This window comes from Silurus aristotelis (genome assembly GCF_946808225.1).
Source record: "Silurus aristotelis genome assembly, chromosome: 3".
Taxonomy (NCBI): domain Eukaryota; kingdom Metazoa; phylum Chordata; class Actinopteri; order Siluriformes; family Siluridae; genus Silurus; species Silurus aristotelis.
This window is the reverse complement of record NC_139576.1, coordinates 25,527,377-25,815,734: the sequence shown is the minus strand read 5'-3', so window position 1 is coordinate 25,815,734 and position 288,358 is coordinate 25,527,377. Positions and strand designations below refer to the sequence as shown.

General features: G+C 38.6%; 5 protein-coding genes and 4 long non-coding RNA genes across 14 annotated transcripts; 6 read left to right on the top strand and 3 right to left on the bottom strand.

The window, feature by feature from the left end:
- Window positions 1-80,678: 80,678 nt before the first annotated feature.
- On the top strand, window positions 80,679-92,454 carry igfbp5b (insulin-like growth factor binding protein 5b). Its single transcript, XM_083537924.1, has 4 exons — window positions 80,679-81,534; window positions 87,810-88,030; window positions 88,129-88,248; window positions 88,411-92,454. The coding sequence occupies exons 1-4, from the start codon at window positions 81,198-81,200 to the stop codon at window positions 88,543-88,545; spliced, it is 813 nt and encodes a 270-aa protein (XP_083394050.1). The 5' UTR covers window positions 80,679-81,197; the 3' UTR covers window positions 88,546-92,454.
- Window positions 92,455-94,744: 2,290 nt separating this feature from the next.
- Window positions 94,745-113,722, bottom strand: igfbp2b (insulin-like growth factor binding protein 2b). Of its 2 annotated transcripts, XM_083537922.1 has the most exons (5): window positions 109,774-113,722; window positions 103,925-103,993; window positions 100,532-100,686; window positions 98,309-98,449; window positions 94,745-97,153 (listed from the first exon to the last, which is right to left on the bottom strand). In XM_083537922.1, exons 1-5 carry the CDS (start codon window positions 110,162-110,164, stop codon window positions 96,995-96,997), a joined length of 915 nt encoding a protein of 304 aa, XP_083394048.1. In that variant the 5' UTR covers window positions 110,165-113,722; the 3' UTR covers window positions 94,745-96,994. The 2 variants fall into 2 exon arrangements, with proteins under 2 accessions (XP_083394048.1, XP_083394049.1); XM_083537923.1 differs by lacking the exon at window positions 103,925-103,993.
- A 4,047-nt stretch (window positions 113,723-117,769) lies between these two features.
- Window positions 117,770-126,590, top strand: LOC310723981. 2 transcript variants are annotated; one of them, XR_014532872.1, is made up of 5 exons: window positions 117,770-118,011; window positions 120,626-120,654; window positions 122,223-122,300; window positions 122,699-122,837; window positions 123,631-126,590. It is a non-coding gene; the product is annotated as an uncharacterized lncRNA (long non-coding RNA). The 2 variants fall into 2 exon arrangements; XR_014532873.1 differs by lacking the exon at window positions 120,626-120,654 and having other exon boundaries at window positions 117,773-118,011.
- A 3,021-nt stretch (window positions 126,591-129,611) lies between these two features.
- Window positions 129,612-194,205, bottom strand: slc4a3 (solute carrier family 4 member 3). 2 transcript variants are annotated; one of them, XM_083537488.1, is made up of 23 exons: window positions 193,992-194,205; window positions 183,216-183,381; window positions 162,830-162,986; window positions 160,847-161,094; window positions 159,718-159,899; window positions 157,471-157,691; window positions 149,328-149,470; window positions 146,898-147,078; window positions 145,634-145,769; window positions 142,429-142,582; window positions 141,455-141,557; window positions 140,952-141,136; window positions 138,148-138,370; window positions 137,411-137,626; window positions 136,771-136,919; window positions 136,231-136,425; window positions 135,176-135,388; window positions 134,278-134,367; window positions 133,664-133,830; window positions 132,288-132,541; window positions 131,954-132,123; window positions 131,346-131,519; window positions 129,612-130,530 (listed from the first exon to the last, which is right to left on the bottom strand). In XM_083537488.1, the coding sequence occupies exons 2-23, from the start codon at window positions 183,267-183,269 to the stop codon at window positions 130,453-130,455; spliced, it is 3,693 nt and encodes a 1,230-aa protein (XP_083393614.1). In that variant the 5' UTR covers window positions 183,270-183,381; window positions 193,992-194,205; the 3' UTR covers window positions 129,612-130,452. The 2 variants fall into 2 exon arrangements, with proteins under 2 accessions (XP_083393614.1, XP_083393615.1); XM_083537489.1 differs by lacking the exons at window positions 157,471-157,691; window positions 159,718-159,899; window positions 160,847-161,094; ... (1 more) ...; window positions 183,216-183,381; window positions 193,992-194,205 and adding an exon at window positions 152,212-152,689.
- A 34,418-nt stretch (window positions 194,206-228,623) lies between these two features.
- Window positions 228,624-229,723, bottom strand: LOC310724299. Its single transcript, XR_014533033.1, has 2 exons — window positions 229,496-229,723; window positions 228,624-228,988 (listed from the first exon to the last, which is right to left on the bottom strand). It is a non-coding gene; the product is annotated as an uncharacterized lncRNA (long non-coding RNA).
- A 14,410-nt stretch (window positions 229,724-244,133) lies between these two features.
- LOC310723820 lies at window positions 244,134-245,115 on the top strand. Its single transcript, XR_014532799.1, has 4 exons — window positions 244,134-244,221; window positions 244,358-244,417; window positions 244,528-244,632; window positions 244,838-245,115. It is a non-coding gene; the product is annotated as an uncharacterized lncRNA (long non-coding RNA).
- Window positions 245,116-249,325: 4,210 nt separating this feature from the next.
- On the top strand, window positions 249,326-249,844 carry LOC310723223. Its single transcript, XR_014532615.1, has 2 exons — window positions 249,326-249,439; window positions 249,562-249,844. It is a non-coding gene; the product is annotated as an uncharacterized lncRNA (long non-coding RNA).
- A 15,982-nt stretch (window positions 249,845-265,826) lies between these two features.
- Window positions 265,827-273,664, top strand: gjc4b (gap junction protein gamma 4b). 3 transcript variants are annotated; one of them, XM_083537574.1, is made up of 3 exons: window positions 265,827-265,911; window positions 269,552-270,740; window positions 271,267-273,664. In XM_083537574.1, exons 2-3 carry the CDS (start codon window positions 269,582-269,584, stop codon window positions 271,278-271,280), a joined length of 1,173 nt encoding a protein of 390 aa, XP_083393700.1. In that variant the 5' UTR covers window positions 265,827-265,911; window positions 269,552-269,581; the 3' UTR covers window positions 271,281-273,664. The 3 variants fall into 3 exon arrangements, with proteins under 3 accessions (XP_083393700.1, XP_083393698.1, XP_083393699.1); XM_083537572.1 differs by lacking the exon at window positions 265,827-265,911 and adding an exon at window positions 265,988-266,211; XM_083537573.1 differs by lacking the exon at window positions 265,827-265,911 and adding an exon at window positions 267,244-267,386.
- Window positions 273,665-276,502: 2,838 nt separating this feature from the next.
- Window positions 276,503-286,476, top strand: LOC310723926 (lactase/phlorizin hydrolase-like). Its single transcript, XM_083537427.1, has 17 exons — window positions 276,503-277,164; window positions 277,674-277,744; window positions 277,831-277,914; window positions 279,501-279,594; window positions 279,889-279,967; window positions 280,105-280,795; window positions 280,876-281,521; window positions 281,693-283,249; window positions 283,365-283,633; window positions 283,719-284,009; window positions 284,159-284,357; window positions 284,500-284,702; window positions 284,777-284,883; window positions 284,997-285,128; window positions 285,367-285,590; window positions 285,754-285,996; window positions 286,098-286,476. Exons 1-17 carry the CDS (start codon window positions 276,540-276,542, stop codon window positions 286,325-286,327), a joined length of 5,745 nt encoding a protein of 1,914 aa, XP_083393553.1. The 5' UTR covers window positions 276,503-276,539; the 3' UTR covers window positions 286,328-286,476.
- Window positions 286,477-288,358: the final 1,882 nt, after the last annotated feature.

Below are 288,358 nucleotides of genomic sequence, written 5' to 3'. Positions count from 1 at the left end.
TATATCAAATAGTTTGCATAATTATCTCAGATGTTGTGACATTGTAAGCCTGCATTTGTTGTGTACGTATCTTGTAAATATATTTTATGTGGAAAAAAGAAATGTGAACGCATTGTTGTTCGGAGTTTCAGAACAATTATAAACTTGGATGTTAGAGAAAAGTCTGAATTAGGTTGCAATATAAGATTAAACAAAAACACTTTTCAGTGTTTTAAATAATTTAGCTTAGTGATTTGAGAATCATGTGTGTAAGATATTATAGAGGAAGTTTAGATTGCTTTCATGTCCTATATTAAAACACAAAGACAGAAAGGCTTTTAATTCTTACTCTCCAGATTCCTTTACGTGATGTGTAGCAAGATTTATTGACTCTATGTTCTAACTATAATGAATGTATTGAAAAGCATGGCTAATATCCAATGATATACTGCACTGGCAGACAGGCTTTCAGATTCCTCTTAAAGGATTTTCATAGTGCAGTGGAAAGTTCCGTCCTGACAGCCAGCTTCTTGAATAACAGTCATACAGTAGGTGATAGCATGAAATGGAGTGGTGTTTGCAACAGGTTCTATTACACCATACATGTACAGTAGCTCCTTCCAAATAAAATAAAATCCTTATTTCCTTGTGATAAAACAACATAACTAAGCAATAAATAGTTTAGCGATACTGTATATATAAGCCATAGACACATCTAGTAGGTTTAAAACAAAAAAAATGCAAATTTGAAAAGTTATTCACAGATATAATTGATGCTTTGCTTGCTGCTGAATAGGCTGGTAAAGGAAAGCTGCGGTGTGTTTTACTAGCAAAGGTGAAAAAAAATAATAGGTCATATTGTGCTGGTGTTATATTTCAGTTTCCCAACCAAAGAAGTCATTTATCAAGTGGGTCAGAATGAGATTGCTGACTCGGTATTTATACAAACAGGTAAAAACAAAACTTCTGTTACCGTGAAGTGCAATCATGGCTACAGGAGGTATGAAGGGGAGAGGGCCGTTTAGCCTTGCAGGCATTAGGGGATTATGACTTGATTGATGATTTGGCTGAGTGGTGGCACTGTGCCCGTGCACCATTGATAGCCAAAGCTCGTGTACTACTGATTGTGGCATGCCAGGTGCTAGGCAGCCATGAACTTGAGTGTAGAAGGATTTATGTGGAACTACGAGCATCTGCAAGCAGGCCAGTTGGAGAGAGAGGCATGCATGCATGTTAAAAATGCATACTCAAACTTGCACGCATGCCATTACTCCAGCCATTGAACACTCTGAACAATGCTGGATGTCATATAAAATAAGTGTTAACATTTAAACGAAGTAGTGTGCAAAGGTCTTGACAGTATTACATAGTATAGGATGCTATGCAGTTATTGGACTTTTCCACCCATATGTGGTTCTTCCCCAAACTTACCACAAAGCTGGAGGCACACAATTGTAAGGGATGACTTTCTATGTTATAGCATTAAACTTGCCCTTCACTTGAATTGGGCACAAAGCCTGTTCCATGATGATATGGCTTACATGGTTTAGAATAAAAGATCTTGAGTGGTCTGCTATAGAGCGCAACCCCTTTGGAACCCCATTAAACACCTTTGGTATTAATTGGAACGCTGTCTGCACCACAGACCTCCACGCCCTACATTAATACCTGGCTTTACAAATGCCTTTGTGATCAAATGAGCACAAATCACTACAAGCACACTCCAAAATCTAGTGGAACATCTTCTAAGAAGAATGGAGGTTATTATAACAGCCAGTGGGGACTAGCCAGTGGTGACGTAGCTTCCTGTGTTTGACTTGTTTGCCGCACGTTCCGTGTTTGTATTTCCGTTGCAGTTTTTAAACTAAACTTAACTATTTATTTTTTTTCTCCTTAAATAAACCTGAATTGTTTTTTTGTCTTCCTGTTTTTTGTCTTTTGTTTTTTGTTTATAGGACAGGAAGAGCTGTGTAATGTTATTACCTAAGCTAAATCAACAACATGTCAGTTAGATCCCATTCAAACTAAACTATTGAAAGAAGTGTTACATACAGGTGGTGAGCCTCTTCTGAATATTATTAACTCCTCACTATCTTTCGGTCACGTCCCTAAACCCCTCGAGTGAGCAGTTATTAAGTCCCTCATTAAGAAACCTAATTTGGATCCAAACACACTATCAAATTAGAGACCCATTACAAATCTCCCATTTATGTCTAAGAATTTAGATAAGATTGCCAAGTTATGTTCCTACTTACAAGAGAACAATATCTTTAAAGAGTTTCAGTCAGGTTTTAGGCCCCATCATTTTGTAGACTTAAATGAGAGAGGGCTATCCAGGTTAATGCAGGTAAATTATGGCATGCCACATGGTTCAGTTCTAGGACCCCTGCTTTTCACAATAAACATGCTTCCCTTAGGAAATATTATTAGAAGGCATGGGATTAGCTTCCACTGTTACGCTAATGATACCCAGCTATATATCTTATTTGATAGAGTTTGCTCATCGGCCCAAAAACCAGTACACAGAAGCTTCAGCATTTCAATCTGCATTTAAAAGGGTGTTCTGTAACTACTAGTTCAACAGTAAAAGACCTGGGAGTTATTTTAGACACCAACTTGTCTTTTAAAAATTAATTCATTACCTCCAGACTGGACTATTGTAATGCATTACTAGGTGGTTATGCAGCAGCCAGAGTTCTCACAAGGTTGAGAAAATATGACCATATAACCTCAATCTTATCATCCCTACACTGGCTACCTGTTAAGTTTCGAATCGACTACAAACTGCTGCTACTTACTTACAAAACACGAAATGGTTTGGCTCCCATGTATCTATCAAGTTTTCTAACATGCTACAATCCGTCACGCTCCCTGAGATCTCAAAACTCCAGACTTCTAGTAGTTCCTAGAATAGCAAAGTCCATTGAAGGCAGTAGAGCATTCTTACATTTAGCTCCTAAACTTTGGAATAGGCTTTCTGACAGTGTTCAGGGCTCAGACACACTCTCCCAGTTTAAGTGCAGATTAAAAACGTTTATTTTTTTTTCTGCGAATCCTACACATAACACAGATCACATATCATAACCTTGTGCTCCAGTACATCTGATTAAATGCACATTATCAACTTGTAGTTGTTAATATCATGAACAGCAGCTGCGCTAATTCCTCTCCACTGCTTCTCTTTCTTTACCCATCCCGAGGCATCCTGAGGTTGCTCCAGCCCCAGTCATGTCCCACCTTATCAAGATCGTGGACCTTTAAATAAGTAGATGCCGACCCCGCAAACATCCCAAACCATCTAGAGACGTACCTGTCAGAAAACTCGGGTGACTAGGTGAGTAAACTAGGTGAGTGGATGGGTGGGAGGACCCAAATGCAGGATGCACACAGAGGTATGGAGAAAACAGGCTTTAATGAAAGGGCACAGGCAAAAGCAAAGTCCAATGAACAGCCAAGAGTCAAATGCTGAAAAGGCACAATAATACTGGGGCACGAGGCAAGTGAAGTGCCAGCGGCGGACACAGCGGGGCTTGAGGTGAACTGCAACGGGGTAGAACGCTTAGGAGGACAGAAAAGGCCGAACTAAACGTGGAGCGAGCCTCCAGGTGGCTGCCCCAAGCACTTTCTGGCCGATGTGATGAGGTTGAGCGACGCCCTACGTGGAGGTCTAAGGCGGAGCGATGCCCTACGTCTGGTTCCTCTAAAGGTTTCTTCCTCATAACATCTAAGGGAGTTTTTCCTTGCCACAGTCGCCATGGCTGCTCATCAGGGATAAATGTCTGTTGTGAAACGTGCTATAGAAATTGACTTGACTTGACTAGAATGGAATGGAATATTCAAAAAGCATATATAGTACACATTCACAAACATATAAAATCATAAGCACTCTCATGCAACTTATAATAATAAGATAAAGTATTATTGAAAAATTACACGAAGGCTTAGGAAAAAATAAGTCCCAAAGCCATTACAGTTAATTGTGAAACAAAATAATAACTTGTCTATCTAATAATAAATGTATGAAATTTAAAACTACTTTTCAAATTGAAAATAAAAAATTAAGAGAAATGATGGCTACTCAACAAATCTATAGTTTTATGATTAAGGTATCATATATTTTTTAATATCAATATATAATATTTATTTTGTTATTTGATATTTCATACAGTTTGCAATGTGGGGAAACTTTAGGGAGTCTAGATATCATTGCGGTCGAGTTCCCTTCTGGCCTTAACTGTGTGTAGTGCAGACGGAGCCTGGGAGTAAATCCCAGTAACATGCTTTTTATGAATTTGAGTTATTAAATTAACTGTCTGCTGAATTTTTTATTTTTTTTTTCAAGTTTTTTTTTTAAGTTTGTCCTTAGGCCTTTTGGCTGACACTGGTTGTGTGAACATTAAATTCCTTTGTGTTCAGCCATGTGTTAATCATTTAACACAAGTTATGTCTTCTGTCAGATTAACTGTACATCATGCTATTTAATCCTGTAACATTTGCCTGTAAATGGTCATACTTTTGGGTGTCTGTAAAAATGTGTGATAATGGTTGAGTCATGTGAAATGAAAACATATAACTGTGTATTAGAGTATGACATGTAATTTGTTCTCATATTGCCCTTCCTTACATTAATTCTCCCTCCCATTCATATGTCATATATCCCAAACAGCCTTTGTCTAACCTTTCTACTTGAACTCTAAGGTCAGACCCAATCTCACACCTCCATCCTTTCAGCCAGCTACCTGACCCAATCCACACCGTCATGCCTTTTGTTGGAGTGTGTGATGTAATGCTGGAAGCAGCTCTTTGGAAACGAAGTGATACAAGCCTGAACAAAAGAGCCTAAAAATCTTTGCATGCATGATATGTAGATAGAGGAACATGTTCAAGCATGGTCGTGGTGGTGGTGGGGGTGGTGTGTGTGTGTGTGTGTGTGTGTGTGTGTGTGTGTGTGTGTGTGTGTGTGTGTGTGTGTGTGTGTGTGTGTGTGTTTGCATGCACAAAAGTGGGGGTTGTGTGTAGATAAAGTACCATGTATAAATTATGATTATACTGATATTGATACAGATAATGGTTGCATTCCTTACACTGTTTTATGTCACAAAAAATAAGCTTCTCTATAAACAAAGGACCTTTCACTCTACAATAGATGGGTCCATCTCATTTTCTATTCTTTTTTATAAATCTATCTATTATATAAAGTGTAGACAATTGTAAAACACAACACTTTAACATATAAAGAGAACCACGAAGATGGTCCAAAGACCCAAAAGTCGACTAACAAGGAAAAGCATTGCTGCCACTCTCTCTATCTCTTTCTCTAATACCCTTTCAATAGTGTAATTATTGGCACAATTTTTAATGCTCTCTTTTGGGTGGCATTATGCAATGGCTTGTCGTAGACTTCACTGTCTTGTTATTTAAATACTCCCCTACCTAAACAGTCTGCTGCTATTGCTGCCTGCTTCTCCACCCTGCGTCCCATAAGACTGCTCACTTGGCCCTATAAATCTATTGCTAACACACTGGGATTCATTTTGCAGTGTTTTATTATATATATATATATATATATATATATATATATATATATATATATATATATATATATATATATATATATATATATATATATACAGTGAGAAGGAAAATAAGTATTTGAACACACTGCTATTTTGCAAGATTTCCCTCTTAGAAATCATGGAGGGGTCTGAAATTGTCATTGTAGGTGCATGTCCACTGTGAGAGACATAATCTAAACAAAAAAAATCCAGAAATCACAATATATGATTTTTAAACTATTTATTTGTATGATACAGCTGCAAATAAGTATTTGAACACCTGTCTATCAGCTAGAATTCTGACCCTCAAAGACCTGTTAGTCTGCCTTTAAAATGTCCACCTCCACTACATTTATTATCCTAAATTAGATGCACCTGTTTGAGGTCGTTAGCTGCATAAAGACACCTGTCCACCCCATACAATCTGTAAGAATTCAACTACTAACATGGCCAAGACCAAAGAGCTGTCCAAAGACACTAGAGACAAAATTGTACACCTCCACAAGGCTGGAAAGAGCTACAGGGAATTTGCCAAGCAGCTTGGTGAAAAAAGGTCCACTGTTGGAGCAATCATTAGAAAATGGAAGAAGCTAAACATGACTGTCAATCTCCCTCGGACTGAGGCTCCATGCAAGATCTCACCTCGTGGGGTCTCAATGATCCTAAGGAAGGTGAGAAATCAGCACAGAACTACACGGGAGGAGCTGGTCAATGACCTGAAAAGAGCTGGGACCACCGTTTCCAAGGCTACTGTTGGTAATACACTAAGACGTCATGGTTTGAAATCATGCATCATGCAATGAAATCATTAGAGCATTGAAGATGGGTCAAGGCTGGATCTTCCAACATGACAATGAGCCGAAGCACACAGCCAGGATAACCAAGGAGTGGCTCTGTAAGAAGCATATCAAGGTTCTGGCATGGCCTAGCCAGTCTCCAGACCTAAAACCAATAGAGAATCTTTGGAGGGAGCTCAAACTCCGTGTTTCTCAGCAACAGGCCAGAAACCTGACTGATCTAGAGAAGATCTGTGTGGAGGAGTGGGCCAAAATCCCTCCTGCAGTGTGTGCAAACCTGGTGAAAAACTACAGGAAACGTTTGACCTCTGTAATTGCAAACAAAGGCTACTGTACCAAATATTAACATTGAATTTCTCAGGTGTTCAAATACTTATTTGCAGCTGTATCACACAAATAAATAGTAAAAAAAACATACATTGTGATTTCTGGATTTTTTTTTTAGATTATGTCTCTCACAGTGGACATGCACCTACGATGACAATTTCAGACCCCTCCATGATTTCTAAGTGGGAGAACTTGCAAAATAGCAGGGTGTTCAAATACTTATTTTCCTCACTGTATATATATATATATATATATATATATATATATATATATATATATATATATATATATATATATATATATATATATGGTTTTTGGGGTTTTTGTATGTTTTTTGATAGCTTCTCATAATATTTCATCACATCTTTTCTGTGGTTTGTCTGGAATACATTAGACATTAGCACAGATCCCAAGCCATGGAGCAAGCTTATGTGTCATCTCCAATGAGTTCTTACATATGTCATTAAGACATTTACAGTTTGATGTTTTTTTTTATTTTTTAATTCTACCAGCTTTTTATTACTCGCCTGTAGTGGAATGTAGGTTAGTCAATATCTGGCATGACCTATTATATGAAATGACCTTCATATTTGCACATTTCTTTTTCTTTGCTGCTGTAACAGAGAAATTTCCCCACTGTGGGACGAATAAAGGTATACTGTATCTTCTCTTCTCTTATCTTCTCTTATCTTATTTCACCAGATGCAGTGTGCTGTGGTGCATATTTATTTGTCTGTCTTTTGTCAATCCAAATAAATAAATAATGTTACAGATAATAATAAACAGATAACCGATAGTATAACAAGAACACTTTCAATGACACTTTACAATGGATTGTACAGTTTCCTTTTACCCCCTCCCCTAAACATACTAATAGCTATGTTAAACTAGATGGGCTGAAATGCAATTACGTCTGTATCCTTGCCTTACTCTTCCTGTGAGCTGTTAAAGTTAAAATTTCTGACTGGAAAGATAGAAATTATTTGCCCTGGGTTTTTTTTTTGTTTTTTTTTAGTAGTATTTGACACCTTACACACTGAAGGAAGAGTTGACAAATGAGGATCATTAATCAATCAAAAATAAGATTTAATAGACCTGAAATATGTGTTGCTTGGTTTATACTCAGATTAAGAAATAAGATCACCACAAGGGTAGTGAGTGTGTCTACTGAGAATTGGACGAACTTAATGTGCTTTGCAACTAACTTTTGGGTGCTTGCCATCTTTCTGCATACTATTTACTTTTCATTTTACATTCACTTGGAGTGGAGTAAAAATGCATTTGAGTTAGTGCAAGTTAGTGTTTAAGTGATTTTTTATTTAGTTATTTTTTTAATTTAGAGGCTAATCGGTGCTAGAATATCAAGCTACAACTCTGACAACGATTCCATCTTTATGCACCCTTGGGGCTTCTCAGGAAGTAAGAGTAAGTGATATAATTTTATTTACCACTCCAATGCATCAGATGCCTCCTGGCACTGCTGTTATTAGTAGGGTGCTAATAAATGATCTCAGATGAAACTTGTGCAGCAACACCACATGACATCTCATCTAGGACATTGTCCTCATAAAATGTGACAGGTGTGAATGAAGATGGTAGTGAAAAAAATCCTCCAAATTTAAAAAAAGATTCTTGCTAACTTTGCACTGGTCTTTATATTAGCTTGCTCACTAAGCTCAAATTTGTGTAGTTTTAGCAGGGGTGTTGCATACCTTGCATGTGACTGGCTGTTGTAGAAATCAATTAAGACCTTAAACACAATATATATTCTGGCTTTTTGATTCTAGTAGCTAGTATGCCACTGTACAGAATCAAATCATGGTTCCTAAGCAATATCATGGAGATTTTAGGTACAGGGTTCCTTTGTCTAGTGTGTGTAAACTCTATGTGTGTTAACTAATGTTTTTAGTGAGAATCCATCAAAATAGAAATTAGCTTTGGTGCTGTCATAAAATCAGTGCCTGATCAAAAGTATTCTACAGTTCACCATGGTGAAGTAAATTTGCCAGGTTTTTATGCCAGTTCTTATCTGAAAATATACTATAATTTATGGTCATGGGATAGAACCATGAATTAAGTGGGCGAGGAAAAACAAAGGTTTTCCAATGTAATGTTGGCTTCCTCATGGCAGCCCGAGAACCTGGCACTATGACGACTCACCCACAAGTGTACAGTATACTGCCACTTGATAGATGGACTTCAGGGCAAGTCTTTCTGTATAAATTATTTTGGGTAGTAAAAATGGCAATCATCCTGCAAAATTTACTCTGCAAACTATATCACTTAGGACGGTTTTTGTGGGCTGTGGCGAAATTGGATGGGTGAAAAACTAAAAAAATTAAAAAAACATTGGTCTGTATAGTGAGACATTGTGTATAGTACTTTGAAGTTAAACCCATAACATTTTGAGATGCAAGAATCTTCTTTAAAGTAATAGTAATGAAAAGTAATGGTAACATTTTTGGCACTTTAAAATGTCTTCGGGTTGTTTATTATTGTGCATTATCGGTCATGGTTAATGTGGATCTAAAACCTTTTTACGAAACACTAAGGCATACATACGTGGCATAAAGTGGAAACACACACTGAATCAGATGCTAATTGATTGCAGGGCACCAAGCACATACACTTGCAGCTAAGGGCATTTTTGATTAGCCAATCCTGTGAATATTCTCATCTTGTTTGGGGTGATGGAAGAAAACCAGAGAAAAATAACTCCATACAGCTCAAAACCGGAACTGAGGACTGAAACAGGGACCTGGATTTATGAGGCTGTAAAGCTACCCACTGCAGCTTCTGTTCAGTACAAGAAAATTATATCCACAGTCCTCTTATCCTTTCCCCATTTTGTAGCTTAAAAAATCATATTTAATGTTGATTTACAGTCCCTTTGGTCTCGTATCTCTTACAGCCCTGAGATCTGAAAACTTAATTGCAATGAGAATAATGGTCTTATTTACAGATGTTCCCTGGGCCAAGCTTGGCACGGTGGGCAATCAACACTGTATCTCACTGTCAGCACAGGCTCTGTTTGCTTTGGATACTGGTGATATTGAATCCAGTATCTCCCCCAAGACCAAACCCTTTTTTATATAATTAGTGACAGGAAGGAATGTTCTTTGGCATTGGTATGAGTTTTCAATTCAGAGGCAGACTGGATTACAAAAGAAAAAGTCAGGTTGAATTGAGAGTTAGATAGTACAATCCAAGAAGAGATCATTCTGCTCAAGGCTTTGCATTGCCACATTATTTTACAAGCTAGAAACAGCAACAGCAAGAACTGGCATTTTGAAACAAATAAAAATTGCACAATTTGTCCATGCAAAATGGCCTAAAACCCTTGCATTCCTCTTCCAAAGACTCAAGGCCTTACAGAGGCATAAGTGTTTTTAAGACAAGCCTGGGTTGGCTGAGTATTTTATATTCTGGTCATTTGGCCTGTTTAATCCATGGTTAGTGGCTGTGTAAGAATGAGAGGCTAAGGATAAAAGCCTGTATAGTGGTGGCTCTGGGTGGAGGGAGCTGGTTGGACACTACAGGCTGGTCAGCAGCAAAGAGCCGCTGTCGCGCGTGCACACACACACACACACACACACACACACACACACACACACACACACACACACACACACATTTCTGCACTTCCGTCTGGTGGAGGCTGCACACCAGCCAGAGGAATGCAATGTTTTTTTTTTCTCTATATTCTATGATTGCAGTTCCACTTGTCAGTACAACATTCCACATCCTTTTTTATGGGTTTGGCCAGTCCTTTTTTTAGCATTTATTTACAGTGGCTCAATCCTTCAAGATCCCCCAGAATTCCTACAATGGTACAGGCCATGAGGGCCTCTGCCACTGGGGATTCACAAATACTTTAGGTTAAGATAACCCTACATATGTGAAAGCACCTATAAAACCCTACCTGAAAATCTGTTTAAAATTTCAGTCTGATCAATCATTATTCTGTTTTTTTTTTTAAGAATTCACAGGCCATTTGTTTTAAAATGGCTATCTCAGATTTCATTAAGGGCATTCTTTGGGTTCTTCACAAAAAAAGTCACTCCTTCGGTTAAAAAGAGAAAAGTTTACTCTTGACACTGTTATGACAGCCTACCCAAAGAAAATAGAGTTTACAGGCCACTGCCTGTTTGAGCTATTTTCATTGCTTTCAGGACCAAGCCAGCATAATGATGAATATTTAGGGCGTAAATCAAGTGTTGAACAAACTGTTTTGCCAAAGATTTATTAGATCAGAACTAAAACAAGTTCAGGAGATCACTATAGAGAAATAAAATGCCCTTGGCTTGCTGAACACTCCATTTTTTTTTTGCTTAAGAGTATGTAGTCCTCAGCTTTGATTTTGATACACTATGCTAATGTACCTTACCACATACAATTTTATGAGATTCAGAGACAGGCGCTTCAGTTATTCTGCACTTCATTTTCTTTATTTTCATTTCCTTCAAAGCAACAGCTTAAAAAAAAAAGGTTGTGCACTTGTTCATTTTAATGTGTTCTCTCTCTCTCCCCGCCTGTTACAACAGTCGTTCCTTTGTAGCTCGCCTGGAAAGGAGATAATCTGCATAATGTTGCCTTTGCCGCACTGGATCAATGCCAGGCATCAGGAGATCTGCTTTGAAGGCCATTTTCCCGGATCAGGCACTGGCGTGTCTCCACCCTCTGTGTGAGACTGGCATAAGCTGAGCTCTCTGGCCAAACCCCTGGCTCCTGAATGGGAACAGCTGCTTTGTTCTACTTGAGCACCGAGTTCTCGTCAGACGGGTGTGGATGGAAAGGCAAGATCTGCATCCTGATGCTTGACTCTCACCAGAATGTTGGCTGTCTTTCCTCAGGCCTGAATCTAAGCCTTGCCCAGGTCAGAGGGCATCAGCTACTGGATCTGCTACTGTCAGCTTGGCATACTATTGAGGAAAACTCCCTCCATGATCACTTTGCAGGATGGGCAGTGTAAGTGCATACAAACACGCTGCACCTTTTTTATATCTCTCTTGGGAGCCCTTCATTGCTATGTTATCAAGGGCGAATGTCTGACAGTTTAAAAGGCTTTTGGCATTAAATAAACATCAGTAGTAACTGCTGAGTAGTCTAAATGGAAGTGATGGGACAAAATAACTTTTGCTAAGAACTTCAGGCTGCTAGTTTTCAAGAGAATGATGTCATGGTTATGCTCTTAGAGCAGTTAGAATCACATTAAAATTTCATATTGTAGTCTAGTCTGAATGGGTGCGCTATTCCACATTATTGTAGGCACACCAGGATGAAGCAATAATTCAGAATTCTTGAATACTCTCCCTTTTGCCCCATCAGAGGAAAGAAAGAGAAACACAAAACGGTTTGATTTGCTTTCTTTACCTTATATGCTCCTGGATTCATACAGAATTTTTATCCAGAATGAAATAGGTCTATATTAGATTTCATTTCTAATTATGAATTGTTATGTTGTTAGTGTGTAAAAAATACATATTTTATACATGTTTTTTCTTATTAGATAAGATTGAGATGCTGGCTAAAACAGGTCATCTTTATAAGAATTGCATATGATATAACACTGAATAAATATTTTCCTTACACCTAGGAAGATTGGATCGATTTAGTGTTTCTCTAAATTAGGCTTCCAGCAGTATTCATCCAAGGCATTCATACTGGTTAATAAACCTCTGTAATGGACACATGGCATTAATTAACAAATACCCTTAGGTTTAATTCAAACTCAGAAAAATATCGAATTTAATTCCCCCAACTAGCTCTGTCCACCAAATCAAAAAAGCCACATATGATTAAATGTCTGTTAAAATCGGATCAAACTGCCAAAACAAAATTGAGGTAAAATTCATAATATTTCTTAACTGTCCACCTTCCAGTATTTGTCTCAAAGTCAGCTGAGCTGGGTATTTTGATAATTAAATGTTCATTTCTGAAATTTTATTATAATCCAATTTGTCAAACTAAGGGTCTTTAAGTATAACAATGCCTTTTAGCTACTTGGAAAAATGTAATATGGACAGTAACTGCTACTATTACGACAAATAATTTGGACTTTCAGGCATGTAGTAGACATAAGAAAAATCAGTTTGAAAACAATGGTGGCTTTATAAATATATATAATTTAGTAACTTTTATCATCACTAGTTGGACATAGCAATGGCTAAACTGTTAGAATTGAAGACAATATTGATAAATGAGTAATATTTCATTGTTCTGCCTCACATTTTAAAAGAATGTAGTTCAATCTTGATTCTGTAGTTCAAGCTTGGGTTTCTCTTTGTGCAGTGGTTCTCATTTTCATGTGATCATGTTGGCTTCTTCTGGATTCTCTTGTTTCCTTCATCTCTCAAAAATATTTCGGTAGGTGGTGTCCTACAATGTATTGGCATACTAGCCTGGGTGAATTCCTGTCTCATACCCAGTGTTCCTGGGAAAGGCTCCAGATGCACCACAACCCTGACCAGGATAAAGCAGTTGCTGAAGATGTATGAATGAAAGAATGTTGAGCAAAAACTCCGGTATCATTATACAGAATGCAAATGAAAGGTCATGGAACTCCCCTTTTTGACTTCCTTTTTTACTTGTGTTTGGTCATGTCTTCTGGTCTTTGTTTGCTCTTATGTTCATAGTGTGTTTCCTTCAGCATATTGTGATAGCATTTTAGTCAAACTATAATATTTATTTATTTGCATGAGTAAAGCTTTACTCACAGAGTCTGCAATTTTAGTGTCTAGTCTTCTTGCTATTATTTGCTAATTTCTTTGTTCCACATAATATCCTGTAACCTTTGAACTGCCACTTGATAGACAAACCTACAAGCTTATGCCAAGAAATCCTGGTCTTCTATACAATCCTATTCGATTATAATAAATGCACTTGCAGTTTGCTCACAAAGCAATTCATACTGTCAGAGTTTGCTATGTTACATTCTAATATAAAAAAAAGGTCAAATGTTCCACAACAAACTAAATTGTTTCTTACTCATAATGTTTTTGATAAAAAAAATTAATTAGGCATTAATTGTGGATTTATTTTAATTTTTTTTATCTTTAAATAAAAAAACCCAGAATTCATACTGACTACACAAAGTTTCTGTTGCCATTGTTTGTCTTTTGCCTGTTTTCTTGACATACAACTTGTACTTAACTGTCCTATATTTAAAGACACTGCCTTCGTGCCCCCGCAATGTCCTTTCCTAACTGGATTTTTAATGCAAGTTTTAAAAAAAAATAGTAAACCACAAGCTCAGAGAAAGATAATTTATTCCCCCACTTTGTTTCTAGAGCTCGGGTTCATGGGAAGAAGCTTGTGCCAAAGTGGGATTGGCCCTGAGACAAAGCTCCCCTCGGACCCCTGCTTGGCTGCTGTGCTCTTCTGACTTCACACACACCGCACCTGAGTACACACATTTATACAAAAGCCTTGCACTGGTGCCGGAATATTCTACTCACTGTGTACTGACATCATTACAGCTGTTGCAAATTTAAAAAGAACTGGACGGGTGTACAAACACTCTGAGGTCCCAGATCCTTTTCACTTTTCCTTTCTCTCTCTTTCCTCTCTGAGGGCCAGCTGAAAGAATAAAGGGCATGGTCTAGGAAACAGCAGCTCAGGACCACCAAGCAGAAGTCAAATTTGCCTAAGACCAGGCCATAGGGTGGGCTAAGATAGGTGAAAAGAAGCATACACTCCAGTCCCAAATGAAGCTTGATGGTTAAAATGTAATCAGACTCCCGTGTTTTTGTGCAACATGATTCATCAACTAAAATTAACAATGGGACATCTGAGGGCCAACCAAAAATGCTATCTTACTTTCTATCTGTACATACAGACATAGATACAGTACATGCATGCCATATCCTTCTATTGCATTCCAATGGGCACGCCATGCTGCCCAAGGCAATTACTCAGACATAAGAGCCCATTTGCATTCTCACAGGTTTTCCTCTGGAGGAATATACATAAACAAAGGTTTAGTTTCCAGCTGTGGATTTGAAGAAGCAGAGCTGTTGCTTTGGGTTGGCTGACTGGGCCTTTGGGTGTTGGACAGTAGTCCACTGAAGAGTTTATGGAGCAGAAAATAACCGTCTTACTGAGCATTCATAGTGCTCCCCAGTTAGTAACAAACTGTCTCTGTCCATAATTTAATGCAGCATCTGTTGGGTTTGTCACATGAGCAGTGATGGACACATGCTAATAGACAATGCAGATAAACAGGCCTTAAACATTATAATGAAATTTTTTTTACACAATTCAAGCAAACATAATAGCCAGCTATTTAAGGATATTGGATATCTAACCACCATTAACTTTCAGAGAAACCTTCAAAAACCTAAAATTGCATTTAAATTTCAGCAAGATTTCAACAAATGTAAATGTGACATAACGGTTTTTAAGTACATTAAACATCTGTCATGATTAGTGTGAATAATGTAGTATAATGATTACATACAGCATGGCTAATAGAATAGAGGTGTGAAATGAAAGCTATGACTCAGTTCAATTACTTATTTTTTCTTTGATGGGCTAACTCAGCAGTTTCATAGCAAAGCACAAAACCATACATAATCATGGACTTCAGTTTGAAACCACTGCTAGACAGTGTTATAGCTGTCAAAATATGCTTTTCCATCTGCACAATGACTCTACAAGGTTCTCTGTATTGAGGAAACAGAAAAATATACCTTCCAGCATTCATAACAGTGAATTTGCTTGCGGGTTGCTGTGGAAACAGGAAGTGGTGCTCTCAACAGGAGGTTCAGTTGGCAAATTTCACTTCCCTCAGAATCATAGCATGCACTTTGGATAATTGGCGATCTTATCATAGCTTACTGCTAATCTGGAATTGTAATACTCTTCCATTTTACATTTACAATTTCTATCAAGTGCTCTCATTTCTCTTCATTCAACTTAATTATTTCTCAGGTAACCAGATGAGTTTAGCACTTTGTTCTGACATTACAAGGTAGCAATAACATTGAAATTAAGAAACGCACAAAGTAAAATTTCTATTTTTGCTTAAAACTGAGGAATTTGAGGAAATTTAATATCCTGTTCATTATTCATGTGAAGTTGGTATTTCCACATTAACTTGATACTGATTGAGTATCAAATTATCTCATTTAGTATGAGCCAGTTGTAGTTGATGTTCTGCTATTGTTTTCGCACATATACATGTTAAATATCATGCTTTTTAAAAACAGTTCATGACCAAAACATTTTTTCTTCTAAACTCACATGGATGTTGCATCAACAAACTGCTACTGTAATCATAAAGTCAGTCATGTGTTCAACCAATGCCTCATATTTATAAGACACTCATAAAGAACATATTTCTAACACTATTGCTATATACTTACAATAATAATATATATAGTGTCACCCGGACACTGACAGGTTTGGAGTCTGGTTTCCCTCAAGGTTTTTTCTTCGTCATCCTGCAGTTTTTTCATTGCCACTTATGGTTTGGTCATTAGCAATTTGCATCTGTTTATCAGTAAAACAATGTCTATTATTGAAAGTTCTATAAACAAAAAATTTAGAAAGTCTATTTAGTGGTATCTTTTAGACATGTGGCAAAACATACAGATAGTACATAAGATGCAGTAGACTTTAATGTAGTATTCTGTAAAACGAATTGTTCCTTATATAAGGTTCTGTTTTTTGTTTCTGTGATTGTTGTTTTATGTAGCATCAGGGTTCTGAAGGAACGTTGTTATATTTCTCTGTGTACAGAGCTACAGTGAGGAAAATAAGTATTTAAACACCCTGCTATTTTGCAAGTTTTCCCACTTAGAAATCATGGAGGGGTCTGAAATTGTCATCGCAGGTGCATGCCCACTGTGAGAGACATAATCTAAAAAAAAAAATCCAGAAATCACAATGTATGATTTTTAAACTATTTATTTGTATGATACAGCTGCAAATAAGTATTTGAACACCTGTCTATCAGCTAGAATTCTGACCCTCAAAGACCTGTTAGTCTGCCTTTAAAATGTCCACCTCCACTACATTTATTATCCTAAATTAGATGCACCTGTTTGAGGTTGTTAGCTGCATAAAGACACATGTCCACCACATACAATCAATAAGAATCCAACTACTAACATGGCCAAGACAAAAGAGCTGTCCAAAGACACTAGAGACAAAATTGGACACCTCCACAAGGCTGGAAAGGGCTACGGGGAAATTGGCAAGCAGCTTGGTGAAAAAAAGTCCACTGTTCGAGCAATCATTTGAAAATTGAAGAAGCTAAACATGACTGTCAATCTCCCTCGGACTGGGGCTCCATGCAAGATCTCACCTCGTGGGGTCTCAATGATCCTAAGGAAGGTGAGAAATCAGCCCAGAACTACACAGGAGGAGCTAGTCAATGACCTGAAAAGAGCTGGGACCACCGTTTCCAAGGTTACTGTTGGTAATACACTAAGACGTCATGGTTTGAAATCATGCATGGCACGGAAGGTTCCCCTGCTTAAACCAGCACATGTCCAGGCACGTCTTAAGTTTGTCAATGACCATTTGGATGATCCAGAGGAGTCATGGGAGAAAGTCATGTGGTCAGTTGAGACCAAAATATAACTTTTGGGTCATAGTTCCACTAAATGTGTTTGGAGGAAGAAGAATGATGAGTACCATCCCAAGAACACCATCCCTACTGTGAAGCATGGGGGTGGTAGCATCATGCTTTGGGGGTGTTTTTCTGCACATGGGACAGGCCGACTGCACTGTATTAAGGAGAGGATGACCGGGGCCATGTATTGCGAGATTTTGGGGAACAACCTCCTTCCCTCAGTTAGAGCATTGAAGATGGGTCGAGGCTGGGTCTTCCAACATGACAATGACCCGAAGCACACAGCCAGGATAACCAAGGAGTGGCTCTGTAAGAAGCATATCAAGGTTCTGGCATGGCCTAGCCAGTCTCCGGACCTAAACCCAATAGAGAATCTTTGGAGGGAGCTCAAACTCCGTGTTTCTCAGCGACAAGCCAGAAACCTGACTGATCTAGAGAAGATCTGTGTGGAGGAGTGGGCCAAAATCCCTCCTGCAGTGTGTGCAAACCTGGTGAAAAACTACAGGAAACGTTTGACCTCTGTAATTGCAAACAAAGACTACTGTACCAAATATTAACATTGACTTTCTCAGTTGTTCAAATACTTATTTGCAGCTGTATCATACAAATAAATAGTTAAAAAATCATACATTGTGATTTCTGGATTTTTTTTTTTAGATTATGTCTCTCACAGTGGACATGCACCTACGATGACAATTTCAGACCCCTCCATGATTTCTAAGTGGGAGAACTTGCAAAATAGCAGGGTGTTCAAATACTTATTTTCTTCACTGTATATATATGGTTGAAATGACAATAAAAAGCTTCTTGACATGACTTGATCAAAGCCTCACATAAGTCAAACTAAAATATAGTTGTGTTAAATTTTTTTGTCATTTTAATAATATTTGACTGTTGAAGCAGTGCTCTAACTCTAGTTCTCATTTTTCTGAACAAACACAACAGATACATTTTACTTCAAACATTGTAGTTGTTGTCTGTAGCAGCACCACAAAGTAGCCTGTGGACTGCAACACTGCCTGATTATAGCTTTGAAAATCTCGAATTTATATGGTATTGCAGCAGTCTGTTGAAGGCTTGCATTTGTAACCATGAACAAGCTGAAACTTTAAAAAGACACATTCAACACCTGGGCTGCAGCTCATCCTCAGATTATTGTGTATGGTGTGCTATGTAAGAACATTATAAAAAACAGTTGGCCATGGTCTATTCTTAACTGCAGATCTTAATGCTACTAATAAGAAAATCATAGCAGGCATAAAACATTTTACTAAACAAATTAGCACTTGTTAGTGTACAGGATGGCTCAATGCTTACAATATAAATATGTGACTAAAATGTGTTGATTAAACTAATATGTAACAGGAATCTGCACAAATGTTGTATCATTTTATTATGATCAGTATAAAAGGGAAATATTTAAAAGTCCAACTCACAGACTTGCTCTAGTTATTACCATGATTATATAGTTTTTCACTAAAAGGGTCTAATGAACATTAAGATTTACCAAAGGGAAATAAAAATATGAAACAAATAATTTAACATCAAAATAACACAATCAAATATTGCCTATAAACTTTGTCTTTTTTAGACAGATGTTTATTTTACTCATAACCATCCAGACTTTATTGGTAGCATGTCAAGCGCTGCAGGGATCCTGGCAGTGTGGCATGGAGACACAGCGTCTCATTCCCTCTGGAAACCAGGATTACATACATAACCAGATGTTCACTTTCAGAAACATGAGCTGTGGCCACAACACTTAGGGAACGAATGTCAAATACCACCAGATTGACCAGTCCCTGTCAAGTGTGTGAGGGCACAACTGTGTCGATGGACAGAGGGGCAAGGTGTGGCACTGAGGTCAAGGTTATAAAACCTGACAAAGGTCATCAGAGTGGACCAGCCCGCATAGTTGCAGATGTCTTGGAGGGAGACTTCAGAGGACCAAGCCTTAGAGGCTGCCACAATCTGGGTGGAGTGTGCTCTGACCACGAAGGGAGCGGGGTGACCAGAGGACCTGTAGGAAGATACAATAGCATTGATAATCCACCTGCTAAGCGTCTTCTTGTTCACAGGGAGGACTTCCTCTCCTAGAAGGACCTTAGCCGATGGACAGTTGTTCCAACTTCCTCCACTTTGAGGGTGGACAGAGCCAACCATTTGGTTAACTGTTCCTGAAGGAATTTCAAAACTGAACCAACCGGGCAGTTAACTGGATCCAATTGGTGCTGATCGCTACATACACTGAACAGGCGCTATCTGGCGGCATTACAACCTCCTTGTGGAGGGAACTTTGGATTGGAGAATGGTCTCTACCACCTCAGTAAAGAGACCAGACTCTCTGAGCTGTGCCCCCTCAGGGGCCTCAACCACAGCCTCTACAACTCTGGGCGGGGGTGAATTATTGTGTCCTCTGCCTGAGATAAAAAATCCCTCCTGAGAGGAATCTCCCAGGGAGGGTATTTGAGAAGAGCTACAAGGTCCACAAACCATGGTTTGCCCAGCAACTGTGGGGCCACCAGGAGGAGACAGACTCCATCCCAGCGAACTCTCTACAGAACTCCCGGAAGCAGTGTGACAGGAGGAAAGGTGTATAAGCATAGCTTCAGCCATGCCTGAGCCAAGGCATCCCTAGGTGGCTGGAGGTGTAAGGAAGAACCAGAGGGGACAGTGCGATGTCTCTTAAGTCGCGAACAGGTCTACTTGAGCCCTGCCGAATCACTTCCAGATCTGCTCCACCACTTGAGGGTGGAGCCACCATTCCCCAGGCCTTGTCCCTTGTTTTGAAAGGGCGTCTGCTGCTTTGTTCAGATTGCTTGGGATATATGCTGCTCTCAAGGAGAGCTTCCCCTGGGCCCACTGGAGGATCTTGCATGCCAGCTTGCATTAGAGGCATTAGTGCAGATCCCCCTGGTGGGTGACCATTATGAGGGTGATGTAAGACCAAAATAAAATTTTGAAAAAAATAAAACCACCGAGGTATTGTCCTAGTGGATAAACAGAGCAAGAAGCATGGCCAGCATCTCTAGGCAATTGATGTGCCACAGCAGATGGGGCCCTTCCCACAGACCTTGGGTGGAGTGGCTACTCATGACTGCTCCCCACCCCATGAGAATTGTGTCATCATGAGCATTACGCGATGACCGGGAACTTCCAACACATGGGCCCTGAGATAGGAACCCGCTCTCTCCTGTGCCTGACATCTAAGGCACATAGAACTTAGATGCATGAGCTTGATTGAACCTGGGCTATGTGAGCCTTGATTGGGTCCTGAGCCACCACTGAAAGGGTCTCATGTGCAGGATGCCAAGTGGAACCACATTGGACACTGCTCCCATTAGACCCAGCAGTCTCTGGAACTGCTTGACAGTGAGTGACTGTCCTTCTCTGACAGCTAAATTCTCAGATTGAGCTAGTATCAACCAATCGTCGATATAGTTTAAGATGCGGAAGCCCTGAAGTCTCCGGGGAGCCAGAGCCGCATCCACACACTTCGTGAAGGTGTGGGATGAGAGGGCAAACCAAATGGAAGGACCCGATATTGGTATGTTTCGGCCCCAAAAGCAAACCTCAGGAACTTCCTGTGAGAAGGAAGGATGGATACATGAAAGTATGCATTCTTTAGATCTAAACTGAATCGTATAGCCTCTGTCTACAGTACCCACAGAAACATGTGTTGCAGAGCTTCCCAGGCTGCTTGTTAGTCTCTTAAAGGTATCAGTCTCTTGAGACTGACCTCTGGTAGGCCTAGAGCCAGGGTTATGCCCCCCCCCCAGGTGCAGCTCTAGGAGCCGCAAATTCTCCAGGTCCTCTACGATACCAGGAGGAAATCACGAAGGATTTGTGGCAACCTGCCGGTGACACCGCGCTTTCCATTGGACAGATTACACACGTGATTCAGCGTTGTTGACACAGTTCGAGTTCCTGAAAGGGAAACTGCAATGCAAATCTGTTGTTTTAGTTCAAATTCCCCACACTTTTTTGTTTGTTACGTATGTTACCAAAGTTCCCTGAGGGAATAAGACACTGCTTCTGAATGCTTTTGTAATTCGTCTGGGTTTCCAAAGCATTCCGACGCAGTTTGAGTTCCTGAAAGGGAATGCCTCTGGGTTATGTATGTAATCCAAGTTACCTGAGGGAATAAGACGCTGCAGCCGAACGCTTTGGGAATGCCGATGTACTACAAAAGCGTTCTGAGGCAGCTCGAGTTCTTGAAAGGGAATTGAAAGTTAGCACGAAATTGAAAGTAACTACAATCAATAGCAAATCTGCATCTTATGCATTCCATGTCCCTGTCAGTGAAATGCGTTAAAAAAACATGACCTTAATAATAACGCCTTTTACTGGCTGGGTCCATTCTCTGAGTACATTTCGAAAAATAGATTTAGCATTTTCTTTTTTCAGCTAATGGCATTCTATATTTAGCATGTGGATTCTGTTTATAATTTGTATAATTTTTGACCTTTGTCTTTGAAATGTTGGTAGCATATCGAATAATAATAAAAAAAAAACCAAAGATTTTAATTCATGTACCTGTTCAAACAAGTATTCATGGGATTTTATTTACATTATGTAAAAGATGTAAGAAATGTGTTAGGACAAATACAGTATGCTAAGAATAAAGGAATACAATTAGCTAAGAAATACAAATTAGAACAAATATTACAGCTAGGAAGATTTAAAAGCAGATCAGAGGATATGCAGAAATTTTTAGAAGCAGCTATATCTCATGTTATTATATAATATTTCCACAACATTTAAAACTGGTAGCTCATAAACAAATAATCCAATTATGTAGCAGTAGTACACTTTACAACATCAAGCAGATACAAATCAAGAGCTGCAGCTAATGTTTACAATGTTCAAATCAGAATGAAGAAAGTGTGAACTCTGTGTTTTATGTCCTGTGAGAAAGTCTCTCTCTCTCTTTTTTTAATTAAGAACACAGAACTTCATATACAGTGCCTGTCAAAAGTGTGGAAACAAATATTCCTTTAGCATTTTTGAGAGGTGCATGCACGTTTTTTTTCTGTTTATATGCAACAAACTAGGTAATTTAACAGTATGAAGATAAACTTTGACCAATTAAATATATAAATGTACAAATGCTAAACTTTATTTTCACTTAAAAGTCTTCCCTTAGCATTAATAAAAGCTTTACACACTCTTGGCATCTGGACAGTTAGTTTTTCCTTTAGCTCAAGCACTTTGCTATGCCTTTTGTAATACTTGCCAAAGATGTTCTACTTGGAGATTTCTTTCAGACCTTGCATTTTAGTTCATCCCAGAACAGTTCAGCAGGATTTAGGTCCAGTGACTGGGCAGGTCATTCCATGATAGATAACACTCCAGCTGACTGTTTGCTCTCTAAATAACATTTGCAGAGCTAGGTCATTGAACAATTAAGTTGGTTTCAATTAGCTACAGTCCAGACAGAAATGCATGGTGTTAAAGTTTGGTCTGGTAGCCTTGTTGGATCAGTATTCCTTTTCTTTCAAGGATGGAGGATAGTCTCCTTTTTCCCCTGCTCCCAAATTACCCCAAATTATTAAGCCCCCACCTCCATGTTTGACTTTGAATGTAAGGTGGTCTTGTAACATCATCGCTCCTATTCTCTAGCCAAACATGTCAAATTTGAACTCAATTGTCAACAGAACTTTCTTCCAGTCATTCACTCTGTTTAAAAAAAAATTATATAAGACTAGCTGCTTCCAACATCTTGACAGGCATTGTGTGTACACCCATTTTTCCAGTTTATATTGAAATCTTAACTATTTAAGTCCAGTAAATAACCTGAAATGGTACAAAGGTAGATGATTAACAGCCAGTGGTGAGTTTTTCAGGAAAGAAGAAATAGATTAACAACCTACAGCTGTTCTTCAGCAATGGGAGAATATTAAGCCTTGAATGTTGATGCCAACAATTCCTATACTTTTAACATTTGTTGATAATTTTTAAACCCTCTGTCTGTATAAAAGCACTGTTGGAACAGACTGTGTTACAACACCCACAGTTTTTAATGTAGAAAGTAGACTATTGCTCTCATAATGGTGAGAAAAATGCAATTAATAAAAGAAGACCGACAGACTATTAAAACTCTTAAAAGTGTAGGTCTTTAATTTTTTCTTAGGCATTGCTAAGATGGAGAAAAAAAGATAAAGAGGCTTTTGTGGGCCATGGAGCACCACCAGTGGATTACTAAAGACTAAAAAAGGTCTTATGGACCAATGGTATGTGACACCAACTTTCAAACATATAGGAGGAAGCATGATGATCTGGGGCCATATTGCTGGATCCAGAGTCGGCACCTTGCAGTGACTCCCTGAACCACTACAACTACGGCATTTCTCAGGACCATGCAGCACCCACTGATATACCTCTAGTTGATCAGGTGTGCATGGTACAGCAACATAATGACCAATAATATAGAAAGAAAATAACAAAGTGGTAGGCTCAATCAAATCATGGAATGGTCAGCATAGCCTCCAGACTTAAACCCCATCAAACTTGTTTGGGTGATCTGAATTAAAGCGTGAAAGCAAAGCAACCCATCAAATGCAACACATTTTTGGGAACTTGATAGGAGAAAACATTATTAAATGATGTTAAAATAAATCCATGATTGCCTTTCTTTGTCCAATTGTTTTTGTCCTATGCCCAAATATCAGAGGACATTGAAATATTAAACTGCATAAATTTCTGCAAAAATAGTAAAATGTAAGTGTTCTTAAACTTATGACCAGTAGTGTGTACATACATACATACATACATACATACACACTCATTTTGTATGTTCATAAATACCCTAATTGCAAAAAAAAGGTTAAGACACATGACAAGACAATGCAGTGATTTTGTAAATCTCAAATGTATATTATATTTTCAATAAAACAAACAAACAAAAAAAACATCAAATGTTTAAACTAAGAATATATAAATAAGAACATATTATAATATAACGTTAATAATAATAATAATAATAATAATAATAATAATAATAATAATAATAATAATAATAATAATAATAATAATAATTAATAATAATATACAGGTCTCAAAAAAATTGCCAAAGGGCTATGTATACCACTATGTAGCATTACATCTTCTCTGTTTTGGGAGAGGAATGTTGTTCCATGTAGCTGCTCAACAGTTCTGGGTGTCCTTAGTTGTATTTTCGTTTCATGATGCAGCAAATGTTTTTAACATTAGTCAAAGGTCTAGACTGCAGGCAGGCTAGTTCAGCACCCGGACTCTTTTACTACGAAGTCATGCTATTGCAATAGATGCAGTATGACGTTAGCATTGCTTACTCAAATTTGCAAGACATTCCCTTGCATTCCCTTGACATTTTCTAGATTGCAGCATTTTTGCTCTAAAACCTGTATATACCATTTAGCATTGATTGAGCCTTTCCAAATGGGCAAGCTGCCCATTCCACCAGAGACACAAATTTTTGAATGGACACTGATAACAAGCCAGAGGATGTGGTGCCCAAGGTTTCCAAAAAGAAATTAAAATTTTTATTTGTCTGGCCACAGAACAGTTTTTGACTTTGCCTAAGTACATTTAAAATCTCTGACCTAGAGAGGATAATACCGTTTCTGGAAATTGTTCACGCATGCCTTCCTCTTTGCATCATTGAGATTTTACCTGCGTTTGTGGATGACATAGCAAACTGTGTTCACAAACATTGATTTTTGGAGGTGTTAATCAGACCATGAAATGATTTTAAATAAAGAATAATGACTGTTTGAAATGCAGTGCTGCGTGAGGTCCTAAAAATCATGGCCATTAAATATTGATTTTTGCCCTAGTCTCTTGTGCACAAAGATTTCTCCAGATTCTTTGAAAATGTTGACCATATTATGTAAAGAAAATGATGAGATATTCAACTGTTTTGCAATCTTATTTTGAACATTCTGACATTTTTTTACAATTTGTAGACACAGTCTTTTACAGATTGGTGAAGCTTCTCCCACCTTTACTTCTAATAGACTCTGCTTCTCTAAGATATTCTTATGTATGCCCAATTATCTTACTTGCAAAACGTTTCTAAAACTGTTTAACTTTAATAACACCTACATTTTCCAGACTTCTGTTGCCCCTGGCCAAATTTTATGAGGCCTTTTTTTGACCATCAAATTCAAATTCAGACAAGGCCATGCTTACCACTGTGTGGCATCCTCTCTTCATTTTATAACAGTCTGCAAACATCTGGGGACTGAGGAGACAAGTTGCTCAAGTTTAGGAATAGGAATGTTGTCCAATTCCTGTCTAATACAGGCTTCTAGTTGTTCAACTGTCTTAGGTCTTCTTTGTCGCATCTTCCTCTTTATGATGTCAAATGTTTTCTATGTGTGAAAGATCTGGACTGCAGGCTGGCCATTTCAGTACCCGGATCCTTCTTCTACGCAGCCATGATGTCGAATTTTGATTCGTCTGACCACAGAACAGTTTTCCACTTTGCCACAGTCTATTTTAAATGAGCCTTGGCCCAGAGAAAACACCTGCGCTTCTGGATCATGTTTAGATATGGCTTCTTTTTTTACCTATAGAGTTTTAGCCAGCAACGGCGAATGGTACAGTGGATTGTGTTCACCGACAATGTTTTCTGGAAGTATTTCTGAGCCCATGTTGTGATTTCCATTACAGTAGCATTCCTGTATGTGATGCAGTGCCGTCTAAGGGCTGGAAGATCATGGGCATACAGTATGGTTCTCTGAATCTTTGGATGATATTATGCACTGTAGATGATGATAACTTCAAACTCTTTGCAATTTTTCTCTGAGAAACTCCTTTCTGATATTTTTCGCTGCAGCATTGGGGGAATTGGTAATCCTCTGCCCATCTTGACTTCTGAGAGACACTGCCACTCTGAGAGGTTCTTTTTATACCCAATCTTGTTGCCAATTGACCTAATAAGTTGCAAGTTGGTCTTCCAGCTGTTCCTTGTATGTACATTTAACTTTTCCGGCCTCTTTTTGCTATCTGTCCCAACTTTTTTTGGAATATGTAGCTCTCATGAACTCCAAAATGAGCCAATACTTGGCATGACATTTCAAAATGTCACACAACATTTGATATGTTATCTATATTTTATTGTGAATAAAATATAGGTTTATGAGATTTGTAAATTATTGCATTTCTTTTTTATTCACAATTTTACGGTGTCACGACTTTTTTGGAATTGGGTTTGTGTGTGTGTGTATATATATATATATATACACACACACACACACACACACACACACACGTGTAAAGAACAATAGTGTAGAAGGTGATGAAAAAAGCAGCTTAAGGCCCAGGTCTCTGTTGAAAGCCAGCATGCAGTTTGACAGATGGCCTCCACCCCTCCAGCCTGACATGTAATCTCTTCACTGCACAAATAACACACACTGTTGGATTGTCATGGTGACCGATGAGTCAGATGACCCCGGGGGAGACGGGACATCCCGTAAGGGACAGGTTAGTTAGTGAGACAGCAAATTTATTAGAGCCAGAGAGTAAAAATAAAGAAATGAGTGGGAGGCTGGAAAAGTGAAACACAGAGCAGCTTGTCACAGGGAAGGGGGAACGATTGCACAAAAATTGCTGTTTGAATCTAATAAACTAAAGCTTTAACAGAATTTTTGTCCTTCATTCAACTGTTTTAATTTAGTCTTCAGTAAAATATTAATCATTATCATGAAAGAAAAAACATTCTACCACAGCAACATTCCACTTTAACATTTATGCCCATGTTTCTGTGTTGCTGCTTTATCAACAATGTAGTACTTATAAATTAAAACAAAAATGTGAACAACATACCATTTTGAAGTAGATGGCCTGTTGCTTAGAAACTATGTTTTATATACAAACAGGATACCATGAAAGGACCCGAAACATGTTATCAGACCCAAGTTTTCACACACTTAAAGTTAATTTTCCCTGGCAGCCATCACTCAGCACCCAGCACTCAGGGTTAGAGTCCTCTGCTCTGGCTTCTTTTTCCCAGGCCTCATCTACATGCCAGTATTGACTCCAGACCAGCCACATAGCAGCATCATTCATTTCCATTGCAATGCTTTAAAATTATTTATTCTTAATAATAAAAGTCTGCATTCAATGTAAAAAAAAAATCCATTCCCATTTTATTGCTTTCTTTTGCTCATTTTCAAATCAGCTCATTTACTTTCTTGCCTGGCTACAATCTTTCAAGAGCACAGATGTCAGTGGGCGATTTTTGAGAAGGCAGCCACTATCACCTAAACTGGCAACCCTGGTGTTGGCAGATAAGCCTGAAAAGGTGGCCTACAGCATGCAGTTCTTTTACATTTGCGTAAGAGAAATATGGATTAATAGTGCTTTATCTTCATTGAAGTTTCAACTTTTAATTACTCTATGTACAGCTGCTACTGTGACCAGTGAAAGAGTTAACCAAACACTCTATGAAGTTAGTGTGGAAATTATTAAAGACTTGCTTTTGCATGCACACTGCCAGATGCAGAATTCAGACAGAGTGCAAGCTAGCTCCTGAATGTTTATGTGATAAAGGTTACAGAGGGCAGCCCCTAGAGGAGCAGTATTTTGTCTGTGAACTACCTCTATCCAGCCTCTTTTCCTACTGAGTATTATCAGCAGAAAACTAAAAAAAGGAAATGCATTGCAGAGCCGCTGGAGATCTCAAAATCTCACCATTGGCCCTTGTAAATGCCTGAGACAGGAAGCAGGAAGTTTAGAACTTCAGATTTGCCTTCAGAAGAAGAAAAAAGCAAGTTATTTTACAAATAGCACAATACAAATCACTGCAAAAGAGCACAGACGGAAAAACACTTTGGTGCAGATTGCTGTAAACCTTGGGCTCTTGTGCTTTTCCAGATGGCTAAGCAGACAGTTCGAATCCTCCTTCCACCTCCAGCTGTCTCGATCTGTTGCTGGGGAATGACGATAATTCAGCATCTCTCAGGAGACCTGTTTGTAGTGCAGGTTGACATCTCCGCCCAAGTAAAACTAAATAATTATTTAATACTTAACACGTCCCTCGTGATCTTTTGCTTATCTGGGAAAGTCAACTGCACTTCTGCAAAAATTCCATTTATTTCACACCATACAGAATTTAAATGAATTCACTGTCATAAATATCTATGTTAATGACACTGGCAGACAGTTGTATGTTCTTTGCCAATTTATTTACCTTTTTTTCATTGCACTTTTTTATGTAATTATAAAACAGCAAAAAAGAGAGTATAAGCATGAAATAACAAACCATAAGTTAACCTTGATGGTAAAAGAAATCCTTGTTGACTCACACATTACTTCATTGGTCCGTGCAGTATATCACGGTTGAATGGGACACCTTTGGCCCACTTTTCTAAATAGTGTCATTACTTTATATGGCAGCTTACCACTGGGCCAACTTTTGCCCATAATGCTTTTGCCATTTTCCATAACCAGCCCCTAAATGCTTAAAAGCAACAATATTTTACTACTGTTTTAATTCATCAAGGAAATCTACAAACAAAGCTTGCAAAAATCATGAAAGCATTTGGCATTGAATACGATAGTTTTCCTTTTGGAACAAGACAATTCACATCATGGTTGCTACTTAATTCCCAGAAGCATGAACAAATAAAATTTTATGACTTTGACAAAAATGTGAATGTCTAACCATTTTCGCATTTATTGTGTGTGCTTCTCTGGATCAGTTCTTTATGTTCTACCATAACTCTTCATTAAAACTTCAAGTGCTAGTTTTAAAGGTCATGCTGACCCTTGCAAATACATTTCCAATTAATCATGTGGCAGAAAAATCTATTGAGCAAAACTTAACAAATATACAACAGCTATAAGCACAGTCCTGCAAAGCATTAGCAGAGCAGTTAGAGATTCTTAAGGATTCATAACCTGAGAGAGACTAAAGAAGGTTAGCGTACGTGCTGGAATGATCTTGGCAGAAAAATAAAATAATAACTTAAATTGTAATAAGAATAAATAGCACATTCAAAGCAGCTCACATAAAGTAATACACAAGAAAAAGTAACTACTGAGGATAAAATGTCATTTCTTAGTCTTAGGTGTTGAGAAAACTATGTGTTTAGACCTTTGCAAATGGGGTGAAAAACTCATTCCATCACAGAAGCAAAAAAGAAAGCCTTTATCTGTCACATTTGTATTAAGGTGCAGCAAGATCTGAGTACACCAAAGCTGGAGTCGAGAGCTGGTGTTTAGATTAGAACCAAAATAAGTAGTTGGTGTGATTCCTGGTGTCACAGGAAGGCAGGGGAGTGACCACAGTAAATGAGTTACATGAATATTGACTCTCAACGAACATAAATCTGAAGTAGATAGATAGATAGATAGATAGATAGATAGATAGATAGATAGATAGATAGATAGATAGATAGATAGATAGATAGATAGATAGATAGATAGATAGATAGATAGATAGATAGATAGGCAGGCTTGGGCTAGTGACAGGTTGAAAATGTCAGTAAAAACCTGTGCCAGTTGTCCAGCATGCTCTGAGAACACGTCCCGGTATGCCATCCGGGCCAGCTGCCTTGCGTGCATCCACTCTGCTAAACACTGAATAGACGACCGTTGCTTACTGGGATGTAAGCAGTAGCAGAGTCCATGGTTGGTGTAAAATGTCCTGTGCTTTGGTCAAAACGAGCAAAAAAGTGATTAAGTTCGTTCGGTTGGAAGGCACTACTGGTTGGTTGAGCTGTAGGTTTGTAGTCTGTGATTGACTGGATGCCTCTCCACATGCGTCTGGGGTCAGAGTTGTGGAAGTGCTCTTCTATGTGGAGTTTAAATGTGAGCTTTGCTTTCCTGATGCCTCTTTTCAGGTTGGCCCTGGCTCTGTTGTAGTCCTCTGCACTGCCAGATTTAAAGGCAGCATCTCTTGTTTTCATCAGGAGACGGACTTCAGAGTTCTTCCACGGCTTCTGGTTAGGAAAGCATTTCACGTGTTTGATGGTAGTGACATTGTCAATGCACGTGTTAATATGGTCCAAAACAGATGATGTGTAAATGTCCATGTCTGTGTGAGAGTCCAGTGTGGCCTGTGAGGCAAACATGTTCCAGTCAGTATCCTGAAACTGTTGTTGTAGAGAAGAAATGGCCCCCTCTGGCCATACCTTTACTGTCCTCAGAGCTGGTTTCACACGTTTGATCAGTGGTGTGTATTTGGGTAGCATGAACAAAGAGAGGTGATCAGACTGACCCAAGTGGGGGAGGGGAATGGCTGTGTATGCCCCAGGTTTGTTTGTGTATACCTGGTCCAGTGTTTTGTCCTCTCTGGTAGAGCAGGAGACATTGCGGTGATAATTAGACCAAATCACACATAACACAAACCATACGACATGAAACAATTAATGTAAAGTCATTAAAAGTAAAATAAATTTACATATTTTTTGTAGTTTGTAGTGTATTTTCAATTGTCACCCACAACTGGTAAGTTTGATTCTTTTTGTGTTCTAGACACATTGTCACTTTATTTGTCAGCTTTTAAAAAACACCTCAAGCAATTAAATTATAAAAAAAAAGGCTTAGAACACACATAGCTGGCTTGAAGTTATTGGCTCTGAAGTTCACATTGCAGCAATTACTGATCACAGTGATTTTACAGATATTGTTTTGCATCACTGTAATAAAAATAAAAATAAAAAGTGATTTTTTTTTTTTCTTTTTTCTTTTTTTTGTGAAAGTGGTATACCCATCTTAAAGAAACCTGTGTCAACCTTTACACAATCTTATCTTTGAAATATATGACACTTCAATTTGTCTTACATTTTGGATGAAAAGTTTTATTATTTCTTTCAGGAAAAAATAAATACCAAATGGTGAATATAAGCTAAATGTATAGTAATTTATGCCTGTACTTTTGAGAGTCACCAACATCTGGAAACAAATTCCTTGTGTGTGTCAACACACTTGGCCAATAAACCTGATTCTGATTCTGATTCTGATTGTGTGAAGCTTCCAAAAGACAAGTTCACTCCTTCCATTAAGGCTCGTACCCCACTCCGAACAGAATTACCTTCTTTGGAGCTTAAACAATTGAATCCATGTGTTCAGAAATTATGGGCAATCGAAATCCTTTAAAGGTTCAGATTATTCCCCAGGATTGCACTTCAAACACTGTATCAATATCTTATCTTGTGGCAGAGAGATAGAGCCGAGTGCTGTGAATGTGTACTAGAGAAGTATGGGTATATGAAAAAGGGCGTTTAATCATTTCCTCTTACTTTGACATATAAGTGTGTGAGTGTAAGTGAATGTTAATATGTATGTGCACCATTGTTTCATTGTTTGTCTGCGGTTTTAGGCAATGGAGTGGGCTTTGTAACCTGGGTTCTTACGTGGATGGCCTAAGGGCTTTGGGGGAGTGAGAATCTGGTGGGTGCTGTTAAGGCTAATGAGAAAAGTTCAGCGAAAGTCCAAGCATAGAGATTCAATCTTCAAGTAACCACAAAAAGACACATTGAATTCGCATCCAGGGACAAGAAGAGAACAGAGAAGCTACAGGTTCGAAAGTTCAGCCATCGTAGCGTAGCATGCCACCATGTTTTTTCAGCAGCCCGTTTACTCCAATGTCCCACAGAGCAGTTTACCTCTGAAGTGAATGTCCAATGAGTTGCCTTAAAAGACCTGTCTTCTTTCTACGTCTTAATCAAACCATAGCAAATGGTATTAAGTGGCTGGAGGACTGTTTGCATTAACACTGGTTTATAGTGTGCAACTTAAAATAATGCTGGTTAAAGCAGTGTAACATATGTGTGAAATCAATTCCTTCACCTTTCTCCTGAAGACCATTTAGATGTCACTTTTCAGAGAGAAGAGAGAGTTAGCGGCTCTACTCACTTTGTTGCTAAGCCCCATTATGAAGCCAAATAATGAGATTGCAGCTAACCCTTTCAATCAGTTATTCTAAGTCTTTTCTTCTTGATTTCATTTAGTCTAAGAAAATTATCATATTACAATCCTTGTTGAAAAAAAGCAAGTTTAAAAAATGGTAAAAGTAAATTTCTTATTTTTTGATATATTTGTATATTGTTTTATAAATCATCTGTGGTGAAAGGAAAATTCATTCACTAGATTCAAGAGATGTATACCATGGAATCCCACAAACATTTCCACGGGCTGGGGAATTCATTGCTACGTCAAGTGAATGAACCATATAATGCTGGGCTTGTGGGACAGGAGCTGCCTTTTGTCCAACCCTGAGTTGGTTATATCGTACTTTATGCCCACATTCTGTTCCCCATCCTGCGCTGGCTTGACTAAACCAGTGGTTAAGGGTGGGTATTGCTGATCAGTTTTAAATTAAATTGAAATCACATGGAATTCAGGCCACTGTGGGGCAAACTAAGGCTGCTGAGTGATTAATATAGTCTGGCAAAATCATTTCAGAAAGTATGAAAATTACTGTGACTGACCTTTACAGCTATTTCAATCTGTGTTGTGCTGGTGACCTACTTGCTACATGAATTGTGGTCTTATCCTATGCCATAGCCAAGTCACCCATCAAGTTTAGACATGTACAAATTAAGACAAAACTCTCTCACATGGTATCATTCAAACATAATGTTGTTTGGAATGGATTACAAAATTGCATTGATGGAGCAAAGCCTCAGAGAGAACAACTATTACAAGTACCTTGGTATGTGGTGGCAAGGCCAATTGGATTGTGTATCAAGTCGGTTATGCTAAAGACAGCTGCTGCAAAATTACAGTAGCATGCCCATACCACAACTGACTGAACTGGAATTGGAGCAATTAATCAGAGGTTAACCAGACAAACCTCACACAGGATCTTTAATTTGTTATACCTAAACCTTTGCTGAAACAAGACCAAATATAGCTATTTTTTCTGAAAAGTAAACATGATTATGACTGAGCTTTACCAAGGAATTTGTCAGGATGTTTAAATGTATGTAGATTGAAATTCTTGCTCTTTTATGAATTAAATGTAGAATTTGAGCATGTAGGCTGGCAGAGAATAAAAAAAATGCCAGCACTTTTAGTGCTGACTTTTTTACCACAAGGCCATTTATTCACTTACTCTGAAAAGCAAACCAGATCCAGCTCAAACATAGGAGTAAACATTTTGCTGAAGCTTTATAAAAGTAGATAGATAGATAGATAGATAGATAGATAGATAGATAGATAGATAGATAGATAGATAGATAGATAGATAGATAGATAGATAGATAGATAGATAGATACCAATGGGAAATTTACAGCTTCCAACAGTATCCACAAACATAGGCATTAAGGCATGCAATAAATACTAGTGTGTTTGTTGAGTCTATTCCAGTTAAGTGTCTGCGCAAAGACTTTTTTCAAGTCCTGTGCGACCCTGGTAGCCTGATGGAACGAGATTTTGCCTCAAAAACACTTTTGGGAATGTGACCATGCTCTTTATCACATCCTCTGATGAAGCAGGTGATGTCACCAGCGGGGTGACGTAGTGACCAGGAAGCTAGAAAAAAACACATGCAGTGGAGACTAGCTTTGGAGAAAGAGGAAGTGCTAGCAGGGATGCAGGAAGTGTGGCACCGGGACGCAGTGTAGAATAGAAAAGGATAGAATGCCTGTAGCACTACTAGCAATAGGGCAACAGAGGGCACATTAGTTTTGGCACCCTGGGATGAAAACTGCCCTCAGAGAAAGCAGCTTCTTCTGGGCCCATAGAAGGATCTGTCATGCCAGCTTGTAAAGGAGGCAAAAGCACAGACCGCCCTGATGGTTGATGTATAAGACCATGGATGTGTTGTCTATATGGATGGCTCCTGAGATCTGGAAGAAAATGCTTTAGTGCTATAAGCACGGCCAGCAAGAGACTGGGCCCTTTCCATTGATGGACATGGAATCAGCTGCCATGGGCCCTAGCAGTGCTTGACAGTGAAAGGCTGTCCTTCTCTGACTATCATGACAGCTGTAAGCGGGCAGTGAAAAGCTGCATGCGATACCCCAAAACCTTCATGTGAGTGGGAACGACATCTTGATACTGGACCGTTAACTGCTTTAATCAAGCCAATATTAACCAATCGTCAATATAGTGAGGATGCTGATGCCCTAAAGTCTCAGAAAAATCAGAGCCGCATCGACAAACCACAGGAACTTCCTGTGAGAAGGAACGATGGATACATGAAAGTATGCATCCTTTAGATCTACCATGTCAAATCCATTGAGACATGTTCCAGGCTGCCTAATAGTCTAATAATGGAATCAGTCTCTCAGAGGTCCTGAATGATCAGGACTTTTTTCGAAGGCCTGTTATTGAAGATGACGGTCTTCAGATCCGTCACTTCTGTGGGCTTCGACTTGAAGCACTGCCTAGAGTCCATAGCGGTCCATAGAGTGTGATTGGCAATGCTCTGTTACTTTACCTCATGATGAGAACTCGTACCTGGCTGGGGTTGCACCCGCTGAGCAACCCTGTGACAGCGGAATCTGTCGAGAACAGCATTGACAGTGTTGCCAAACGGGCCAGTTGCTATGACAGGGGCATCCAGTAGTAAGGCTCTGTCCCTGTCACTGAGATCAGAGAGTGTCAACCACAAGTGCCTCTCTACGGCCATCAGGATACAACTTAAGGACACAATCCCTCTTATCCCCCTCTTTGGAGAAAGAAAGGTGTAGCCAGAAAGCGGGCTCTCGAACCCTAAGAGAAGGTGCTGGATCTGGCAGGTGAGGAAGGAGAATGGGACATGCCCATCTTTATTCCCTCTGCCAGATTCATTTGTGAACCTTAGAGGCTTAACCAGAACCGCAAGGAACACTGGCAAGAGCACCCTTCTCGAAGTGTGCTCTCCGGGAGCGGAATATACATAGACATGCGTACACAATGCACAATGCTCCCTCGAAAGCTGACCGAGCATTATCCGCCCCCAGACACGTGACACACAAACTATGTGTATGCCCGTAGTAAAACAGGGGTAAGGAGTAACACACAGCCTGATGGATTATTTACCTTTTTCCATTACCTTCTTACCTTTTGGCTTGCCATAGCAAAACCTAAGAGAAGAAAGATCAGACACACACACAGCGCTTTCTGAACAACTGAAGCTAGCGCAGTCTCCACCGCATGTGCTTTTGTAGCTTCCTGGTCGTGGGCTTCCATTGGACAGATTACACAGGTGGTTCAGAAAGGTCACGCAGCGGTGTTCCCAAATCGTTGTTGACAATCAACAACTTGAATTCTATTGACCTCTATCTGGCGAAGTAAAATCCACATGAACATCAGGCAGAACATCAGAGCATTGCGTTCCGTAGTGTGTGGGATCCCAAATGTTCAAGAACATTTAAAATTTTCCTTTTGAATTGTAGATGTAGTACTACTGAAACAACTTTTTTCTAAATCTATAAAGTTAATTGTTTTTTTTTGTTTTTTTGAAAATAAGACACATTGATGTGACAAAACTAATTAAAATTAATTAAAGAGTTTTGACTTCCTCAGCAGTTTTTGGGATGAATAAATTCTTCTTTTTGTGTCAAATTAGCAAAAAATTATATATATATATATATATATATATATATATATATATATATATATATATATATATATATATATATATATAGAGAGAGAGAGAGAGAGAGAGAGAGAGAGAGAGAGAGAGAACTTACAGTCTTAGCTTTATTTACATGCACAATGCTAGCACAATCACTCTCTGCTTAACTGTGCAGTCCCACCCTCTTCCTTATACTGACCCCCCCCGTATATATAATGTATTATAATGTGAGTTCCCAAGCTTTTCCAACAACTGTTGCTGACATTTCCCATGTCTTTTCTCTATCTAACTTACCTTTTACACTTTTTCCAGGATTTAGGTCAGATAGCGAGCTTGTGTAGTTATACATACTATATGTGCGTATGCATAATATTGTAGAAGTACTGATATGCCTGTTTGGTTTGTTTGTCTTTTATTCAGACTTGCTCATAGTCCATTGGACTTGGTATCAGGCTCTTTGGTAGTATCAGAAATGTAGTTCTGATCTGACATCCGATTGTCAGTTTAGCTGGGCTCAACCTTGCAGCATTGATAGGTATAGCACGATAGCTCATAAGAGCTAGCCGTGGATCTGCCTGTCTGAGCACCCTTTTTGCAATAGCAACACTTTTTTCAGCGACACCATTAGCTTGAGGTGCAGGCTAGAAGTAGTGTAAATGAAATTGTATGTTGTTTTGAATTGCACAAACTCAGTAGATGTGAATTGAGTAGCATTGTCTGTCACAACGTCGTATGGAATCCCCCACTGAACGAACATTGTTTTTAGATGCGTTATCACCTGCTGCCTTTAAACTGTTTGCAGATGTGCAATATCAATATCACGAGAACAATAATGCACAACTATCAGGTATTTCTTACCATCTAGTTCACAAGACACGGGAAGTGTTGTAACTATCAGGGGCTCTCTCTTTTGTGTGGGCTTGTAGACTTGACAGAACTCAAATGCTCTCTACTGTTTTTGTGATGTCCCTGCCTATTCCAGTCCACCATACTGACATGTTAGCCTTTTCTCTGCAGTTCGTGAGACCCTGATTACCTGTGTGAAGCTGACGTAACACCTCCAGTTTCGGTGAACCAGGAATCACAATTCTGTCTTCATACAGTCAAAGTCTGTCAATTTCAAAAAGGTGAGCTCTGGGTGCATTAAACCTGTGCAATGTGTGTCAATTGCGATGTCTGACTCGGCCATCCTTGGCGAATGTGCTTGCAAACCACCTGGAGATCTGAATCTTGTCACGTCACACTCTGTGTCAGACTCGCCAAGATAAGTCAGTGGATTTCTGGAAAGAGTGTCTGCCACTACAAGCTGTTTGCCTGCCACATGCACTGCTTTGACATTAAACCTCATCAAGCGCATCAGCAGCCGTTGTCATCTTAAGGGAACTCGGGCAACATCATATGTGTTTAACAAGGGCACAAGCAGCTTATGGTTAGTCTGGAGTTCAAATTTGTCCATACCTTGCAAGTACTGTGAGAAATGCTCACATGCCCACACACTGGCTAGGCACTCCTTTTCAATTTGCGAATAGCACTGTTCGGTCTCAGGGAAACAGGGTAGCCCCTAGGCCATAACTGCTTGCATCTGTACTGACTAATGTGGTCCTGTTTGCATCATAGAATGCTAATGCTGGTGCTATAGTCAACATGCTCTTGACCCTGTTAAATGCCCCTGTCTGTGCTGCAGCCCAGGTCCTCTAATGTTGCCCGTGAGTAGCTCGGATTAATAGCTGACGAAAGACCCGGGAGAAATTTGATCTCAGATTTCCCAAAATATAACTTCTCTTTATTCAACTTAAGACCAGATTCTATGATGGATTTTAAAACTGCCTTGGGGTTGCTATCATGCTCCTCCTTGTCTATACCGAACACCAATACATCGTCCATCACTGCTACCATGCCGACATGGTATTTAAGCAGAAGACTCATTTCTTTCTAAAATATCTCCGGAGCTGAAGTAATTCCGAAGGGGAGTCTCTGGAAGCAGAAACAACTAACTGTTGTGATAAAAGTGGTGTTTTCTGTAGCTTGCATCCAATGGTATCTGCCAAAATCCACTAGATGCAGCTAATGTGGAGAATATGTGTATATCTATATAGTGTTTTGTTGGCAGAATGAATCTCTCACGCTTTACTGCTTTGTGCAATTTCCTTAGGGTCAACGCAAATTCTCACCTTGCCGTTCTTCTTTATCACAGGTACCATAAGTGCACACCAGTTTGTTGCCTTAGTGACCTCTTCTATGATTCCAGACTTATGCTGCAGCTTCTCTTCCACTTTTGGCAGGACTCGGTCAGACTTAGAAAGTCTGTATGGTTCAGCGTCCTATATAAATATTGATTGATTCACAATCTAGCAGTCCGAAGTCTCTAAAAACACTGTCCACAGTGCTAATAACATCAACTCTGCTCACCAGCATATCGGTTATGTGTTCACCCTTGCCCCCGTTTCATTACAGGGAAGGACACGCCTGATTGGTGCGTTGTTTATTTGGGAGTGGAGCATGCTCAATCGGCTCTTGAGGGAGTCGATTGTTTACATTGTAGCCGCATGGCTATGCGCACGCTTTGCTTCCAGAGAGTGCTCTTCGAGGAGAGTGTTCTCCCTTGCAGCTCTGGTCCCGCTCTTGCCGAGGCAAAGCGGCGCCGACGGTCGTGGGGCTTTCCGGCCTCCCTCTGCCGGGTCGAGCTTCTGCTCTCTCGGGAAAGCACGCCTGGCAGCTGCTTCCTCTCCCAGTGCAAGCAGCATGGTTCTCCACATCTCTCCCTCCTAGGAGGATGAGATGATGTATGCTAGTGAGCATGCGGACTCCTCACAGCCTGTGCTGTCCAAGCTTGATCCAGTAAGCTGGATGAGCGCTTCCTGCGCGCCGTGTCACAGCCTCAGTGCCAGGGACTGCTGTTCTTCCCCGACCTGCACACCGAGGTGTCCAGGTCCTGGGAGACCCCGTATGCAGCACATACTTTTTCCCAGCATACCTCGCTATATGCAAATGTAGTTGTGGCTAAGGAGTGTGGCTACAGGGCGATGCCATGTGTGGGAGAGACGCTAGCTAGCTATCTTGCCCCATGTGTAGCATTGTCACTTAAGGCCCCGTTGTTCCCTACTAAGCCATTGCAGGCTTATGCGGCAGTGAGTCAGGCTGTGGGTTGCCGCCACACTATGGGTGTGTTGCAGGCATACCAGGCTGACTTGCTGTGGGAGTTGGACAAGGGACTTAGCTCTGGGGCTGACGACATTAAGGAGTTGCGTCGCACTGCCGACCTAACCCTTAGGGCCACCAAGCACATGGCGTGGGCCATTGGTCGGTCCATGGCAGCCACAGACACAGAAAGGCATCTGTGGCTCACCCTGTCAGATCTCCCTGACAGGGATCGAGCTGTGCTGCTGAATGCTCTGATTGCTTCTCCTGGCTAGTTCAGCGACGCTGTAACGTTGGTTGTCGACAAGTTCCAGGGGTCTAAAAAGCAGTCAATGGCATTCCAGCGGTACCTTCCTCGACGGTCCCTTGGGGCTGCTCGGCAGCAGCCTCAGCCTGGTCCGTCCAGGCATCGCAAAGCCCAGAAAGAGAGTTCTAGGCCCAAGAAGGAGCCGGCCGACATGAGGGTCATCCTCACCTCTAATAAACGGGCCGTGGTGCGTAAGTCCTGACGGCTTACATTTTGGAGGGCGGTGTACCCCTCATGCTATGGTGCCCATTCCTCCCAAGCACGACCGGGAGGCCAAGCCATTGGCTCTGCCACAAGATGTGTTTCTGAGCACGGCCCCCCCAGTTTAAGTCATCTCCCCCTAGGTTCAACGGGGTGTGTCCCACCATGGTGAAACCCCAAGCAGGCTCTGGTCCTGGAACAGGAGGTATGCCCTCTCCTGAGGAAAGGGGCAATTGAGGTGGTTTTCCCCCTCTGTCAGAAAGTCAGGCTACTACAGCCCGTACTTCATTGTTCCGAAAAAGGATGGCAGTTTGCGTCCGATCCTAGATCTGTGCTCCTTGAACCGCTCACTCATGAGGCTCAGGTTCAGGATGCTTACTCTCAAAGAGGTCGTGTCTCAGATCATGTGCGAGAACTGATTTGGCACGATAGATCTAAAGGACGCATACTGAGGTCTGCTTTCGGGGGCAAAGCTTACCCATACTGAGTCCTTCCGTTTGGCCTGGCACTCTCGCCCTGCACCTACACGAAATGCATGAATGAGGTGCTGACCCCGCTGTGGCTTTGGGGCATCCGCATTCTGAATTATATTGATGACTGGTTGATATTGGCACGATTAGAGCTTCAGGTGATCCGGCATCATCATCAGGCCCCATGTTTGTGCGCACATGCACATCTTGAACAGGTCACTTTGCTATTTTCATCTCTTTGTTTATTGTCAGGATTTCTGTATTTGTCTCTTGTGTGTTGTCTCTTGAATTATTTTGTGTATTTAGACATATAGCCTACTTCACTTACATCAGAAGCACCTGGAATATCCATGCTTTGTGTTTTAATCTGTTCTGACTGGCGAGCAATCTGAATCGCTTTTTCCAGCATCAAATTGGGCTCTAACTGCAGCTTCTCAGACACGTCGCTATAAGCTCATCTGCTCATCTTTAGTAGCACCGAAATCACAAATTCTCTGCCAGCTCGTAACTACTGATGAATGCTTTAACACTTTCGTTGTTTCCTTGACTTATTTTGTGTAAACAAGGGTCGTCATGAATCATATTGTGTTTGTGCACAAAATGTTCGTCAAACTTTTTAACTACCGCACTGTAGTAATCCTTTTCCTCCTTCGTGGAAAATGAAAATGTGATGAATATGGGTTCAGGCTGTTTGCCCAATGCATACAATAGTTTATGCATTTACCTGTACCTCACCGTGTTCTTTGTCGAATTTCGTTGCGATCCTGAAACATGCAAAACATTGCCTCCACACCAGCAAACTTGATGACTGTGTGAAATCAAAAGCTTCTGGTACATGAAACTTAGACATTTTCTTAGACATTTCTAGACCTTTACACAGAACAGGACCAGTATGTATGTATGTGTATGTTTTTTTTATATATATATATATATATATATATATATATATATATATATATATATATATATATATATATATATATATCTTCTTCTTCTTCTTTCAACTGCTCCCATTAGGGGTCGCCACAGCGGATCATCTGTCTCCATTCCACCCTGTCCTCCACATCCATGAACCTCCTCCTTGGCCTTCCTCTTTTCCTCCTACCTGGTGGCTCCATCCTCAGCATTCTTCTACCAATATAATTCATGTCCCTCCTCTGCACATCTCCAAACCATCTCAATTATGCCTCCCTCACCTTGTCACCAAAACATCCTACATGCGCTGTCCCTCTAATGAACTCATTTTTAATATTGTCCATCCTCGTCACTCCCAACAAAATCTCAACATCTTCAGCTTTGCTACCTCCAGCTCCACCTCCTGTCTTTTACTCAATGCCACTGTCTCTAATCCATACAACATCGCAGGTCTCACCACAGACCTATAAACCTTCCCTTTCATTCTTGCAGATATCCTACTATCACAAATCACTCTTGCCACTCTTCTCCACCCACTCCACCCTGCCTGCACTCTTTTCTTTACTTCTCTAACACACTCTCCACACACTGTTGACCCCAGGTACCTGAACTCCTCCACCTCTTCTCCCTGCAACCGCATCACTCCACTGCCCTCCCTCTCATTCACACACATGTACTCTGTCTTACTCCTACTGACTCTCATTCCCCTTCTCTCCAGCGCATACCTACACCTCTCCAGGCTCTTCTCGACCTGCTCCCTACTCTCACAACAAATCACAATATCATCCGCAAACATCATAGGAGACTCCTGTCTGACCTTGTCCGTCAACCTGTCCATCACCACTGCAAACAGGAAAGGGCTCAGGGCTGATCCTTGATGCAGTCCAACCTTCACCCTAAACCAGTCTGTCGTACCTACTGCACACTTCACTGCCATCACACTGTCCTTATACATGTCCTGCACCACCCTCACATACTTCTCTGACACACCTGACTTCCTCATACAATACCACAACTCCTCTCTTGGCACTCTGTCGTACGCTTTCTCTAAATCCACAGACACACAATGCAACTCCTTCTGTCCTTCTCTATACTTCTCCATCAACATCCTCAAAGCAAATAAGGCATCTGTGGTGCTCTTCCTCGGCATGAAACCATACTGTTGCTCACAGATGGTCACCTCTTCTCTCAGCCGTGCTTCCACTACTCTTTCCCATAACTTCATGGTGTGGCTGATCAACTTAATTCCCCTGTAGTTACTGCAGGTCTGCACATCTCCCTTATGCTTAAAGATCGGTACCAGCACACTTCTCCATTCCTCAGGCATCATTTCACCTTCCAAAATCCTGTTAAACAATCTGGTTAAAAACTCCACTGCCATCTCTCCTAAACATCTCCACACTTCTACAGGTATGTCATCTGGTCCAACCGACTTTCCACTCTTCATCCTCTTAATCGCTGCTCTTACTTCCTCCTTACTAATCCTATCTACATCCTGCTTCACCAACTCCACATCATCCAACCTTCTCTCTCTCTGATTTTTCTCATTCATCAGCTGCTCAAAATACTCCCTCCACCTTCTGATCACTCACACAGTTCTCATCACTCTGTCTATCCCACTCCTGTTTTGCCAACCTCTTTCTCCTTATGCTCTCCTGCACTTCCTCATTCCACCACCACGTCTCCTTGTCTTGCTTTCTATTTCCAGATGTCACACCAAGTACTTTTCTAGCTGCCTCCCTCATCACTCCTGCAGTAGTTGCCCAATCATCCAGCACCTCTTCACCAGCACCGAGCCCCTGTCTGACCTCTTTCCTGAACCTCACACTACACCCTTTCACCTTCAGTTTCCACCATCTTTATTCTTCTTTCAGTCCTCACTCTCCTCCTTTTCTTTTTCGCCTCCAAAACCATTCTACAGACCACCATCCGATGCTGTCTAGCTACACTGTCCCCTGCCAACACCTTACAGTCTCCAATCTCCATCAGGTTGCATCTCCTGCATAGCACATAGTCCACCTGTGTGCACCTTCCTCAACTCTTATGTTACCCTATGATCCTCATTCTTCTTTAAATAAGTGTTCACCACTGCCATTTCCATCCTTTTAGCAAAATCTACCACCATCTGCCCTTCCACATTCTTTTCCCTAAAACCATACCTACCCATCACCTCCTCATCACCTTTGTTCCCTTCACCTACATGCCCATTAAAGTCGGCCCCAATCACCAATCGTTCTTTCCTAGGTACACCATCTACCACTTCATCTAATTCACTCCAGAATCTTTCCTTCTCCTCCATCTCACAGCCAACTTGTGGAGCATAAGCACTGATGACATTTATCATCATCCCTTCAACTTCCACCTTCACGATCATCACCCTATCAGAAACTCTCTTCACCTCCACTACACTCTTACTTTACTCTTCCTTCAGAATCACCCCTACACCATTTCTCTGTTCCTGGCCTTACTCCCTTTCCACTTGGTTTCCTGAACACACAACATATCTACCTTTCTCCTCTCCATCATATCAGCTACCTCTCTCCCTTTACCCGTCATAGTACCAACATTTAAAGTACAAACCCGAACCTCCTCTCTCCTACACTTCTCCTTTCCCTGTCGTCTCTGTAGACGTGTTCCTCCTCTCCGCCTCCTCCTTCAGCCAACAGTAGCCCAATTTCCACCGGTACCCTGTCGGCTAACGATACCTGTGGTGGTCGTTGTTAACCCGGGCCACGACCGATCCGGTATGAAATTCTCATTTGTGATCCGCATATTTGATTTGGCACATGTTTGACCCTGGATGCCCTTCCTATCGCAACCCTCCCCATTTACCTGGGCTTGGGACCGGCACTAAAAGTGCACTGGCTTGTGCATCCATAATGGCTGGGTTATATATATATATATATATATATATATATATATATATATATATATATATATATATATATATATATATATATATATATATATATATATATATATATACAGCAGGGAATATAAGTATTTGACATCAGCATTTTTAGCAGTAAGGGGATTTATTGACACAAAATTTGGAGTCTTGCATGATGAGCGTGCATGGATGCCATAGCGGTTCAGTGCATTGCTTATAGTTTTCTTTGAAACAACAGTACCTGCTGATGCAAGGTCTTCCTGAAGTGGTTTTTGGCTCTTGGCAAACTCTCCTGATTATTATTTGGACTCCTCGGACAGGGATTTTACGTATTGCACCTGATCGTGGCCGATTTATGGTGAACTGATGCTCTTTCCATTTCCGGGATAATGGCCCCCACAGTGCTCACAGGAACATTCAGCATTCTGGAAATGCTGCACCTAAAACCATTCCCATCAAAATGCTTTTCAATGATAATATTACAAAGATCTTGAGCGAGTTCTTTGCTTTTACCCATCATAAAGTCTTTCCTGTGTGCCTCCTGGGTAATGAGAAGCCTTTATAGGCCATCAATTAGGACTAAAGCAGCTGATATCAATTAGTACTGATAGGGGGCAGGGTTTCTCTCTCAATACTGACAGATTTCAGGTGATCTCCTGGCTTTCTATGCCATTTTGCACCTTGTTATCTTCATGTGTTCAATACTTATTCCCTGTGTCATTTCACTTTATTTATTATGACTCAACTTGTAAACTTAAATGTTCTGATTTCTTTGTATGAATTTAATATTTGGCTTGATGGTCGCTCTCGTTGTTCAATGCAGCAAAAACTTAAAATAGTTAAGTTTTATATTTGTATTTCACTAGAAATCTTGAAAAATATCTCCCAAGAAAATCAGTGATGGTGCTATGAAAACAAAAGTAAATATAATTACAATGGAAACCGAGGAGGTTATGAGCGTGGTGCGCATCTTATACTCGCAATCAACCACTACCACATGAGTAAGTGTTAAATTATGTTTACATTAAGGTAATTTGTGGTGTATTTGTTTGTTAAAATAGGCTACAAATAATTTTTAAATGCAGAAATAAGCGATCGAATGAGATCGAATGAGATCTCTGTCAGATCTCGAGATAAACGAAAATCAAAATGGTGGCAGTATATTAATGTGCTTGGAATTTCGTTATGTACATGATGTGCGTTAATAAATGAGAATGTGCATGCACGTGTTTTTTTAAAGGGGTTTTTACACAACAGCGTTGCCGCGATTTGTTTGATGAAGGCATGCTATAAAAATACATACAGTATATGTTTATCTGTCAGGTGCTCATTTAGCATCATCACCAGCTCCTATTTAAACTTCCACACTCTCACCGTCCGTTATTGTTGGTATATGTTGGTTCATGCCGGTCGTTGTTATCGCTCATGTGTATCCTGGTACGTGTCTTCCCACCGGCACTCTCTCAACGGCTGCTCTTTTCTTCCCAAAGCGCACCGCGGAGTCCCCCCCGATCCTGCCGGTGTTCATTCTATGCTTTTGCTCATCCCACGTTCCGCGCCGCCAAGCGCGGCTTTCGCCTCCCGTTCATCGCATAACATTTAACAACAAAAGGCATATGTGCACTAACTAACAGCAGAGATTCACCAGTATACAATACAACACCTGTAACATCTGTAAGGCTTGATTTTTCCGCCACTTCCGCGAGTTCTTCTGCGGCTGCACCGAGATAACCGACGTTAAATGGCAAATTTTTCCCCCCTTGTGCTCGATATAACCAATGAAAAATGCTTAGAAAAAGCGAGAATTTGGCGATCTCACTTCAAAAACGTCGACTTAATAGGGTTGCCGAGGTAACCGAGGACGAGATAACCAGGTTCCACTGTGTGTGTATATATATATATATATATATATATATATATATATATATATATATATATATATATATATATATATATATATATATACAGTGAGGAAAATAAGTATTTGAACACCCTGCTATTTTGCAAGTTCTCACACTTAGAAATCATGGATGGGTCTGAAATTGTCATCGTAGGTGCATGTCCACTGTGAGAGACATAATCTAAAAAACAAATTCAGAAAACACAATATATGATTTTTGAACTATTTATTTGTATAATACAGCTGCAAATAAGTATTTGAACACCTGTCTATCAGCTAGAATTCTGACCCTCAAAGACCTGTTAGTCTGCCTTTAAAATGTCCACCTACACTACATTTATTATCCTAAATTAGATGCATAAAGACGCCTGTCCACCCCATACAATCAGTAAGAATCCAAATACTAACATGACCAAGACCAAAGAGCTGTCCAAAGACACTAGAGACAAAATTGTACACCTCCACAAGGCTGGAAAGGGCTACGGGGAAATTGCCAAGCAGCTTGGTGAAAAAAGGTCCACTGTTGGAGCAGTCATTAGAAAATGGAAGAAGCTAAACATGACTGTCAATCTCTCTCGGACTGGGGCTCCATGCAAGATCTCACCTCGTGTGGTCTCAATGTTCCTAAGGATGGTGAGAAATCAGCCCAGAACTACACGGGACGAGCTGGTCTAATGACCTGAAAAGAGCTGGGACCACCGTTTCCAAGGTTACTGTTGGTAATACACTAAGACGTCATGGTTTGAAATCATGCATGGCACGGAAGGTTCCCCTGCTTAAACCAGCAAATGTCCAGGCCCGTCTTAAGTTTGCCAATGACCATTTGGATGATCCAGAGGAGTCATGGGAGAAAGTCATGTGGTCAGATGAGACCAAAATAGAACTTTTGGGTCATAATTCCACTAAACGTGTTTGGAGGAAGAAGAATGATAAGTATCATCCCAAGAACACCATCCCTACTGTGAAGCATGGGGGTGATAGCATCATGCTTTGGCGGTGTATTTCTGCACATGGGACAGGGCGACTGCACTGTATTAAGGAGAGGATGACCGGGGCCATGTATTGCGAGATTTTGGGGAACAACCTCCTTCCCTCAGTTAGAGCATTGAAGATGGGTCGAGGCTGGGTCTTCCAACATGACAATGACCCGAAGCACACAGCCAGTATAACCAAGGAGTGGCTCTGTAAGAAGCATATCAAGGTTTTGGTGTGGCCTAGCCAGTCTCCAGACCTAAACCCAGTAGAGAATCGTTGGCGGGAGCTCAAACTCTGTGTTTCTCAGCGACAGGCCAGAAACCTGACTGATCTAGAGAAGATCTGTTTGGAGGAGTGGGCCAAAATCCCTCCTGCAGTGTGTGCAAACCTGGTGAAAAACTACAGTTTGACCTCTGTAATTGCAAACAAAGGCTACTGTACCAAACATTAACATTGAATTTCTCAGGTGTTCAAATACTTATTTGCAGCGGTGTCATACAAATAAATAGTTAAAAAATCTAAAAAATACATTGTGATTTCTGGATTTTTTTTTTTTTTTTTTTAGATTATGTCTCTCACATCCACCTACGATGACAATTTCAGACCCCTCCATGATTTCTAAGTGGGAGAACTTGCAAAATAGCAGGGTGTTCAAATACTTATTTTCCTCACTTATTTTCCTCACTGTATATATATATATATATATATATATATATATATATATATATATATATATATATATATATATATATATATATATAATATATATAATATATATAATATATATATATATATATATATATATATATATAATATATATATATATATATATATATATATATATATATATATATATATATATATATATATAGGCCCTTTTTAAATAATTAATGGCTGTTGTAATTGATCTAATAATTTAATAAATTGTAAATAATCTAGTGCACTTTCCGTTCTGTATACACTGTCTTGCAGCTTCATTATGACTATAATATTACTGGCTAGAACCCTTCTTTTTGTTCTCAGAACAGTCTCAACTCTTTATGACATGGATTCCAAAAGTGTTGGAAACATTCCTTTGAGATTTTGGTCCATGTTGACATGATCACATTACATAATTACTGGAGATTTGTCAGCTGCATATTCATGCTGCAAATGTTCCATTTTACCTAGTCCCAAAAGTGATCAATTTACAAGAAGTGACAGGTTTCTATATACAACTTTCAAAAACTAAACAGAGTGCTGACAATACAATTAAATCATGCCATGCATTTCAACTAAGATATAGAATGATATAAAAGAAGACAAGGGGTTAGTAACCTGAAATGTAATAGTGTTCATTAGTTTCACCAAGAGTGAAAGGTTAAATGCTGCAGCCATCTGCAGTGGTTTGCAGGCCAATACTAATTTTGTGATTTTACTGCTGGGTTTTACATAACTCACTTTCCTTTCTTCATCCTAAGCAGAAAATGGAACTACTAAAATATAAATGGAAGGTTTGGGGAGGGTTGGGAACTGTAGGGGTCAGCTGTTAAGAAAGTACAGCTCCTTATCTTTCTGTATATTCCAAACTTTTGTGCTTTTATTTGTTGTGGGAACAAAATCAGGAAGAAAGCAATCAAACTCCTTCTTCAATCTTAGGCTTAGTGTAATCCCTCAGATGTTTCTTTTCTTAGTTCTCACAGCTCTGGGTCTGAATTGTTCAGTCATTCTCTTACAACATAATTATGTCCCTTAGTGATTTAACTTTACTGCATGTAAGATTTTTTTTTTCAGCTCTTTTATTATTCTTTCATTTCTTGCTGTCAAATAGCGTAGAAGACTTTTCAACATATTGCAGGATACATAAAAATACATGAAATAACATGCTAGAATTGTCATTTCTCTGGACAGGTTTCAGTCAGAGGAAACCTAAGATGTGGATCATTTGCACAGAATAGTAAATGATCCTGATTCAAGAGAGCTTATCCTTTAGGAAAGCTTATCCTATGTGCCAATTCAGGTGAGGAAAATGGAGATCATGGACTATATAAAGCATAAAATGACAGCTGAAGTAATTATATCAATGCCCTGAAGTATCTGATAATACATAACATCATCTGTATGGAGCATGAAAGCAACCCCTATGGGAGTATATGGCATTCTCATATCAGATATGCTTTGTTTTCTTACCTCAACAGATTCAAGGGTTCCTGCTCCTGCTATAGTGTATTAACATTTGAATATAATGAAATTATATTGTCATACCTTGTGTATGAATTTTTCTCTAAATGGCAGTTGAAGAACCCTAGAAATTCATATTTCTTTAAAGTTTAATTAAAGAATTACACATGAACATCTTAAAAATATAGGGCTATTAAGGTTTGTGTTCAAGCTAATTCGTAATTATAAACCAGTTGTTTGTTCCAAAATGTGAGAAAGGCATGCCAAAGGTTGAACTGCAAAATGCAAAGTGTGTGATCTCTAATCAGTCCCTGCAGTTTCCATCAACACAGGCTGCAAATCATTGCAAGCTCAAACAAAGGAGGTAGCCCTGCTTGAGTAATGGAAAGTTCATTGCCACAGTCATGGACAGAGATTGAATAGATTAGGAAAGGATAGGGGAAAGCCTGACCATGGACAAGTTTACAGAGATCGGGGTGGGGGGGTCAGCCCTGACCATGCTGTGTACTCCAGCAGGAAACAGGCAAATGATGTCAGAGATAACCAGATTCCAGGCCCCGAGCCTTGCACAGATGTGCAGCAGAAATTAGTGCTACAGTCAGCCTGCTTGCGTAAAAGATCAGAGAATTTTCCTGAGGATCATTTTTGCACTTCAGTGAGCCTTAATAAAATCCTTCCTCTGAGCCACCTCTGTCAATCACTTTCAAACACTGACCACCACTGATGAGCACGTTCAATGTCATTCACTGAACGTTCCACCCGCAGGGCCAGGAAGAATCTGAAGAATCTCAGCCATCCCAACAATGGACTATTTTCTTTCTTGCGTTCAGGAATACGTTTCGCTTCTTGAAAGCAAACACAGAGAGAATGATGAGGAGCTTTCTTCCTCAGGCCATTTAGAGTTTAAACCAGGAAACACCTAGGATCTAGTACTGGACTTTCTCCATCTTCACTTATTTCTGCACAACTTTTTCGCACTATTATATGACACCTTAACTCTGGACTGTCACTTCAACTCTGAACTTGCACAGCACAGTGTCACTTTATAAAACACCATACTGCACATGGACACTTGAAGGACAATCATACTAAATCACTTTAATTTGTACTGTCAATATCTGCTATACGCATCCATTCCCATAAAGATTCATGTATATACATATATTTTCTATAGTTTATACTTTTTTATTTATATACTTACATTTTTATCCTTAAATTCTATTTCTTTGTTAGGCTTAAATGTTAGACAGTCCGACAAAGCATTTCACTGTTTGTCGTACTCTGTATGTATGTGTATGTGACAAATAAAATTTTAATTTGAACTTGAACTTGAACTTGATTAGAAGCAAGACCAATTTTTTAAAGAAACCATATTAAGAGGAACTGGATCAATTTCTGCAATCAGTTGAGTAATAAAAGGCATAGGGCATCAAACAAGGTGAGCATCAATAGAGTACTATATTTGCAGCCACATCTCTAGAATTTCTGAGCATCAACCCTATAAAAAAAAATAAAAAAATCGAAATAGCCAGATTTGTTTCTTTTACCATTTAAAAGGCCTTAGCGGTCAGTAAGCACGTTCACACTATTTTCTGCCTGCTTTAAAAACTCATAATTACCTGAAACTCTTTGTGGCATTACTGAAGGCCTCCATTAGTTTTGGAGCAAAAGGCTACTAGCCATATTCAATATTTCCAGCACCCAAATCCTTTTGAGGTTGCTCCAATGATGTATTGTTACAGTAAGAGTTGTATAAGTGAAAGAAAATTAAGAAAAAAAAAATAGGTTTACAACAGATTACGCCGATTTTTTATTGATTACAAAACACACAAATCAATTCTCTGAAAAGAAAAACAAAAATATGCCTAAAAGATTGTAGCTAAAAATTTTTATTTACATGTTTATAAAGGCCATGTTCATAACTACAGATTTTGTGTAATTGTTTTATTTGCAAAACCAAATGATTCAGCATTGGACTAATGTCATTTTCGCTTGTTTTTAGAGGATTTTACAGAAATGTTTTAAATTAGAAAATAAATGCCTTAAATATGGTTAATTATAGCTCTGCATTAGATGAAATAGGAATCATTATCTGTTCAGGATATAATACATGTTATAATACAGTAACTTTTTGTCTGGAAATCCTTTAAAGTGATCTTCATTCTAAGGTACAAGCAATGCATAGTTACAAACAAATTGGTTACTTGATTGGTTGGGTGATAGTATGAATGTTTAATTCATTGTTTACTTGCTTCACTGACTGATTGATTGAACTTCTACACCAGATGATTACAAAAACTGACAGCTAAGCCAAAAAAAAAAGATTAAATGAAACCAGCATCCATTGTCTGGTGATTGTTAACCTGATTGGACTTCCCATTTTCATTACTGCATTCATTATGGCTATTTAGATTAGTAAATAATAATGGTCATATAGTTAGAAAAAGTCCAGAACAGTGTGCTGGTTCATTAAAAGTGCACATCCAGTAGTCTTGCCATAGCCAAAAATAGAATTAAGTGATAACACGGTGAGTGGTTACACAGTGGATAATATTTCTCTGAGTGGCCCCTTTAAATCAAGTCCTGGACATTGTGCAAATTATGACTCCGAAATAATATTTACCTGGGTTTGCAATGATGAGACTTTTAAAAGCCTTGGGTTAATTTGAAATTAATTGATTTCATGATGAGCACATTGCGGTTATGAACTTCTTCCAAGGAAAACCCAAAGGGTAATTGCACATGTGCTGTTATTGAGAAAATGAATAACAACTTAATTACTCATAGCGCTTGGAAGCAACTAACAAATCACATAATGAGCAGGCCTATTTAGCATGTACATGCACTAAACACTGCAATCCTAGGCATTTAACTTTCCTGTCAAACATATTACATCATGTATTGAGCTTTTTTTTATAGGTTCAAATGGTTTGGGTAAATAGGCATATTATTTAAAGTACAAATATAGAGAAAGAAAAGCTATAGTGAGTGACTGCATTGGAAAAGTTCATATAATATAGTGCACTATATGTGAGGGGGTGGGGCAAAGACAAGAGAGACACTACTGACAAAGGCGAGAAAGGGCACCACGGATTGGGACATGTCTAAGCAGGTCTTATCTGGCTCCACACAATTTCATGGTAGTTTGAAACAAGTGGGCCATGTGCAGCTAAATCAGTGGGATTTCTATCTCTAAAGGGTTTGATGGTTTGCTGAGAGCTGAAAGCTGGGGCTAAGGGTTCCGTTTTCTGAAAACTAAATGAAACCCTACATGACATTTTTATTGGTTATTGTTATTAATTTTATTTCATTTTGCGAAGCAAATAAGGTACACCAGAATTTGAGTCCATCCGAATGTTTAATGAAGAGCGACAATCAATGACTGAATAGCAAATACAGCATTAATAATGTTTCAATAATTCAATGTTTTTGAAAATATATAAGTAATAAACCAAAAAGGTGATGTTATAGAACCTATACACCTACTATTTCTATAAATAGAAATAAACCTGACTTGACTATTGAATAGTGTTGCATAGGCTGACACAACATGTCTTACAATATGCATTTATTTGTAATTTTACTGTAATTTACACATTTACAGCTACATTTCTGAAACATCAATAAAACGTTAATTCTTGTTATATATTTTGTTATAACAGCTATAAACAGTCTCTCTGCTTTTCTTTCATTTGATGTAAATTTGATAAAAAGACCCTCAGGTTTTGTGTTACTTAGAAATCGTAAAGTATACTAACCTAAAGCCTCTCCTGCATTCCTTGTTAATTAGTTTTTTACTACAAAAATGATAACATTTTACAATGAGTACATAAACATAAACCCCAGATTTATCTTGCAGCTGGTTTAGTGTCTCTACTGCTGTTAAGATTTACCAACACCTTCTGGGCAATCAGATTCAAGAATAAAAAAAAGAACTGAAAATCCTGCAGAATTATTTTTCGTATGAGAATTAACACTACTTTTTCTTTTGGCCGCTCTCGTTAAAGGTTGCCACAGCGGATCAAATTAATCACCTGCATGTCTTCCCTGACCACATCCATAAACCTCTTCCTTGGCCTTCCTCGTTTCTTCCTTCCTGGTGGCTCTATCCTCTGCATTCTTCTACCAGTATATTCCATGTCACTCCTCTGCAAATGTCCAAACCATCTTATTTGCACCCTTCCTCGCCTTGTCTCCAAAATGTCCAACATGCATGATCCCTCTAATAAACTCATTTCTAATCATGTCCATTGTCTTTACTCCCAATGAAAATCTTCAGCTCTGCTACCTTCAGCTACGCCTCTTGTCTTTTAGTCAATGCCACTGTATCTAAACCATACAACATAGCAGCTCTCACCACAGTTCTATAAACTTTCCCTTTTACTTTTGCAGATACCCTCACTCCTACCACTCTGCTCCACTAACTCTACCCTGCCTGCACCCTTTTCTTCACTCCACACTCTTTTTTAACACACTCTCCATTACTTTGCACTGTTGACCCTAGGTACTTAAACTTATCTATCTTCACCACATTCTCCCTGCATACTCCACTGCCCTCCCTCTCATTTACACACATGTACCCTGTTATACTCTTACTGACTTTCATTCCCCTTCTCTCCAGCAAGTACCTTCACCTCTCCAGGCTCTTCTTAACCTGCTCGCTACTCTCACCACAAATCACAATATCATCCGCAAACATCATCAACCTGTCGATTGCCACTGCAAACAGGAAAGGGCTCAGAGTCGATCCTTGATGTTCCACCTCCACCTTTAATCATTCTGTTGTTCCTACTGCACACTTTACTGCTATCACACTGTCCAATACATGTACTGCATTACCCTCACATACCACATTCACCTGACTTCCTCATACAATACCACAATTCTTCTTTAGGCACCCTGTCATACACTTTCTCTAGATAAATACACAATGCAACTCCTTCTGACCTTGTCTATACTCCATCAACATTCTTAAAGAAAATACTGCATCTGTAGTGCTCTTCCTAGGCATGAAACTATACTGTTGCTCACAGATGGTCACCTTCTCTCAGCCTGGCTTTCACTACTCTTTCCCATAACTTCATGGTGTGACTGATCAACTTTATTCCCTGTAGTTACTGCAGGTCTGCACATCTCTCTTATTCTTAAAAAAACGTTACCAGCACACTTCTTCTCCATTCCTCAGGCATCCTCTCACCTTCCTGAATCTGGTTAAACATTCTTGTTTAAAACTCCACTGCCATCTCTCCTAAACATCTCCAAACTCCTATATGTCATCTGGCACAACCAATGTTTCACCCTTCATCCTCCTAATAGCTGCTCTCACTTCCTCCTTACTAATCCTATCCACTTCCAGCTGCACCATCTCCACATTATCCAACCTTCTCTTTCTCTCATTTTTCCTGTTCAATACTCTTTCCACCTTCTTAACACACTCTTTTCACTAGTCAACACATTTACAGTACATCTCCATCCTTTATTGCTCCAACTTGCAGCACATCCTTTGCAGCTCTGGACCTCTGCCTGGCAAATCGGTATAAATCATTTTCTCCTTTCTTAGTGTCCAACTTCACATACAGCTACTTATATGCCTTTTCCTTTTGCCACATTCCTCTTCACCTGCTGCTGCATCTTCTTGTACTCCTGCCTACTTTTCTCATATTTCTACAGATCCCAATCCTATTTCGCCAACCTCTTTCCCCTTATGCTTTCCAGTACTTTCTCATTCCACCACTATGTCTCTTTGTCTTCCTTTCTCTTTCCAGATGGCATACTAAGTACCTTCCTTGCTGTCTCCCTTATCACTTCAGCAGTAGTTGGCCAATCATCCAGCATCTCTTTACCAACACTTCTCTGAATCTCATAAGAGCATTAACACTAATTGTTCCATAATACATTTATGGAACAATAAATGGTTTCAGATAGACAAAAAAAAATGGTATTATAGTGTTAATGCTCAATGTTCCATAATGACCTTTTTGTCTATCTGGAACCCTTGTGTGAGCCACAATCTAACTATGGTGTGTCATCATTAGAGCAGATGTGTTTAGAACATTGCAGGGACCTAATTTCCTGCATGTCACAGTGTAACCTGTAAGTTCTTCAGATTAATATAAATACAAACTTCCCAGACATGTATTATTTGTAAATTCACTAGTGGTTTATCAACACCCACAAATCCAACCGTGTCCAGGAAAAAAGTAAGGTTATTCACAGAATAATGCAATAAAATATTGTGCATCATTAATTTCAGACAATACTGACCAAAAACCCTTTTTTTGTTTGCTTGTTTCTTCAGATTTTACAGTGTTGTGGTTTGGCTGACAACTTTCAAGTTGTACTTGACACATTAACCGTTTCGACAAGCAACCCATTGACCTCATGTAAGAACAGGTCAGTGACAGAATGTTATGTCTAGACATGGCTTTTTATCAGAGGCCTTGTTCAATAAACACTTTTTTTTTGTTTATAAATAGTAATGGAAGATGATCTAGGCTCTGTCCTGAGAACTTTTATACCCCAATTAGGGTCTATCAGATATGGTAGAGTATTAAAATAGCTATTTCCTTTGGACTTCTAGGAAATGTCTCAACCTCTCACCACTGCATAATAAATCTGCTAGAATTCAAACAAATAGTGATTATGGATAATATGAAATGATGTTTTTGCAATGCAGTTGAGAGGAAAAAAATGATAAATTGCATGTTATACATTTTTTATACATTTTTATCTGCAAAATTATTGCATTCTTGAAGTCAATAATTAAAATATTCATAAAACTTTCTGTTGGATCCCTGCCAGGTCAGAGGACTGCTACAACACTGAAAATCCAGCATTGCTTCACACAGAACCACAGGCAGTCTTGTTTTTTATTACCTGCAGATGGATAAGACAGGGGGATTCGTGACTTCTTCAAGCCCAGGTCTATAAATTAAGCACATAAAGAACACAACAGACCAATAATAGATGCTTGACTTGCCTTTGCTTTCCACAGTGCACCATTTAATCCGCATTATGTCTGATTTTACATGGTAACAAAAACAAGCATGTTGAGTGCTGACTCTTTAGGCAAAAGTGCTCTTATTTAAAGCTTTAGTGGCCTTAACAAAAGTGTATATTAATTTGAGCTTCCATATCATTCTTTTTGTCTGGCATACAGCTTTTGTTAACTCCATTGTTTATTAAAATCAATTTATTGTTTTTTATAGAAAATGTTTTTTTCACTCAGATAAATGCGCAGAATTAAATATAAATTTTTATTATAGTTACTTATGTAAAACATAATACAAATTAGTTTTAGTCTCAATTTTAGTCAAATTCCCCCGTCATATTATAATTTAGGGGACTTGTGACAACCTCTTCAGTCGTCACCTTGTAGCCAGACAGCCGACTTTGTGTTGTAATATACAGCATTTTAGTCCTTTGTCAGGCATTCCACAACCTGTCCTGCATTTCAAATGGAAATAAAAGGTTAAACTGACTAAAGTATTAGCAAAAGTTTTTGTTGTGTTTTTATCATAATACTTTGGTAATATAAACCAATCAATCATCCCCAGGGGGCAGTGGCCAAACTGGGCTTTTGCGCCAATGGCAATGAAGAATGTACTGAAGTCTGTTATAAGGGCTGTGTCAGCTTGCACCCAAACACAAATGTGAGTTCAAGTCATAGAAATCCTTTGCTAACATACACTATATGGACAAAACTTTGCAGACACATGACCATATGATTTTGAATGTGCTTTTTGAACATCCCATTCCACATTATGGGCTGATGTTTCATTAGATTTTGGAGTGTGCTTGTTAAAATTTGTGCTCACTCAGTCATAGTTGCTTTACTAAAGTCTTATGTAGGGTGAGGAGGCCTGGGAAACAGTCAGCATTCTAATTCATCTCAAAGGTGTTCAGTACGGTTAAGGTTAGAGCTCTATAGTAGGACACTCAGGGTGTTTTACTCATGGAAACTCATGTAAACCATGTCTTCATATCTTCTAAGTGCACAGGGATACTGTCATGTTGGGACATGTTTGGATATACTAGTTAAAAAATCGAATGCTACCACATCCAAAGGCATCCTATACAAAATATGACACAACAATCTCTTTGTTTCACTCTGATACAAATGTTGAATAAGAACAAAAGTTTAATTTAGTATTTTTATTTTATTATTATTATTATAATTTTAAACATTTATCTATGATGATGTTCAATTTTCTTGCTAATAGATCTTGAGCAAAAACAGCACTGAGCACCGACCAAATGTAGTTTAAAAGGAAATGAGTACAGTATTTTGATAGGAATGTATTTGACATGTCATTTATAAATGTTAAGAACAGTTTAATAAAAATTAAAACACTATACCTGATAATGCATAGCATCAAATGTTTTATATATTGTAATTATATCTACTGGTCTCTTTGTAGAATAGGCAGTTCATTTTTGATAAACCAATTCTTTCTCCACATTTTTCTCTTGTTTCTTTTTTTTAATATTGTTTCCATATAAAATAGTGCAGAAATATAAACCACTGGCAGTTATTTTAGATGATTGACAGCGCTTGTGTTTATTTTCGTGAGAAAGCAGGATTTGGGGATCAGACGTGCTTCGGCTGGGATCACGCCAGATGAAAGATCATGAATTTTGCGAGTCTCATCTGTGATTGCTTGCATACTGTGCACCCTGCTATGCTCACAAGACAACAGATTACAAGTGATAAGTCATGTAGTGTAAACAGTGCAGAGATTATTAAAGCAATTTTTTTGTCCACTAGGCAATAATCATTGCACTAGACATACTTTACAATGCAGACCTCATTATCCACTAGAATTTGGAACTTGTCTCAATGTACATAGTCAAAAACCACCTATTTTCACTGATATTGTGTGTAATTACTGTTAACTATTTTATAACTCTAAAGATATAAAGCGGTGTATAAGTCTGAGTGTGCATAAATGATCTTCAACACAGTGACCTAAATTAAATGTCACTAAATATATTTTATTTTAAGTACAGTCAAAGTTTCTCACCACTCTTTACTTTTGGCATGCTTGATTAAATTTGATACAATCTATTTGACATTTAGAATTGCATCATGCATACATAGACATTTTACTGGTTGCATGCAATGAAATTCTTTTCTTATTTCCTCTAAAGATATCATCTTGTGCTAAATGGATGAGCCAGAGGGCATAGCTCTTAAGTTTGCATGAGTTGAGATGTGTCTCTAATGCTCTAGACATACCTGGCTCCTGGAAGCAGGGTTTGCAATGTAACCCTAATCCCCTGAATACCACCCGCCTGTGTATTTTTATCACGACTCCAGGCTGGGGCTGATGCAACCTTTTGAGAAGAGAGAATGGGGGTATAGAGGTGGGGGTACAGAGCACTGTACAGACAGAACAGGGAGATATGTAAGTGTGTGTTGGAAGGGGAATAGGTGGACCTCAAATCCTCATACTTTACATTGTAATCTCATCTGTTACTAGAACATGAGCAAGAATACAGAATTCCACGCAGGTCTCGACGAGATGACTCTCAGTTGCCAAGCTAACAGAGGCACTGTTTAGAGGGAGAGAGACTCGTAACAGAGACTCGTAATGGAGCACAGGCCTGCCAACCTACCCCTTACTCCCCTATGGTGTTTCACCACACCCCTGCCTCAGTTATTACTGTCACACACAAGAGCTGGGAAAGCATTATTAGCATGACAATGCAACCACAGACAAAGATGAACTTTGCAAAGATCCAGATGGTTTCAAAACTCCGCAACAGTCCCTAGGACATTGCAGATGCTGGGTTTGGTGACAATTATTCCTGTTATTCTTACAGCTCTAGTACGTCAGTGTAATGTGACCTACAGAACATTCATGTTGAGTATGTACTGAGGGATCACTTTCTTATTCCCAAAGGTTACATTAACATACATTAACAGATTACATAAGTCAAACAGCAAAATGTGCATTGCATTGAAATATATCTTGAAAATGTAAAGGCCTTTTCAATATTTACTATGCTTGATGTATAGGTTCAAAATCTGATCCTAACAAAATATCAATACAAACATTAATTTGGCCTTTAATTTAAGTTATTGTACATCTGTCACTGGTAAAATCACCTACTGTGTTGTAAATTTGAAACGCTGGCACAAACTACAGCTAGTGCAAAGCATAAGCTTATCAGTGTGACTTTATAAAAGAAAGAAACATACCAAAATGCCACAAAGGGGCAGGATATATTTCATGAGGAATTGATTAGATATATTAAAATTCCATTTGAGTGATATATTTCCTCATATATTGCATAATTGCATGTGTTATTTGGCTAAATCTAAACAATACAAGGAAACTGGTACAACAAATCACCCAAGCACGAAGACAGGAATGCATATACTATAAAATTAGCTTACGCTTACACAAAATCTGACATTTATTTTTAAAAAGATGTACTGATAAACTAAGGGCAACAAGCAATCTCTCTAGAAAAATAAAATGTCATGATAATTTCTTTCGCACATCCATGTATAGAAACTTTATAATTTAAACAGGAAAGTGTCACATTTGTTTTCATAAATATAAGCCACCTGCCTAGGCATCTGATCATTTTCCATAGACTGACAGGTGGAAAGTGTCATATGGCGATTATATGGGCACATCTCTCACTCTTTCCACTCTCTCTCTCACACACAGTCTCTCTCACACACACACACACACACACACACACACACACACACACACACACACACACACACACACTAAGGGTTTCCACTTACCGCAACATGCTTTCTTCATAATGCTGCGATACCTTAAGGCAATTACCACACCTCCAAGAAAACCACCTACAAGAAACACCTGAGACAAGACTGGACATACAGAGGTGGAGGTGTTTTGGTTTTGGCATGGCTGTATCCACAGGGATTTTTACCAGGACATTCTTCATTTGCTTTTTTATTTGTTTTCATTAATCTCTCAGAGACGCCAGAGCTTAGCTAACAGTGCTTAAGACTGGCTTAGATGCATTGGGGGCAAACAGGAAGAGTGGAAATTTCGAGCAGGTTTCTCATTGGTTTCGTAATGACTGTTACCTAATACCTATATTTAGCCATCTTTATTGCGTACCCAAATGAGCAGATAAAAACACTTATGGGATTAAAGACTTGCCAGAATCTAGATGAATATCATATTCAGTGCCTTAAGGTGATATGCTGTAAAGTGAATGTTACATTAAATTAAAAAAGAAAAAATTATTTACTTTTACTGTTAAACTAAGTGTTCATGTGAATCAACTACATGGATCACTTTAGTCATGGCTAAATGAATAAATAATCCAAATGGTTCTTTTTAACAAATGAATGAAAGCTGTTGCTCTTCACTCACATGACTCGTCACAGAACGAGTGTCTGAAAGTAAAAACAAATACTTACATTTATCATGAAATTATTTTGGAACCACTGGAAACTAACCACCATTGGGCAAACCTGTCAAATAAAAAAACACATGGGGAAACCATAAAAAATGACATAGGTATATAATTTCACAGACATATCCAGGATTATAAAAGTGAAAATATACAAACAACTTTGCATCATGGTTTGCTATAACCTTTCTGGGAAGTTCAAACTAAATTGCATACAGGGACTTTCCAAACTGTGTGCACGTACTCCAGTGAGCTGCAAATAATCACTTTCAGATTAATCTCACCTATTCTTTACACAAAAAAAGGAAAGTTCCTTGCATGCAAATCAAAGAAAAGCATGCCATGTTATGGAACCGATCATGCTCATCACTCATCATGTTGGAGAATTCCCCTTTTGGTCAGTGGTTTTCCTTGTCAAGTTTGTGCCAGGCAGCAGTGATTCAGACGATACTATGGGAAGGATAGGGACTTTCTCTTTCCTTCTGTCTCCTAATACAAATTCCCTGTATCACTTTAGCCTTATCAGACATAGACAATACCTGAAGGTCATCTCACAATTAAAAGGGACTTGGCAGCTTCTCAGAGTATTGCATTGCCATTTTTTTTTAATCAATTTATACAATTCAGTAATAATTTGAAATTCTTGCAAAATTATAATTAATTGAAAGGCAAGCAGTAAAATAAATTGCCACCTGGTGCTATAAAGCTTGGTTTCCCCCAAATTCTGCCTCTCAATGCATTATGAGACATATGGGCACACTATTATTCTAGCACTCTGACTGAGCGTTTCTTATTCACAGAACAAAGTGCTAACAAGCCCAGTGTGGGAACGCTGAACAGGTCACCCATGGATTCTCTGAATTCAGTTGTTGGAACACGTCACTTCAATTGTGTCATTAAACTATTCTTCTGGCTGCAAGTCATGAAAAGGCACCAGAGACTGTTCTGTTTTTCCCAGAATGCTTGATACGTATTTAGTCACTGTTTATTTGATCATGCCAGGTCAACCGTAAATTGGAATTTAATTTTGGCAAGAAAAGTACTACGCTGAAACGTGACACCTATGAGATGCAAAGTGATCAGTAATTTCCGCATACTAAAAAAAATGCCGGAATAAGTGGCACTTTGTTTCCATCATTTGTTTGGCTTTATTTTGCCTGCGGATTACCTACAAGGCAAACAGAGAACATTTTGTAAAGCCAGGTTTAGACTGTTGGACAAGAGAAATCCTGTCATCAAACTATTTCTCACACTTGATCGCTGATGTGGAAAGTCACCTCATAAAGATGTACTTACTGTATGACTGTCGACTGTTAATTGCCAATAATAGTCATCTTAGTCTGGTCAAATTAGGGAATATGTACATGAAAACTCCACTGTCACTTTGGACTTAATGCTGCTTTTTTTTTTTACTGTTTGTTTTACTATGGAAATTAAAGTCATTAAACTAGTTGGACACTTGCAGAAAAAAGAATACACCACACACAGGTGTCAGGTGTCTGATAGTGAAGAGTGCACATCTGATATATCAGATTATGACATTGCTTGCAGTAAACTATGTTTGATTAAAATGTGTGATATTAGAATCTGTTTGTCCATAATCAGAAGCTCAATTCACACATGAATTACCATCTAGCCACATTTCAAATCAAAACAATATACTGTCAAAATTCCTGCCAAAGTCATAGGGTTTTTCTGGATACTTTAGCTGGTTCTAAGAAAGTTAGACTATAGTGTTCTGCAAACAGCTCCTGTAATGGCTCATAACATTATGATTATGTTGCTTGCACAATAGTCACCCTTTAGACAAAATCATTAATATTGCAGCAGTTGTGGATGAATATTATATTAATTACTCATGCGTTGAGGAATCAGGACAAGAGTACTTGACAGATTGAATTGTTTGAACTTGTTTTTAGCTATGCCAAATTAGTATTCGTAAATGTATCAGTATTCGTAGAGCATTGTCAAGTGGATTTAAATGATTAATTGCTGGCATGAATTTTTTATTTATTTATTTATTTATTTTAATACAGAAAAAGAAACGTGTTATTTTGATGATATTTATCCGGAATCAAGAAACTGTTATCTGTTGGTCCAGAGCATGGCTGCTTGCTCTGAGCCTGATCATTTTCTGGCACATATCAAAGTGTAGAGGCCCACCATAGTCGGCTCAGCTCATACACCTCCCCTGCAGTTTTATTGATCCCAGAGCCTCATCGAGTTCATTCTCTGAAAGGTACATGTGAAGCAGCTTGCATGATAGCTCTGGCTAATTCATTCCATTCACAGGATTACTGATTTCTTAAGACAGATGGAAAGAAGAGACCATCAGAATTGTAAGATAGTCTTTCTATGTAGAAGTGCTTAAAGCGCACAGATTATATTCGAATTGTGGAATAACAGGGCCACTTCTTATCTTGGTTAAATTTAGAAGGTGTCTAATATCAGTTGCTTAACAAGTAATGCCAGTCTTTTTGTTATATTAGGAGTTGCATCACTTAATGATGTGCAAATAAAGCGTGAAATTAACAAAACACACACCTTGTGTAATGTCATTGGCAAACTTATGTAATGCAACGAAAATGAAAGTGTCAAAGGCATAATTAGGGTGGCGATGAAATTTTCCTGAGATAACATGCTGGCAAGGATTAAATAAGTTGACACGCCATGTATGAAGTCTCTGCCTGTGGGGTAATTAGGCACACCTGGTCTCAATCTTACACCCAGAGCAGAGAAGCTTAAACACGACTCATTAGACAGCATCTGTACAGAATGTCAAGAAAGCTTTCAAAGTAATTAGTGCACACAAAAGAAGTTAAAGGGTAACGTGACTATAAATACATATCACTTAAGACTACTGTTTATTTGTCAAATTTGCCATAAAATGATTTGAGGAACCTGATAAGGACTGGTGAATCAGACCGCTTTTTCCTTTCCTGACTCATACACAATGAGGTCATGATTTTCATTGATTTTCTTCCCATTCTGAAATGTAATGTTTTGGGAGTGTGTTAATGCAACAAAAAAGGTCAAAATGCTGGCTCTCATGCACTGCTCCTCATAGGTCATCTTTCAGGGAGGTGTCAGATGGACCCTCAGCGGGCCCGTGATTAAAGACAACACCACACGTCTTATATCATCACAGTGAACACACTCCCACTCCTTAAACAATAACAAAGGCGGGTCAGTTTCGCTTGCATCCAGAGAGAAAAACATGGAACATTTTCCCTCAGCCCTTTTCAGATGAGCTGTGCACCTCGTCCATAAGACTGAGATTTCCGTTACTGTTTCCAGTATCAGCCATGACTCACAAGATGTTAGGAGTGGAACTATTTGTCATACAACAAGCAACAGTTTTGAGTTGTGTCTTATCTTTCTAGGGCCAGTGTACCTCCCCGAAGATCACCCATAAAGAACTTCCGAGATAGATGGGCATCCCTGTGTCCTTGTATGAGATCAGACAGGGCTAGTTACATGGATGCATGCTTTGGGGAATCATAAATTGAATGTCTCTAGTCCAGAACTTACAAAACCGTCTGGCTTGCAGGCTAAAGCTCATAATTTCCACCTGTCATCGCACAAATAGGTTCTACGGCGTCAACTTTTACAACACTACGCATTGCCATAGAGTGTTGTGGATTTGAATATGAATTTGATATGAATACACGTGAAAATACCTGGAAATGAATCTCTTGGAAAGCCACCTTTATCCACGGATCCTTATCTGTTGATTTGTGTGTCTTTTAGTCTTTGCACTGACAATGATTTCCCATAGCAGGCATTAGGACCTTCAAACGCAACCCTCTGTTATCTGACTCTTAAAAAATAGTCTCTGCATGTTCGAGCAGCAGGTAACCTGCTTGAGAGTACTGGCACTCAGCAGACTTTTGATTGGCTCACAGATGTTTTGTGCCAAAATATATAGAATTATTGCACTTAGTTTTGTGATTCTCGCAACAATTGCTGTAGCTACAGAAACCCTGACATGCTTGAGAACAGGTACTACAAGGGTTGACACTGATATTGATAGTTCTAAATTAATATTGACAGCATTTGTAGATATCAATCCACACCTCAATGAAGCACTATTAATAGCAAATATTAGAAGTAACCAAAGCACAAAGCACAGTATAATCTATGTTGTGATACATTTCTGGAATGACTAGCCTTTTTCTTAACAGACACATCTGCTGGCATAATTTCAGAATAGTCTCACAGAAAGCTATCAGACTACCAGAAAACAGACATTATAATCAAAAAGCAAGCATAAAAATTTTAAAATGTGCTATGCTGCAGAGTTATTTTTTGTTTTTTTGAGGAATTAAGGAAGCTTGTACAATTACTTTCACACAATATTATGTAAATTAAGAAACTTAACTTAAAACTAGCAGTTTTACTGAGCTACTAAGTGCAAATCCATTGATCAAATTAATTAGCACTGTTCCATCACACCATAAATATGACATTTACACAATGCCATTTTGTAGTCCTCTTGTCAGCCATGTTGGCAAGACTTCCAAAAAGTTGTTATCAGTCATAGAATGTCAAGATACTTGCTATATGAATAGAGAGACTCATATTCCAGACACAGGCCAACAAGATGACCTTTCATAAATGGATTTAAAATTAAATGGATTTGAAATTATGACAAAAATTGTGATGCAATTTTTGACTCAAATAACATAAAAAAAAACACACACACACACACACACACACACACACGTTTTATAAGTGCATTCCTTCATGATAAATCACCCCATATCCATGCGTGCATCAGTGTAAAAATCTGATAGCCCTGCGTTTTTCCGCTAACGACTTTATCTGACTCCTTTTCCTGAATAGGCAGCACTATATCGCCAACTTTCTGAGCAGTACTTGCTGCACCATTCATATTATTTATGCAGCACTCTCTCTTTCTCTCTCTCTCTCTCTCTCTCTCTCTCTCTCTCTCTCTCTCTCTCTCTCTAACAACGCATAGCATGTGCAGTGAAAAATTAGGCAGGATTTGCTGTGAAGTAGTGAATTGGCTGTCCTTGCACATTACTTACTGTATTATTTTTCATTTACTCCGAACCTGAACATTTTGCATCTTTCTGAATCAAGTCAGGCCAAAAGTTCACATGCACCCAATTAAACTAGGGTTCATTCACTCTGTCAATGTAATCGCACTGAAAAACACATGACAGCTGGTGACATGGAGAATATAGTGTTAGTAACACAAGCTGTCTGTGGATTTTTGAGGGTGAAAAAAGGGTGGGAACCAGTCACAAAGTGAGCGATGCCAATGAGAGGGTGTAAATCCAGTGCGTCATCTGGTTTCACCTCTCTGTGCTCACTGTTATCCCATCTGAGACAAGCTGGTTCATCTGATAAGAACCTGCCATCCCTATCAGTGTTCCATGGCAGCTCTATGCAAGGATTTTGCCAAACATAGTGGAGGAGGTGGAAAAAAAGAAAACATGGGACGCAGGCTTGTGCAGTGTTGCAACTGACATGTCTGTTCATCACAGCTGTTTCCTCCCCTGTGCTTCTAGTACAAGGAATGTTTTAACTTGCACCTTCTCCACTGGTTGTGTTACTTCAAAGGCTTAGGCATGTCCACCACTTCTCTTCTTGCCTGTCCCTCCCAATGTTCCTTTTTCTTCTCTCACCCACAAATCTCATTCCCTGGACCTTAAAGTTTTTTTGGAAGGAGGTCTGGTAACAGACTGTTCTGGACTTTTTTTTTTTTTTGCAAAGACATGCCTTATGAACCTTTCAAAGAGTGCAAGTGTTTTATGGTAAAGATTATTTCACAAGAAAAAAAATAGAAACGGTTTATATAAGAGTCTGTGATCTGCAATCATAGATTTTTGCTACAAATTAAGACAAAATGTCCTAGCTTTTAAATCAATTACACTGACTATGACACTACATATATTCTTCATATTTTGTAACCAGTAAGTACAGTAAGTACAACCAGTTTTTACAGATGGGAGATCATCTTTTCACTTTAGTGTAATTTTGAGTGTTTGCATTTTGTCAGATATGACTCTGACACAACTCATTCGAACTTTTCTCAACTCTGCCATTAAATAGATTTTGAAACAAAATCTTCTTCTTCTTCTTTCGGCTGCTCCCATTAGGGGTCGCCACAGCGGATCATCCGTCTCCATACCACCCTGTCCTCTATATCTGCCTCTTTTACACCAACTACCTGCATGTCTTCCCTCACCACATCCATGAACCTCCTCCTTGGCCTTCCTCTTTTCCTCCTACCTGGTGGCTCCATCTTCAGCATTTTTCTACCAATATAATTCATGTCCCTCCTCTGCACATGTCCAAACCATCTCAATCTCGCCTCCCTCACCTTGTCACCAAAACATCCTACATGTGCTGTCCCTCTAATAAACTCATTTCTAATCTTGTCCATCCTCGTCACTCCCAACGAAAACCTCAACATCTTCAGCTCTGCTACCTCCAGCTCCACCTCCTGTTTTTTACTCAATGCCACTGTCTCTAATCCATACAACATCGCAGGTCTCACCACAGTCCTATAAACTTTCCCTTTCATTCTTGCAGATACTCTTCTATCACAAATCACTCCTGTCACTCTTCTCCACCCACTCCACCCTGCCTGCACTCTTTTCTTTACTTCCCTAACACACTCTCCATTACTTTGCACTGTTGACCCCAGGTACCTGAACTCCTCCACCTTCTCCACCTCTTCTCCCTGCAACCGCATCACTCCACTGCCCTCCCTCTCATTCACACACATGTACTCTGTCTTACTCCTACTGACTTTCATTCCCCTTCTCTCCAGCGCATATCTCCACCTCTCCAGGCTCTTCTCAACCTGCTCTCTACTCTCACCACAAATCACAATATCATCTGCAAACATCATAGTCCAGGGAGACTCCTGTCTGACCTCGTCCGTCAACCTGTCCATCACCACTGCAAACAGGAAAGGGCTCAGGGCCGATCCTTGATGCAGTCCAACCTTCACCCTGAACCAGTCTGTCGTACCTACTGCACACTTTACTGCCGTCACACTGTCCTCATACATGTCCTGCACCACCCTCACATACTTCTCTGACACACCTGACTTCCTCATACAATACCACAACTCCTCTCTCGGCACCCTGTCGTACGCTTTCTCTAAATCCACAAATACACAATGCAGCTCCTTCTGTCCTTCTCTATACTTCTCCATCAACATCCTCAAAGCAAATAAGGCATCTGTGGTGCTCTTCCTCGGCATGAAACCATACTGTTGCTCACAGATGGTCACCTCTTCTCTCAGCCTGGCTTCCACTACTCTTTCCCATAACTTTATGGTGTGACTGATCAACTTAATTCCCCTGTAGTTACTGCAGGTCTGCACATCTCCCTTATGCTTAAAGATCGGTACCAGCACACTCCTTCTCCATTCCTCAGGCATCCTCTCCCCTTCCAGAATCCTGTTAAACAATCTGGTTAAAAACTCCACTGCCATCTCTCCTAAACATCTAAACGCTTCTACCGGTATGTCATCTGGTCCAACCGACTTTCCATTCTTCATCCTCTTAATCGCTGCTCTCACTTCCTCCTTACTAATCCTATCTACATCCTGCTTCACCAACTCCACATCCTCCAACCTTCTCTCTCTCTGATTTTCCTCATTCATCAGCTGCTCAAAATACTCCCTCCATCTTCTCAACACACTCTCCTCACTAGTCAACACATTTCCCTCTCCATCCTTTATTGCTCTAACTTGCAGTACATCCTTCCCAGCTCGGTCCCTCTGCCTGACCAATCGGTATAAATCCTTTTCTCCTTCCTTAGTGTCCAACCTCTTATACAGCTCCTCATATGCCTTTTCCTTGGCTTTGAAACAAAATACGCTTTGCAAAAAACTTGATCAGGGTTGCGGTGACCAGCGTTAATGAACAAAAAAAAAAAATTTGTTTTCCCGGAAAATTTGCACTCGAATATTTACATAGACATTTTCACTTAGGCTGACGCCGTATATCTTATACAAATCATATTGCTGCCTCACCAGTTAACCATAAACCTCATACTTAACCATTAATGTCTTCAGTTGGTACAAACCCATAATCTTCATGCATGCCAAAAGAAGGGATGAGACTTCACTGAAAATAATCTAAAAAAACCTGGAGGTATGGTAAATACTTTGCTGACTCATTTTACAGAAAGAACAATTTTCTTCTTATTTACTTTAAAAACAAGTGTCTCAGCAAATTGTGTCCATGATTCATGGCGCTATGGCACAGCCTGTTCCCCACTGAGTTGCCAGTGAGGACACAGACATTCAAACTCACCCCAGTTTAAGTTTTCCCCTTTAAATTCTGGAGAATGAAATAACCTTATAAACTTCAATGACTAGTGCTCTGTCACTGAAAGGAGAACCCTGGAACACTCTGAACTAGCCAGGATATGATGCTCAACTTTAATTTATCTAAAACATGGGCTAATGACGCAAAAAAGTTCATTACTAGACAAACTTGTTTCAGGATGCTACAGTGTTTCGCAAAGACCTTTTTAGACACTTTTTAAACAAACTGCAACTTTAGAGAAAAAGAGACACACAATGAGGGTAGAACAAAAAAAGGCAAAGCCACACCCAATATGCAAAACAGCTACACCTGAAGCATAATAAGAAGCTCCCTGGACCACAGTATGTTAAGTGTCTTGACATACAGCATGTTGGTAGCTACCATTGTATGCATTAGTGTGTTGGATACCTTACTATATGTTAAAACTCTGGCTTTACACATTACACGATCTACATGCTGATAACAAATGCACTTCCTTTCTTTTACTACCTCTGACATTTATACATTTATATCAAATCCCTCCTCAATCTGACCCCGCCCCATCAAAAAACAGCCCCACCCTAAGTAGCTTCTAAATTAAAAAAATAAAAAAGACATTTGTTTTAATTCAAAAGTCTAAGGGAAGAGAATTTGGAAATATAAATATTTTATAAAATAATTGTGTAATTAATTAGTTCATTTATTCAGTATTTAAAACTATTAACACATAAAATATTATAACATTAACATATTAATTACATGTACTTATGAAAACTTAAGCGTAAATATAATATAATAATATATAATATATAATAAACCTATAATAAAAATGGAAATATCTGTTAGCTTTTGAGAGTTATACAATTTAGTTTCTTGCTAGTTCATTATTTATATATATATATATATATATATATATATATATATATATATATATATATATATATATATATATATATATATATATATATATATATTAGGGTAAGTTTGTTGGTTTGTTTATTTTAACCACACATGTACAGAAAATATTATATACCTATGAAAGATGTGGTGTCCTGAACACCAGCCCTGTATGCTTAATACTCACAAAGAAAAAATTCACTCAGCTGACTAGCAACCCAATAACCAGCAATAATGTGGTCCAAAGAGCAATCGCCACTGTTCAGCTGCATGTGCCTTACAGCCTACCACATGAATGGACCCTTTTGTTTATTTAAAGACTGAACACGCGTCTTCAGACTTGAGGGGTTGGTGGCAAAAGGTATTAGTCACCCTCTGTCATGACCTTTTAAATAACTGCAAGGTGATGTGACTCTGGGGTTAATGTTCCCATATTGCAGCCAGACGCAAGCCTTGACTAATAGTGTTTAATGTCTACCAGGCTGATACACAGGGCATCAACACTTGTTTAAGACAAAGACACAAAAGGTTGATGGAAAGAACATTTCAATGTCTGGATCTAGAGCCAAAACTGGCATAGCAACTTTATCAAATCCAGATCACCTAATGATGGATCTGTTACCAAATATTACCCCTGGTTATTAATAATTCTGTGAGCAACTAGTTCAGAATGTTCATGACTTCATGACTAAGTCCCAGAATAAAAGAATATGAATTCTTCTTGAGTTGTATGCTAGTTTGAAATGAATAATAAAGAAAATACATTTAAAAGGTATGAGTGTATTTAAGTGTTAATTTAGTGTTTCGTACACAGTGTTCTGTAAAGATAGGCCAATTGTTAATCAAACCCAACCACCACCACACACCTACACATCTTTTTTCAACCACTACACGGTTCAACCACCACTTAGTAATAATTAAAGTAATATTATACCTTTTAACAAAGGGGAAGGTTTCTGTAAATAGAGCTGTGAGTCTACAACGTTCAATAACATTTCAGAGTAGGGAAGTGCATTAGAAAAAGTTTCATGTTTCTTTTTAAGACACATTTGTTTGTAAGATTGCTAAGGGAATTACTAATGGCTGTAAATAAAGGTTAAAGCAGTATGCATAACACAGGAATTCATCTTTATAGACCTATTACCTCCAGACACATTTCACCATGTCCAAAAAAATACTTTGCAATCCAGCACTACAAGTAAAGAACTGGAAAGAATTATGGTTTGCCTCATAAATAGCTGAAGGAATATTGGTATTGCTTATGATTAAATGAGATAGACACATTTAAACATGTTATCATCTCTGGATGAGATAACTGAGTGCACTAATAATACTTTTGTTATTTCATTACAAACCATTATTTTACCTTTACTGAGATGATAAGTAAAGGCTAATTGGGAGGGCCATGGAAACTACTAACAATACATGATGTGAGGTCTGTGGTATAAATCTTTCACAACCATTCTCCCTAAAAAAACACCAGATACACTGCAACGAATCCACAGCAGCCAACCATACTGAACCATTTTGAACTAAAAATGTCAAACCTGCAGCTTGGAATCGTGTTTATATCCTGGGATGTTTTGATTGCACCTGGTGGAATTGATCTTGTCTAGGCAATGGGCTTTAACATTTTCTAAGTTCCTGGAAATCTACTAAGAACTTAATAGGTCTTTGTAAGAACAACTCTGATATATGAAAGTTTCCGTTTCTCCAGTTAAGGATGCTTCTTTAAATGTCTGTTTTTGTTCAACATGGTTTCTCTCTCTGCTAGCTTGAGATGGAATGTGTGGCATAAAAATTAGATGAACATAAGTGCCATTGCTGGGAACTTGTTTGTTTTGTACTTTGTATCAGGTTACTCTGCCTGTGCAGAGAAATAATAAGAAATTAACATCTTAGTTCTTTTTACATTCCTTCTAAATAGGTCTGGAACTGTGTCAGTACATTACCTTTTCTTAAAATAAAATAAAAAATATTATACCAAACATCTTTATACAATCACAAAATTTAGGGCAGAACTACTATTAAACTAAGATAAAGGTAACAATGCTATAAATCAAACTATAAAATTATGGACACCTGTTGAAGTGGAACAGAAAAAATAGTCTTTTTTTTTATAAACAATTGTGCCAGAGCATAAGTACAGAATCATTTCTTGCACCTTTCTATATGCCTTCATACAAAATCTGAGGTAGCAACGCTCCAAAAAAAAAAAAAAAGGCATTGCCTTAGGGGCACTTGGCACAGGGACCACTGTTCTGATTATGTGGTGGAAGAAAGGGATCTATGAGCAATACCACAGTGCCCAAAGGGACAGGGCAGGCTGAGCAATGACCTGAAAACCTTTATTTTCAATGCCATCAGGAGCGTGCACTCTTCCTGTCGCCCTTCCGAACCTGACGTGTCAGCAACACTCAATTCCGCTCCCTCCCTATTGCCATAGTAACAAAACCTTGTCACTATGGTTACAACAAAATTAATGCAAAAACATGCAAAATTCATTGGCAATTCAACAAAAAACATTAGTGACCATGGTTACGGTAGATGAGTGCAAAACTTCCCATTAGCTTGTAGGTGGCAAGGCACTCAGGACATGTGCAGATGTTGATCATGTGCTACTTGTTTTCCAAAGATTACAAGTTCTCCTGCTGGGCAGCAAGAAAAGCACACCAGAGTGATTTTTAGGCCTGCCACATAACATAAGTCAGTATCTTCTGATTCTCACAATCTGCAGAATTTAGGCAACACCTAATCCAGGGCTGCAGTGTATAGATGTGTTTATATAGTACAGGAGGTAGGGAAGGCCTTCGTCTTTTATAGGTGCCACAAATGTGGGTACAGTATAATTATATTTATGTATATAAGTGTAGTTCTCAACACAAATGCTGGAAAGCATGAGGTGGTAGCTCAGTGGTTAAGGCATTGGGCTTTGGATCAGAAGATCACAGGTTTAAATCCCACCACCACCAAGCTGCCACTGCTGGGCCCTTGAGCAAAAACCCTCCCCTGCTCAGTTGTAAGTCGCTCTGGATAAGGGCATCTGCCAAATGGCGCAAATGTAAATTTAAACAGGAAACAATATAATTAAATATTTTAATGTTTAATATGTGTCTGTACCAAGGGCCTGTCTGGACAGATTTCAGTTTTTTTCCTGTCAATTTTAGCATCAAAATATATTTAAAAAAAAACGTTAGATTTTTTTGAAAAGAAGAAATGACAGAGTAAAGCTTTTAAACTTGAAACAGGAACACATTTTGCTTTTGCATTCAAATACACACCAATTAACCAATTGTCGTGACTGACTAATGAAGTTATTCATCTTCTGACTGACTAATACATTATATTATTATTTCATGCTATTATTTGCATTTCCATCAAATTACAGTACTAGAAATCACTCTGTTCACATGTGCCAAACTTTTTCTGTACCTAGATTTATTAACAACGTCAAATGTGTTTACAAAATATGTTATTGCCATACATCAATCATTCTCTAGAGCCTTCTAGAGCCAGTTTGAATTATGAAGACAGTGAACCCTGGTACTCGTATTAGATTTATAGAAGCACACTTAAAGACATAAATTGCACTGTAACTTCACTGAGCAAGTCTGTTAAACCTTAATAAAATTTGACAACAATATCATCATGGGCATGATTCATGCAAGTGCTGCCATGGAAGATTTTTAAAACATTATCTCTGCATTCATACAACTAGGTGGAACCCTGTGTTTTACCCCATAGAAAATATACAGCTAGTTTGAGGATTGAATGGCTACTGTCCAGTACAAATAACACAAGGCATGCTTTTGGAATGTACTGCACACTTACCCTTATTGAAAGATGCTAGGTCAATAAATTGATTCAGGTTATATGATTTAGGTTATATGGTTTTTGGAAGAATACTTAGATTCAGCCATAAGTTAACTACAGAGTCATCGAGCCACAAACAAATACAAGACAATCATATTGGCAGAGCAGTTAACTACAGAACCTTTTAGGAAGCAACAATAGAAAAAAATACCTCTCCAAATTGTCTTTAAACTTAGGCTAATGAACATAATCCTAAAGAGGCTCTTGAAGACAGCTTGTCCATTTTGGAATGACAGTATTAAGCCTATGGGACTGTGAGGTATGACATACACAGTGTTGTAGTGTGCTACAACATATGCCGCATACAGGACACTTACATCTATTCACTGTACATTTTAACAATGCAAATGAAAAAAAATAAAACTAAAGATATATAATAGTTGGTGAGACCAATCAAGTGCCAGAGCATCCCAGAAATCCCACTTCTGACAGGAAGAACCACAACAAGAATGTTTATTAATAAAGTGGGCCATATACCTGATCAAACCAGGTATGTTTCCAGCTCTAGGATAGCAAAAAGCTTTAGATTCCATTCACATGCACCTCTCCAATTCTTAACCCTGTGTCTGCTGCACCTTCTGCTCTTGCAAATGAATCACTCATAATTGGGCCAGTTGTGAATTGGCTCAGTTGAGATGTTTCTTCACTTCACTTCTATTTAAAGAACGAACAATGACGACTATTATCTAAATGGATCGGAACATGGGGGTAGCTTAAAAACTGCAAGAATGACCATACAAGAGTGGCCGCCTGACCCATTTCCCTGTGTGTAAAGCTTTTTGGTCATTATCGTTAAGGATAGTAATTAGGGAACAGCTCCAACCAGACTTCTACTATTAATGCAATACACAACCAACAGGCTAATAATTGAGCTTTTTTTTACTGAGACAAAACCCATTTCAGTCTGAGGCATCCAGTTCCATCCTGCTAACCAATCAATGGCATGTAAGCTTATCAAAACTACTGATGATGACAGAATCATCAGTATAATCATGCTCAGGAGCCAGCGTGGCTGAATTTAATTGGCAAATACGTATATTCTCCCATATAGCTAGTATTTTAGTGAGTTTAGCTTCATACTGATCCCTTTTGAGGGTACGGAGATTTTATTCAGTTGTCCAGATATGTAAGTATCTGTATGACACAGATCTTCAAAATGAAGGAATCTGAACTGGAATGAATGAACATGGGGGGAAAAATCTTTGGAAATGTCTGTGTTGTGGCAACAAAACCATAAAAATAACCACTGCACATGCCCACTGATGTAAACCAGTCCTGTGTCTGCATACCTTGAACAACATCTGCCACTTATAGCATAAAATGGGCATCAGGATCGAATTCAACCATTTAAAATCTAAAAGTACTTAAAAAAAAAACAAACAAACATATCATTCGGAGAAAAATATGTAGAAAAAATAGGAATCTCTAATTTAGAGTCAATTAAACAGAACAAAATAGAATGACTTTTATTTCCTAAAGCCAGTGGAGCGCTGAAAAAGCTGGTAATTAATACCATTAATGTAGTTTGTACTTGCATCACTAGAACCATCAATATGATTTAATCACAATTGAGACATTGGTGTTGTCGTCTATAATTGCCGTATGTTCTTCAAATACAAGTGCAAGGGGAACTATTCAGATGTCTTTCTATAAGGTATAAGCTGAGTACCCAAATTGTTACCAGTAACATAACACAATCCATAACAACGAGCATATGTACTGCTCATGATCCACAGTATTAGCCATGGAACAGAGCCAGTATGCATATGAGATTGTTTTCACCAACAATAGTGTGCTTGAATCCACAATTGAAAAGTCATCAGCAGAATAAATGCTCACTGATCACTGAGGCTGTGCTGAGGAATGTAAGCCCCTACATTACTCGGCTTCTGGATTGTTGATTTAAGCTTATCTATGTCTGCTGTCAAGTCAGTCATTCATCTCAAGAGCAATTAAGATTGCTTTCTGAGCTTCTTGGGGTGCGTCATGTATGTCTGGCCTTTGCATTTGCAAATAATACACCGAAGACCCTAGGTCAGACTAAGCAGTTGAAAAAGAGACTGGCACTATTAGGTTGCTCACCACAGGAGACGAATCTGAATCAGAAACAACGTCTTTGTTTTTTGTCATTACCAGGGCAGTGGGCACATGAGCTAGTGTCCATCATTGACACAAGTCCTGTACTACATTTAGCAGTTGCCAACTACTCAGTAAAATATGGTACTTAAGTATAAAATAAATAAATAAAAAACTCTTGCTAAGAATATTTAGACTAATTGTTTTATTTAATGTTGTTTAGCTTAAATGGTGTGTAGTAGTTGGGAATACCAACTCTATGATGCTTAGGTGTATGTTAGCCAGTTAACTATTAAAACTTGGTAAAAACTTTTCAATGTAGAAAACACAGCAGGATGACCAGCTCAATAGGAAAAATGAGCAGTATTGTCCCACTCACTCAACAGGGAAATGCTCAGCTCACCAGAGGCTGTCCAAAGTAAATCATGTATAACATCACACATGAAAACAGTAGGAGAATCAACTCACTGAATGTATACAGTAACTATAAGTGGACAGGGCACACTGTCTAGCTCTATGTTCATATAGTTCAGAATGCATGCAAATAAGAAGGTGAAATAAGTGTTTATTGTGTTATAGCATTTATTGTAAATATTATGTCATACATTGTTAGAATATCTTGGCCTGCATGAGCAGATGCACAAGGGGTTGTATAGGCAACCCTAGCCTCAACCATGGCACGTAAGATTATTCTTATTTTTTTTAATTAGAACCTCCTTTTACCATATTTACCATACTGTATCATACTTTTGTATTCTCTTTCTAATGAAAGCAAGTTTACCTTATATAAAAAGGCACCTGAAACATATGTATAACATTCACAAAATCGTTTTAGAAAGAAATCAGCACAGTTTGTCCTCCGCACAGACTTCTTTAAACATTAATGCAAACTGAGCATTTGTTGGCTAATTTAATAATGTGCACGGACTTATTTAATTCGTGTCTTTTAACGGTTGCAGTATAATTCAGTTAGAGTGTATCTGCCAACTCAGAATTATTTTTTTCTCTCTTTCTCTCTCTCTCTGACTCTTTCGCTGTCTCTCTCTCTCGCACTCTCTGCATTAGCTCACTGAAAACAGGTTGGAAGACATGGGCTATAATTCAAAGAGCAAAATTATCAAGTTGGTATATTGTTCAACAAACCTAAAATAGAAACTACACTGGTAAAGCACCTTGTCTGTTACTTCTTTAAGAAACTAGAATAACCTGTATGTTTCTGTCTTTTCGGTGGCTGTGGTTCCATGGTCAGATCCTTATTCAAACAACAGAGCACTGAAGCCATAATGAGGAAAGTATAATACAAAAAAAGCTTAAACTTGTTTAAGTGGTATCTATTGTGAAAAAGAAATACTGTCACTTGCTCCCTCAATATGTTTAATGCCTGACATCCACTTATTGGTGCTACTATTGTAGTGCTGTGGTGCTTATTCTGACCACCAAGACAAAGGTTCATGAGAGAGACAAATGAGACCCATACAAGGTTAATGGCAGATAGTATTTGGTCAAGTTGTTTGCATTAACCCTTGAAGGCCTTTTCACAAACCTAATTCTTGTCTGAGGAAAATGTACTACATAATTATACACTTTGTAAAACCCTTCCATGTCTTTCTATGAGCATGTTTCAGTGTCTCTGCAGAATTGTGGACACAATGAAGTCCTTGACAAAATGTAAAATTTTACCCACCCTCTAATCAAAATAAAAAAAAGAGGGAACATAGCACTACACTAGCAAAGGAACAACTATAAAGGCAAACTTCACAACTAACAATTTAGATGTAATTCTCAACTCAGTCAACATTTTCATTTTGGCTCAGAACAATAGAACGCTGTTGTTGTTGGTCGGTACGAAATAAGTCACTGCGCTATGCTGAACGAGGTCATGGAGAGCAAAAACAGAATGTGGCTATAACTGATTCGTCGTTGTGGTTGAAGCACAACTACCTTTGTAAATGGGTGACTCTGACATAGACTCCAACAATACATCCACTGTAGTGTGTATAACACATATTTTTGTTGGAGCACCAGCAAAAACAACGTATTGCTGGAAGAAAAAACAGTTGCACATAAATAGGAACGGCAACATGAAAGACAGGGGGACGTGTCGAGCATCCATCGATTGGTCTGTACTCGGTGCCTGACACGGCTGAGGGAAAAAGTGGGAAAGGTGAAACACAATCACCACATCTGTAAAGTGTAGATACTATTTAGGCAGCAGTTATGCTGTGCTCTGATATGTAAACATATATGTAAATATTAAACATTTTATGTTGCAATAAAAAAATGCTTGCCTCTATGTACAGTAAATAGATCAAATAATTTTTTTGAATGTGTTTTTATTACATTAGTATAAAATAAAGCATTGTATATATATTTGTATCCAGTGAAAATTAACCTGCTTGAGATAACTTTTTATTTTTGTAATTAATATTCAATTATATTTGGAATGTTTATTTTATTTCCAGTTATTTTGTTAGAATTCATACAAACACTCCCCGAATTATAGTGGGACTTGTAGTCACTGTAATTTTAAGTCTTGTCTGGGTAGAATATACAAAGATGATTCATTATATGCTTGCTAATGTGATGTGATGGTTGATGGCAAGTTCTAAACAAGCAGAGATCATTCATTTGGCCACAGCATAGACATCCATCTAGCAATGCTTGGAGTAATTGGGAAATGTGAAAATTAGGTTTAAAGTGCACTGCAGTTCTACCTAGATGGTCAAGCTAGGTTGATAAAGAACGACAAAGGTGGCAGTCTTAGGGATAAGAAAAAGAAGGAGAGGATTTAAAAAAGAAGAATGACCAGTGTGATTGTAAAGTCCTTGGCAGCTGCAGAGTTTCATTCAACAGCCAGACTGTTTAATCCCAGGAGATGGGCTTGGATGAGTTAGGCAAACAGGGATCCCTGAAACCCAGCACCACCTCCTACTCTTGGGGTTTAACACACTAGCTGTGCCCAGAACTTTCTGCAAACAGGCTGCCATAGACCACTAGTGGCAACATAATTTAGGAATATTGCCAACTGCTTGCTCTTAACCAGTGTCCAAAATAAAGGGTTAGGATTACTTATGTCTCGCTCTCCATTCTCATCTTTTTTTTTTTGTGTGTGTGTCTTACTATGTTTTAGACTCTGAACTAAACCTTAACTAATTGAAAACCAGATGTTTTAGCCTTGAACCGGATTACTGAAATCAGTTCTGCAACTCCAGGTTTTAACATGGAATGTAATGAAATTCAATCACTAACAATCTCTTCTAGTCTCCTAGGATTTCCTTATTTGACCAAAGAGACTCAAAGATACAACACATGTTGACAGATTATATTGTACATCCTAAATCAAATCAGAACTATGTTACCTGTATAAGTAATGGATAGCTACATTTTGTTGTACTACTACAAGCATACTGTTGCAAACAGCAGGGAGATTTTAAAGTTTTAACATGGAGAGGCTATACATAATCACTAACAGTCTATGGACACTTCTTTTGCTGACATCTAGTGTTTTTGGCTCTTCCTTTGCCTGTTCTTGTGTATGTGAGCTGGCAGGAGGGAGTCATCTATGTGGGTGAGTGTGTACAAAAGTTGAAGAGCATGAAAATAACATTTTCAAGTAGAGTAAATATTCCTGAGACACAAGTAATCAAAATAACTGACATTGGTGGCGCCTATCTCAAGACTATTTGTAAAGTTAGATAGTGTAAAGTTGTTTCTAATTAAACTGTGTTTGTAGGGACCTCTTAGACTACGGAGATCAAGTTCAAGCCTGGAATTAGGCTGAACACTATGGTTTAGGTTTGGGTCAGAGTTAAAAAAAATTTATAAATTTTATGCACAAAAGAAAATCTAGTAACCTGAAAGTGCATAATATAGTTTTGATCATTAAATTTAAACATAGACGAGGCAAAATAAACTGAAATGAAACAATTAGAAAAAAAATAATTTGCCTTGTGTCTAGCTGTGAATCCAGACCGGTAATTGTGGCCGTTTTCCTCCTCATTAGCAAGTAGATTACATTTCCAATATGTTTCCAATGACTTCTGTAACCTGTATCCTCTGAGCTAATTTTCTTTCCAACTTAAAGAACTGGGAAGCAGACCAGGGCAATATGACACCTTGTATGACCTAAAAAGAGTCCATGTTCAAATTCAAACTGTAGCTAACAAATGGCCCAGGAGAAAGAAAAAAGCCAGAGAAAGTGTGTAACATAAAAATAGTACATAACCGATACAATAGTCAGCATTATATAACGGTCTCACGGCAATGTTTTAGTAAAGTTTACAGTCAGAAAAATGTAGCATGTGGGTCACACTCCAGAACAGCAGATATGATGCATATTTTCTGTACAATTTCTCTATTGCTTTTTTGTTTTGAATGTGAATTACATTGTACTAAGAATATACGGGACTTGCTTTTGATGTGTTTTAGAACATTTGGTTGTCCATAACTTTGAATAATTTATAGATGAGCTCTGTTTATAAGAAAATACTGAGTGAATACATTTGGAGCCCCAGTTTTACTTTTGTACAATGGAAAGCTTCAAAAATTATAGCCACCACCAACAGCTCTAATCATTGCTAAGAGCTCCTTCTACTGGGCATCAAGCAAACTACCCAAATCTCTCATGCAGTGAATAAGAATTTCCCTTTAAATATAGACTGGCAAAAGCCAGTGGGAGAATAGGGAAAACCACAAGCTACTTGGGAAATAAAGATGTTAAATGCAGAAGTTTTGACTCAGGTATACTTGCTGAAAGACATCTCTGCTTGATCTCTTCTCCTAAGCTCCACATGCAATACCCATCACTGAAAAGTCTGAAAGGTAGATGAGCATTGAAAGAGGGTAGGCTTCCAAACCAAGGAAGCTGCAAGAGCACATGCAGAGTTCGGATGTTTTTTGTTTGTTTGTTTGTTTGTTTGTTTGTTTGTAGGCTGCAACACAATTAAACTTCCAGTGCTTGAGCACAAGCCAAAGGGAGGGAAGTAAGGCTTTTTTTTTTTTTCATATTTCATAGAAATGTTGATAAATGTGGAACCAAGGGATCAAGTCCATATTTTTTACTCAAGTGTTTACAATCTTTCAGTCTACCACTAAAGGAATTTTCTCAATCAGGGCTCATGGAATATGCAGCTACACAACTTTTTTTTTTCCTCCTGATGTGTCATGTGCACTGTTTTACATACACCCACATCACATATCATTTATCCTCAAAGTAAATGCCTTTTTGAAATAGTTATTTAACATTGCTTGTGGATATTAGCCAAGACACGTACACGTGGAGCTCTTCCCCCCCCCCCCAAAAAAGAAGGGGAAAACATGACTTCGTCATATTTTTAGGGCGTCAGGTCTCGTTGCGTTTCGAAACCATGCAAACTTGGTATCACTTAAGCCATCAGCGTGAAAGACGGGATTCTGTTGCTGGGGAGGGAGAAAGGGAGGGAATAGAACACGGTGGCGTGTTGCCAAGATGTGGCAAGTGCGCCTCCCTCCACCGCCGCTCGGTTTCGGCCGTATTTTAAAAAGGCAGGGCGGCCCGCACTCGCTCAGTGTGCTCGCCAAAACTTGTGCAGACGCAGGGAAGAGATCAAGCGCGCATCCGCAGAAGGGGGAAGAAAAAAAAAAAAAAAAAGGCTGCGGGTTCGAGACAGACTTGCGCACGCGCTGGACTTTACTGGTGCTATCATTCAAAACTGGGAATATAGGTTCTGTATAGGTAGTGTGTTTTAACGTTGTGCAGAGAGATCTGCGGATGCTTTTGAAGCGCAACATATACATATATTTATTATTTTTACCTTTGGATGCAGAGGTTTTTTTTTTCCCTAACAAAGTTTCCTATTGTATTCAAAAATCCAATGACCTGAAGCCCAAGGTGCATCGGAGAGCTGCCTAAGAACCTAATTGTACGGAGGTTGTGATCCTATTTTGGACGAATAAGTAATACTCCTGGGCAAAATGCTCCTCAACTTCTTGCTCTTGACGGTCCCTTTACTGTCGGCTGTGTCCAGATGCTCGGGCTCGTATGTGCCTTGCGAGCCGTGCGACCAGAAGGCGCTGTCCATGTGCCCTCCGGAGCCCAAAGGCTGTCAGCTGGTCAAGGAGCCCGGCTGCGGCTGCTGCCTCACCTGCGCGCTCGCTGAGAATCAGCCTTGCGGCGTCTACACCAGCACGTGCGCGCACGGGCTCCGCTGCCTGCCGCGCGACGGCGAGGAGAAACCACTGCACGCGCTCCTGCACGGCAGAGGACTGTGCACCAACGAGAAGGGCTACAAGGCGTTGCATCCTCCTGTGGGTAAGTGCTGGTTTTCGGATGCCTTCTTAATTCACGATGAAGGTTAATGTGAGGAGCTGGAGGCATCGAAGATCACTTGCATCAAACAGGGAGGAAAATTTTTTTTCGCATGCACGTCAACCTATAGCATCACTTTCTTTCATAGAACATTCCAAGCCAAATATGGTTGACTTTCAGCACAAGTCTTTTGCATGATAATCCATCACGATTGGCTAAGTTATGTGATTTGAAGGATTGCAAATAGCTCCACTGCAACCAGTACATGAAAGTGCACTGGAAGCTAAGTATGGTCCCACTAAAGCTCACAATATTTACAGCAATATCTAGGAAATAGGCTATAATTAATTTGCAGTTTGGTATAAATCAGAATCAAATCACTTGATGTTATTGTTTTTAGGAGTAGAAATTTGAATGCACTGCCACTCATCCCGACTTGCATTCCTGTATGCTAATAGAATGCAAATGTGTTCCTTCAGCTTCACCTAGATACCATGAACCTATCCAAACAGTTGACGAATGCACTGCCCTGGCACTCTGCCACATGGTCAACATACATGAAGCAGTGTTGATATAGTAGCCCGGTACTCAATCCTGGACCTGCACTCTTTCCGTCCTGCACCTGTCAGTGTTTTTCCTGCTCTAACACACCCAAATTAACACACAATTGGCTTGATAATGACATCAAGTGGTGAGTCATGTGTGTTGGGAATGAGAAAACACTAAAATGTGCAGCAGATGTTGTGGACCCATCTCATGCAAGATCAAATGCAATGTGTGTTTCTTTCCTAGAGTGGGACTCATAGTTGCTCTGTTGATATTTGGAAAATCGTGTTTACTCGAAGAGATTAGGTATTTTCTAATTCTATGGCATTTTGTGCATTATTTACTTACCTGGAACTGAAGATAGTGAAAACTGTGGGGGGAAGATTTATGAGGCAGTAGATCTTGGTTAGTCTGAATTTAGGTTTACATCTGGGGGTGGTGCAGAGAGTCGGATTACTGTTTAAAGATTAAATCTAAGGGGAAGGCAGACTGCCATGGTTTTGGCATGTGTGCCCAATGAATCTGAAAGCTTCAACGGCAGTGCCTTTTGACGCCAAACTTCCTCCACCAATCTTCATTCTAGACATATTTGCATATATGAATTACTGTTGTTAGTGTATGGAGCCTGTGTTAATATGGGTTTATTCCCACTTGTTGGTTTTATTGTTAAACTACCCCCACCCCATTACTCCCTGAGGCTACATAAATCCATGAGACAGCATGTGAATGGAATTTGCTCAGTTCTTCAGGCATTGTTTGTAAACGGGAAGGACGGCTAACAATTTCTTGCAAAATGGGAAACAGAAATATGCTTGTACTCTATGTTTATGGCTTTGTAGGTTACACACATGCACACCCACACACATGTTCACACACAATAACATCAAAAACCTGACTGTGTCAGGGGCTTGACGTGAGTGTGTGCGGAACCGCGCTGTAACAGGAGCAGCTCTTCCCCAGTGTGTGATTGCACTGGGCGCTTGGTTATGCCACAGTGATTCAGCAAAACACATTTGGAGCCACTGTCTAAAGAGCTATAAAAGCACTGGATGGATTTAGATGGTTGCTTCTTGTCTACTGTAGTGTTCAGTTTCAGCCCGTTTATACCAGAAGGACAGGACATTCATTAATGTAGTGGTCAAGCATTCTTGACCACACCTGGAATCGGAGCCTCTGACTTTTAATTACCCAATTTTCATTAATTTTACCTCAGAATCACCAAGACAAAAATAGTAAACTATATACTCGTAATGGGGCACACTGGAGCATCCTGTCTTACATGGTGTAATGGCCTTCTCATATTCACTCTGGTTGTAGCTCCAAGCAGGTTTTAGTTACCTGTGTCAGGTCTGAAATTGTAATCTATAGTTAATAAGTATCTACACAAAAGCTGGTGTACAGTCTATGTACACTTGATTAGGTGTTTTGTCAAGATTTCTATTGGCCCCATAGGTCAGGCAAGTTAAGCTTATTTATTAGAGCTAATCATAGGCACCACGGTTCTTTCCTATGGGAGGGGGTGCTTATAACAGCCCTCAGATTTGTGGTACTACATAATACAAATGTAAACAAAAAAGGATTATGTGTATTGACTGCTAAAATTTAAAATCACAACTTAGGGCATATATCACTATCCACAATTAGCCTAAATCAATGTTTGCTCTTTATATTTTAATGGTTGTTGTATCTATACTTGCAGCCAAAACAAACCACATATCAGCTCAATATATTGAATGTGAAAACTTCAGCCATAGAAAGAACATTATTTAACATGGTCACTATAGTAATACTGACAGTCTGGGACAGTACCTTGAAATCACCAGTTCATATCATTGGTGGTATAAATGGTCAGCATAAATGAAAACAAATGTTTTAAAAAAACGCAGGTAATACTGTGCAATTATATATTTGGCATATGCTTTATGTTTAAATAACTATGCAGTAACTACATGAAAAAAAATCCTGACATATTGCTAGTGCTCTGTACTGGAACCCATAATTCATAGTGGTCAGCGATTGTGAACACAGCAGGCAACACAGGGCTTTGGCACATCAAAAGCTTTACACTTGCCATCAAAAATGACTAAATGTTAGCATGCTACTTGTCCTCTGATCTTCATGAAGGACCTTGTGTTATATTTCAGCAGCCTTCTCAGTTAGAGTTCACAAAAAATAATTAAAGATGGCTCAAATTTTAAAAGCTTTAGTTGCACGTGAACAAGCATGTTGTGCCCCGACAACACAGTCTTAACTGATTGACCTTCACCCGAGGCAAAAAAAAATAGATTTGGATGCAGTTTTGGTTTTGTACAACTTATTTATGGGTGCCTTATGTAATTCCTGGAGGTTGTCCATAATGTAACTGCAATCATGAAGCAACAGAAAGAAATTACTTGTACAGCACTATTCAGTACAGACTGTCACTGGCAGGAGCCTTGTGCATACAAGACACATTTAAAGGCAGCACCCAGTTTTCAAATAGATTGGTCTTTACTGCGATATTTGAAGTCTCAAACAGCCATTCACCTACTTACACTCAGAACATGCAAAAGAAGATCCTATTTGGGAAGCTTGAATGTTTTCTCCTAATAAAGTTTTACATAAATTTGTGAAGTATTGGGCTATCTGAACCCGTGAGGCTGTTTGAATCAATTGAAAATTTGCCCTGCTTTCCCTTAATCACTTATTATAATTATTAGAAACATAAATTCCACATAGGAAGCAAAAGACGGGAGATAAACAACATTTGGTTTAGGTGTCAGCTTGACGAAACATCCTGTCCAGGGTTAAATGATGTTCACTTTGGTGTCACTTCCTCCAAGGAAGAGAAACAAAAGGTGGTTAGTTTCTTGAACATAGCACTGGTTTACCAATAAATGGAAATGCATAAGGGAGATGCAGCATGAGCTAATGCTTACAATTAACTTTTGCAACATGCAAATGTCCTTTGTGTTTTTTTGTGAGACCTTTTGCCAGTATTTGATGAAATATTGTTCTTCATGTTGCTGCCTGGGAAAATTGTCTGTTTAAAGAAGCTGATAGCATGACTATCTTGACAGATTTAGAGTGGGAAAATAACAATGGAGAAAAAGTAATACCAACTGGATAATGAAAATTATATAAATTATTCTGATACGAAAAATGCTCTCTGATGAACACGCGCCATTTACGCTCCATGGTTTAAATAATATGTAGTCAGAAGTACATTATCAGGTCACATGATTAAGGAATGCTTTCAATGAATAGAAGTAGTGTGGTTGGTTAGGTGTATAGGTCAATTTCAATGTTTTATTTTATTTATTAATTAATTTACTAAATTTGCTACAGATCCATGTAAATCTATTTTACCAATTATAATGTCTTTTTTTGTGTGTTTCATTTGCCTGTAGAGAGCAGCTTCTCTCTGGCCTTTTTTGGCCTTCATCTACTTGCTGCTCTGTTTCAGTTGCACAATCATGCTGTGAATTTGGGCCAGCTTTTAAATATTGAGCAGTGGAATCTGGCTTAGGATGTCATGGCTGGCCAGTGACTTGAACAAAGCAATGAATGTAGAATGATGGACTAACAGTAACGCACACTGCTTAAAAATTACACACTTATAAACGACTTGCTTAATAGGATACAATGACAAAATGTTATGAGTTTATAATTGTTTAGTGGAAACGTTAGAATTAAAATAATGTGCTTTTATAAGATAAGATAAGATAAGTTTGTTAAGTTAAGTCTACAAAAGAAAAATATAGACAGATTATTCCATTATTGGTCATCAGACAGCAAGAAAATTGCCTCAGGCCTCTGTTTAAATATTAACATGCGCATATCAGATGCACCTTGTTTTCTTGCTCAGGTCCTCTCACCTTAATGAAAACTTTGCAAGGCTAAGCATAGAGTCACCAATACCTCTTTGCTATTCATTCCAAAGCTCATTTGAATAGAGAGGATGCATGTGACATGTCTGGCATTGCCTTGCTCCAGTGTCTTGGCCAGGGCTCAAATGTTAAACACAGACTATGTAACCTGTCTCAAACAGTCTGCTTAGTTAAGGCAGGTTTTCATGATTTACTCCAATTTCAGTATCAGTGTTATACTTTTGTTTCAAATGTGTGTTATCATAAATACCTTGTTTTGACTTTCAGATCTTATTGCTATACAAACTATATAAATATAACTAGCTGAGTATATAAAGCATGGAAAATGTTTGCTTTGTCCACACACTGAAAAGAAAACGAAATGGAAATAACATACACTGGTAGCAAATGAGGTGCTTCAAGCGGTGTCCATTGTTGACTTTTAAACCAAACATACCTGGTTATGTGCTCCTTGCTGGCACGCAAAGCCAAATGCGGCAACGTATCATAAACATCAGTCATCAGTCATTTTTATAACTATAAAAGACCTTCTAAGTATGAGGTTGACTGTGATGGATGCGATTCAGCAAGCCCGCTGGCCTGTCATGAAGCCTGGCTACAGGGAACATTTCAGTGCAGAACTTAGTCTGCCAAGTCATGAGTTGCAAGATTAATTTCAAAGAGTCAACCACTGCTCTGATAGCAACTTCAGAAGCCAGGAACCTGGTTCCAGTAATCACCCTTCCCCCATGTCCCTATCCATGGCTTCAGTGTCAGACAAACTCTTTCAACACCCGTCTGCTTGGAACACCCCTCTAATATACAGGGTATCACTGTAAACCAGACATTATATAAGAGAAACTAAACCATACCCCCACCTTTTCCACTTCCCATAACTGGCTAATGGTGCTGGATGTGGTATGCTATCACACTGCTGTGTCCTTAACAATACTTGACAAATTCCCATTCCAACATTTGACCTGAAGCACCTCCTGTTATATTTTTTCCTGGATAAATATAGGCACACGTTTATACTAATGCCTAAATCTGATGGGTCCAGGGATTGTTTATATACTTACTCTACTGTAAAACCTGTTGGGGAAATGATGTCTGGTTTAGGTTTTGGAACCTTGAGAACTGTATTTGTTAATATTAGTGACTCCATGAAGCATTATTGAACTGCTTTTTCCCCCAATCAACACCATTAGCTAATGTACACATTATATTAGTTATAGCTTCCTTTGTAACGTGCTTGTTTTCTGAATAGTTCACATCACTTGTTGCTATGAAGACTTTAATGAATCTGACAACATTAAAAGATTACAAAGGCTTGGAAGTTTTACTCCTCAACTAAAACTGCTACTGATATGGGTGAAATTTGATCAACTAAAGACCGTGCAAATTCAAATCTAAAATACATGGTACAGTTAAGAATGTAAACGGAGTTATTGTTTTTGGCCTTTTGTAGTTAGTGTCTATCTTATTATTATTACTGCCAAATGCTTGCCTTGATTTGTGATTCTCATAAAACAGCCTTTAATGAAGATTTAATGCTTTTTGGCCACACTGGGGATTTGGCTTTTGGTTGTTTTATGCAACAATGAAATAACAGAAAGAGTAAAACTCCATATCAGGCTCAACCTTGTTGAGGTTTGGGTAAGAGTTTAGGGATTTGTATGGGAGGGAGCAGGGCTTGTCATCACCTGCTGATCCCGTTCCACCTCTGTAAACAAATGCAAAAGAAACATTTGGCGGGAAAGCAATTGGTTTCAGGTTTATTTTTAAATACCAATCAGACTGTGAAAAGAATGAGAGTTTGCTGAAAGTGTTTTTTTTTTAAAAAAAGTGAATCTCATATTTTGTTGATCTTGGTGTTTTCTGTAGACCGCGAGTCCAAAGAGCATGACGAGACAATAAAGACTGACACGACAGAGGAGCAGCCGCCCCAAGGCAAAACGCCCATTTTCCCTCCCAAGACAGACATGATCAACAGCAAGAAGCAGGCTGCCATGCGCAAGGACAAGAAGAAGCAACAAGAGAAGCTGAGGTCCATGGCTTCATCGGACTTCTCACCAGTCTCAATCGATAAGCACGAAACTGAATTTGTAAGTATTTTTTGAGGGCAAATAAAACAGGAAGAATGTCACTGATTGCTTGTGACTAACCGATTGTTGTTACATGTTTCCTGTGCTGAATTATAAAGGGTCCATGTAGAAGAAAGCTGGACGGGATTGTAAAGGGGCTGAAAGACACCTCTCGCATTGTGGCTCTTTCTCTATATCTGCCCAACTGTGACAGGAAGGGCTTCTTCAAACGCAAACAGGTGTGGGTTTAGTTTTAATGTTTAAACCGATGTCAAGATACAGATAGAATAGAATAGTATATCATTTAAAACAATGTATAATTAAATTAATGGATGTTTGGTATTTTTTTGTGACAGTTTAACACCTCTTTTAACTTCTCTTCTCATCTAACCCACTTGTAGTGTAAGCCTTCACGTGGTCGGAAACGGGGAATTTGCTGGTGTGTGGACAAATATGGAGTGCAGATGCCAGGGACCGACTACAGTGGCGGGAACATCCAGTGCAAAGACTTGGAGTCTGGCAACAACAACGAGTGAGGAAGGATGTGCCATGATCACCTAAGCTGAGGCTCGCCTCCTTCTTTCCTTCCCACCTGTCCAACCGCCAGTCACTCTATGATTTTGATCCGAAAAGAAGAGAAAAACACAAGCAAATTTGAAACAAATAATGATAGACTTTTTTTGACTGAGCGCTCATCTCTAACTCGGTGTACCCAGTTAATCGGAGGGCCTCTGCTGTGTTAAACGCTGGGTCCCAGCAAAAGATTTTAAAAAATATATACATTCAATTATATATTTTTATAGAGGCTGGGGTTTGAGCACCACACTTGTTAAAATACAGCAAAAAAAAAAGAGCATATGGTATGTTAATTATTACCAGCGCTATCTTGGTCTTTTCCATCTTTGAAGTTGAGGTGTCAGAGGAGAGAGCTCAAACTCTTATTATTGGAAGAACTATAAAAATGTTTTGTTTTGTTTGTTTTCCAAAAAAAAGAAAAAATAATAATAATCTTGTCACAAGGATATGCTGGTACAGCTCTCTCTATATGGCTATTTGGTTTTGTCAGAGCACTTATTGGGAAAACCTTGGAAATGTGTAACTTCACCAAGTTCAGTGTATGTGTGTGTGAATATGTATGTCTTTGCATGTGTGAATGTATGTGAATGTATGCGCATGAAAGAGAAAACAGTGGACACCTTTCCTAAAAAAAAAATAGAATGTCCAGTTTTTGTTTGTTTTCCACAACATGAGTGTGGAAAAACCTCCTTTGCCCCTGAGAGCAGTTATTGAGTAGGCTCGTTGCTAGTTGTTAGCATTGTCTCACTGGCCCATCGTTTGGGAGAATCATGGTGTAAGAATTTAACCATGCTTGACATACCTGTCTTAGTGACTCTGTGACTGTGTAGCTTGCCTAAAATGCCAACTGTGCCTATGTAACCTGACACAGGCATGCACATTTATCCAGTTGAATGGATAGCTGATGTGCTGGCTGTGGTCTGAGGTCCCATCATGTCCAGCGTCTTCACAGATTTCTTGTTAGACAATAGAAAAGAAATGTCCACACCCAAAATAAAATGTTATCTGGCACCCATTTTGCAGCACATGTATAAGCAGCCATAGTGGGATACTTGGTGTTATGGTCTGAGAGAGATCTCCATGGCCTGACACTAACTTTCCCAAAATTTGGGCTCAAAGTAACTTGACTTTGACGGACATTCACTAAGAACAGTGACTTCTTTCTCAGCCAATGCGAAGATTTTGAAAGTTTTCTTTTAATTTTGTATTTTGTTTTGTTTTGTTTTCTTCAGTGAAGTATCAACTGATCCGCTTATGAGCCATTTCCTAGACCAAGTGCTATCACTGAAACTTGGCGTAGTATCTCACCATTTAACTGTAAATCAATGAATGTTTTCTGAGAAACCAATATCAGGAATTGCTGCTTGGAATACAAGTTGTCTATTTTTAGCATGTTTTCATTCTTACAACCTTTGTTGTGTTTTTTTTTTTTTTTTCATTGTCACAGCCACCCAGTCTTTGTGGGACCTTGGTCATGTGAATGAAGGTCTTCCCCAGTCCACCATCTTACCACCATTTTTTTTTCAAGCCACACTTCATTACTGTGCATGCTCTTCTTGAATTGCTGTCTTCGGCATTGCATAACTGCACCTTTTGCTTTGTAAAAGGGTGCCATTTAAAAAAAAGAAGGCACATTGAACTACCATTGTCATTCACTGCATTGAGAGTTTTATGTGAGTCTGTTTTGTGTGTTTTAGTGCCTTTCTACATACAAATACATTTGAATAGTGACGTGAACGTTACACAGTAGCCAAGGGGATACAAATCATGGGTTAACCATTATGTACTGACGAGGGTCCTCGGTCGCTGTCAGATTTCTATGTCAAAGATATTTCTGTCATGCCATGACTATTTTGAAACACCTTGTAAAATTGCTAGCTGTGAAATGGAAGCTAGTGGGGTACACCTATGTCTCTCATTGATTGTTTGTTTCTAATCTCAGTGAATAAGCTGAATTCTGAGACTGCAAGTGTATGTAAAAGCTTGAGATAGTAGTTCAAGTCATTTTCAGTCAAGCTACATATGAACAGGGATACACAGAGACCTTCATGGTCAGCACAGGTTGGTGATTCTTTAACAGAAAAACCAGCAAGAAAAGCCATTCCCTGCCACAGTGGTTCCGCTCAGATCTTATTACAGAGCTCATGTGATCATAGTTTCATGACTGGGAGGGGGCCAGTAATGCTCGACACAATGAGACAGATGAGACGCTACTCCACTAAGCTTGCCTCGAGTGCTGCTTCTGTCTGCTATTGATAGCTACACCATTAGAAAAGACAAAGAACCACAGGTAGACAGAAAGTCCCAATGCTGTTTCTATAATGGAAGAAATGAGTGATAAGAGACTCTCAAAGTGTGGAGAGAGAGAGTTTGTCAGGGTGAAGGATACAAACAGAACTTTGCAGGTGTTTCAAATGAGTAATTAGGGAGGTGTTGTTCACTGTTATTGCACAAATGGCCTCTGATGAGGAGGCCAGAACATTTGCCAGCATAATCCAGGTCCTGATTCGTGCTCAGAGCCCCCTCCCATTTTTGTTTTTCTTTGTTTTGTTTTTTTTTGTTTTTGTTTTTTTTAAAAGCAGCTTGCACTTATGTATTTACAATATTTCTTTCGCCATATGACAGCTTCCTCCTAGCAGTGCTGACTCCAAAGCACATCTAAGATCAGGTGTAGGAGAAGTAGGAACAGGTCTCAGACACAGTCCCTGCCTGAGGACTTTTGACAGGGGCTTTAGTGGCCCAAGCCTGACAACCACCTCTTCATCTGGTGGGGGAAAAAAATCTGAAAACATCAAACTACACAGCTATCAATCTCAGTCCAATCTCGACTCATTTACTTTTACAGTTACCGGACTATGTGCCACAGTGGCACCCAGGGAGAGGGAGAGAAGGTGAGAGCCCCAGGCCATGATCATGCTCTGGGCCTCACTTCCCCATAAAGTGGGGCAGAACAAGAACACACCACAGTACACATCACAGTAGATACCGTTAGCAAGCTAGGCTATAGGGGGTCTCGGAATCTGTGGGGCAGGTGCAAGCAGCCAGTGGTAAATCAGTGACTGCTCTTCTGGTCTTGGACATCAAAGACATAGGAAATGTTTGCCCATAGCTTAGATGTGGTTCATGACCTAATCATGTGCACAGACATGATACAGTCAAGTTCCTGTTGGTTTGTTTTGTGTTTTAGTACCAAATTCTACACGGTGAATTGCAGAAATGCTGTTCAGCCATCAAAAATCAACCAAAGACTAAAACTTATTTATAATTTCATCCTGAAAAAAACATGTAAGAACAGATTTCATCATTGTGAGAAAACACATCTCTCATTGGCTGATATTCTTTAACATGTAGTATGAAAAGTGCTTTGAAAGAAGAACAGTCACATAAAGCCAACATATGCCATTGTGAGGTCGCTTGGTGCCTTCGTCAGATTCCGAATCTTCCAAATGGGTAGATGAATACATTCACAGATACATACAATATTACAAAACTCATGATACCGTAGTATTACCGCTTTCTTCTTGAGTCACTAACAGTTTCTTCTTGTTGTTTTACTTTTTTTTTTCTTTGTGGATGAGAAAAGACTTGAAGATTGATCACATTGACGTGGCCTAACATGGCATTTTGAAAAGAATAATAGATAAATAAATAAACCACCCATTTGTGGCAGGAGGACCGTGAAAAATGTTCAGCATTTGGAACTCTTAATGAAAAAAAAAGATAAAAAGAACAAAAAAATCTCAAATTATTAAGAAAGTAAATATCACTGTAATATTTATTCAACTTGTAATTTATGTACTCTTTTAACCTTTGTCTTTTTTTTGTTATGACAAAGCATTTATTTAAATAAAGTTATGTATTCATTTAAACTCTTGCGTTTCACTCGTTCTTTTTACTGAAAGTGTAGTGAATTCTGTGACATCTGCTTGTTCAAAAATGCAAAATAAATTATACATTCATTTACCATAAATGATATAATATGCAAATAGGGTATGAATGTGCACACTACTATGCCTTAGCATACAAAAGAGTTTGACATATCAGTCATTTTAACATTAATCTACGCTTTGCTGTATAAACAATAGAGGCTGGTGATGGATTTATTTATTGTTGCGAGATGAAACATTCTAGATTTATTGTGAATGCAGACTTTACATTAAAGGCCTGCCCCAAGGCTAGTCACCTGGTTTCCAACAGCGTTGGGGAAAAACAAAAAAGGCTGCACAGGAACTAGGAAATAATTTAATATGAGCCCCCACCATCACAGAGGGATTGTTCTGGGTTATTTTGCTGGGCAAGTGTGTCGGAGCACGTTAGCATAAACTCATGCCATCTTGCTTCGGTGATGTGAGCTGTTAAAGTCAATAGTGGTAATGAGGGACAAATCTCAAGCAAACATTTACTAAACACCAACACTGAGGGTGGTGGCTGCAAAGCTGAGGGTATTGCCTGTTTCTGTTTTTGTTATTTTTACCGTAATTCCACGACCTTACTTCCTGGAAAGAAGTGGAAAGCACAACCAGTAAGTAGGTATCCAGATGTGACTTGCCTGCTTCTTCTAATATGGGCTAGTATTCAGATCAAGGAAGCAGATTCAGCGAAACATGTGCAGAGGATTTGATTTGTGAGTCAGTGAACATGACAATTACGGTTGCCTTCAAAGAATCGAACAACTGCACATGAGACTTCAAAGCATCTGGCTCCTTTTATTACTTAATTGGGCCAACAGCTATGGATGACTGCTTGTTCCATTTCAAACAAAAGCTTAATGAATGATTATCACAGATATTTGTGGCTAACACACACACACACACACACACACACACACACACACACGCACACAGTTTAATTGAGTTTAATTGGGAAATTAAATAAAATTGTAATTATGCAAAAAAATATATATATAATAATTAAATGCCATATTTGATGCACTACCCTCTGGGCACTTTCAGGGGTCTGTCAAGTTTTTCCAGGTGGGTTCCTGGCTGTGTTAATAAAAATCTGAACAAAGCAGTATTATAATGGGTTTATTAAAGGAAAAAATTAAGTCTCTTTGGCTGGTAATTAAAAGGAAAGGGGGTTCTAAATCTACAGTAAATACAGTAACTACAGTAAATACAGTAACAGTACAGTGAATAGTCATGTAAAACTAAGAAATAGCATGAAATCAAGTTTGGGGAAGTACAAGGTTCAACAATGAAAATGAAAAATTAGATTTGTTCTAAAAATTAAATCTGTGCTGTGGTCAGAGATTCATGAAAAATAATTCTATAAGAATTATTTTACTCTGGTCATGTCTACACAACATTTGAGAGACACTGCTTTATACAACCAGTGTATTATAATTATTGTGACTGTTATTATTCACTCGTTTATTTATTCATTTATTCTTTTTTCACCTAACACTGGGCGCACGGCAGGAACAGTTACACAGGTGAGATGCCAGTTAATTTTAGGACACATTTACACACTTATTCATGCCTAAGGGAATTAAGCTATCTGCATGTCTAATCAAACTACCTGCATGGTTTTGGACAGTCGGAGGAAATCACAAAGCCCAAAGCAACCCACGCAATCAGCAAGAGAATATGCAAAATTTCAGATAGAAAATGTTTAGAATTAAACCCGAGACCCTGGAGCTCTGAGACAGGATTGCTATTATTAGTAGTAGTGGTAGGAGCAGTAGTAATACTAGTAGTACATAGACTTTATAACTTCATAAAATCCCAACTTATTGTTCATTTATTTATAAGGCTCAGTATTCAGTAACTACAATACATGATTCAGTAACTTTAATAAAACTACCAGGAAAGTTACTGAGTTATAAGCGAGAGCAATGTAACTTTGGACGCACCATAGTACCCAGTTAAGACATAATCTTACTTTTTCTTTTCTCAGAGGATAGTACTGTATTATTAATATGTTGCATAACAATAAACAAAAGGGGGGGGGTAAGCTATTTTTTCTTCTTGATTCCCTTTTTTAAGGGAAAAAAATATCCCGAGGTGTAGTTGGCAGTCAACTCAACCCATCCAATGTATTTCAGCCACAATGAGTGTTGTCTCTGTGGAGGAGCTAAAAAAAAAAGAAGCTCGCCTGTAGTCGGTTGTTGATCTTTTTTTTATATGAAATTTAATGAAAGGAACACAACTAGAAGGCTGAAAGTAACATGTTTAATCATATTGTCATTTATTACAGGCCTTTAAAAATATCTTTGTTGGTTGGCATGCATTTATGGCTTTCACAATCCCACCTTCGAATTGCAAGCAGGCACTTTATTTCCAACGAGAAAAGATACAAAAATCATGCTGCGTTAGTGGTCACCAATAAACTTTACTATCTGCTGCTGGTGTGCCTCCCGATATACGGTGGCATGCAATGCGACGACGAGAAGAAAAGTGTAAAAAGTGAAAGTGTGCAAGGCTAGTACATTGTGTGCTGTGTAGGATTTGCTTAAGAAATTCTTCCTGTCGCCTGTCGAAGGCCATCCAAACAGCACGCAGCTCTGACATTTTAACACTGCAGCAGATGGCAAACACCACTTCCCTCCGTCCTCTGGCTACAGGCATGGCACAGCAACCCCCTCTGCACACACACAACCAAATTCTTTCGCTCCTTCAGCACAGCTCTGGCAAATCAATATGTTCCAAAAAAAAAAAAAAAATTGGTTTTGCTTTGTTTTCAAACTAGGTCAGACTCAAACTACCATAAAATTTACTATACCACCAGAGGGGAGGCAGTAATCTATTTTGGAAGCCAGCCCAAATGGAAAACTCGTACCCAGAGTCTCAGCAGCCTATGTGCTGGCCCCAAAACCCCACATGGGGGAGCAGGGTTTAGAAGAGCCAGGCTGTAGCACCATAATACACTCTAAAAAAAGAAAATCTATGAAAGCTAATTTTAAAGGCGAGCTGGACATGGCAATACCATGTGAGCTACTGAAGGTTAATATGTTATCTGAGAGGCAAAGCTCACAGAAGTCTCCAAACACAGTCAGAACAGTTTTTAGCCGAGCACTTGAGCGTACGCACCATTTGTTTACAATCGATCAGCTTAATCTCAGCTGCTATTTATGGATCCTGTCTATTCAATCTGTCCAATGCTACACTCAAAATAAAGGAGAGAAAAGAAAAGAGAGAACAAGAGAGACAAAGATGGAAAGACAGGCAGACAAGCATGATAGCACTTCACAGGCAGAATCAAATGTAACTATAGTTTTGAAGGACAATCAGTGCCCTAGAGCGCATTTACACTAAACGAATCAAACCAGGTGGGAACAGCTCCTGACAATTCAAGCTTAGCAGCCCCCCCATCAGCCTGTGCACCAATTGGCATCCTTTCACACATCTCAAGACACTCTAATCACTAAATCTTCCAAATGCCAAATGGGCCTTTCACTCACCCCCCCTCAGCCATGGGAAATGTAAAATAGCAAAAAGTAAAGTACAGCCCATCTGCATTGCAGGCATATATTTGCAAACCTGTGTTTATTTATAGGTACTCTACTCACTTAATATTGCATTTGTCAGTGTCAGCTTTGTGTCCTAATCTTGACCTCTGTCAGCAGATCATTAGTAACCACTTTTGCTCCAAACCTACCGCTCCACCCATATTTTCCCCCATATGACTGAATGGAGAGAATAGGGGGAGAAGTCTATCAGCTGCCAACATTGGCTACACTTTGCTTTACACACACACACACACACACACACAATTGTGTACTGAGTAACCCCATGGACACCCCACAGACATTAGACAAGGCCAGTACAGAGAATGCAGCTCCACGTGGTTTGTTAGGGTGAGTCAAACAGAGAAGGCGGTTTTGAATACGAGTAAACAGCACTGATGGTGTCCGTGCACATGGAACAACCACAAAAAAAAAGGAGGGAGGGGACACACATCGAAAACAAATCCATGCAAATAAAGTACATTGTTTGCAGGACACTGCAGAAAATTATACATTAGCATCCTTTTAATTTGGTGCATGTTCAGTGTTAGAAAAGCAGCAGCACGGGAGTGGTTGTAGCTTATGTTAGTCTGGCTCTAAAAAGGAAGTTGGGAATGGGACCAAATAAAGGAAGCTGCACAAACTGTTACATACTGGGATTTGTACTGTAGCTACGTGAAAACATAGTCACGGGACGAGAAGAGCCTGCTGAGACTTACTGTGTTATAGTACAGGATATAATCGGAGAACATAACACCAGTCTATTGTCATTACATTAGGCATATATGTAGCACAGATTTGTCTGAATGTGGTGCTTGTTATACTGTTATTCCATGAGATTAAAATGAAAATCAGAATAAGGTCTGACGTAGTTCCACATACAGACACACAGGAATATATGCTTGCACACTTTGTCTCTCTAGCTTTGTCTCTCATTGTTCTGTCGTTCCATTTAGCCACGTTTATTTGTACAGGCTGGTAGTGGACTTGAGCTCGGGTCCACTGTAGTACTGGCTGCAGTTGGGGTCACCCCTCACTCGGGTCGAGGAGGGAATCTGGATACCGGTGTGGGGGTTCACGCACCAGCATTCACCCCTTTGCCCGTGGGTGGACATGTGGCACTGAAACACAAAGAGACAGGAAGAGAAGGTAAGGGCAGGGATGGTGTTTCCGCGGTTAATGAAGTGCTCAGTACAGTGATCAGAAGGCAGAGACATGGAGGGTGAAGCCAAACCCCAGCAATGACAGCACCCGCCTCATTGGTCACAGCACGGCTCTTTGACCCCCCACTGAGCACTCCCAAAATGAGGTCATGATTGAATCGGACACAGCTTAAACAGGGACCCCGTAAAAAAAAAAAAAAAAAAAAAAGAACAACGCAAGAAAACAATTTTTTCCTTCAGTGAGAAAGAACAAAAGCGCTGACAGTTACATTCACTACACAAGGAACGAGATGTTTTACAGAACAATTTAGGGTGGAGAGGTAAACTTTTTTTTCGAGCCCTGGGAAAACTGAGCTTTTGCATCAAAACAAGCCAATAATTTTATTTGTACCAGGAGTACTTGGCCTTGTTTTACCTCCATCGCGTAACACGATGTTGTCACTGTGCTGAGAAAGATTGCGCATATAAATTTGTTTTGGCTCTAAAAATAAGTGGGTCCAAGTCAAGGACATGCAAGAGATGGAGAGGTGGAAAAAAAAAAAAAAAACAAGTGTCTTACTTCCCACAGACTGGAGACAGTCAGTAAGCAAACATGATAGTGATCCTGTAACCTGCAGCTCAGACTCTCTCGCTGCTTTGAGAAAACACCATTGCTTCCGAATATTTGGAAAGTTTTTTTTTTTTTTTTGTCCTTGAAAGTGTTCTTCCGATTATTTTAATCCCCATGTTATTCCAGTTTGTGTTAGAGCAGACCATGCAACCAGTGTGGATGAAAGGTTATATATTGCTTCATGTTAAGATTGCAAGATGTCGTGTCGATAATTGTTCATGCCTTTTCTGTCCTGGCTGGAGAGAGCATTGACAGCTTTGGGGATGCCTTTACTTGTTGCTTAATGTCCCAAGAGAACAACTGAATGACTACTGGGCTCTAGAGCAAGACCCTCAACTCTTAACTGCTCAGCTGCATGCTTGGAACACATCCTGTCTTAAAGTTACTTTGAATAAATGTGTTCCACAATGGATGGCTTCTGTAATTCATATAAGCAATGTAATGAAACTCCATCTATGTCATGAATATATGCCAATAATTTGTATGTTCGTGTTATGGTGTACCTGTTTTATGTTATATTGTCCGTTACTGTCACAGTTGGGAAACGTTAGTTCATACAGGTTCTCCAGGTGTCCCTTGTTGTCATGGAAGGTCATTTTAGAGATCTCTTCCAGCACTTTGTCCAGCTCCTGTTGACATTGGCTCTGTTAAGCCAGAAACACACACACACACACACACACACACACACACACACACACACACACACACACACACACACACACACACCAGACAAAAGAGAAAGCAAGATAAGAACCAGTTCGGCAGCTTTATGAAACATAGCCGATATTCATCTCTCACTGACTTTTTTTTTTTTTTTTTTCCAGGGCTACACTTTTACTCCTTTTCTCTCTCTCATGTACCACACAAAAAGAAAGACTCCTCTCTATTACTTTCAAACTCTTTCTCTCTCTTTCTCTCATTTTGGCTGCTTGTTGCTTGGCCCAGGATAACAGGGTATCAAAAAGCAAACCCTGTCAGGGATCTTATCCACATCGTTTGGATGAATGGTTCTACAGATGAGGGCTTGCGATACTCAGGTCCAAACTCTCGACATATCAATCTGACATTCATACTTATTTTTTCCCCCTTTTTTTGCTGTTTGCTGGAGATGGCTGTTGAATAAACTTTTTTTTTTTTTTTTTTTTTCTGGAGCTAAAGAAAGCACCATTTTTTCCGATTGCATGGTTTTTTTCTTTTACACCAGCAACAACTAAATATATCAGTTGTTGTTGAGGGTTTTTTAGGTCCAAAAAACTTGAATATGTTCAGTGGCTATTTGTGAGTGTACTATTGACAGTTCCAAAACTAATTAATGTGAGTTATGATTTGTAGCAATAACAATAATAATAACTTTGCAGGAACTGAACAATGGGGGGAAAATGGCATCTTCTTGGCCAAATAACACTTTAAAATGAGAAAAACACACACACACACACACACACACACACACACACACACACACACACACACAAATAAAGGTTTGCTTATAAAATTGCTGAAACAACTTGGCTATAGCCAAAGTACGGTAATGATAGATTGAGAATGTTGTTTTAGGATGAAGTCATGCAGCAGCGGTCAGCTGGATGGAGAATTCGAAGATCCAGGTAGGACATGGTACATTTCCAAGAAAAGTTAATTAACTTGCTGTAGATATATGCGATGGCCAAAAGCGATAGAGGGTAAGTTGCAGAAATACCAGTGTGATAAGGGATAACTCGTATAAATTCGGCAAAGTTGCCAAGCGTTTGTTCTCTCTCTGCAATGCGTTTGTCACTGGCTTTTGTCACGAGTCAGTGAGTAATGATGAAGACCTCCCTGAAACATTTAGAGATCATTTAAGCCAGCTGAGGAGCACCTACTGCTTAAATTGACCAGTACTTGTCTGTGAAGCTTTTTCATGATCATTTTCAAAATGTGTACATCAGACAAATTGCCAGTTTTTTTAAACATGGAGGTGTGCTGTGATGTATGTTAATGTCGTAACCAGAAGATGGCACTGCTGTACTAAGCACAATGCTAGCCAAGATCAGTGCGGGCTTTTGCATGAATCGCTCCAATGACTCTGCTCCAGTAGAATCCAGAGGTGTATCTAGGCTATTAGATAGCGGGTAGAGTAGCGAAGGTGGGGGCAGGAGCAAACGTTGGCACAGACACTAAGGTATACAAAGGACAAGGTTGCATTCAAGGAATGCATAATGATTTGCCTACATAATGAAATTACTCTACTGGTTTCATAGTGGCTCGATTTGTAAGGGATTTGGTCAAAATAATATCCTAAAGGAAAATAATCACCAGATTTTGGAGTGCTCTACTACCATCATCAACTGCAGATATATCTTTAATAAGAAAGACGTTCCACTACAGATCCTACTCTGAAGATTTTTTTAGTTACCCATTACCATACTAAGACACATTATTTCGAGCTGTGTCTATTTGGAAGTTTTCCCAGTTTCCTCATCCTATCCCAGCCACCATGCTGAAAAATTTTGTTTCAACCACTCAACCTTGTCTTTTTGATCACCACGTACTTCATTTAATATAAACCGAAGTTGAATTGTATTAAAATGACTCTTATGAGTTACTTTCTAACGTGTCATTGATCACAGCTGTGAACCTGCACCACCCCTGTGGCCATGCCCCTGTAAGCTTATGTAACTGGGATCTAAGAATTCTAAGAAAAACGTTCATGACCAGTGCTGTGCACACCAACCCTGACAGAATCTTACCATTCTTGGACGAGGATTTTTGGGCTCATCCACTCGATTCATCATTCTGGTCTTCTGCTCATTCTGGTGATGCTTGAACATAGTCTCCCTCATGTGCCAGTAGGCATCTTTGTTTGGCCTCCTCGGGATCGGAGGCCTTGTGGTATATGGATCTCCTGACAGAGGAAAAGTAAAAACTGCTGTTTATACATTTCAAGTAGAGAAATAAGCAATTGGGCCAACATGGTTTCACAAATGAAACTCCTTTACATAAATGCCATAAGTTGCATGTATGACGTATCAAATAAGAGATTAGGTAAATTTAAATAGTAAGTTTAAACTATGGTTTAAACTTGATCTAAATAAACCTTATTTGTTTATTAAAATTCATGCAAATGTCTCCTGATAATATGCATTCCAAAATATTGTGGTTCCACAACTAATAATTAACTGGAAGCTTTATTAAAATCATAGTTAGCTAACAACAATCATATCATGGTAATAAATCTGGTTTCACAGCCTTTAAAATTGGGCAGAGCAGTTTAGAAACACTGTTATTCTCACTCACTTACTTATAATAATAGAATCATCCCAGTCAGGGTTGCTGTGTATCTGGAGCCTATCCCAGTAAGACTGGGCACAAGATGGACAATTCATCCAGAATTTGATTCCCAGTTTATCTCAGGGTATCTGTCACACACTCATTCACACCTAAGGGCAATGTGGCATAGCCAATCTGCCCACCTGCATGTTTTTGGACAAGTGGGAGGAAACCAGAAAACATGGAAGAAACCCATGTGAACAAGTGGCGGGCAGTCAGGGCCAGCAAAGCCTTCATTGCTGGCCTAGACACTATCAGAAACACTGACCCACAATTAAAAACTAAATTCTAATATTTGTTCCATGAAATTCTATTAATTAATTCCCAACAGTTTATTCTCTTCTTTTTGTAGTGTTTCTCTTGGCTGCACTGCTTCCAGTACGTGTATGTGGAAGTAAAAACTTTTGTCAAATAAAATTTTAGCCTCTATGTGCTGCCATGTCAATTTAATCAGCCCAGGGCCTGTAACTCCAGAATAGCGTCAGCATTTTCCCGTTCTCTGATTGTTTGGTCGGAAGGAAACTGTTACAGCCAAATTAGACTGGCAAAACACGTGTGTAGCGCTCTGCACACATTAATACATCAGAGTTAGACTTTTTATTGCCTACGGAGGAAGAAAAATGTATTTGGTCTCTGACATACTTAAAAATCCATTTTCAAGAAAAGCTAGACATTGTGAGAAGAGGTCAGCCAACCCCGAAGCTAGCTAGCTTGTCTCAGCCTGGGAAAGGGCTTGTTCTCCAGTTACAGACCAGTGAATACGAGCGGTACCACTGGATTACAGCTTCTGAAGAGCGGTGCAAATTATGAGTCTGCATCTCTGGTGAGTAGGTTGTATATTATTTAAATTTTTAATGTTTTTGTCATGTTATTAGACAAATATTGATTCTGAACTGCTCCAGATGATGTAGGTGCACAGTTGCGGTGATAGTGTAGAGGTTTGGATTCTAAACTGGTTTTGTTGCTTTAGTAAAATGGTATTCACCCCTCATATCTGAAATGCCTCTCTCTGTTATGCCACGCGTTGTTATATCGTGTTTTTGTATTGTATTGATGGTTTCTATAATTGCAACATGAGAGTGGTGGTATTAGGAGGTGGATTAAGTCGGGTAAGTCCTTACTGAAGTCCCAGGTACCACATGCACGGCCCGCCACTGATGTGAACACTGGTACTAAATCATCAGACATTTAGTACCAGTTAGTACCCAGGGCTCAGAATTGAACCCAGGACCCTACACACTGTGCCACTGTGCATCCTAAAGTCAATAGTTGAAATAAAAAATGTCTGAACAAGCTTCTTACCTCCATGATAAAAGGCTTTGGAATTTATAGGCGCTTGAACTGCTCATGCTTAGATGTTGAGAATTTGTGTGTGTGTGTGTGTGTGTGTGTGTGTGTGTGTGTGTGTGTGTGTGTGTGTGTGTGTGTGTGTGTGTGTGTGTGTGTGTGTTTTTATTACAAAACAGAACAGTTATTTTTTCTAATATACACTAAAGATAATTTGTATTACTTTTTTTTTTAGTCCAATCATTGTCACAAAAGGTACAGTGACTCAAGTCTCCCATCACTGGTTCTAGTATCCCAATGCAGGAGATACCAGTGAGTTTTATGATCCCATATGTGCATGACCTCATTCTTTGTCCCTTTCTGCCAGTGGCAGATCACATGTGCATGCTTATTTTTGTCCTCTATAATCAGGGTACTATCATGGTGCAATTACCATCATTTCCATCAAATGAGCCCTTCCTTCTTTTTGTTTGTCCTGGCACTCAGAGGACTCCCTTGAGGGACTACACTGGGGAATGTCATTCCCAGTAAATGTCAGTTCTACAGTCGGTGGGTCATTCAGTGGCTGTTTGGCTGGCTCGCAAACATTACTTGGCTCCATGAGCTCATAACATTCTGTAGTGTATACAGTTGAGGGAATGGGTGTCATGGAGAGTAGCACCTGTAGACCATGCGGCCAGTTCTCTGCGCTGAAACAGGCGTCAGCTGTCTTTGCGTCAGAACAGGCCCGAGCACTGGATTTGATAAAGGTGAAGGTTTTGTTTTTTTAAGGTGCACATTGTCTAGCCATAGTTTCCTCAGCCTTGAATTTCCTCCAGCTCATGAGAAGCAGGCCTAAGAATAGTGTCCAGAAACTGCTGGGCAACTTTTCCAGAGCTTGCCTCATTTTAGAAATTGCTAGTGGGTGTGCTTTGTGGTGGACACCTGCAGTTACGTAGACATTAAAGCATCCCTTCTCCATGGTCACATTCCTGGGTCAGTCCCAGCAACACCTCCTACTCAAAGTCCCTTCTATACTACTTTTTTCTTTCCCCTTTCTACTCAGTGTGTGGGCTATGTGTGTACAAGTGTACAATGTAATACAATTTCCTTTCTCTGGTGGAAATAAGCCCATGTCTGTGGAAGATATTTCAGATCTGTGTGTGTGTGTGTGTGTGTGTGTGTGTGTATGATGCATCTATGAGATCTTCTAGGGATTTACATTCGTCATGAACAACTAAACTTAGTATTGTTTTAGCAAGTATTGTTTTAGCATGAAACACAGCACATGATCAGAGTTTCAGTTTACAGTGAAGTATTACATTATGCAATGATTTGCCTATTGTAACTGCAGGGGCTGGTGTAGTATAGTTTCAATGAGATAATGAAAAAGCTGCGAAGAGAAATAATAACAATAAATTGCATCAGATCTCCAAGTTTGAAGAAGTTGCATAAGTGTACATAGTCAAATTCGATTCAGTTCAGGACAACTGTAGTATAGCAGGACAACAATGTTCAACAGTAGACACTGTCATAAAGCAGCTTACCATCATTCTTGGATGTTAAGTTATATCCCAAATGAGCAAGCCCGAGGAAACAGTGCCAAGGAAAACCCCCTGAGACGACATGAGGAAGAATCATTAAGAGACATTAAACTTGAAAGGGAACCCATCCTCTTCTGTGTGTATCCCCTTATATTGGGAATATTTGCAGATTTTACTAAACAAGTTCCGAATAAGGGGGGGAGTGGTGGCTCCAGCGGTTAAGGCGCTGGGATGTCGATCGGAAGGTCTGGGGTTCAAGCCCCGGTATCGCCAAGCTGCCACTCTTGGGCCCTTGAGCAAGGCCCTTAACCCTCTATGCTCCGGGGGTCCCTTACGAGGGAAATATCAAGGTCCGTGACGTGGGGCCGCCTTCCCGTGGGCTCACCACCTGCAGGAGGGACCGTAAGGGACAGTGCTGTGAGGATTGGGCAGCAGTCGAAGGCGGGGGCTTGCTTAGACTGCTGCCCCCGCGACCCGAATTACGGATAAGCGGGAGAAAATGATGAATGAGTTCCGAATAATTAACTGTATGAAATATATCCTGTCACTGCCTACTGAATAAGCACCGCTACTCTGTCGTCACTTTTTGGCTTCATCTGAACGCAAGTAAAGACGTATAGTGATGTGGCCACACATGCCCTTCTACAACAGCAGTACAGAAAATGAGATGAGATACACCTGTGAACAGTGTGTTGAATAGGTGTTTTTGTACATAGAATTTATTCACAAGAACGATGTTAAATGTCAGCTAATTACAGAGTGTAAACGGTTATAGCTGTAGGTCAGAAGAACTTAGAAGAACTGCTTCATGCTGAATTTCCAAATTAGCTTTTGGAAAAGCGCCAGTCTCTGGTAAGCATTCCTACGAGTGCTGTGGGATTTGCATAGCACTTTAAAAAGTAGCCCACAGCCCTACCTAAACGCTGATAACCTGTGAATGGGAAAAACACCCCCTCATTAAACTCCACCACACAGTCTTGCACAACTATTCACCCCAGTTGGTCTTAAGCCTCTGAATTAGTTTTGGAACAACCATCCGACATGAAATATTACATAGTTAGTACAAAACACTTCGTAACGCAGGGCCCCAAAGTCATAGAATATACTGTACATAAACAGCGTCATAAAGATCAAAACAATTCCAGGGAAAATTTTGGGAAAAGTGTGAACCAGGGATTGGCGCAACATTAACCTATAATTAAAGTTGGAAAGAATGCACCGAAAGATGACCCAAGGATACTTTAATACCTCTGCAACCACGAAGTGTCTTCTTTTTTGTGTCAGAAAATATTTTGCGCATCCAAAAAAAAAAGGGGTTTTCCTCAAGAAGAAATTCAAAGGGGTTATTATGTTGGTTATTAGGTTGCAGATTGGTGTTCAAACATGGCACTAACTTCATGTCTGAAGAACATGTATTACTATTATTGCTGTTATTAAAGCTGTGCTAATTGTTTGCATTGCATGAAGTTTGATATTTTATACAATCGGAATAAATGATACAAAAATAATTGGTCTGCTCCACTCTTAAGCTAGTGTTATCTTTAATTATGAATGCAACAGCAGTGTTGTGCTATAAATCAGAACCTCACTGCTGTTTGCTGACTCATCATCTCTTCTAATGTGTGGAGGAAAATGCCTGCAGGCTCGAAATGTGCATATTCTTTGTGTGGGCATGTTTTCCTATCTTCTGGGGGACCAAACGTCTCTAAAAAGTACAAGCATATTTGACAGTGTAGATCTTGTGAGCACATTCGACTTGGCCCAATGGGGAATAAAAGCACAGCGTTAATAAAAATGCTCTGCATACAAATCAACTGAATTGAATAATAATCTATGTTGATGGCCCTCACAAAGGTAATATGACAGATGTGTGTTTTATTGCATGTCTACATGACGCATGCAAACTTAAACAAAATCATACCTTTCACCATTGTCTTCTGTTATTCAGGAGGCACTAATTGGTACATATTAAAGGTTAAAATGGCTTTTAATTAGGCTTCGATTGTGCCTTAATTAAAAAGTATCACACAAAATATGAGTAAAAAAATTATTACGGGTTCAGATTAGGAAACCTTAGAGGAGCTTTAAGATTTCCTGGAAATGTTTATAAAGCCAAATGGAATCAACTTAGATTTATTTCGCAGCATGGTGTTGATATCTTTCTGGCGCCACTGACCTGTATTTTACCTATTGAAGACTGCCAAAGCTCAGGCTTTAAACAAGCTGTTGAGCAACAGCGACCGTGTCACACCCACCTAGCATGTGGCTAAGCATCTGACATTTTAGACTATGGTTGCCATATACACCAGAACTAACTAAAAAATTTTACAAACTTTGGCTAACCAAAGTCTAACACTCCCCAAGTGCAAAACAACTTAGAATGTCCAGCAATATGAGATTGGTACTTTTTATGTGGGACAAGGTCATAAAAGCACTGTTTTTCATATTTTGTTGCTCTGAAGGTCATAAAAGCCAAAAAAAAAAAAAAAAAAAAAAAAAAAAAAAAAAGGGAATTAAATAGCACCAAGCTCCACAAGAACTAACTACGAAACCCAAACATACACCTTCAATCACCCATCACATTCCCACATGAACCTCATGTTTCCAAACACATGCACAAGATCAGCCCTGAACCACCAGTCGTTTTAAAGAACACACACACACACACACACACACACACACACACACACACACACACACACTGTTCCAGGCTAATGGCTATATTTCGGCACACAAGTTATGAAATTATATATATATATATATATATATATATATATATATATATATATATATATATAATTTTTTTTTTTATTTTTTTTTTTTTTTGTACAGTAAATGTAGACTGCTTCTCTGTGTACCATTCATCTATCTAACTTTTATCTGTCTCTTAATTTAGGTAAACAACACATAAAGGCCTCACATCAGTTTGTCTTTTAACAAGACTGTCGACGTGACAGTCTGAAAGTGCTGCTTTGAACTCAACCGTATTGCTCTCCGCTGTAATCTGTATAGGGTAGAGGGATCGGGGGAGTATGAGCACAAGTATTTCTTTCCACCACCTGGCTAACACTCTTGATGCTTTAAATGCCCTTTGCCCCCAGGCACTTGTGAAAAACATATACAGTTTATAAATAAAATCAAAAAGTCAGGCTGGCCACAAGGAGCCTCTCTTGGGTCACAGGTGCTGACATGTAGCTACCACCCGAGGCATCCCCACTCTAATTAGGCTCTGTAGGGGAGCTGGAGAGAGGACGGTAGGGGGAATAGGACAGGTCCAAGCACATTACACTCCCTCAGGCATCTGGAGGCAAATAGAATACTCGCGTCTCAACTGAGGATATGAAATACAAACAGAAAAGACGTGTTTACGAGATAAAACCAAAGCTGACGTTTCTGAGTGAGATGGAAGAAGAGTAGCTCTTAAAAGGGATTTGTATAAAACTGCAATATATATATATATATATATATATAGATAGATAGATAGATAGATAGATAGATAGATAGATAGATAGATAGATAGATAGATAGATAGATAGATAGATAGATAGATAGATAGATAGATAGATAGATAGATAGATAGATATTAATTTCATTTCTGTCTCCTGAACAGTTCTTGGGTAATGCCCAAAAATGTTTCATTGAGCTTATCAATTATAACATGAATGGAACTGAAATAAACAGGATTACATCACGTACACTACCAAAGATCGATTGATTCAGGGTATCCACTAAACCTGAGGCTTTTAGAACCTTTGTGGAGAAAGAATATGAGTTGATAGTCATAAACATACAATATACCACTATAACAGAAGCCACTAAAGCATGCTCTAAATAAGTGTTTGAATCTTTTGTGTGTGTGTGTGTGTGTGTGTGTGTGTGTGTGTGTGTGTGTGTGTGTGTGTGTGTGTGTGTGTGTGTGTGTGTGTGTGTGTGTGTCCTTGTCAAGAAAACCCATTATGAGGCTTTTAAACATATCCCTTACCAATATGCTTATTGATTTTCATGATGTTTTATGAATAAGCTTAGTGATATCTCCTATATTGCATGCCAAGGTTCGTGACAGAACATATAACACTGCACTTCAGAAAGCACTGCTTTAGACAAGAGCACCTGACAATGCATTGAAATTACAAAATAATTATAAAGCAAAGAACACTAACAGTTGATGTTATTGAAGACAACTTGGTGAAAACCAGACCCTGTTTCATTGCTGGACCAGTGCAACAGCAAATCTGAGTCACCATGTCTGATGTGGCCAGATTATTCACCCCTGGTGGTTTGGCAGCTCCGGTTTGTCAAATTCTTGGGCATCAGAAAATACAATGTTTTGTGCAGAAACATCAAACCAATCCAGCCGGGCAGATTCACTTGAGAGACTGGAGTAAGCTCAAAGTTCAGTATGCTAATCGTTGCCAAACTGCATTAGCCTTTCTCTCCCTTTGATTTCCTGGAAATTTAGCGGCAAGTTACGATAATGGTAGCCAATTTGTTTCAAAGCAAATGCCTCTGGCAAAGCAAAGCTGTTGTGATTATTAAAAAAAGGGACCTTTCTAAGAATTGTGAATCAAGTTTGTGCAGTTAGCTACTCTGCTAATGTGAAATACACATGAAAACAGTACAACAGTTCAACAGGTAATGGTTTGTTTACTGGAGGGCAATGGCCTCCCAGTCAACCAGTGCCTAATCAGGAGCTTCAGCCTGAAGTTTTAAATGTTTCTTACATTCATTTTGATTATGGCCAAATAAAATAACATTCCAATATGATTCATACTCAAGTATGCATACTCTATACTCATACGAAACTGAGAACAGATTTTAATCGAGTAGTAACAACAGCAACTTTCAACACTTTGTTGACATGTGTGTAATGGCAAGTACATTAAACGCAGACAAAAACACTTTGTGCAGAATTAACATGTCAATATCGCATTGAATACGGGTGTCGAAATCTCACCCGCCACCATGATGTAATGCTTTAACATCATCGGTGGGCTTTTATAATAACAAAACAATAATTTTCCATTCAAATGGGACAGTATAAACATTCTGCCTCAATGGTCAATGCACTTCTTCAAATGCAAAATAAAAATGTTGATTTATAAGCACTGAACAGTCTGACTTTTTACAAATATTATGCACATCAAATCTTGCAGTCATGGAACGGAACACCATTAACCCCTTTTTATATCCTATTTACAGTACTTTTTAATCATTCTGAGCATATTCTTGGCTCGGATTGTAAATGAGTAAACTACACGGTTATTATCTATAAAATATCACGCTGGAACAATTATTACAACATTGACTGTAATTGAACTTGATCTACACCAGCATCCCATTATATTTTTGAGGACCTCACTGGCTTTGCTTTACAAATCCCTGAGGGCAAACAGCCATTATGAAGGTTGGCCCCCCTGACAGGTTAAAGCACTGGGCCTCTCAAACCCAGACAATGTCTGTTCTCTTGGACAATTGTTTAGGGTCTGTTTAGGCCTATGTCTACTCAGTGCTTCTGAAATCGCCTTCATCTTATCTCCTGAAACAGTTGACTGGAGTTCCTCATAGTCCACGATAAAAAGCAGACACACACACACACACTCAGACTTTAAGGATCGAGGACTCCACTTCTGCGCATGCTCGGTTAACGCAACTCGTACGAAACAAGTCGTAAGACGAGGACACCACTTTAGGGACTTCAGCTTTTAGGGCACTTTTGGTCTTAATGTTGAAGGAAAGCCCAAATGCACGTGTACGAGCGTGCAGCCAGTATACTTTATGCATTCCCCTATTTCTCGCGAGCATTTCTAAGATTTCACCCCCCACCACACACACACAGACCACGGGTGACTCACCGAAATCGGACTCGAAGTCGCGTTCATCATGCGACTCTGAATTGTCGGATCTGACCTGGCAGCTCCCGTGTCCCCTGACCAGCTCGTCCAGCGGCATCTCGGAGCTCTGGCTGGGGGAGCAGCGCAGGCCGCTGCCGCAGCGCGCCGTGTACACGCCGCACGGCTCGCCGAGCTGCAGCGCGCACACGGGACAGCAGCCGCATCCCGGTTCCCGCACCAGCTCCGTGCATTGGGTCGGGGGTTTAGGACACGCCGCTTGCTGCTCCGCCGTGCAGCTCGGACAGCGGAACACGACCTCGGCGCCGGAGGAGAAGAAGGAGGAGGAGGAGGATGAGAGAAAGAGCAGCGCCAAGGAGGCGAGAAACAAAGCGCGCACGCACCGCGACCGCATCGCGTTCTGCCCGGGGCTGCTCTGGAGGATCACGGAGCGCGAGAGCACGAGCCAGATAACGGTTTTCCGGTACGGTCAGCTTCAGGTGGGGGGCAAAAACGAGCTCAAAGAAGCGGCCACGGACAGGTGAGGATTGCCAAGTCTGTCTGCTGGGTCCTATCTGCTGCCATGTTCCTCAGACAACCCCGGCTTGGAGAAAAAAGGCACACGAAACACCCCGACAGTCAAATAAGAGCACTTTGAGCCCTGCACACAAAACTGACACACGTGACAATGTTTTGGAGGACAGTCCACGAGAAATCCGAGGTTGCACAGGAGGGAACAAAACGATTAGCACCGGTACCATAACTATTCACATGAACAGGTCATTTCAGAAGAAAATGCATGCTCATAACATTCGCCTGGTGACGCCATAGGTTTGCATATGCATTGTGTCGTCATGATAATTTACATAACAAAACGTATTACACAAAGAAGGAGGGTTTGCTGGAACAAGGATGATTATTAAGTGTTTATTAATGAAATTGTCTGGTCAAAGCTGAACGAGGTGCTATTTTAATGAGAAGTCAACAACTGATCTCATAGATGTTAATCATTTGCATATTACATCAACACTAAGATTTGAATATCCAAACAACGTGAAGATGGAAGACTTTCTGAAGACAGAGGAGAATAGAATATAGTTTATCAAACAAAGAGCAATAAAAGTGCAAGATGGAAAAGACAAGTGTGACCACTGACCTATTTTATTATTATTTATTTATTTTTGCTGGGAATACTATTAATCAGTGATGGGTTTTGTGGAACAGTGGTCAGTAAATAGACAGTGAAACCAATGTGGAGAACCGATTTGTAGTTGGGAATAATGGTGAGCACTGGTTCCACTTGGGTCAACTACCTGAATCTGTCTGTCTACCTAATCAGTGTATTTCTGACATAATGTCTTATTTCATCTGTAATTGAACACAACTTTTCTTCACTGTGAAGATGGACGGTGCAACAAGATTGTGTGAACATATTTCAAAATAATCTAGTGATATTTTTGAAGATCCTAGTACCACTCAATTGTATAACATGAGCATTTGCATTTGTTACACTCACCACTAATGTTTAGCAGACTAACCTAAAGTTTTCCCACGTCTGTTCTTTCTCTACCACCATCCCTGTAACTCTAGGGATTAGCTGTAACAAGGCATGTTGTGAATGGGAGAGCTCTATTTTGGGCTAATTAGTCGGACTACAGCGTTTTTTTTTTGTTGTAAAAATGAACACAAAGTTTGGCCTACGCTGCCAGTCAGGACTTTCTAAACACCTGGAGTTCATAATGTTTTATTACAGCTTTAATCAGTATTAGTGTTACTGGAAAAAAGACAAGGGCACAAAATGGCAATTATGTCATGAAAAAATATGAGAAACAAGTGTTTTACTAAACACGGGCATTTCTCAATTTTTTTTACGGGTGTCTAAATAAGTGTTTTATTAAAGACATGTGCACTTCGAAGGTTAATAATTTAAATACATTAAATCCAAATAAATCCACTTACAAAATGTATGCTATCAGTGTGAGTCTAAAGCTGCTGTAAAGAAAACAGACACACACTCTCAGTAAAGAAAAAAAAAGATGCTAAATTGTACTGTTCCTTGTCACCTGGAAAAAATAATACACCATTTTTGCATTTAGTAGGTATATTTTATGTAGAAATGTGCATATTGTGTGCATTTAAACTCTAGATAGGTGCCTAAGGATGCACTACATCTACAGTTCCAGGTGATGGAAAATATGCATACTAACAGTATGAAAGAAAAGTGCACTACCATTGTGACAAGTAAAAATACACTCCAGTACGCTTTTTTTCCCCAAAATATTAGAGCAATTTCCATCCCATAATCTGTATAAGATCATAGCAGACAATATTCAGCTGATCTATGACTTTCATCATGTGGTAATTCATCTGGTTAAATAGTCCTACTGGAGCAAGTGTCAGAAACACATATCTCATTTGCGTTTTTACTTCAATCCATCCAATCCCCAAGGTACCCAAGGGTTGAGGGACTGGCAGAAGGGCCGATCCATTTAAAGCATGAGGCAAATGAGCACAAGGAACAAAGTGTTTTTGCTCTTTTGCACAGTTAACAAGCTTCCTGCCAGTGACCCATGGATAAAGTCTGGGCTACGTAGCACAAAGCCATGTGGCAGAGTAAAAGCTGACGTCTGGACCATCTCAGCATCTCAGACTGCGATGATGTAATGTCTGACAGGATACTTCCTCATGCTGCCTTCCATGGCACACAAATTATAGCACATTTGTAATACTCTGGTACTAGCATTTCATTAATTAGCATTAATTCATTTAAACAAAAAGTAGCTTACATAAATATACTTTTTTTTTTTTCAATATAAGGAACGGTGTGTTCTCAAATGTTGATTACCTACTCAGCTCTGTTCTCTTTGTGTAAATATTTGAATTTGCTTTCCAGCCTCAATTTTTGCCATTTGCAAAGAAGTGATTATAGGTGTTGGCTAATAGAGTTCACAGTGGCCTAAATATTAATACTTAATTAGTAAATACTTACCGATGGAATTAATATTGATAAATGTAGGATCCTGAGTGATTTAAATTATAAGGTAACTCAATATATTTGAAAATGTGTGTTGCATTAGTGTGTCATGGTTCTGTTAATTAATGCCCTAAATTTGAAGGGAACTTCAATGTAAAATGTTAGCAGCAATATATAAAAAAGAGAAATCAATTTTTTAGGGGTTATATATAGCATGGCTCGTTACGCATCCGTCTAAAGATGATAAGTCAATCACAAATCCAGGCAGCTACAAGCTATTACTTAGTCTGTGTTGTTTAGGCATTTAAGTAATTGAAGAGAACTGGATAGCCTGTGGCTATTGCAACGTCCAGGATCCTAGGTTTATATCTGAGCTCGGGTTACAAACTGAGTGGAGCTTCACATTCTTCTATGTGACTGCATGTATTTCCCGTTGGTTTCCCCAGTTTTCTCCACCTCCCTAAAACTTGCCAGTAAGTGGATTAACTTAGACTAAATCTAGATATGAATAAATGCACCATGACCCTGACCAGGATAGCAGATGAATGCACAAGCTGACCATTGTCTAAATTTGCTTTTTACATTTTAGCGGAACTTCCAGTTAATGCCCGTTCTTCTGAAATAAATTCCTAGAGATCTTTTTAGGTAGACTTTAAAACCTGAAAATGTAATTTTTCACTCATTTTCTTTATTGGCCATAATTACTTTGACATCATTTCCCTGTGGCCATTCAGTTGACTTTGAACTTGGCTTTCAACCATGTTGACCTCCCTACCATGCCAAAACACACAGCCTCTTATTATATCCAGATATAAATAGTTCTGCTGAGTGTGGAGAATAGTCTGGACATCCTCGTTCTCAGGCTCTTTGAAGATTGCCAGGACAGACTTTACATTGTTAAAGAGGTTTTTAATGATGCTCTGTGTAGTTCTTACAGTCAAATGAGGTGGGGTTCTGCCTCTAGTTTTCACTTGTGGGTGGCAAAAAAAAAAAAAAAGAAAGAAACCTGAAAATCTGTATGCATGTCTCTGTGTCCATGACCAGATTCATCATTTCCTGTGTCTTGTTTTAGGCATGCATGTATGAGTGCATGTATTGAGTTTAGATTTACCTATGGTTAGCTGGATTTAACCTCAATTACAGCTATGCACATGTGCAATTTCATGCAAAGGTTTTGCAGCAGTGGTTTCAATTTCCTTAAAGTTTGTCCGTTGCATTAAGAGAGGCATGTTGAAGGCACTATTTTTCATGTAAATACATGTGGAGACCTCTGAAGTGGTTTGGATGAGCTGATTTAGCATTGTTTTTGAACGGTCCTGGGTCATTTTACTTTCGCAGTAATGTGAATAATCCTCAAAGTCAATTGGTATAAAGAGTGTAGTAAAGCCTTATTAGTTATGAATAAATGAAAAAATTAATTTACTTTATTGTGCTTAAGTTTATACACAAGTCAAAGTGTTTAATAGTAAGTAACGAAAGGAACTAAAAAATGTTATAATAAATATTAATTAATGAACAATTACATATACAGTACATAATGAATGTGATTATTTTTGTTGTTTGTATATTTCTATCTTAGATTTAAAGAATATTTTTAAGTGAATCACCCATATGATATGCTGGGGTAAATTTAAGTATTGTGGACATTTCTTTGCTTGTTTTTATTCAATACACGTTTCTTACAATAATTGGCAAAAGTACTATATAAAATACTATAATATGACAATCCTGGCAGATATTTCTCAGGAAATGAGTTATCAGAGACAGAAAAAGTATCCCATTATCTGTAAATGTAGCCTATAAAAACACAAAAATGCAAATAAAATTTAAAAAAGTCATTAGAATATCCAGAAATTGTCATTATGTTTAATATCTTTTTGTTAAGGTTTTTTTATTCTGCCTGTTTTGATCATTTTCACCATTTTCTAGAGGGGCCTTCAAACCTGCCAGTTTCCCCCCAAGGCATCCGATGCAGAAAAGTTCCAGTGGTTTTATCTCATCTCTATCTCAGATCATTAATGTAGTATTAACATTAATAACAACATTAACATGTGTGGTATATATCAAAGAGCTACAAAGTGCACTGCATACCAGACCCAAAATGTTTTTTGTTCCAGATATGACACAAACCATGCAAACAGGAATTCTGTTTTTAAAAACTCTCTGCGTGTCGACAGAACCTTCAGTTAGAAGGTTAGAAATTTCCGATCCTCAGAAATGTCCTCAAAAGTGATTGTTAGGTGTATGGCATTTGGCAACATGAGCTGGATGCTGGTGCATTAACTAAATCAGAGGAACGTTCAGATTTACCTTACAAATGTAGTATGCATTAAATAAAGCTGAAAGGCAAAGATTTTAGACAAGTCTGTTGTTCATGTCCACAGACAATCAGCATTTCTCCACTGCATAATCTTTTTGCTTAACACTAATCGAAGTGAACATAGCAAAGAATAAAAGACATGCAAACAGACAAGGCGAGGGTTGGACTGATTGGTCCAGCAAGTGCTTTCTAATTGCATTATAACCTAAATGACAAGTGGGTGGTCTGTACTGATGTGACCTAACAGAATTACAGGATTATAATTGGGTTTAACCATTCTCAGCCTCAGAGTAAGAATATTGTGCAGTTTTAAGAGTTCAGAAACCTGAAATACTTTCTGCTATAGCAATGTTTATGCAAAATTCAATGCAATTACCTACACAAGTACAAAGATATGTTTATCTCGGAATTTGAAGAATATTTTTCAGTTAATCCACAGTATAATATATAATTGTAAAGACAGATAATGTGGACTACATCGGGGAAGGCTAAATTTTTTACCTTCATAATTTTATTTAAACATTGATAGAATACTAGAATATTATAATATCAGGCTTTGCTGTGAATTCAAATTAAACTATGCTTTTAACTGAAGGCCAACACACAAGAAAATTTGCCATGTTACCAGCAGAAAATATTCAAATATACAAATATGTCAAACATAAGCAGAAAGAGACTAAGGATGTAGATATTAATCAAAAAAGGATTATCATTTAGTCAGAATGGAAGTGAAAACATGACAAATTTGTCAGAAATTTTATTTTTTTCCACATGACAAGTACTGGGAAGAGAATTTTCAGAACTGAAATTATTACACTTAGATCCAGATCCTGAAACTATACTGAAGTAACTAGTGAAGTAGGACATAGCTTGTAAAAATAAGCTGTGAATGTGAATCAGGTGCAAACACAAACACATGAAATGATGCAATGAATTTCAATGATGCTGCTTTATGAAATCGTCCATTGCTAAAAGTGTATACAAATACAATTAAACTGAAAATCTCTGCGAATACTCTAGCACTTGTGCAAGCAAATTTACAATATGACATTGTTAACCACAAAAGTGAATATCATTGCTCAGATGTGCATGATGTTCGTTGGAATTAAATGCTTATCAAGTTTTCAAAATGAGCCCATATAATTAACTCATTTCATCCAGCCCTCATAAGTCTTTAAAGAGTATGGCTGTTATTGTTATAGGCAGTGTCACAGCGTATGCATCTATGTTTCCGTAAGATTACTATGAAAGCCTGGCAGACTGGAAAACAAAAGTTCTTAAATAAATGTAGAAGGTTTATTCCATTTGTGAACGTTTTTACCCGAATATGTTTGTCTCCCCATCGTTGTTTGTGGACACCTGTTCATAAGATTTATTTCGTGCTTTTTAAATATTTAATTCTACATTAAGTCCATATTTTCTGTTATAATAACCTTTACTCTTTGGGAAAATGTTCCACTAGATTTTGGAGTGTGCGTGTGGAGATTTAAGGTCATACACTGATGTAAGGGGGGGGGGGGGGGGGTTTAGCTACAGTCAGCATTCCAATTCATCCCAAAGGTGTTCAGTAGAGTTCAGGTCAGATTATTATAGCAGGCCACTTAAGACCTTCCACCCCAAATTATGTAAATCATACGTTCATGGAGCTGGCGTTCTGCACAGGAGCATTGTCATTCTAGAGCATGTTTGAGTCTCCTAGTTCAAGTAAATAGAAAAATGAATGCTACTGAACCCAAAGACATCATATACAATTATGTGCCTCCAACATTGAGATCTATTGTCCATGTCGTGTATTTACATTACAAAATTGACAGTTCCTGTTAGCAAACTTTATAACCCAATGAATATTATATTCTAAAAAATGGCATGTACAGTCATTAGAAAGCAGGCATCTTGTGTAAGCATTTTGAGTGTCTACATCTTAAATAAAACAGACGAGCATCAGCATCTTTTTTCCACCAAGCACCAGGTGTTTACCGTAAAACCTTGTATATACAGGCACTCCGGTTTCAACCGCAGCTGTCTTGACTGCAGTCATAGAGTCTGGTGAGAGATAAACATTATGGTTGATTATGTCTATGGGCAAACTTTGAGCATCCTCTTCATATGCTTTGAGGTCAGTTAAGAAGCAACAGTCATTGTTGATTGAGTTGGGTTGGGTTGGAACGCTGTTTTTTTCCGCATGAACTACATGTTGAATTTGGCAACTGGAGATAAGCTATGTGAGAGGTTAAAAGCAAACTTTTTTAACTACCAAAGCCTACTATAATTTGGCGTCCTTGTAACTGATTACAGTACAACAATGATAGGATATCTATTAATTTAGCGAATTCTTGCTATGTAATGCGCACGCACACACACACACACACACACACACACACACACACACACACACACACACACACACACACACACACAAACACACAAATTGCATTAAAAAAAATTACAGTGAAATGTGAATTGTCTGTTTGTAATTAATCAAAGTAACTGACAGAGTTTGTGTGTGTGTTTGCGTGTGTGTGTGTGGGGGGGGGGGGATAGGGGATGTTAGGAAAGTTCACCATGATTTTTATGATTTCTATTGACAACCCTGAACCCTGAAATGTTTTCTCCTTCATTAGAGACTGCATGATGGTACTGTACATCCCTTATTAATAAAACAGGAAGGGCTTTTTTTCCAGTTCACATGGGAATGACAAGAGACTACAACATTCCTAAGGAAAAAAAGGGATTAACACACAGGGACATGGGAAAGGAAGCAGGGACATGGGAAAAGTCCAGCAGCTCAGGGCTGGTAATTGCGACAGCTAGTTTCATTCCCATTGATAACAACAGACTGCCAGAGGGCTTACTAAAGGGCTCCAGCAACAGCAAGAATCTTGGTATTACTTTGCACATACAATCTTCCTTTTTTTTTTCCCTTTTTTTTTTATAGGTGATATGAAGTAAGAATACATCCAAAACCAAGGTAAGAAAGGTACATTAGTTCAAATTTGTTCTGTTTTGTAAAAAAAAAAAAAAAAAAAAAGAAAAAAAGATTTTTTTTTTTGTTGTAAGATTGACGTGTTTAATGACTGTAATTCTATAACTCTAGTTATTTATTGCATGAATGTGTTTTAAATTACAGCTCCTCCCTTTTATAATGTGACATAAAACCACAAGTCTGGATTTAAGCTGACTAAGAGGAACTGGATGAGAAACACGTGTTCCATTTTGAGAATTGATTTATTTGATTTATTTTTGCAAAAATGTTCTTTTTTTTTCAAGGTTTTACAAGTTTGTTTGTCATTTATCAAGTCATAATTTCCTTACACAGAAATGTGTTTTAGAAATGTTTCATGTTGCCCCACAGCTGGTCTTGTAGACAAACATCATCCTGACGAAAAATTTTGTTACTGAATATATATATATACACACACATACAGAAAGACTTAAATTTATGTCAAACTAGTATGGTTTCAAACTTACATTTAGTTTCAGATTATTATTGCTGCACATTTCAAGAAGCTTATGTTAGTGTAGAACAAAAGAGACACATCTCAATAACAGAACATTTTCTTTCTCTTTCTGGTAAAATGTGATTTAGTTGTGTGTGTGTGTGTATATATATATATATATATATATATATATATATATATATATATATATATATATATATATATATATATATATATGTACAGAGAAGTTTTAAGATTTCAGTGGGTGCAAAATTCGTGCATGTATCTATTTAAAGTCTTTAGTATTCTATTCAAGGACATTCTAATGCTTTACTTTAAATAAATACAGATTCATCCATTTGTATACAGATTCATCCATTTCATCTCTACAAGCATTAAGCTTTTAGCAAAAGAATTGGTCAGAAAACTAACAATGAATGAAAACGAATGCACTTCAGAGAGCTCCTGTGTCACAATTTGCTTGTCTACTTGTAAACCGTTTAATGGAAAAGTGAGACAGTGAAATTCAGTTTTGTTGTCTTCTTGCGAACAATAAATCAAGATTAAAATGTTTGAGAAAAGAATTAACACACAAAAACACGTCTGGATGAAAATGTTCTGGAATGGTTTTTCTCTCAAAAGATTACTCATTATTTAGTTATCTGCCCTACCTAGCACAGCCTATCCAGGTTAGATCGATTTAGATTGATTTAAAATATAATCATTTTAATTTTGTTGGTCAGGAGTGTTTAATTTGATTATTAGTGTTAAATCAATTCTTTTTATTGAAAATGTATTAAGTAACGAATAAAAAGAATGTTAGAATGTACTTTTTCTCACCCCATGATCTTCAGGAATAAATATGAATGGTTTAACTTAAACAAGGAAAGTGAACAAAAATTAAAATGTACTAGCAAAACCTCTTCTAGTACAGTTTGTATGTGCTTTTTTAAACAACCTTTTACACATTCAGATCGAATCATCAAATAAAATCAATATTTGGTGAGACGACACTTACCTACAAAACAGCATCAATTCTTCCAGGAACACTTGCACACAGTTTTTGATGTCTCTTCATGTAATCCCAGACAGACTCAAGTATGTTGAGATCAAGGATCTTTTGGGTCCAAACTATCACTTGTTATTCTCTAAACTAAAGTTAGTTCTTAATGGCATTCTCTGTATGTTTGTTTTTTTTGTCCTGCTGCAGAATAAATTTGGTGCCAGTTAGATGCCTCCCTGATTGTATTGCATGATGGAGTAGTGTCTGCCCGTATTTCTCCTGTAATCCATCTCTCTCAGCTCCTATGTTATCCTGCATAGTTAAGTCGCTTAGCTTTGATTCCATGTTGGAGGTGTGGATTTTTGGCTGTATTTCTTCCATGAAGACCAATTCTGGCTAGAATTCTTCAAAGAGTAGATGTGTGTTTGCCAGTTCTTTTGCTAATGGTAATATTGGACATCTTCTGAAGTCAAAGAGAAGTAAGCATGATATGACTTTCTTCTGCCATTTATTTGTGCTTCTACAAAAATAGCTTAAACAGCATATCTTGAAATCTTAGTCTGCTATTAAATCTTTGCCTTGGAGAGACCTTGCTGATGCAGTATAACTACCTGTGCTCAGTCTTGTTTTGGTGTATGACCTGTAACATGAAACTTCCACAACCTCACATTAGTAGCAGTTTGACTGTTCCTCAATTAGTTTTAAGCCTCCTACACCGCTGTTTCTGTTTCATTTCATGACTGCATTTCAGCCTACATATCCAATTAATGATCTTTAGCTCCAGCTTGGTATAACTGGTTAATCATACACCAGACTCTGATCCTAAAAAAATCCCTGAATTTGTGCAAGTGTAAGAATTGTAAGGCAAAAGATAGTCACACCAAATATTGTTTTGATTTAGATTATTTTTTCTTTTTGTTTACTTTGCATTTTATTAAAAATAAACATATATATCTATAAAATATATTTAATGTATAAATATATTATTTGAACATAATCCCGAAGACATCAAAGCTATATAAGAACGTAAGAAATTATGTAGTAAACAAATTGTGTTAAACAACCCAGAATATGTTTTATATTTTACATCAACTTAGATGACATTTAGATGTGACATTTCTTGCCTTCTTTATGTGCTTTAGATCATCAGTTGCCTTGTGCAGAGGAAAGGGTGAGTACAGAGTATGTCAATATTAGAGCTGCTACAGTTACTGTACAAATCCATATTGTGGCAAGAAACACTCAGTTAAAGAGAAAAGACCATTCATCATCAATTTAAGAAATAATGGTCAGTTAATCTTTAAATGTATCCTCCAAGTGCAGTCCCCAAAACCATCAAATGCTATAATGAAACAGGCTCTCATGAGGACCGTCCCAGGAGAGGAAGACCAAGAGCTACCTCTGCTGAAGAGGCTACGTTTATTAATATTGCCAGCCCCAGAAACCGCCAATTTAAATGATTTTGTGGGTTCAAGTGGCAGACATTTTAATATCCACTGTTCAGAGAAGACTGCATGATTTAGATCTCCATCATTGAATTGCGGCTAAGAAACACAAACAATCGATATTAGATCATTGGAAAAATGTCTTTGGTCTGATGAGTCCAAAGACATTCAAGTCCACTTGAGTCCAAATGTGAGATTTTGATTCTAATTCTGTTATGTCTTTGCTAGATGCAAAGAAGGTGAACAGACGGTTCCAAAATGTGTGGATTCCACTGTGAACCATGGAGGAGGTGTCATGGTGTGGGGTTGCTTTGCTGGTGAAACTTTTGGTAATTTAGTTAAAATTGAGGGCACACTTAAACAGCATAACATGCCATCCCTTCTGGTTTGCACTTAATGGGACGATAATATGTTTTCCAAAAGGACAATGTCCCCAAACACACCCCTAAGTTATGTAAGAGCTTTTTGTTCAAGAAGGTGAGTGATTGAATGCTGCATCAGATGACCTTGTCTTGACAATCATCCAATCAAAATCCAGTTGAGATGGTTTGGGATAAGTTGGACCCGAGAACTATTTTTGTTTACTACATAATTCTTTACATGTACTTTCATAGTTTGGATGAACTCAGTTTTAATGCACAATGTTGAAAAAAACACTAAAGGAGAAGGTGTGTCCAAACATTTGACTGGTTCTGTGTGTGTGTGTGTGTTTGTATATATATATATATATATATTAGTTACAGAAGCTGTTTTTCCATTAGTATTTGCTCAAGAGTAAGTACACATCTACCCATTGACAATAAAAGTCAGGCATATTCAGGAAGTATAAATCATAAGATGTGGGAGTCTAATCAAATGCACAGTCACCAGGGAGCTCTTGAAACATGATGAGGTACACTGCTGGAAAAAGCTCATAAAGATGTCAGGACAATGCAGATAACACATCCGTATTTCCCTTCAGTAAGCCCATTCTTGCAATTTTCTCTGTTCTGTATAATGATATGCCCTAGCAACTATAATATTGTGAGGTCAAATCTCAGAGCCCTTGAATAAGACATTTTAACCCCTAGCTACTTAGTCGTATGCATGGATTTAATTCTCACTTAATAAATTATGGATGAAAGGATTTAGCAAGCAAACAAAAGGAAATACATTACTGCTTACACTTACCTCACCACCTGAGCATGTGCTGTGAGAAAAAGCAATGTCACAACAATATCTGCAACTGTTCAAATGTTGAAAAGTGTTCTCTTCTTCTTCTTCTTCTTCTTCTTCTTCTTCTTCTTGTAACTAGACGAAAAGCGTGGAGACATGGCACACATCATGACCTCGCTGATCTCAACCACATTAATCATATACTTAGCATTTGCAGGTAATCACAAACACACGCTGGGAAAAGTCAATAGTGACAAGATGAGTTCCAAGAGAAGTATCGGCTCTTTGAATATATTCGCTCTAAGCAGTGTTTCTGTTGTATGCCTTCATGCCATCGAAAAAAATAATTGAAACCATACTTCTATTGTTGGCCACAATGAGCATCATGCTGGACTGAACTTTGTTTTTCCCACTTTTCCCTTCATATGTGAAGGACCAGTATTTATGCACAAACTACTTTGTTTATAAAGGGAATTTGCCTTTTACAGACATTAAATCTAAGGCTGACTATAATTTATTGCTCTATCTAATGGAGGTTGTTTTTTTTGTTGTTGTTGTAGTTGTTTCTGCAGTGCACCAGGAAACATTTTCTTATTGATTTTCTTTTCTTTTCAGTGTTTGATGGGTTGGATGCTTTGTCCTGTGACAGGGTGGCGTTCGAACACGGAGTGTACAACACCTGTGTACCTAGGTACAAAAAAGCCATGGAGGGCATCAACTACAATGAAGTGTGCCCATGGCCTACCACTCGAAGGTGTGTGTATTGTGTCTAAATTTTACTTTAAGCTACAGAACATCTATTGTGTTTCCAGATTTAGCCATGCATTCCTGTTATAAGTATCAAGATTTAGCTATTGTTTGTCGTAGTTACTCATAAATTCATAATATTTACTGATTTCAAATGCTTTATGGCTAGAGCCACAGAGCAGCAGATAGAGATGCCAACCCACAGCTCCAGGGTCACCTGGAAAACAGAATGGTCTTGTTAAAATTGCCTTGCAATATGCAATAGACTAGCATCCAATTGCTTAGTATTTTCACTACACATTAGATCCATCTCCATCCTGACCTTATACTGAAGATAACAGAATTGATAAATGAATGAGTCATGACAAATCACTGACTATAATAACAGAGACTTTTAGATGAGGTTTAATTTGAGTTTTAGAACCAATAATCTAAACCAGAGTGGAAATCATAGTCTACATATACAGCAGGGCTCCATATGACCTTTGGCCTGCTGTTATGGGAAATTCATAGCTTTCAGCTTCCCAGGAGTGTGTTTTGAATAACCATATCGCCACTGGGAATTTTTTAAGATGTTCTTAAGACATTTTTTCCTTTTTAAGACGGAATAATTTTAGCGCTGATGTGGATTCTGGGTAGCTACATTAATAGATACTTAATTAATAGAAATACTGTCATTACAACATGGTCCTAATCATTTTGATGTCTGGATGTGTGCATGACAGTGACAGACATTTAGATCGACACAGAGAACTAGTATGTGCTAAATCTCCCTAATTCTGCTGTCTTTGTGCCTTCAGCTACTACTCTAACTTGAGCTACTGTATTGAATACATGGTTAATATCACAAAGTGCATTGAGCCCTCTCAGAAGAACGTGATCTTTTTGGACCTCCACCACACATATTTTTTCCGCTGCGGCTTCCTGAAGGACCCGGGTAGAACTACGCTGCTGTTGTTTATACTGCCCAGCATTATCTTTACTTTTCTTATCCCCTTTTTCTGTCATTTTATCACCACTTTAGAAGGCAGTGTCTAAGATTGACTCACATTGCTTTAAAGGCTTACTCACAATATAGCATTTAACCAACTACTTATTTCTTTGCTTGTTGTGTATATGTATATATGTTTCAAGATCAAAACATTTTAGCATCAATTACTTTTTTAATCTCTGGTAAACTCCCGTTCCACATATAAACTCTTTACCACTAGTTTATTTTTACATGTTTTTATGAGTTTTCCTGCCAATTTTTCACATTCGCATATTCACTGGGTATTTCTGAGGTAAACAATTTTGAATTATTCAATAATTACAAAATCTAGCACAGATTCTAAACTTCTCTGGATATTTACTAGACTGATAGACATCCTTCCAAAAGATATTTCCTCAGTAGGTGTTTTTACGAATGGTACTTAAGAACCATGTAGTTCTTTTTGTTACTCCTATACACGAAAGACTGATGTTACACAAACACAAAATTACACATAAAGATCAATGTATGTTAAAACATCATAAATATTTATTTTATATTAATATATATTATCAGACAAAAAAATAACTTTTACAGTGGTTTGAAAACATTTGTGTACAGTAAGTCATTTCTACTGCTAATAAAATCCACATAACATCATTATCTCAGTATTCAGTATTGCTAAAGCTAGAGTAATACATTACTTATCAGAAGAATTTGTTTGCCTTTTGTTTTCAACAAACTATATCTCTTACCATAGTAACAACAGAGCAACACTGAGTTATACAAGTTGTCTGTTTGGGACTGACAACAATCAGAGATGAGTTAAAGACACTGAGTTAACTTGACACATGGGCGATGATTGTATGAAAAGCACACATTTCTACATTATATGCAATACAATTCGAAAATATTGGAAACTTGCAGGTGATATTTATGGGTTTAACAATATTTTTATTTCAATTATGTCACTAAAATATTTCACTGGTGTGTAGTCATGTACTGTCATGTCAATCGGAAAAAAACTTTACTGTCATTGTCTTTGCTGAGAGCAGTCTCTTATACTAACCACATGTCAGTAGCTTACAAATGCATCTGATTCAGATAATGAAGCTTTATGAAGCAATTGATTGTTAGTCTCTTGTTTATATAAGGCTTGCAATAAATAAATATTACAAATAAATAGAATAAATAAAGCCTCATAATTTTTCAATTCTTAAATACATTATCCAATTTTATGGTATATAACTTATTCTTATAACTTATGTGTGAGTATAGTCTTTAAAACGAATGTTGTGTGTTGAAAGTGCTATAACTAAATTACATGTTACACATCTGTATAAGGTCTACGGTGCAGAACGAAAAAAATGCAAGGATGCACCTAATTAACGGCTGACAAACTGACAGAAAATCAGACTTTTACATAAGTGCTAAAAGCAATCTAATCCATCAAAGCAAGACATTTTTCAAAAGAAGAGACTAGTCTGATAAATATCTGATAGCACATGACATTTAAACAGTGTCATTAATAGATCTGTCAGATGTGAAAGAAGTTTGAGCTGTGCAAGCACTGAATCACATAAACTTAGGCTCTGTTGAAGGAGATCAATAGTGATGATCCACATACTACATTTAGTTAATATTAAGTATCTGGTACCTAAAGAAAATGTACTACTCTAACATATATTACTCATATATTGTATACCTTATCGTATGTAGGTCACTTGAATGGTGACAGACATTAGCACTGCCATTTACAAACATCTTAATGGGTAAAATAAATATTAAAAGTCATGTATAAAAAAAATCCATCATGTCACGCAGTAATAAACTAGTGTTTTAAAATGTGGTACATAAAAATATTTATGCTCAAAGGGCACAGATTAACACAGCATGCAATTTTGATTTAAGAAACCACATTGCAAACATTCTGGCAAATGGAAATACCTGGAATATATTCAAATCTATTGGATACGTTCAACTACAGAATGACCACAAACCAAATTTAAACTAACTATAAACCTTTGTCTAGACAATTTTATTCATTTGAAGGTTTCTGATATTCTACTAGCAAATAATCTGACATCTTTCTTTTATAAGTGAATGCTTACCATAAACAATATGATCTGCCAATAGAACAGAACACTAATATTTCAAACTTGGAATGAGCAATAACTGGTCTAAAAATGAGTTTTAAAAAAGGGTTTGCTGTAATCTTACAGGCAATCATAAACACATTTCAATTTATTCAAGATACTTTCGAGACAATTTCACATCTCTGCACATATAAAGTCATTTATTTGCAGTGATGTAAGACAATATTTCATGAGTTTTCACTTATTTGTAGCTGAGGTGAAATTGCTGCAAACAGGATTGATTTTTAGAAATGTAGCACATATATAAATTGTATTTCAAGGGTATACAGCTATTACTTTACAAATCAGTTTTACCAAAAAACATTTTTTTGTGCTCTTCCTTCCACAGAATCACTTGGTAAAAGTGATCAAATACACTGGTAAGCCATTCAGTGTAGACATGAGTGTGTGGCCTGTTAAAGGTAAATGTAAACAAAAGGTTTTCTCTTGACATTGATGTTGGTTGAAGTGCTGGAAAGACTACAGGAAGCCTGTAAGGGTTTTTTTTTTTTTTTGCACAATTACCTCGATTTTAAGAAAGTGGTTTTCTGGCAGTTTTCCCAAGGGGGTCTATATAACAGGGTCAGTGTGTGTGTGTGTGTGTGTGTGTGTGTGTGTGTGTGTGTGTGTGTGTGTGTGTGTATATATACACATACAGTGTATATACCTGCCATTATCAAAGCTGTCCATGTAGTTGTTAGCCTATGTGACTGGCCACTTAAATAAAATAAAAAAACATGTTGACCTATAAATAAAGTCAACTTGGATTGATTTCTTTTGTGAAAAGTATAATAATATACAAGCTCTATGGCTTCAATAAATATTAAGAGTATTATTGTACATTTTTAAAATAATGAGGCTAGTATTTGAATGGCTGGACTATATTCATAAAAGAAATCTGGGCTGAGGAGGTCAGTAAAATCTTTTTTGCAGTTAAAGAGGTCCCTGGCTGCTTTCTCTCTCTCTCTCTCTCTCTCTCTCTCTCTCTCTCTCTCTCTCTCTCTCTCTCTCTCTCTCTCTCTTTCTCTCTCTCTCTCTCTCTCTCTCTCTCTCTCTCTCTCTCTTTTTTAAACACGTTTCATTTTAAAGATATTGTGAAAATGCAGAAAAATATGTTTTTAAAACAAGCAGGACTTTCCATTACACCCTCTCCATAGAATAAGCTTTCTCCTTCCACACTAAAACTTATGCACTATTTGAAGTTTAGTAAAAATTGTGGTTTGGTCGACTGTTCTGACTGCTGAACATAAGAAGAAAGATGGTTGTAGAATTAATACAAACTGACTCCATCCTTTTTTCACCACCATTACTTTTCTCTAAGTAGGACTCTTTGGAAAGTGAAGCACACATTCAGTGTCAAATGCAATAAAGTGTATGGGAGAAAATTGAAAGCAAAGCAGTCCGACATAATGTTACAAAATAACACTTCATTTATGGGATCAGGTGGGTGGGCCATGCTACTCCGGTGGCATTAGTCAATTAGACCATCTTGGACTTTTTCATCATGATCCAAAGTCATGATCTGAAAAACCACAGACAGAAAGTGGGTCTATGCTTTTTTTTCTCACATACACACAAATACAAATACACACACACACACACACACACACACACACACACACACACACACACACACACACAGACCTTCTCTAACAGACCTAATGGTTTTAATTTTATAGTTCTTACCATTCCTGAGCCTGTCCAGACAAACGAACACATAAACACACTCTGTTGCTCAAAAAATATTTAAAAAAGAGTTATCTGAGACCTTCCAGCATACACAGGTGTATTCTATGCCACCACTGGGCCTATAAACTTCCCTGCTGAACAGTAGCTTTAAAGATCATTAGGCTGCTTGAGTAAGCAATAAGTCTGCAGTCTTGGTAACCCACATTACCTCAAAAATGCCAGCCATCGTGACAATAGATGCCTTTTTAAGAGTTCCTTTTGTTTCCTCTCCACCTCTGTTTAATTTAAACCCTTCCTTTACAAAGCCATCTCCAAACGCTCGTACCATTGGCGCCATTCTTACAGCTGCCTGCAGGCATGTTATTACAACCAGGATATGGCACACTCTAAAGGACCATAGGATTAACAGATCACCTGGAAATTTGCAGCAATGAAATATATTCAGCATATATGTGATTATCTATAAAGAAAACAAACAAAATAGTGGCAGTGTTGGGGCTGTAAGAACTGAATCAAGCACCACGCATTACTCATGCCATACATTCTTTTATTCATTCAGCCTTAGTAACCAGTTTATCCTGGATTAAGATCAGATCTTAAGTTAGAAACATTCTGGGGCGTTAGATGGGAATACACCCTGCATGAGACAATAGCCTGTGGCAGGTCACTATGCAGGCACACATTTGCATGCTCATTAAAACCACTTTTCACCACACTGGCAAGTTTTTATGGATGTGGAAGAAACCAGAGAACCCACAGAAACACGCAGGCATCGTGTACATAATGCAAAACTGCAGGAACCTGAGCGCATTTTCTTCTCAGTATCATTTCTCGCTAACCACATTTATTCATTCATTTAGCTGATGCTTTTATTTAAAGTGGCTTTCAATTGAGCTTAGCAATTTGCTGGTATTCCTGTGAGTCTTTACAATCTTCTGGTCACTAGCTCAGAACTTTAGCCACTGAACCACCAATGTCTTAATCTCTAATCACTACTGTACTGTAATTACTGCCAAACACTGGTTTCCCCCTTAGCGATACTTCTTACTTCAAAAATGAAACCCCAAGCTAAGATTTTTGGCATCAATATTGTACTCAGTTATGAAGCTTGAGGACAACCAACATAGAAACATCTGTGTGGTCTCACAACTGACAGCCTGTTTGAACGTGTAGCAGCATTTGGTCTTACAAGTAATCCCTTATGATTGTATTTCACCATTTCCGAAACCTGTGGGGTAAATTGGGTAAAAAACTTTTCAAACGCAACGGTGTGTGTGTGTGTGTGTGTGTGTGTGTGTGTGTGTGTGTGTGTGTGTGTGTGTGTGTCTGTGTGAAAACAGAACCTGCTCTTGTGATTTGTGTAAAGTACACAGTGATGAAGCACATGCATCAGGAACCAGTCAGGATGTTATTTACAGTCTAAAGGGCATCTTTTTTACTGTTCGCACACCCTGTGGCTCAAAGTGTTATGAAACTGGAAGAATAATACTTCAGGTCATATAAAAAATATGGACGAAAGTTCACTGGACCCATCTTGGAGCTTGCGAGGTCCTCGGGCGAACATTTATGTCATGTCAAAAGATTAAAAAAAACAGATAAAAAACGAAATTTGACCACTCGTTTGTTGGCGGCACCACAATGTGGATTTTTTAAAAGGTCATTTACTTCCTTTAAACTAGTTAAAGTTTGATAGATTGGAAGAATGCCGAGTTTTCTCTCTGCATTTCGTTCACTTTTTTGGCAGCAGAATGAAGCGGAGCCCAAAACTCTCACTTCCAGTTCGAGTGCTAATTTTAAATGCATCCATATACACCAGTGGATTAACTGATTTTATAATTAAACTTTACAATCTGTACATTTCATCTTTAAATCATGTACACTATGGCTTTTGACTGTTCCAGTAAAACAAGAACTGAAATATAACATTAGCATGTAACATACAAATCTCACATTATGAACACAAAATAAATAGTATAGGAAAAGTATATGGGTGTGCTAACTTTTTTTTTAATGCTCTGCATCTCTTATGAAATGCCCAGATCACTGCAAATGTTACAAGTAAGTGCTGTTTTCAGGAAAAAAGTCATTTTGCAGTATGCCAGCAAATCAATATTAGAATCTATCAGAATGAAATCTTACGTGTTCGTGTCTTCATGACAGCATTGACAGCATTATATCATACCACATACAAAAAAATGGAATCACACAGAATGTGTTTGTGTTTAAAACTCTAAAAATTGTGAGATTACTAGTACTATTGAAATTCACTCAGGTTCTGTGGCCAGTAGCTACACTACAACAAAAAAGGAAACTCTGACAAGAAGTTGGCTTCTATATGCAGTGATTTCAGGGTAAGGAGTGACTTTATACATCAATATAAGGTGCAAGGTGTACTTTTGGATCTGTTGTGTATTTTAGGACTTTCCCTGCTCTAATACAATAGACTCACTGTATCTGCTCATAAACATGCACTTCATGAGGTAAAACGGGTGTGTTAGTGCTGCTAAAACAGTAAAATCAACCAGTCCTGAATCAGGACAGTAAAACACTGGACATCATCAAGTTTCAGGGAGACCACTTATGAGAAACCAGAAGATCAATTTAAAAAATGTCTAATAAATAAATAAGAATAACCACCACAGAAAGGAATCTAAGAATCTATCCTGTGAATCTCTGGCATCAATATCTCCATTTTACACAGCATAAGTACAATATCTGAATATACACACAACACATTTTTGAATGAGAGTAGATTATCTGAGTTCATCATCGTACATCATGGTGAGTGTCACCTTTTAGGCGGTTTATCCTGTGACCAGACACCGGGTCTACACAAGCATGTGAATCTCATTATACTCGTCACGACCATCTTCATCAAAATTGGGTGAATCCTCATCTGCGTCCAACTGTAGGAAAAAAATTATAAGCTCCTTTACATCCAATACATCATGTATGAGGATTTTCTATAGTTGTGGAATTCACTTTCCTTTAAAATAACAAAGAACTGAGGTACATTCAGGAAATCACAAAGGAGTCACGTGATCAGGCATAAAGTAAGAGAAATTCAATAGAATCTAAAAACATCCAAAAGAATCTAATTTGAGAAAGAATTTTACCACAAAAATGAATGAAGATATAGAGCCCTTTAAATATAAAGCCCTCAATATTAACACATATTCAGACTTGGGTATTGCAGCTACTTACTCTATATAGACAAAAGTTTGTGGACACCTGACCATATGATTCCTATGAGCTTTTTGAACATCCCATTCCACATTTAGTCTCCAGTTACTTTTATAATAACCTCCACTTATGCTTATTCAGCCACAATGGCATAAGTACATTCCGAACATATCGTTTAGCATGACATTAATACGGCTAGTGACCTTTCTTAAAAACATACTTGGTCCTGACTTTCTTCCTTTCTTTAAAAAAAATAAAAATTACTAACAGTATCATTAAAAATGAAAACAAATGTTATAAGCATTAGGCAGACTCCCGAAACCGAAAAATAAGCGAATGTCTTATGTGAAAGACACAGATGTAAGACTTTAGTGACTTTTAGAGTCAATATATTACTTTAACAATATATTTTCCAAAGTGTTTCTGAGAATCTGTATTTTTTTCCAGCTCTGGAAATGACTAGCTTTAAGAATACATATTTTTAAAGACTTTATGGACCTGTACAAGAACTACAAGCTGATTTATGAGCGTGACTTACAGCTGCCAGCTCCCTCTCCTCAAAGATCCTTGTAAGGATGAGTCTTCGCAACGGCACGGTCATGATGAGGATGAAAGGGAAAGCCAGAGACGCCACAGTGGATTTCACCACCCACAAGAGCGCAATACATAACAGCTGGATTATAGTGAACATGTTCATACGCCATGTCTTCACCTAAGGAGATATAAGTGACACCAGTTTTATTTATTTTATTAATTTTTAATGCCATATTACCAGTAATTGTTACCTGATGTAAATGTATTATCTTAAATAATTATCATCAATATTGAGGATTATATTGAAAGAATTAAAAAAGGAAAGTGAGGGTTTGGGCACCACCTTGTGGGGGCATCATTATTAAATGTTCAAATATTCCTCCAAGGAGATAATCCAAGAATTCATCTTATATTTATTATTTAATATCGGCCACTTCCTCAAAATCCAATCAAACTTATGCAACTTATTCATGACATTTATAACAGCAATCTAAATGCATAGCAGAATACTTGTTGCAGGAGCCCTTAAGCAAATTTTTCTCTTAGGGCGGAGTATTTTTTACAAGAGCGGTAGTAATATGAAAAACTGTTTTCCAAATCATTTCTCCTTACTTTTGTAACAAAGTTGTGATCAGGATGGTGTTTTGCAGGAGTCACCATGAGTGTGATGCGCTCATAAAGCTGGATACCAGTCAGGGAGGTGATGCCCATGTACAGAAAAATCCCAAAAAGCACAGCCAGTGGAATATGGCGCAGCACATCTGTCATCACAATGGACATCCCTGCAGGTTTCAGATATATGTACAGAAATTCGAAACAGTTACGCAAAGAAGCGTAAAACAGTGTAATAAAATACAATGCCGCACAATGAAAAGAAAATAAATTCAAATGTTTTTATTATTATTATTATTATTTTTTGTTACTTGTTAGCTCTTACTACTCTTACCCACGAGTATGGCGACACACATCCCAGTCAGTCTCTGCTCTTTAACCTCCTGGATCATAGGCTTTTCTCCAGGAGCTGTTGCTTTGCTCATTACTGTCAAAGCATTGACATGGGTGACAGAGCGCACAGTGGCAGCTGTCAACCACGGCAGGCCGAAGAGTGGGCAGATAGCACCCAGAATCACAATCAGCAGCAGATCCAAGTGGAAACCTGAACCCTTCAACAAGCGACGCTCTTTCTTATTTACTATCAGCCTATCGGGGGGGGGGGGGGGGGGAGAGAGAGAGAGAGAGAGAGAGAGAGAGAGGGGCAGAAATCTGAGAATACAGTACACAATTGTATATTTTAAGCTTTATATTTGCATTAAATATTTAATATCATAAATTGTAACTGTCAGTGCATGCATGTATTAATCAATGGAGAGTTTTCATATCCAATAACACTAATAAAATCCTCCTAAACCGCTCTTTTTATGGTAACTGCACTGACCACTTTATTTAGTGCATTAATAAGGTATCTAGCTAGAGTGAGCCTGGACTTAATGGCATACTGCTATGGGAAAACCATCTACTGTTTAATAGAGTGGCCAAAGTAAACTTCATTATTAATCTTACAGTTGCATGACCTACTCTCATACGAAATACTGACAAACTATCAAATATATAATAATAAATATATAAAATGACAGATTTAAGACATCACTGAAAGGGATATATTTGCAAAATAAAATAAAAAAGCAATTGTCTTTTCATTGTCAAGGTTTCATATAAAAAAAGATTATATTATAAAAATATATTTGATTCATTCATTACAAAATATAATGCAAATCAACTGCAATAACAGCTCATTGAGGCTTTGTGTAAAAAAAACTTTGTTGGGTTTTTTTTTTGCCTTGAAAGTTTATATTTATTAGTGACTATATATCTGTCATCATTCAGAGCAGAACATCATTTTCAAACCACATGCATCATTCTTATGATCAACATCATAACATGGCACAACTATGGGACAATTGAATCACCGCAGAAGCAACAAAATTAATAAACTAGCGGCACAAGCCTCCACTACAGTGATCATTAGTAAGCAGCTCTTCACAAATTGAGTGAGAAGCTTTCAGTTTTACAGCTTTACCCATATGTTCATGTAAAAAATAAACCAACTCATTAATAAATATTACTGATTTATGAATGATTTTTTATTACAGCCCAGTTAAAAACAATAGCTTTGAATGCTTTGTTGAACTCGGTTTGGACTGGAGATGATTGTTATGGTTAGACTCGTGGAAACAAAATGACCTCGAACAACATAATGTAAATCTTTTGTTAAAAGAAAAAGAAAACATAAACAACATGGCGAGGATATAAAGCCAAACTCACGTTGTGATCTGCGTCTCCATGAAGATGAGGATGAAGACGAGAAGGGCAGGAACCACGCAGGCTCCCATCATCCAAGTGGGGAAGGCCTGTTTGTCTCCAAACGGGCTGATGAACCAGCCTCGTTTGTCAGGAGATGTGACCGAGAAACCAGAGGGCACGTTCAGTTTCTGCAACCACAAAAACACTGTTGCTCAGATCCCAGGCCTCGCTGGTCACTGAGCCATGCCAAGCATTTAACCACATTCTAATATGCACTCTGAAAGAAACCTGGCTTCAATTACAGGCAAGTATTTAATAAAAAGTATGAGCAAGCACAGAGAATCTGAACATACACTGCTACTCAGTATAGATTATTCTATCTATCTATCTATCTATCTATCTATCTATCTATCTATCTATCTATCTATCTATCTATCTATCTATCTATCTATATACTGTGTATATATATATATATATATATATATATATATATATATATATATATATATATATATATATATATATATATATATATACACACACACACACACACACACACACACACACACACACACACACACACACACACACACACACACACACACACACTGTATATTACATATTAGTATAAATACCTGTGTGTAAGTGTCAGGGATGAGGAGGTCCACTATTACAGATAGAAGAATAGAGATGGGTATGCCAAAATCTCCAATAATTCTCCTGACCTTCAAACAATGAAACAGAGGAACAAAAAAGACTGCTCAAGTACCTTTAATCTTGTGTTGCATTACAGCAGAAGTACCCAGGATGCCCTAGTCAGGCAGGGTCAGTTTCAGGTCTGTTCCAAGCTAGAGGGGTTTTTTTGTTGGATGAGTAAGAATCTTCTCATATTAATTTGGGATGTAGCTAGGATTAAATTGACTGAGCATCACATCTTTCAGTCTGTTGGACTGAGGACCTAAAGGCTTTTATTAATTAGAATGCACAGATCACTTTAGCAACTAAGTAACATTAGTTTTTATACGTGAGGTAAAAACAGAAACATCATAACCAACTACTTTATAATCAACTACTTGTTGAGAATTTTGTTGTTGATGATGTTGCAAACAAAATTTGCTACCTTAAAAACTTTGTTAGAACAGAATAAAAATCCCAACTTCACATAGTTTGCTTCACATAGACTGCAATAATATGCTTAATTAGCTAATCAGCTTGACAAATGCTATTGTGCTAGTAACCACAGATTTTGCCCAGTTTCCAGGCAACCTAAACAATATACTGGGCAACACATTGTTGTTATTTGCTTTGTGGTTTAGATAATGTGTATGCTTTGTACACTCACATAAATACACACAGCATATCCTAGTGTAACACTAGTGTAACTCTAATACAGTAATAATGCAAGTACATTTCAATAAAAGGACAAGTGCAACACAATCGTATAAATCATAGCATATCAACACATCTTATTTTGGAAGAATAAATACACAATACAGCAGTAGTAACATAAGTGTATTGGTGTGAATCTTCTACCTTGCCACCGAGGAAGCGACTGTTGCGGAACTTTCGAAGGAAAAAGGCCACAAAGAAGGTTCCCAGCATGAGCACAAGGGAGAGTAGGGCAGTGTTGGGCTGGTTAAGAATTAGACCCTCAGTTACAACATTGCTTTCTGATTCTGGTTGTCCATGCACAGGAGGGCCTGGAGAGACTGGATAGGTTTTCATCAGTGGGTGTTCCTGGAATATCTACAACCAAAATCATTGTTGAAGATTATTGGACTTTGTATAATATTCGAATCTAGATCTAGTAACAGAATAGTACTTACATGTCATATGACTTTTTATATGGTATCTAACTGTGTATAATATCAGGTCAACAAAAAACATGACAAAAATAACAGCAGCTTATAGAGTATAATTACTGCGAGTTTCATTGTTCATTGTACTGGTAGTTTTCACTTTAATAAACCTGTATACTGTAGTGATTTATAATCTGATGCCATGAAATGATGGGGACCTTTTGAGTTTGGTTGCTTTCAAGGTTTCTTCCTTAAGTCAACTCAAAAACAACCTTATGCTGCCAGTGTTTGCACTGAATTGCTTATTAGGAATCTAGAGCCAGATCATTGTTTATGACACACAGCTGTAGTTTATGACAATGTCTACAACTAAAAGCACTCTATACAATATATCTATCTAGCACTTAATACAGTTTTTAGTATAAGTCAAGTAATACATTTTGTTTCGCAGTAATAAATTAGGAATGTTACATGCTCATTTATTAGAATGAGCAAATGAAAATTTCAGATTAGAATCTACAAACCATCACCAAACGATTCTGCTATTGTAGGTGCAAATGCATTTAATTAGTGTCATATCCTAATGTATCTGATGCACTTACCATCTCAACCCACCCCAATTATTATTATTATTATTATTATTATTATTATTATTATTATTATTATTATTATTATTATTATTTTTACATGGGTACTTTTATCTCAAGTGTATCTTTCTTTCACAAAATATACCGATACCAATATAACAAGATTGTCTAGTTGTTGCGATTGTGTGCACTGGATTATCACCTTGAAGAGTTTGGAGAAGGTCTCACAAATAAAGATGAGGGAAATAAGGAAGGCAAAGATCTCCTGAGTGAAGGGCGAGATGTAGCGCACAAGGAAGCTGCCTTCCACCGCTACAATCACCAGCACAATGAAAATGAGCCAGAAGCCAATCCATACTCGACCTGTAAGGTACTCGAAGCCCTGCGCCTGGCAGAACTATTCCAGAAAACAGAGAAATGAATACTTTAGAGACAGTCTTATTAGGTGCAACCTTAAAATCCAATACCTGAAAAACTATTCTGTATATTTTTATTGGTAGAACTGATTCTTTCCTCAACTTTTCTTAGCCTTAAATAATAAATATTGGTCCTTGACCTTACATTATTTGGATAAACCACAATAAATGAGTCAACATCATACCTAAAGTCTAAAAGATTACTGTAACAGCCACACATTTTGTATGAAGTAATATAATGAGCTAGGAAACTTTCACCACTCAGTAAGTCCTTGGTATTGAGCAGGTTGGTTTGGCTGTGGCTTTGTGGTTTAGTGGGAGTTTACCTTATAGAAGGCCTCCTCAAACACTAGAAGAGGCCCGGAAAAGCCAATAATGAGAAGTGGCTGTCCTGCCAGCAGGGAAAACAGCACCCCGACTGCTGATGTCGAGATAATGAGTTCAGACACTCCCATCATACCTTGAGTCTTCTCTCCTAAATAAACCAGAACATTGGTGTCTGAGCACATTTAATGGTAGCAGATCCAAAACAAAACTAAATTGTGATTGCGTATATAAACCTCATGCTCAATAATGCGAGCCTTTGCTTTTATTCATTTTACAGGATTGGTTTCAATGAATTCAGAACCTGTCCCAAGAACACTGTGCATGACATGGGAATACAGCCTAAATACAAAACCAGTCCATTACAGTGCCCTATACTCACACAGTCACACGAATGGGCAATTTAGAAAAGCTAATACATATTCCAGAACGTTTATTGGAGGTCGACACTAAACCGAGCACCCAGAGTCAGGGAAACACAAGTTCAGGTTTTCTAGCAATTATTGGTATTACATTTAAGTTTTTTATTTTGATTATATTTGCCCATATTCTAGCTTTATTTTACTTTGTTACTCCTGAATAATATGGTAAAGAATATAAATATGGTTAATAAAAGCTATCAATAACTAACATTTCCATTACCTAGCAGTCCACCAAAAGTGATGGTTGGTGAAAGGGCAGCAAAGTAGATGAAAATGACAGCAGCAAAGCACTGCATATCCACCGCATCTTTCAGATCACTTATGTAGTGTGGGTAGCGGCGGCGAATATCATGGATTAGCCCCCCAAATGGGATCCCAGAGCGTTTCAGCGGATCCACCTCTAGTTCCTCATCCATCTGATCATCTTCATTGGGATCTGACAGAGGATACCATAAAACTCATCAGCTTATTACTCATGTCATGTGATTTGTTGAAATTGAAATCGAAAGTACTAAAGTAGTAAAGATCATTCTACAGATTTATGATTTAGTTATTAATTGATGCCAATCCAGATTTTAAGTGCATTTTTTATGAAAAGAGAAATATTTCAGGTATTCAAAGATATTTCTCTAAAGAAAGCTGCCACAGATTCCATAATTCCACAGACTTTATCTCAAGGCAGTCAGGGGTTATATCCTAAATCACATGACAAGCAGCATGTTAGAACATTACTCTATATTTTACACAAATTGTGTATATATTACGAAAGTCTATTTTTAACACCACTCTTCATAGCTTCTCTTATTGACAGCAGTTTACACCATAACTAAGTGTAATCTTATGATTTACATTCACAGACTACTCCATTCAGTCTAGAAACCACCCATTGCATTAGCACCATGTCTACTTATGTTCAGAACATAAAACTTGCAGATAGTTACCACTAAAAAGACTCACATTTGGTCTCCTGATTAGGTCCTGCCACTCCACACAGGCTTTTCTTATTCTCTCTCTCCTTGCGCTTGCGTAGCATCTGCTTCTGAAAGGAGGCCACTGTCTTTAGCAAGTCCTTGCCCTCTACGTCTGAGGGTGGAATCACAATGCTGCAGTCTAGGAACTCATTAATACCATTAAGCAGATCCTGACGGTCATCAGCAAAGTAGGCCACTTCATGGAAGTTCTGAGAAAGGCCAAGAGAAGCACTAAATATCAGTTTTAGCGATAATTAAAAAATAAATTGTCCTTAACCATCATTTTCCATTCGTTGTCCAATACTTAGCAGATTCACAGGTTGATGATTGCTGATGATTTAATGCAGACCTATCAATTTCTCTCAAATATACAGTATTAAAATTTCAGAATTAACAACTTAAGTTAAATTTAAAATTCATGTCAATCAATATGTAAAGAAAGTAAACTGTATTCAGAGTTGGGTTCCACAGTTGTGGTTATATAAAACTGCCAGATAATGCTTCTGGATTACTACTGCTCTGTGCTTAAGCCAAAACAACAATCCAGCCAAAACAACAGTCCAGTGTCAGAATACCATAAAACTAAGACATGGTGGTGCAGGAAAAACAAGAAATTTAATTAGGTTTGACACTCCAGGTTTAGAAATGACAACTAGTGGTTTATGCCTGCAGTCAGTGGTTCAGTGATTATTGCTTACTGGTCAAGCTAATCACAACATTTACAGTGGGGCAAAAAAGTATTTAGTCAGCCACCAATTGTGCAAGTTCTCCCACTTAAAAAGATGAGAGAGGCCTGTAATTTTCATCATAGGTACACTTTAACTATGAAAAAAAATCCAGAAAATCACATTGTCTGTTTTTCAAAGAATTTATTTGTAAATTATGGTGGAAAATAAGTATTTGGTCACCTACAAAATGCAAGATTTCTGACTCTCACAGACCTGTAACTTCTTCTTTAAGAGGCTCCTCTGTCCTCCACTTGTTACCTGTATTAATGGCACCTGTTTGAACTCGTTATCAGTATAAACAACGCCTGTCCACAACCTCAAACAGTCAGACTCCAAACTCCACTATGGCCAAGACCAAAGAGCTGTCAAAGGGCACCAGAAACAAAATTGTAGACCTGCACCAGGCTGGGAAGACTGAATCTGCAATAGGCAAGCAGCTTGGTGTGAAGAAATCAACTGTGGGAGCAATTATTAGAAAATGGAAGACATACAAGACCACTGATAATCTCCCTCGATCTGGGGCTCCATGCAAGATCTCACCCTGTGGGGTCAAAAGGATCACAAGAATAGTAACAAAGGCTACCATCAGTAACAAACTACGCTGCCAGGGACTCAAATCCTGCAGTGCTAGATGTGTCCCCTGCTTAAGCTAGTACATGTCCGGGCCCATCTGAAGTTTGCTAGAGAGCATTTGGATGATCCAGAAGAGGATTGGGAGAATGTCATTTGGTCAGATGAAACCAAAAAATAACTTTTTGGTAAAAACTTAACTCAAGGGACCAGGATGACTGATCCGTGTAAAGGAAAGAATGAATGGGGCCATGTATCGTGAGATTTTGAGTGAAAACCTCCTTCCATCAGCAAGGGCATTGAAGAAACGTGGCTGGGTCTTTCAGCATGACAATGATCCCAAACACACCACCCGAGCAACGAAAGAGAGGCTTCGTAAGAAGTATTTCAAGGTCCTGGAGTGGCCTAGCCAGTCTCCAGATCTCAACCCCATAGAAAATCTTTGGAGGGAGTTGAAAATCCGTGTTGCCCAGCGACAGCCCCAAATCATCACTGCACTAGAGGAGATCTGAATGGGCCAAACTACCAGCAAAAGTGTGTAAAAACCTTGTGGAGACTTACAGAAAACATTTGATCTCTGTCATTGCCAACAAAGGGTCTATAACAAAGTATTGAGATGAACTTTTGTTATTGACCAAATACAGTGGAACCTCGGAGCTCGCGGCCTCAGCGCTCGCGACCTCGCATGCTCGCGACTTTCATTCCGACCGGCGACTCTCATTCAGATCGCCTCATGAGCAACCGCGAGCTGCTCAAAACGCTAGTTTTAACATTTCTAATCATGGTTTATCTAATTAAAATTGTCTAATAATTAAGTGTTATGGAGTGAAATAGTGTTATTTACTAATTTAAATCGATTTCGTATAGTCTTCTTTGGGTTTTTACTGGGTTGGAAGGGGCGTATCAAAAGGTCGCGAAAATTCGGAACTCGCGACCGGTCTTGGTCCCTAACCCTCGCGAGCTCCGAGGTTCCACTGTACTTATTTTCCACCATAATTTGCAAATAAATTCTTTAAAAATCAATGTGATTTTCTGGATTTTTTTTTCTCATTCTGTCTCTCATAGTTGAAGTGTACCTATGATGAAAATTACAGGCCTCTCTCATCTTTTTAAGTGGGAGAACTTGCACAATAGGTGGCTTACTAAATACTTTTTTGCCCCACTGTATATGCACAATATTATTCTTCAAAATATACAGGGCAGATGTACTTTACAAAAATCTATTGCATGCCCAATGCGACTTTCAATGAAAAGCCTCTTTTCATACATTTTTTATGTCTAATGTTTCTGGGTAGTGGTTCTTTCTCTTTGCTAAGTTGCTGACTGTTCAAAATTTTTATGTTCCTTAGAATAACATAAAAAAAAAAACCTTGAATTTGTCTGGCCATGTCTTAAATTCATTTGTATTTGCAGCTACTCAAAAATATTAGAAAAAGTTGTTTGAACACTACATGGTAGGTAGAAAAATTGGAATAATTGTCTGAAGACTAACTTTATCAGACATAAGTGTGGAGAAGGAACGTCCAATCTCGTGGTAGTCCATGTTACTCTGAGATGGGCCCAGAAGCACAAAAATGAAACGCACAGGAACTGGGACCTCCAGAACCGATTCCAGCAGAACTGCTTCGTTCAGGCGCACAAATGCCATTGCAGGCTGCTCCAGAAACTCCACACAGCCTACACACACACACACACACACATTGTCTCACTATCTTTTGACATAATTACTAATGTAGCTGATTAATGCTATGACTGCATTTAAACCGTTTAATCCTCTCTCTCTCTCGCTCTGACAATTTCATTTTTAAATGTATGCAAGCATAAATGTTTTATTTTTTTCATTCTCAAAATCAGATGTGACAATATAGAATAGTATAATCCAGCAAGGTCACAATAAAGTGTTATTGGCAATCTATGATGTTATGACTTACATAATCTTTGGCTTTGAGAACGAAACAAAAGAGGGAAAAAAAACTGAAGCGATCCTTTGCTTACCCACTAAAACCACCGTGGCCTCAGCATCCTTGGGGATCTTTGCCAGCAGTTTCATAGATCTGGCTGCAGTGTGTGCCTCTGCAGGAACGGGGTGCAGGTTTTTCTTTCAATAACAGAAGAAAATAGTTAGTAAGCTATTAATGTTAAACACTGGCTGTGGTTAAAGTGTTTTGGCAGGCAGTGCACAAAAATGTCACTCGATGGCCGTATTATAGGCTACGCTTCCACATGTAAGTGTGTATATGTGTTCGTCACTGCTCTTTAGATTTTAATAAACCTTTTTTTTGCCTGTCTTTAATCAAAGAGCCTAATGTACAGGACTAGGATAAAAAAAAAAGACTTGCCAAATGGTCATTTTAAAGTCATTTAAACATTGCTTTTATGGGCTGAACATGCCAACATTTTGAGCCGTAGGAAACATTAAAGGCTTCACAGCTATTGTGTCAGTAGGCTTTAACAAGAAGCACCTGTGTACCTCCGAGTCATGAACATGTGCTAATATAAATGCAGGCATTACTGGTCCTTCTAAAGGTGCAAGCACAGCATCACATCACAGCGCATTTGCACAAACCTTCACGAAATTAGTGTATGAATTGAGCAATCTTCAAACTTCTCTGAAATAAAGCTACCTTTAGATTAATGACAGAGAAGAATCGTTGAATATGGTAATTAAGCGTTAGGATCAGTGCAAAAAAAACAAAAACGTCTGATCCTCCAATGCAGCGCATACATGTCATAACATGCGAGCAAAGATAAAACATGCCACATAGGATTCATTCATCTTTATATGGATTGTGTAAGTTTTTTTATAAGATTTTAATTTTTTTTCTAGTTGTCATATCCTGTGTCTGGTTGTTGCTTGTGGTAACTACTGAGCTGCCTTTTTAGTTAAGAGTCCTCTTTTAAAAGTTTCCTCCCACAGTGTAACTCCCCTGATTAAATAAAATTTAAATACAAACGCCATAAATAAACACCTCTTTGTCGTGCTCTGGTGATTTTGTGTCGTGATCCTGGGCCACTAGTGGCAGGCTCGTGTCACGAACATGGTTGTGGTTATGGCGCAAGCTACCGAGGCTGGTGATCGAATGGTTTCGGTGGAAACGGCCATCTTTTTCATCATTTGGGTGACTGGAAAAAAGGAAGGTCACGTCAAAAACGAAAAGTCATGATTTGCGCAATGCTTGCATATCCCTGACAACCATAACATATAATTCTTTGTTTCATTTGAGAACATGTGTTCTGCCCTCGCAAGACAAAAGAACACTATATGCCCCTGTTCACGTTTATCTTGGTTTGCGAGTATTTATGATGGTTTCAGCTTCGGGTTCAATATTTGCAAACTAAACACAGAAACCCCACATTACATGATATGAAAATCCAAATTGCAAACCAAACCACATTTTCCATTCAAGCAGAGAAAATCCTGCCAAAGAAATCAGTAGGAATTGTAAGACACTACAAATGGATCACGTGGGCCTAATAACATCCGGGGCCAATTATACGGAATCTTTGGTCCACCGTGACATATAAACATGTGCACAAAGGCATGTAAGGCTTTATTATTTTTTAAAACAAATAATTATTATTTGCCACATTGTCTGCATGTTTTGCAACTGAGGTATCGGCTTTTCCATTTACAAGAGGCGGGAATTGATGCTTCAGCTGGTGCTTCTTAAAATGCAAATCTAAAATTTGTTTTTAACTATTCCACAGCTCATTTGGTATGAAGGAAACAAACTTTTGCAATATCGTTAATTGGAAAATATTCATTATGAAGGTTTTGAGATTATAATGACCATACATTGTTAAAGGTTTTCTAAAATAAATGTAGACAATATAACAAATAGAAAGTAGGATTTTTTTCTGTTTCCTCCCAAATCTCAAATACAGGCCAGTGAGTACAAATGCAATAGGAACCACCCCCAAAGGTTTATTTTTTTGCGGCTTGCGATGGACTGGTGTATTCTCTTCTCACAAAGTGCTTATTTACCCTGTCCAGGATACAGGGCTTACTGAAGATGAAGGAATAAATGAAAAATGACAGACACACGTTTTTTTTAGTCATGTTGTTTTTTTTTTTTTTGTGTGTGTAGCTTCTCAGACACTCGGTTAATGTTAGCAATAACAACGTAACTCCCACTTAAACATGATTCAAGCGCCAATAAAACAGTCCTAGAGTCCAGTTCAAAGTTGCTAAATGTATTCCAGCTGTTTTCAACAATAACCTTCAAAAAAAATTCCTCTCAAAGTTAGTGTTTTGTTTATGAGCACCCATAAAAGTAACTTGAGCTGCTTGAGTTTTTGTCATGGTGATAATAATTCTGCCATTAATTCTTGGACATTGTCAGTTCTTGGTTCCAAAACAGCAGCATTTTTAGTGCTGAAACCAAATCTGGTTGCAAATTTTCTACTCTTCTGCAATTAAATGGTAAGTGTACAAGAATAGGCTTCTGGCACCTTGTCTGTGGAAAAAGGTCTAGCAGAGATGTGTTTTACCACTTGGTACACATATGCTGTCAACACAATGCTATAATGTCCAGGTAGTGATATCAGTGCTCTTGTTAGGTCTCAGCTTATCTGGGCATCTAAATGCCTCAAGCAGTGTTTTCTAAGATGCCTAAAATGCAAGTGAGGTGCAATATGCTATAGCTGTACCAATAGTTTGTCAGTAACGAAGGAAACAGGGCTACAGTGATAGGCCATTTAATAAGCCTTATCAAGAATGATATTAAGCCTTATCATTAAGGCTTGCTAAGAAATTATTTTCTTTCTGTCAGAGCAAGAGTCTTTGCCCAGGGTCTCTGTTTGTGTGTGTGTGTGTGTGTGTGTGTGTGTGTGTGTGTGTGTGTGTGTGTGTGTGTGTGTGTGTGTGTGTGTGCGTGTGTGTGTGTGTGTGCCTATGCGTGTGTTTTGTGTTTTATTACTGGCAATAGATCTACTCCAATAAATGGCTACAGGTGCTCCATCTGGCCCCAGACCACCTAGGGAGTTAAAGATATATTTGGATCAGACCTGTAAATGAGTGTAATGTCTGGGAGAAAAAAATAAGAAAAATCTAACCAGAAATCCTCAAAATAAATTGATCATAAAAACTACCTATAAAGTAGATATCTATAAGTATATATTTACAGAATTGATATCCAGGGTTTATATATATATATATATATATATATATATATATATATATATATATATATATATATATATATATATATATATATAGAGAGAGAGAGAGAGAGAGAGAGAGAGAGAGAGAGAGAGAGAGAGAGGGAGAGAGAGAGAGAGAGAGTGGGAGAGAGAGAGAGAGACATTTGCCAAATATGCGGATCATAGATTTGTTAAACCGCATAACAGTCTTTTAAAACGGCTAGAACATACACTGGAATACAGTCCATAGAGTGTAAGCCTGGAATGTTGCATTTTATTGACAGCTGCTGGAATGTGAGCTGAACCTCAACAAATATAAGGTATTTTGATAAAAAAAAAACACTTAAAGGATTACAGCTTTTATGAGAATTTGGACGAAAGCCTGCTAGTGTGTATAATTATAAACCCCGGGGCTTTACTGACAGCATACGGTCACAATATTAATGAAAAAATCGCAAAAACAATGTGTCATCTTATGGCTCTTTCAGACATTTAAACCAAAACAATCTTTCATTAAGCTCATATGTGTGCTGTTTTCTAGTGTTTAGAAAAAAGAGGTCATTCTCCTGAAGGTTCACTGCTTCATCTGCAAAACATTAATTCTCTGTGGGTGAGACCATGCAATATTCATCACATTAGTCCTGAAGCAGGGTGCTGGCTGCACAGACCTCTCTGAACGGTCCTGATGCATGAGTTGATCCCGACACACAGTCAACTCGGCATGAAACACGGTAAGCACGCAAGCTACAGATACATTTTAACCTCACAGCTTTGGTTTTGCACTGTTTTTATAAGGATACATTCCAGACAAAGTCCACATAAATTGTACCGAATATATTAAATCAACTATTTTTCCAGGATTATTAATTAGGGAGGTCTTCAGCAAAACAAGTAAAAGTTGCATAATCATGCTGAAAATATGAGGAAGCCAATACAGGCAGTGAGTTGGGCGAATGGCACAGAGACTGAGGCTTACAACAGTGCTGGTCGATAACATCCATGTTTGCAATTATTGATGTTTGATTCTCTGACCTGTGTTTCAGCAGTAATGCACGTAGCACATTGGCACGGTCCTCAGCTCTGATCTGGTCAGAGATGATCATGGTTTCCACCAGCAAATGTGCAATTCCAGGAAGTGTGGTCTGGTCCAGATCTAACATTATGGCACCTGAATACATAAAATATCACTGTCATACTGATATCCAATATACGCAGATTGGAAATATTTGAAGGGTTGCAACCTTTTTGTTCGGTATTTAAATAAAGCACAATATGAACACAGTAGAGCATTTTGAAATTGAAAGACTTTTGAAATCATGAATACTGGTGCCAATCTGCCTTAAGTATATGTGTAATAGTTTGCCCCACATCATTCTTGTGCCATTGAGACCCAGTAATATACTGCATTGCTCAACTGTAACAGTTTCACAATTCAACTGTATTAGATCTAAGATCTCCTGTCTAATATCACTTTTTAGCCAAAAGTACATAGACATGCAACCATCATAACCATATGTGCCTGTTGAACATTCTATTTACATTCACATTCTCCCTTTGCCTACCATAGCAGCCCCCACTCCTCTGGGAAGGTCTACCAACATGGTAGCCCGCAAGGACCACATGAGTAGCCCGCGGGCCTTTTCTAAAAATAGCTCTTTCCTACTTTGTTAAATAATTGTTGATAATTATTATGAGAAATCAACATGATCAGTGTCTTCACATAGATGAATATCATTAATCATTAATAAATAATAACCTATAATAAAAGGTAAATTGAGCAAATTTGTTATTTCAGAACAAACTGAAAACTGTATCAAACTGGTAGCCCTTCACATTAATCGGTACCTAAGAAGTAGCTCTCGGTTTCAAAAAGGTTGGTGACCCCTGCTAGATTTTAGAATATGGCTGAGAGAGTTTTATGCTCAATCAGTTATAAGAGTCAAGTAGGGTAATCAGGTAGTGATGATGAGTGAGGAGCCTTGGTATGCAGTCTGCATACCATTTCAAAGGTTCCAAAGGTGTTCTAGCCACACCAACCTTGGCAAACTGTCTTATTAGACCTTATTTTGTTTACAGCAGCATCGTCATGCTTGAACATCAGTCCAGCCTCCATCTGTATGGCAACAGTTTGGAAAAGTTCTGTATATGGGTCTGATAGTCACATGTCCACTTACATATTTGGCCATATAGTGTACTACCATAGCACAAACATGTAATGCACAGTGATATCTTTCATAACAGGAACATAGCCCACTGTACAATGGAACATATCATTGACACGGAGATGTCTACATACCATGCGTGATGGTCCTGCGGAGCTCAAGCAAGCTCCGAAAGGTCAGTGAGGCCACGTGAGGTTTTCCCCAGCGTTCTGTATCTTCCTCAACATCCTCCTCAAACTTAATCCAGCGAGCCGTCTCTTTCCAGCGCATCTCCTGGTTTTTGTCCACAATCAGCTCATTTAACTCGACAAAGACCTAAAGATGCCAGAGTCACATCATAAATGACTTTCACAGATTATAACCACCAACTAATTCTGCATTTCTTACTCTCGCGCTCCAGATTTCTCATAAGGCAGTATGTACTGAATGCATTTTCACATTTCTCCCTGGTCATGCACAGAACTTAATTAGGCATTTTATTTTCAACAAGCATCAGGTCAGCACTCTTCAGTGAAATGCGGTCTGTTTGACCCCCAGAGAGAAGCCAGCTTCCTCTGGTTGAGCAGCCTGCCACAGTTTGATGGGAAGTGTTGATGAATGAATAGTGTGGCAGACTGTGGGGTTAAATGAGGTTTAGCTTGTGACTAAAGGCACATTTTGTGTAATTAATCCATTTGTTAGATCTGAGTGAGTCAGAGACCATGTTGATGGGGTTACTACTTGTCCGAGTAGAACAAGATCAATAGGACCAGGCAAAGGCCAGGAAGCAGATGTTTGAGAGTTATAGTCTCTATTAACACAACAAAGTACAAATATTGATTTTGTTCTGATTTGAAGATAAAAAGGTAAAATCTACATAGGGAAATAGATCAGTAGCACAGTACTTAGTGTATTACAGACATATTTATTACCTAGCCCTGGAAATCTCTTTCTGTTTAAGAGTAAAAAGAAGCAGAGGAATAGTTTGTTTTAATTAGACAATTTTATGCTATGCTAAAGATGTTTAGGATTTATAAAATATAAACAGACAATTATAGTTGAGACAGAATTGGGGTCAGATACGGCAATGGCAAGTATTTTATTTGCCCAAAACTGTTCAACTCTAAGCAGCCATATAAGCTTTACAAAATACACACATAAAGTTTAAAATCTAGGCCAAAAAAATGTCCCAAATTATGCAACTAACCATATCTAATATTTTGCCCTGCATTTAGGTTTTGGCTCAAAAGTCACATCCTGGCCCATACCATGCTTGAGATATGGTCTCATTGGTGTAGTTGCGGTTGTGTTCTGGCAGCCATATTTGAATTAGATGGATTTCGATGAAATGGGCCACCACTTTTTTATTGCACACTGAGGTACTACTCAATGCAGCACCCAAATACATCAAGATGTGAAGTTCAAAAGATCGTGGCATCAGACCTCTCTACAAATCGAGACAAAACATTAATATAGGTTTTACATTAACAGTAAAGGTAAAAGTAATTAACAAAAAGCAATATATATATATTTTACAGTTTTAAACTGGGCTTGTTTCTTCTCCTTATTTAACAAGAAAAGAATCTATGTAATTAATTATCACTCTTAAAATTACAATTATCACATTGGAGACTCCTGAAATATATGCTAAATAAACATCTCCTTACAAAACTCTTACCATATCAATCAACATTTTCTTTGATAAATAAAAAGCCATTTTAATTATAGATACAAAAATCCACCATACCAATCTGTAAATTACCTGTTATGATAAAAAGTACCTATTTTATTTACTCTGCAGACAGAACCATTCTCAAAACAACTGGTAAACCGACACCTTCTACTTTCTAAGAAATTTCTTGTACAAAGAAAATGTGTCCCACAGTATCCCACAGTCCCACAGTCCGTACAATTTCTTTTAAATCACAAATGTAAAACATATTTCATAACTGAGGTTGAAACATAGCTTATTTTGACTTTCCTCATGGTGTCTTAATCCTTTCATTCCTTGTCTATGAACATATCATTCGCATGCTTACTGTCATCTCCATTCTTCTTGCATCTAATGGTGTTTATCATTCAGCTCTTATGTTTATAACCCATTGTAAATAGATTGCAGTGTTTTATACAAAAAGTGAGATGGCCATCTTAGTGGAAAAAAACAGTACCCCTGATCGCTGTTTATTTATAAAGCAGTTCATAAACTGTCCTCATATCATGTATCATCACATAGAATCTATTATACTGTACAATGGAGCTATTTTGGACTTGGTCCAAACCCTTATTCTGACTGGGGAAAGTTTGTCCTTAGAGACATTGCTTCATATTACTGAAATAAACACCAGATAACCTTAAAACAGGATGCTAAAAAAGGAAGCATTATAAATATTTACCATTACAAATTAGTCTGTTGCTATATCACATTTTATGTCTTTTATGAGACTCTTTGTTTGAATTGAAAATAGTGTGCTTGTGAGATCCAAATACATTTTTGTACATTATTTTTGCTTTCCTTTCCTCTTTGTAAACTATAATACCTGCATGTGCATAGAACTGTATTTTTGCGCTTTGGGACACAATCTAACCTCATGAGTCTTTTTGTCAATCTTCTTCCTCTTCTTTAGGCTAGAGGGAGAAGAAGATCCGTTGTTTGCCCGAGTAACCTGACAACGAGATGACTTCTTGACCAGGTGTCGTCTTACTCCAGGATTGTCTTCAAACCGGTGACCTGCAAGCAAGTATATCAAAATAAATAAAATGAGAACGAAATCGACATTTTAGTGGTAGCACCGTAAATGTTCTTATTATAAACGTGTTTTGACTGTAAGATTATTTAATTTAAGCTTTTATTTGAGCAAAAGAACACAGATTAGTGAACAGGAAAACATAGTCAATGTTGGCCAAAGGAATCCACAAGGCAGAATGAATTATTTTGTGTGGTTAAAGCCACAGGCTTCTCCAAAAACTGCCTCTGGTTTAATATTATATCACTTCAAACCCACAAACCAAGGTTCTTATTAAATTTGAGATAATTGAAGGCCCTAAGTCATGCATTCTACCAGTAGCAGAGTTGAGGGGACTGAGGAATCAGGGCATGCCAGGCCACAAAAAAAATCCCTTGCTGTTTTAGGCTGTCACAGTAGCTGCAGGATGTGCCGTAAACAAAAGTCAATTTCTATTTCTTTTTTTTCAACTGCATTCTGATCCCTGTCTTTCTGACCCTAAAAACTGCAACTCCAGGCCAACCCTCAAACAATCTTCCCCAACCTCCAGAGTCCATTCATTCCTATCTTCGCTCTTTCGTTCACACTGCTGACTCCTAAAAACATGGCAGTCATGCCTTTTGGCTGGACTCAGCTTGAGCTGATGTGGTAGCAAAGCAGCCGTCCTAAAAAGAGATTTCAGGCCAACTTGAGTTAAAATGTTAGAGTGCAACCAACCTGAGCCATAACTTCATATTAAACACACTCTAGAAATGTTTGAAAACCATAACTCATAGAAATGATCACTCTCATTATTTAAATCCTGCTTATAAAGAAATGCATATTATCATCGAAGAACATATGCTGTGTAGAATTGCATACAAGAGCATGTTCAGACCAATCTGGTTAAATCAGATAGTTTGGCATATCTGAATAAAGCAAGAACAACGTTATGTTACGTTATGTTACATTTAGCTTCACTAACATTTACTTGCCTCACATTGTGTGCCACTATCCTTAGCATTAGCAGCCAAGGTGTACATGCAAGCAATGCGATTATGATCAAGCAACTTGGGATTTGAATTTGTTCCTTCATTTATTAATTTTAATGTTGGCCAGTGTCACAGTGAATCTGGAGTCTATTACAAGAACAGTAGGTGTGAGGTAGCATTAGAGGCTGGTTGGGACATCATACACACCACACACACATTCACAAATAAGTTCACACCTAGGGACAATTTATTAACTTGCATGTTATTATGAGGTGGAAGAAAAATAAAGGAACCTGAAGGAAACCCCCAAAAGCATACACACAACAAGAGCATGTGTATCTCCACACAGAAACACACTGTGTACCTTGGAGGTGTGATTTGGCCATCCAAACACCTAGTCAAAAAACTGGATTGGAAAAAAAAAAAATGTCTCTGCTGTGTGAAAGAAAGCTCAATTGTACAACACTATCTAGCATTATTTATTGCTGCCCAATTGAGTTCTTTATAAACAAATAATTTAAGATGAAGCTTGCCAAAGGCATCGCGGTAGTATTTTTATCCTGTTAGGAAACAATCCAGCTGTATTTCTTAGAGCAGACAATTGTGCAGAATCCTGAACTTAGACTGAATACCGAGCTCTTTCTCTTTTTTTGTCACTCAGAGATGGAGAGGGCAGACAGGAAAGGAACTTCTCCAGTGGTCACAAACAGGGGTGATAAAGCAGAGAAGGTCAACCATTGAATAAGTGCTGAGGTGGAGAAGCCAAGGAACTGCTGACATCAATGACAAATCCAAGGACCCCTTTACTGTTCAAACAGAGGCTTCTTGTTTCCTAGCAAGTTTTCAAAGCCTACACCGTTGACAAAAGTATCTGGATGAATGATTGCTTTAAGAGCATTACTGGTCTCCTAAAATGTACTTTACCGTGATGCATACAAATTGTGTATGCGGCATTGTTATTTTCGGGATCTAACATCTCAGCTGCATTTATCATTTCTTGAAATCTTCCTGGTGAAACAAATAGCATCAGTCTATGGAACATGCCCATGTCTCACTGAGCTGGATCCTGAACAGGACTGGCCTGGGTCTGTGTGCCTGTGAATGTGCATGGGTCTGTGTGTTTTAGTATGAATGGGATGAGCTACCTGTTCAATAGCTTTCTCCCTATGTTGTCAGCACATCACCACATGCCCTACTTCAATTACAACATCAGTGAGCTCTGTGTGAGGCATAAGCCTTACATTAATTAGCTAGTGTTTCCTCTTGGAAAATCAATAAAACATTTAAAATGCTCATCAATCAATTTTCCCAATGTTAGGTTTCCACAGAGTATAGAATGCCTTAATGTTGCTGCTGAGCAGAAAACGTTACTGGAATGCATCACATAAAAAAAAGTCATTTTGAGATATTGTTGAATTTTTAACAGCTCTATATGTTGCCCACCTCTGTCCTGTAATCTATTATACACATATTAGTGTTTATCCTGCTCCAGAACCAAGATATTGAACGAATTACCTACTTTCCAGTAACCTAATGAATGGCGCTATAGCTGAGAAACATTAAAATGTGAAGACAGGAGTACTCCAGGACCAGGGTTGTGAACCTATGATCTTAAGAAACTCTTAAAAAGGTCTGCTTAAAATCCTGCAACAATGAAGATGTAAATCAGAGAGCATACAAAATAAAAACTCTTAATGAACCCATGAATCTGAAAAGCCATTGGTGTTAAATATGAGCTTTAAGGCCTCCCAAACAATGTAGTTGATGATACTCACGGAGAGGTTCAACAGGAGAGTTGAGATGGCTATGGATTGACTCCAGAAGGTCATAGTCTTCAAAATCCAGAACAAACTCTTCAAAATCTTCAAACCCATCCACATTGAAAATTCCAGTGTACTCCTCCTCTCCATTTTGTCCTTTCCCATCATTCATCTTTGGAATGTCTTGTGGTTCAGCACTAGCACCTACTTGGTCTTGCTCCATATCTGTCATCTCCATGTCCAACGGTTCCACCCCACCCTGAACTGGTGGGATGCTTTCATTCAGAATGTGCTTCACTTGTTGACCGTTGCTCAGAGCTGTTATATTAGTACAATTAAGTATTCTGGATTTTGAAGAGTTGCAGCCGTGCAGGAGTGATGGAACTCTAAACCTTGTAGATCCTCTATATCCACTGGGTGGAGTTCAACAATTCCAGTGGGAGTGCTACAATGCTACACATATCCGGTGGTCAGCACAGAGATGCCCCTGTCAACTAAACAATAAATGCAAAAATACAGCATAAAAAGTGTGCATGAACAATCCGATGGACTTGCTCTTTCCAACACGTTTTTTTTTGGTACTTCACCTTTGGTTGATAAGTCTGTATCCAATGTAATCCAACTAATTTTCTTACATAAGGCCTTGACAAACAAAAGCTTCTAAGAAGAGGCGCTGGATTCCTGAGTAGCCAGTAATTCTTCAATGTAAGTTAATACTCAAAACTCTGTAGGTGCCCACCAATTCACAAAAAAAACAACTTCAACACAACCCACTGGCTTCCTGTCTAATTTCCATGACAGCACTGATTGATTGTGCAGCAGTATGTGGATAAAAGGGCTGGTCTCAAAGCTGTAGTGTTGTCCTGTTTTTAGCCCCCCTGCATTGCGAGACTCAATAGTGTGAGCCACAAGCCTGGAGCATTGTCGGCTTCCAACTGAATATCTCAGGCGGGGGCTCCCGGGTGGCTGTCCAACGCAGCAGCAGAAACAGCAACAGGACAGAAAGAGGCCGATGATGAAAAGTAGCCTGATATTCAACGAGTGCAAGATGAGCAGTTTCGCCAGCTGAGCATCAGATGGAGGCGGCGGCTGATACATCACACTTAGTCAAACAGCGTCCAGACGCATGGAGCCTCACATTAGGGTGTACTGTCTCTACATCACAGGTCTCCATGGAAACCGTTCCCATCTCTGACACACTGTTACCTGAATTGCGCTTATGCACTCCACATATTATATGTATTACGTCAACATAACATGCCATAAGGTATTTTAAACTTCATAATTAGTTTTTTACAAAATATAGAGAAATACAGTTAACATTTTGACATCAATAGTTTAGCATTTTATTATGGAAAAGTACCCATTTAACAGCTGATTTATCTTAATCCTCTGTGAAAGGCATACATGATTTCAACACAATCTTTTCAACTGGATTTATCTTGAATAAAACTACCAGAAATAATAGCCATCTCTCCTGAATGACCCTATGAACACATCAAATGATTAACATGGAAGAGAGATAATGGTGTAGTGGTTGGTGTGGGTATTGACAGGTCTTCTTCTCTGAGCAATGCCAAAATAAAATGGCTTGTGCCAGTGCAGGCCCAAATCTGTGATTCACTACAGGAAGTTCAAAGGAAAATCAATTAAAACGACTATGTTAATTACAGCCTCAGGACCATGTTCCCAGCTTCACTTAGATGTGCCACCCGACTCACCAGCAGACCTGAACAAACCCAAGCAACCCCCCATTCCTGTCTTCTCTGTCACTCTTTTTTTTTTTTTTTAATACGGGCAATAACTTTAGAGAATTATATTTACAAATGTAGTTATTTAGTAATTTTATTAAACAGGACCACCAGCCTTTAACACAACTGATGAGCATGTTAATAAACATGAACAGGTGAATGAGTTTACCGACAATGTAAATACATGTCACATACAAATTGCTATTTCATATATATCCTTAGGTATAAATATATGCCGTAAAACCATGAATAAAAATTATAATTCATGGTAAGTTCAATGACATAGTAAAAAGCAATAAATGATACTGTATCTAAATTTATGCTTGGAGAACCACAAGACTCATTAGATCCAATTCACTGAAACCATTTTTAAGTCTCTACACATCCTCAGGATCACAGGGACAGAGATAAAGTGGAACATAGTTGTTCCAAATATTATGTGGAAAGGATGCCAACAGAAGCTTTAACCATCGGAAAACATGTTATTACAGGCACTGCAGAACCTTTTGAAAAAAAATAAAAGGATGATGACTAATGATTGCTGGTTTCAGAGAGATTACCCTAAAGCTTTAACCAAAGCCGTGACAACTACATTGGGCATCCTGTATTTCTATGTCCTCCTGAAGCTTAAAGCATATGAGAACTGGTTACTGACTGCTTCCTGATGCCACACACTAAAGCTAGGAGGAGTAATATGTGGTTTGTTTTCTTGTGCCTTTTGCTCAATTAAGCAGATTTTATTAAGGGTAATTGCTGGAAAAATAACAGAGAGCTCACATCCCAGTCCCAGTGATCCCAACCAAATTTCTACTTCAGGCCTTGTTTACTATATTTTTATAGAGTTTGAGTAAAACTGGCCTGATGCCAGACCCCTGATGATTTAGTGCTGGGTTGACCCTGGACGTGCTCTTTGCAAAAACACATTTATAAGTATAGACATGGACATAGCAGGCATTAACAAAAAGACCCATCCAAACTGCAGCCAGTGCAGTCCTCAAATAGCACACTTTCACCAAACACTAAATCCTTGGTTGAGTAGCTATGTCTAGCTTCTAGTGTTTAGTTATGTAACCACCTGATCAATTAGTTAAACACTACAACAAAATTGTAGTAGCAAATTCAAAAGTCATTGAAAATGAAAAACAGACATATAGAATATTTTCTGTAAAAACATACAAGGCATTGTCACTTGTCCAACTTATACTGTAGGGCAGATGTCATCAGTTTTCCGGATGTAAATTTCAGTAGAACAAGCACTGTAATTTCCGGACTATAAAGCGCACCCAAATATAAGCCGCACCCACTGAATTTGACAAAGATTTTTATTTTAAACATAAATAAGCCGCAGGTGTCCACACTGAAACTAATGAACTTTACACAGGCTTTAACGAAAGACAGTGTCTGTTACACGGTGTAACGGGTGAAATATGTTGTGGGTCCTTTAAGAGCAGAGCGGAATTTTGGGAATAGCCTGCCGCCGCATTTTCCCGGTATTACTGCATGTGTGCAAGACCGAGGAATATGACCTTATTATTTTCTGATGCTCATTTCTAAGTTTCTTTGACTAACCCGTAACGCTGTTGCCAAGAAAAATAAAAAAGCACGAGTTTTGGAAACCTGTCTGTGCTTATATGATTTCTGTTGAGACTGGAGTTAGCGAGCTCTCCCATGACCCAGACTCAACGCGCTACAACGGCTTGTATCTAAACAGTAGCCTACCAAGAAAGTCATTGTTCACTGTCTTCCTCCTTCCTTTCACAACTATTTCTCTCTGTAGTTTATCTTTTGGCATCGTCAAGCGTTTAAAAATCAACACCGGTGGAAGTTTTTTCTCCCGATGCCGTGCAGCTCAGAACAGAGGTGAGGTGCATTTTTTCATTTCCGTTCGGAAATTTCATTGGTCTAATGTTACGGGGCTCAGTTTTTTGGCATGAAGTTTGTGAAACCGGGAAAAACCCGGGAAAAATCCCTAAATTAGCCGCTACGTTGTTTAAGCCGCGGGGTTCAAAAACGTGGGAAAAAAGTAGCGGCTTATAGTCTGAAAAATACGGTATTAAAAGCTTGGAAAAGCCCATTTAAAAGTAATCGTTGTATCCAGTCAGTCATGCTACTTGCTGAAATGGTCCTTCATAAGCATGGAATTGTTTGCAACAAATTTTTATCAAATACCCATAGGTCATAGGGGAAACTCTAGGGCACAAAGAAATCATTTTGGATTTAGCCTATATACATATATACAAATACTGAAATAAACATAACTACCATCCATCCAAAGAACCTTTAAAGAACCCTTTATGTTGAAGTGCATCACAGCACAGGTGATTTTCTTCATCAAAATGTGGTGATGTTTATTAAATGCAGAAATATGTTTATAATATTTAGATGTTTTGGGGAAATGACATTTTCATGAATGAAATGATTACATATTACACTGCATTATTACACTTTTCATTTATTTAATAGAAACTGTTTTCAATGGACAGCGCAAGCCTAAAACCCTGAACTCCTTAACAATATCATTAAACCCAGTGAAACACAGCTTTTGTGGATTACAATGACAGCTGAGTTTTACTGGGTGCACAGATTAACTGCTGGACAAAAGGCTTTTAAAGTGTCATACGGAAACCCACATGGACTCTAGGGGTGAATGTAAGTAGGCGGAATTAACGGGTTTTTCATATAATGATTAGCGATAGAAAAATATTTCAATACTTTTTTGGTATTGGTGCGGGATATGCTGATTTATATATAAGAGCGTTAATGACGTTGGACACTTTATTCATTCAAGGAGGCTTGGAATCAAATCCATTGCAAAGGTGATCAGTGGGATTGAGGTCAGCCTTCTGTTCAGGACATTTATTTACATTTACAGAATTTGGCAGACGCCCTTATCCAAAACAACGTCCAATTATCTCCTTTTTACAACTGAGCATTTGAGGGTTAAGAGCCTTTTTTCAAGGGTCCATCAGTGGCAGCTTAGCAGTGGTGAGATTTAAACTCACGACCTTCTGATCTGAAATCCAACATGTTAACCACAGAGCTACCCCTGCAACAAGATACTCAGATTTCTCCTGCTTCAACCTTGGCATAATCATGTCTTTATGGAGTTCTCCATGTGCACAGGGCCATTGTCATGCTGGAACATTTCTAGGCCTCAGTGTAGAGACTTAAACAAAGCTCAGAGCTGGTCAGTAATCTCATATGTGACAGATTTATGAATCTAGTAAGCTTGTCTTTTGTTTGTGTAATTGGTAAATATTGTAAAGATAATACTTGTATTCGTCTCAGAACATTTTGTTTAATTATCCATCTAGCAAAACCTCTATGCTGCATTGACTGAAATTTCGCTAACTAATTAACAGGTAAATTGCAGTCTCTATTAGCATGATGAAACATAAAATAGAACACACACAAATATGTAGATATGTATATACTTTAGTAATATATACCTGTACTTCCTATATAAAAAGAAAAAATAATAATAAATAATTTTAACTTGAACACTCCACATTGCCACACTTACTCTTCATGTCATCCAGGTCAACAGTTGCAAGCATTTGAGCCTCGGCTTCGTCTGTGGGCACTTTCTGATAAACAGCGGTCTCCAAAGCAGTCATGCTGCCAATGCAAATGCGTTCTCTCAGGTCGTAGTTGGTGCGCTGGGCTCCACTCAGGCGATGGACAGGTTTCCGGCAGAACCAGGCCCGTGTGGGGATACTGGCCAGCTCTAAAGGCGGATTAAACCTGTAAAGCATAGGCACAACTTATTTAGAATACAAAGGCATACTCATTTATTTCGACAAGACATACTAAAGAAAATCTTTAGGGTCAGATGTCAAAGGTCTTTAAGCCAGAACACTCCCAAAAAGTACAGCACTGTACAACTTACACGCTTATACATACATGCTTGGCACAATCATCTACAGTAGTTATAACAGCATCTCAGAGGGAATCTCAGTCAGCCAGCAGAGGGAGCTCGAGTATAAATATAGGCATGAGCATCCTTTGTCTCAGCACAGCTATAGCTTTTTTTCAGTTCCAGTAGCACCGTAATACTGCACCAAGCTCTTTATTGAACATGCTCATTTTCTGTGCACCAGTTTGCATCATCCAGTTATGTGAATGCTTCTCTACATGCCTTTAAATAGAACACATAAGCAGAGAGAGAGAGAGAGAGATAGATAGAGAGAGAGAGAAAGAGAGAGAGAGAGAGAGAGAGAGAGAGAGAGAGAGAGAGAGAGAGAGAGAGGGAATCCATCTCTGCTTTCTTCTAATGCATAATTAATCATTTTACAAATTATTTATATTGTGAATGCAATTAAGTTACATATGACAGGCCCAGTACATCTCAGGGATGTTTCTAAATTTCACATTGATTTATTTCAACATATTTAAGCGTTCCTAGCCATTAAAAATAGATAATGTTCAAATGTACATGCTCAATTGTTAGATTTTTTGTGTTTCTTACCACAATTAAGAGAAAATATATCTGCTAAATTATAGGGAGGCCAGTGGTGTGACTGAAGCATGTAACATCTATTATGTAACATTATGTAACATCTTATTGTAGGATTCTTTGACTAAATGGAGTCTCTTCATAATCACAATAGAATGACACAAATAAACATAAACTGTGGTAATAAAATAGTAATGATAACTTGTGTATATAGAGCATATTAGCATTTCATAATAAGGGATGAAATTATGTATAATAATATCTAACATTAACTGAGTAAAACATTTGATTACATCTAACTAATACTGAATATTAATTAATTGGGCAAAAATAGCAATCAAAGTGATCCATTAAATGCTCATAAGGATCCAATTATAGAAACTAGGTGGTGTTATACAGTCTGATACCACCCCAAGGATTATTTTTCCAAAGACAGCTACAGTATGACAGGTATGTTCACACCTTCACCAGTCACTGTACTATAAAGCTGCTAGCTGCCACTCATTGTTTAATCAAAAGGGTGATGCAACTAGCATTTTACAAATCAGGAGAAGGGTATTTGTGTGCTTTGTCTTTACTGCACCAAATGTCTGTAAGTTTGCATAAACTTTTCTTAACGTTGTGACATCGCTGAACATGCTCACATCTTGCAATGTCTGCAAAACAATTGCAAATTAACAAATAAAAGTGTAAACCCCCATTTGCTTACAAGCCAATCTCTTTATTTTACCTTTTTTTTTAACAAATTAATATAATATAAACACAGCTTATGTTGTCAATAAACCACAAAATCCTATTTCTTAAAAAAAAGGAAATGCTATGGTGAATTATTGCTACATAAATGTGTCCTTAAATTAGTCATTACTATAATCTGTTTACAAGAAACAAGTTCCAGTGTCAGATACTGTATTGTTATAGAAAATAGGTATAAAATGTAGAATCTGACCCATTTTGGATCATGAAAATAAATCATTCTGACAAATCTGATTCAAGAATTCTGTTTGAGTATTATATTTGTAATTAAAACTTGCTTCATATAGCAACCACAGTACTGTTCTTAAAACATATAATGCTTTACAAAGTCAAGAAAGTCAAAACCTGGTAGTTTTTTCCCTAGATAAATCCACTGAAACTCCAGCATGAGAAATGCAGAAAATCTGGAGTGTATAACGACATATGAAGAAATAACCATGATATATATATACACAGTATATGGATAGATTATGGGTATTATTAGAAGCGTATGAAAGACCCACCAGTTTTATTTAGCTATTCAGTGAATGTGTGTTGCAAAATATTTAAGTTTCTGCTTACCTATTTAATGCTTCCTCATCTTCCTCCTCTTCTTCCTCTTCCTTTTTGTCCTGTAAATCCTCCTCATGTATTTCTGTGGGTTTAGTAATAGGTAGCTCAGGGCTTGGGGGTCTTTCATTTTCCATGTGAAATGTGGGGAGAGGAACAGGTGGCATCATCAGCCCCTCACTTCCCAAGCTAAACTGAGAGAGGACAACATGCATTAAACTCCCTTTCTCTTTTTTGCACCCTCACAGAATGAATGTAGGATCTTTAACATTGAGTCAGCAAAAGTGTATCTGTATATCTGTAACACGCTGCAATGTCAGCACTTTCAAACTTCCACTAAACACAAAGTCATCATATATAGCATACACACCTGCATTTTGCATGTCTTTGGTGTGCAATACCCTTACTGCCCAAACACACACACACACATCTAGAACATCTGTCATACACCAACTCCTGCATACCTTCAACAGAAAATTAAATACACCTAGACACACACACAAACACTCAAACAGCAGAACGGAAAAGTATATACTCTCTTTGCTGTTTAATGTTCTGTTTGTTTGCAGTTCTGTATCAATGTACCTGAGATTTCTCTAGCTCACTGATATATACACTATTCTTTGCATTTCTTACAGAAGGTCTAAAGTGATCATTTAGCTTGAATTAAATACATTTAATTTCTTTTTAGAGCTATAGAACATTAAAAGTTTTTTTTTTAATATTTTTTGCTTCTTTTTTTTCTACTTTTAGCTGGGACAAAGTCAGGATGTGCAACCACTGACACTGAAGAGTGTAGCTGCTGAATATTGTGGCAAAGTTGTTCTTGGAGGCCTGCTAAGAGTTATATATAATATGCATCAGTTAGGAGACAATTGACCAGGGTAACACTGACCCATCTTTTAGAACTCACAAAAAAAGGCAAATGAAGCCTCTCTGATCTCCAGATACTGGCATCGTTGGAAATTGGGTTGATGTGCCACTAGCGAGCCAGACAAGGGCTGTAATTGACCTTATCTAACATGTGATTTTATAAACCTTCTTCCAAAACTTGAATAAAGCCATATATAAGTTCAAAATGTTTGAAATTTAGAGCACTAATCCTGAATCACAAACAAAAAGGCATGTTACATCTAATTACCTGCATCTGTTGTTCAGGGGGCTCAGTAGGTGTGGTGTCTTGGCCCTGTACTTCTGGCTCAGATTCCACCTCCTCCTCATCTACCTCATGGATGGTGGGTGTGACATCAGAGGGTGGCATAGAAGTCTTCTTTTTCCTGCGCTTCTTCTTGCGCCGACGCTCCATACTGAGCACCCTCTTCCTGAAGCGCTGTGGGGGCAGGTGGGTGGACAGCGGGTGGTGCGTGTGGTGGAACGTGTGTCGGTGGTCTGATAGAACAGATGCATCCACAAAACAATACTATTTTTGACAGATTTATTTGCTAAAGATTCCCTTAGGAATTACAAAAGTGTATTTAAAAAAATCCTTTCAGCAAATCTTGCTGATTTCACCAGGCTAGCTATAACATTGTAATATGTGCTTTATGAAAAACAATTCTAGTAAAGGAACCTACAGGTCCAAGGTACTTCCAGAGTGCAAAGAAACTGTATAATGGCCCACAATTAATGATAAGCTGTCTCAATAAAATGGTTAAGCAATCAGCAGAATACAGGTTTTTTTTTTTTTAGGTTTGCTTTCTATGGACATTTATTCCAAATTAATTACTACCATTCAGTTTCTCTACAGCACAATGGATGTTTTCAAGATTTATGACCATCAGAAGGATCGGATGTTGCCCCCTGGTGTGAGAACACTTCAACCTGCAAGAATTGATGGCAGCCTGGCTCTGAAAATCTTAACAGTTCTGAGATGTTGACACATACGAGTCCATTCGTACAACACTGAGACTGTCAGAAACATCAATCATCAAAGCAGTATGAGGTCAAATGTCTGTCTTCGCTTTACAAAGAATCTCCAGGTGGTCCCACATATGGTCTCTCTCACTGAGAGAAAAATCACTTACTGGGACTATATAATAGTGCAGTGGGACAGTTTATAAAGTCTTGCAGTGACAGCGTCTGCACCCAGAATTGGTGTCCCAGATCTGGAAACAGTTCACCAAAGTGCAGGTGGACATTTCTGCTGATGCTATGTCATCTCATTGAACATTATTGTTCTCCTAAGTGTTCTCCATATAGCCTGGTACAACACTGCATTGCATTGAGCCATGAAAATCCTCATTATCTTTTCCAGATCTTAATGAATGGAAAGTTTTAGGTCACTGGTACATGTGGGTTTAACCCCTTGGAACACAGACCAAGGACTGTGACAGAAATGTCTTTGGAAGACTCGCAGAACAAATCTTTTTCTGCTCGAATCACACCTCATATGGTCATCAGTGAGGATATATCGTTCTCACAAATTTGTCTTTGTTGAGTGGTTCAGTTTAACTGAATGTTCCAACAGTTCTAACAATTGAGCCCAGACATCAAACAATGGGATGCAATGACATTATCATAAAAACATAGCTGTGTGCTTCAGCCTTCAGAAGATTTGCATTTTTTAAACTGTCATTACAAGAAACACGTCTCTCGGCATGCATGATTAGTAAAAGGAGGAGGAGGCTCTTTTCATGTTGCTGTGTGAACCATTAATTTCGTTTTCCTCAGTATTTCGTTACCTGGTACTGAAATCATATGCAATCCTTGTATTTTATACAAGGACAAAAACCTTGATTTATGAGGTTTCTAAGAAAAAAATTACTTTGATAATAGTAAAAAAATTGTGCCGAAGGTGTGTAAAAAATGACTAGAGAAATAGAAAGAGAGAGAATTCTCTCTACAGATCAGACAGTTGTTCTCCTCAAAGCTAGAGCTTTAACGCTAAATCATGAAAACCTGCTGCATAGCCCTACAGAATTCATTCGCTGTGTGAGACTCTTAAGAACATAATCATATGTATTAAAAACAAAAGAATAGCATTTGCAATCATTCAAGAAATTACTCACATTTCTAACACGGAATGCACAATTTTACATTGCAATAATGTAACAATGTAATATTCTACTTTAAAAGACACCAGGAGTCTTTACATTAATTGTTTGAAAAAAACGGCTATACCTACATTCAAAGTCCTTTTCATTGTAGCTGCGACCCATTTTGTCTGCACCATTCGTGCCGGACTCTGTGATGATGTCCCCAAAACGCTCCACAGACAAAGCCCTGTCCCAGTCTTCATCTTCCAGCCCTTCTGTGGAAGCCTTTTCCTCCTCAGCCAGAACCTGAACACAAGAACCGAAACACAATCATATAGTCAGTTTATAACTGATACAGTGTACAGTTTTCTTAATTTTTCTTCATTTAACTTTGAGTCTCTTAATATTTGCTTTAATAGTATAATGCACTGCAGCTGGCATGGACTTGGTAGTTGTTGTAAATCCATCAGCGTCAAAATAATTGATAATACTCAAAGAAAATCTGAACTTTTGTATGTAGCAGTTAGCGTGGTGAATATTACAAAATTATTGAAATGTTAAGTGACTTAGAAAAAATAGAATTGTACATACTGAATAGTCAAGATGTTGAACATTTCCTTTCTTTGATTATTTATAACACTATAAAAAGCGATATTTATAAGCTGCTACTCTTGGACCCCTGAGCAAGGCCCATAACCCCATAGCTTCTCAGTTGTATGAATAAGTTAAATGTAAGTCGCTCTGGATAAGGGCATCTGCCAAATGTCATAAATGTAAATGTTAAAATGTCAATCTAATGTGCAAACAGCCTCTCACAATCGTGTAGCAAGAAAAAAGCATTTTGCATTCAGTGAATCTAAATGTCTTATTTTCAGACTTATTTTTAAACCTAAGCATGGTTATACTTAAATGTCACGAAACCAAGGTAAGAGCAATGCTAGTGTAAAAAATGTGCTTTAAAGTTTTATTGTAGTCTTTTAAAATTACAACTCGCACAGCAAAGATCTATATAATTATTTAAAATGATTATCTTCCTTATTATACTAAAACAGAACTAATGAATGAGTAAAATCATGTAAGGTACAACATTTTTATTAATAGTGTAATTTCCAGTGGCTTTAGGGCTCTTTTACTATAGGTTTTTACTTGGAACCTTCTCTGTTAGAAACTGCTGAAGGTTTCTGAATTTAAGATGAAATGAGTGATTGAAAAAAAGCAGTAAATAATCAATACTCAAAACTATCTGCTATCTGATTTTTCATTAACTCCTATAAATGATGTAACACTTCCCACAGTGGGGTCTCACTGGCATGGAGGCAAGTAGATGTCTGCCTCTTGGCCTCAAATACTTTAATGTCAGCTTTGAATAGGTTCAGGAGTGATGGTGCAGGTCGAGGAAGCAGGACAGCAACCTACAAGGCAGCCAGATCAGTCAGAGTAAATGTCACCAACCCCAGGAGGCAGACTGCAAAGCTCAGGGTTGTCAACAACATCTACTACTCATATAAGCGCATCTGTCATGTCATACAAGCACCGATAAAAAAAAAAAATGAGTCATTATATCACCAAATATATGAAACATTTGAGAACATAAATGAGATAATTGTAAGTACAATGTTCATGTAAATGCAAAAAGTAGGAAATGCACTCACTGTGCTTTAATCTCCAGATACTTAAATAAAAAAAGTGTTTATGAGTAACATGGTAAGTAACATGGCCCTAGAAAAAGGAAGATTTAAACAGGCTCCAACTTTAACCTCCTCCTTCAGAAGGTGCCTCACAGTGTGCAAAGACTCGGCTGTTCTCTAAAAGTGCCTGGTGGCAATTAATCAGAGCAGATGGTCCAAACACACCAAACCGCAAGAATGAAAGCAGAATAGGAAGCCACTAATTAAAGCAGACAAAGCAGTCTTTGTCGTCTGTGTCTCTTAGCTTTGCTTGAATTAATCAGGACAACACTTTATTTAGTGGCACATCTTACCCTGTGGAAGAACAACATACGTACTTTTGTTTCTCTGCCCAAAATGTTTAACAAATAACTGTACCATATTCTATTCTGAATTCCCTTACCCTTGTCTTGTAAATCCATTCTGAGGTTAACATATGAAAAGTACTTAAAACTTGTCAAAGCAAGCTGCATTAATGATCTCATTCTTCAAACTGAAAAAAAAGCGGTACATCCAGTCCTGCATCGTAAATGAAGTCTGCTACAGCACCAGTTATTACAGTCTTTCCTATTCTGTCTGTGTTTTTTTTTTTTTTTTATCCTGATTGCCTCAGTTGGATCTGTTTCAGCCTCTTATGCCATATTTAGATGTCTGAGGAGATCCGACTACAAGTGAACCAGGTTAAGTACAGTGATGAGGGCAAATGCATCTCACTTTAATATGATCATGTAAGCATTGCATTCAAAATATACATGCACAAAGAAAAATATCATTTGAATTATTCAAGTTTTTTATCCTGTAAAACACAGTAAAAACAAATGCCCAGGATCAAGTCAATATTTATACTTGATTTTCATTCCTTAAATGTTTCCTTGCATTTGAATGCATTTGAATATTTATTCGACTATATTATTTAAACACTTCTGTGCATCGCTGTTAATAGAAGTAAATGTCAATGAAATGTCTCAGACGCAGCAAATGGTAGAAGACGTGTATGTAATAAACCCAAAAGAAAATTGTGTTTGTCTAAAATAATAAGAAAAAAGTAAAATCATAATTCTGGCATGTTTAATGTTTCAGATTGATCTTTATTTACAGTAAGCGGATGCTGTTCGGACATACAGGCTGCATTCCAAATGGATTTATATTAATCACATATGCTCCATCTGCCATCTTCAGTTTGTCCTCATGCAGGATCATTTAAACAATCCAAAAGTTAAGCCACATGCCATATGGTTTATACATGTGCTTCTTTATATTTAATCCATAAACTCCTTACACAGGTTGTAATTTAGTGGTGTGCCAGGCACAGCAAAATGTACTATATATTAAATTCATTTGAGATTCAGCCACCGAAAGTAATATAGCTCCTTTGGACAGTTGTCTTCTTTTCACTGTAATTGTCTCGCCTAAATTACCAACATGTAATAACAAAAGAACAAACAAACATAAAACAATAGACGGCATTTTAGCAGATTGCTTTTTAAATGCCACTTCCCTCTGTCTCTTCACTGTATTGGACCCGAGAGAGGACAAGAGACTTAAGCAGCATTTGTTTCTCTTCTCTTTGAGTCAAAGCACTGTCTCATTGTGCGAATGTTAATGGCCCGACTACGATTGGAAGCGTGCGATGGCTATAAAGGTTATGGATTGGCGCTCTATTCATCGTGGGAGAATGAAGATGAAGTGAGGCGATGTGGGCTGGAAAATCAGTGCTGGCTAACAGATGTGTTTGCTCGCTCTTCATTAGCACACAGGGCAAGCTGGAGATAGAGTTACATGGCACACAGGTGGACAGCAGTTCCAGCCCACCTCTACATTACTGCTGCCCTCTGACACGGCGAAGAGATGAAAGAATCTCTACAGTTTAACTTATAGTCTTTGTGGCATTATACAATGGTGAAGTTATATAAAAAAAAGTAAAGCATTAAAGGAGCCATTGTGAGTGTAGAAGAGAGCTCTCACAGAGTGCAAGTATCCCTCACAAGGCCACTGCAGAGCGTATCATATCACCCACTCAATAGAGGCAGGTATTGTGTGCTATTTCCCAGTCAAAGCTGCAGCAATGTTTTGATTTTGAATGAAGCAATTTAAATGTAAATCTACTGAAAATAAAGGGGGTCAAAAAAACAGCTTAGTCCATGCTTGCTTAATGCAATAGTGAGAAAAGCTGAATTTACCTAAATAGGTCCATATTTTGAATTTACCTAAATAGGTCCATATTTTTCAGCTTGTCTAAATTTTAATTCATGCGTAACTCCATGTAGTCATGCCAATAGTAGCTCAGTGAGACATCAGACTTCTAATCAGAATCTAATCAGGGCTCTTGTGCAATAACCTGTAACCTCAGTTGTATAAATAAGATAAGTGTAAGTCACTCTGGATAAGACATCTGGCAAATGTAATGTAAAGTAACATACATAAGTGTCACATACACTAAGACATAAAATACACCACAAAATAAAACTAAGCACCCAGGTATTAAATGCAGGTCATTTGCCAGCCAGCTGTTAAATGCATGTCATTGTATGGTCCTCCAAATAAAAGAATGTAAAAGGCAACATTTATCGAAGTGGTATAAAAGGCACTGATCAGTAGGTCATGAGTTCAATTCACAGCGTTGCTAATACTGAAGCCTGGACCAAAGCCCTTATCCACAACTGATCAGTTGTATAAGTAAAATAAATGTAAGCCGCTCTGGATAAGTGTGTCTGCCGAATGGAATTAAGGTAAAAAGATTACATGTTAAAATGGCTATGGTTTATAAATGTTTCCCTTCAATTCAGACTTAAATACACCTAACTAAAAACAAATGTTCTCCATTAAAGCTATACAATTAATGATGTGAGTTTCCAGAGCAAACTGTTTTTGAACGGCTGTAATAACAAAATGTTTTGGGAACATTAATGCTAATGAAATTGCTTTACTCATATAAATGGCATAATTAGAATAAAATTGCAGAGCAAAACCCTGCACATGCCAGTTCCTAATACCAAAACATTCATCATAACAGCATTTTAGTTATTACATTGAAAAGGATGAGTGCTAAGAAGCTAAGCTAATTTTTGTTTATACAGGATCCACCTTAGTCACGGCTAAAAGGGACTGTCAGGCTTTACGGACAAAACCCGCATTACGGTTTGTAAGCTCTCTGAATGGTGTTTGTGTGCTGTGTGTTGGAAATAAACATGATAAATTTACTTCCGCTTCCGACCCATGGTCCACACCCTGACAGAAGGTCCGATCAAAACAAAAAAAAAGGATCGCCCTACCGCGATGGATTGGCAGCCAAACTCCGCTTCATATTTCTACCAGAAGACCCCTGCCGCTCCTCGCGGATTATGCTCGCCGGTTCTGGATCATGCAAGCACCGTAGATTCCATAGAATCATAGATTCCTATGGAGCGTCAGCCAGTACTACTGCCACGCCCCTCCAAGAGCACGATGAGCTTCAAGGCTCGCTTCTCCGGCGAATCGGCCAAGTGGGGCAGATTCCTATGGAGCGTCAGCCAGTACTGCTGGGGCCATTAGATTGTGGAGCACGTATGAAGGCGAGTTCGGCTCGTACGGCAGTTTCATCAGGCTTCTCACAGGGATTTTTGGGATGGTTACGGTGGATCTCCACTACAGCCCCCTCGATTCTGAGAGGGCTCCGCTCCAGAGTTCCACCGAACGCATCTCTCAGCTCCAGTGCACCTCCGAGCGTGCCGCTCCGCTTCAGAGTTCCGCCGAGGGTGCCGCTCTGCTTCAATGTTCTGCCGAGGGTGCCGCTCCGATTCAATGTTCTGCCTAGGGTGCCGCTCCGCTTCAGAGTTCCACCTAGGATGCTGCTCTGCTTCAGGGTTCCGCCAAGGGTGCCACTACGCTTCAATGTTCTGCCGAGGGTGCCGCTCCACTTCAGAGTTCCACTGAGGGTGCCGCTCCGCTCCAGTGTTTTGCCAAGGGTGCCGCTCCGATTCAGTGTTTCGCCGAGGGTGCCAATACACTCCAGTGTTTCGCAAAGCTTGCCACTCCACTCCAGTGTTCCACCGAGCGCGTCGTACCACCGCCCGGCTGCCAAAAGGAAGTCGTACCGCCACCCGGCCGCGAAAGGGGGCATCAGACCGCCGCTCGGCCGCGAAAGGGGGCGTCATACCACCGCCCAGACGCAAAAGGGGGCATCATACCACCACCCGGATGCAAAAGGGACGTCATACCGCCATCCGGATGCAAACGCCTCCGGATGTGCCATAGTACCTCCAAGTCCCTCTGAAGGCGACGTCTCGTCTCCAAGCTCCTTTGAAGGCGACGTCTCTTCCCCAAGCTCCTCAGAAGATGACGCCTCACCCCCCAGCTTCTCTGAAGGTGACGTCTCGCCTCCCAGTCCCCCTAAAAGCGACGTCTTGCCTCCAATCTCCTCAAAAGTCGACGTCTCGCATCTTAGTCCCTCTGAAGGCGACGTCTTGCCTTCAAGTTCCCCTGAAGGCGAGGTCACGTCTCCTGCCGCTCCTCGCGGATTATGCTCGCCGGTGCTGGATCATGCAAGCACCGTAGATTCCATAGAATCATAGATTCCTATGGAACGTCAGCCAGTACTACTGCCACGCCCCTCCAAGAGCACGATGAGCTTCAAGGCTCGCTTCTCCGGCGAATCGGCCAAGTGGGGCAGATTCCTATGGAGCGTCAGCCAGTACTGCTGGGGCCATTAGATTGTGGAGCACGTATGAAGGCGAGTTCGGCCAGTACGGCAGTTTCATCAGGCTTCTCACAGGGATTTTTGGGATGGTTACGGTGGATCTCCACTACAGCCCCCTCGAAGTCACGTCTCCAAGTGCTTTGAAAGGCGCCATCCCTTCAGCAAGCGCTGTAACGCCCCAGGGGCCCGCCCAGGGCATCACTGTGCTTCTGACTTCCTATGCAGGCGGCATCATACCCCAAGGTCTGCTCCAAACTCCCGCAGAAGGCGTGACTCAGCCTCTTAACTCTGCCATGGACGTTGCTCAGTCTTTGGACTCCACCAAGGGTGTTGTTCGGCCCCAGATATCTGCCGAGGGCGTCGCTCAGTCTTCGACCTCCAGCGTGGGCGTCACGAGGCCCCTGGACTCCGCCGTGGGCGTGGCGTGGCCCCTGGACTCCGGCGTGGGCGTCGCGCGGCCCCTGGACTCTGCCGTGGGCGTAGCTCCGTCTCTCCGCTGAGGACGTCGCTCAGCCTCCGGGTTTCACCAAGGGCGTCACTCCGTTTCTGGCTTTCCCCTGTACCATGGCGATGCTGTCCGGGCCTCCTTCGACCCTGGACGGATGGGAGACCCTCCTCGGAGAGCCATGGCCCGCCTGGCTTGGGTGGGTTTGGGGTGTCAGGTGCTGCCCCTGAAGGGGGTGGGGGTGGCTGGTCCACACCCTGACATCTACATTCACATTTAGAGACAACCTGACTAACATGGAAGACCACAGGTCTCTTGTAATTGCTTGAAAATTATTTCAATAAATGTAACCTTTAAAGATACTTAATTACCTTTTTTTAGTTCAGTGAGAATAGCTTGCTCCAAAAAACTGAGCAAAATTTTTTTTTTCTTTTAAAAACCAGCAGGCAGGAATTAAGATATTCAATTAGATAAACTCTCGAGATTCTTAAGTCTGTATCCTGAAAAACATACAAAACAGATTAGCATCTGAGACAGAGCAGCAAGTATACATTATCTGTATATTTGTCCGTATATCTGTGTATTTTCATAAATAATTTGTCCAGTTCTATTAGAAAATCTAAACATTTTAATAGTAATAAAAAAGTAATAAAAATGTCTGATTACTATACACAAGCTGTAACACAAATCTAAACATAAAACCTGATCAGATAGTGTATGACTCTAAATCTATAGCTGTATCACAGCTGCAGCTGGTTAGCACTGCCACAGTAGCACTGTCATGGCAACACAAATCCAGCTGAACCCTGGGTCGAGACTGACCTTTATGCAAAACTACCAAAATGTCAGGTGAAGGTGCTTCAGTGAGACAAATGTCCAAAAACATGCAGCCTCCAGAATGAACAAATATATTAGGTCAGGTGTTGAATGAGAATCAGTCAAATAACCTGATTTACATGAATTATTAGAAGGGGTCATTTATTTTTGACTGACTGTCAGAAGAATTAATCTTTTGAAGTGGTTCTATAAGGTCATTAAGGTCAATGATTTTAATGCATAGGAGTATAAATGACAATATTTTGAAATCTGACAAACAGGCAAAAAAAAAAAATCGTCATTTTGGCAAAAATGTTGCCTATAACATACTTTGACACTGTTTTTTTTTTTTTTTTGTTAAAATGTAATACGAATAGTTCATGTACTGTTATTTAGCATAATGTCAGAAATGTGTCAAATTTGTCTCTCCGCTTGTCTCTGCAGATAAGTGAGATTTCTTCACACTGTGAATCTCAAGTTTTTTAGCAGCTATGAGGAACTTTAAAATATAGTATCTTCTTCTTCTTTCGGCTGCTCCCATTAGGGGTCGCCACAGCGGATAATCCGTCTCCATACCCCCCTGTCCTCTACATCTGCCTCTTTTAACTACCTGCATGTCTTCCCGCACCACATCCATGAACCTCCTCCTTGGCCTTCCTCTTTTCCTCCTTCCTAGTGGCTCCATCCCGAGCATTCTCCTACTAATATAACTCATGTCCCTCCTCTGCACATGTCCAAACCATCTCAATCTCGCCTCCCTCACCTTGTCACCAAAACGTCCTACATGCGCTGTCCCTCTAATAAACTCATTTCTAATTTTGTCCATCCTCGTCACTCCCAACGAAATCCTTAACATCTTCAGCTCTGCTACCTCCAGCTCTGCCTCCTGCCTTTTACTCAATGCCACTGTCTCTAATCCATACAACATCGCAGGTCTCACCACAGACCTATAAACTTTCCCTTTCATTCTTGCAGATACCCTTCTATCACAAATCACTCCTGTCACTCTTCTCCACCCACTCCACCCTGCCTGCACTCTTTTCTTCCCTAACACACTCTCCATTACTTTGCACTGTTGACACCAGGTACCTGAACTCTACCACCTTCTCCACCTCTTCTCACCTCTTCTAAACACCTGATTGTAAGATTCATAACATTTACACTTTTATGCTGGAACAGGGTTTGGGTTCTGCAATTGAAGAAAAATGTCAAAATGTACATATTTGTGCCTCCAACTTTATTGTACAGAAACCTGTAAATTTCACAAATAATATATGATAGAAAATGTGAAGTGTTTTCCCATACAACTATTCAATTATGTTAACCATATAATTGAACTGTTAGTGCTGAATGATCCAGATGTTCTGTTTTGAACTTGTTTGATTGTCGCTTAGTGGTATCTACTTAACACCAATATACAGTTCAACAGCAAGCAGAACATTTAGAGAGTACGGTAATAAATAATGGACGAAACTCCTTCAACTTACCATAACACCTGTGGCCTTATTTGAGTGATTATTTTAAGTAAGGTTTTGGGTTTATGATTATTTTATTAGATATCAATCATTTTTTGAATCATTAATATCAATCTGTTAATAGAATGCTGTGCTAATAGTAACATAAGAGTCTTTTTATATAAAGTTAATTAAGCAAAGTCATGTGACAAAAATGACAATAAGAACATTATTGCCCTAATAAATCATAGTAATTTGGATACTTTGAAGGCAAATACTTTTGTACTTTTACTCAAGTGAAAGTTTAAAAGGAGCACTTTTACTGAAGTGATATTTTACCTACTGCATCTCTATTTTAAATCAAGTACATGGTTTGTATATTTTGTCCACCACTGGGTGCATGTGAGAAGTGTCATGAATACAGCACTGAATACAGAAATGATTGCTGCAGAAGAAGTGGCTTAGGGGCTAAGGTTTTGGTCAAGTGATCAAATGGTTGTAAGTTTAAATCCCAGCACACGAACAGTCACTGTTAGCTTCAGGCTGCTTTGCACAAGGGTGTAAACTAAATATGTAAGCTCTAAAAGACAAATCCTTTTGCCTAACCGTTAGTAGTAAAGTTCTTTACTGAAATCATTGTATATATCATTACACTGTACATGACCTAAAGCTCTATGGGTTTTATCATTTATACGTAACTGCGCGTTAAATTTATTACCCCTCTGAGCCACTCCAGATGACACCAATATATCAGGCACCAAATCCAAAACCAAATCTCACTGGATACGACATTCTCTACACAAGACACAGATGACTCATCGTGAAAATTTCATTACAGATCCTTTTTGTGTCAGCCCACAATGACAGAGAGGCTTTGGGAGAGAGAAAATTGCCAGTCTTCCCATACTACAGGACAGTGGATCTGTGAAGGAGGAAGACAAAATGGGAGCCAACATATAAGTAGAAAAAAAACAAGATATTCTGAGATTCACAGAAACCTCTTGTCTACCTGACACAATTTCCAAAAGATTTGTATCTCCTCTTAAGTCTTGTACAACATTTAATTACTTCCACCCTCTTTACAACTGAATTGATTCATTTTGATCACATGCAGTAAATTAAACCAAGTATTGATCAAGTGTAGAATACACACTTTAGCCCAAGCAATCATATCTTATAATACACAAAATCTGCCCTCATTTGAGGACAACTTAAATGACTGATTGTGGAGGGAAAAAAAAAATCTTAGGCAAATGTACAACAGAGCAACAAGAAAGAAAATAAAACTAAATAAATTCCTCTGGTGCCTAAGGGAGCACTTTATTTTTAACCCTAATCTCAGCTGTGACATGCACTTTAAATGCTGTATCTGCTTGTGTTTTTTGCTGACTTTGTTTTTTGCATTATATTTTATTCATCTCAACATCTGGAGCAATGAGGAAGCATAAAAAATTGTTTGTCTTCACACCAGATATTTGTCAAAAATTGCTGAAAAAAAACTAAACAGCTATAAATTATCACAATAAAGGATAGTTAACATGTTTATATATATATATATATATATATATATATATATATATATATATATATATATATATATACACACACACACACACACACACACACACACACACACAAAAATCACACACACACTGTCAGGCTGCAGACGCGGAAGCCGATATAGTCCGATCATTGTCCTTTTATTTCAACAACCGTACAACACAAAAACACTCATAAGCCGTTGAAAACAACAAACAAAGACATCCGCTCGATACGCGTTGTCCGCTGAGTTCGAATGTCCCAAGCATAATCCATAAAGCCTTCGGCAATGAGTAATCCAAGTCGGAAGTGGAATTCGCATATACAGCCGGCGGTCGAGCAGCCACGCGATTGTCCAGCTTGACAATATAACGACCGACAGCCTGTGACTCAAGAACGTGAGTTTATGTAGTCTGATCTTTCATGAGCCACAGCTGTCGGTAATCTTGGGAAGCAGCGTGACTGCTATCGAGGGGGGCGTGGCAGGGTGGATCTCTGACAGCTACAGACGGGGGCGTGGCAGGGTGAATCCCTGACAGCTACAGAGGGGGGCGTGGCAGGGTGAATCCCTGACACACACACACACACATATATATATATATATATATATATATACAGTGAGGAAAATAAGTATTTAAACACCCTGCTATTTTGCAAGTTCTCCCACTTAGAAATCATGGAGGGGTCTATAATTGTCATCGTAGGTGCATGTCAACTGTGAGAGACATAATCTAAAAAAAAAAATCCAGAAATCACAATATATGATTTTTAAACTATTTATTTGTATGATACAGCTGCAAATAAGTATTTGAACACCTGTCTATCAGCTAGAATTCTGACCCTTAAAGACCTGTTAGTCTGCCTTTAAAATGTCCACCTCCACTACATTTATTATCCTAAATTAGATGCACCTGTTTGAGGTCGTTAGCTGCATAAAGACACCTGTCCACTCCATTCAATCAGTAAGAATCCAACTACTAACATGGCCAAGACCAAAGAGCTGTCCAAAGACACTAGAGACAAAATTGTACACCTCCACAAGGCTGGAAAGGGCTACTGGGAAATTGCCAAGCAGCTTGGTGAAAAAAGGTCCACTGTTGGAGCAATCATTAGAAAATAGAAGAAGCTAAACATGACTGTCAATTTCCCTCGGACTGGGGCTACATGCAAGATCTCACCTCGTGGGGTCTCAATGATCCTAAGGAAGGTGAGAAATCAGCCCAGAACTACACGGGAGGAGCTGGTCAATGACCTGAAAAGAGCTGGGACCACCATTTCCAAGGTTACTGTTGGTAATACACTAAGACGTCATGGTTTGAAATCATGCATGGCACGAAAGGTTCCCCTGCTTAAACCAGCACATGTCCAGGCACGTCTTAAGTTTGCCAATGACCATTTGGATATTCCAGAGGAGTCATGAGAAAAAGTCATGTGGTCAGATGAGACCAAAATAGAACTTTTGGGTCATAATTTCACTAAACGTGTTTGGAGGAAGAAGAATGATGAGTAACATTCCAAGAACACCATTCCTACTGTAAAGCATGGGGGTGGTAGCATCATGCTTTGGGGGTGTTTTTCTGCACATGGGACAGGGCGACTGCACTGTATTAAGGAGAGGATGACCGGGGCCATGTATTGCGAGATTTTGGGGAACAACCTCCTTCCCTCAGTTAGAGCATTGAAGATGGGTCGAGGCTGGGTCTTCCAACATGACAATGACCCGAAGCACACAGCCAGGATAACCAAGGAGTGGCTCTGTAAGAAGCATATTAAGGTTCTGCCGTGGCCTAGCCAGTCTCCAGACCTAAACCCAATAGAGAATCATTGGAGGGAGCTCAAACTCCGTGTTTCTCAGCAACAGGCCAGAAACCTAACTGATCTAGAAAAGATCTGTGTGGAGGAGTGGGCCAAAATCCCTCCTGCAGTGTGTGCAAACCTGGTGAAAAACTACAGGAAACGTTTAACCTCTGTAATTGCAAACAAAGGCTACTGTACCAAATATTAACATCGACTTTCTCAGGTGTTCAAATACTTATTTGCAGCTGTATCATACAAATAAATAGTTTAAAAATCATATATTGTGATTTCTGGATTTTTTTTTTTTTAGATTATGTCTCTCACAGTGGACATGCACCTACAATGAAAATTTCAGACCTCTCCATGATTTCTAAGTGGGAGAACTTGCAAAATAGCAGGGTGTTCAAATACTTATTTTCCTCACTGTATATATATATATATATATACACACACACACACATATATATACAATATGTACACACAAACATATATTAAGTACAAACTGTACAAACCCGATTCCAAAAAAAATTGGGACTCTGTACAAATTGTGAATAAAAACAAAATGCAATAATGTGTAAGTTTGAAATTTCTATTTCAGAATACAACATAGATGACATATCAAATGTTTAAACTGAGAAAATTCCTAATTTTAAGGGAAATAATATTTTTAATTTCATGGCATCAACACATTTTAAAAAAAAAAGTTGGGACGAGGCCATGTTTACCACTGTGTGGCGTCCTCTCTTCTTTTTATAACAGTCTGCAAACATCTGGGGACTGAGGAGACAAGTTGCTCAAGCTTAGGAATAAGAATGTTGTCCCATTCTTGTCTAATACAGGCTTCCAGTTGCTCAACTGTTTAAGGTCTTCTTTGTTGCATCTTCCTCTTTATGATGCAACAAATGTTTTCTATGGGTGACAGATCTGGACTGCAGTCTGGCCATTTCAGTACCCGGATCCTTCTTCTACGCAGCCATGATGTTGTAATTGGTGTAGTATGTGGTCTGGCATTGTCATGTTGGAAAATGAAGGTCTTCCCTCAAAGAGACGACGTCTGGATGGGATCCTATGTTGTTCTAGAACTTGGATATACCTTTCAGCATTGATGGTGCCTTTCCAGATGTGTAAGCTGCCCATGCCACACGCACTCATGCAACCCCATACTATTAGAGATGCAGGCTTCTGAACTGAGCGCTGATAACAACTGGGGTTGTCCTTATCCTCTTTAGTCCGGATGACATGGCATCACAGTTTTCCAAAAAAGAACTTCAAATTTTGATTCGTCTGACCACAGAACAGTTTTCCACTTTGCCACAGTCCATTTTAAATGAGCCTTGGCCCAGAGAAAACGCCTGTGCTTCTGGATCATGTTTAGATATGGCTTCTTTTTTGACCTATAGAGTTTTAGCCGGCAACGGCGAATGGTGCGGTGGATTGTGTTCACCGACCATGATTTCTGGAAGTATTCCTGAGCCTGCGTTACTGTTAAAATTAACTTTTTAGATACTTTTTTAAAGAACCTTCTTTAATGTTCCTATTAATTCCCTTTTATGCGTTATGGTCTAAAAACACAAAACTGACTCAAACACAAAGTAATTTTTAAGCACTATTTTATTTAAGTCAGACCAACACAAACTGAATATATCACAAGGATTTCTGAAATAAATAACGAAAAAAGCTGAATTATATATTCACAATCAAAAACTAAAGTGGCTTCTGCTGTTGTGTTGAGCTCTTAAAATGTTCCATTAACAGCTGAAGTATGAAAACTATCAACAATGTAGAACAGAACACCGGATTAGCTTCTAGCTACTAGCTCCTCAGGCATGGAGGTCCTGGAGGAGCTTCAACAGATTGGAGTTGCTGTTTATCGCAGTAGATACGAGCTTCGAACCAGAAAGACACAGCTTACATTTGCCTTAAAAGTTTTTGTCTTTATACTTAACTAAAGTGAAATAATGAGCATATTTCCACTTTGAGAAACTCGTGAATAACTGAATAAACAGAGACACGCCCACAGCGCGTCTTTTTCGTGTATACAGTGGGTAATCCACCAATCCTACAGTACATCTTCTTTCTGTTTACAGTGGTTCCTTCACCAATCCTACAATGCGTCGCTGCTGTAAACAGGTTAGGCTGTAGTCTACACTTCAGCCGAAATTAATTCATTTAAAAAAGTAATGGGTAACGCACCATACGGTAACGGTAGCAAAGTTACTTTATTTTTAAAAGTTACCGGTAAATATAAGTTTATGAGATTTGTAAATTATTGCATTCCTTTTTTATTCACAATTTTTACAGTGTCCCAACTTTTTTGGAACAGGGTTTGTACCTTAAACCTAACTTTTTTAATACTCTAATCAACCTGGGCATTACAAATATGGATGCTTCATGCAAATGTATGTTTATTATTAGCGAAACCAAACTCAATTTAGAGCATGAAGACAAAATTATTTTTTTTACCTTTTAAACTAACATTTACATTGGGAAAATTTGTGATGCAAAGCGAATTTTCCCATAGGAAATAATGTCAAATCCGTTCCACACACCCAAAGATAATCATGTAAAAATAATTTGAATGGTATTTTACATACAAATTATTGTCCCTAAAGTACTGTAAGTGAAACAAATAACAATGATTTGTGCACATTTTAAAGTAAAAATAAAACAAATTAACCTGTACTTTACCTTTGAAAAGAGTCTTGGCTGGCCTGAGGGAAATGAGAGGGAGGAGGAGGAGGAGGAGGAGGAGGAGGAGGAGGGTTATTGCTTGGAAGGAGAATTTCCTTCCATTAAAACACACATGGTCACAACACTATAGTAAACAGTATGTTCGTGCGAATGCTGCCTATACATGGGATACACACTGAATGAATCTGAATATGTGGGACGCTGACCTCAACTCCCCAGTGTCTTGCGTAATCTTTGTTCGCAACGCAAGTTACAGCTCATAAGGAAAGATAAATTTTAATAACATTTTTTGCTCACCCTGCAAAGCATTTATAAAGCATGTTACGTAAATCATCAGGACACCAAACGGAACTTTTGCTATGTTTCCACATGGACAGTTTTAATTGCCTGATGTTTGCATCATGGCGGATTTTGGTGCTTGATTTCAGACTTGGCACATCAGCAAAACAAATATTAGTGATTAAAAATTCTTTTTTTGGTGGAGTCCTTTTTTTTTTTTTTATATCTGAGTAAGGAAAGGAGGTCATGTTGCGTTTAAGGTTTTAATTTTGCCTCTTTTATATCTATTTATTTATATTTTTTATAAAAATAGTCAAAGAAATGCTGCTGCATTATTTACACGTTAATAAAATTAGTGCCTTTAAAATATATCTGCGTTAACCATATCCCACTAAAGTAAGTACCCCCCTCACATTGCAGCAACCATTTTATTAGATCTTTCCAAGGGACAATACTATAGAAATAAACCTTGGATATATTTAGAGTAGTCAATGTGCAGCTTGTACAGCAATACAGATTTACTGTCCTCTGAAAATACCTCAACATACAGCCATTATTGTCTAAATAACTGGCAACAAAAGTGAGTACACCGTAATAATAGCTGTATAATAGCTGATAATAGCTGTATGTCGTGTAACCATGCAAAGCCACATGTTCTATTTATCATGTTCATGTTTTTGTCTGCTTTTTAGGACCATATAAATTTGTGTTTCTTGTATTAGAGCAGTTAAAAGTTGGTACTTTGAGTACATTTCTCTCTCTTACTGACCACTGGATGTTCAACATGGCAAAGAGCTCTCAGAGAATTTAAAAATATAGAATTGTATCTCTCCACAAAGATGGCCGAGGCTTTAAGAAGATCAGTAACACCCTGAAACTGAGGTACAGAACAGTGGCCAGGGTCATACAGAGGTTTTCGAAGACTGAAATTTCCACCGGTACCCTGTTGGCTAACGATACCTGTGGCAGTTGTTGGTAACCCGGCCTCGACCGATCTTGTATGAAATTCATATTTGTGATTTGCATGTTGTATTTGGCACATTTATCCGGACTTGGGACCGGCACTGGCTTGTGCAACCCTAATGGCTGGGTTATTTTTATTTAAAAAATCTTTTTTAAATAAATATATTAAAGGCGGGGGGGAGTGGTGGCTCCAGCGATTAAGGCGCTGGGTTGCCGATCGGAAGGTCTGGGGTTCAAGCCCCGGTATCGCCAAGCTGCCACTCTTGGGCCCTTGAGCAAGGCCCTTAACCCTCTATGCTCCGGGGGTCCCTTATGAGGGAAATATCAAGGTCCGTGACGTCGGAGTGACGTGGGGCCGCCTTCCCGTGGGCTCACCACCTGCAGGAGGGACCGTAAGGGACGGTGCTGTGAGGATTGGGCAGCAGTCGAAGGCGGGGGCCTGCTTAGACTGCTGCCCCCGCGACCCGAATTACGGATAAGCGGGAGAAAATGAATGAATGAATGAATGAATATATTAAAGGCTATATTAAAACCTTTAACACAACACACATTTATTTACGATGTCCTTTCTTTAATCAGATATAAAAAAAACTAATAAACTCAACTATTACATTGTATTACTGATGCGCCTCAAGGTCAAGCACCAAAATCTGCAAATATTCTTCCTCTTCTTCTTCTTCTTCTTCTTCTTCTTCTTCTTCTTCTTCTTTATAGGCGGTTCGCATTCTTAGGTAGAGCATTACCTCCATCTACTGTGGCAATAGATAAGAGACTTATATTCCTATCACCCAGACAAAAAACTGCCATGATTCACACATCCCGCAATTCTTGTGAAAACATAGCAAAATTATGTTTGGTGTCCTAATATTTATTTAATTTAAAACACCATAATTATTTTAAAACATTTAGAAGAATATTTTGTCTTCATGGTCTATGTAGGGTTCACTAATAATAAACATACATTTGCATAAAGCATCCATATTTGTCGATTACCATGTGGATTAGAGTATTGAAAATTAATTAAATTTAAATTTAGGTACATTTAGAACAGATACAAATGCGTGATTAAGTTGTGATAATTCGTGAGTTAACTCATGACAATGATGCGATTAATCACGAATAAATATTTTAATATACGTACATGTATAAACATAAATAACTTTATAAATCAATTAATTTAAAAAGAAAAAAATATATCTATAAATAAATATATTTATACTTATAGGGCTGTCAATCGAATTCAAATATTTGATTTTGAAGTTCCAGAGATTGCTGACTGGGATGTAGCTTCTTACAACACAAAAGTAAAGACACAAATCAGCCTGGTTACGTGGTCACCTAATTTGTTTGAATTTGTGTTAAATTACATATTTGCATGCAGAAATATTTCAATGCTTCACAGTGTGAACGCAGGAGCGAAGTGCTGAATTCTGTCAAGTGATTTCAGTCACTTAGCTTCTCTCTATTCAACAAATAACTAAGGATGGTTTTCTCGTTTGAGCTCCTACAAGAAAAAAAAAAAGGCTTTTTAGAGCTTACTTGAGATTCTAGAGGAGATACTAATGGAAATAAAGAACTTATTCTGTCTAGTCTGTCCTGAGTTTTACTCTCCTCTAGTTTTCTAGTTTTCCCTACAATAAAGAGTTGAAACAAGATCTGTTAATATCCAAAGCACAGCCAGCACAAGGCCTTGGACTAAACTGATTTGGTATCTGATGCCACAAATAACAAAATGCCGCCTTGCCCCAGCCAGCAGTTTCTAAAATGCAGCCTTGCTCCCAACTTTCAGCCCTTGTAAACAAGCCTAACGTTGGGTCAGACTGGATGTATCGAATTTCACACCTGCTTTCAATGAATGTTAATGGAAGTTTTGCGTTAATGGACGTTTTTGTGTGTGTTCTCTATTTGCCTGTCTCTTTCATTTCTTATGTGATATTATATCTTATCTGATAAATAAGGAACCCTCTTAGAGAATAGCAATATAAGAAATGTTACCAGCACACACAACACTGGACTGAACATTAACAAATTACTTTCTGAACATCTAGCAGCCCAAAATAATTATTTTTACTAATAAATTACACACACACACTTTTAGAACTGCATCTATTTTTATCACAGTCTTAAGAATGAAAATACTAGAAACGGTAAGAAATAAAAATGACATATTACCATTTTAGCTCTATTGTTCTATGAATAATAAATGTGTCTAAATGTTCTTACACTGTTAGATCAAGCATATAGACGTTAATTTAGAACCACTTGTATGACCTTGAAAATTTGACCTTTCTCTCTCTCTCTCTCTCTCTCTCTTTTTTTTTTCTCTTTCATGCTATCCAAAAACATCAGTTTAGACTTTTTTAGAATTTGTGTTTCATGACATTAGAATACAGTGGGAACAACTCACTCAGTGCACTTCGGCATAAAGGGAAGCGAAGGATTTGACAGTCGAATATAGGAAAAAGAAATGCTTCGAAGAGATGGTGAATCATTTACAAAGAGACAGGCATACAAAATGTATCCAAAAAAAAATCTAGTAAAAATAAATCTAGTCTTGAATCGAGAAACAGGGTGTTTGCTTTGTGCTCCACAACAAAATTTTGCAAGCATCTTGTTTAGAAACTACCGACTTATCGGTATCTATGCTGGTCTGAAATAGTTTCTCAAAGGGTTCTTTCACATAAATAGATTTTTTAATTGCACCCTGATGGTGTGAAACAGGGTAAAGTGAGCAGGTAAGAAACCAGCAATTACAATTACAAAATGCTTGGTCAAATAATACATAAAATAATATTTCATAATATTGTCTAAAAATAAAATTAATTCAAATCAAATTAATGCTAAACTTTTTATTATATTGATTTAACTAAATTAAATGAAATTGTTTCAATAAAATTAAATAAATGAAAAAAACTATGATTTCCATGATTGTTTTTTATTGTTCAGTTATGCACAACGTGAAACCAGACCACATGGCAAACAGACAAAAAGTATTTTTAAGTATTATACATTTTGCATTGCTCTTTCATGAGCACATAGATTGATAAGATGTGAAAGGGCAGCTATCTGATTTTGTTATTCAAAATGTTAAAATGTAGCAGTACTTTTTTTGTTCTTATTTTAAGGTTTGTGAGGGGCTTGCTTGAAGTTTTTTAGTTCAGTGCTCAAAAATAAATAAATAATAATTAATATAATAAGGTATATAACAACTCAAATAGGAACAAGCTGCTCAGTGTGACTCATACAGTTTATGTGAGTATAGAAGCTGATCAATTTAAATGGATTATACACATTGAGCAGGTAACAAAACTAATTTAATTATTCTGTTTGTTAAAATGATGAAAAAAAAAAAAAAGCTTAAAGGGAAGACTGGCAAAACCAGACATATTTATCATGCTTTTTGTTACAATGTACAGGATTGTGCTGAGATCAGAACGTTGGAGAAGCCCCTAGTAGACCATAGAATTTTTATTGCTCACTGAACTAGAATTCCTATTGTCTTGACACTGAAAGCACACACACACACACACACACACACACACACACACACACACACACACATACATATACTGTATATATATATATATATATATATATATATATATATATATATATATATATATATATATATATATATATATATTACACTTTACCAGGCTACACTGAAACCTAAAGTGACAGTTCCATGCATTCTGAGTGGTATTCGAGAACCAAGCTGGGTAGATGATACTGTCTTGTGCATGGCACTGTTATCCCTTTCTGTCTGGTGTAACCAGGAACTTCAGTCACACATCTGCCACTTCAACCGTAGTTCTTCCCTCACCATCTGCCAATGCTCAGGAGACACAGCAGCTCAGGCTCTAATTAGAGACATTTGAGTCATTTCACTGTATAAGCATGAATGCAGCCTCATTCTCTCTCTCTCTCTCTCTCTCTCTCTCTCTCTCTCTCTCTCTCTCTTTCTCTCTCTCTCTCTCTCGCTCTATCTCTAAATATGGACTTATTACAGAAAGTCTCTACACTAGGGAAAAACCATCACAGCGCAGTGAATATACTTAACCAGTCCACTTAAAATGAGGCCAAAAATAAAGCAAAAACCCAGATCTATTTTGACAGAATCTATTTTTCAATCTCACTTTACAAATGAGCAGTATAACCATGGTAATAACAGCAGCATGAGAGAGAAAGGGGGCATCAAGCAATCCTTACCTGATGCAGGTTGATCAAAACATCTTTCTCAGGGGCATTGCCTCCTGTCGCCATGGGGACAGGGAGGGGCACAGCAGCAGGAGTGCAGGGGGGGGGGGGGGGGGGTCTGAGATCAGCCCTTCTCTTTGACCGTTGGGTTTGCAGTCAGCCTGTGGGGTGGCATAACCTGAGGAAAAAAACACACACACCTAAGCACATAATCACTACTACAGCCTCTAAGTGTGCTTCATGTAAAAGCATGGGATTCAGATAACTAACATATCAGCTATTTCTGAACCAAACGTTACAGTGGGGGAAATAATTATTTGATCCCCTGCTGATTTATTTTTCTTTGTTTACCCCTACAAAGAAATTAACAGTCAAGAGTTTTTATGGTAGATTTATTTGAACAGAGATAGACAGAATTAAGAAAAAAACTTTAAAGAAAGTTTATGAATTAATTTGTATTAGATTGAGTGAAAAAAGTATTTGATCCCGCACCAAATTAAAAAGAATTCTGACTCCACCAGACCCAAATTAGTACTGTCCCTTTAGGAAACGATTCCTAAAATCAAATTGTTATGTTTAAAAAAGACACCAGTCACAAAATCAACCACTTCTATACAAACTTTTCCAACACCATTGGCAAGACCAAAGAGCTGTTAAAGGACATCAGGGATTGTAGACCTGCACAAGGCTGGACTAGGCTACAAGACCATCAGCATGATAATTAAAAAAAATTTTATTAATTTAAAATAAACCTACCATAAAAATAAACCTACCATAAAAATAAACCTACCATAAAAATAAACCTACCATAAAGATTCCAAACTGTTCATTTGTTCATAAGGGGTAAATTTACAAAATCTGCAGGGGATCAAATAATTATTTCTGCCACTGTATGAATGCAATGCATGAACAAAATTAGCAGACTTGACTGTGCCTACTAAGGATTTCCACTTTCATCTACCTTCAAAACTCCAACTGTGGTCTATAAAACATTAAATGTGTTTTTATTTCATTAACTCCAGGCAACTCTGCTTTAAAGAAGTACTCTTCTCAAAGGAAAGAAAAGAACTGTGTGCACACCAGTCCACACCTTCATGCACCAATGTTATGTGAACAGCAAGTTTCAGGACAGCATAGTTGTGAATCACACACAGTATGATCAAAGATAATGCGAAACCAAATGTGTGAAACATATTTCTTATCCACAATGTGATGTTTTATTACGTTTTTGCTCTGGAAAGCGGCTTTATCGTCTCTTAATGATGTGTAATGTTTTCTGTTTTGGTTGCACTTTATATTAAATGTCTGTAATACCTGTGTAGTAACACATAAACTATTCAGGCAGCTAAAGTGTACTTACTAAGTATGATTTCACTCTTACAGATTGCTTTGGTTTGTATTATTTTGACATTTTTACATTTGTATTAACTGGTGGTTTCAATTCTCACATATTTACAGCATATGCTAAGGTATTTAAAACTGTACAGGAAATACTTTTTTAAATATAGAAAATATTAAATTCCTTGAGTTAACCCAACAAAAGAATGTTGCAACTCTGATATTGTACAGAAATAATATTTTTTTTAAAGTTCAACTTAATATTGTGTCTTGATTACCTGTAAAACTTGACTCTTGTAACACTTGGAAAGCTACACGTATACTGTAATGAATCTACTGAGGACGAGTATACTGTTACAGGTGGCAGAAATAAACATATGTAGGGAGTAGTTTCCCTAGAATTCTGCAAGCAACAAATCAGGATGCAAAGTAGAAGGATTCTGACGTAAAACTTAGCAACCATGGTAGTAATCTGTAGTGTCATATTCAAAGAAAACTTCCTTCACTTTTTGTGAAAGGCTGGAAAGGTAAACCATTACCTAAGGTTAGCAAAGAAATGAAAAATAATGGCAAATAAGTCTTGTGACTATATGTAAAGAGTTTGGTTATGGTATTGGTTATTATCTGTTATTTAATTCTAACTAGTTTCCATTTAAAGAGTAGGAATGTACAATTTCTATTTCCCAAGAAAGAGAAACCAAAGAATAAAAATGACAAAGATACCTTCCAGTCCAGTACATAGGAACTATCTGCTTACTTAATATATAATTAATAATGTTAAGGGGGTACTGAATTCCAAATTTGTATTCATCTATGATATTTTGAAAAGTTTAAATGTTACAATGCAAATACTGCATAGAAATCCACATAAAATAAGACTACAATATTTACATACAAACTGAAAAAAGTTAATACACATACAGTACATATTTACATAAATCCATGTAACTGGTTTACACCTTATGTAATTATACAGAACTTCTCTTTAGTTACATTATAATAGCATGTACAGAATAATTTAATGTCTAACTACACAGCAATTAGAGACACATTATAAAGTGGGACCTTTTTCACACATGTTGGGAATCTATGTTATGCCATCAGTTTTGTCTTATTTTCAGCATTCGTAGTGTGCTTTAAAGTAATCACACCTGAGCAGGTCCTTGGTCTGTAAATATGCACCACAGCTGGGCAACAACACCAAATTTAGCTCTCGGTAAAATTAATAACAATGTCTGGTCAGGAAGACAAGGGTAAAGCAATTCTCTTCTACACATTCATCGGATTACAGTAAGAGAGAAAAAAAAAGCTAAAAACACAGACCTGCCTACTCAGGAAAAGGTCAGGACTTGGCAGTGCCTCAGTCTGTCTACCATCTGTTCCCCTTTTGCACTTATAACCAATCCAACCAATTTGGGTCACATGACACAAAAAACAATGATTATGACCTCTGACATAAATATGCATTATCAATGAAGCAAAATATCTGCTGGAAGTCAATAATCCAACACCAATGTTATAACTGAAATAAATTTGCCAAACAAACACATACTGTGCACACAGACATAAGTACCCAAGCCTTGAAAAATCATTTGATCCATGGATTTTTATCATTGGAATATTTACATGGATATAGGGCATCTTTTTTTCTTCCCAGCCGCACAAATGCTTTTGGAAGGAGTTTATTAATTGCTCCCAAAATAACATGGCTTGTGTGCACACTGCTACATTAATAGCAGTTTTTCACTTGGGGTAACTGTAGAAGGAAAAATTATTCACTAGAAAGATTACCCTGCTCTATAAATATGCTTGACAAATAGATTCCCTGCTGTGTTTTTTGTAACAACATAGAGAGCATAACCCAGAGCAAAGCAAGAACTGTTTCTGAGTTTGTTAAAGTGTGACCTTTTCATGAATTAAACATGCTTAAAATCCATATATACATACATACACAAACACATTCCAAAACCGTGGGCAACCTCCACTCTGCAGGGAAAGTATTAGTAAGATTGGTCCCCTTAGTTGAAATGAAAGGAAACAAGCTAAAAGCATACAAACATAGTCAATTGTATTCAAGCATACAAACAAGACAATTTTGTATATTACTAGTTTGTGGTAGCAGTGTTGGGAATCAGAATCAAGTTTATTGGCCAAGTGTGTTGACACGCACAAGGAATTTGTTTGCAGCTGTTTGTGACTCGCAAAAGTACAGACATAAATAACAACACTATGGAACACAATACCTTCAAATGGCTGTGGTCAGATATAGAATCTATTAGGCAAGTGCATAATTACTGTCAATTTTGTAAAAGTTTGCAAAATAAATAAATAAATGCATTCACCAAAGCATTATGATGCAATAGCTTTTGTCAGAACATGCAGTTTTTCATAGGTTACAAACTTCGAAAAAAGTAATAGGCTGTTTTTTGCTACATTATGTTTATACACTATTGCAAATTTTGCTAAAAAATCATCACTACAGAAGATAGTATATATAGTGTCTTGTGCAAAAAGTAAAATTTGCTATATTGTGGAATACATTCAGCCCATCTGAGTGAAGGATTTCTTCTTTAGCAATGGATATTTAATTAATAACATCTCTCTTTGCAATGCTAGTTGAGTATTTCTGTGCAATGATGTTAGGATACAAGAAGAGAAAAAGTTCTGCCACAATCTCTCACCTTTGGAACCCCATTAAACAATTATATTGCTCCGTACAACCTTGGAATCACATAGGTTATCGTAGTAGCTGACGAGTAGCACATTTTTACTACCCATTCACTTATATAGGACTCTAGTCCATCTGCTGCTATGCACAATTAGTCAGCCCCTTCTCTATCCTGTCCATCAGTGAAATGGACTGCTATAGACTCACTGCTGAGCATATTTTATTTAATTGCTTGATCATTTTTAGCAAAGCAATAGAAACGATGCAGTACTGGTTGGTGTTGCGGGAAAAACAGCATTAAAAAGGTTTATTATTAAAGTCCACCAAACATAAATGCCTTGCTGGCAGTCATCCTGTGTTCAGAATCTTACACTGATGAAGAACTAGATGATGATTTACACAGATGATGTTTACTATGGAAAATATCAGCTGTAGTCATTAAAACCTACTGAATAGGTGAACAAGATAATGTATGTTGGTTTAATAACGAAACACAGGGTACCTGTTTCAGAGGTTAGAGTCAATGAAAATAATACACCACCTTTGTTGGTTTTAAGATGCCTCCTTAAGCACGTCAAATCGCATAAACCTAACCTAAATATACATAAAAAGGGGATCTGCTTCCTGTATCTAATCAGTGTTTTATTTTCACTCCCTCTTGCCTCTAATGAAGCATCAAAGAGCCACAAATGATTTATGAAGCATGTCAGCATGCTTTACCACTGCAGAGCCTAGTTTATAAAGAGAAAACTGCCAAAGTAACGCAGAGCCTTTTAAAAAATCCCATGAGGGGAGCAGACACAAACCGAGTGAGTCACACAAACAATTTAAACAATGCAAATGACTAAAACACTGTTTTCGTTAGTTAAAAACTAAGGAATAATCATTATCCTTTACATTTTAGTGCTGCCATTAACGTGAATGCATATACAGATATGGATTTTATTCTGCATGCAACACTTACATGGACTGGCAATCACTATAGATACATAGGATGTAGGATTAATGCTCTTTGAATGTGTACATTTTGGACCAGGGCCATGGACTTCCTCTAGTGCACATTGGTCATAGTAAGGTCCACCTTTAGGAATCTTTAGAGATTAAACATACTTTCTTTTTCCCCTTGTCCTTCTCAGATGATTCATTGGCTTATATTGAAGGCTGTTTAATACCAACAGTTAAGCCACATAAGCAAGATTCAGGTTCTGGTTTTTAAATGAATAGGTGTCTACCCCTAAATGTCCTTGAGAAACCATTCAGCAGTGGCACCGTCAGCATACAGCTACAAGCACAGCATAGTTACAACAATGCATCTTGCAGTGTTCAGAGGTGCCTGGTATACAGAAACGAATTTGCATATTAGACCAGAACAGTCCATTAATTTATCATTTGTTTGCTTACTGCACCATGGAGAGCAACCTAAATAGAGTGCATGCTAATGACATACATGTGGCTATTCCCTGAATAAAACTAATGCACTCACTCAGCTCTGACAATGTCTCCATAGCTACAAGCCTAATGTGTAGTTAATATAGCATGTGCTTAGGTAATTATTAGCAGTTAAGCTATCCATCAGTTTATAATTTTCCTTTCGAAGAGAAAAGCAAAAGTATACAGACTCATCCTATTCACCTTCATGTGACCAACCTCTAACCGGATACTGGCTCAGACAGCCAAGCAGAAATCTGAATCGTGCTCAGAAGTTTACTGGACATGGAGGCAGTCTAGTAATCCTATGTTTATCGTGGTGGTTACGTTCCAAAAAGCGCCCCAGTAATCGGACGCCATCCCAAAAATGTGATGTTATGTATACATTACGTCATTAACATTTTACTTCATTTTATAATTAATAATTATATTTTTATTAATACCTTTTATTTTGTCAACATAAAACTAAATAAAAACTTCCTATTCATTTTTTTGGTCTATCGTGCAATTCGCAAGAGACCAGGAAAATCAGCTAAACAAAAAAGTTATGTGGCAAATGTAAAGCAGGGGATTACTGTATATCAAATCCATAAAACCTTATATACAAATGTCTTAATAGTGTATATTTTTTTTACCATTAATCACCAAGTTCCAAATAATTATTTAGTAATGTAACAAGCTACTATGATAAAACTTAAGAAACTTAGAATTGTATTGATCATTAGGTCTTATGAAATACTAAGACTATGGTGGCCCATAAGTCAGCATATGAACAAAAGAAAACCACAACAGCAAAGTCTGAGGGACCACAAAACAGGTATTTGAAGGATGGTTATAAAAGACAAAATATAAGCTTTTATTTGTGTTTATTTTAATCAAAGCCATTCATAAGATGCAATTTTAGATATGCTGCCAACTTTGCACGCTAGGTTGAGAATATGAGTATTCTAAGATGATGAAAATATGCCTGAAGGAGGTTGGGTTCTCCCTATAATAGCTTAAGTAACTGCACATAAGATCGTTTTAGGCTATCTAGATCGTAATGAATCCATTTGCACTAACAGTAATCACAGCAGCACTACAGCGCCGGTCTTTCCATCTATGCCGATTCCTCAGTGCTGAACTGTTTGCATGGACTTGAGTGTGACAATCTCAGCTTGCAGAAGCCTCTCGAATCCTGCTAACAGGTGTGATCACAGCACAACTCCTACACAGTGAAAATTACCACACCTTTGTGTGCACATGGGAAATTTCTATTAGTTCAGCAGCTGTGGCAGTTCATTCTGAGTGAAGCATGGGTTAACAGTCTGGCACCTTTTCCGTCCACCTGCTGCAGCATCAGCTAAGCTTAGATGATCACCAGGGTGCCTTACTTACATCATACAGAAAGTGACCCCACACTTATACACTTTTATGGACTGTGATCATTAGTCGGTTTGGCTTTTGCCTGAAACCTAAAGCTTTTTGAAAACACAGCAGCAGATAATTACTATAGATTTTGGTGTAGCAGGATGGCATTAATAACATCAATGCCTAAAACAAAATTACGCCAATTATCCCCCATCTGCTCCTATAGACAGGATACCACTTAGTAAAGATACATTTACCTCTGTTCTATGTACAAATACTTCCTCCTCAATATGTTTGTTTCTTTTCAGTTGATTCTTAATAAATTTTTGCCCGTCTTATTACAAATATACTGTTTGGTTATTGTTATTACCTCATTGGTATTTGCGATGTTGATAAGATAAACATGAAATATGCAAATAAGTGCACCAACAAACAATAATTTATTAATGTTCATTCTAGTGATATTAGGATTCTTATCTCAGTACTTCCAGACAGGGTTCAAGTTGGTATTTGATTGATATTATTTTTAAAAAGATTTAAAGCATAACAAATCATTTGCCTTTTTTTCATTTTTGAAGGCCTTACACCATCCCACTGTAGAATCTACAGATATGATGCTTTTGCCTGACCCCAATACCGAACACTACAAATCACTAAGTGAATAGTTTGACAAAAACAATCATCTCTTTAGGGTATTTCTTTAAAGATTTAACACAATGCTGTAGCTGGTTATGTTAAACAATAACACAATCTCCCTGAATGCCCTAGGGAAATAGCCGGAGCATTTTTATTATTTTTTTAACTGTAACATGACCTTGCTGAAACTGGCCCCTGTTAACTCTTAATGTGTGTGAGTGATACCAACATATTCTACTCCAACATTGTGTTCTGCTTTATGGTTGATATTATACCCATAACATTTCCTAAAGAGCACCAACAAACCTAAACATCAGATTTGAACATTGATTTATAACAGAGTTCTTCTTTTTCTGTAATAGAAGTAACTGAAGAGAAATGCATAAAACCTCACCTACATCTAGTACACAATGTTCTTTAGAAACCATAAAATGAATCAGCCACTGGAAAAAATAAACAAATTGATATATGTCCCCAGTCCAACAAAAGCTTTCCAGGTGACGAATATGAACTCTTGGGTTACAAACATGCAGCTGGTGCAATGAATGAATTTGTATTTATGACTCATAGCCTAGAGCCTTCAGGTTGTTAATGTGACCCAGACATCCACTCAAGGAATCTCTATTTATAATAGTTATAGGGCTCAAAATAATATCTCTGGAATCAAATCATGGCATTAAGATAAGAACTACTTTAGAAGCTGCATAACTGGAAACACAACAGATTTACTCCAACATACATAATATTTCAGACTGAAAATGTACCATCATCTATATTTAAAACTGTAGCATTTACAAGTTTTAACCCCTTGCTTTTGTGAATTGGGACCCACATGAAAACTATTTTTGGAAAAATCTATTCACTCAAGAATAAAGAATGTGGGACGAGAAAGACACACGTTTGCTACTGCTAATTATTACTTTCATTTTGTACCAACTTTATCTGTGAACTCTTCATTGGTCTCAAGAGATAGTAGAACTAAACTGGGTGTATTGTAACATATATTACATTTTATTTAGAGTAATTAATTCTATACACCCTGAAACTGAGGTACAGCACAGTGGCCAGGGTCAAAGAGAGGTTTTCCGAGACAAATTCCACTCATGACAGGTCTCGCAAGGGTTGATCAGAGAAGTTGAGATCTCATGTTGTGTGTCAGGTGCAGAAGCTGGCTTCAAAAAACAGACTCATGAGAAAGGTCCGCTTGTCAGTGCTCAGGCCATACGCCGCACACTGCAACAAGTCAGTTTGCATGCCTGTCTTCCCAGAAGGAAGCCTCTTCTGAAGCTGGCTCTCAAGAAAGCCCGCAAACAGTCCAAGGGCATGATTTACTGGAACCATGTCCTGTCGTCTGATGAGACTTAGATAAACTTGTTTGGCTTAGATGGTGTCCAGCATGTGTGGTGACGTCCTGGCAAGAGGTAACAAGAAAATTGTGTCTTGCTTACAGTCAAGCATGGTGGTGGTAGCATCATGGTCTGGGGCTGCATGAGTGCTACTGGTACTGGGGAGCTGTGGTTGATTGAGGGAAACATGGACTCCAATATGTACTGTGACCTTCTGAAGCAGAACATGATGCCCTCCCTTCAGAAACTGAGCCAAAGACAGTTTTCCAAAATAATGTCAACCCCAAGCACACTGCCAAGATGACAACTGCCTTGCTGAGGAAGCTGAAGGTGAAGATGATATAGTGGCCAAGTATATCTTCATACCTAAACCCTACTGAGAACCTTTGGGGCATCCTCAAGAGGAAGGTGGAGAAGTGTCATGTGTCTAACATCCAGCAGCTCCTTAATGTCATTATGGAGAAGTGGAAGAGGATCCCAGCAACAACCTGTCCAGCTCTGGTGAATTCCATACCCAGGAGGATTAATGCAGCGCTACATAACAATGGTGCCCACACAAAATATTGACAGTTTTGAAATGCTCACTTAGGGTGTACTCACATCTGTTTCCAGTTATTTTGACATTAATGGCTGTATGTTGAGTTATTTTAAGAGGACAGTAAATCTGTACTGCTATACAAACTGCACATTAACTACTGTACTCTAAAATATATCCAAGTTTCTTTTTTATAGTATTGTTCCTTTAAAACATAATAAAACGTTTGCTAAGTGTGAGGGGTGTACTTATTTTTGTAAGATTCTGTACATACTTAAGCCTACAGTATATTTCAATTGAAACATGTCTCAGTGCAATCTATTATACATGCTTCTTCTATTTACCTAAAAGATGTGGAGGCCTTTTTACAATAAAGGAGTGGTTGCCATATTCTGTTGACTCATATGCAAATATAAAATTTAACTATAACAAATCTGTGCAAGACAATGCAAATAGGATTTTAATGGCATAACTCATGGATTATATTCCTGAGGCAAAGAAAGTGTAAAAACAATCATTTCTATCATTTAAGAGATATTGTCTATGATAAAAACCTGTCTTCACATATTGATGCATCAGTGACAGTTTTCCCATTGCAAAAATTATAAACATATGAACATATGAGCTTTGTAATCTGTACTTTAGCTATGTAAGCATTAGATGCCATGTGCTTTAAGACAGTTTTGTCTTTGTGCATGATCTGTGTTGTCACATCAGTGATTTAGAAAATATATCAAATCCAATCCAGCAGCATGGGTCAGTATCACCAGTTGGTGTTGTACTGGTTTATCAGTAGTTTCTGAGGTTTGTTCTATGGTGATATGAATATGATATATACATACACACAACATATATATGGCACTTGAAGACAGCTCTGCAGTACATGGTATGTATTATAATATATAGGTTTGCTAAAGATACATAGGTTGCATTAAAAAATTATGTCTGCAATGTTAAATTCTTATTACACATTTATATGTGAAATTTATATTATATATAAATATTTCCCAGTGCAAGCTTGCTCTAAAATTAGCCAATTAAATAGGTCTGCTTAAAGAGCTGTTATAGTGTATTAAACGCAACAATCGTCTGAAATGAACTGAGCAATAGACATATATATATATATATATATATATATATATATATATACACTTTGGCATTTACATAAATGACCACATCCCTTATCATTTAGTATACTAGTATTAATGAAGTGCCACCGACTCCCGTCACCCTGTTCACGCCTCCTACAGAACATCTTTCACCTGCCTTCCATCCTGCACGCATTTAGCACACACTCGCTTATATACACACGTCCTTCACCCTTCGGCACTGCTGAGTTAAAAGCAGGGATCTGGAACTGGTGCGCAGAGCCGCGGTGCAGCGCAGCTGTCCTTTCTGCACAATGGCACCGAGGTAAGGCTCTTTAAGGAGACGGCGCATCTTCGGAACAGAACGCATGAAGATCAGGGGGAATGGCGCTCGCCTACCTGCATGTGTGCGTTTGGGCAGTGGTCTCGGCTGAAAGGTTGTGAAGACGCGCGGTCAGAGAGCGCAGTGCTCCCGGAGCTTCATGCTGCTGCTGATAATGAAGGCACTCGCCTCTCCTCTCCTTTCCTCGACTCTCCTCCGCCTCTAGCACGCCTGCTGCCGTCTACAGGCGTGAGAATGACGTCTAGAAGGGGGGGCATCACGTGATGCGCCGCGTCGTCATCTCCTCCAAGCATCGAAGGGTGGACTTGATTATTTGTATGTATGTATATATATATATATATATATATATATATATATATATATATATATATATATATATATATATATATATATATATATATATACAAATAAGCAAGTGTTGTAGCATAATATAGGATTTTTAAGGAAACAACTGAGGTAATTCTGAATTGGATGAATAAAACTTATATCTTAAAGTAAAGGTGGACAGAGGTTCACTGATCTGCAAGAAAAAAAAAACCTATCTACAAATTGTGGAACAATTTTTAAATACCAAATCAAATTTTGAGATTTTGAATATCTTATCATATACAGTAAATCGTTTCATCAAAAGAAACCTCTGGACAAGGGCGAAAAATCAATACTGGATGTCTGTGATTTTCGGGCCCTCACGCAGCAATAAAAACAGGCATGATGTAATGGAAATCACTGTATGGGCTCGGAAAACCTCCAGAAATCATTGTCTGGGAACACAGTTTAATGTGTCATCCACAAATGCATGTTAAAACTCTGTCATGCCAAGAACAAATATATATGTGACAATTAAAAAAACAACACAAAAATGCTGCCATCTTCCCTGGGCCAAAGCTTTTTTTAAATGGACTGTAAAAATGGAAGATTTTAATGGAAACCATGGAGGAGATGCTACACAGTGGTATACATGGCTCTATCACAATTATTGTTGCAGCCATTAAATTTACAATGACCCTATTTGTTTCTTGGTTGAAACATTTTACATATTTTCTATGGGTTTGTGCAATTTGCAGATCAATCTGTTTTCTTTATAATACATTTTTTCCCCCATCTTTTTTGGAATTGGGTTTGTAGATCATGCAATAATCATATACAAATTTGTTGTTGTTTCTGAAACTTCCTACAATCATAATTTATTACATTGCACTGTTGACTAAGCATTATCTGCAATATATTCATTTGACATATATACATATACTGTACATGTGCAATGTTTATGAAAAACCTTAAAAACCATCCTAATACAATCCAACATGAGCCATGAAAACAACTTTAACAGCATAGTTTCTGTACTTTTCATGTCTCTGTATTTGACAGGAACTGTACTGGAGAGGCAAACACCATTCTCAAAAATATGTTTCACTCAACTGGTGTTTATATGTTGCTAATGTAATGGAGAGCCCTCTTACCCTGTAGATGGGTGAGAGAACATTCTAGAATAAGACACTCTTGTCAGGATTAAAATGATTCATTTAGGGAGGTTAAGGTCAAGTTCTTTCAAAACAACCTTTTCACATCATCTTTATAGATGTCAGGGATTCACCCTGCCACGCCCCCCTCTGTAGCTGTCAGAGATTCACCCTGCCACGCCCCCCTCGATAGCAGTCACGCTGCTTCCCAAGATTACCGACAGCTGTGGCTCATGAAAGATCAGACTACATAAACTCACGTTCTTGAGTCACAGGCTGTCGGTCGTTATATTGTCAAGCTGGACAATCGCGTGGCTGCTCGGCCGCCGGCTGTATATCCGAATTCCACTTCCGACTTGGATTACTCATTGCCGAAGGCGTTATGGATTATGCTTGGGACATTCGAACTCATAGCGGACAACGCGTATCGAGCGGATGTCTTTGTTTGTTATTTTCAACGGCTTATGAGTGTTTTTGTGTTGTACGGTGTTTTGAAATAAAAGGACAATGATCGGACTATATCGGCTTCCGCGTCTGCAGCCTGACAGAACGACCGACCTATACCGAACGCGGATTCGACACACCGCGTTTCCGACCGCGACGGATCGGCAGCTGAACCCGGCTTCGGATTTCCTCCGGAAGCTCAGTGCCGCTCCTCGCGGATCAGATCCACAGAAGCCGGATCATGAGAGCGCGGCTGCGCCACGCCCCTCAGAGTGCGCGAGGGGATTACCGGCTCGTTACTCGGGGAAAAAAGACGAATTGGGCGGATTTCTGCAAGGCATCGGCGAGTATGTGGCTGTTAATATTTCCCGGTTTCCTTCCGAACGAGCCAAGATTGCCCTCTGTATTTCCCTCCTGTCTGGTAAAGTTCTTGCCAAAGCCAGCTCACTATGGAGCGCCAAAGGGGGCAAATTCGGCTCACTCGCCGAATTCAGCGGGCTGCTTCTGGGGAAGTTGGGGATAGAGGTGGTGGATCTCCACTACAGTCCCCTTGAGGAGAAAGGTGCTCCATTCCAAGGTTCTCAAGAGCACGCGGCTCCGTGCCGGGTCTCCCATGAGCCTGCAGCTCAGCCCCAATGTTTTAATGAAAGGGCTGCTTCATCTCAGGGTCTCTACCAGCGTGCTGCTGTGTTTCCCGGGGTTCTCGTGGACGCACCACACCATCTCCAAGCGTCGGCGAGCACACCATGCCGTCACAGAGCTTCTACAGGCGTGCCGCTCTGTTCCGAGGTTCCCGTGGGCGTGCCACGCTGCCACAGTGTCTCCAGTAGCGTGCTTTCCCGCCACAGAGTCTTCACGAGAGCGCCTCGCCGCCACAGAGTCTTCACGAGAGCGCCTCGCCGCCACAGAGTCTTCACGAGAGCGCCTCGCCGCCACAGAGTCTTCACGAGAGCGCCTCGGCGCCACAGAGTCTTCACGAGAGCGCCTCGGCGCCACAGAGTCTTCACGAGAGCGCCTCGGCGCCACAGAGTCTTCACGAGAGCGCCTCGGCGCCACAGAGTCTTCACGAGAGCGCCTCGGCGCCACAGAGTCTTCACGAGAGCGCCTCGGCGCCACAGAGTCTTCACGAGAGCGCCTCGGCGCCACAGAGTCTTCACGAGAGCGCCTCGGCGCCACAGAGTCTTCACGAGAGCGCCTCGGCGCCACAGAGTCTTCACGAGAGCGCCTCGCCGCCACAGAGTCTTCACGAGAGCGCCTCCGGTCACAGAAGGCGAAGTGACCCCTCCGAGTCCCTCTCCAGACGACGCCACATCCCAGAGCCCCTTCCAAGGCGACATCTCGCCCACGGAAAGCTCGGCTCCGCCTCAGGACCTCCAAGAGAGCTCCGCCCAGCTCCAGGTCCCTCAAGAGAGCTCCGCCCAGCTCCAGGTCCCTCAAGAGAGCTCCGCCCAGCTCCTGGCTCCTCAAGAGTGCTCCGCCCAGCTCCTGGCTCCTCAAGAGTGCTCCGCCCAGCTCCTGGCTCCTCAAGAGTGCTCCGCCCAGCTCCTGGCTCCTCAAGAGTGCTCCGCCCAACTCCAGGCTCCTCCCGAGAGCTCGTCTCCGCCTCCGAGCGACCCCACGAGCTCGTCTCCGCTTCAGTGTCCCAAAGAGAGCTCCACTGATGTCGTGGACCTCCAGGCGAGCCCTTCTCCGCTCGTGGATCTCCAGGCAGGCTTCACCTCATTTCCAGGCTGCCCAGTAGGCTCCGATCTGCTCCTAAGGGTCCCAAGGAGCGCCCCTACGCCCAGGGGTTTCCCTGTGCACTCACCCCGGCTCCAGGACTGCGAAAGGGAAGTTGAACCGCTGCCCCCGGGTTCCACCGACGGCGACGGCTCACCCCACAGTCCCGCAGAAGGCGACGGCTCGTCTCCAGTGCCCGCAGAAGGCGACGGCTCGTCTCCAGTGCCCGCAGAAGGCGACAGCTCATCTCCAGCGCCCGCAGAAGGCGACGGCTCGCCCCCGGGCTCCGCAGAAGGCGACGGCTCGCCCCCGGGCTCCGCAGAAGGCGACGGCTCGCCCCCGGGCTCCGCAGAAGGCGACGGCTCGCCCCCGGGCTCCGCAGAAGGCGACGGCTCGCCCCCGGGCTCCGCAGAAGGCGACGGCTCGCCCCCGAGTCCTCTTCAGGGTGAAGGATCGCATCCAGGCTCCACGCAGGGCGAAGGATCGCATACAAGCTCCACAGAGGACGACGTCTCGCCCCCAAGTCCTTCTCAGGGTGACTGATCGCCCCCAGGATCCCCGCATGGCGACGTCGGTCCTCCAGGTCCCTCTGACGGCGACGGTGGTCCTCCAGGTCCCTCTGACGGCGACGGCGGTCCTCCAGGTACCTCTGACGGCGACGTCGGTCCTCCAGGTCCCTCAGCGGGTGGTACGACCTTCCTGGTCTCCGCCCGGGACGTCCTCCACTCCCCGGTCATTGTCATGGTTGGCGTCCAGTTCCGGTTCCCCGCCATGGAGGTCGCTCCGGCTCCAATCCCCGCCGAGGGCTTTACTCAGCCTCCCGTCAGCACCGAGGGCGTGGCTCCGTTCCGGATCCTCCTGCAAGGTGTTGTTCCATTCCGGCTCTCCGCAGAGGATGCTCACCAGGCCTCCGTTGCTCCCAGGCGTCTAAGGAGGCCGTCCTCGGAGTGCCCTGGCCCGCCTGGAATAGGTGGGTTTTGGGGCGTCAGGTGTCGCCCCTGGAGGGGGGGGTACTGTCAGGGATTCACCCTGCCACGCCCCCCTCTGTAGCTGTCAGGGATTCACCCTGCCACGCCTCCCTCGATAGCAGTCACGCTGCTTCCCAAGATTACCGACAGCTGTGGCTCATGAAAGATCAGACTACATAAACTCACGTTCTTGAGTCACAGGCTGTCGGTCGTTATATTGTCAAGCTGGACAATCGCGTGGCTGCTCGGCCGCCGGCTGTATATCCGAATTCCACTTCCGACTTGGATTACTCATTGCCGAAGGCTTTATGGATTATGCTTGGGACATTCGAACTCATAGCGGACAACGCGTATCGAGCGGATGTCTTTGTTTGTTATTTTCAACGGCTTATGAGTGTGTTTGTGTTGTACGATGTTTTGATTAAAAGGACAATGATCGGACTATATCGGCTTCCGCGTCTGCAGCCTGACAATAGACTTCACGTGTGCTCATTTGACACTTTAGATCCAGTTAGAAGAAATGATAAAAATAGAGTGTACATAGACATGCCAATGATTCATGTGCATCCAACATTTGTAAAGGGCCCACACATGAATGTGATAAATACCTTTGAATATAAATATATTTGGACATATAGTGTATCTTTTGTCATGTTGCTGGCAAATAAATATTCTGTCTGACAGTCACCTCCTGCACTCTACACATTTTCAATCACTGTGGCTCTTCTGTTTTTCTGTAAATGTTTCACAAATCCAAGCGTATCACAGTCATTAAATGTATGCCATCAACCAAAATGTACAAACCTGATTTCTTTCACATAAATGTAGAAGTCACTAACTAGCTTAGCAGTACTTGTGACTAAAGCTGTTACTTTAATAATGAAGTGTTTTTGAAGTGTGCTTGTGAAGATTTCTGCTCATTAAAGCTACAAGGCCTTTAGTAAAGTCAACTACTGACCCAAAGGTGTTTATTAGGGCTGAGGTCAGAGCTCTATAGCAGAAGTAAGATCTTCCACCCCAACCCATGTAAACCATATATTAATGGAACTGGCTTTGTGCACAGGAGCATCGTCATGTTGGAACAAGTTTGGGTCTAAGTTTAAGTGAAGGGAAATATCTAACTCTAGTGCATCCAAAGATTTCCTATACAATTTTGTGCCTTAAACTTTGTGGTAACAGTTTGGGGAAAAACTACATATGGATGGAAAAGTCAGGTGTCCCAATAATTTGTCCGTATAGTGTGTATATATAGGAACATGATCAATATTTTTGTGAATATAACAAATTATTGTGAGTCATTTATACATTAATTTGCATTTTCACTCTTTTTTATTCCAATAACATAACTTAGTATGCATGCACAGGTGCTAAATATTCAGCTGCCACATTGTTATCCTTAAATGATTAGCATATTCGACCATGAGACACTGGTCATTGAGCCTGTGTTAGAAAGCTGAGCTTATGTGAGAATCTGTTTACACAAAAATATATCTTATTTTGAAGTGTTGACTATTAAGATTGAATTGTAAATGTTTATAGTCTTATAAATAACTAACATATTGCATCAGCTACTAGCCAGCCCAAAAGCTATCATTCATTAGTATGAATCATGTGTTGCATGATATGGAACCCAGCCATTAGGGTTGCACAGGCCAGTGCACTCTTAGTGCCGGTCCTAAGCCTTGATAAATAGGGAGGGTTGTGTAGGGAGGGCATCCAGCGTAAAAAAGTATGGCAAATTAAATCTGCGGATCAGGAACCAGAATTTGATACCGGATCAGTCGAGGCCTGTCAGTCTGTAGGATGGTTACCAACGACCACCACAGGTATTGTTAGCCAACAGGGTACTGGTGTTAATTGGGCTACACTTGGCCAAAGGAGGAGAAGGAGAAAAGGAAGACGTCTACAGAGACAGCAGAGAAGTGTAGGAGAGTGGAGGTTAGAGTTGGCACTTTAAATGTTTGTTCTATGACTGGTAAAGAGAGAGAGGTAGCTGATATGATGGAGCGGAGAAAAGCAGATATGCTGTGTGTTCAGGAGACAAAGTGGAAAGGGGGTAAGGCTAGGAACATTGGGGTTTTAACTATTCTATCATGGTGTGGATGGAAAAAGAGAAATGGTGTAGGGGTGATTCTGAAGAAAGAGTACAATAAGAGTGTAGTGGAGATGAAGAGAGTTTCTGATATGGTAATAAACTTAAAGCTAGAAGTTGAAGGGGTGATGATAATTGTCATCAGTGCCCATGCTTCTCAAGTGGATTGTGAGATGGAGGAAAAGGAAAAATTTGTGAGATGAAGTGGAGGAGAGTATATCTAGGAATGAAAGAATAATGATTTGGGCAGATATTAATGGCCATGTTGGTGAAGGGAACAGAGGTGATGTAAGGTGCTGGCGGGGGACAGTGTAGCTAGATAGCATCAGATGGTTGTCTGTAGGATGGTTTTAGAGGAGAGTGAAGACTGAAGGAAGAAGATGGTGGAAACTGAAGGAGGAAGACTGTAGTGTGAGATTTAGGGAAGAGGTCAGACAGGGGCTCGGTGCTGGTGAAGAGGTGCTGGATGATTGGGCAACTACTGCAGAAGTGATAAGAGAGACAGCTAAAAAGGTACTTGGTGTAATGTCTTAAAAGTGAAAGGAAGACAAAGAGACGTGGTGGTGGAATGAGGAAGTAGAGGAGAGTATAAGGAGAAAGTGGTTGGCGAAACAGAATTGGGATCGGCAGAGAGATGAGAAACGTAGGCAGGAGTACAAGGAGATGCAGCAGTGAAAAGGGATGTGGATAAAGCAAAGGTAAAGGCATAGGAGGATCTGTCTGAGAAGTTGAATACTGAGGTAGGAGAAAAGGATTTATACCGATTGGCCAGGCAGAGAGACCAAGCTGGAAAGACTGTGCTACAAGTTATAGCAATAAAGGATGCAGATGGAAATGTGTTGACTAGTGAGGAGAGTGTTTTGAGAAGGTGGAGGGAGTATTTTGAGCAGTTAATAATTGAGGAAAATGTGTGAGAGAGGGTGGATGATGTGGAGATGGTGAAGCTGTAAATAGGATTAGTAAAGAAGAAAGTGAGAGCAGCTATTAAGAAGATGATGAGTGGAAAGGCAGTTGGACCAGATGACATACCAGTAGAAGTGTGTAGCTGTTTAGAAGAGATGGCAGTGGAGTTTTTAAACAAATTGTTTAACAAGATTCTGGAAGGTGAGAGGATGCCTAAACTATTTGCTTTGAGAATGTTGATGGAGAAGTATAAAAAAAGGTCAGAAGAAGTTGCATTGTGTGTTTGTGAATCTAGAGAAAGTGTACAACAGGGTGCCGAGAGAGGACTTGTGTATAATGGTATTGCTCATGTAGACTGTACTTAAATTGTTGTGTTTTATAAATTGCACTTAAACTATTAAGTTTACATACTTACATATTTAAGTTAACTTAAAAATTAAACTGTAATTAAAAATTAATTATAAATTAAATTGACTAAGCTCATTACTTTCGACTGTTAAAGATTTATGCAATCATAAATAAAACATACTGAACAGCATATTTAATGTATTTATTGCATAAAATCAAAAAATATTAAATAACAGTAGCACAACAATAAATACTGTAATGAAAATAGAACTGGTTCACAACCACAGTGTACAACTCTGTACATTTAAACATTATTGAAATTATAGTACATACTGTAATGGAAAAGACCTGGGTCACAGCCACACTTTATAACACTGTACAGGTGGTAACAACAATAACAATGTCCCTGTCAGGCTGCAGACGTGGAAGCCGATATAGTCCAATCATTGTCCTTTTATTTCAAAAAACCGTACAACACAAAAACACTCATAAGCCGTAGAAAACAACAAACAAAGACATCCGCTCGATACGCGTTGTCCGCTATGAGTTCGAATGTCCCAAGCATAATCCATAAAGCCTTCGGCAATGAGTAATCCAAGTCGGAAGTGGAATTCGGATATACAGCCGGCGGTCGAGCAGCCACGCGATTGTCCAGCTTGACAATATAACGACCGACAGCCTGTGACTCAAGAACGTGAGTTTATGTAGTCTGATCTTTCATGAGCCACAGCTGTCGGTAATCTTGGGAAGCAGCGTGACTGCTATCGAGGGGGTCGTGGCAGGGTGAATCTCTGACAGCTACAGACGGGGGCGTGGCAGGGTGAATCCCTGACAGCTACAGAGGGGGGCGTGGCAGGGTGAATCCCTGACAGTACCCCCCCCCCCCTCCAGGGGCGACACCTGACGCCCCAAAACCCACCTATGCCAGGCGGGCCAGGGCACTCCGAGGAAGGCCTTCTTAGACACCTGGGAGCAACGGAGGCCTGGTGAGCATCCTCTGCGGAGAGCCGGAATGGAACAACACCTTGCAGGAGGATCCGGAACGGAGCCACGCCCTCGGTGCTGACGGGAGGCTGAGTAAAGCCCCTGGCGGGGATTGGAGCCGGAGCGACCTCCATGGCGGGGAACCGGAACTGGACGCCAACCATGACAATGACCGGGGAGTGGAGGACGTCCCGGGCGGAGACCAGAAACGTCGTACCACCCTCTGAGGGACCTGGAGGACTGACGTCGCCGTCAGAGGGACCTGGAGGACCGACGTCGCCGTCAGAGGGACCTGGAGGGCCGACGTCGCCATGCGGGGATCCTGGGGGCGATCCGTCGCCCTGAAGAGGACCTGGGGGCGATCCGTCGTCCTGAAGAGGACCTGGGGGCGAGGCGTCGCCCTCTGTGGAGCTTGGATGAGATCCTTCGCCCTGCGTGGAGCCTGGATGCGATCCTTCACCCTGAAGAGGACTCGGGTGCAAGACGTCGCCTTCTGTGGAGCCCGGGGGCGAGACGTCGCCTTCTGTGGAGCCCGGGGGCGAGACGTCGCCTTCTGTTGAGCCCGGGGGCGAGACGTCGCCTTCTGTGGAGCCCGGGGGCGAGACGTCGCCTTCTGTGGAGCCCGGGGGCGAGACGTCGCCTTCTGCGGGCGCTGGAGACAAGCCGTTGCCTTCTGCGGGACTGTGGGGTGAGCCGTCGCCTTCGGTTAGACCCGGGGGGCAGCGGTTCGACTTCCCTTTCGCAGTCCTGGAGCCGGGGTGAGTGCACAGGGAAACCCCTGACCGTAGGAGCGCTCCTTGGGACCCTTAGGAGCAGATCGGAGCCTACTGGGCAGCCTGGAAATGGGGTGAAGCCTGCCTGGAGATCCACGAGCGGAGAAGGGCTCGCCTGGAGGTCCACGACATCAGTGGAGCTCTCTTTGGGACACTGAAGCGGAGACAAGCTCGTGGGGTCGCTCGGAGGCGGAGACGAGCTCTCGGGAGGAGCCTGGAGCAGAGTCGTGCCCTCTTGAGGAGCCTGGAGCAGAGTCGTGCCCTCTTGAGGAGCCTGGAGCAGAGTCGTGCCCTCTTGAGGGACCTGGAGCTGGGCGGAGCTCTCTTGAGGGACCTGGAGCTGGGCGGAGCTCTCTTGAGGGACCTGGAGCTGGGCGGAGCTCTCTTGAGGGACCTGGGGCAGAGCCGAGCTTTCCGTGGGCGAGATGTCGCCTTGGAAGGGGCTCTGGGATGTGGCGTCGTCTGGAGAGGGACTCGGAGGAGTCACTTCGCCTTCTGTGACCGGAGGTGTCGGCGCGGCGCTCTTGTGAAGGGTCTGTGGCGGCGCGGGGCTCTCCTGACGGGTCTGTGGCGGCGCGGCGCACTCGTGACGACTCTGTTGCGGCGCGGCGCTCTCGGGATGGGTCTGTGGCGGCGCGGCGCTCTCGTGAAGACTCTGTGGCGGCGCGGCGCTCTCGTGAAGACTCTGTGGCGGCGCGGCGCTCTCGTGAAGACTCTGTGGCGGCGTGGCACGCCCACGGGAACCTCGGAACAGAGCGGCACGCCTGTAGAAGCTCTGTGACGGCATGGTGTGCTCGCCGACGCTCGGAGATGGTGTGGTGCGTCCACGAGAACCCTGGAACACAGCAGCACGCTGGTAGGAACCCTGAGATGAAGCAGCCCTCTCATCAAAACATTGGGGCTGAGCTGCAGGCTCATGGGAGATCCGGCACGGAGCCACGTGCTCTTGAGAACCTTGGAATGGAGCACCTTCCTCCTCAAGGGGACTGTAGTGGAGATCCACCACCTCTATCCCCAACTTCCCCAGAAGCAGCCCGCTGAATTCGGCGAGTGAGCCGAATTTGTCCCCTTTGGCGCTCCATAGTGAACTGGCTTTGGCTTTTTTTCACCAGACAGGAGGGAAATACAGAGGGCAATCTTGGCTCGTTCAGAAGGAAACCGGGAAATGTTAACAGCCACATACTCGCCGATGCCTTGCAGAAATCCGCCCAATTCGTCTTTTTTCCCCGAGTAACGAGCCGGTAATCCCCTCGTGCTCTCTGAGGGGCGTGGCGCAGCCGCGCTCTCATGATCCGGCTTCTGTGGATCCGAACCGCGAGAAGCGGCACTGAGCTTCCGGAGAAAATCCGAATCCATACGCGTTGTCCGCTATGAGTTTGAATGTCCCAAGCATAATCCATAAAGCCTTCGGCAATGAGTAATCCAAGTCGGAAGTGGAATTCGGATATACAGCCGGCGGTCGAGCAGCCACGCGATTGTCCAGCTTGACAATATAACGACCGACAGCCTGTGACTCAAGAACGTGAGTTTATGTAGTCTGATCTTTCATGAGCCACAGCTGTCGGTAATCTTGGTAAGCAGCGTGACTGCTATCGAGGGGGGCGTGGCAGGGTGAATCTCTGACAGCTACAGACGGGGGCGTGGCAGGGTGAATCCCTGACAGCTACAGAGGGGGGCGTGGCAGGGTGAATCCCTGACAGTCCCACATAAACTGCTACACTACATCACTGCTCAAACTTTGTGCACTTAAACAATTAAACCAATCACATTTTCTATTATTCATTAATGGATAATGGATGGATTAAACAAAGGGGAAAATGGTCTCACAATTATGTAAATTTGTACCAAATATGTACATGTAACAATACTGACTAAAATTCAGCAACAGTAAGACATTCATTAAGACAAAATTTTTTCTTAACCAAAAAGCTGGTTTTACCAAAGACTGTACTTTGGGTTTGAGGGATTTCTGTCCCAGTGACATCAGTACATGCTGTATGATATTAAAGTGTTTGCAAGTTATTTGGGGTAATTTAGGTCTAATTTATAAATGAGACTAAAAGAGGAGACACATCCGCATCTTGTCCATCACCGTTTGACCTTCAAGTATTATACCAGTTGATGAGTTGGTATAAGTTGGTGAGTTTAGGGGGCTGAAAACCATGGCCCTCTAATAAGATCCCCACTGGCACATCAAGGATCGAATTGCGATGATCAGACACAAGAAGACACTAGAATAAATCTATTATTGTGATCATGCATTAAACATCAATGCATATTTTTCAGAACTCCCATTAAATATATGTACATCACTACACACATCACTTATATGGACAAATTGTTATTAGCCACATATTACAAAAGTAAGCTAGTTGTAAATCTTTAAATGTTTTTATATTAATTATTTTTCTTTTCTTTTTTTTACAGCAAATATTCATGGGTATTTACATAAATATACATGCTCCCTGAAAAGCACTTGGTAAACACTTTTAAAATTATGCAATATAAAGTTTATTAATTTAATATATTGTATTAAAAAGCCATGTTTCTTTATTGAAGTTCATCCAAAACTTAAGAGGGAAATTTTCTTGCCCTTATTCCATCCAAGATGCAGATGATTTTGTTTCTTTATCAGATAAGATTTGCAGAAATGTAGCATTACATCAGTTGCTCATCAATGGTTCCTCTGCAGTGAATGGGTGCCATCAAAATGAAAATCCAAACAGCTGATTAAAAACAGCACAATAATCCATAAGTAATGGATTTATTTCCTACAAACACACGGCTTTTCTCTTTACAAGATGTTAACTGATAGACAAGTATTGTGGGTTACTTGTGGATTATTGTAATGTTGCTATCAGCACCATCGACTCTGATTCTAGTGAATTCTCCAAATCTATTATCATGAATAATCAAACTCATCTACATGTTCACTCTCAGAACAAAAAGGTACAAAACCTGACCAGGGCAGTACGTTTTCAAAAGGTACATTTTTGTACCTTATTTACACCTAAAGGGTGCATATAAGATATACCTTTTTTCGTCCTAAAGTGGGGCTATTTCATTATTATATTAGTAATAAAATGTGCATATTAGTATCTTTTTGAAAAGGTACTTCCCAGTTGACAAATTTTGTTCTTTTGTTTTTGCTCAGTGTTGGAGGGTAAGTACATTTTAAGCAAATTTTAATTTTTGGGTGACCTATTGCTTTAAAATCAACATGTACTGTTAAAATGGTAAAATACTCAGATTTTACAAATCCTCAAAATTGTTCATGGACTATACATCATTGTTGTAAACCTGTGGATATAAAAAACCTACACAATGTCCAAAATAACTTATCCCTATCCCTCCTGGTGGTATAAATTGGACCACATATCACTTGGCCGGCCGATCAGCAGAAGCAGCGCCTTTCTGCAGCCTGCATCACTGCCTCCGCATCAGGTTCTGCCCTTCTTTCCAACCTGCACACTAAGGCTGAGTCCTGGGCTAATCCTTTTTCAGCCCCAATTGATGTCCCGGTCGCCAACCCAATCTCCAGTCTCCAAGCCCCACTGAGTACACAGCCCAGCCTCCATTGGGGCTGAAAAAGGATTAGCCTAGGACCTGGATACCTCAGTGTGCGGAAATAAGGGCAGACCCTGGTGCGAAGGCAGCGATGCTATACTAAGTAATATCTATCTTGGCCACTGCACAAGTCACTACCTCCAGAAGCTCCTCAAAAAGAAATGGCTGTAAGGGCATGTCTATGGGTTTGCTTGGATCCATCCCCTCCCCCTCCATGAAAGAAGAGAGGTGGAGCTTAGCACTCCCATTTACAGAGGGAAGAAACCACCAAATGATGTGCTTCCTAACCGTGAGAAAGGGCACTGGACCCGGCAGGTGACGCAAGAGAAAGGGACAAGCCCATCTCCTGACCCTCTGCCAGGTTCTCCTGCGAACCCCAGGACCCCATTTCCCCTCAGCGGAGGCAGGACCAGAACCACGAGGTGCGAGCGCGCCCTCCTTGAAGAGAATTCTACTGGAGTGGAGCAACCGCATAGACATGGGGGAAGGGGGCAAGGTGAGCAGCCGAATGAGCAAGCTCCACTCACAAGCAAGCGACACACAAACTGTGCGTATCTCCCCCCGTGATAAAGCAAAGGTAGGAAGGAATGCACAGCCAAAATGATTGCTTGCTATCCATAATTTTTTTGTAAAGTTATACCGCACCTTACCTTTGATAGAACAGACACACACAGAGTGCTTCCTGAATAAACAGAAGCTAGCACTGGCTCAACTGCATGCGCATTTATAGCTACCTGGTCGTGATGTCACTCCGCCGGTGAAGTTGTGCCTCCTCATCTGACTAATTACACATGTGGTTCAGAGCGTGGACATGCAGAAGAGTTCCCAAAGTGTTGTTGATGCAGCTCGAGGTCCTGAAGTATGGTGTCACTGCAAATTTATGACCAGGATAGTACATACAGAAGGTTAATAAACGGGTGAAGCATAAAGCACAATGTCTGGGACCTTCTGATTTCTGACTATCACTGACAGCAAGTTATAACAAAGTGATTACTCAACTATTCTTTATGCATGAGCAAGCATTGAGCGGCCTACTTAAAGAATATTAGTTTATGGTTATATCTTCTGATAAAGATTCAGACTGGCGAGTTTGTGCCTGTGAGCATGTGTAGTGGCTATCATTAACTTAGCAAGATAAAACAAAGAAGCTAAATCAATTATTCTTTATGCATGAGCAAGCATTTAGCAGCCTACTTAAAGAATATTAGTTTACCGTTATATCCTCTGACTAAGATTCGGACTGGCCAATTTGCCTCCGTGAGCAAGTATAGTTAGCTAAGCACAAGGCTCTAAGTGAATCCGGGTTCATAATTAATGATTAATTAAAAAAACGGAATGCTTAGAATAATCTATTAAAATAAAAAAGAAATACAACCAATAAGGTGATCAGCTTTAATTAGATATATATTCAAGTTAAATCTTTATTACAAATTGGAGTCAGATTCGAGTAAAAAAATTTGACAAATTGCAAATCTATTTTAGTAATCTTTTACAGCAGTGCAAGAAAGTAACACTCGGTATACCTTCACCACGCCAGTGGATTCCGTTGTTGGGCCATTGGGTGGGCTACCATACAACATTGCTCTGTATTGTACCAGGCCTTGCAAATGCCAGGGAATGCACACACGTTTAAAACAACCATTGACACAATTGCTGTTGATTGCTGCTGTGCAGAACCACCAAAGTCTCAAAGGAAATCAGGCTCATTTCGTTTTAATGTTGTGCAAGTAATTAAACTGGCATCTTGAACTTGAGGAATGTTAATTGTTTGGCAGCTGCCATTTACACACTGGATATATAAACTGGATTATCACTGTGTATTTATGTGTATTGTTTGTTTTATTTTATATTATTGTGAGTTCTTGGAGTTTTTATTCTTTTTTAATTTATGTTTAATATTAAATCCATTTCAATATTATGTTGACACATTTTCCTTGAGTATTTATTAATGTATATGACTACAGAATAAAGATGAGATTTTTTTTTAACATGAGTTTGATCATTGTGCTTCTACAACACATGTCCAGGTGGTGCCATTGACCCAAACTTGGTTTACATCTATTAACAATTGTTATTTTTTCTAATTTAATAATAAAAAATAAAAACAAAGATTTAACTTTACTAGAGTAGTCTCTAGAAATAGATATTCAGCCTGATTTGTTGTAATTGTCTGCTTCTAACTTCCTGGCAAACGTTTGGGGAAGACTCTATTTTTGTATTTGTAATTGTGTATTTGTCCCCTGGTGGTCTAGTGGTTAAGATGCAGCGCTCCCACGGCTGCGACCCGGGTTCGATTCCCGGTCAGGAAACCATCCCCAGCCACTCTTAGTGCCGGTCCCAAGCCCGGATAAATTGGGGAGGGTTGCGTTAGGAAGGGCATCCAGCGTAAAACATGTGCCAAATCAAACGTGCGGAGGATCCGCTGTGGCGACCCCTAACGGGAGAAGCCGAAAAGAAAGTTTAGTTTTAATTGTGTATTTGTCAGGTTTCCACAAAATGTTGTTCATATTGTGTACTTTAGCTGGATCTTTGAAAGAGCAAGAACAGTCTGGGTTCATTTTTCCCGAAAGTAATATATAATCTATGTAAACTATGGTGCCACATAAATACCCCAGATACTGAGAAATGCATACACAGTATCTTGTTATATCTTGTGAGAAGTGCATACACAGTATTTAGCTATATCTTGTTATGTCATTAATCATGTTGTGAGAATGACAGAATGTGCAAGCAGGTAAAAAAAAAAAAAACAGCTGTAGTGCAATGCACAAATGCCATGATGTAGACTGGTGGGGTAACTCCATTTTATTTGGCCGTCTCTCTGAAACTCCATCACTCGTCGCATACTGCCCTCTTGTGACATAAATCTCCACATACGTGTCATGCTCCTCCTGAACATATTATTTAGTTTATCTCTTGAGTTCTTTAATAGTGTTTACATTTAGGTATTTGCTTACATATTAGCTCAAGTACATTTAGGATTTAATCAAAATGGCCATTTCAAATTATATTACAATTTGTAATGTAAAATATGATCAAATAAAACATAGTTGCAATAAAATAAAATAGAATAGAATTAAAAATAAGAAATATAAACAGTAGGGGTGTAACGGTACACATATTCGTATAGAAATCTTTCAGTACAGGGATTTTGGAAGAGGACAACTTTGTTTAGTCCCCACCTCGCACATTAAGTGCATTTATTATTATTATTATTTTTATTTTTATTATTAATATTAAACTTGAAAACATACACATCAGTGCTAAGAGTATAAAAAAAGAAACTAGAGTTAGTGCTATGTCACTGTGGCTACTCAGACCATACTGGAAATTTACATTTACATTTGCGGCATTTAGCAGACGCCCTTGTCCAGAGCGACGTACAAAAGTGCTTTGAGTACCTAGCAATGAATAAATCTATAAATCTACACTGGTATGCTAGATTACAAACCTAAGATAAATAAGCCAACAACTCTGTTGATTATTTAATAAAAAGTTTTTAACAACGCAAACTTGGAAAGTGTTAGTTTAAGTGTTTCAGGAAGAGGAAAGTCTTCAACCATTGCTTGAAGATAGCCAGAGACTCCGCTGTTAAGACATCTAGGGTAAATTAATTCCACCACCTCGGGGCCAGAACAGAGAAGAGCCTTGAAGTATACTTACCTTTTACCCTGAGAGAAGGTGCTACCAGTCAAGCAGTGCTGGAGGATCTCAGGTGTTGTGCGAGGTGTGATGAGGTGTCTGAGGTAAGATGGTGCTTTGCCATTTTTGGCCTTGTAGGCAAGCATCAGTGTTTTGAACAGTGTTGGGCAGTAACGCGTTACCGGTAACGCGTTACTTTTTACAGTAACTAATACTGTCACGCTTCCGTTACCGTATGGTGCGTTACCTGTTACTTTTTTAAATGAATTAATTTCGGCTGAAGTGTAGACTACAGTCTAACCTGTTTACAGCAGCGACGCATTATAGGATTGGTGGATGAACCACTGTAAACAGGAAGAAGACGCACTGTACGATTGGTGGATAAACCACTGTAAACAGGAAGAAGACGCACTGTAGGATTGGAGGATTACCCACTGTAAACACGAAGAAGATGCACTGTGGGTGTGTCTCCGTTTATTCAGGTCTGTGCGGCAGTAATGGCGAGTCGAGGCGAGAGCAACACGAGTTTCTCAAAGTGGAAATATGCTCATTATTTCACTTTAGTTAAGTATAAAGACAAAACTTTTAAGTCAAATGTAAGCTGTGTCTTTCTGGTTCGAAGCTCGTATCTACTGCGATAAACAGCAACTCCAATCTGTTGAAGCTCCTCCAGGACCTCCATGCCTGAGGAGCTAGAAGCTAGAAGCTAACCCGGTGTTCTGTTATACATTGTTGATAGTTTTCATACTTCAGCTGTGAAAGGAACATTTTTAAGAGCTCAACACAACAGCTTTTATGATTCAGAAGCCACTTTAGTTTTTGATTGTGAATATAATATTCAGCTTGTTTTGTTATTTATTTCAGAAATCCTTGTGATATATTCAGTTTGTGTTGGTCTGACTTAAATAAAATAGTGCTTAAAAATTACTGTGTTAAAGTCAGTTTTGTGTTTGTATAGACCATAACACATAAAAGGGCATTAATGGGAACATTAAAGAACGTTATTTAAAAAAGTAACTAAAAAGTTACTTTTAACAGTAACGCATTACTTTTTGGTGTAAGTATTCAACAAAGTAATTTAGTTACTTTTTGAATGAAGTAACGAGTAACTGTAATTAGTTACTATTTTTTAGTAACTAGCACAACACTGGTTTTGAATCTGATACGTGCAGCTGCTGGAAGCCAGTAAAGGGAGCACAGCAGTGGGGTGGTGTGGGAGAACTTGGGAAGGTTATTCACAAGTCATGCAGCTGCATCTTGAATAATTAGCAGTGGACGAATAGCGTTCAGAGGTAGCCTTGCCAGCAGAGAGTTGCAGTAGTCGAGTTTCGAAATGACATGAGATTGAACAAGCACCTGGGCAGCATGTGTGGACAAAAATGGTCAAATCCTTTGGATGTTGTAGAGAAGAAATCGACAAGAACGAGCACATTAGTAGCATGTGAGGAGAAGGACAATTGATTGTCCATAGTTACCCCAAGGTTGCTAGCAGTGGCTGAAGGGGAGAGCAGGGAAATAAAATTGGAAATAAATGTTTTGGAAATAAAATTTGTTTTGCACATGCATGAAAACGCTAAAGAATCCATAGCGCAAGCATTAGCCATTAACCAGAAAGTATTTTGCGGCTAACGCTAGCGGTATGAATTCTTGAAGCTTTTATGTTCCGATTCAAGAATTTCTCTTAAAGGAAGAAAATCCTGACAATTCCACATATCGAGAGAGTGAATGAATGATGGATGTAGGGAATAAAGACATTTGTTAAAGTATGCTGAAATAAGTAGAACAGTTAAGTATATCATATCTTTAGAAAATGTAATATTAAAATGTTAAACACACACACATCTGTATTACACAAATTAGGTCTAAAAAAATATTAACTATTTAAATACATTTTTCCATTTATTTAATTGCATTAAATTAATTTAATTTGTGCCATTGGTGTTGAATTTATTCAATATAATAAAAAAGCGTTGCATTAATTTGATTTAAATCATTTTTTATTTGTATAAAATATTATAAAATATAATTTTCTATATTATTCAACCAAGCAGGAAATTTATTTGCAATTGTTTTAAAAATGTAAACCTTTCAAATGTTGTTGATCACAAATGTTAATAATAATAAACTGTGCTAATGAAAAAACCACAAACAATTTTATGTTTTGCATTTCTTACCACTAACTGTTCAGAAAATTATTCAAACTGAGACTTAAAAACCGAGGTACATACCGAACCGTGAATTTTGTGTCATTAAACCCCTAATAAACAGAATTATCAAAAAATCCAAATAGAATATGGAGTTTATACAGTACATAGATAGCATTGGTATCCAGGGAGGCAGAGAGAGACATACAATATACATTCTGTATGTCATGCCATGTTTAATGGTAACAGTACTATCAAATCTACAAAGCAATATATTAATACTTAACTTATGCTTTCATAATGATAAATTAATGTTTCATCAGGAAGAAATTCTAGTTAATGTTTTTTTGCATATGTTGTTTAACAATGGACATTGTTCCAAAGACGCTTTAATTAGAATGTGACTATTAATTTTAGCATAATATATTATTTTCTATAAATTTATTCATAATAAACAAGCTAGTGGTGACAGTAGCAAGACAAAAATTCCTGAGACAAAAATTTCCTTTTATTATAGTTCAACTGTTTCAACTGTTTACTGATTGTCACCTCATATCTAATTAAAATCATAATCAAATGCATACATTCAGTTAACTGAAGTTATGTAAATTCACTGTCAAATGTCTGGAAACACACAGTCTTTTATCAGTCACACACCTTTTAGTTTATATGCAATAAAAATAAAATCAAAAACATACATTAATTTGACCGTGATAGACTGCCTCACACCCACAGCCAAACACAGAGGTGGAAGAAGAAAGTTTTGGGATTGTTTTGAATCAGGGAATGTTGGAGACTTATTCCAGGTGAAAGAAATACTGAACCAACATGGCTATAATTCCATACTTCAACACCATGCAATTCATCTGGACTGCAGCTAAATAGAACCAACTTCACTATACAACAAGGCAATGGCCCAAAGCATACGTCCAAGCTCTGTAAGTGTTATTTAGAGAGCAAATATTCAGCTGAAGTGTTATCTATCATAGAATGGCCTACCCACTCACCGCTCCCAAATCCTTTAGAACTGGTTCGAAAGAACACGTTTGGCAAGTTTGACAAGAGGCATGGCAAAGTATTTCAGCTAAATGTTTGGAGAAACTAACTGTCCAAATGCCAAGGCTGTGTAACGCTGTTATTTATTCTAAGGGAAAATTTTCCAATAAAAATAAAGTAAGGCTTTTTTTTTTTTTTTTACCAATATCTGTAAATTTTTATGATATTGTGATTTGTGGTGAGAGTAGTGAGCAGGTTGAGAAGAGCCTGGAGAGGTGAAGATATGCGCTGGAGAGAAGGGGAATGAAAGTCAGTAGGAGTAAGACAGAGTACGTGTGTGAATGAGAGGGAGAGCAGTGGAGTGGTGCGGTTGCAGGGAGAAGAGGTGGAGAAGGTGGAGGAGTTCAGGTACCTGGGGTCAACAGTGCAAAGTAATGGATAGTGTGTTAGAGAAGTAAAGAAAAGAGTGCAGGCAGGGTGGAGTGGGTGGAGAAGAGTGACAGGAGTGATTTGTGATAGTAGTGTTCACAGTAAATGTTCATCCACAAATTGAAGATTTCATGTTGTACTGTAGGTAAACGGCTCTAGGTTATCCACACTATGCAGGGATTTATCCCTCTGGCATTCCCGATGCAGCTCGAGTTCCTGAAGGAGAATATCTCTAGGTTACGTATGTAACTCTGGTTCCCTGAGGGAACCAGATGATGCGTCAACAATACTTTGCTTTGGGAACGATCTACCACGATCTGAACCATGTGTGTAATCTGTCCAATGGAAGAGCATGACGTCACCGGTAAGGTGATGGCATGACCAGAAAGTTATAAACTCACATGCAGTGGAGACGGCGATAGCTTCAAAGAGGGAAGGATACACATGCATGGATGCATGAAGTGTGGCACTGAGACCCAGCATCGCGTTCCCTCTGGGAACCAGTGTTACATACGTAACCTAGAGATATTCTCCTTCAGGAACTCGAGCTGCATCAGGAATGCCAGAGTGATAAATCCCTGCATAGTGTGGATGGGCATAGCTAGGTTGAAGAACTGAGGGGGCGCTAAGGACAAGGTTGTAAGACCTGACAAAGGTCAGAGGGATGCACCAGCCTGAAGCATTGTGGATGTCCTGGAGAGAAACCCCAGTAGAAAAACAGTATTGACTGCAAGAAATCTCAAGGGCACCTCATGCAAAAGCTCGAAGGGAGGCCAGTCGATATGACAGGGGTGTCCAGGAAAAAGGCTGTGTCTCTATCGGTGAGATCAGAGAATGTGAGCCACAGGTGCCAGCAGGGCTGCCATAGACCGGCTGATAGCCCTTGCGTTCCCAATTCGGGAACTCGAGCTGCTTCGCAATGCTTTGGTAATGCCTCGCATTGTCCACAAGATGCCTGGATGAATGGGCTGGGGTAAAGACTGAATGCCGGGAAGAGTGTGCTTTCTCTATGGCAGAGAACCACCTTCCTGGGCTTGGTGTGGGACTTAACCAGGTTGCGGGCATAGTTGTCTCCCGCCCGGATCGAAGCTATCCTCAATGCAGTCAGGAGAGTAAGAGAAGGCCATTCACTCACTGTGAAGAAGTTCCAGAGGTTGCTGGGTCTCATGGCAGCAGCATCCAATGTGATTCCATTCGGCCTCCTTCATATGAGACCCCTCCAGTGGTGGTTCTGGGACAAAGTTTTCTCCTGGAAGGGCAATCCACACTGTACAATCAAGGTCTCGCGGTGAGCCTTTTGAGCCTTGGATGTGTAAAGAGAACCGATGTTCCTGTCCCAGGGCCCCGTCTTGGGAACTCATTGTTGCTGCGTAATGGTCATGAGTGGCCGCTCCTCTAGCCTAGTCTTGTTCCTTCGGGGAACTAGGGTTATATACGTAAGCTAGAGACGATCTCTTTAGTGGCCTGACCATGACCTGGATACGTGATAAAGCAGGGGCCAGGAGAGACACGCAGGCTGAAAGATTGCTTACGTTCCATTTTTTCATTTTACCTTCTTACCAGCACTTACCTGTCTGAAGGAAAACACAGACACACACAAAGCACTTACTGTCATGATGTCACCCGCCGGTGACGTTGCGCCCTTTCATTGGACAGATTAAACGCATGGTTCAGAGCGTGGTCACGCAGATGTGTTCCCAAAGCGTTGTTGATGCAGCTCGAGTTTCTGAAGGGGAACCACTAGATGAAATTTGCTGTACACCTGGAGACAATGATTCTGAACATTTATTTATAATTTTTTATGACTTTTTAGGTCAACAAATTATTTCATTAGCTAACTGCTGTCTTATTTGTTCTGGTAAAAGTAAAGTGAAAAAAGCTTAAAAGAACATTGATTCCTGTGTTCACTCAATGGCTTTTGAGACAAATTTACATACAAATCCACAAAACCCACATAAAGCACTGCCATGACAACAGCGTGACCTTTGCACTGTGAAATACTTGCGTGCAACTGTAAAATACTACAAAACAGAGGACAAATTCATTGTGCAACTTAGCTGTGGCAAAAGTCAAGATCTTAAATGGGAGGAACACAATATATGTCAGTTTTTTGTGGGTTTTACTAATAGAAACAGTAATTATTTACAATCCAGCACAGCTAGTACTGCAGAAAAAAAATACATAGGTGAACATAAAAAGTGCAAGGAACATGAACAAGACAGAGCTGAAACAAAACAAATGCATACTAAAAATGTTGTCATCTTATACCATGTAATAGGTATAAGTAGATGTCTTGTTTGAAATTAACCCTGGTAAGCACTGTTTACAAGAAATATTTATAACAAGGATGACCTTTTAAAAAAGAAAGACACTCTTGGGAAGGGAGGGGACATTCAAATTCTTTCCAAGCCATCAAAAGGCGTTTTATTCAGCAATGACGACCAAAAACATTATCTTAGACAGCTTAGTGAACAACGCCTTTGTCTTGCTGGCTCAGCCAAGATGTGACTAAGAAGCTGAAACAATGGTCGTCAAGCTAAATATGTATTACGAGGTGGAGTCTCAGTGACATTATACATGTTTAATGAAGGTTTTGGGTATGGTCAGGTCTAAAAGAAAAAGGGAAGCAGAAATAAGGGATTATTTATTTATGTATTTATTAGTTGCAAATATCACCACAAAAATAGATTGACAATTCTGATTCAATAATAGCAACTTTGATCATGTGGCCTAAATATTCATGGGTTTTTTTGTTTGTTTGTTTATTTTGTGTTTGTTGTTGGTTGATATATGCTTCAGAGTTTGACGTCATAATAAGCACAATGGTTAATCGCATGTGCTGAGAAGCCATCATTTTTGTAAATTTTTTTACCAGTAAATCACTCCAATTTTATTGTAAACTAGCCCAAACAAAACACATGTTGATTATCTTCATGTCTGATCATGCTGGAATGCTTCCACCCACTGCATTTTTTTGTAATCCAATAAAAGATCATTTCATATGTGCTATCTTTCATATATATACGGGTATAGAACGTTTTTTTGTTTTGCGTTTCCTCTGATTGAATCTAGACTAAGAAGCAGCTACATGTCCGGTAGATAATCTGTTGCATGGTGTGCGTCAGTTCTGTTCTAAGAACATGATGTGTGCATTTGCATTGTTGTTTTAAATCAGGACCCATTAATCTGAAGCAAGATTTGGCATTATTGAGGTTGTTCCCTTTCCTCATTTTGTATGGATTACATTGCTGAACTTTATTTTTATATTTATTTTTTTCTATATTTAATTTGATTAAAAACCTACAGCCAATCAAAATGCACTCTAAAGTGTAAATAAAGAAACTGAGAATGTTGTTTTATTCTTACTATCTATTCATATGTTGCACTAGGAAACCCGTGTTTCCTAGTAAGTCTTGTAAGTAACAGTGCAACAGCCTATGACAGAATCTTTTCCTGAAATGTCGTAGTTAGAGTTGAAAAATTGTCTAGAACTGAGGAGGGGTCCATCATTGCCAACAGAAAGTGCGTCAGCATGCGACTGGGGGAGTGACGGCATGGTTACAGGGCTAAACTTGCTCATGTGTTCCATTAAATATTGTGTGTGTGTGTGTGTGTGTGTGTGTGTGTGTGTGTGTGTGTGTGTGTGTGTGTGTGTGTGTGTGTGTGTGTGTGTGTGTGTGTGAGAGTTTAGGTGAATGATTCATTTATTAAACACTGAGGATTAATGTTTGCCTCAGTAATAAAGGATGCAGCGGAAAGAAAAGATCACCCATGTGCTGGTGTCATAGGAGGTAAGAAGGAAGCTATCACTATGTTTAAAAAGTAAAGATGTGAAGAAATTCATGTTTTATAAGGGGAAAAGGTACATTATAGGTGAAACACAGTACAGTTCCAAAGCATAAAAATGTTATTCAAAATAACAACACATTTCAATACATATTAACTATATATATATGAAAATGATATATGAATGCATATATGAATGAAAAAAGTTTTCCATGTAGATTGTTTGTAAAACAAAATTAAAAAGATTCATAAATTATACAATAGAATCAGAACTGCTTTACTACCATACAGAACCTGAAACACCTAGCCTATCTACAGGATATTTCTGTCTTCAGGAGAGATTAAGAACGTCAGTGCAGCTGGTTAAAAATAGTCTGTCTATGATATGTGCATCAGCAAATAGACTGTAGGTTTTGTGTTTACCTACTTTGGCATATGTGGCTGATATGCTTTGAACTAAATGTAAGCAGGATGTAAGTGCACCTCTGTCCTATGCTACTGTATCTCATCATATGCCAGCATAGGTCAGGTGTTGAAGGCTGCTTGTCAAAGACGTTGGATAAAAAGGGTATACAGGTTTCCACTAAAGCTCAGGAAATGTTAAAGGTCAGTAAGGACAGAAAGTACAGTATTTGTTGAATGAAGTAGAAAACAGGGATCCAGTTTTTCTTTTTTTTTTTTTTTTATGTGTGCTGGGTGGATATCATTATGCTATCTGCAGGTTGGAAAATTTAAAAGGGTTTTTCAAAGAGCTGTACAAGCTGTGACAGTTTTATCTCTAATTTAATTTGTACATCACAAAAAAAGGTCAAGTCATACTTTAAGCATTATTATCATAAGTCATAAGATAAGTGACTTTTTTAAAGGTTGTAATCAGGGGCTGTGCTTAGGTTACGGCAAACTAATACCAAGTGGTCCAAGACTAAAGAAGTACAATTGTTTATTTAGTGTAGTTAAAATCAGACAGAATACTATCATATTAGGTTTAATAACATGGGAGACACTTCATGATGGAAAATTTGCACTTTATCTTTGTAAAATCATAAGCTGCATTTTCTTTTGTGTTAAAAAGAAGAAAAAGACATGTCAGGGAGGGATTGATTACAGTTGCTTGAAAGGCTGTAATAGCTTGTGGACATATGCGATAATTTACGGGACCTACTGTAACATAATTAGTTAGTTAGTTAATAGTTTATTATAAATGGTAAAATTGTTAGCACTGGTAAGGTGCTATATTATAAAACAATAAGGAAGCGCTGTGATTGGATTCTTAAAAGTGGATTTATTTATTATCCCACCCCCCTTTTGTTGGTATATATATTTTCCTAAAGCTCATAGCCCATCATGTTTTATTCCTCACATATACCACATGTTTCATTCTAATACATCCAAAGGCGGAATATTTAATAATAGACCACTTTTTTAGATAACCCTTCTTACAGTTTCCTCATGAATAAAAGTGCTGATCGTAGCTTTCAGGCATACAAAAATTTAATTCTTACAAATACTAAAATTAGCATATACAAAATATGTTTTTTGCATATACCATGCATGTTTTTTTCTTTGTTTTTATTTATTTATTTTATTTTTTTTACTTTTGTAAACGTTTGTATGATACACAGCATGTCCTCTAGATGGAAGCATTGGCCCCAGTTACGGGCTCAACTGCACCAAACAGCTGAATCACTGTTAGTCATGCCGAGGTAGCACAGCATTTATGGGGTCAAACAGGGAGGATATTTTTCAGCAGCTGTGTTTTAAATAGGAAAGAGCCTAAAACAAAATTCTGGACAACATTTTGCCATCTCTATAATTTGTTTGATACATGTATATATTTAAATGCCAAATCCTGTACTGCAACATCCTTCATAGCAAAAAAGAGTGGTCTAAATGACTGTGTTATGACTCAAATCTGCTCGAGCATATCTTTTGTCTTAATCATTTACGTCTAAACAATAAGCACACGCATATGTATTTCAGATTCAGATGAATAGGCTTTTTTTCTCTCCTTCCTCTGGTGCTTGGCCACTTTTCAAAGGAGAAAGCAACATCAGGAGGTGAACTGCTTTAGTTGGAGAGACCACCGATCACTTGTTAGTTGAGTCAATACCCTGGAAACAGTAAAACACATTAAATGTTAGCAACAGGTTTAATCAACTTCTTTAGGATAATAGCATGTGCAAAATTATTATTGAAAAATGGATATAAAAATGGATATTGAAACAGAATTCTGCAATGATCCAGAAAAAAAGCATCATCAGCATGATCAGGTATCATACAAATTCACTCCATTTGTAATAAGATGCACTTTGCATGGCAAACCCCAGGTGGAACTGTGTTTAGATTTCATTAGTAGGTCACTACAAGAACAACACAGCATTTCCAGATTTTATTGGTACCACGCATCAGCTCTGAGATACCTTCTCCCTCATCTGAACTTGAACATCAATTTTGGTCCTATATTGCTTTCTAGTTCACTGTCAGTGACTAATGCAGTTTCACCTGCATCATCGGAGAATTGTGCACTTTGTGAGGTTAACATGCACTGTTTAACTAGAAGCACATTGAGGCTGTGTTGCATAACCAGAAGGCAGGCCAAGACACAGTGTTTCTTATATGAGGCACTTGAGACCAAATGTGGCAGAGTACTCGAGTTCTTGTTTGGAAAGCATGCTCTCAAGGACACTGGTTTAAGAGTTATTGGGTTATGAATTGTGTACTTTTTTAAATGAACTTTTGCTAAGCATTGAGCGAATCTAGCATATCTGCTGATACGCTGTTTGTACACAGAAATGGGTTTAATCCAAACAACTCACACCATTATGCTGGGAAATACAAGAAGTTGGGAAAACTGTTCAACAATTTGACAACAATAAATGACATAGACGATGAAATTAATTACCATGCACCCACAGTGTGCAAAAACAAGAACAATACTCCACGTTTTACAATCTTGATGAGAATAATATATCAGAATGACTGTCACAAGATTGCTGTCACATCTATCAAATTAAAAGAAAGGTTTTGTGTGCTATACTCAGCATATCTAAATCTGACATGGAAAAGGGAATGGGAAAAAGGACAAGGGCTTTGTACTAGAAGTTACTGTTACATAATGCCAGTTTTGCCTTTGTTACTTGGCAAGGAAAAAAGCAGTTGCAAATAATGCAATTGGATCAAACATGAACTGTCTAATTATATGGCAGCCAAACCAATCTACATGAGTTCTTTATGTTCTGGATAATGTCTAATGGAATACTTATTTCTGGGAACCACCACACATAAAGTCAATGCATTCTTTAACATTAACCTCTTCAACCAAAAGTTACAGCTACATGTTTTGTGTACACATCCCATTATCTCGAAACTGCTAAACCCTTCACCTACACGCATGCCTGTGTTTGCTTTGTATTAGTGCACATGAAAGGATAAGATAAGCTCATGGACACAAACAAGAAGTCACATTCAGGTGACTAATTTTGCCAACAAATTGGATAAATGTTCTTGTAATTTGCATCATATGCACTTTATCACAGTGACAGCGTGTTCATTCGTTATATAGTCAAAGATTAAACAAATGGAAGCAAAGAGAAGCTCTACCACCTCTTAATAAGAGTGATTCTAAGGGTATTGTTCATGGATGTTGTCATTTGGACAGTTTTACTGATGTACTACAAATATTTTGTTTGGATCACCACTGTGCGTCATGCGAACGTATTGTGGTGCACAAGGAAAGAAAAATTCTGGCAGTCACTAGGGAATAACAACGGTGAGTCATGTTGGAGTTTACAGTGTTTTGCATTTTAGAGCTGAAGTTTTGGACTTGTTTGGCTGATGGACTAAATAACCCGAATCATGAATCATTGTTTAGCCATCCTGTCCAGTCCATTAACATGTCATAGTGTTTTTTATAAACAAAGGAAAATGGTAAAAATCTAGTGATTTTATAATTTTTAAAGAAACCTCCACCTTATTAAAAAAAAAAAAAAAATTAGGATTTGAATTACTTAGAACTGAGGAAATTGTAATATATAAAATAATCCCAAATACTGATAGGACTTGCATAAAGCATAAAACAAACATGTGTGCTGGTAAACAAATAAATGAAGGCCAGGGAAAACGTCTCCATGTTACGTATGTAACCATGGTTCCCCCAGGGAATAAGACACTGCGTCAACAACACTTTGGGAACGCTTCCGCGGTCTGAATCACGTAAATCAAGTCCAATGGTGAGCACAGCGTCACCGGCGGGGTGATGTCATGACCAGAAAGCTATAAAACACACATGGAGTGAAAACGGCGCTAGCTTCTGAAAAGGGGACGAAGCACTTAAGGGGTTGCCGGCAGTGTGGCATGGAGACGCAGCGTCTTGTTCCCTCTGGGAACCATGGTTACATACATAACCTGGAGACGTTCTTCTTCAGTACCTCAAGCTGCGTCAACAATGATTTGGAAATGAGAGTCCAATACCGCCAGACCGACCGATCCCTGCCTAGTGTGGGCACAGCTTGGTCGAAGGACAGAGGGGCCAGGAGTGGCACTAAGGTCAATGCTATAAAACCTGACAAAGGTCAGCATTGCAGATGTTTAACTCCAGAGGACAACATCTTAGAGGCTGCAACACTCCGAGTTGCGTGAGTTCTGACCCCGAAAGGAGTGGGGAGAACAGAGGAGACTCATAAGAGGATGAAATAGCATCCACAATCCATCTGCTGCGCATCTGTTTGTTTGCAGGAAGACCTTTCCTTGAAGGGTTATAGCTTATGAACAGATGCTCCAACTTCCTACACAGTTCTGTTCAGTGGACGTATATGCCCAGTGTGAGCAGTCGGTTAAGCTTCTCCTGGTCTGGGGCATGAAGAGGAGGAGGGAAGAATGCCTGGATCATAAGCGGTCATGGGACGACCGAGGGTAGGTTGGGAACGTACCCGGATTTAGGGATGAGGAAGGCATTGGACTCTCTGTGGCCCTAAAGATTCCCCACTCTCTTCAGAAAAGGAGATGGCCAAGAGAAAGTGAGTCTTGACTGTGAGGAATTTTAAACGCACTCTGATCAATTGCTTAATTAGGAGGCTTAGTGGGGCCACTAAGAGGAGACGGACTCCATTCTGGCGAACTCTCTTCAGAACTCGAGGAAGCACCATGACAAAAGGGAAGGTGTACAGGCACAACCTTGGCCAAGCCTGTTTTTCGAATGGATCAACACATGGTGGCCTCTAAGGTCTGGAAGGAAATGCTTCAGAGCTAATAGCACGGACAGCATCTCTAGGCAATTAATGTGCCGCAGCAGATAAGCCCTCCTCAAAGACTTTGGCCCTATGGCACTAATGACTGCCCCACCCTGTGAGGGAGGCGTGGAACTCTTCAGGAACTCTCAGCACTTGGCCACAAGACAGGAACCCGGGATCTCTCCACACATCTAAGGCACATAGGGCTTGCCACATGACCTTGATCGTGTGAAGTTGATTGCCTTTCTGAGAGTATCCATGGGTCCTGAGCCACCACTGAAATGGTCTCATGTGCAGGAGGTAAAATGAAACCACATTGAACACTCCAGCGATCAGCCCCAGCAGTCTCTGGAACTGCTTTACAGTGAGTGACTAGCCTTCTTTCACTCTCCTGATGGCCATTACAATGAAAGAGATTCAAGCAGGAGACAACTATGCCCTCATTAGGGTCGAATCCCACACTACCCCTAAGTAAGTGGTTCTCTGTAGTGGAGACTCTTTTTGGCGTTCAGCCATAACCCCAACTCCTACATGTGAGCGAGAACAACATCTAGACACCAGACTGCCAACTGCAATATATTGAGCCAAGATCAACCAATCGTTGATATTATTTAGAATGCGGACACCCTAAAGTCTCAGAGGGACCAGAGCCGCATCCACACACTTTGTGAAGGTGCGGTGTAAGAGGGCAAGACCAAACGGAAAGACCCGATATTGGTAAGCTTTGGGCCCGAAAGTGAACCTCAGAAACTTCCTCTAAGATGTAAGGATGGATACATGAAAGTACGCATGCTTCAGATCTATCGTTACAAACCAGTCCTCTGATCTGATTTGGGACAGGACCTGAGTTCTTTGCAAAGGACAAAAGACCAGACTCAGTTATATCACTAATTACTAATAATTGATAATATAATATCAGTTATTCCACTAAATTAGATATTTTTATTTGTATTTTCTGTTTTGTTTCTTGTTTTTTTCATTATAGGTTAGGATGCAAATGCAGGGTTAAACCAGGACCATAGATTATAGAGAACTATAGATATCTCAAAAAATAGGTCCCCTGGTAGTCTAGTGGTTAGGATGCAGCGCTCTCACCGCTGCGGCCCGGGTTCGATCCCTGGTCAGGGAACCAACCCCAGCCACTCTTAGTGCCGGTCCCGAGCCCGGATAAATGGGGAGGGTTGTGTTAGGAAGGGCATCCAGCGTAAAAACATGTGCCAAAGCAAACATGCGGATGATCTGCTGTGGCGACCCCTGATGGGAGAAACCAGAAGAAAAGTAAGTTCATTCATTCATTAAAAAAATTATTTGCACCAAAGTATAAATGTTGGTTATTGTCAGGGTGGTGATCATGAAGCGGAAGTAACTCCACTGTAAGATCCCTGACAGTTATCTATCGTGTAACATTTGTAAACAAAAACAAAAAAATCCAAGTGTCTAAATACATATTCATATCACTGTAGAATTTGCTATTGAATATGAAGTGTATATCCTAAAGTTGGTTACATATATTTTAGTGGTAGACGGTCAGGGCAAGCAAGGCCTTCTCTGCTGGCCTTAAATCTTTCAGAATCACTGACCTTATTATAAATATATGAAAATATATTTTTTGTTCATGAATATGTATTAAATTATTCCCAAATAATCGTGTCTCTTTATTTTATAGCATTTCTCTTGGGTCTGAATCAAGTAGTATCTGTTTATGATTCAATCATATATCAGCCATTACATCACGAGTTGCCAGTGTCAAAGGAATCTGCGTTGAGCCTTTAAAATCAACATTGAGGCATAAAGTTTATGTTGCTTGAAGTCTGATGCTTTAACAAATCAGATTGTGAGTTGGCCACTCCAGGGCCATCTACCAGGCAAAAGATTACATGAGCATTTTCTTTTTTATTCCACAATGGCTGATATATAAAATGTATTTAGTTGCAGGTGAAAATACCTTTAAAATACGGACTTTTCAAAACAAACTGGACATGGTGGGATAAGGTCAGCCAAAACATGAACCATTTGAACATCTGTGTTTTCTTTCCCATAGCATTTGCACAAAAACACTCAATTTGCCTTTATTTTAAATCTGCAGGAATCTGCAGGAAAACCATAATGCACAGAAAAAATGCACAAAAATGCACAGGAAACCTGGGGTCATTTTATGCTGTTATTATTGATGTTTCTTCTAAAGATGATGTATGTGGGCAGTGCATACATTTGTTGTTGGGTTGTGTCAATTGTTTTTATTGCTTTTGTTTTTCTGATTTAAAAAATTTATCTTTTTGCTTTGCACAACGGTATATTGACCACAAAGTTGGCTCAGTGATTAAAGCTCTGGGTTACTAACCTTAAGGTCAGAGGTTCCAGCCTCAGCACTGCCAAGCTGCCACTGTTCGGCCCCTTGAGCAAGGTCCTTAACCCTCCCTGCTCCAGGGGTGCTGTATCATGAATGACCCTGTGCTCTGACCCCAGATTCCTAACAAGCTGGGATATGTAAAGAAAGAATTTCACTGTGCTGTTATGTTTATGTGACAAGTCAATGCATCTATTCTATCTATTCTTCAGTTGACAGGTTTGTATGTTCTTATATTTACACTGATGGGTCTTATAGCAGGAGTTGATCTGCAATGGAAGGCTTATCGGCTTAGTGAGCAATAAAAGTAACCCAGCTCTTCCTGCCAACTAAAATAAATGGTTAAGTCTACTCTGGCAGTCTGCACTCAAACTGTTATAATGCAAAGGAATGCGTCAGGAATTATAATCATTCCAGGCAAGTCTCAAAAAGTAATGCTATTAAATGCATGAAACATAAATGTAAGAAGTATTGCTGATCACTATATCGGAAAGAAAAAAAAGTTTAAAATTAATGATCCAAAAATAAAATATAACATCAGAATACAATACAATAGTAAAAGACAACAAAAACATTTCTAAATTATATTCATAACATTAACTGGTACAACAATTTTTCTAATATGTCTGGAATAATTTCAGTAGAATGTGTTTGGTTCATATCATTCTTTATGTGCGGAAACAAGCACACACATCTGGCATGTCATGTTGAACAGATGTACAAATTTCTTCTTTTTAATTTAGATTGTATGCTATTACACATGCACAATGTTTCAATTTACAGTTTTCAGATGCACATGGCCTTTTTAGGACATTTATTTTCAGCAACTGTTTCTCATTTTCATAGACAGTAAATATAAAAAAATAATTGCACTTTATACATGTGTCAAACAAAACAAAGCCCTCCATGATGTACTCCCAAACCAAGCTCCACAAAGTAAACTGACATTTTAAGGAGGGTGTGGCTTCCAGCTGCTGGATTTTATGCATTCAGGTCAATCCTAAAATAGGTTTGTGAATTTCCGTCCCATACTGAAACCAAATTACTGGTGCTCTGGTGAATATGTGTGTAACCCAGCCTGGGTGATGGCTAGTGGGCTCAAATACCTGAAAAATCTTTTTCTATCCCAGTTTTATAAGTGTTTTACAGTAAATCCATTAAAATGTGCCAGTAAACATTGTTGTCACAGTGCAGCTGTTAGACATATCAGTGGGAGGAAATGAAGCAAGAATTTGACCGTAGCAAAACCACTTCAGATTGCATGCATAATGCCTGAAGTTGGTCTATGGTTGATGGAAGAGTTTACCATGTAATCTACCTGCTTTTTCTTGATCTTGAAGGAAGAAAATGCAAATAAGGAACTATAATGCATTTCGTTGCTGTGTACCTGTACAATGCAATGACAAAGTTCTATCTATCTATCTATCTATCTATCTATCTATCTATCTATCTATCTATCTATCTATCTATCTATCTATCTATCTATCTATCTATCTATCTATCTATCTATCTATCTATCTATCTATCTATCATGGCACAGGGTTTCTATGAATGTGAACTGTGTCCTGGAATAGCAAGAATTTTGATTATTGCTCCCTAAGGGTGAGGACCAGAGGCCTCCACAGCTGTTCTTCTTCTTCTCCTTTTAGTGTCATGCGCACAGCTGGAGACTGCTGAATGGGATCTGTTTGTACCTCATTCCCTGTCCATTCGAGAGAAAAAAGGATGATTCTATGTTCCAGCCATCTAGACGAGAGGATTTTCAAGCAACACAAGTGGACACTCATAGCATTCTGGCATGTTTGTGTTTTATTAAGTGCTCTTTGTTGCTCACAAGTGTCCTTTTGTAATGTTATAATCCTGTTATAATCCTATGTAAATTAATGTAATATAATCCTATGTTTATGCTAATATTTTAAAATCTTTATCTATAAAGTGATAACTCAAAGACAACACTGTCAGGACCATAGATGCACACTGCATTTCCCATCAGCAACTACACCACCACATGCCACATCACATGATCTTTGCTTAGGATGTGGTTCATTGTTAATTTGTTTTTGTTTTCTATATGTTAGTTATTAATGTTTGCTTTACTACTTAAAACTTTTTAAATGCAATATCTGGATTTTTATCCGCTTACATTACATGACAAGCACACACAATAAATACATATGCAAACCTAATTTATTCTCAAAACTCCAGCACATAAGCAGAGTGAGAAAACCTAAATAGGAGTATTGCTGAGATTAATGAAAAGCATTTCATCTCGATTTCTATTAATACTTTTGTTCACCTTAAGGGCAGTTATACAAACAAGGTTGTAACTGAAACAGCATTGACTTGCAAAAAGGTTGTATCTGAGGCCATTTTAAACAAAAGACCTGTTTACGCCCATAGCACTACAGAACACCTAGTTACATAATAAAGATCAGGTTTAGCTGGATATACACATTAAATGAACATAACAATAATAGTTTCTAAGCAGCCTATTTCTAATTAGTGTTTGATTTGTGTAGCACATCTAACAATACATATCCTGTATATTGTAGTTTTACAAACCCCTGTTGAGCAAAACAGATTGGAAAGGAAAAAGTCCAACACAGTGAAGAAATGGTTAAAGAAACCATATGACCCAATTTTTTGGAGATACCACATAAAATAAATCCTTATAGTATTCAGGTATAGAAGAGTAAAATCAAAGTGGATTTAAGGTCCCAGTATGCATATATTTTGATTTAGGTTTTTTTGTGTTGTTGTTGTTGTTGTTGTTGTTGTTGTTGCTTGGAGACAAGCACAAATACATGCACTTATAATTATATTTAAAAAAAACATTAAAACACTGAATCACAGAAATGTTATTTTGTGCATTTATTTTTATTACTCATAGCAAGAAAAGTGTACAAAGAACATGTTACATTTCATCACCTTTAGTATAATCTAAAACATGTAATCAAAACAAGACTTACTCACTGACAATTTAAAGGTTTAAAAAGAAAACGGCTGCACAGCCATTCTAGCAGAATTTTAAGTTGTATAATATAATGGCTGAAAAAAAGAAAGCATGCTTGTGAATAGTATCTAAGGAAGAGGCATCTTTGTCTGGGGTTGGATTAGGCTTTGGGGCCAGGGGCAAGGACATCCAAAACGAACCTTATAGTCCAAGCAGCATCCTTCATTTTGTTCAGAATTTGCACAGACAAAGCCAGTATATCTGTCATACCTGAAAGATTGGGAATATCCAAGATAATAAAGTATTAAAATAAATTTATTATTTTAAATCCTCAATTTAATAATATTTTACCACAGCACACTGCAAAGTGCCTGTCAGTGTTTGTACTTTAATAAGGAGAGTTAAATCTTAAACTTTAGATTTTCTAAACAGAAGGTTATAGAGGGAATGGCATTTTGCTCTTTTATTAATAATTGCCAACTAAGACTTTTTTTTAGCCTTTATTTAAAATAAGAAAGGCAGAAGAGAGAATGGCAGTATAATATGGCTATTTTAACAAGTGACAAAAGGGACCTTCCTAAAAACGGCCATTCAAAAAATAAATACATGTGTAGGTAAAAAATGCTAGGCACAAGAGAAACAAAACATTTTTAAACATTAGAAAATTATCTTCATGTGAACTTCACTTTACATTTGACTCCATCATATGACATACTGAACCTACTTTAGCTAAAACAGTGAAATCATGATTTACTGCACAATGTATGACAAACTCACGCTTGAAACACTTGTCCAATGCTTTCAGCAGGAACACCAGTCAGTGTTGCAGCCTGAATTGTCAGAGGTTTCTTACAGATCGTCTGTGGATACTCTGCTCTCAAATGGATCAAGGTTTCATAATCTCCCACCCCACTGGGATTGTCCCGGTCAAACCACTGAGTGTAACAAACTGGAATAACAGAAGATTAGTAAGCAAAGCATGGCATTGTTTTATATGCTATCTGCATGCATTATATTCCATGTGTGTGTGTGTATATATATATATATATATATATATACAGTGAGGAAAATAAGTATTTGAACACCCTGCTATTTTGCAAGTTCTCCCACTTAGAAATCATGGAGGGGTCTGAAATTTTCATCGTAGGTGCATGTCCACTGTGAGAGACATAATCTAAAAAAAAAAAATCCAGAAATCACAATATATGATTTTTTAACGATTTATTTGTATGATACAGCTGCAAATAAGTATTTGAACACCTGAGAAAGTCAATGTTAATATTTGGTACAGTAGCCTTTGTTTGCAATTACAGAGGTCAAATGTTTCCTGTAGTTTTTCACCAGGTTTGCACACACTGCAGGAGGGATTTTGGCCCACTCCTCCACACAGATCTTCTCTAAATCAGTCAGGTTTCTGGCCTGTCGCTGAGAAACACGGCGTTTGAGCTCCCACCAAAGATTCTCTATTGGGTTTAGGTCTGGAGACTGGCTAGGCCATGCCAGAACCTTGATATGCTTCTTACAGAGCCACTCCTTGGTTATCCTGGCTGTGTGCTTCGGGTCATTGTCATGTTGGAAGACCCAGCCTCGACCCATCTTCAATGCTCTAACTGAGGGAAGGAGGTTGTTCCCCAAAATCTCGCAATACATGGCCCCGGTCATCCTCTCCTTAATACAGTGCAGTCGCCCTGTCCCATGTGCAGAAAAACACCCCCAAAGCATGATGCTACCACCCCCATGCTTCACAGTAGGGATGGTGTTCTTGGGATGGTACTCATCATTCTTCTTCCTCCAAACACGTTTAGTGGAATTATGACCCAAAAGTTCTATTTTGGTCTCATCTGACCACATGACTTTCTCCCATGACTCCTCTGGATCATCCAAATAGTCATTGGTAAACTTAAGACGTGCCTGTACATGTGCTGGTTTAAGCAGGGGAACCTTCCGTGCCATGCATGATTTCAAACCATGACGTCTTAGTGTATTACCAACAGTAACCTTGGAAACGGTGGTCCCAGCTCTTTTCAGGTCATTGACCAGCTCCTCTAGTGTAGTTCTGGGCTGATTTCTCACCTTCCTTAGGATCATTGAGACCCCACGAGGTGAGATCTTGCATGGAGCCCCAGTCCGAGGGAGATTGACAGTCATGTTTAGCTTCTTCCATTTTCTAATGATTGCTCCAACAGTGGACCTTTTTTCACCAAGCTGCTTGGCAATTTCCCCGTAGCCCTTTCCAGCCTTGTGGGGTTGTACAATTTTGTCTCTAGTGTCTTTCGACAACTCTTTGGTCTTGGCCATGTTAGTAGTTGGATTCTTACCGATTGTATGGGGTGGACAGGTGTCTTTATGCAGCTAACGACCTCAAACAGGTGCATCTAATTTAGGATAATAAATGTAGTGGCGGTGGACATTTTAAAGGCAGACTAACAGGTCTTTGAGGGTCAGAATTCTAGCTGATAGACAGGTGTTCAAATACTTATTTGCAGCTGTATCATACAAATAAATCGTTAAAAAAATCATATATTGTGATTTCTGGATTTTTTTTTTTTAGATTATGTCTCTCACAGTGGACATGCACCTACGATGACAATTTCAGACCCCTCCATGATTTCTAAGTGGGAGAACTTGCAAAATAGCAGGGTGTTCAAATACTTATTTTCCTCACTGTATATATATATATATATATATATATATATATATATATATATATCTATATATATATATATATACATACACACATATATACACACATTGTGTGTGTGTGTGTGTGTGTGTGTGTGTGTGTGTGTGTGTGTGTGTGTGTAAGTCTGTATATTAGCTTCCCATATATAGCATACACTATGATCATCTTGTAACATTGCTCTTACCGTTTGGAAGTAGGGCTAAGGTTCCTGCTAAAAGAAAAATACAAAACAACATTAATAATACAGTACATCAAATGGAATAATTTCATGTTTAGTTGATAAGATAAATTAAGTATACTAAGTATATTAAGTATATCTTACTTACCAACATATGTAGCAGTCAAAATCACGCAAAATGTCTAGGGTAAAATCCAGGATAGTGATATAATACAATTAATACAATTAGTATAGTGATTATTAATGCACTTCATTTAATACATTACAATTATATAGTAATAATATAATAATAGTATTTTATGGTGTGAAATTTCACATTTCAGCAAAGTACTGTACAATAGCTTTTCTAAGGAAATACTGCCTTATAATGAAAAGAAAAATCACAATAAAGAGGAGTGAAAATTTTCTGAACAGAAAGTGCAGAAGTTTTTTTTTACAAGAGATATAGCTGGCAAGTTGTACATCTTGAAGAATCTTTTTCTAATAACACTTATTTTCTTATTTAGATGTATTTTATTTTTGTGGAACATTTAATATTTGTGTTTTTTTTTTTTTACTGTCTTAGTATTGTAGAAAATACACTGATCAGGCATAACATTATGTCCACCTGCCTAAAATTGTGTTTGTCCCCCTTTTGCTTTCAAAACAGTCCTGACCCATTGAGCATTAACAGCACTAACTTCTTCAGCAATTTGAGCTACAGGAGCTCATCTTTTGGATCGGACTACATGGCCAGCCTTCGCTCCCCACGTGCATCATTGAGCCTCGGCCGCCCATGACCCTGTCGCCAGTTCACAACTGTTCCTTTCATAGACCACTTTTGATAGATACTGACCAATGCAGACTGCAAACATCCGACAAGAGCTGAAGTTTTAAAGATGCTCTGACTCAGTTGTCTAGCCAACACAATTTGGCCCTTGTAAAACTAACTCAAATCCTTATAGTTGCCCACGCTGCTTTTAACACATCAACTTTAAGTACAAAATGTTCACTTGCTACCTAATATATCCCACCCACTAATAATGTTATGCCTGATCAGTGTAAACATCTAAGACAATATGTGTATAACAAATTCTTTAGTACAGCAGCATAGTTCATACAAACTTAGAATACATTCAATGTAGAACCTAAGAAACATAATATGCAAATAAAATATAATCTATATACTGGATTTTTGTTTAAAACAAATGTGAGAAAATAAGACTTACCAAAAGCATCATATTGTCTGTACGTTTGAATTTTGCTCTGCGTAAGTTGTTTGAGGTACTACTTTAAGTGTAAGTTTATAGTTAACAATAGTGTAGTTAACAATTCCTCCTTTATAAACCTTTGCAGAGACAAAAGGTGGTGTGTTTTTTCAGTAATCATAATACCTAGTAATATAACACCTTTTTACAGGGTCTAGTGAAACAGATCCATGAAACTTCCCCAAAATGGAATTCATAATTTAGGTTTTTGGTTTCAAAGCACACAACCAGTATGTAAAATAATCTGTGAACTCTGGACAATAGGCACGAATAAGTCATTGTAAAATTTTATTCATCTGTTCCTTTTCACACCATAAAATAATTTTTTTTAAGCAGATGTAATGAGTATACATAGGACATTGTATATTGTGTAAAGTACACAATGTACAAAATAACAAGGGCTAGGTGTATATTTTGTTATTTCAGCATTAAGTTCAATTGCTATAACAGCCTGTGTGCTCAGCTATATTCAGGCTGACCATAATAAAAAAATTATATTTTCTTAGCATTCTGGAATCTTATTCTAATTCCCATTTATTTTATAAATCACACACTAGTTGTAATAGCCTTATGTATAATATTTAAATATACTCAAAAAAAAATTAAAATAAAAGGTGGCACATTGTGAAAACTGTAAAAAAAAAACGCAAACCCGTATTTTATTTCCGCTAGAGTATAGAAAACATAATAAATGTTTAAACTGAGGAAATGTACCATTTTAAGGGGGGAAAAGGTCATTTTAATGGTAAAAAAAAGGCTGAAAAGGCAGGTGTTACTAAAACAAACAACTGGAGGAACATTCTGTAACTAATTAGGTTAATTAGAAACAAGTCAGTTATATGATTGGGTATAAAAAGTGTATCTTAAAGAGGAAGAGTCTCTCAAAAGTAAAGATTCACCAACCTGCAAAAACTGTGTCTACAAACTTCAGAATTTCAGAATAATGTTGCTCAACAAAATTGCAAAGACTTGTATTATCTCCTCTACAATACATAATATCATCAAAAAGATCCAGAGAATCTGAAGAATCTCTGTGAGCATAGGATAAGGGCAAAAATCAATGCTGGGCATCCGTGATCAGGCAGCACTGTATTAAAAACTTTGGGCTCAGAAAAGCATCCAGAAATCACTGTCTATGACAGTTTGCCTTGTCATCCACAAAAAAAAGTTAAAACATTATGATGCAAAGAAGAAGCCATATGTGAATATGATCCAGAAATGCTGGCATCTTCTCTGGGCCAAAGCTCATTTTAAATGGACTGAGGCAAAGTGGAAAACTGTTCTGTGACCAGACAAATCTAAATATTTATTTGAAATCCATTGACACTGCATCCTGCTGGCTAAAGACAAAGGGAAAAATTTCGCTTGTTATCCATGCTCAGTTCTAAAGCCTGTATCTTTAATGGTGTGAGGGTGCATCTGTGAATATGGTATGGGTATCTTTCACATCTTGAAAGGCTCCATCAATGCTGAAAGGTATATACAGGTTTTAGAGCAGCACTTGCTTCCATTCAGATGAAATCTTTTTTTAGGGAAAGCATATTTCAGCAAGACAATGCTAAATTGCTTACTGCATCTATTACAAGTGCTTGGCTTTGTATTGAAAGAATCCTGATGCTGAATTTGCTTTTTTGCACTCCAGACTTTTCACCAATTAAATAACATTTGGTGTATCATGAAATGAAAAATATGACAAAGAAGACCCAAGACTGTTTAACAGCTGTATCAGAAATAAATGGGAGAATATTCCTCTCCCAAAACTCCAGCATCTAGTCCCCTCAGTTTATTTAGTCCCAACTTTTTTAAATGTGTTGAGGCCATACAACTCATCACTACTTTCATTTTTTATTTTAAGTTTTAAAAAAAAATGCAGCAAGGACTTTTACCAACTCTGTATTTGAGTGAGCTTTTAATTAATTAAATTAATTTTAAAAAATCATTTTGGTGAAAGAATCAAAAGGTTTGAGTCACTGGAATGAATAAAATTATCTCTGATACTATATTTGTGCTTAAATCTTAGAGCATAGTTAATTTCACTAACGATTTTAGCATATGCCTTATGAGTGTAATCAAAATCAGGGTAAACAACACTTTTACATGCTGGTTTTCCAATGCATGCACATTCTGGCACATTCGAAATGCTTCAGCACAGTGAGAAGATAATGATGTGGGAGTATTGTTATTATTTTCAGCATAACATTTTACTGATTTTAGGTGACTATCTGCAGTGTGTGATAAACTGTACTTTTCAGGTACAGAGGCCTAGCTGGCTGCCTTGGACTTAGATAGTGAGTGCTTAGACAAAAACATATTGTATGCATTTTATGTAGTTTGTAAATATTCAGTGGTATATGATTTGCTGTTTTTCATGTATAATATGCCGAAAGATGAAGTAAAATTGTTTACACCTATTAGTATCCAGGATTTGTTTGCACAATGGAACTAAAGGTACATTTTTATCACTGGCAGCTTCATACAAATCATCTTGTGATCTGAATGTGAAATTAAGTTTGCAGGCTACTGTTCAATATCCCCAAAATTTCAGTTTCTTCAATTTACAGGTCATCATTTGCATAGCTTTTAACTGACAAAGCTAAATGTCATGTGGCCCTGGCAGATCCATAGCTATACCCATACTGGCAGTTTCTTTTCTTCTAAACCAGGCACACAAAGAGCAACACATTGTTCATAGCTGCTTCCAGGTTACAGTGACCGAGGAGCACCCAGACAAAGAGGCATTTGGTGTGAATAGCAAGCAGTAGCTGACTAACTTGGTCTTCCAGTGTGGTGAGAGTCACCCAAGAGCCTCTTTCAGCAAACTCAAGGACAGTTTAAAGACTGATTCCAATCATTTAAAAAAAAAAAAACAAAAAAAAAAAACAGATGAATCATATTGGGCAGCAGTAATTACCAGAAGCAGCAGACATGTCACTGCCCCACATCTACCGAAGAGTAGCCACATACTAAATTTCTTGTTCATTACCCTCTCCAAAGACCAATATCTCTTTTATTTTTTTTCTCAACTCATCTTGTCCTTATTGTGCAGATTGTTATGTGGTCATACTTAAATTCAGCACATTTTTTTTCAGGTCAGAAATCATAGCTGCCTGAAATAAGCATGTAACTGAGGTTTTTGATGTTTTTTTCTTTTTGGTCAGCCAGCCTAAATTTCAAGTGATTTTTCTCAGGAAACACACACACGACTACACATGCATAAAAAATAAAGCAACTAAACTATTGTGCGATGAGGTGACTTACAAAATCAGAGCTGTTCTAATGTCATCTTCTCCTTGCTTTTCCTCATGTCTTTATACAAATGGGAAAAATCTGCCCTATTCTTTCCTTTAAAAACCGTCTCATTCTTTCCTAAAAGATGGTCAAGTAACATGCTCACTCTAGCTAAGTGAGCAGAGTGTGGTAAGTGGAACGTAAAAGTGGAACTTAATTCCTTATTTAGTCAGGAATGATTGAGAGAAGGCATTTCAGCCTCCAGTATTTATTTAACCACAGCCAACATAAATAGATTGTTTGTTTTGCCAGACTCTGAACTGCATGAAGGCTAACCAGAATAGATTCAAAGAACATGCTGGAAACAAATGAGTCAACGAGCCAGAGATCATAAGGTGAAAGCAATGTACCTTTGGCAAACCAAATAAATGGTACAAGCTATTTAACTTATACAATATAGACAACATTGTTCTTATTCCAGACTTTTCCAGCAATATGTGGTTCTCAGTGGCGGGCCGTGCATTTGGTACCTGGGAGAGAGTCATTTCACATTTGGAGAGTGAATACCATTTTACTGAACAAGAAACCCAGTTAAGACAACTCAACACTACCACTGCAAGTGTGCCACCTACATCATCTGTAGCAGTTCAAAATCAATATTTGTCTAATAACATGACAAAAACATTACAAATTTTAATAAAATCCAACCTACTCACCAGAGATGCAAACTCATAATTTGCACCGCTCCTCAGAGGCTGTAATTCAGTGGTAGAGGCTGTATTTACTGGTCTGGAAGCGGCAACTCTTTCACAGGCTGAGACAAGCTAGCTAGCTTCGGGGTTGGCCGACCTCTCCTCACGATCTCTAGCTTTTCTGGAAAATTTAGTTTTAAGTATGTCTCAGACCAAATCAATTTCTCTTCCTTTGTAGGCATAAAAAAGTCTAACTATGACGCATTAATGTGTGCAGCGTGCTACAGACGTGTTTTGCCAGTCAAACTTGGCTGTAACAGTTTCCCTCTGACTAATCAATCAAAGGACAGAAAAATGCTGATGCTTTTCTGAGTTAAAGAAACAGACCTGCTGCTAATATTCTCTATAGCCAAAGAGCCAGCAGTATTAACTTTGAAGGCCCTGGGCAGATTAGATTGGCATGACAGAACTTAGAGGCTGATATCTGATTGGACAAAAAAATCTAACATCCACAAACACATACTGGAAGCAGTGCAGCCAAGAGAAACCCTACAAAATAAAGAGAATAAACTGTTAGAATTAAAAAATACAATTTCATGGAACAAATATTAGAATTTAGGTTGTAAATGTAGGTCAGTGCAGACCTGTGAAAGCTTCAGGGGCCACAGCTCCTAGCCTCCAATCCAGAGCTCCTTCCATATGGAGGTTGTATGCCACTAGATAGCGCCTGTTCAGTGTATGGTGCGATCAGCACCAATTGGATCCAGTTAACTGCCCGGTTGGTTCAGTGTTGGAATTCCTTCAAGAACAGTTTGCCAAAGGGTTGGCTTCATCTCCCCCAGCAGTTCTGTTTTGCTGGGGTTGAGTTTTAGTTGGTGAGCACTCATCCATAAAGATATGTCTGACAAGCATGAGATCCGAGCGGAAGCTGTGGTATCTGATGGAGGGAAAGAAAAGATGACTTAAGTGTCATCTGCAATGCAGTGATAAGAAAACCCATGTGAGGATATGACTTTACCAATGGAGTGGGTATAGAGGGAGAAAAGGAGGGGACCAAGTACAGAGCCTTGTGGGACACCAGTGGTGAGTCTGCACGGGGCAGATGTGGATCCCCTCTATGTTACCTGGTATGAGCGGCCTTCATAGTCAAGGGTGTGTTCCTCCTGGCCATTTCCTCTTTAAAAAAAAGCCCCCTCACTGTGGCCTTCTCATTTCTGGAGTTCCCGCCAGGTGTCCAGTGCCTAGAACAGGGTACATCCCTAGGGTGCCCTCAAAGGCTTGGTCCTCTGGAGTCCCCCTCCATAACACCTGGTACGCTGCAGGCTGGTCTACCCCACTGACTTTTTTTTTATAACCTTGGTTATAAAAACCGGGTTTTATAACCTTGACCTAAGTGCCATTCCTTTTCCTTTCTTTCAACCTAGCTGTGCTTTTACACTCTAGGCAGTGACTGGTAAGTCTGGCTGTATTGGACTCTCTTGCCCAAAGCGTTGTTGGCGCAGATCGAGTTCCCTCAGGGAACCATGGTTACATATGTAACCTGGAGATGTTCTCATTTGTATAGTCCTGTCTTGCCACCATCGATGCTTGTAAGAACTTTATTTACAATCAATTTATTCTCAATCAATAAAAATGGTTTAAAAAACATGAACTTACATAAAATACATGAAAATATAAAAATACAATACTTAAAAACATGACTGTTTTAATCACTCAGGTTTTTGTGATAACCCATAGGCATTTTGCTCGTTCAGTTTTTGGGAATTAAAAGCAGCACCTTTTTACTGATAACAATTTAATGTCTTCCAACAGCCACCTTTTATGTGACAGGCTGAATGAATGAATACATCTGTAGGCGGCAACAGAAGGCTCCTAATACCAAAGCTACCAGGTGCAGTTACAACTACTGTAACTGATAAGGAGGACATCAGTCATGGAGATATTTATACATGGCCATCACTAACCAACAAGTTAAAATCCAGCATACAATTATATTTCCTGTGAATAAAATGTATATTTATATAATATATAATTTATATAATAATGTGTATATTTCAGGCATCTGCAATAATTGATACGTTTTGGTAAATAATAGAAATAAATACAGCCTTAAGAAATTCCAGTTTATTTTGTTTTTTTTCTAGTCCTATTACAAAATAAATTCAATAAGACATTTTAATAAGACAACACTTACATAAAATATACTGTATGGACAAAAGTATTAGGACGCCTGACTTTTTTATATCTTATTTCCATAAACTGTTACCACAGATTTAAAGGCACAGAATTGTATAGAATGTTTTTGGATGCAGTAGCAATAGATTGTCCCTTCGCTGGATTGACCCAAATCTGTTCCAGTATGACAATGCCCCTTTGCACAAAGCCAGCTCCATGAGGAGATGGTTTACATAGGTTGGAGAGACCTCCATTCTTTTTTCACAAGCATATCAAATATTGCTTTAACCAGGGTCCACAAAGACACACCCACAAGAAAATTATCATTATTTTGTGTCTACATTGTCATATTATGACAATATAGGAAAATGTAGACCTAAGCCTATTTTGTACAATGTTTTCTTTACATAAATAGAAAATTCTTTTTTTATTATTAAAGTGTCTTAAGGGCTTATTTGTTTTCATTGTCTCAAGCTGAGTTCACCTATAAGTCTTGTGCTATCATGGGCATGTTCCATCTTGAGGTGCACTATAGTCCTGAACCTGACATCCTCCTTCAAACATAAATAAGGTAGTCTGTGTGTCTGGGGGATACAAAATGTGGTGCAATGCAGATGAAAAATATTAGTAATTAAATACAAATAAGCCAATTCTTCATCATATTTCTTGCCACTGTCATCTCTGGCATGTTTGTTAAGAGTCTAAATCCTAAAACCTGAGCCTTACTCATTCCAAAGTTCATGAAAGCTGCTTTGTAAAAGCATCTGTTGTTATCTGTGCCTTATCTGTGCATCTGTGCCTTTCCAGATGTGTAAGCTGCCCATGCCACATGGACTCATGCAAACCCATACCATCAGAGATGCAGGCTTCTGAACTGAGCGCTGATAACAACTGGGGTTGACCGTGTCCTCTTTAGTCCGGAAGACATGGCGTCCCAGTTTTCCAAAAAGAACTTCAAATTTTGATTCGTCTGACCACGGAACAGTTTTCCACTTTGCCACAGTCCATTTTAAATGAGCCTTGGCCCAGAGAAAATGCCTGTGCTTGTGGATCATGTTTAGATATGGCTTCTTTTTTGACCTATAGAGTTTTAGCCACCAACGGCAAATGGTATGGTGGATTGTGTTCACCGGCAATGTTTTCTGGAAGTATTCCTAAGCACATGTTGTGATTTCCATTACAGTAGCATTCCTGTATGTAATGCAGTTGCAAATTGCAAATTGGTCCTCCAGCTGTTCCTTATATGTACATTTAACTTTTCCGGCCTCTTATTGCTACCTGTCCCAACTTTTTTGGAATATGTAGCTCTCATGTAAATCTCAAATGAGATTTCAAACATTATTTGGCATGGCATCACTTTTAACATTTGATATGTTATCTATATTCTACTGTAAATAAAATATAAGTTTATGAGATATGTAAATTATTGCATTCCTTTTTTATTCACAATTTGTACAGTGTCCCAACTTTTTTGGAATCAGGTTTATATATATATATATATATATATATATATATATATATATATATATATATATATATATATATATATATATATATATATATATATATATATATATATATATATATACACACACAGTACAGACCAAAAGTTTGGACACACCTTCTCATTCAAAGTTTTCTTTATTTTCATGACTATGAAAATTGTGGATTCACACTGAAGGCATCAAAACTATGAATTAACACATGTGCAATTATATACATGACAAAAAAGTGTGAAACAACTAAAAATATGTCATATTGTAGGTTCTCCAAAGTAGCCACCTTTTGCTTAGATTACTGTTTTGCACACTCTTGGCATTCTCTTGATGCCTATTTTGAAGAACCTTCAATATGACATATTTTCAGTTTACTTTTTTGTTAAGTGTCATGACAAAGTGTCATGTTAGTTATGTAGCCAGAATGGTAAGAACTTGATTTTCAATTTTATTTGTAATACTTTTGTTACCCAATATGTTGTGCCTTATATGTTACAGACACTATTTCCATGTGGGAGAGGCTCAAACAGTCATTAGCTTATGTGATCGGGGTCCATCTGCCATTTTATGATGTTTTTAAGGTGCTTGGTTGAGAGGCGCTCTTATTGAGACAATGAACTAAAACCATGAGAAAGATCTCTGACCTTTTTAAAAGCATTGACCTTTACACATGATCACTTTACACAGATAACAGTTGTGTCCATTGCTAAGGACATTGTCTTCAACACAGAACTGAAAGCCATACAATGGCTTCCAATGTTGTTTGCCCTGTGGTACTCTGTGTGTGTGTGTGTGTGTGTGTGTGTGTGTGTGTGTGTGTGTGTGTGTGTGTGTGTGTGTGTGTGTGTGTGTGTGTCTTTGTGCATGTGTGTCTTTGTGCATGTGTGTGTTTGTGTGACCAGAAACCATTTCTGACATCCATTCTATTTTCACAAGCATATCAAATATCGTTGATGTCCTTTAACCAGGACCCACAAAGACACACCCACAAGAAAAGTTATAATTATTTTGTGTCTACAAAAGGTAGTCTGTGTGTCTGGGGGATACAAAATTTGGTGCAGTGCAGACGAAAATTATTAACACTTTAATGCAAATTAACCAATTCTTGCACAGCCATTCTTCCTGCACACAGGAGGTTCCTGAGGTTGCTTTCGGGGCGAAGCTTACCAATATCGGTCATCTAGTTCAGCCTAGCACTCTCACGGGCCCACGGGAAGGCGGCCCCACGTCACTCCAATGTCACGGACCTTGATATTTCCCTTGTAAGGGACCCCCGGAGCATAGAGGGTTAAGGGCCTTGCTCAAGGGCCCAAGAGTGGCAGCTTGGCGATACCGAGGCTTGAACCCCAGACCTTCCGATCGGCAACCCAGCGCCTTAACCGCTGGAGCCACCACTCCCCCTCATATATATATATATATATATATATATATATATATATATATATATATATATATATATATATATATATATATATATATATAATGTATATCTACACACACACACACACACACACACACACACACACACACACACACATATATATGTATATATTTATATATATATATATATATATATATATATATATATATATATATATATATATATATATATATATATATATATATATATATACAGTGAGGAAAATAAGTATTTGAACACCCTGTTATTTTGCATATATATATAATGTATATCTACACACACACACACACACACACACACACACACACACATATATATGTATATATATATATATATATATATATATATATATATATATATATATATATATATATATATATATATATATATATATATATATATATATATATATATATACAGTGAGGAAAATAAGTATTTGAACACCCTGTTATTTTGCAAGTTCTCCCACTTAGAAATCATGGAGTGGTCTGAAATTGTCATCGTAGATGCATGTCCACTGTGAGAGACATAATCTAAAAAAAAAATCCAGAAATCACAATATATGATTTTTTTAACTATTTATTTGTATGATACAGCTGCAAATAAGTATTTGAACACCTGAGAAAGTCAATGTTAATATTTGGTACAGTAGCCTTTGTTTGCAATTACAGAGGTCAAACGTTTCCTGTAGTTTTTCACCAGGTTTGCACACACTGCAGGAGGGATTTTGGCCCACTTCTCCAAACAGATCTCCTCTAGATCAGTCAGGTTTCTGGCCTGTAGCTGAGAAACATGGAGATTGAGCTTTTGCATTGAGCTCCCTCCAGAGATTCTCTATTGGGTTTAGGTCTGGAGACTGGCTAGGCCACGCCCGAACCTTGATATGCTTCTTACAGAGCCACTCCTTGGTTATCCTGGCTGTGTGCTTCGGGTCATTGTCATGTTGGAAGACCCAGCCTCGACCCATCTTCAATGCTCTAACTGAGGAAAGGAGGTTGTTCCCCAAAATCTCGCAATACATGGCCCCGGTCATCCTCTCCTTAATACAGTGCTGTCGCCCTGTCCCATGTGCAGAAAAACACCACCAAAGCATGATGCTACCACCCCCATGCTTCACAGTAGGGATGGTGTTCTTGGGATGGTACTCATCATTCTTCTTCCTCCAAACACGTTTAGTGGAATTATGACCCAAAAGTTCTATTTTGGTCTCATCTGACCACATGACTTTCTCCCATGACTCTTCTGGATCATCCAAATGGTCATTGGCAAACTTAAGACGTGCCTGGACATGTGCTGGTTTAAGCAGGGGAACCTTCCGTGCCATGCATGATTTCAAACCATGACGTCTTAGTGTATTACCAACAGTAACCTTGAAAACGGTGGTCCCAGCTCTTTTCAGGTCATTGACCAGCTCCTCCCATGTAGTTCTGGGCTGATTTCTCACCTTCATTCAGGATCATTGAGACCCCACGAGGTGAGATCTTGCATGGCGCCCCAGTCCGAGGGCGATTGACAGTCATGATCAGCTTCTTCCATTTTCTAATGATTGTTCCAACAGTGGACCTTTTTTCACCAAGCTACTTGACAATTTCCCCGTAGCCCTTTTCAGCCTTGTGGAGGTGTACAATTTTGTCTCTAGTGACTTTGGACAGCTCTTTGGTCTTGGCCATGTTAGTAGTTGGATTCTTACTGATTGTATGGGGTGGACAGTTGTCTTTATGCAGCTAACGACCTCAAACAGGTGCATCTAATTTAGGATAATAAATGTAGTGGAGGTGGACATTTTAAAGGCAGACTAACAGGTCTTTGTGGGTCAAAATTCTAGCTGATAGGTGTTCAAATACTTATTTGCAGCTGTATCATACAAATAAATAGTTAAAAAATATATATTGTGATTTCTGGATTTTTTTTTTTTAAGATTATGTCTTTTACAGTGGACATGCACCTACGATGACAATTTCAGACCCCTCTATGATTTCTAAGTGGGAGAACCTGCAAAATAGCAGAGTGTTCAAATACTTATTTTCCTCACTGTATATATATATATATATATATATATATATATATATATATATATATATATATGATATAAAAAGAGAGAGTTATATAGCATATAGTTTTCATGTTCAAGAAATTTTTCATCTGTAGTCTAAGGACAGAATGTGTTAAGAAGAAACTTTCCTTTGTTGCCAAATAGCTACTAAATTCTAGGGCCAACTGTCTCTTTTCCCAAATCAAGCATGTAATTGAACAAACAAAACACTGACCCTGGACTATCCATAAGGTTGGTTAAAGTTCAAATTCGAGGGGTATAAATTTAAAGTAGAAACACTGCATTAATCAGAAAGTGGAACAGACAGCAACAAAGCACTTGGTTATATCTGGTAAGATATAAATTCATTTTAAAATGGCTATCATAATAATGCTATTAATTAATCTGTAAACTTTGCAAAATGTTACTTTGACTAATGAGAGAGGTGAATTTTCTCATGAACACTTCGATTTTCCTCTGTTTTTTAGTGATAATAAAAATGAAGGTCATTGTCATTTGTCTGGTTGCTTTACTCTTCATCAACTATAGTAGGTTTTTAAAAACATACATTAATTTTATTTTTTAGTTCTATACTTCTGTAATATAAAGTGTTGAAATGCAGATGTCCTCCAGCTTCTCCTGTATTTGCTCTTTTTAGGTGAGGCTTTGTCATGCTTTGCATGTTTTGGAAAAAACTGTTCAGCTAGACGAGAGGAATGTGGCTCTCTTTTGTACAATCCTGTCTGTGCCACCGTCGATGCTCGTAAGAACTTTATTTACAAGCAATCTCAATTAATAAAAGTGACTTAAATACATTAACCTATCAATATACATATCTCACTGTTTTAAACACTCAGGTCTTTGTGGTAACCTACTGTTTCACAAACCCTTCATAGGATCTATGAGCATTCTACTCATTCAGTTTTGGGAATTTTCTACTGATAACGGTTTTATCTGTCTTCCAACAGCCACCTTTTATGTGAAAGGCTGCATGAGTGAGTACATCTGTAGGCAGCAACAGCAGGCTCCAAATACAAAAGCTACCTGCTGCAGTTACAACTACTGCAACTGATAAGGAGGACATCAGTCATGGAGATCTCTCTACGTGAAGCTAAAATCCAGCGCACTATTATATTTCCTGTAAAACAAATACAATGTGTACATTTCAGGCAGCTGCAATAATTAATTTGTTTTGTTAAGCAATGGGAATTTGTATTTTTGTTAAATAAAACTTTTAGAAATTCCAGTTTATTTGTGGGTTTTTTTTTAGTCCTATTACAAAATACATTTCATAAGACATAAAACATTTCATTGAGACATCACTAATATAAAATACACTATATTGACAAAAGTATTGGGACACCTGATTTTTCCAGCCATATGTCGTTCTTTTACCACAAATTCTTTTCATTTTTGATTGTTAAAAATTATAATAAAAATGCATTGTATAAAAATTGGTAATAAAAAAGCTGAATATTGTAAATTTAAAACTGACATTTTCCTTCTGCCCATTTAGTAAACAAGGGTACACTTTCATTTTCTGGCAGTGTCTCATAGTTATTTTGGTGTTGTATAATTAAGAGTCACTGAATGTATGAACTTCCCAGCCCAACCCAGATATCTGTAAAAGCCAAACTAGCTTGTTTTGATGACATCATTAGTTTACATTTAGGCACCAAATTTAGGCAAAAGTTATTTTATTTTTTTCACTGTTTACTTACAGTATAATTCAATGTGCCATATATAGCTTTGGTGTTTTTACCTATAAGGATATCTGTTCTCTAAGGGAAGGCACTAATTAACATGCCCATTATTTTAAGATTTGCATTTAATAAACAAATAGTAATCAAAGGACCTCCCCCTTAAATTTTAGTTTTAGAAACAAGGACAATATATTGAAGTATAAAATTATACACTCCTGAGAAAACAAAGCAAAAATTATAAAAAAAAATATTAGGCTTTTAATGATCCTAACAACATATCATTTGACAGAAAATTAAACAAATAAACTTCTCACTTCTCATGTGACCTCATTTGCTTGTTCGCTTTTGCTGCAGTGAACTGTTTGAGGGGGGCAGCTAGAAAGAGGGAAAATCACTGATATAGTCTACCTGCACACAAAGGTAAAATCATGATAACGATTCATATGTTTCTGGTTATCTGAGACACCTGATGCAGTCCATAAGGGTTTCGATATCAACCTCAAACATGTAACCAGGAAGTTCCTTTGAATATCCCAAACAATGCCAGGAAATTTGACACCGTAACTGAATTATGCTCTATAATAGGAGTCAGAATGATTGTTTCACCGGTTTCTAAACAGAATAATAAGCTTGAATAGATTATTATACCCAGGTTTAAAGGAGAGATATAGGACAGATCAGACAGGCTATTTTACACAAAGTATTCTACACTGAGCAACAGGGGGAAGCTATTAAAGTTTGTGCACATTTACAGTGAATATAAAAATGTTTTCACACACCTCTTTAATAGATTTTTGTTAAACTAGAAAAATCATAACCTGATAGATCCTTTTAAAATTTAAAGTGATCAAATTACCAGGATATTTAAATTAAACTTATTTAATCCCTCTTTACGATTATGGTGAGCAGAAAAGCATTTGAGGCAGCTAAAATCAAATTATGATCATTATGATAATATCAAATTATACTGATTATGATGCTGATACTTGCCATTTTTTTTACACAGTTTGTTCTGTTCGAACTTGAAGTATATACAGTGGTGTAAAAAAGTGAAAGTGAAAAACATCACAAACAACACAGAAACAATAAGTTAAATGTTCTAGTGCTTGTTGAATTACAACAAGAGTGGAACAAAATACCTCCGCTGTAACAGACTCATTGCAAGTTATCGCAAACGCTTGATTGCAGTTGTTGCTGCTAAGGGGGGCCCAACCGGTTATTAGGTTTAGGGGCAAACACTTTTTCATACAGGGCCATGGAGTTTTGGATTGTTTTCCCTCAATAATAAAAACCTTCATTTATAAACTGCATGTTCTGTTCACTTGTGTTATCTTTTATCAATATTTCAATTAGTTTGAGAATATATAAGACATCATCACACCACTGTAGCTATGAAAACATTATGATTTATAATTCAACTAGCACTAGAACTTTTTACTTATTGTTTCTTCTTCATGTTGTCTGTATGTTGCTTGCCATGTATGGTACTGTACACTGGCGATCAAAATTAGAGAACAATTTATAAACAATTGAACAATTCTGAAATAATGATGAGTTTTTGTCCTGTCTATACCATGCTACCAGAACACCTTTTCCACAAATTAACTAAGGCATTTAAAAAAAAAAAACATTATTTTGCAGAAAACACACTGATCAAAATTAGAGAACACTTTTAGATACCTCCCAGTTATTGGTGTTAATCTGGCACTGGTGCTAATTTCCTTGATTATCTGTCAACCCCTATTTAACTGGCAGCCTAACTTCCAGTTTCATGGACTCTGCAAGATGGTGGGCCGTTCTAAAGTGAGTGAAAGCCTCCGGCAGCAGGTTGTCCAGTTGAAGACCAAAGGGATGACCCTATCAGCCATAGCAAGACAAGTTAGTCATTCGAAATCTGTGATTTCAAGAATATTGACTCTTTACAACATCACAAACTCATTCAAGTCCTCCAAGAAGGCTGGTCATCCACGGAGGACAAATACAAGAGAGGACAGGATACTGCGGAGGATCTCAATGGGCAATCGTTTTCACACTGCAGCTGGAATTGCTCACCAGTTCAGCGCTGAACAGGGTAAGGATCTGTCTCGTCATACAGTGTCTCGACGTTTAAGAGCATTTGGACTGAAAGCCCACTCTGCAGTGACCAAACCTCTCATTAGCAGAAAGAATCAAAAGGCTAGACTAAGCTTTGCTCAGAAGCATGTTGTGTGGACGGAGGAGAACTGGTCCAAAGTTAACTTCAGTGATGAAAGCAAGTTTAATTTATTTGGGTCCGATGGGAAACATTATGTTCGGCGACAAACTGGAGAAAGACTGAACCCAAAGTGTGTAAAGAAGTCAGTGAAAAGTGGAGGAGGAAGTGTCATGGTTTGGGGCATGTTTTCTGCAGCAGGAGTTGGACCTCTTATGCAGCTACATGGCAGAGTGAATGCAAATGTTTATCAGAACCTTCTTCAACAACATATGGTTCCTTTCCTGCGTTCATCACCCAATCAGCCTGCAGTGTTCATGCAGGACAACGCTCCATGTCACACAGCAAAATGGGTAAAGCAGTTCCTTGAAACTGAAAACATTGAAATAATGACATGGCCTGCCCAGAGTCCTGATCTCAACCCAATAGAGAACTTCTGGAAAATTCTTGGTGACAAAGTTATTGCCAAGAAACCCAAACTGTGGAGGAGACTGTGAGAGAGCAGTGTGAGAGACAAGTGCTGTCCGGTGGCCGCAGATGTGCTGAAGTCATTCAGAGCAGAGGCCTGTACACTTCCTACTAATTGCTGACTGTTGTAACCTTCTGAAAATTTTGTTGAAATCTTTTTCCATGCTACAGTCATTGTTGTTCTCTAATTTTGATCAGTGTGTTTTCTGCAAAATAATGTTGTTGTTTTTTTTTTTTTTAAATGCCTTAGTTAATTTGTGGAAAAGGTGTTCTGGTAGCATGGTATAGACAGGACAAAAACTCCTTCAACTGTTGAGCAGTGAAGATGACATTATTTCAGAATTGTTCAATTGTTTATAAATTTTGATCGCCACTGTATGTTATTGTCTCATGCTGGCATGTTCATTAGAGATCTAAAGCTACATCACAAGTTCTGTGACAGTCAATATACATTTATACTGTAGAAATTATATTTAATGTATTCAGTCATTATATTAATGTTATTATTGTTGTTGTTGTTGTTGTTGTATTTCAGCCCATTTAGATAAATGTGAGACTTGGTCCATGGCTCCAGATTAACATCCTAAACCTAAAACATGGCTTTAAAAATGAGGGAAAACATTTAGGAAGATTTAGGATAAAGTTACAATGTGTTGTAAGAAAAAAATTTTTTGTTCCCAAACAGGTACCAGAATCCGGTATCACAAACATACAAATGACTGGCTGCAGTAAGGATGGATATAGGTCAGACTGCAGGTATAAATTCAAAGAGAACCCAGGATTAAATAAAAGGTGGACCAGACAACAGGCAAAACACTTGGATAAATCTTGGTAAGATATTAATCATAATAGATTAGAACCATTCATATTAGAATTGTTATATTATGTTAATTTTAAGATTTAAAAAATACTGATTTAATCTTATCTTCCTTTTTTAGTGATCATAAAAATGAAGGTAATTGCCATTTGTTTGGTTGGCTTACTCATCAATTACAGTAGGTTTTTAAACCCAATATATAACTTTATACTACTTACAAATATTTGTATTATGAGGTGCTGGATTGCAGATATCATGCAGCTGCTCCTGCATTTGCTCTGTTTAGGTGAGGCTTTGACATGTTATGCATGTTATGGGAAAGGCTGTTCTGGTAGACAAGAGCTATGCGGCTCTCTTTTGCATAATCCTGTCTGTGCCATCATCGATGCCCGTAAGAGTTTATTCACATTTTATCTCATTCAGTAAAAAGTATAACTTGTAAAATATTAATGTTCTAAACACCCTTTTTTGTTTGTATTAACCCTTTTTTCAATGTTATGCATCTTCCAACAGCTACCTTTTATTTGAAAGGTTGCATGAGTGGGGACATTTGTAGGCAGCAACAGCAGGCTCCAAATACCAAAGCTACCTGCTGTGGTTATGACTTCTGCAACCGTTAAGAGGGACATGATTCATGGAGATATTTTTCAAGAAGATAAAATCTAGTACACAGTTTTTGGACGTATAATTTAGAACGTGTAGCATGCATTAGACATATCTGCATTGTTGATAGCAGATTTCATTTATTCAATTATGGGAATTTGTCATTTATTAAATTAAAAGAATTGACTGCAAACTTTCAGATTTTCAGGGGGTTTTTTCTAGCCCAAGACATTAATCAAACTGAATAAGACATCACAAAGGTAAGTTTTTTTCAGGCATGTTTTCTGAAAAGGCTATAATAAGAAGCATTGAGAAATTATTTGAATTAGATTAGATTAGATTTTTCAAGTATCTTGATTTGTTCTAAAAGTAAAATACATTTTACAGAATTTAATAAAGCTGAAACTTGCCATGGAGACATTCGTTCCCATGCACAAGGTTTCCATTTCCCTCTTTTGTCTTTAAAAAAAGGACAAAATCAATTGTCTAAAGGAAAGTAAAATAATAAAATACTGTATAAAACTGTTCAATTTGATATCCATTTCTTTGCCAGGAAACCCTAGCTGGTCATGTACTCAATAATCAGATTCTGTAAAGGGGTTTTCCTCTTTGTTGAACAGAAGAATAAGCTTGAAGATACACATAAAGTGTGGAACAGATAGGACAGACCAAACAATGCTGCACATAGCAACAAGAGAAAAAACAATAAAGTATTTCAAATACATATTTACGGTGGACAAAATATAGTGTACACACTCCTGTTAAAAAAGAAGGAAAAAATAGGAATTTGGTGAAATAAAAAAAAAAAAATATATTTATATATATATATATATATATATATATATATATATATATATATATATATATATATATATATATATATATAATCACTAATTGAATTGACCTTTTCTTTTAACACTCTTTTTTCTGTTGTTTTAACATTTGCTGCATCACATCAACAGTGTAAAATGATATGACATAATTTATTTTTAGAACTCCCGGCTTGGAAAATTGGCATGTTCTCATTTAGAAACGAACTATCAGCGAATTATCTTAATTTGCAGGAATCCGGATCAGGACAAAATGTTCAGGAACGTTAGGAATAACATTTTAAACTATGTATCTGGTTAAATACTGTACACTATTATGTTTATAAAGTGATATAATGTCTAGATGAATACTTTGAAGGCCACAGGGGTGCATCTTAAATTTGCGGATTCTCGGAACTCATGGGGTCTTAGAACGTAACCCATGTGAGTTTGGGGGAACCAGCATAATCAGGGTTTTTGTAGAACTTTTATAGCTACTATATGTCTCTTTTGTCTTAACAACAAACCTTAAAAAACACTTAAGGGGGTTCATGGAACTGTTTTACATTCTATTTTTGCCATCAGATTCAGCAAGTGCCAGAATGTATAAGAACTTTTCTGTCCCTGTAATGGGAATGCATTCATTTCCTGAAAAATCCCTTTGAAATAAACATATTTTAGCCCCTATAATTCTATAATAAGAATAAAAGAAGAAGGATAAAAGATTAAAATAAAGTTTCTCACTAGCAGCATTTAGTTAACCATAGCCGAAATAAACAGATCATCCATTTCACATGACTGTATAGTGGGTAATATTTCAGAAAAGTCAGTCAATTGGCCATATAAAATCCTATGTTGCAAATATTTCAACTTGGTATGAATATATTTAGCATATCAGTGAATCATGTGACCAAAACCTTTGCTTCTTATCTAATAATTTAACAATCCCATTTTTTTATATTGAACCTGCACTTTTCCATGTTCAAGGTTAAACGTGTGTTGTTTATGTCTAAAAGGTTTATTTATAGCTAAAGAAACATCACCAGGTCACATTCGTAACCATGTTTACCAGAGGGAACGAGACGCTGCATCAGAAATGCTTTGGGAAAGCCTTTGCATTGTCCACGCTCTGAATCATGTATAATCAGCCCAATGGAAAGCGTGGCGTTACCGGTGGGGTGGCGTTGCAACCAGTAAGTTTAAAAAGCACATGGAGTGAAACCAGTGCCAGCTTCTGAAAAGAGAAGGAAGCACTGCAGGGATGCATGAAATGTCTCGAACCATGGTTACATGTGTAACCTGGAGACGTTCCTCTTCAGGAACACGAACTGCATCAGAAATGCTTCAGAAACTAGAGTCCAATGAAACCATACTGACCAATCCCTGCCTAGTGTGAATGGCTAAGCTAGGGCGAAGAACAGAGGGGCCAGAAGTGTCACAGAGGTTTGAGGATATAGAACCTGACAAAGGTCAGCTGACCATCCCGCAGTGTTGCAAATGTCCTGGAGGGGGACTGAAAACAGACAAGGCCTTAGAGGCAGCCACGCTTCGAGTGGAGTGTGCTCTGACCCTGAAAAGGAGCAGGGAGACCAGAGGACTCATAAGAGGAAGAAATAGCATCCACAATCTGTCTGCTGAGCTTCTGCTTATTCGCAGGAAGCCCTCTTCTCGGAGGGCCATAGCAAACGAACAGCTGCTCCAACTTCCTCCACAGTTCTGTTCTGTGGACGTATATGCGAGTACTGGACACAGCCAGTAAAGCTTCTCCTGGTCTGGGGCCTGAAGGGAGGAGGAGAGAATGCTTAAAGCCTAATAGGTTGTGGGACAACCGAGGGTACTTTAGGAACATACCCTTATCTAGCGAAGAGGAAGGCACTGGCCAGGCCTGGAGTAACTCCAGGAAAAAAGGGGCCACAGAAAAAGAGCCTCAGTCAGAGGTTTAGAGGCAGGCTTCGACAGGTACTCCAAGACTATGGCCAAGTCCCATGCAGGCACACCAGGTCGTACCGGAGTGCCACGGAGAAAGCATGTCTACAAAGAGTTTTTACCCAGCGACTGCTCCACAAGGGAGGCATGACAAAAAGGTTAAAAAGGTTGAATCCCATACTTCACCTAAATAAGTGGTTCTCTGTGATGGAGAAAGCAAAATCTTTTTGGCATTCAGCCTTAGCCCGAGTTCCCTTTCAGAAACTTGAGCTGTGTTAACAATGCTTTGGGAACAGTTCCGCGTTGTCCAAGCTTTGAATCATGTGTGTAATTTGTCCAATGGAAAGTGTGGCATCACCAGCGGGGTGATGTCATGACCAGAAAGCAATAAAATGTACATGGAGTGAAGTTCTGTTTGTTCATGAAGCGCTCTATATGCATGTGTATATTGTCTGTCCATATTGTTTGTCAAAAATATGCAAGCAACCAAAAATATCCAAGCACATGTTTCGGCTGTGTGTTCCTCCCTGCCCCCACTACATTACAATATCTGGCTTGGCTAGCCAATGAGCAGAAAACCCCACTGTCAAGTAAAATTGATGACCACTTTCTGTAGCCCTTGTCACAATCTCCACGATGGGGTCTGCCATTCTTTCCAGACCTGCACACTGAGGTGTCCAGGTCCTGGGCAAAGCCTTATTTGGCCTGCCTTTATAGTTCTAAATCTGCGATATTCTAACGTTATGGGACTTTATGGGTTGGTGCCGTGGGTTCAGGAGACACTGGCTAGCTATTTCTCCACAAGTGTTGCATCATCCCTGAAGACCCCGACACTGCCCCCCAAGCCCCTTGTGTAACACGTCGGCACTGGTGGGAAAGGCTTATGCCTCAGCAGGTCAAGCTGCTGCACATCTGCACATAATGGCAGTGCTACAGGAGTATCAGGCTGACCTGCTGCACAAGGTAAATGTGGGACGCATCTCGGGTGGCCAGGAGGCCCAGGATCTTGGTCTTAGGGCCGGTCTATGGTTGCCCTAGCCTCCACGGAGAGCCACATGTGGCTTATCCTTTCTGGATCTTTTCCAATACGGACAGGGCTGCTGAATGCCTCTTCAGTGCAGACTGGCCTATTTGGTTAGATTTTTGGTTTCATTCCAGGAGCCCAAGAAACAGGCGGCAGCGCTTCAGTGGTTCCTCCCACGTCACTCTCATGGGGCTGTTCAGCAGAGTGCAGCCCCAGGAACAACCCAGCATCTCCTGTCATAGGGGGTTCAGAAACAGAGCGTCGCGACTCGCACCCCAGTGGGTTGCATTCTATACTGGACCTGCGTTAGCTGAACCAATCGCTTTGAGACTTGGGTTTAAAATGCTGACCTTGAAGCAGGTCATGTCCCAAATCAGGTCAGAGGACTGGTTTGTGATCATAGATTGAAGGATGCATACTTTATGTATCTATCCTTCTAGCTCACAGAAAGTTTCTGAGGTTTGCTTTTGGGAAGGAAGATTACCAATATCGGGTCCTTCCGTTTGGTCTTGCCCTCTCGCCCTGCACCTTCACAAAGTATGTGGATGCGGCACTGGTCCAACTGAGCCTTCAGGGCATCTGCATTCAAAATTATATCAATGATTGGCACAACTAGAGCTGGAGCAACGCCCTGGAGCAGCTCTAGGGGCCTCCTGAGAGGCGGCAAACCCGTTGGAGCTGGCCGTGCCCTGAAGCACAGAGAGTCGTGGGGTTAACAAACCAGCTCCCTGAAAGGGAATTGTTTTTTTGTTGCTTACACATCATATCACTGTACTACTAACTTTTAAAACTTAAAAAATCCAGACTAGTTTTGTCCTATTCATGCCAACAGAAAAACCCTGGTTAGTGATTTCATTACTCTTTTTTTTTTTGCCCTAAGGTCAAAAATGTCAGTAGCTTTTGTGAACAGTGTCCATCTGCCATTTTACAATGTGTCTAGGTGGTTTGCTTAAGAGGCACTTCTATTTTAAACAAGGAATTCAAAAGAAGAGAAGGACATGTGAAGAATGCTATAACTTTTTTACTGGCCTTGACTTTCACACTTCGTTATGTGACACAGACAACAGATGTGTCAATTGCTAAGGACAATGACTTTGACAACTAAAGGCTACCAAATGAGGCAGATGCTTTTAACACCAGGAGAAAAAAAATCTGAAAAAACATTCTGCAATATTGTATGCATTGTGGGACTGAGCCTGCTAAAATCTGCTTTGAGATATATCAAACTGCATTTTTTTTCCCTTGTGAATTTTCCATTCAGCTAAAAGAAAAAAAACAATGACAAATATATTGACATAAACGATTACTCAGCATTAAACCATACAAATTGCAACAAAATATTTTTTTTATTTACATAAAAACAACAGTGTGACAGTTATTTCAATATCAAGAGTAACAAAGTAAACTATTTTTTTTTTAAAAATCAAGAAAGAAAACTACTGGAACACACTTATATACTCACCATCCACTATATAAGGAACACCTGTACATCAATGCAATTATCTTGTTAGCCAATCAACTCATGACAGCACAGTGCATGGCTTTAATTGTAGCCTGGAGGTTGGTACCAGATTGGTGATCACCTGGGATTTTCAAAGTATGGTGCAAATAAACAAAAAGGATTTTGAAGCCTAAAACCCATTGCTGCTGAGAGATCAGAGGAGAATGAACAGACTGGTCTATAGTAATTCAAATTAGCACGCTTTACAACCTTTAACAAGAATATATCACTATCGTGGGTACAGAGTAAAAGAAAGTGGACAGCTGAAGATTGGAAAAAAATTTAGATTTTGTTCATGATAATCTGAGATTGTTCTTTGCCTACAAGAATAAAAACCTATGCATTTTTGTTGTTGTTGTTTGATTTACTTTATCCACAAAAAGCTATCTGCCTGCCAGGAAGGCATTTTTACACCTGTTTGTGTGAAATTTGACGGAGCTCAGCAATTTCTAAAATACTCAAACCAGCCCATCTGGCACCAGCAACCATGCTGCCATAAAGCCCCTGAGATCACTTTTGAGCCCATCTCATTGTAGATGGGCTACAACAACAAAAGATCGCACTGGGTTCTATGTCAGCCAAGAACACGAATCTAAGTCAACATTGGACTCAAAAGTATCACCCAAAAGATTTATACTGTAGCTGATCTGACCTGCTTGTATGTACTTTATTTAAGGATGTACATTGTTGTGTCATGAATAAAAATATTTAAATATTTCAGCATTGTAACATTATTTATAAAATTTATAAATATGCATTTAGCTGATACACTTGAAACAATGATCAATACTTGTCCTTCTAAACCTGCAAAACTGAAGCATATTTTATATATATATATATATATATATATATATATATATAGAGAGAGAGAGAGAGAGAGAGAGAGAGAGAGAGAGAGAGAGAGAGAGAGAGAGAGAGAGAGAGAGGGAGTGGTGGCTCCAGCGGTTAAGGCGCTGGGTTGCCGATCGGAAGGTCGGAAGGTTCAAGCCCCGGTATCGCCAAGCTGCCACTCTTGGGCCCTTGAGCAAGGCCCTTAACCCTCTATGCTCCGGGGGTCCCTTACGAGGGAAATATCAAGGTCCGTGACGTGGGGCCGCCTTCCCGTGGGCTCACCACCTGCAGGAGGGACCGTAAGGGACGGTGCTGTGAGGATTGGGCAGCAGTCGAAGGCGGGGGCCTGCTTAGACTGCTGCCCCCGCGACCCGAATTACGGATAAGCGGGAGAAAATGAATGAAAAAAAAGGATGAATATTTATATATATATATATATATATATATATATATATATATATATATATATATATATACACAATATTTAAGAATAGAATAGATGAATAAAATTAAATGTTCAATAAACTAAAATACAATATAATTTCAGTGAAATGGAATTAAATAGAATTTACAGTTAAGATAGAAATGGAATTTTTAAAATAGGAAACATACCTAAGTAGCAGTGCTGATATTCTGGGGAGGCCGAAACTGCGTGTTTATTTATGAGTTAACCTAATAATGATCAGTGCAATTAAATTGAAGAATAAAGTATTATATTATATTATTTAATAATTTATTTTTGCATTAGATTATTGTCATTTTAGTTCAGTCCCTATCTAATACCACTTATTTAAATGGCCAAGAGATTTGTTAAAAAAATTCGGACTAATCCCACAAAAAAAAGACTTTTGTAAAAAATGTCCACGTTTAACTTAAAGCTTATGTTGAGATAAAATGTGTTTAGAAGAAATCATACAGTTTATATTTATTATATTTAATAATAATAATATATTATTATATTTATTATATTAAGAATCAGTTTATATTATATCTTATTTAGAGCTTTTCACTAATTTCATCCAGAGTGTGTCTAATACTCTATAGTAAGAGGGTGAAACATTGTTTTCTGTTTTGTTGGCAAGAATAAGCTTAAAAGCTTTATATTCAGGTATAATGGGGACAAGTGTAACAGATATAGGATAGGTAAGATAATCTAAACAGCAGAATGGGATGCTATAGTACCACTTATTAGTTCCATCTTACAGTTTTTCTCAGTTGATGTGGAGCATTTCTCGAGACATCCTTAATATTTGCAAATCAGTAAGTGCATTCTGAAAACAATGTGTACAAACAGCACAAAATATTGGATTTCTTACAAAAGCCTGTACTTTTCTCAAAATCCTTAGTTCATCTGTCAAAAGTAAATATTTGTGTCAATAAACAAATCATTCCTATCAGAATAAAAAGTTTTTTGTCATTGTTCACAAACAAGATCGCCAAATTTTAAGTCATGTTGTCAGGATGACGCTGCACAATTTCCTAATGTAAACTACAGTTTGGATCACAGGGACTGAAAATGCACAAGGCTTAATTTCTTCTGTATGGCATCTATGAATTTTAGCAGCACAAATGTATTTATTTGATTACATATTTAATTTATATTGAGTGCAAGAGACCGGACAGGATTCACAGTTTTACTGTATGTTTCTTTGTTGTTCATCTATTTTCAGAAATTGTAATTCTGTGTTTTGCTTTGTTGCCAAATGAAGGTTCATAAGATTCACCTTTGCCCTGTTTTCAGAGAACCAGTTGATCATTGGTTGTTCTGATTCCGTTCACCCACCTTCATTAGTGACATTTTAGATTACAGATAATGACAACTGGTTTAACCATTTCGCATTTAATGACATACAATGAACTGATGCGAGATGTTTTGGGGGTTAAGACTATTTAGATGAAACTAGTATGATATATTTTTATATTTTTATTAGAAATAAGTTTATTAGAGGGACAGCGCATGTAGGGCGTTTTGGAGACAATGTGAGGGAGGCAAGATTGAGATGGTTTGGACATGTGCAGAAGAGGGACATGGGGTAAATCAGTAGGAGAATGCTGTGGATGGAGCCACCAGGAAGGAGGAAAAGAGGAAGGCCAAGGAGTAGGTTTATGGATGTGGTGAGGGAAGACATGCAGGAAGTTGGTTTGAACGAGGCAGATGTAGAGGACAGGGGGGTATGGAGACGGATGATCCGCTGTGGTGACCCCTAATAGGAGCAGCCATAAGAAGCAAAAATGTATATTATATTTTGATCAACATGACAAACAACTGATAATGTTGCAAACAGCAGACACTTGTACACAATTAATTAAATGAAGGTACAAAAGCATTCACAATTGATCAAAGCAATTGTTTGACCATGTGTAACCTAAAGTAGCAAAGGGATTCTTTTCAGCTGTGTAAATACAGGAATTGTTGTATACCTTTGTGTGTGATGTATCTTATGCTTTAGGTTTTTGTTTCCCAGCCACCCAATCAGACCTGTTTCTAGACCTTTTGGGGCCCTAAGAAAAACTCACTTGCCAGGAGATATTATTACAAAAGAATTATAATCATTTTAAAGATCCTTGCTTTCATATAGAGCCCACATATGTCTCTAAAAGAAAAAAAACTAACAGATATAGTTCATGCATTTGTATGTGCTATTAAACAATATAACTAGGGTTGATTTTTTTATATAGTCTATCAGTGACAGTTATATCATCATTAAACAGATATGATTTCCATTTGGGCTGATATATAATACATATTCAGCAGTGAAACAAAAATTTAGTCATTTCCTCTTCCATCACCAATATCTGAAAGAATTACATTTTTTGATTAGCAAAACATGTAACTTAGCTTTTCTCTCCATTCGACTGTTTAGTACAAATGGCTAAGAACTGCCCAGCTGTATTAAATTATCTGCCTGTGTCCAGAATCTGTCAAGCTTGAGTAAGTAAATATCTAATTATTTACCTTTTATTAAAGTGTTTTTCTCTTGATCATGTCTGGTATTCCCAGGAAATAATGCATAGACCATGTGAATGCATAAAAATCTACTTTTATTCTATCTGATGAAAGCATTTCAGTGCATATTGTAGTATGGTTGTGGATGTAACCAATATAATGTACATTTGAACCGTTTTTTTTATGCCATCAAGACCATGTGATATAATTCTACAATGCAATCGGTCAACACATTTTATTGTCTAATAACTGATAAAGATTTGAGTTTTTCTGCCCAAATGAGACTTTAAATAGCATACTGTCTGTTAAAGGCTTTTTGGTATGAAGAAGGCCACTGTAGTGGTACACAACTAAATTTAGCAAAAATAAACATTTCAAAAAGACATTTAGACAAATCATCACCTTTACATGGATTTGATTAAAAAGAGGAATTTTAAAGAAATTGGAATTGCAATTTTAAAAAAGAGACTTAATTACAATTACAAAACAAATTAACAACAAAAAACAGAACATTTAGAAGCATTCCTGGAAACAACAGACAATCAGAAAGTGCAATTGCAACAAGAAAAAAAAAACACTGACAAATTGGAATGCATATAAATATTGTGAAACAATAGAAGGATATAAAAAAATTTGAAAAATGGAAGCTCAGTGGAGATGATGTTGGATTTCTGATTGGAAACTCATGAGTTCTCAGAACTGCAACTGCTGGGCCCTTGGGCAAGGCCCTTAATCCTCAACTGCTCAGCTGTTCAAATAAGATGATTGTTAATTTGGTCTAGATTAGTGCATCTGCAAAATTCCATTATTGTATATTTTTAGTAGGCCCTGGTGTGGTATTGTGGAATGTATACTCAGACTAAGAATTACTGTAATTACTAATTACTGAAGCCAGTGCAATTTTGTGTGACATTACTGTTTGCATGACAACATTTAACAGTCATTTCAAGCTGATATTCATGATTTTGGTTACTTTCATTCAGTTATTTTAAATAAGCAGTTTATCCTATTCATTGTCACAGTGGATTCAGAGCATGTGATCTCATGTGTGAGACAGGAATACACAGTGAAATTGGATGGCCTTCTAAGTGAGCACCATGCATACTTAAGCGTTACACGTTCGCACAATGATTCGCACCTTGGGCCTTTGGACATTTGTGACCAATCGTACACCAAATCATTTTACCCAAAACCTCCCTAATATTCCTGGATGACCATGATAGGATGAAAGTCATTGTCTTGAACAGAAACAGGATAAAAATATAGCATATACTTGAATATAATGAAGAGTAGTGTAACAGACAAATAAAATAAAGCAACAGTTGCCAGCTATATGTGAAGTGCATGTTTTTTTCAACACAATTTATTTAGTATATTCATATTAGTTATATTTATATTAAGTGTGTAATCTTGTGTACTAGTGTAGATTTATTCATTGCTAAAGACTCAACGCACTAAATGCTGCAAATATAAATGCTAATGTAAATATTAAATGTAAATTGTGGTATTTTGCATAGCAACGCTAATTAAAACTATTGCTTACTAATGTTTAGGGATGTGATTAAATTAAAAACTACATTCTCCTCAGTGCACAGAGAGGCGAAAAGCTAAAAAGCAAAAAAAAAAAAAAAAAGCCATTATTTTTTCTACAATATCCAAAAACACAGAAGAACTAATCATTGATGAGAAAATAATTATATTGCTCTTTACAAATTTAACAGTTGTTTTTTTTTTTTTTTTTTTTTTTTTTTTTCATTTCCGATACATGTTGCCATGACTGTGACTTAATGTGGTCTTTCCATAAACATAGATATCATTTATTTCAAGCCCCAATGGGTCCAAGACCAATGACCCCTAGTGGTCGATGTCTTCACATTATTATTGTACACTGTGTGTTACACTGAGTATGTTTTCACCTAAAAACAGGTCAAGTAAGTATGTTTTACCAGAAAGGGACAATGAGCACATACTGTAGATGTGGCTTTCGCATGGGGCCCCCTTGTGGTCTAAAAATTGGAAGATATCATCAGAACCAGCTTTCACAGTTTAATGAGATCGTTTTGCAACCTCAGGAGAGTCTGCACACTCTAAATAGTTAAATTGACCTCTCCATATATTAACATTTGTTATTTAATCTAATTCAAACATTTTCATATACATAAAAAACCTATACCACTCATTATTGCATTGGTTGTGGCATTTACTTTTTAAATTTGGTAATGAATTGGTATTGTTTCTAGACAGTAATGGCAAAAAAAAAAATACAAATAAAAGCAAAGAGTAAAGGGTATCTGCTATCTGCAAATTTTTTTGTGTGCAAAACAGATAAATATTCTAGATTTAAACATTTATTGTTATATTTATATTTATAGTTTGGTTTTTTTAAGCAACACATGTGCAATAACAGTAATTTAAAACCGTGCAAAATATTACCTATGTGCAATATGTTGGATAGCGTAATTACTTACCTGTGGTCTCTTTTTTCCTTATCTTACACTGTATAATGAATTTTTACCCTACCTTCCTTCTGATAAACCATTGATACTGCACCAATAGAGTAATATAATGGTTAGGAATTACAATGTGTGACTTTGCTGATTTCAATAAGTTTCTGTCTGCTGTTTGTAAACAAATCTTGCACATTTAGAGCAACTGTAAGAGCTGAAATAACTAAGTCACACTGGTTATGGAAGGTGCATGTAAAGATGCCTACTGCAATGGGAGAAAAAATATTTGCACGAATGTTACATTTTTCCTCAGTGGTTTAGAAAGTGGTGTTTGATTATTGCCTTGTGTTAAAATGATCCCTCGGTTATATGGCTCTGACCTTTCATGATGATCCTTTAGTACATAAAAGATTTTAGCAATTTTGTGGGGAAAAACTAGTAGCAGTTCGATGACATCCAAACACATGTTCTCAAAGTTAGAGAAAAAAGCTGCCGGCAACATGAAAAACTGTGTATCAAGAGCTAAATATAAACAAATGTATCTCATCATCAGCAGGGAAGTGGACTTTTTTGGGGTTTTTTTCGCTTTGACTGTCAAGAATGATTTTTTTTTTAATAAAAAATAGCAATGCTAAGGAATTTTCAGGAATTCATGGATGTTGGTAAATCTCATATATAAAAAAGCTTCAAACACAAAACTTGCCCTCTCCCTATTCAGAATTTTACAAGCTGCTTCGGGGGGAAAAATTGTTATGACTTGGCAACCATGAAACCCTCCTGAAGACCCATTTAGAGATAGTTTGTGGAGTTGCTGGTGCAACACAACTCGTAGAAGCACCCTTCCTCCAACCATCTGCTCTTCTGCTGGGGAAGCAGTTGAGGGCTTGCCTCCCTGTCTCAATAGTAACACCCGTGTTTCCCAGTTCCATAATAATTAGAAGTGTGCTCAGTGTGGTCCATACTTTTTAACTACTGAGGGGAACACATGGCAGTATGTATACTTGATAGAATAAGAGACTAGTGGATGGGCAGTTTGCACACATACTACTGGGAACAGAGTCATGTATAAGAGTTGAACTCTGCCCAACCCCCACTGCCTTGTACCCCTGCCCCCAAACACCCCCTCCCACTTACACACTAAACAAAACAAAGGTAGGAAACATACCTTTTGTCTGTTATGGCCCATAGGTAAAACAAGGCAGTGGGGATTATTTCAATAGCACATTCAAGTTATTTGTGGTAGTGTTTTAATCAGACATTTTAAAACATTTTAAAATAGAAATTAAATTAGAATTGCTGCAGTTAAATGGTTGTATTATATATCATGAAATTGTATTAAGAACAACAATTTGCAACAATTTGTTTATGACATTAGTTAATCACTGTTAATCACTGTAGCACATGGCATCTGTTGTTTAAATAATAAACTACCTGGACTCCAGAAAACTACTTAGTTTTTTTTGTTTCTTTCTGTGGTATCTGTATACAGCAGATGTTTCAAGAAGTGAACTCTGTTTTCTTGTTGAAACCAGCATGAGCAGCAATAAACATACCACAAAACAGACCACACTATTTACTTGTTAGGTGTGTTTGTATGCCTCATCGTTCTTGTATAAACCTGAACAGGAACATTGAGCAAGGCAAAAGTGTTCTTACAAGGAGCCTCGTATTTTAGATTAAATTATTGTCGGTATGTAGTCAATAACCATTGGAACTTCATGCATGAAATATTAACACTAAGACTTGTTGTAAAGGGGTTGACAAGGAGATTGACTCAAGAATGTGTCAACACTATTGTGTTGGAGGAAAATCTCCTCCCCCGGATTTCTAGTTATTTGTCAGCATGACATGCACTTTTCCTCACCTTTTATCCTTATAATGCTAAAGTATAGGAAGAAATGGAACAATATTGCATGACTTAAGTCACAGACTCATTTCACTGTGATATATAATCAGAATACAGTATAATCATGTTCAGTCATAAAAATGAAGTTGGCTTAATGAAAATGTGTACCTGTCTTTGTTGTGAGTTCAATATTTTCTTGCCCAATCTCAAATACCCTTACTGTAATAACAAAAAGCAACAGATGAGCAGCTTTAGCATTTGCTTTATTTTCGCCTATACATCCATAAAGACATACTAAACTAGCTATTCCTAAAGACACTGCTCGAATCTATGAGTATTGCTAATTATATGCTCTGAACTTCTCCAAACTGCCCCAGGTAACAGATTGAGTACATTTAATGAAGCTCTACCAATGATATATATTATTAGGGTATTTTTCCTTTGTACTGTATACTGTAAAGCCAGGCCTGATATAATGATGTGTCAATATCTGTCTGAACTGGATAATTAGTGCACCAATTATCATGCTTTTAGAGGGTAAAGATTAGAGGAAGAGCTGTTTATTTTTTTTTTTAAAAAAAGCTTTTTTTTAAGTACCTAAAACACCACTACCACTAAGGCCACACGTTCACACGTTTTCTATTTAAGTGCAAATTATCATCAGTTGTTTCAGTGTAAATGAGCTGCTAAAAGACCATCATACAAACATCATGTGTATAAATATTCTCTGAGTTACCTCTGATGCATTTAATCCAGATCTAAGAAAAGATATACACGATTTACAGTACATTAAATGTTTTTCATGATGCAATACCCTCATAAAATTGCACGACACTGAAAAATAACCCTGTAACCTGAAAAAAAGAGAAGGAAACCCCTCCCCCAGTCACTTCATTCTCTGAAAAAGTGCTACTGAGGAAGGATCTCAAATATCAATGACTTCCGAACATGCTTTTCTACAGGAAGAAGGGAAGTTGTTAGAAACATTTGCAAATAGTGTGCACGTGCAACTAGTGTGTTGTAACAGCAGCCTATTGTCCGACAGCGCAGATGAATTTTTCACTAATCTTAAGCTCTGGGCCAAAGAATTTAGCCAAAGTATTGCAGATCTTTGAGATTTAGGACCCATTTCACCTCCAAAACATATGCTCTTCACAGTCTGTTTATCAATGTAGGGAACCAGTAAAATTGAATGGGAAATAGTAGCTCTTTGCCTTATTGGTCATAAGGTCAGTAATTCACATACCAGCACTGCACCAGCCACTCTTTGATTCTTTTACCTGCTCAGTTAAATAAATGTAAACCACTCTGGATAAGGGTGTCTGCAAAATTCTGCAAATGTACAGTTTCATCAGGCCCAACTATAACTATATAGGTGATATTTAAAACCATTACGAAAATGATTGATTATAACTGATTTGTTGTGATAGAAAGTTTATCAGCCCCTCTCTACCACACAACACTGACACATGGTCATGTAAGATACCACCTCTCATTTTACGAGAAGGGCATACATCAGGACTCTTCTCTGTTCTGGCAACTAGGTGCTGAAATGAACCCTTTGATGTCCACTAAATGGCAGTCTTGCTAAAGTACATAAATAAGCACTTGTTTCGTCTTTGTTGTTTTATTACTATATTACCTCTCAAACGATTTTTTTAGTCTTCTTAGTTTTATTTGGTGACATAGTGAAGCAGTATAAGTGTATCTTTATTGATAGAGACTTTAAGGCATTATTGCACATCACTATGAATAAGGGGGACAAAGTGAGAGAGGCAAGATTGAGATGGTTTGGACATGTGCAGAGGAGGGACACGGGGTATATCTGTAGGAAAATGCTGAGGATGGAGTCGCCAGGAGCAAGAAGAAGCGGAAAGCCAAAGAGGAGGTTTATAGATGTGGTGGAAGAAGACATGCAGGTAGTTGGTGTGAAAGAGGCAGATGTAGAGGACAGAGTAGTATTGAGACGGATGATGGAGACCCCTAAAGGGAGCAGCTGAAAGAAGAAGGAGAAGAACTATGAATAAGGGTGTCTATGAAATGCCATAAATGTAAATTGACACTGACATCAATGAAGGACATTGATTTACTATGGAAGGATATTCCAGGCAATATGCAAAAGGAATTGCAAATTGTACTTGCAATTGCGTTTTCCATATGTAGACGCAAAAATTTGTGACATAAACCAAACGCCACTGTAAATCTTGCATTGCCGTTTTCGAGAAACACACAGTGACTCCCAAATTTCAAATGGAAACGCTGAGTCCATTTCCATGTCTTTCGAGTTATGACCATGTCATATTTAAATAGCAATATTACATGCCACATTTGTCATGTGTGTAGCTTGCCAAGACTCAAATAGAATCGCAATTCCTTTTGCATTAGAATTTTCTAATCCTTGCACTGAAAGCTGTCAATCAAGTATCAGGGGTGGGACTTTATTATTACGTGTGTTTTTAATGAGAAGTGACGTCACTCGCAGTCGAAAACGCCAGTAATAGACGATTTTGCGGAATGTTTTGAACAATGGAGATAGTCGGTGAAATTGTGGAGGACATTATGATGTCCGAGCGGCAAGTTGATCACAGTTTATATACTGCATGGACTACGGGAAATACAGTTTTCATAAAATGTATAAGCAATTGTCTCTGTTGTACATAGCAACAGTAACTAAGGAGGGTGGGTGTTTACAATGGCTCAGTTGCTATACATTCATTCAAAAAAGTTGTCTTGATCTTTATATTTATATATATGTGACGTCATCGTGTGTATATATATATATGACGTCACAGTATAGTAGTAGAATATATATATATATATAAAGTACCGACACTACATCACTCTGTTGACAAAGAAACGCAAATCCCTTTGCCTGAGTTTATAACCTGAAGGAAATAAAACCCAATAGGTGGAAAGTGAAGAAGAACAGGTGAGGGTTTTAGATTTTCGGGACCCCAGAGGATGAAGGGATTGGCAGGATTGGGGAAGATAGAGAAAAGAGGGAGGAGGGAGGAGGAAGGAGGAGGAAAAGCAATTTGGGGCTCCTCTTTTGTCCGCGTTTATTTAGAGCCCCGTCGGAGCGGGGAGGACCAGCACATGGACCTAATCTGAGCGGTTTAACGAGGACTGGGCCATTCTGTTAGAAGTTGGAGGGGAAAATGTGGTAATCCTTCACACATTAGGCGAACAAAAAAACAACGGAAAAGCGAGTGGAAGTGTTTTTGTGACGGTACGATGTCTTTACAGTCATACTGAATGGAGTCGGGTTGCTAGCTTAGCTTTGAGTCGCAGTGGCGTTGAACGAGTCCAAATCAGCAATCAGTACGATGCGTAAAAACGTCGGGGGGTTGTTTTTTTTTTCCAGGTCTCGAAGATGTGTGTAAGTAAAAAGAATAATAAATAATGGAGGGATGTGATGATAAGTGTAGGTGGTTTGGAGGTGAGATTTTGCGCCAACCACCGAGACGCGCGTTCATTCTTAAGGAAAGAACAATAGTGAACTCGGCGTTCAGGACGTTTGGACTTTTTTTCCGATTCGCTTTCATATTGTATCGCTTTAATACTGTGTGAACTGAATGAACCCGATTTATCTAAATCGGATATGTTAAATATGTGGGGGGAAGTTTAGTATTAAATGTTGGGTATTGAGGCGTGAGGATGTGGATGAAGTGGGAACTCAGGCGACACGTTGCACGCCACATTGATTTTGTCTCGAACGGAAGAAACGGAGTTTTTACGATTCGGTTCTTATTTCTGTGTTCATTTTCTTTCCATCGTCTCAAGAAGCCTTAAGAGACGCGGTTCTTAACACGTTTAACAAACCAAACATGGAAGTGCATCAGTAAACTGAACTTGCTTCATCTCGTCCTTGTGTTTGAGCTTCATGTGCTTTACCTCTTTGTATAATAATGATCTACATACTCCTTAGTTTTCCAGAATCTTCCAGGCTTTTCTGGGTGAGATCTTATGTTGTGGACCCATGGAGGCATTTCCAAATATTTTAAGTGAATATTGAATTAAATATTTAATTTGTGCCATTTTTTTTTATGGTTTTTGTTTGTTTTGTCACTCATGCTTGGGTTGAAGAACCCCAAGTGTCAAAATCATTGTGGTTTGTTTATACAGAAGCAATTAAAACCTGATTGTGGTATGTGTGGTCTTTCGTAGACCAATTATGTCTTTATAAATCCTGTTTTTTTGCTAATAAAACCGGTTTTTATAGGCTTGTGAAAGAGTGTCAAGACGTGATCTTGTGATCCACCAGGACTTCGGCATTTTGCTTTTGATTCTTCGATAATGTGGTTTTGGTGAAACGCATCCAAATTGTGGAACCTGGTCCTTGAAAAGAGTTCAAGCCTAAAGAGTTGTTTAGGTCACGAATTCCTTGGACTTCACCTTGACTTGGTTAATATTTATTTTGATCATATAACAGTGTACAACATTTTTCATGCTACAGCAAGGGCAGTGGTCAACAGTTAGTGTGTGTTTATATTCTTAATGCTTTACTTTAAGAAGAAAAAAAGAGAAACCCTTGTCGTCTAAGCAAGCCATTTTTGCATGCGAAAACTTTGGACTTGAAACTTAACCACTCTCCCAGATGTGTCTCACAATGCCGTCCTGTTCCTATGGTGCTCACGGACTGTAATGGCTGTCCTGCTTGGGTTCTGCAGGACTCCTGTGTGGAATGTTGGAATTGTGGATATTTGAAACAGCGCTGTGTTCATTCCCTTGAGGAATCTGGGGAATTTGGGTTTTAACGAAAAGGCCTTGAATTCAGCTTTGTGCATATCAGTTACATGATTGAGAGCGATGTTAAAAATCTTTTTAGCTTGCGTTTTGGCTGCTGGCAAGTTGCTTGCTTTTTCACTTAGCTCCTAAATGACGTACTTTGGGCCTCCTGAAGATCTACCATTTCAGCTGGGGAAGCTCTCGATCGCCATACCTCTGCGAAACACAAAAACAGCAGTGGAGGATTTTGACAAACAAAGGCGATGAATGGTATCAGAATGATGCTTCCTTATGCTTAATGCCTGTCTCCTGTTCCATGCCAGGAAATATTGTGTCCTCGTGAGTAGGGTGTAACACTGGAGAATGGAAGAAACTGGTTCTGCCCTCAACAGAAATGTGGAATAGCGTGGCACCAGCTGTTAGTTTTCGCATGTTACAACCGGCTCATTGTGCAGTTACTGCCAAATAGATGCTCTCTGGCTCTACCATCTAGTTCAACCTACAATGCCTGGTGTTGGGCATGTGTAGTGTCAGAATGAGTGTTTCGGAGAATACTATGTGGACTACTTCTCATAACTTTCCACGATGCATGCTGTGCAAGTAGTAGTTCTCTAATTGCCAGCACACTGCCTGCAGTTATTGACTTTGCGTTCAGGTATTCAAAATAAACGCCCCGAGTTCCACATGTACACACGGACTCACACCTTTACCTGTATTTTACTGTGTGCTAAACAACCTTCAAGGCATTTTTTTTTTTGCAGGGGAGTAATTGGCCTGCATTGTTGTAAGTTAAGCCACGCAGTCTGCCCGACATCCACGGATTATTCTGACATGCTTTTACATGCCTTGGGAGATGAAGACATTCCGACTTCGAGTATTCTAAAGCCTGGCACGAGTTGAAAGCTCCCAAGTGAAGGAATACAGCTGAAGGGTATTTGCTGAAAAAAAACAAGGCTTAAGTATTGGTGGGTGGAGAGGGTGGACTTGATGTCTGGTGTTAGTTACACAAGCAGTTCAAACAGCCCCAGTCAATGTTTGCTAAGGTTTTCAGTCGTCTAGGTCGTTCTGAATGTCGGGCACATCTTAGCTCCTGACCCCTGTGTTCTAATCTTAAAATGGTTTACCCTTTTGTTTGAGCTGGAAAACAGCTGGGGGAATTTGCCTTTCACATATATCTGTTTACCTATTTCTCTCTTCGACGCTTTTGATGTATTTGCAGTTTCAGACTGGCTATTTTGGACTTGGTTTAGTAAGTAGGTGCTAATTCACTCTGTTCAAAAGACACTAAAAAGGTTAATACACACTATGGGTTTACTGTGGTTTTTTTCATGTTTTACATTCAAACAATTAATGCTGGGTAAAACCTCTTAATTATACAAAAACTAAATTGAGTTGTGATTATTTTCAGTAAAAAAAAAAAAAAGTCAGTCTGCTATCTTCTTATTGCGTCCCTTTTCACAGTATTGTGGTGGCTCCATCTAGTGGACTTTTATTGTCTATGATTTGATTTCATCCTTTGGCAAGTTTTGGTTCTGAAATATTAACTCTCAAATAGTGCTGATTGTCAATTTCTGTTTGTTTAGCTGCTGATTGATTTTTAATTTTTTTTTTTTATGTTTTCAACTTTTTCTTAACGAACCAGCATCAGATTGAGCAGTTTTGTAAGTCACTTTGTATGAAATTTAATATAGTGACGAATTTTATTGTCATGTAAACTGTTTAGTGTCCCTGAAAAAAAAAAAGTAAAAATAAATTAGGCATCAGGTTTGTTTTTCTACCACAATGAATGTGCCCTAATTATTTTTTTTTTTTTTTTTCCTGTATTAAAATTTTTTTTACAGTACTGACCAGCGTACTATAGAAGCGCCATCATGAGTTGGAGTTTCCTGACACGTCTTCTGGAGGAGATCTCCAACCACTCGACTTTTGTGGGCAAGCTATGGCTTACGCTGCTCATTGTGTTCCGGATTGTACTGACTGTAGTGGGTGGCGAGTCAATATACTATGATGAACAGAGTAAGTTTGTATGCAATACGCATCAACCTGGTTGTGAGAACGTGTGCTACGACGCATTTGCACCGCTCTCGCACGTAAGGTTTTGGGTTTTCCAGATCATCATGATCACCACCCCCACCATCATGTATCTTGGCTTTGCCATGCACAAGATTGCACGCATGGAGGATGATGATTACGGGTTACGGGGTCCGCGCAAGCGCATGCCTCTGGTTAATCGTGGCCCCAACCGTGACTACGAGGAGGCTGAGGACAATGGCGAAGAGGATCCCATGATCTCTGAGGTGATTGAAGTAGAAAAGGAGAAAGAAAAGGAGAAAGTTGCCAAGAAGAAGCACGACGGAAGGAGACGGATTAAGCGTGACGGCCTGATGAAGGTGTACGTGATTCAGCTTCTGTCACGTGTGGCTTTTGAGGTGTCCTTCCTGTTCGGCCAGTATGTGCTGTACGGGTTTGAGGTGGCGCCGTCATACGTGTGCACACGTAGCCCATGCCCACACACTGTGGATTGCTTTGTGTCACGTCCCACAGAAAAGACCATCTTCCTGCTCATCATGTATGCTGTCAGTGCCCTCTGTCTTCTACTCACTGTGCTGGAGATTTTGCACCTGGGATTCAGTGGCATCCGCGACGCATTCCAAAGGCGCGCACGACGCCAACATAATCATCGACTAGCCATATCCAAGCAGAGGACGCTGGTCTGCTCAACTCGCATTCCATCAGCACCCCCTGGCTACCACACAGCCCTGAAGAAGGATTCTGGCAAGGTTGGTTCAAGAGGGGAATACAACCTCGGTGACTTGGGCCACGAGGCTCTGGGTGACGAGGCGTCCTCACGAGAGCTGGACCGCCTGCGGCGACACCTGAAGTTAGCGCAGCAGCACCTGGACCTGGCGTACCAGAGCGAGGAGGGCAGTCCAGTGCGAAGCAACAGTCCCGAGTCAAACGGCACAGCCGCCGAGCAGAACCGCCTCAACTTTGAGAAACAGGAGAAGCAAGCCAGTTCCTGTGAGAAAGGTACACCTTAAAACAAAATCACAGTATCAACGTGTCCTTAAAGTAACAGTGATCTATGAAGTGAAAATGCAGCATTGGGGATAGTAGTTTTTTTATTATTTTATTTTTTTTATTTTTTTGGTGGCTAAATGTAAATGGCACTTTTTAAAAAGTATTCGTGTCAACATATGTGGGGGAACAAAATTATATAAAAAAGTTGGCTTAATCGGGATTAGACATTAAAAACAATGAATTAAAAAAAGCTTACCATAGTGCACTTTCCATAATATTGACTGTATACAACTTTGCTGTAGACAAAAAAAAAAAAGTGTTGAAGTTATTTATCCTTAGTCTGGTATCCCACAGTTGAGCCATACATTTACATTATAATAGATAATAGTTTTGTTTGTTTTGGTTGTGTGTTATTCCTCCTGCGCCATGGTCCTATTAGCTTAAGTAAGGCACACACGTGGAGTTTAATCGCAAACCATCCCGAAATGCATCCTGTGTATACGCTTTAAAATAATTTTTTTAAATTCTGTCTTAGGGATCAGAGCCTGAGAACCAAGTCAGCAGATTTCATCTGGTTTCTTTCCTACCGAAACAACACGGAGGGAAGGGGCCATCAGGAAGTCGGACATCTTGAGTGTGTTTAAGATATTTTTTTGTGAGACAACACGACACTGTGAGCATGCTGGTGAACAGTTAGAACAGCCTGTGCAGTATTATGGCAGGATGAAGCATCGGCCTCTGGGAATATCTCAGCAGCCACTGATACTTGAGGAGCAGCCTGCCTGGCATTCCAAAGTACCTACGGGCAAATAAAAGCGTTTTTTTTCCCTTTCCTTTCTGTAGCTGACTGAGCAGTGTTTGTGTTCTTCTGTCTGTACTAGAGAAAGATCTTTATGCTCAACACTTCTTAAGAAGTGCCAATGGTTGCATCTCAAAAATGCCTTAATTTTCTTTTCCTTAAACTGGAGTTTACATACATTTCATTGTCATTCCAAAAAGCAATGGATGAGCCAGTGTTGAATCACATTATACTTTTTGGATAGTTTAGGTACAACGTGTAGACAAAAATTAGGTTTGGTGTTGAAGTAGTGATCTGTAATTTCTAATTGCATGTATATGTGAACCAGTGTCAGCAAGGGCTTGTTTATAGTAATAGGTAGAATTTTGTTACTAGTTTAGGTTTGTTTTTGTTAGATGATAGTTTATAGGACTTTTGTCATATTTCCATTGAGGAAGATTGATTCTTCCTGTAGGACATACTTTAGGATATACCAAGGACCTGTTCCCCAGTGCGTTCTGGTCTTGGATCAGATTTATAGATTCAACTTGATTTTGTTCGCTAAGGAAACACTAATTAGGCTTAGATAAAGTACCTGTCAAAAGTTTTGACCCACCCAGTCCCAGGAGCATTCTTTTAACATTAAATAGTAAATATACCAAAACCGTTGGCTACCTCACATGGGCAAAAAACGCAACAAAAAATAAAAGCAATGAACAAACCATATAAATAACTTTTTCTATTTATTCAAAGTAGCCATTATAATAGCTTTGCTTAGCAGCTTCATTAGATAGCCACCTGTGCTGCCTTTTCTAAATGCTGAACAAACGAGGGGGAAAAAAAGCAATGCTGGGGGGCAACTCTTTCATATTAAGTTCTTTTAAGATTCATACATGAGCATCAACATAATTATTTATATTTTATATACCAGACGCTTGATGATCATGTGAAATGGGTGTGTCCAAGCTTTTGACGGCTAATAAAGTGCATCCGGGAGATATCTAGACCGTCTTCAGCCATAGAATCCAAGTGGTCTTCATCAATAGGAAATAACACTGACCTAAAGCCACAGCACTGTTCAGCTCCTGCTTTGTATCAGGCATTCAAGTGGCCTCAGTTTCCACTGCTTTAAATTCGAACATCTGTTCCATTCGTGTTTTACAAACGGGATCTTGCACAACAAACCCTGTTACGAACTTGTTTGCTGGTTTGCGTATATGGGGCTCCACCTTCCAAATGAACTCAATATGTAGTCTGTGCTTTGACAATAATCTGTAGCAGGACACGGTGTCATCAGTGATGTGGATTTGTACATTTGGGGGAAAATGCCTCTCTGTTGCTTGTTATAAACTGGAAGCCAGCGAACACCACCCTGAAATCCAGCTTTGGTGTTCGCATCTCTGCTTTGCCGTGCTGGAACATTAAAGCCACATTTTGGTGCCTTTTTCTTTTTAAATAAGTGATCAAAATGACGAAAACCTGGAAAATGCTTGAATACGTGTGAACCATATTTTTTGACCTGCAAGGAAGCTTTAGATAGTTGTTTTTCCCACCTTGTGTGTGATGTGTATATGAGGATGTTACAGGATTCCTTTTTTTGGATGGGGATGGCAAGGCTTCTCGGTGCCATACAAACAGTTATTATTATTATTATTATTATTATTTTTGGTCATGAATATTTTGCTTTTTGCTATTTACAATGTTTTTCAGGCCTTAAGTGGATCTATAAGGCCATTCTATGAGGTTTTTGTCTATGGTCTGAAATTTATGTTAGTAGTAAGACCTGATGCAAGTTTTTTTTATTATATATATATATATGATTTCTTTACATTTTTTGTGTTTTAAAACAATCACTTATGTTGCTTCCTGATATAAATAGAGTCAGACTGGTCAGAATAATGACCTGGTGCAAAAGTAAGAGCTAAGCCTGACCGGTGTTTATCTAGTTTATTTTCATGTGCTCAAACGTCACCAAATTTTTTTTTTTTTTTTTTTTTTTTTTTTTTTTTTTTTTTTTTTAAACAAGCCGCCTGTTTTTTGGTAAGTTTCGTACGTCATCTCAAAGGTGTTTTTTGTACTTTGTACTCTCTTTTTATACCTTTTGTACCAATAGTATTTTTGTGCAAGTTAAATACTGAATAAAGCTTTTGAAATATACAGCATTCGTGTCGGTTTATCATCATTGTTTAAACATACAACAGGGAATGTAAATCAGTGCTATTACGCCTATATATTGTATAGGTTGAAGAGATCTTAGATTCCTGGAGAGAAAGAAACATATTTTCCATATTTATTTATTTATTTATATATACCACTACCACTCACCAGTAGTGAGGTTTTTTTTTTTTTGTTTGTTTTTTGTTTTTTTTGTAATTGTATTGTATCTGAATGTTTCCAGATACAATACAAAAAAAATGTGATCATTGTATATGTATTGTATCTGGATGTGCTGAAGTTACAGTTGTAACTGCCATGATGTATGTTCTCACCCCAGCTGTTCAGCAGCCTTCAAGCACACATTAAGCTTTTAGTTGTGCTGTTTCTGATCACTTTTGACTTAATATAATAGTGTAAGTGGTACGATTGAGGTCACAAGATTGAGTGCTAGATTTGTGTTTGCGTCGTTGGATTTTGAATCCGTATGTTGTGACGTCTGAGCACCGCCAAGCTCCTGCTATTGGGTGCATAACCCTTAGATTTTCTAAAAGATCATCATTTAAGTCACTCTGGTTAAGGACGTCTGCCAAATTATATAAATGATGTTTACATACACCTTGTGTACTTAACTTCATTCAAGTTAATTGCTATAGCGCTTTTGGCAATGAACATTGACAAAGCAGCTTTAGAGAAAGTACAAATTATAAAATAAAATTACCATATAGCCCTGTTGAGCATATTTAAGTCCAATAGTTTACACAAATTTGATTCTTAATACTGTATATTGTTACCTGGATGATTTTTCTTTTGTTACAGTTGATCCTGAGGTGCTTGTTTGTCCTGAGCATTTAAACTGGCCAAACTTTTTATTGTGCTGCATATTATTTGTTTTTCTGCCATCTTTTGTATATTTCAGCCCTTTGCACAATGTCTATGATTTTAAAATTCGCACAGCTAATGCAATAGGTGCAAACATGTCTTCATTGATTCTTAAGAAGGCCACACACTACATTAAGATCCAGGAGGGGTGTGAAACTGAGTGTTATTTTCTTTTCTGGGAAATGTTATGTTCATCTTTTGTAGCTTGTGAATGGCAAAACTTAATAAATAAATAAATAAATAAATACAAATATTCCATGACTGAATCATGCTGACCAAAGCCTTGTTCATTAGTATAGAATGCTTCCAGCTCTAACAGATTCCACTCTTCTGGGAAAGTTGTAGGAATTTGCTCATTCAGGCGAAATAGCTTTAGTGAGGTCAGGCACTTCTATCATGTGAGGTGCAGTTGGTGTTCCAGTTGATCACAGAGGTGTCGAGGTGAAATTCTTTTACACCAACCTTGAAAAGATGAGGGCACAGGGACATTGGCATGCTGAAACAGTTTTGTGCTTCATAGTCCCAGTGAAGTGAAATCATAATTTTATGAAGCCGAGAAAGTCAATGTTAAGTTCTACACGTATTTACCATTCAGTAAAAAATGACCTGTACATCTTGTGTGTTTGTATCAGTTCATACATGTGTTTATGTATTTGCAATTAGGTATTGATGGCACATTTCCTCTCAATTCTTTATCAATTTACACTTATCATTTATCAAATTATTATTGAACCACTGTGAGCAAAAGTCTCGGCACTCCTCCAAAAGCATTTAGCGATGAGCATTTAGCACTTGAGTCAGCATATCAGATGAAACTATGAACATCGTTCTTATCCCACTCTGTGCAAGGGGCACTCATTTAGATCATGTCAAAGCTGCACATAAAATACAAGCACAAATCTTTATACTTGTATCTTTCTTTGTTTTGATGCATTTGGGTTAAATTGGGCCTTGCACTTGATTTTCACATTCAGGAAGTTTTTTGGAAAACATATTCTTATTGTTCCTCGTTATTAACTTATTTTTTCTTCCTATTAACATTATACAGACTAATGTATGTCAAATTCACTGTCATAACATTTTGGAAGTACCCTTATTCAGACTGACTTATGTCTCATTGTTTTATTCAGAGAATTTGAGGGCCTCACTTAGGGGTCCAGCAGTGACAGCTTGGTTGTACTGGGATTTGATCACACAACCTTCCGATCCAAAGTCCTCTAAAGGTTGAAAGAATGTTTGAGGTTTATTCCTTAGAGTTGGTGTTTTGTATTACAGTTAGGCAGTGTACACCTTTCTGTTGTAAAATCTATTGAATGCAAATTACGTTCTAAAAGGAAAGATAACATTTGTCATCGGTAGTGCAAGCAGTGCTCTTGAAATGAACCTTATGTCCTACAGCTTCAGAAATTCATTAGTATCTAGATTTAACTTCATTTTCCTATTGTTCTTCCGACAAAAGCAGTTCACAATCATTTTAATAAGCTGTACATTTTCAACTAAAATGATTAGCCCTTAGTATAAACTTAGTATTTAAGTAGGAGTTTCTGAAGCTTATAAAAAATCCTTGGTCTAAAATAAAACTGGCTTTGAACTGTTTATTTTATTTTTATCTTTTTTTTTTTTTTTTGCTTCACATTTTTAAATTTTAGCTATTTCACTCATTTTGTATTAAGCTTCTTTCTTCGTTACCCTTTATAACAGAGAACCTAATATCTTTTGTATAACTTAATAACCTTAGCTTTGTATCTTTTATGGAGTAATATTTTAATTGAGATATATATTGCGTGAGCAAATAAAGTACTGTCTAATTAAAATGAGCACAATAAAATGTGATCAGGATTTATCTAAGTTCATAGTCTGCTTGCTGTTATCAATGCAGTAAACTGCAGTAAATCCTACCTATAATTTACTCCCCGTGCTGGGACGTGTGTATAAAGGCATTTGGGACGATTTCGTTTTGAAACCATTCTGTGGTGAAGCTGAAGGACTTCACCATGAAGGGAAGTTTTCTCTTTCTTTGGCTGTTGACTTTCTACTGGAGCAGTAGTCATGAAGAACAGCTGCAGGACTTCGCGATTTTAGCAGGTCCTCTAACCAACCATTTCATAAAGGAGTTGAAAAGAAACCCTTCTGCCAGACAGATTTTGCCATCTGGAGCTTCAGGTGATGCAGATGATGTCTTTGACTGCAGAGATCATCTCCCAACACAATCCAGGGACTACTTTATGTACCTGGAGGAAAGAGGGGTCACACATTTTAAAGTTCCCCTTTCCTGGTTAAGCATCCTTCCTACTGGTGATCCCAACCAACCCCATGAAGATACAGTGACCTGCTACACGAGCCTCATGAAGCTAATGGCTGAATCAGGCATCAAACCTGTGATTGAACTCCAACATTCTGTACTTCCTGAAGGTCTTAGGATTAGATATAGAGGCTGGGAGAACCCAGATGTGTGGCAACTCTTTAAGGACTATGCTGATTTTGTTTTCTCCAGGTTTGCAGATCTGGCTGACTCTTACATTACGTTTAGTCATGTACATGAGCTCAAAGAAGTGCAAATTCAACATGCTCTCCAAGTTCATTCAGATGTGTATACAATGTACCATAATATATATAAAGGTAAGTTAGAAAAATGATACCATGCATTTTCTGATGTCAGAATTGTTTTTATTCTGAAATTTCACCAATGATCGAATTACATTGAAACAGAATTGTTGAAAGAAATTAAACAGGACGAAGAGCATTAAAGAATATTCAAGTTGGCTAGTATTTAATAAAAAAACGTTATTCACTTTGTGATTTAAATAATATTTTTTTTCATTAATAATCACTGGATGATAAACAGTGAAAGGCTTGATTTGCACTGTTTGCATCAAACTCCCTTAATGTAAAATATATTTTGAATTATGAACTGAAATTATAAATATGATAACAAACTATTTTCTTTCACAAAATACATCAGTTGGTTTTCAAATATTTTAAGGCAGACTTATCATAATGCTCAAACATAACCTTTAATCTAAAATGAGTTTGATCTCAATGTTATCTTTAGAACCCTGTACTGCGTTATCTAATAATGTGTGTAATAACAACAAGCCTAAGAGAGAGATTAACCTTACTGCTTTCAGGAGTTCGTGTGTCCCTTGGAGTGAGAGAGAGTGATATCAGCAGACTTTACAGTGTAGCTCCTATGGAAATCGTAAGAATTTAAAATGTAATTTGTCAATAATCATTATGTTTAATGGATAAACATCCATCAGAACTGCATTTTTGTTTTCCATTTAGAAAAATATAGACTTCTTATCTGTGCACATGGACTTCAACTGCAAAACCACATCGAGTCTGAGAGAAGCATTAACACACGTCCAGGTAAACAAATGATTGCAAAAATTGTAAAAAGAAAAAAAAATGCTTTTTCGAATGAACAATATAGCATTACCAATCTCTAATTTAACTAGTTTTTTCATAATACCTGTATTTGCATGGATGTAATTTTATTTTAATATATTACTAGTATCCTCTTAAAACCAGTTTAATAGCTGGTTTAGTTCATCACACTAATCCTTCTAACAAAGACTAGATGAACCACCTGATAACATCCTGTATTGAGATTTAAAACCTTCCACCAAATTCACGCAGAGACTTTGAAACGACTACTGCTGTCATTCCCTTGGAATTTCACTGATCTGCAGCTCACAACTTATCCCATAAATGGCAACCAGTTATGTCAAGTCTTTGCACTGAGCATCTCAAAGCTGCTGTGTCCGAACCCCTTCACTAACTGCACAGCAATGACTATAGTGAGATGACACACTCAGCTTATATACTCAGACCTTGGCTATAAAAGCATTCAACAAGAAGCATAGAAAGCTGATATGTCTCACTAAATTCCATTTGCCTTCTAGGAAATGGCATTCCAATTTGAAGTTTAACATTTTGACCTTTGACTGGTAATGAAGGTGTTTTCAAGATGCACGCACTGTACACTATTCTAGACCACCTGCAAAATGCTCATTTATGCAGTCTGTACAGTACTGTAATTAGCAAAATATGTGGCAGCACAATACAAAAAGTCATGCAGAAATATTATAAGTCAAGTATGCCATGGCATGGGCATTTGCTACAAGATCGGCTAGTTTGAGTATTTCAGAGACAGCTGATCTAGGGTTTACACCCACAACAGTCACTTCAGTTCATACAGAATAGTGTAAAAAAAAAGTCTTATCTATAGTCTTAATCTTATCAATGAGTGGGATTCCTTAGAGCTCAGGAGCAGTGAGGCTTTGACTAGGGCAATTGCCAGTTGCTCCTTTGTTGCTGTCTGAGAGACTTTATAATGCAATTGCATTAATACTGGCCATAAGCATCCTAGATAACCATCAAATGTGGTTATTGGATAACAATGTTTCATTGAGATGAATCCATACCTGCACTTGTGATCTGATCACCTAGTGTTTTGTGTGAACAGAGCCTGAGTCAGGTCACCTGGGAGTTCGGGATCACCAACTGAGGGGTAATCTAATATTCAGAACTGTTATGTTTAAAGGAGAAAAGACATAGAGGAGGTTTCCTTGTTCATGAATCACCACTAGGTTTTGATGCCTAATCCCATATGTGATCTTTAGAGTTGTGCTGCTTGAGGAAATCAGTGCTGCTGTTGCCTGGTTGACTCCATAAACTTCCGTTTAGCATGAGCATGAGCATGGTGGTCGTCTCTAAGCATCTTTCAGGGTCACCTAAATCTAAAATTACTTTGACAGTGTTGATATTTATGACAAAGGTGTTTCTTACTAATAACTTCAGAATAACTAGTCCTAACTATGAGATATATATTTACATTTTTGTCAAATAATGTTATAAATAATTGTTATATATGATTACCATAACTATTCAAACTTAAGTATTGTTCTGTTTTTTTTTCTGTTGTTAAATAAAATGACTTTTTATGGTTCCAGGAAACCGTTGGTCGACAAAACATTCTCATATATCACATGAACATAAAGCAATGTGCTGACAGCAGTTTTCAACCTCTGAGTAGTGTCCTTGAAGGTAATAGTCCCTGGATGTTTTATGTTATCAACATTCAAATGGCTGCCACAAGATGATTGTCCTACTTATAAATGTTTTGTGAATTATGAGGGATCAAATCACTTATCTAGCAGTTCTTTCAAGGGTCTAAGGCTTTACAACAATTATCATCTTTAATTGAAAGAGGTGGTTTGCTGTATTATTCAAGATGATTTGCTAGCATGATACTAACATTTTATTCTTTTCCACAAATGTCAGACAACATTTCTGTACTGTATGTGAGAGAGACCTTTAAAACAAATTTACCTTTTTCAGTTTTTAGATACCCAGAGATTCACATTGTTGGGTGTGACTTTACTGACCTGTTTTTAAAGCACAATGCTATACATGCGAGGTAAGTATATACAATTTACTGTCATCTTGTCACTTTTAAAACCATACAAAATGCAATGTGTATAACGAATAGTATATGATTTTAACATGTTTTGTGTTGCTCATATGTACCCTTAACTGTACAATTATTTTGGACAGTTTTCAGAGTGATGACCAAAAATCTGACAACAAAAAGAGAAGTAAATCTACATTTTCTTACCAAAAGGTGTGGGAGAAATTCAGAACAGAGACTACATCTGAGAGGGATCTTTTGCTGAATGACTCATTCCCAAAAGGATTCCAATGGGCAGTTTCCACTGAGTCATTCAAGGTAGAAGGTGGTTGGTCAAAAGATGGAAAAGGAGAGACTGTCTGGGACCGTTTTGGACATGATGGCCATGTCTTTAATAACCAGACTGCTGATATTGCATGTGACAGCTACCACAAGGTGGACTATGATGTGTACCTGCTTAGGGGCATGATGTTACCCAATTATCAGTTTTCTATTTCTTGGGCCCGAATTTTCCCCACTGGTCAAAAAGAAAGCTTATTAGAAAAAGGAGCCTTGTACTATGACAAGCTGATTGACACACTGCTACATTCAGGTATAGAGCCTACAGTCACCCTACATCACTGGGACATGCCGCAATCCCTGCAGGACCAAGGGGGTTGGACCAATGAATCAATTGTAGTGGCATTCAAAGAATTTGCTGATTTCTGCTTCTCCAGATATGGGGACCGTGTAAAGACATGGAACACTTTCAGCAGTCCCTGGATAGTTAGCAACTTAGGGTATGGCACAGGTGAACATCCTCCATCAATCAAAGACCCAACTGTTGCTTCTTACCAGGTAGGTTTGACAATCGGTCACAACAAAAGCTGTTAAAGGAAAAGCAAGGAATATCAAGACCTGCTTGTTTTTCCTTTCAGGTGACGCACAACATGATAAAATCTCATGCAGAGGCCTGGCATGTCTACAATGATAAATACCGGATGAAACAGGGTGGAAGAGTAGGTATTGCTCTCAACTCAGACTGGGCTGAACCAAAAGATTCTGCCAGTCTTCAGGATGTAGAGGCTGCGGAGCGCTACCTGCACTTTATGCTAGGATGGTTTGCTCACCCCATTTTTGTAGACGGAGACTATTCAGCTTTGCTGAGGAATCAGATCAGTAAGAAAACAGTTGCATGTGGTAAGGAAGTGGCCAAACTCCCTGTTTTTACGGAAGCTGAGAAAACAAGAATCAAAGGTACGACTGATTTTTTTGGGCTTAACCACCACACTTCCCGACTTGTCAGTGAAAGCAAAGGCAGTTGTCTCCCTGGACCAGATAATGTTGGGGATTTTCAGACTCATATTGACCTGAATTGGACTACCACAGCATCAAGCCAGATTCAGTCAGTGCCATGGGGTCTTCGCCGTTTGCTGAACTATATTGCAACCGAATACATAGCAGTCACCAATGTACCTATTTACATCACTGGAAATGGAATGCCAACTGAGTACAACAGGGATTTGCTCAATGACACGCTACGTATAGACTTTCTTAAGTCATACATCAATGAGGCCTTAAAAGGTAATTATTAAGATCATTACAATATAATAATTAACAAGCATTAGTTAGAAAGAGTTTTTTTTTTTATTATTATATAATTTTACCAAAACATTGGTCAATTTTGGTCAAATCTTTAAATATGTGAACTTGTTTTAAGCAACCTGAATTTCTTTTTTGAATTTGTAATTACAGCTATCCACAATGACAGCATTGATGTGCAGAGGTTCACTGTACAGTCCCTAATAGATGGATTTGAGGGTCCTCAAGGTTATAGTCAAAGATTTGGTCTTCATTATGTTAACTTTGAGGATCCCAATAGACCCAGAACCCCAAAAGCTTCAGCTTACTATTTATCCCAGTTAATCAAAAGAAACGGGTTTATAGAAACTAGTGCAAAACCTTTTAAACAAATTACTGGTAAAGGAACTAAAAGTTCATTGCGTTCTAGCCTACCACCATCGGAAGTTCCATCCAAATCAAAAGTTGTCTGGGAAAAGTTCTCACAGCAATCCAAATTTCAGAAGAATCTTTACCACTATGGGACATTTCCAGAAGGATTCCAATGGGGTGTTTCATCCTCAGCCTACCAAATTGAAGGCGCCTGGGATGCAGACTGGAAAGGGCCTAGTGTGTGGGATAATTTCACTCACCAACCTAATAACATTAAAAATAATGACAATGGTGATGTGGCTTGTGACAGCTATAATAAAATAGAGGAGGATCTGTACATGTTGAGAGCTCTGAGAGTAAAGACTTATAGATTCTCCTTATCTTGGCCTAGACTATTTCCCAGTGGTTTTAGAGATTCCGTAAACAAGATGGGAATTGACTATTACAACAAATTAATAAATGGTCTTATTGCAAATAATATCACACCGATGGTGACACTTCATCACTTTGATCTTCCACAAGCTCTTCAAGACATCAACGGCTGGGACAATGTCACTATGATTGACATATTCAATGACTTTTGTGACTTCTGCTTTGAAAGCTTTGGAGACAGAGTAAAGTTTTGGATGACCTTTAATCAACCCCATACAATTGCCTGGGTAGGCTATGGATTGGGAATTTTTCCCCCTGGTATCAAAAAACCTGCAGATGCCCCTTATAGGATAGCGCATAATCTTTTAAAAGCGCATGCTAAAGCATACCACACATATGATGAGAAATACCGGAAAACACAACATGGTCAGGTGTCCATTAGTCTCAATGCTGACTGGATTGAACCTAAAGATGTAAATGTACCGCGAGAGGTGATGGCTGCTGATCGAGCCCTCCAGTTTCAGCTTGGATGGTTTGCTCATCCTATCTTCAAAAATGGAGACTATCCTGATTCCATGAAATGGCAAGTGGGTAACAAGAGTGAAATTCAAGGCTTAGCTGAATCCAGGTTGCCATCTTTCACTGAGGAGGAGAAAGCGTATATTCAAGGCACCGCTGATGTCTTCTGCATTAATGCCTACACTACAAAAATGGCACATCATGTGACCGCTAAACTTTCCCCTAAATCCTATGAGTATGATCGGGACATTGCTATAGGCGATGTGTCAGACTCTCAAGTCACTGCAATGAAACAATTCAGAGCAGCAGCTTGGGGACTGAGAAGACTTCTAAACTGGATAAAGGAAGAGTATGGGGACCCAGAAATTTACATAACTGAGAATGGAGTGGCTACAGATACTGGGACAACAGTTGATGACACTGATAGAATATTTTTCCTCAAGACCTACATTGATGAAGCACTTAAAGGTGTGGTAATGCTGCAGTTTATATGGATAAAGCATATATATTACACATAATGAACATAGATATTCAACAAACAATTACTTTGGTTTTTAAAACCTGGCATGTTTTTGTTTATTAGCACAAAACTTGGATGGAGTCCGACTTAAAGGTTTTACAGTTTGGTCTGTAATGGATGCTTTTGAATGGCTTAATGGGTACAGTTTAGTCTTTGGACTTCACCATGTGGATTTCAAACACCCAGATAGACCAAGGACTCCAAAACGCAGTGCTCATTATTATTATCAAATAGTCAGAGACAATGGTTTTCCGATACCGAATAAGGAAAAACCATTGTATGGTCATTTCCGTGAAGGATTTGCATGGAGTGTAGCTACTGCATCTTATCAGGTAAACTGATATCACATGGTTTTAAGATAGATAAGGCTATACTTAGTTTAAATCCAATATTTAATTTTATGTTATTAATTTTTAGATTGAGGGAGGCTGGAGAGCAGATGGAAAAGGTGTGAGTATCTGGGACACGTTTGCACATACACCTCTTAGGGTGGGAAATGATGACAATGGAGACATTGCCTGTGATAGCTACAATAAAATCACTGAGGACGTTGAAGCACTAAAAAGACTCAAGGTCAACCATTACCGTTTCTCCATATCATGGCCAAGAATTCTGCCTGACGGAACTACTAGAAAAATTAACCAGGCTGGCTTGGATTATTACCACCGACTGGTGGATGCACTTTTGGCAGTCAAAATAAAGCCTCAGGTGAATAAGACCTTAACCTATTTTTAGCTGTTGAATACTATTATTCCTGCTGTAATGTATGTATATTTGCATTTCTGGAGAAACATTAAACAAGGCATTATGGTACAAAAGATTTGCTTCACTAATTTTACATTTATCCATACCAACAGGTCACATTGTATCACTGGGACCTCCCTCAAGCTTTGCAGAATGTGGGTGGGTGGGAGAATGATACCATCGTTGAAAGGTTCAAGGATTATGCCAATGTTGTCTTCAAAAGTTTAGGAGATAAAGTAAAATTTTGGATCACAATTAATGAACCCTATAATGTAGCAAATATTGGACATGGTTACGGCACTGCTGCACCAGGTATAGTATTGTTACATAGTTATATTATGAACTAAATCGAAAGCTGATTATACTAAATGTGTTTTCCACTGCTATATATATTTGCAAGTAACAATAGCAATTCTGATTTGACTGTAAGAAGAGATGCTTGTCCTATGTTTAGGTATAAGTTTTAGGCCTGGTACAGCGCCTTATATAGTGGCTCACAATCTCCTTAAGGCCCACGCTGAGGCTTGGCATCTGTACAATGACAACTACAAAGCCAAACAAGCTGGCATCGTTGGAATCACCATCAACTCTGACTGGGCAGAGCCTAGAAACCCATACAAAGAAGAGGATTATGATGCAGCCATTCGTGTTGTGGAGGTAATAACTGCAAATATTGAACTGTACTGCTAGCTTTCCACATTTATAAGCTATTTCTCATTCTTCTAATATAGTTCCAGATTGGCTGGTTCGCTCATCCTGTATTTAATGGCGATTACAGTGATGTGATGAAGAATAGAATTCGAGAGAGGAGTTTGGCCGCTGGACTACCCAAATCACGGTAAAACACATTTTAGCCATATATTAGCCATATTTAGCATATATATATATATATATATATATATATATATATATCACTTAACACATGATGTATCTCAACATGTTTTTATAAAGCCTTCCAGAATTTACCCCAGAAGAGGTGAAAAGGATAAAAGGCACTTATGATTACTTTGGGTTCAATCATTACACCACTGTGCTGGCTTTTAACCTGGATTACAAGAAACTTCAACACTATGATGCAGACAGGTAACAGGACAATCATGTATGCGATTGTATGCAAATCATGTATGCGACACTTATACATGGGCCTTTCCCCAAACTTTTTTTTTAAGAAAACTGTAAGGGACCTAATGTGTAATCACCAATAGCATGCACTTATTGGTTTTTATAAAGACAATTGGTCAATTGTCTTTATTAAAAACTTATTTCTAATAATAAAAATCTTTGCTTTACCATTTTTTCACTTTCATTTTGACTTATTAAGGGGGGTGGGAACTCTCCATGACCGTTCATGGCTGGATTCTGGATCTTCCTGGTTGAAAGTGACCCCCCCTGGATTTAGAACAATTTTGAATTTCATCAAGAAACAGTATGGAAACCCTCCTATTTACATTACTGAGAATGGAATTTCCGAAAGAGGAAACATGGACCTGAATGACATTCACCGAATCCACTACTATGAAAACTACATTAATCAGGCTCTGAAAGGTATAACTAATTATAAAAAAAAATTTGTGAATGAAAATTGTCAAATTGCATGTTTATCAATTAGCTACATATGTGTTGTCTTTTTATTGAACACGTTTAATCTGTTTAAATACAATGTTTTCTAAATAAATTATGTATTTAAAATTTTTTTTTATCTCTCTAGCTTATTTGTTGGATGGAGTAGATATACGGGGCTATACAGCCTGGACATTAATGGACAATCTGGAGTGGGCCACTGGTTTTGCTGAGAAATTTGGTTTATTTTATGTAAATCGTTCCGACCCGTCCCTACCACGTATAGCCAAGAAGTCTGCCGCACACTATGCAACCATTATCAAATGCAATGGCTTTCCAGATCCTTCAGAGGGACCACATGAATGTCAAAACCTTGAACCTGAAATTGGAGGTAATCACTAATAACGACAAAATGACCAAAAATTAACCAAAAGGTTTACAGAATTCATTGAATATTTTAACATAATAACACTTTTCACTTTATTATCACAGGAACAAGCTCACCCCCAACACTTCCGCCCATTCCTGATGAGGAGGTGAGGGTGAGTTTTCTTGGTTTAAATGTATCACCCTCAGATGCTGAAGTGGCCCTGTATATCCTCCTTAGTCTCACTATTGCAGGTGTGATCGCAGCTGCTCTCATAACCTACAGATTCATTAAGTCAAAAAAACACAGAAAAGACTCTATGCAGGAACACATAAACCTTGAGCAGAAATTGTGATAAAACTCTACTCTATTTCTGGGGTTGTTTCCATGGTAACTTTGGCTCAAGTCCAAGTCTGGTAGAGATGGTTTATAAATGTGTATGTCCAGGACAAAAATATGCATTGTTGGGATGTTTCTTGCCAAGTGATAAATTGTTGGATTTCTTAATATTAGTATTTTGCTGTGTTTTTATTTGTAATGTACCTTGCTGATACAAACTTATTTGCTTACACATAGTAAAAAAAAAAAACTGTTTAAAACTTTAAACTGTAGACGTTTTATAATTTCTCTCTGCCTGTGGTTATTGATTTTTCTGCTTTTAGACTTATGTCATGAAGTAACAATATTACTACTACTACTACATCTGCCATCATCATCATTCTTGAAAATGCATATTTTATTATTTTATTGTATTAATACACTAGAAGGTATGTCAGGCTTAAAGTGTAAGAAATCCCTTTTAAGCATCATGACATTATTAGCTGTAAATGACCACCATTGCTTCAACAAGATTAAAAAAATGGGTTCTTCAAAAGCAGCTCATATGCTGCCATGCTGATATTCATTCTAGGAATAAGGAAGAGGATCAAACCAGTGACCTGCTGCTTTCTCCTGCACTTACACACAAAGTTGTTCATTAAATTTTGCTTGCAATTGTGCTTTCTGTTCGATCAATCGATACTATATTTGGCTCATACATGCATTAGCACTTTATCAAGAACAACCCAGTGCAACCCAGATGAGGATGGGTTCCCTCTTGAGTCTGGTTCCTCTCAAGGTTTCTTCCTTATGCCATCTCGGGGAGTTTCTCCAACCACAGTCGCCACCGGCTCGCTCATCAGAGACAAACTTACACTTACAAAGAACATATTCATTTTTTATCACCACATTATCTGTGTAAAGCTGCTTTGAGACAATGTTCATTGTTAAAAGCGCTATACAAATAAAAATGTATTTAATTAAACACTATACTAATAATGCCTTTCTTTGCTCTTTAACCAGCCAAAATGCTTTATGGAATGGAGTTCACAAAATGTTTGAAACATTTCTTTGGCATTTTCATCCATGCGGGTCTGATATGCATCACATTCATCCATGCTGCAATTTTTCTGTTCTACCACGTCCTATAGCTGTCGTGTTATTTTCAGACCTATTGGTGACTGGGAAGCTAATGAAGAACTTGTAGTCATGTTAATGGAACCAGTTTAATATCCCTTTTACTTTGTGTCATAGTGCATATTAATGCTATAGAAGATCAGCAACATGCTGACACAAGTGGAACCTGATGTGGTCTTTTCTGCATCCATTTACCTCAAAATTGAAATTGGTGCATTCTGAGGTGCTTTTCCGCTCACCACAATTGTATAGAGTGGTTATCTGGGTTACTGTAGCCTTTCTGTTAGCTCGAACCAGTCTGGCAGTGACTTCAGTGACCTCAGGAAGGCATTTCTGTCTGCAGAACAGAACAGTTAACTCTAGAGACTGTTGTGTGTGAGCCCATGCCTTTCTAACTTTTGAGTTGAACACCGACTGTACCATTAAACTAGAGCCTGTCCACAGTAATAATCGTTAAACTGATTGAGCAGAAAGTAAATTTTCTAGTCATTAATAACAGAATATAATTAGGTATAATGCATTGTGGCAGCTACTTCTCAGTATATAAATAATTAAGCATTAAAACACGTTTGTTTTTTAGTTTTATGCTTAAGACTGGATTGAAGAATAACTGCAGAATGTGAGCTTTAACTGAATGCAGTTTTGCAGTACACTGTATGTGCCTGGGTTTTGGCTGGGAATCAGATTTTATACTAATTAAAATGATCTTAATTAATTAAAATGTCATGTTTAGTACTTGGTAGAAATGTATTTGCTTGTTATGAGTAACTGAAGGTTATTGCTATGCAGGGACCTATTATGATGGAATGGCTCTGGACACGCAGGTGGGCTTGAGTTTTAAAAAGTCACTGAAAAGGAGTCGTACTATTCATACTCAAAATAGGAAAACCCACAGAAAAGTAATTGTAAATATTTAGAACAAGATTCAAAG

Bases quoted from the DNA above. Each gene is read 5' to 3' on its own strand.
- igfbp5b (XM_083537924.1), top strand. From the start codon at position 81,198: ATGCTCCTCAACTTCTTGCTCTTGACGGTCCCTTTACTGTCGGCTGTG. The intron at 81,535-87,809 runs GTAAGTGCTGGT...TGTTTTCTGTAG, and splicing joins GGCGTTGCATCCTCCTGTGG to ACCGCGAGTCCAAAGAGCAT. The intron at 88,031-88,128 runs GTAAGTATTTTT...TGAATTATAAAG, and splicing joins ATAAGCACGAAACTGAATTT to GGTCCATGTAGAAGAAAGCT.
- LOC310723926 (XM_083537427.1), top strand. From the start codon at position 276,540: ATGAAGGGAAGTTTTCTCTTTCTTTGGCTGTTGACTTTCTACTGGAGC. The intron at 280,796-280,875 runs GTAGGTTTGACA...TTTTCCTTTCAG, and splicing joins CAACTGTTGCTTCTTACCAG to GTGACGCACAACATGATAAA. The intron at 284,884-284,996 runs GTAAAACACATT...GTTTTTATAAAG, and splicing joins GCTGGACTACCCAAATCACG to CCTTCCAGAATTTACCCCAG.
- igfbp2b (XM_083537922.1), bottom strand. From the start codon at position 110,164: ATGCGGTCGCGGTGCGTGCGCGCTTTGTTTCTCGCCTCCTTGGCGCTG. The intron at 103,994-109,773 runs GTGAGTCACCCG...ATGTCGTCTCAG, and splicing joins CGACTTCGAGTCCGATTTCG to GGGGTTTTCCTTGGCACTGT. The intron at 97,154-98,308 runs GTACACCATAAC...TTTGTGTTTCAG, and splicing joins GACAATATAACATAAAACAG to TGCCACATGTCCACCCACGG.
- slc4a3 (XM_083537488.1), bottom strand. From the start codon at position 183,269: ATGGCGACAGGAGGCAATGCCCCTGAGAAAGATGTTTTGATCAACCTG. The intron at 157,692-159,717 runs GTAAGCAGAAAC...TATGCTTTACAG, and splicing joins GATGAGGAAGCATTAAATAG to GTTTAATCCGCCTTTAGAGC. The intron at 145,770-146,897 runs GTATGTAGACAT...TTATGTATTCAG, and splicing joins CCGCAGGACCATCACGCATG to GTGCCATAATGTTAGATCTG.
- gjc4b (XM_083537574.1), top strand. From the start codon at position 269,582: ATGAGTTGGAGTTTCCTGACACGTCTTCTGGAGGAGATCTCCAACCAC.